This window comes from Episyrphus balteatus, chromosome 4 (assembly GCF_945859705.1).
Source record: "Episyrphus balteatus chromosome 4, idEpiBalt1.1, whole genome shotgun sequence".
In the NCBI taxonomy this organism is placed as follows: domain Eukaryota; kingdom Metazoa; phylum Arthropoda; class Insecta; order Diptera; family Syrphidae; genus Episyrphus; species Episyrphus balteatus.
In genome coordinates this window covers 73347222-73614087 of record NC_079137.1, presented here as the reverse complement: position 1 = coordinate 73614087, position 266866 = coordinate 73347222, and the positions used below count along the sequence as shown (strand labels likewise).

The following is a 266866-nucleotide window of genomic DNA, read 5'->3' as shown; positions in this document are numbered from 1 at the left end:
AAATCATTTTTGATGGTAGGTGTTTTAATAACTGTGCGAAAGGTATATAAATCCTAGTTGATGAATTGTAATTGCTTAAATGTTTTTCAAAATAGATAGCTCATTAGATCTTAGATTGGTTGATTGAGGTTACAAAATATCAAACTCCTACACAAAAACGATGTTAATGCCAAAAGGTATTTAAGATGAATAGGTAAGGGGCTTTATTTGAACCATAACTTTACCATGAAGTTTAAATTTTAATATTAGTTTTTACACTAGAATCCTATTTTCGAAAAAAAATGGGAAAATCTTTTAGTACAGGTAAAATAGTCATTTCAAAAAAAATTGTTACACTGATGAAACTTGGCAAAAAGTTTGCTTTAGGGATAAGAACCAAGAATCAAAAAAGTCTACAAAATTATCTTGAGTGAAAGGATGTTTTTTTTATTTTAGGAAATGATGAAATTCAGAACTAGTACCACAAAAATTGAGACAAAAATGGTACCCTAATAAAAATTGGTAGACACGTTCTATTTACCTATAACAGAAACCATGAATCGAAAACAGTCTATAAAAATAGTTTAGGTTAAAGGGTGTTTTTTTTTTTTGGGTAAGTAAGTAAAATCCGCAATAAGTCCAATAAAATCAGTTGTATAACAGGTACACTTGTGTTATTTATTAAAAATGTTGTCTTTGCCATGGAAATTACGAATAAAAAAAAATCCATTAATTTTTTGTCATGTGAAAGGGTGTTTTTTTTTATGTGTAGAGAAAATGTGGGTTTATTAGAACCTTATATAGAAATTCAGAAATTATGTTACTTTTGAGATTGGAAAGAAAAATCGGAAGCGTCTATAAAAATATCATGTTTATTTTTTTGAGTGAAGACAAAATTGATGGGCCCACCCTAATGTTAAATTTGGTTAAAACGTTTCATTTAGGAGGGAAAGCAAGATAAAGAGTTTTCATAAAAAAAATTTTAGAGAAAGGGTGTTTTTTCGAAGAGACAGTAAAATCTGTAATTGGTCCCAAAAAGCCAATGTTTTATTTTATTTTTGGTTTTGATGCCAAATTGAACGTTTATACTTAAGTTCTTAAGCGTTTTACGCGAATCCCTGTAGTTCGCGAAAAAACACCCTTCTTTTTGACGTGATAGCATCACCACAAAAAAGTGACGCCATTTTCCAACGTTACACTCTCGCACTTTTGCAGTGCGGTAAAAAATTTCAAATAAAAATTAAAAATAAACTATTAAAGATAAAAAAAATCTTCTAAAGCTTATTTGAAAGATAATATCCTAAAGCTTAATCCAAATGAAGGATTTTTAAAAATTCCGTCATTTAATAGGGTAAACAAGGGTAAAACGGAAAGATGAAATTTGGACTAAAATCTAAACGCGAAGTCGTAGAGAATTTATTTTTTTTTTCTATAGATAGATGAGATTAATTTATGAATAACTGCATTTAAGGAAAAATTCTAAAAAATTTTGAAACTAAGCTATAACGTTTTGTTTGAACGTTGTACACGTGTTGGGGCTATGACAAAATGATGATTTTGGGTAACGGAAATTTTTTTTGACAATTCTAAAGATGCCAGATGAAAGATGAGGGAAAAAAAGTAGGCGCCTTATACGGATTTTTTTCCAACACTCTGCGTTTCGAAATATGAATTTTTGAAAAAACACCTTGTTTTTAGGGGTATTTTTGGGTAATTTTTGATTTTTAGCTTTTTTTGGAGTGTTCAAGAAATTGGTCTTATGCATACATGTGCAAAAACTTGGAATCGTTTAGTGAGTTTAGACTGAATAACGAAAGAAACGAGTTTTTAAAAAACACGTTTTTTGACCGTTTTTAACCCATTTTCATCGTTTTTTATTTTTATCTTTTTTAATGATAGTAATGTAATGAGTAATGATAGACCATGACCACAACTAAATGTGTGCGAAGTTTCAATCATTTTCGTAAACACAGTTTTGAGATAACGGTAAAATAAAATTTAAAAATTCAACAGGTTATAACTTTTGACCAAGAGCAAATAGAAATTTTATTAAACTTTTATGAGCATCCTGATACAATTACCTTTCATTTGGTATATCACACATAACGGTAGACTTATTTAAAGCTACACAATGTTAAATCAAGAAACTTGCGAAAAACCTCAAAACACCAGTGGAGATCTGTTGCCCCCCGAACAGCCACCAGTGTGGTAAGTACCGTAATCTCAGTCTGGAAATTCGACCTGGTTGACTTTAAAAAATTCTAACTTCTCTTGTAGGTATCTTTGAAATGAGATTGATACTTCATATAAAAGGTGAAATAATAAGCTTTCACATGGTATATATTTTTTATAGGTTGTCAAACAAAAAAATTGATTCCATAGCCTGAGAACATACAAATAAATGTTTTTTTTTGCTGTTTTTAATGAAATTTGATCGAGTTCAAAAAATTCTAGCTCTTTTTATAGATGTCTCATAGACTTGATCTATATATATATTTTTAGCTAAGACAATAAGCTTTCACATGGTACAAAATTTTTTATAGGTTGTAAGAGAAAAAATGGAATTAATGAGGTGAGAAGATAAAAATTCATGTTTTTTTTTTGCTTTTTTTGATGAAAATGATTGTTTTCAATAAATTATTTTCATACTTTTTGCGCATTGTAAAAATTTAAAAATGGTTTTATTCTTAAGAAGAAATACTTGGCTTTTAAATTGCATAATTTTTTTTGTAAGCTTTTAAAATAAAAAAATTAATATAATTAGAAAATAAAAAAGGTGTTTTTTTTTAGCTTTTTCTTGTAAATTATTATTGTTTGAAAAAAGCAAACGATTCAATTGACTCATTTTAAACAAAAGCACACAACCTATTTTCTGACGACGTTATCACGTAAAATCATCGTCCGTAAACCGGCTTTACAGACAACCTCTTTTTTTTATAGACTTTTTTGATTCTTGCTTCTTATCCCAAGTTGTAGAAAAATTAAAAGATTATATCCTTTTTCATCAAAATTTACTCTTGGTGGTTAGCTTGTCTTATATTTTTCCAACAAATGAAATCTCGAAAATTTAAATGCAACCCAAAACCATGATACTGCCTGGGGTGAGAAAGACAAGAATTTTCAACCAACAATGAATTATTTTCAACTAACAGCAACAATCTAAGAGTGCAAATATTTTGCATAGGTTGCATCGTTTAAGCTGCCAAAAATTGTCCTGATTCCCGAAAGCATTTAGACACACCACAACGAAATAGCATTTTGTGGAGAGAAGAGAAAATATCCTGCGGATAAGGATTTGGAATGTCCTATTGCAAATATTTAACAAATTTAAATGAGAAATTCTGCAATACGATGTAAAATGGACTTTTTTTGAAGTAAAATTGTAGCTTTCTAAAGTTCTAGATAACAAACTATGATTTTGACATCAAATTTGTTTCAGCAAAATTACTCGCACACGAAAAACTAAAACCGTGCATTTTGGGTTTTTTTGTTTTGTTTGTCTGACACTGCCAAGTTAATGGAAAAATAATACTTAGCGCTACCAATTTTTACCGAAAAACGCAATAGAAAGTATATTTTGCATGCAAGACAGAGACACACCCTCAACGAGTATAAGGACGAACAACGAACGAACATACCACCGTTTATGACATCGTGTATAATAGTGGTAACGTTTTGTGTGGAACAAAAATCTTCTTCTCGAATTTCAAAACCATCTCCAAACACAACACAAACATATCTCTGATGATGGCCAGACAGCTCACGCAGAGAGATAAAATTAATATGCCATCATGCAATCGTTGGCAGCATAGCAAAAGCAAAAGACCAGTGAGGCTAATGGAACTCAAACTCACATTCGATACACAACACAACACAATATTGCTGGCATGAAACAAGATATCATCAGCAGCTGCACCCTGTTGGGAGAAATTATACTCATCATCATATAAAAGGAGTATTGATTTTGGTATGCAGTTTTTGGTGTATGTATATGTGCTGAAGTGCTTTTTGGTTATGCGGTTCATTTAAAGTTTTTGGACATCTCGAACAATTCTGTTTTGGAAAACTTATCTTGATTGCATACGTTTTAACTTCACATTATTTCCTTTTGTATTGGAAGAAAATTATTAGAGTTCAAGTTATATTATCAAAATTTTCGAATCAATTCAAACTACATAACATATTTATTTAACTGGGATGATATTGACTATAGTCATGGAAAGGTTTAATGATATAGGTCAGAACCAGTAGCCCTGAGGCAATTTTTGAATTTGAATGAAGAAATCGTTTATATTTCGTTATAGACTGAACCAATTTAATTCAAAATTTTAGGACAGATATTTCATATTATTTATAAGGATTAATTTTTGTAAATATTTATCCAAAAAATATCCGTGTTACAAACAATGACACATGTGAATTTTTGTTAGTTAAGAAAAGAAAAATGGTAGGTCGATCGAAAGGAAAGAAAAAACTCCTTTTCTTTTTTCGAAATTAATTTTTAACACATTCTTAACAGATGCAAAGCAATAAATTCTGTTTGCATGACCAATTGAAAGGATTCGAAAGATTAAAGAATGAGTAACTCGTTTGAACAATGTTAATGAGAATAAACAATAACTTCATTCAATTTAGATTTTTTCATTTAAAAAAAAAAAGTTACACATACGCCACAGTGACTCTTTAATTTATGTACAATATTATATAGAAAATTGTTGATGGCTCTTGTTGCTGTTGAGATTAAAGAAACAAAAACATAATAAAAAATAAACATAACACAAATCTGCAATAACAAAACCTACCATTGGGGAATAAAATTTTCTACCAATATCACCTGAAAATGAAAACAAATAAAAATAAAGAATAATTTCACCATTTTACTTGCAATATTGGTACTTCTATAGGGTAAGTTTAGGGCTCACAAAAAAAAAAAATAAAACTTGAAATAACAATCAGACATGACATTACGATGATTTTAATCCAAGAGAAAAATCTTTATAATCTTTTTGTAAACCAACAATCTTTTTCACTAGGTAAACTGTTATTTTTAATGGGGGCTATCATGAATAAAAATTTCCATCGAAATGTTTCCCATGTTTTAAATATGGGAGCGAAAATGATCATAAAAAGTTTCCCTCGGAATTTATTGGTATCGGCAATCAATTTTCCAGGGGAATTTAGACATCATTTCTTACAATTTTTTGCTCCCTGGAAATAAATTCCGAGGGAGATTCAGGATCGAACAAAAAATTCCGAGGGAAACAAAATCTCGAGATTCACGATAGGGCCCAATAAATACCTACATGAAGTATGTATATATGAAATTAACCTTAAATGAGTACAAACTATAAACTGATTTATGTTTTCATAACTATAAACGTTTTAAAGCCAAGATCTAAGAATTCTCCATCATAAAATGAGTTTGATAATTTTCACTTTAAGAATTTTTGCAAAAAGTACCCTGTGTAGTTATGCCTCTGATACTTTATACTATTTTCTAAAATGAACTCGAAATAATTTGTTTTATTCCCCCCTAGTCACGATGTGGTTGTTCATTTTCTTTCAAATTTTGTTTTTTTTTTTTTTATAAATCATGTTTTTTGAACTGAAATCATGTTTTTTTTAAATTTCGAAATGGCAGCATAGATTAGGAAGAGAATGTTCTGATTGTAGGTACCTCAACACGATAGGTTAAATCATGAATGCCTTAGTTATGGCATTCAAATGCAACTTAGCTTTTCTGGGACATCAGAAGAGAAATAAGGATTTGACACGTGATGCAATAATGTCAAATTTATGTAAATCTTCATCGTGGTATCAAAAATACTGCGCGGAAAAAGTCTAAACATTAAAACTGAATATAAAAAAGGTTTTCAGAACAATGGTCTAACTAGCACGATTTTTACTTGCGATATAGGTACTATAATATAACAAGTTATGCTATTTTAAAGTTCAGCTCCAAAGCGTTTCGCCCAGTCAGTCAGTCTTTATTTTCTTTTCCATAAACATAGAATAAATCCCTAATGAGGCATTCAATTTCTAGTGTGACTCCGAAGAAAGTTCCAAATTTCTGTGAATTGGATATGGCCAAATTTTATAAGTATTTTTCAGTCAGCTATGGGAAAATTATGAAACATATAAAATCGTTTGCCAATTTCACAAACCCTGTCGATGCGAGCAGTTATTTTTACTTATTAAGAGGAATAAGTCACCTTAAAAATCTAACCTAACTTACACCTTGGTCTTGTGAAAAAAATATTAGTAGAGAAGACATTTCAGGTATGAGGAAGAAAACATTAATGTAACCATTCTTTAAATCTTCTTTGTAAAAACTATATTTTGTTACTTTTTTTGTGGCCCATTAAAATTTACATCTCGTAGTTTTGGCCCCTAGTAACTATTGAGTTAGACATGTCTGGTCTTGGTAGTAGTAATATAAAAATGTCTGAAAATTTTCATACATTTTTGGATTTAAAAAACAAATTTCAATTTTTTTTTTTTTGTGAAAAAACAATTTTCGCAAACAAATGGATACATAATTTTAAAACTTTTTTATATGTGTTGAATGGCATACCAAATTTTTCGAGAATTCTTTGAAATTTAATAAACAAAAAAACTGTTTCTTCTAGAGATGCCGCGAACATTGATTTGGCCGAATACCGAATATTCGGCCACGCTCCTCGGCCGAATACCGAATATTCGGCCAAGGACACTCAGAAAAAAACGTTGGTAGTTTCAAAAATTTTATACTTTGATTCAAGAATAGATGTGGCTTAAAAAATTCCCAACAACATCGTATTGTAACGATGAATAACTGAACTACTTTTAAGATTAATGTCTGAACACACTACCTACTACTGCAAAGGTAAACATCTAAAATCGAATTATATACATATGAGGACTGTTCGCCAAGATCGAACGGCGGACCCATACAAGTGGTGGTTAACACAAACTACTAAATTTCATATTTTGACAACATTTGCTAAAGTCTATAAAAAGCATCTCAAGTTTCTTCAGTTTTCGAAAAAAAAAAAAAAAAAAAAAACATGTGTGCAATTCACACTTGGTAAAAGTGTAACCTTAAAAAATCATTTTTCTTGAAAAAAATTACAACATTAAAAAGCTTACAAATCTTCCAAGGAATAAAGCCATACTTAAATTTTTACAATGCGCAAAAAGTCTAAAAATACGAGTAATTTATTCAAGACAATCATTTTTAATGAAAAATGCAACCATTTAAATCCATTTTTTTATGAGAACTTATAATAAGTTTTACATCATCTGAAAGCTTATTATTTCACATTTTATATGACGCTTAAATCACATTTCTACGATGCCTACAAAAAAAGTAAGAATACTTTAAAGCCAACCATGTCGAAATTTCAAACTGAGATTACAGTACTTCCTACACTGGTGGCTGGTCATCGGCAATTATTGGTTATTTGTTATACATCAAATGAAAGGTTACAATATCAGCATGCGTATTAAAGTTAAATCAAATTTGTATGTGCACTAGATCAAAAGATATAACGTGTGTAGAAAAACAACATCTTTTTACCGTTATCTCAGAATTTAGAATATGAAATTAATTGAAATTTTGTACAATTATAATTTATCTACACTACAAATTTCATTCATCTATCTATTAAAACAAAAAAGTTATAACAAGTTGAATGTTCGTGTCGCGTTTTCGTTTCATCTTGTTTCAAATCACTACGATACTAAAGAAGTTTTCACTTCAAAAAAAAGCAAAAATTCTTTGTTCTACAAGAAACTAAATGGCATACTCAGTTTCAAGGTGAAAACAATTCAATAGGGTGTTTTCGTTGTTTTAAAAATAGTTTTAATCCTTTGTTACATTTCTTATGAAAAAAAAAATGTGGTTTTTTAATTGAGAAAATTGAGAAGTAAGTTAAAACTCTAGGTTACTTTTACCATAAGAGCAAGTACGTTTGACCCAGTCGCGTATTTTAGACCAAACATAGAGCAAAATTATATTTGTATTCAAAATCAACCTAATTTCAACATTTCATCTCAACTTTGCTGACGTCACAACTGTTATTCAGATTTTGCTTGGTTGAGTACTCTTCGAATTTCTAAAAATCGTATAAACTTTGTTTCACCTGCTATCATATTGATCAACTTTATTAAAAAGGACCTGATTTTGGTTCGTTTTGTTGTGTTTGAGTTGAATAAAGTTTTCACATATAGTTTTTCTTCTGTAAAAATTGAAAAAAATTACAATAAATTGCCAAAAAATTATTTGAAACTTATTCAATTAGACAACGGAAACCAATTAATCTTATTTAATCTAAAGAAATTCAATTAAGAAAATCCACCAAACTTAATTATTTAATTAATTTAAATTAAATAACAAATTTTCTTGAACACAAAATCACTTATCCCACGAAAAGTCTCTATTTTCTCTTCAACAAGCATTAAATTACAAAAATCTTTTCATTTTAAACACAAAGGACATTTTTCTTCAAGTACCTAACAAAAAGAGACACACACTTTAAACTATCCCAAAACAACCTTTTTAAAGCTATGCAATCGACTTTAATTGAATATTAAATTACCTTACAGCAGGGTTTTTCAATGTCAAAATGACAGGTATACGATTAGAATACCATTTCCTGTTTTCAACTTCTCATTCAAAAATAAAATCTCCTTCTCATCCTACTTAAATGTATAGCTTTTATCTTTATAATACCTTTGAGACACCCTCATCTACACCTGTTATACATCATGATGGCAATCAACGTTTTGTAAACAAACGAACAAAATGAGTAGGAACATCATTCTGTTGAACAGAAAACACCTACCATCACACTCAAAAGAACATAAGAATTCGAATAATACTATCGTCCCCCGTAAGTCCCTCGCAAAAACTCATACCAAAATGAGAGGATAGAAAGTCATATCCTTTTCGTCATGGATGGAAATGAATTCGTATAAAGTTTTCGTTTCCAAGGACATTATTTTGTTTATCAAAATCCCTTTCTTTTTTTTTCTACCACCTTTTTGTCTTTGAAATGATTTTGTTGTTTTTTCTTATGTTTTTATGGGGAATGAGAATCCCCCCTAAATTGAGGGTAAAATTGAAAGTGCGATTTGCCATTTCCTTTTTTTTTTTTACAAATATACGCAACTGGTTGTAGTTATGGTTATTATATTTATGAGTTCAGAAATTTCATTTGAATTGATTCTCTCTAGCTTATGTACCTACCAAGAAAATCCTTGTTCTGCATAAATGTAAGGATATATCCTTATGTGCGAGTGGGATTATCTCTAGTATACGGGTGTGCTTTTGTTTTGTTCGGTTCTGAGTTGTGAGCCTTTGAATACATAAATTTCTGTTTATTGGAGCTTGGGTTGTTTTTGTGTCCTCTCTCTGTTGTTTGTTTTCATGCAACAGTAAATAGATTGAACCTCCATTTCTCTGCAACATCAACATCATAGAAAATCATAACGAGTCCTTTTTTTTCTTATTTGTATTGGGTCCTTTTTCGTATGAAAAAAAACAGTCACGGGTAACCGAACAGAGTAAACGAATATTTTTGTTTTGCTTTTTTTCTGTTTTATGTATCCACAAAGCATAAAAAGGATCTTGTTTTTTTTCGAACAAAAAAGGACACTAAATATAGCATTTTTGCTGCGCAATGCTGTATTTAATATGATTGTCTATTATTTTGTAGAGTTTTGCAGTAAAAATATTGTTTATTTTGCATGGGTTTTTGAGGTTATGTTTGTTTTTTTGTATTTGTATTCAATATCCCAAATAAAATTTGATACTCCTTATGTGGATTCTGGGGGATTTTCAATGAAACCAAACAACGACGGGGCTTCCAATGGCAATTAACAGAAAAACAATTTCATGTATAGTAGCAGTAGCATGAACCTAAAAAACAGAAAAATATAAACATTTTGTTGGCATTTTGTTGGAAGGAAAATATAAAAAAAAAGCTCTTTCATTGTTTAGAAAATAAAATTGGGTCAGTGAATGTAGAGCTCATTTAAGTCAAAAGAATTATTGGATTTAAGTTGTGTGTACAACATAATGTGACATTAGGGATTTTGTATTTCCTTTTTTTTTGTTATTTTTCAATTTATTAGGTTTAATGGTGGTTTTTAGCAAATTGATAGCTTATAGCATATAAAATTGCATGGTTGTGACTTTTGAATTAAGTTCAAAATGCTTGTATTTTCTCATCGGTCTAATACCATTTAGGCTAAAAAAAACAAAAAGTAGTTGTTTGTAAAGACTGACTATAATTTTACGTGATAACGTCATAAAAAAACAGGTTGTGTGCTTTTGTTAAAAAAAAAAAATTATTTAAAAATTACTTTTTTGCCAACTTTCTTATTAAAAAAATTTATAAGATAAAATAAATGTTATAGAAAAACCAAATAACTTTTTGAATTAAATCATAATTTACAAGAAAAGTTTAAAAAATTACTTTTTTTTTCCTTTTCTCATTATATCAATTTTTTATTTGAAAAGCTTACAAAAAAATTATACCATTAAGCTTAGTATTTTTTAAAAAATAAATTCTTCCTGAAATACAATGCTCAAGAGGTAAAAAATATTTTAGGTAATAAAAACAATCATATTTTATGAAAAAAAGGGAAAAAATCTAACATTTTTTTCATCCATCACCAAAAACTCCATTTTTTTACATGAAAACGTATAAAAAATTTTACACCATCTGAAAGCTCATTGTTTCAGCTCAAAATATTGATATCAACCATGTCTGTACGATATTTCTAAAAACAGCTAGAATTATTTGAACCAAATTAATTTTCATCAAACAAAGCAAAAAAATTAAACTTTTTACCTTGAATCTATTAATAAATCGTTATTTCAAAATTGTGAATTGTGATTTAAATATTGTGAACATTTTTCTTAACTTCAAATCAACTAGTAACTTATCAAGCGTAGAATTTATATGGGACTGGAGTAGTGTTGCCCCTTAAATTAAATAAAAACCATGTCTCCTAAAATCGTTCCTACTTTAAGCAGTTATTATAACAAAGCCATTTTCCTAAGTAAGAACTGACAATTTACAATTTAGACGTTTGAAAACTTATATCCGCCATTTTGAATTTTCCACTTCCTTCTATTAAAACGAGAGCCACATACTTCAATTTTCAAACAAAATCACTATATCGTTGTAGTTCAAAGTTAACACAACCAAATATCGTTAATCAACCTCCGATAAGCTTTATGACTTTTAAATTAAAATCAAAAATCATTTTCGTGTTACTTGAACTTCTCATTCCTCAACATTGTTAAATGATTCTTTTCCTCCATCTGCTGCAAGGTTAAAGTAGGAAAAAAAAATAATAATAAAAGTCGTTAAATGTCTTCAACAGAGAAAGGGATCCTATTGTTCACTTACCATTACATTCATCCTCTTCCATATATCCTTGCAAACCCTGATGAAAAGATGAAAAAATATATAATCTCCATCACAAGTCCCTATATTTTCCTAATATGCGAATTTTCCAGGCTTCGCTTCGGTTAGGTATATACTCTAGGGCATCATACTTGGGGGGAATTGATTTTGATGCTGCTGATGATGGTCTAAGGCTAAGTGTGCGACGAGAAAGAATCATAACGATCCTAATAAAGTGCGTGCCAATATACATGGCTAAAGGTCATAGAAATCATTTTTTATATGTTAAGTATTTTTCGGGGGTGTTTTTTTTTTTTTTTTTTTTTTTGTGGGTGCGGGTTATGTATTCTTATGGGAAATATAATAGAGGTAAGGTTTCTCCTTTTTCTTGGGTTCTTATAGGGTTTTTGTTTCTAAGAGTGTAATGGAAAATAGGAAAAACGTACAAGAAGCATGCGGGTCGAAATCTCTTGAGAGGGTCTGCTGGGTATCTTAAGTTAAAGAAGAAATTACCGAAGGAAATCTGCCTTAATTTGTTTGTTTTGTGTTTTTGCGAAAAGGTATGCGGGGGTTTCTGTTTTTGTTGTTGTTGTTGTTGTTGTTGTTGTTGTTGTTGTTGTGATTATGTAATACAACACATTTTACCTACATGAAATTTAAATCTTGTTTGAAATATTTAATGGCAATTAGAGTACCTACATATATGGGAAAGTCACATGTATAAATGTAGGGGAAAGTGGCCTAAGGTGGCCCCCTTGCTAGAAATCGTAGAATCGAACATAATTAGAAAGTTTTATGAACGCGATTCTTTAGTTAATCTGGAAAAACCGACATAAACCTATAAAATTTAAGCAACATTACCTATGTTTCTAACCACCTCAAAAAGTACACTCGTTAAAATTTTGTGAATTTTGTTTGCAAAAAAAGAGTATAAAAAACATTGTATTTTGGAAAAAGAAGTTAATATATATGCCCATGATTATGAAAGTGGACTAAGTCACTTTTTGCATTGTTTGAAGAAAAACTTTCATAATAATTTATGATCCTGAATTTTGCAGACAATTTGTCTGCTGAGGTTTGGACAGCCACCAAAGTCGCAAAACTCGTCTGATTTTGAAAAATTAAACTGCATTCGCTTCGTTAAATAAAAATCTAGGGGCGATATTGGAATTTTCTTTTAACTCGCAAAGCAAAAAAATCTAGAGATGTCAGTGTGATTCTCCTTCCTCGGTATAATGACAATTTCTTCAAAAATTCCAATTGGTAGGGAAATAGCAGCAAGTTGTGATGTTGTTCAGGAATGATGCAACAACGTTTTTACCATCGCTTCTTCCATTGGCTGCTGTTAATGATGTTGTAACGAAGCGTTACATATTCTCTCCACAACCCCCACCCCCGGACTATACACACCAGTCAACCCTACCGCTCGGACTATAAACTCAGTCCACTACCATCACCTTCATTACCGAAATCGAATTCTGCAACTGTACGCCCCGACTATGAAATCCAAACAACCGTACCACCCGGACTATAAACGTACCAACCATCACCACACCATCAATAGCAACAACAACAACATCTTATATTTAAGAATTATTATAATGTGTAATTTTGTACTAGAATTAATGTTTAGTTTTTACAATTCACATTCAGTCTAAGTAAAAATATATGTAAGTAGAGGTGAAATTTCCGAAGAAGATCGAGAATCGTCAACCTTCGAACAATAAAGAAGTAGCTCTCCCGCCGCTACTAGAGTTGAATAGCAACTTGGTTATGGTGACCATGGTTCAATTTTAATTAATTGTTCCTATTTTCAATAAAAGTTTTTAGTTTTAATAAATAACTCTTTCACCCTCGTTAGGAGGCTGTGCTTTAGGGACTTAATTACTTCCCACTCATTTTGAGCCTGGGCTTTCGCCGAGAGTTATAGGTAGCGCTCTATTCACCCTCGTTAGGAGGTGTGCTTGGAATATTCCCTATCACCTTGGGCCTGGGCTAATTCCCACTCAAGGCAGGGCTTTTCTAATCAGAGCATGTTAGGATATATTATTATGTAATAAATGAAAAAAATATAATAAATAAAAAAAAGAATAAATAATTGTAAATAAGAAAGTAGTTAGTTGATTAAACGAATAAAGAACATTACTAATTGGAAAGAATTCGGTGTTTTCACTCTAACTGAGTTTTAAGATTGCTTTCCTCAGAACGAACCTTGGATTCCGGCGAGCTTACCTCAGCCTTTGAAAATTAAGCATCACAATGTTCTGAATTTCCTCAGAAGCAATAAATTTGTGTTATTAACAGGATAAATGTTTCAATTTTTTCGCTGAATTTACCATTCTCTCTAAATGGATAACCTACTTCCCCTATTAATCCTAGGAGGACTTTGTTGAAAATTGTTTTCAAAGAACTTCTCAAAAGCTTTGATTTTGTGAGTAATTGGGATGGTTGTTTGCACAGATAATGAGGAGCAACCTTCCACTTAATTGGCATTAGCGGTTTCAATCTCGGAGTTAAAAAGGTCACATTCGAAAGAATCCATTCTCATATCACTTCGGAATTTTTCCAAACCATTTCAAACCTATTCAAAATCACTCTCAAATTTCTTCTTAACCATATCCGAACCACTTTCTACCCAATTCTAATTTTCCTCCGAACTAATCCCAAACCACTTCCGGAACACATCTTTACTACTTCTAATTCACCATTCAATCAGAAGATCATTTCAAGCCATTCCCCATCCACTCCCAAAATAATTACAAAGTTTCTTGAAAACCTCTCATAAAAAAAAAAATCTTGAACCATTTCCAAACCACTCCCGAATAACTTAAAAACCACTTTCAAAATTCTTTAAAAAAAAATTTCAAAACTACTTCAAAACCTCTCCCAGACCACTCAAACTAGTAAAGCCCAGTCGGAATATACAAAAAATCAAAAATGACCGAGTTATTCACTAAAACTTGTTTTTCCTTAAATCAAAGATGGCGGCCTGAGCTCAAGCTCGATTTTTACGAATATTGGCTTTTAGCTTCCAGTGATCTTTTCTGCCGTTCTATGAAAAAAAATTCACAATTAAATTTTGTCCATTTGAAATGTTTATTCCAACTGGGCTATAAGTTTAAACGTCATTTGGGAGTGTTTCTGAAATGATTTGAAAGCGTTGTGGAAGGCGTTACGAATTCGGGAGTCAGTTTTTTGTTGTGATTTGAAGGTGGGTTGGTGTAGTTGATTGGTTTCTTTCTAAAATGATTTTGAAGTGGTTTAAGAGCGGTTTAAAAAGGTTTGGGAATTGGTATCGGATTTTTTCGAAAAGATTTCAGGAGTTTTTAGAAAAAGTTTGGGACAGTTCGCAAAGTGGTTTGGTAAGATTTATACGGGGAAATACCTGCATGCTTCCCTTCAAGCATTCATGGCAAAAGGTTGCTACAGTTTTCATAACTTACATAAAATCATTTTTGGGGTTGAATTCTTTAGATTAGATTTATATAAGTATTTTAAAATATTCATAACACAGCCACACAAAAAAATATAAAAGTTCTGACCTGGGGTTGCGACTAAGTTTTTCATATAGTTTTTGGGTCGCTAATACCGAATCCGAAGTCCGTTTTGCTCCATCACGTCACGTTTTCGAGATAACCTCAAAAAATGTCAGGAAAACAAAAAAATTTTTTCTCTGATCTGTATGTGCGAATATGATAATCATATAGTTTTTGGATCGCTGAATCCAGGTTCGAAGTCAATTTTGCCCTATCACGTCAGGTTTCTGAGATATCCTCAAAAAAATGTCAAAACCAAAAAAAAACAAAAGTTCTTATCTGGGGTTGCGACTAAGTTTCTCATATAGTTTTTGGGTCGCTAAAACCGAATCCAAAGTCTATTTTGGCGTATCACGTCAGGTTTTTGAGATATCCTCAAAAAATGTCAGATAAGAACTTTTTTTTTCGTGACATATTTTGAGGTTATCTCGAAAACCTGAAGGGGTAAAACGGACTTCGGATTCGGTTTCAGCGACCCAAAAACTATATGGAAAACTTAGTCGCAACCCCAGGTCAGAACTTTTTTTTTTTTGTGGCTGTGTAATCAGCATAACGGCTATTCTAGACTTATAAACAGACTTTAAAACTATTCCATTTAAATATGATTTTCAATTTTAATTTAAAATATTCTAATATTCATCCACTTTTTAATATCTAATAAATTGTCTGTTAAAATTTGTACTCAACAAGCGAATAATAAGCTTTATTTTGTATAGGTTTGAAACAATTGAAACATGAAAATTCACTCATTCACCACGAACACAACAGAGTTGTGGAGAAAAATTTTAACACATAAAACCACATGCGAGAAATTTAACAAAATCATTCAAACTTCTAACTGTGAAAACCATAGAACTGTGCGATGCGTGTTCTATGATAAATGTGTTATACGTCAACACAGTGGTTTTACTAATGCTTTAGTGAAATAGAATATCAAATCAAATAGGTACATGAAAGATATTTAAATTCCAGGATGGAACGTTGCCAAAAAAGTACATTTTACATTATTTTAAATTTGGAAAGTTTTTGTAGTTTTGCCTTGAGCCTCTAAAAGTTATTTAAAATCCTTTAAACTTTAAGAAAAAGTTGTTCCGAAGTAGTGCAAAATTGGTTTTGAAATGTTTTCTGAATGTTTTGAAAGGAATTTTAAAATGGAAGTATTTACACGACACAATTAAATACATATTTTATAGCTTTTAAAGAGTATTAATTTTAAAAATTGTTAAAAATTTGTATGATTTTTCTAGAGTTTAATCCAACCTTAACTTCCAGACTTTTATAGGATCTGTTCATCATACCAATTGAAAATTATAATATTCTCCGAAAATTGATATTGTTTTCACGCTACTTCATCCATCTCCTACACAACACAAATTACACATACTATAAAACGACAATAGGTACGAGGTAGGCATAGAGAGAAGCTTTTTCAATGTGTAATTGTTGTTAGGCATAGTAATTAAATTTCCTAACCAATAAAATGCAATAAATTTCAAATTAGATTATTTTCAACCACTAAGCTGTAAAAAATTAAATAATATTCATAGAACGAGATAATTTATGAAAAACAAAAATTTTGTGGTGCTATGTTACCAAATTTATCTTATTGAACTAAAAAACTTTATCAAAAAAAAAAAACTCTTCAAGGTCACATTTATAATCTATTTAAAGTAACTTTTGTGGAGAATTCAAAATACAATGGGGTTGTTCTTTTGGAAGTCGATTATCTATATCTCTTAAATGGATGATGAGAAAATCAATTTAATACAAAAAAAAAAAAAAAATTAAAAAGTTTAACTTTTAATGGGCCTACATAATTAGTTTGAGCTATAAAATTTGTTTGCTTTGAAGTTTTAAAAAATGCTTCAAGCAAGATAAAATTAATCTTTTACCAAAGATAATTGGAATGAGTGCCAGGAATTTGTTTTCTAACGACTTTGTAACTAATTGAACGGATAAAAGAGCCTTAAGAAATTTTTGGAAAATAGATAAATGTTTAGTTATTAATTTGAAAACTGTAATTGGGAATGGTGAGATTTTTTATTTTTTGTTTGTTAAGGAGAATTTTAGTATACTTAATGTAACTATTTTTAGATTACACCAAAAGAACCAATTTAGTTTAAGGATTTTCATTATTCAATATGTTTATAATGACGTGGGGCCATCATACTTTGATATATATAACTTTTGGTCTGCATAAACATCTTTTTGTTTTTTAAATCTTAAACTAAAACAAAATAAAATATATAGTTTAAAAAACTAAAAATACGCTTTTATGACGCACTAAAAACTATAAAATAATTTAATTGATTTATTGGAAATGGTTAGATCAAAAAGCGTCGAGCGCTTTGTTCAAACTTTATAAAAGTACACGTAACAAAAATGCGCTCTACGTTGTACTAGCCAGCAAAGTTGATCCTACATTATTTATTTCGGGTTTTTCGACCCCCAATACCCCTCCCCAGGGTCCGGACCACTAACATATTATGAAGTCATCCAAACAACATACGTGTACAAGGTTTCAGTTCGATATGATAATTGGAAGCTGGTCAAAATTTAGTTCCAAGATTTTACTACCATATTGTTAGTTAGTTAGTTCGTTACAAGTGAAGCAAATAAAAGTGTATTAAAAACAGTTATTGAGTATTTTTTTTTTTTCATACGTCATTTTGCTGCAAGTTAATTAACAGTTCCAAGTTTTATAAAAACTCAATTTCTTAATTTTATTTCAGAGCAAAATGCCGAATTATTTATTATTATTTTAAAAACATTTCCCGGTTTTGCTGTTTTTAGCCCAGTCATTTTAGTCATTTTTAAGCCCAATCTGCGGAAAAATTCCTACTGGGCTGAATTTTGGTATACAGCTTAATGACGGCTTTGTTATGAAGATGTGAAAAATCGACATTGATATCGTGTTCGCGTTAAGAGTTATAGGGGTCAAAAGGTCACAAAAACTATTTTTTCACGACTTTCAGCAAAACGGTAAGTCTTATCAAAAAATTTTCAATGCAAGAATTGTAGACCAGATTATTATATATAAAAAGTGTCATGACACTTTTTTTCCTAAGACCCACCGTTTCTTAGGTATAACGATTCAAAAAGTTGAAGTTTAGTTGTAATCGTCATAATCCTATTCCTGAAAAAAAACTCCTAACTGAAAAGTTCCTGAAATTTCATTATTTTTTTAGCTTTAATTTCGTTCCTCAACTGTTAAGAATATGGGGAAACCAAAAAAAAATGGAAATTTTCGCCATTTTTCCGATTGAGGCCCTTCTCCCGAAACCATTTCCCTGGGAATTTTTGATTAGAATATGTCTGAAAATATACAGGGTGTGCAATAGAGAATGGACAACCCTAAAACGGCTTATAGCTACACTTATGATTGTTCTAAAAACAAATAGAAAAAAGTTCTATCGCAACCAGTTCATAAAATATGGACTTTTTTTCGTTCAGTGTATTTTAAATTTTATCATCTTATGTTTTCGTTCACTACAACCACGAATGAATGAATTTTATTTATTTCTTTTTTTTATAATTTTCTACAATAATTGGATGAGTACATAAAAGCTTTAAAAATTTCATAGCTATTGCACATTTTCGTAAAAAAAATTTTGAAATCTGTTTTTTGATGCAAAATGTAAAAAAAGTATTTTATGAAAAATTTTAAACACCTGTGGTATAAAATAAATCTATAGAAACCTAGGTGGCCAACTTTCTTAAAAATATTCTGGTATAAGGAGAATATTTTTAAGAAAGATGGCCACCTAGGTTTCTATAGATTTATTTTATACCACAGGTGTTTAAAATTTTTCATAAAATACTTTTTTTACATTTTGCATCAAAAAACAGATTTCAAAATTTTTTTTACGAAAATGTGCAATAGCTATGAAATTTTTAAAGCTTTTATGTACTCATCCAATTATTGTAGAAAATTATAAAAAAAAGAAATAAATAAAATTCATTAATTCGTGGTTGTAGTGAACGAAAACATAAGATGATAAAATTTAAAATACACTGAACGAAAAAAAGTCCATATTTTATGAACTGGTTGCGATAGAACTTTTTTCTATCTGTTTTTAGAACAATCATAAGTGTAGCTATAAGCCGTTTTAGGGTTGTCCATTCTCTATTGCACACCCTGTATATTTTCAGACATATTCTAATCAAAAATTCCCAGGGAAATGGTTTCGGGAGAAGGGCCTCAATCGGAAAAATGGCGAAAATTTCCATTTTTTTTTGGTTTCCCCATATTCTTAACAGTTGAGGAACGAAATTCAAGCTAAAAAAATAATGAAATTTCAGGAACTTTTCAGTTAGGAGTTTTTTTTCAGGAATAGGATTATGACGATTACAACTAAACTTCAACTTTTTGAATCGTTATACCTAAGAAACGGTGGGTCTTAGGAAAAAAAGTATCATGACACTTTTTATATATAATAATCTGGTCTACAATTCTTGCATTGAAAATTTTTTGATAAGACTTATCGTTTTGCTGAAAATCGTGAAAAACCAGTTTTTGTGACCTTTTGACCCCTATAACTCTTAACGCGGACACGATATCAATGTCGATTTTTCACATCTTCATAACAAAGCCGTCATTAAGCTGTATACCAAAATTCAGCCCAGTAGGAATTTTTCCGCAGATAAAACCTAAAATTACTGGACTATTTAAAAAAATTATAAGTCTCCAAAATTGAACTTAGTTCCGAAAATATTACAATTTTAATTCAACAAAACACGGTTTTTTAGGGCAAAAAACAAACAACTTAAAAAGGTTACTCATACACCAGAGTGACCAAGAGAGTTTGATGTTTTAACATTTTAACCAAATATAATTGACAAATAAAATAATAATGAATAATAAGGAAATAAATTGATATGTATTTAGTCCAGTCATTTTTCGCATTTTTTACAAAAATTACGACCTCCAGCCGGCAGCAAAGTCGTTTAGTCCGTACCCACCGCACAGTGGGTCACCTCCCATACAAAGTGCGGTCAAAAATATAATGACCATTTTTTTTTTAATGAAACACCTGTATTGTCATTTTATATGATTTATTATTGCAAAAAAATGCATCAAGTCAGTTTTTTAAAATTTTGGTTATTTTCAAGAAAAATAAAACAAGGTAAAAAAAATTTTTTTTTCAAATATAAAAAAAAAATGGTTAATGCCGGAAATGGACCTGCCTGTCAGTCGAGCACTTTACCTTTACCCTCTAGTTCAGTGTTTTATAAAAATAATAGTGCCAAAAAGGAATTTTTTTAGTTTTACGTTGTAATTTTTTTTTCTCCGTGTATCGTCATTTAAACTCGTATTACTCGAAAAGGGGAAAAAAGGGGAAAAAACGGCGCTATTATTTCAAAAGGTAGGACGGTATTCTTCATTTGAGAACTTAAATTGTAGAGGGCACTCGAAGGCAAACCAACTAAATCTCTAATTTAATGAAAATTGAGCTAAATAAAAATGGTTAAAATTGCTTCGCTAACGAGCCCCATTACAATTAGCCTTAATGTTATTTAACAATATAATTTATGTTTTTAGAAAGTATTAACCTTCTCGTTTAATATCCATAACAATTTAATACTGTTCACAATTTTTAACACCCGCTATCACTATCGCAAGTTCACACCTTATAACTGCAGCGATTAAAAAACTGTACTTTTTTTATATACCAACTTTGAATGGCTATTAAGAAATGAAAAAAAGGGTAACCGTCAAATTTTTTTGGTTTTGGTTCGATGGGAGATTGTAGAACGTTGTTTAATCATTGGATTTTAAAAAATTGACATTTACTTTTTTATTTTTGACCTCTATGGCGGGACCCACTGTGCACCGCCAAGCAAGCCTCTCGTTCGGTTGTGAAAAAAAAAACAATCATTCATGTTTTTTTTAATGTCCAAAAAAAAATAAAAATACGAAATTGTAGGTCTGAACATTGTCTACAAATTTGATTTTAATATTTTTTTGGATATTCACCACCAAAAAATAGATAATGTCAAAAAACAAATCGCATATCGTGAATTTTTTTTTATCGATATCTCGAAAACAGTTCATGATACGCAAAAAATGTGTATGCATGAATTGTAGAACATGGTAAAAGCTACAAAAAAGCTCCTTGTAAAATTTTCGTATCTCGAAGGATAGCCGAGTTATTGTCAAAAAAGTTATTGTGGAAAAAGCTCATAGGAAATCTTGGTCGAAAACTTCAAGTTAAGCTTTTTTAAGCATCCCCTACAACATATCCAAAATTTAGCTTTCTCCGTCATTTTGCATTTCTAAGCCGTTTTTTCCGACATAATGACTGGCCTAATTGGCCATTGGCTTAAACAACGTACTTGCTTTTTTGGGATTTCAACATATTGGGAAGTAGGATTTTGCAACAAATACTGAAATGAGTATTTTTAAAATGTTCATTCAGAACAATTTTTTGTCAGCATTTAACACGAAAGGATATAATATCATAAAATTGTAGATACCTAGTGCGTCCTTTTGTTTTAAGAATGCTTTTGAAGAAAAATTATTGAAATTTTTAACTTCAAAGGACAAAAAATTGCAGCACAAAAATGTTTTTTTTTTTTGTCAATTTTCATGGATAGAATTGAATAATTCAAATTATTCTTTATAATCGTTGCCATCAATGTTAAATCTCTTGGAAAGGAATTGTGTTCACATTCAGCTATTCATTAAGAGCACGTATAAAATCTTGTTTCTAATTGGATTTCATAGAAATGAGACATCATTATAATGAAGTGTATGTTTACAGTAAAACACACATTTCATAAATAACTTTCAGAGCAAAAAACATTCTTTCTACAGAACAACTACTTACTCGTATATCTTCAAATTTCGAACTGGAACAACACAATCCTTGACAAACAAATACCTCAAATCTTGAAATTCATTAGAATTGACCCAATCCAACAATTCAATAATAACAAACTCTCTCGACTATAAGTGAATTGTATTTCATTTTCTTTGAAATTTTTAGTTAGTAGATACATTTGTATCTCTCTCTCGAACGAAGAGACTGACAAAGTTCTCGTGCTTGAAGTTAACCCTAATTGAATTTGAAAATATTTCACTGTACAAAACTAGAGAAAGAGAGAGAGTCTGAAATTTCCAAATCAAGTTGGAATACGAAATAATATAAATGGATAAAAGGTATAGCAGCAGTTGAGTAGTACAAATAGTGTAGTGTAGCAGAGGTTTTGCGCCGTAATTTGAAACTTTCACCTTTTGCAAAACTTTGTGTTGTATCTAAAGTGTATCTATGCAGGCAATGGTATAAATTAGTGTTAGAGTCTTGGTTTTATGGTATATTTGTGGCTGTGTGTGTGTGTATTACAGGATATAGAAGACCACCATTACTCTCAGACACTCTTATCTTATATGAAGATACATCTTATCCTTTTTCCAGAGAAAAGGATTCTTGTTTGTTTGTTTGTATATTTAATCCTTTAGTTTTGTTTAGTTAACGCGTACATCTTAGGGTAACAAATTATGGCATCCCAAGTGGATTGAGTCAGAACTTTACCTAGGAATGGACTCTCTGTTTTGTAGACGGAATGAAGGACACTTGCATCATCATTTATATTTAAAAAAAAAGCAACAACAACTAAAACAATACAAAGTTTTCTAAAAAGATCTGTTTTCAGGGAATGGAAGAACTTTCATTTACCTTTTTCCTGTTTTTTTTTTTTTTTTTTGTTTTTTATTCATTTGTAGGGTGAGCTTTTAATGAAAGACAAGTTTTTTTAAAAGTAATTTAGCTTTTAATGTAAAGATTGTGGTTTTACTCAGTTTGTCTTATGGGTTTTTGCATTTTGTATTCTTGTGGTAATTGGATGCAATTTAAATTAGGAATTTGTCTTTTAACTGACTTTTATATCACAAATGCAACTTTGTTGTTTAAAGCAAAAAGTTAGGTAAATGGAAAAATAATTAAAGTTTCTTGGACTCATTTTTGTTTGATGCTTTTATACTACTCACAGGTAGGAAATTTAAATTCTAAATACTTCTTATATAAAGTCAAAACTTGGCTTATCTGTTTCGGGTAGGTATGTAAAAAATCATTTTATTTTTTTAATGCATTTGTTTTAAATTTTAAATTTTTTTTAATTATTTGAGTATTGAAAATTTAAAAAAATTGCATTAAAAAAATATTATTGCAAATATAAAAACAATTTGCATTGAAAATAAAATTTTGATTGATTTGATGAAAATATTTTGCATTAAAAAAAGTTTTATTGTAATTAAAAAATTCAATGCAAAATTTGTGCATTAAACATTTTTTTTTTTTTAATACTTGACGAATTTCTTACAATTTTGAATATTGGACCATACAGTACATAGTTATTTCAACTATAATATTGAAGCAAATATAAGGTCATATAATCAAAATTGTAAGAAATTCGACGAGAATTAATAAAGAAATATTTAATGCACACATTTTGCATTAATTTTTTTTTTTCAACGCAGAAAATTTTTTATTTGCAATAAAAATTTTATATATAATGCAAAATATTATTAGTTGCAATAAATAACACTGGTCAACAAAATATACTTTTCTAGTAGTTTTTGGGGTGCTGAATCCGAATCTGAAGACAGAAAAGTTTGATTGGCCTTCGTTTTTGAAATATTACCGTTAGAAAATGTCAAAAAACGTAATTTTGGCTGTTTTCGATGTTATGTTTTTATGTGGAGTTATTCATTATGAATAAATTTGTAACGTTGCCTATAAGAGTTAGTTTTATTCTTACAAAAAATGTTTAAATCATTCCGATATCTCTTTTACTGCCCGAGATATTTAAAATTTAAGTAGCGGTCTTTGAATCAACCAAATTAAACTTTTTTTGCCACAAGAATCAAAATATACTTTTCTAAAGGTTTTTGGGTTGCTGAACTCAAATCCGCAATCAGAAAAATTCTATTAGCCTTCGTTCTTGAAATATTACCGTTATAAAATTCAAAAAAAGAGTTTTTTTGTTATATTTCAAGAACGGGGGCTAATAGAATTTTTCCGATTGCGGATTTGAGTTTAGCAACTCGAAAACCTTCAGAAAAGTATATTTTGGTTCTTGTGGCAAAAATTCTGTGGCCAGTGACTTATACTTTAGATTAAGTTTAGTTTCTCTTTGGCTTATTAAATGAAACTTAAGATATCTCGAGCAATAAAAGAGATATCGGGAAAATTTAAACAGTTTTTGAAAGAAGAATATATGTTGTTATAATAACCGTTTCAAATTTGTTTATAATGAATTACCCCACATAAAAACAGAATCTCGAAAACAGCCAAAATGACGTTTTTTTAGCATTTTATAACGGTAATATTTAAAAAACGGAGGCCAATCAAATTTTTCTGACTTCAGATTCGGATTAAGTACCCCAAAAACTACTAGAAAAGTATATTTTGGTTCTTGTGGCAAAAAAAAGTTAAATTTTGTTGACCAGTGTAATTTACTTGCTATATAGCTACGGTGACCATCCGTCCCGGTTTACCCGGGACTGTCCCGAATTTCTACAGCTTGTCCCGGGTTTTTATTTAAGAAACCCGGGACGTATAAGTGTCCCGTATTTTGTAATTTGTCCCATGATTGTCCCGTATTTGGACATTCTCTGATTTTTGTATTCAACATTTTAAATACTTTGCACGGAAAACAAGAAAACAGTGGCTGGAAATTAAAATTAAATACGCTGCTGACGCAAAACCAAAATTTTTCTAAGTCTCCAAAGTCAAAAAACTTTTGCTGCAAGAAAAATTGCCTGGACAAATAAATGGGAGTGACAAACGATTGAAAAATCTAAATATATTCCAGCACAGGTAAGAATTTCTTTACCTAAGCTGCGTATTGTGCAACGAAAAGCAACATTTTCGTTTGCGATTTCGTTGTGCTGGTTTTGTACGAAAATTTTCGTTTCACCTCTAGACTAGGCATTAGTTTTTTTTTTAAATGTTCGTCAATTATTTAGTTCCAACGTCTGTTTGTCAGGTTGCTACACCAGGTTAAATGTTTTCGAATAAAGAACAATATATGGAAGATTAAAGAACCCAGATTAGTTTAAAACTTTTAAGGAAATGTTAAAAGTTGTGTTAAAGATCATACAATTTCAAAATCATTTAAAATAAAATTAAATGTTAAAAAACAGCTCTCCCGATTTTGATAAAAAAAAAATATTTTCTTAGAAGTTATTAACAGACATTATTATAAAACCATTTTTTTGATTTCTGATTTCGACTTAAATGATTGCAACAAAAACGCTCCCATAAAATCGTTTAGGAAATCTTGATATCAAAATAATTAAAAAAATATGAAAACTCATTTAAAAAAATTAAATTTTTTATTGAAAAATCAATATTTTCAAAACGATCCAACGAATTTTTTATCTGTCCCGGGTTTCGCTTCCAGAAATATGGTCACGGTATATATAGGGCAAGTTTAGAACTGCCATAGAACCGTTTTTTTTTTTTTTTTTTGTTTCTAAATATATTGTATATGACTAACCTGATTCAACGAAAATATTGAAACATAAAGCGTTTAAGTAATAGTAATATTAAAATTTAAAAAAATCTAAAAAAATACTCTTTTCAAAAATATTTCAATTTTTTTTTTTTGAAAAATCAATGTTTTGAAAACGACTAAGGGCCAATTTTTCAATAGTCAGTTAAACAGTCAGTTAGCACTTATTCCTCAAATAGAGAAAAAATCAATTTTTCAACAGCCGGATATAGCTTATTCCTTTAATAAAACATTTATTAGGGGAATAAATCTATCTGCTTCTTTCAGAGACGAATAAAAATTATTCTAAGGAATAATCTCAACAAAAATAGTGTGTTTTTAGTTTTGTTTATTTGGCATACTAGAGCCATTTAAGTAAATTAATTATACAATATTTTACAATTTTAGTTTTTACATTATTCTTAATAAATAGATTATACAAGGATTTGTTAATTATACAAATGATAGAAATAAGAATTCGAATTACAAATTGAAATTAATATGTCAAAGTTATTTTGTTCAAATAATAACGTCTTTAGCATGAGTTGCAATCATTCTTTTAAATATGTTGATGTTGGTTGCATATTTTATATGTTGCGGAAGTTGGTTGAATGTTTGAAAGCCAGAATAAAATGTTGATTGCTGACCTCTTGTTGTTCTCATTCTTCGCACTACAATATCATCTCGGTTACGCAGGGGGTATATCACATTATTATTAGTTGGTGCACTTAAGTATTCAGGACACATGTTATTTTTAATTTTGTAAATGAACGTCATTGTCAAAATATAAAGTCTTTGGTTTATATTGAACCAGTTTAATGAATCGTGCATTTCTCTTATATGGGCATAGTTATCACGTTTTAGTATAATTCGCATTGCTTTATTTTGCAAAATCTGCATTCGACTTTTTTGGGACATATTAAAGTGTGTCAATTGTCAAAGCTGTTTTAAAGAAAATATTGATGAAATGGATATTTTTGAGATTATAAATTATTAAGATGCTTTTTTTCACAAATTTAAAGACCACTAAATTAAAGACCACGTTTAAAAAATATAAGGGAACACAAGAAAACAAAATTAATTATGAACAAAAATGACGTTTAATTTTGAATATTTTTGAATTTGACATTTTTTTTTGTTATTCTGTAGAATAGAGTTTTTTTAATTGAAAAATTCAATTTTGTTATCTGATTGTTTATGAGCCTAATAACTTTATTCGTCGAACAATTAACTGACTGTTTATTAGAAGATTGAAAAATCGGCTCTTAGTTAAATATTAAATATTTAAGTGATATTTGATTATTTCTTCAAAATGGCATACCAGTTTTTTTTAAATGTTAGAAAATTTGTATACCTACATACATATATAAAAAATTATTTTTTTTTAAAACGGCTCTAACGATTTTCAATTTTTTTTTTAATTTATTTGTATACAAGAAATCATGTGGCATACTTCGTTTTTTGATCAAAGTCATTTTAAACACAGTTTAATTAATAAATTATTAAAACATAATCAAAAATGTTTTGAAAAAATAAAATTATAGTTTTCCCTAATTTTTTTTTAAATAAAAAGCTGCTTTCAACATAAGAGCAAATATTTTTCAGTTTTTATTTTCAAATGCATTTTTTTTTTAATTAATATTTGTACAACTCTGGTTCGGACTCCTTAAAATTTATATTGGCAATTCATAAAAGTATAAATAAATTAAAGATATAAATTTAAATTAAAAAAATTAAATGAAAACAAACAAATAAATTTTCCATTCACGCACTTAAATAAATAAAATTTAACTTGAAAACAAATTTTATTCTTTGATGGATTTTATATAGCTTTTTATATAACAAATTTTTTGCTCTACTGATTTGGGAATTTGTAAATAGTATCCAGGGAATATAAATGAGAGTAATTTACCATATTGTATGCATCCATTCATTTTTACTCATTGCTTCCGGCATTTTTTGCAAACATGCCAACTGCAGTAAGGATATTTTTTCATTTTAATTTCATCATCACCTGAAGTGTAAATGAATTTTTCACAATAAATTGATGGTTTTAAATTACAAAATAAAATGTTCTTCGAATTAAAAAATATAAAATACGATCATAATTAATAGCACACTATACAACACGTCCAAGCTGTTTGTTTTTCATTTCCAATTTAATCTCAACTTTTTTTAATGGAATTTAAAAAAAAAAATTGACCACCAAGTATCCAATTTCAGTAGTTTCACAAAAAAAAAAAAAAAACAATAAATATTTAAAAAAAAATAACCTCTATTCCCCCGAGAGGTCCATTGCATTTGAAGAACTAACCAAACAAAAACTTTTTCCCAAATAATAATTTCGTATCCAAATATAAAATTGTGCAAAATCCAACTTCAATGTGCTTTTGCCTTGCCTTATTTTATTTTCCTCTATGATGCCTCCTCCTTTCCAATGCAAAATGAAATTGGAAAATTTTCGCAACTTCCTTCAAAATTCACACTCATACAAAACACATTCTGCATACAACCGCATCATCATCATCCTCTCAACTGAATGCTGCTTGAATTGTACAATTTGGCCAGGGCTATTCCCCCGGATGATGATGATGAAATGATATATACCAATTTATTTGGGAGTCTCGAATATTGCTCTATGCTTTTCTTTGCTCTGCATCTGCATGTCATCAAATTCAAACCAAACAATTGCACTTTGAGTGTCGATTTAAGAAGCGGAAATCCAATAAAAGTCAAACGAATTTTGGCATAGAGATGAAAAGAGACAGAAAATCAACCACATTCACACATCGTCGTAGTTTTCGTATAGTCGTCTTTGACAAAATGAGGTTATCCACATTGGATCGTGAAAAAAGAGGAAAATTCCCTCTGGGTAAAGAAAAGTATTATGGTGATTCGGAAATGAAGGATAATGTTATGTAAATTTTTGGTGGAATGACTGTTGAATTGAGTTAAAAATGAATTTCTCAAGTTTCAAGAATAATTAAAAGGATTTTTGAGTGCAAAGCTTGAATACGTGGTGGTTCTAGGAAGTGACGATAGATTTTTATTTGGTGAAAATTGACATAGTTTGTGACTAACAAAATGCACTTGCTTCCACATTACAAGAATCTGATTATCCTTAACGCTAAGAGATATTTTTTTTATGTTTGAATGAACAAAAAAGAAGAAAAATGTTGATGGGACCACTTTTGGTCATGTTCTTTCCAAACTTTGGTAATCGCTTCAAATTAAAATGTGGGGTCAATTTTGGGTTTTGTGGAAACATATTGTCATATTGTTCTACGACAAAACTAAACCGCACATCTTAAATTTTAATATTGAATCAAATGAATGCACCAAATTTTGTAAAAAAAAAAAAAAAAAAAAAAACCAATTAGGTAGTTTAATTTTGACGAAAATGTTAAAAAGGCATTTATTGAATGAGAATCATTATTAGAGCCAAATTAATTGAAAACATAGTTTTAACGTTTGACAGCATGGAAGAAAAATTGTCTTAAATATTTGCTCTCGTCTAAACCTGGAAAGAACAGTTCATTAACCCTCTGTCGGCACACGGGTGCGTATTTGGCAGGACAAAAATAAAAGGTGTTCACAAAAAAGTGTCTTTATATGGGTGAAAATACAATATTTGAATTCCTCGTACAATTCTACATCAATTTCATATATGATTCTCTGTAAAATAGTGAGACAGAAAAAAGTTCTAGCGACATGAAAAAGTATACACCAAATTCGCAAAAAAGAGGTGTGTCTACAGAGGGTTAATAAGAAACAAGCTATATTTTTAAGAAAAGTTGAAATCCAGGATTAGATTAACTATCTTATGAAAACTAGTAAAAATTGCCACTTAAGAATCAGCAGAAAAATCTGTTTAATAAGATTTGAAAACAATGGGTGAGAAGGTTTAAGGTTGAAATTGACAAATAAGTACTATTTTTTACAGAAAATTGAGAATAATTTCTCATTTCCCTTCACCCGTTCATACACACAATTTAACAAATGATACAAACCACCACTCAACAATTAATTTGTATTACCAACAAAATGATTTTCAAAGTCAAAAACCTATTTCAAAAAATTACTTTGTAAAATAATTTTTTAAAAATTAGAGTTTGTAAGCCTTTTTATAGTAAAACTATACACGTTTTTAGACTTTTCAAAGCAAAATTTTATTTTCAATAACAACTGTGTTAAAAAAGTAAACATTTATTTTAAACAAAAACATTACTGTTAATAAAAGAACGAAATTTTCCTATTTTGGAACTAAGCCTTGCACAAAAGCTCAGATATTAAAGTCCTAAGATTTGTTTTTAAATTTTATGTATTTACTTGGAAATTTTTCTTAAAATTACAATCAAAATTTAATCCATAAAATTTAAAAACAAATCTTAGAATTTGGTGTTTTTTTATATCTCACAGGGTTAAAAATTTTGGTGTAGATTCTACGAAAATTTGGGTTAAATTTGAGGTAAAACCAAAAAAATTTATAAAAAAAATTATTAAAAAACTGTGTAATAAAATCACAATATTAAAAACTAACAATTTTTGGTTTGAAAAAGGCCTGATTCCAAAAATTGTATTAAAAACTACGACACTAAAAATACACCCGAAAAATTACATAGTGTAGGCTGTTTATATGGTCGAATAATGCATAAAAATATTTTTTTTTTTTTTTGGAACCCTCCATTTTTTTTATTTACAAAAAACCATTTTTACAGACTTTGCGAGGTAATCTATGAATATCTCAGTCATTTTTTTAACAATTCTCAATATGTTATATGTTTTTGGAAAGAGTGTTCTCAACCCTTTTGAATGATGTATATAAGTCTAATGTTTAAACAAATACAGTGTAGTTTTTCATCCCATAAATCTTGAAAAAGTGTTTTTAAAATTTTATATTTTAAAATTTAAGCTTTTAAAATTGAATTTCTTCTTATATTTTTTATAATGCAATAAAGTGATACTTAGTACTTTGAACTGAAGATAGTTAGTCTTAAAAAATATTTTTAACGTCAATCCGGTCAGAATACAAAATTAACTATGCGCTCCCGTACCCCATGCAAACACAATACCGAAATTTATACACAATTTTGTATTATTTTTAATGATTTTATGTAAGTATCTACAATTTTATATCCAATTTAAAGTTTTTCGTTACGCAGCATCAAAAAAAAACTTTAACGAAGCAATTCCATTTAATACAGTTTTCCTTTTATTTCCTATTTTGTTATTTAAGAAGATTACATGCAATTCAAAACAACCAAATACTTTGACTATAAAGTACCCTGCAAATAGTTTCACGACACTTTATTTCTTAAAAAGAAATCCCCTCGACCATCAGCAGACAACTTCTTTGTTTGTTCATGCAAGATGCAAATCCTAGACTTTATTCTGTAAACAGTATTTTTTCTAGTCACTGGATTTCTTTTTGCATTTTTTCATTTGAAAAAAAGTTTGAAAGTTTTGGATTCGTAAATTAATTTTCTAAAAAATGATCCTTTTTAAAAGGAACTGGAAAAAATCCTTTTAACATTTCTCATAAAATTAATTCGTAACAATAGCTGCTAACGATTTTCAAAAATGTCATAACCCTATTAGCCCTTTGTTTGTTTTAATTTTTCTCTTATGAATAATTAAAGAAGTTTCCCAAAATTTTAGAGCCCCTAGATACCAATCATAAAGAGCAAGTATGTCCAACTCAGAAGTGCACTTTGTTTTTATTTCTTCAAAACACTTAACTATCGCCCACGACATTCTAAGTGGTCCTTTTGGCCTGGAAACCCCCTTCTCTTTTTTTTTCCTTGTGTAAAAGAACTTCTTTTTAATGTTGGGACAAGCTAAAACGATATCATGGTCATCTATCTTTTTTTTGTCTACTCTTTTTTTCTCATTTCGTTTCTATACATTTTGCTGTTTTTTGAAAGATAAAACTTTGTCTGTTTTTTAGTTTTACTCCTTTTTTTCTAGTACTTTTTTTTTTGGATTTGTTTTGCAATATTTTTTGCACAATAGAAAGAAACATTGTTAGGTTATTTCCTCCTTGGGTTTTTCAGTGGTATCTATAGTTGGTCGTTGTGCATCTGCCAGGACTCGGTGAGAGAACGTATAGTAACTATAGGTATGAATATATGGAATGCCAAAGGCGAATGACAGGAAATTGAAGAAGTTCATTCTAGTTTGACCACATACTAACCAAACCAACTTCCCTTATTTTGACTTAACAAAAACTGATTCACTTATTGCAACATGCAACAATAAAAACACAAAATACAATGAAAGTTGTTTGGAGAAAGTTTTTTTGTTCCGAGAAAAAGTGTATGCATTTCTACATTTTATTTTTATTAAATCTCTCTGAAATCTGTGCGAGTAACAAGTTTTTATTTTAAATTAACAAAACAATAAAATAGTTGGTGGTGAAGTTTTTGGCTAAATCAATTATTACGTTTCCCAGGAAATGTTATTAAGTTATTTTATTTCTTCGAAAATCAAACAATAACCGAATTGAAGTTTGTAGGAATGATTTTATATAGAAATCCTTTAATGAAAAATAATTTTTTCTGCCTTCTATCCTGAAGGAAAAATTACAGAAAATCAAGGAAGGTTGGATTATTGGTATTTTCATGAATACTAACCTTTAAAAAATAGAAAAACCTAAACCCTAAGATTCAACTTTGTAACCAATCGAAAACAAATAAGCTTTTTTTCAGAAAACAAAAAAAAAGAATGCAATCGTTAGAGCTGTTTTCGAAACGTTTTTATTAAAGGTTAAAATTTTACACAAGCAAATAAAAGCACTCATACGCCACAGTGGCCGACTCAATAAGAATGGAATTTACCTCATTTAAAATTAGCGCATTTGCAGTTAATTTTTAATAAAATTAATTTAAAATTAAACGAATAGAGATTTCAATAATTTAATTTTAATTTTTAAATAAATAACCAACTACTCGTTTTATTTGTTACCAAGGACAGTATAAAACATATTATAACACCCCAGATTTTCCCATAAAAGAAAACTAAAATCCCTATACATTCTTAAGGGACATCCATTTAATGTCAACTATTTAATAGAATTACTTAAGTATAAATTAAAATCATTTTGTTTAAGTATTTTTTTTTTAATTATTCATCTTTAAAGTCTTAAATAAATATTTAATTTAATCTTTAACTTTAAAAGTTGACATATTCAAACTTTTACAAAACACATTTACATTTTTGTTTCAAAGTTATCTAATAAAACACATTAAAGTACAAACACCTTTTCATTATATAAAACAAAAACAAAAAATTAAAATCCATCTCAGGATCTAAAAGAAGAACAACAACAACCAACTCTACATAAGTTATACCGAAGGCAAACAAAAATTAAAATAAAATATAAGTAAGTACTGTCATTATGCAAATGCCATTAAAAATGATGAAAACTTTGACGTTTTGAATAAATAAAACATCGTTTAAAAGTTTCTTACTTAAAATGATGGTTTTATTAAGAAATAAAATTTTTCATAATTTATTTTTTTTTTAATAATATAGAAATATGTATGTGGTTGAGATGCAACTTCAGGAATGAAGTTAAACCTGAATGTTGCTATTCACCCATGACTTTCATTTTTTTGTTGAATAATACTGTTTTAAAGAATTAAATATAAAACTACGCTAGGTTAATACAAAATTAGAGTTTTTAGGTGGTACATTCAAAAACAGAACAGCTTTGGTTCTTCCATGTTATGTATTTCAAAAAAATCATTATCAAAAATTATTATTATCTTGGCACAGGGAAATCAATAAGTTTATTATTCTATGAAACAAAAAATAGTTCATACAGGAAGTATTGTGCTCATTGTTCAGTACATTCATTCCTGATAAGTTAATGGAATTTATGCATTATAACTTCCTGTGATGATTTCCTTTCCGCTTTTATGTAATAAATCAGTATTAGTTTTTAAGGATTCAAGAAATCACATTATTTGACAAAGTTAATAAATCTCTGTAATCAGTACTTTGATCAATAAAATTTGTACTCATTACATATGTACAATTGTATAAAAACAATGTTCTGAGTACATTAATTATTTAACCTAGTTTATATTAAGTATCTACAAATCTTTACTATGTACATAAAAATATAATGCTTGTACAGTACAGTGTACCTAAAAGTTTGTACTCAATAAATTATACCTTAATGTGAGTATGAGTACATATCTATTGAAAACTGTGTTGTCATTAAATAAAATGTGTTGTTTATGTGTTAATTATGTGGAGTATTGAGTATATTATTTGGATATTCAAAACGATTTTCATAATTGCCATTTGTACTGTAAATTGTACTCAATGCAATCTATATGTAGAAGGTATGGTATTCCAAAATGTGATTTGTATGATTTTTTAATAGCTATATAACTGGATGGCTAAAAGGTCAAGCGGCGACCGTCGTGTTACTTAGCTCATTAGGTTAGAGGTTAAAATTGGTGTCAAATGAAAGATAAGTTGATACTGAAAATAAAAATAATGTCGGGTGCCTTCTCGCAAATGCAGGTGGTACCCGACATTTTGGGTTAAAACAAGTGATTTTAGTGTTTTTTAGCATTTGAGTAGGGTTGCTTGTCTGAATTTGCGAGGTAGCACTCGACATGTTTTAGATAGAAGAGAGTATTATCTAAAATACGGTGTATAGTTTAGCATTCTAGTGCATACAAAGTTATACTGTTTTGTTCTGTCAGTGTTGTTTTTTGTTTTCATTTAAATGGGGTTGCCACATTTGTAGGGTTACGTTCTTTATATTATTTTATTATTTTTTTTTAATATTTTGACTTTCGTTTGGCATTTCAAAAATTTTTTTATCTGACCAAAAAAACAAAGATATGAATGTATTAGTTATGTGACAATTTTTCCTTTAAAATAGGGTTGCCACATGGAAGTTCCCATTTTAGAAGTGGAAACCCTATTTTTTTTATTTTCAGTATCAACTTATCTTTCATTTTACACCATTTTTCACCTCTAACCTAATGAGCTAAGTAACACGACGGTCGCCGCTTGGATAATATTAAGTAGTGACTGAGGTGGCTTGGTCTTAAGGGGTTCATGGACATAAATTGTATCCAACTTACAGTCTAAAAAAAACTATTAAATATGAAAAAATAAGTACAAATAAATACAATTTTATTTTAAATTCAAATTTAATCCTCATAGACTTTAATAGTTCATCTCAAAAAAACATCATCCAGTGATGTTGTTAAACTTACGTATAACATCCTTTCGACTTTTATACAATTTCAAAAATGTCGTTTCCAAAGCTTTTTTCATTTCATAAAACTAAGGAGATGATGATAGTAGAAAGTACTTAGAAAAAAAATAGATATCACTTTGTGTAGTTATATACGAGTGGTACCTACTATAGTTTTAGTTACTCCTACATACTACTTTTACTGCTTAACTTAATCATTTGCGTTTCACTATATCGTTGTCGTCAGCGCATCGCTGTCGTTTATCATAAAACAACGCTTGCATATATTTTGTTGTTGTTTTTTTTTCATATTGCGTTAGCATAGTTTGTGCTTCATTAAACTTTTCTCATATATTTTCTTCTTTTTTTTTTCTTCTTTTCCTGTAATCCTTGAGTTTATTACATTAAAAATCTTTCTTTTCCAGACTTTTTCTCATTACTTATGAAATGTGTCGTCTGTCGTATACGAAGAACGAAAGAAAGGGTATTGTTTTTTTTTTCAATTTTTTCTTTAATGTGTTTGCCAGGTGAAGTAATGAAGAATGAGATGTAAAAAAAAAATTAGAAATGCAAAAGTTAAGGTGTGTGTCATCTAGAAATTAATTAAAAAACCGGAGATTTGAACGAAAATGTATTTTTTTGATTTCAATTTAAAAGTCAAATTATAACCTTTTGTTTTTTAAATGAGGGTCAAGTCTTTATGCCCTATCCTCAAGACTTAAGAGTCAACTACCAACAGCATTTTTGTTTAAAACAAGAGCTTTCTTTTAAAAAGTATTGTCTCTTAGAAAATTCTTAGAACTACTTTTAAGATTTTGATAAAACTTCTCGAGAAGGAATTTTCTAAAATTCAAACAAATTCTAAATGTCATTGGAATGTTTTTGTCTAAAAACTCTTATTTAGTTATTTCAAACTTTTCGTATTGCTTATTTAAGTATTTTTCTGTAATATTGTGTGTGTCAAATTTGTAATCATTTCCATTGTCCTTCAAAATACCAAAATCAGTCTTCACACAAATCAATAATGGAGATTTTTTGTTGAAAATTCTTTTCTTAACTTTTAACCATCTTTTCTTGTTCTTCTTTGAAACTTTGACTTCCTATTGCACTCCAGTCTTTGGCTCTGCTGATGCTACACTTATGTATATTCTTGAGGCCTTTCATTCAATTATGACATTTTTATTGAAAAAGTATTCTCCACAAGAACACCCCTTGGAGCAATATAAAAGCAACAGGAAGATACATCCTTTTGTGCGACGATGATGATGATGATGACGATGATGATGATTATGAGGGAAAAGCATAAGGATAGCCGCAAGCCATAAATTCATTATGGACGATTTGATTGATTTTGAGGTTGACAGACTTGTTGTTTTTGTGTGTGTTTTACTCTTGTCATGATGGTGGAATATTGCAGGACGAGAGAGAGGAATATATTAAACATCCAGAGAATCTCAAAATCATGTGAGTGTTTGGTTGATAAATAACACAACGATGTGTATTGATTTGTGAAAGATTTATGACGACTCATCGACAAGATTATAGAATGGAAGTGTTTCCATATTGGTTGCTTATTTATAAGGAACGTTGAAATTTAATAAAATGACAATGTATTTCGTAACATCAAAGTAATCGGAAGCATTGCTTTGATAGGGGTGGATATAAGATTGAGGTAATTAATGAGTTGGTGATGGACTTTGCATTTTTTTTTTTTTGTATTTAATGAAAAAATAACTATTTGAAGTAAAGTTGATGTAACCATTGTTTTTATTTGAACCATAAAAATAAGAAAGTAAAAATTTAACAAATATACCATAAAACCAATTTTAACTTCTTAAAAAATATAAATTTTTGGAAACGGGAATTTTATTTTTTTCTAAATTTTGTTGCTAAATGTTGATTAATAGATAATTTTTAAATTTAAAAATTTTTGTATAAAATTTTTTTTTTTTTGAAAATCAAATTTTTGGAAATGGGAATTGGATTTTTGTTTTGAAATTTTGTTGATTGATTAATATTTACAACAATTTATGACATGCTTTATTTATTTATTTAATATTTTCATTGGATTTTTTCTTAATTTTGTTGATATAATTTTTAAATTTAAAAATTTTTGGATTTAAAAAAACAAAAAAATTTTTTTCAGATCAAATTTTTGGAAATGGGAAATGGATTTTTTTTTTAAATTTTGTTGTTTAATGTTGATTAATATTTACAACAATATGCATACCTTATTTATTTATTTAATATTTTCAAAATTTTGATTTTTTTTTATAAAAATTCATCTTTTTTGGACCTCAAATTCATTTAAGATGTTGTTTTTTGTTTCTTTCAAGAACGAATTTAATTTTTAATTTTTTTTTCATTTAAATTTACCACATTTGTATATAAAATGTTTTCAGATTTAAGGAGCTTGAACACTCACTAAGAGTCCTACATTTTATATTTAGTAAAGAGTCATCAGAGTCATCACAAACATTTTTTTTTCTACTTTTGTAATGATTTCCTTTTCCCCTAAAACATTACTCAACAGCTGTTTGGAATTGATATTTGTTGATTTAAATGCGAAAGGCACTTTTTAAATGCTTCTTAAAAAAACTGTTTAAAGTAACAGCTCCCACCTAAAAATATTATTGTTTTTAAAAACGAAATTCCAAAAGATTAACATAATCAATCCATGACATTCTTAAATCTCACAAAAAAAAATAAATAAATACACAAAAAAAGAATAAATCTGTAATCCTTATTTGGAGACAAATTGTTTCTGGCAAGGATAATAATGTCGAGGATATAGAAAATGAAAATGGATGAAAATAACATCTGATTGAAATAAAAGGATAAGAAGTATTGGAAATGTCCTCTATTCTTTTTATCTGTGTTATATTTATTGTATGTAGGAGGTTTACTTATAATACATACATATGTATGATGTATATAAACTTGTAGATTATTGTTTTTTTTTTTTTGTTTTTATTTCTCATTCTGCTTTCAATGAGGAGAATCTCTGAGAAAAATTGTTATTTGAACAACTTGAATGGAAACAAAAAGAATTGAATGGTATTATTGATGACTTGAATGTAATTGATTGAGTTTCTTTTTGGATTTACCTAAGACTTGGAGTCCTTAAAGAGTAAGGTGATGATGTCCTTCTTTTTATCTCTGAAAGAGCAATTGATTTACTCAAGTGATGTGAATAATTGCATGGTTTCAATTATCAAATATAATAAAGTTGACTTTTTGATATATTTATGTCTTTTAAGATTTTGTGACCATCATTTTGGTATTTCTATGTACTTAAACTGACACATCAAAAAAAAAAAAAAGTAAAAATTATATGGCTTATGTAGACACAGAGCTTATTGGATTATTTAAGATTTAACTTTCAAACGAAAATTATTATATGTATAATGTATATGTATATTCTTATCTTTGTTTCAAAGTTTGATGTCACACCCGAAACTTTTATCTGTCGGATCCGCAATTGAGTTAAAAAGAATATTTGTGGTACTTTACTATGATTTTTTGTCCTATTGTAGAGTATTTGCCCAAGTATTTACTTAAAAATTTCCTCAGTTGGAATTCATTAGCTAAAGTAAAGACACCCCTGGGTTTTCTTAACATAATTAGTAGCTTAAGTGGACCAAACGCAAGACCAAATGTTCACTTGAGTAAAATTTTTACTTGAGTAACGACTCTGAATTCCGCTCTTAATGTCACGCTCTTAACGCAACAAAATTAAAAAATAATCATAACCGAAATTTTATTTTACCAATACATATTGAATATTTCAACAATTATGAACAATAGATCCACTCCCGAAACGATGAAGGCTTTTATACCTACAAAAGTCTAAATTAAAAAAATTATTCCCGCGAACAACTCAAATTCCTATGTCACACCCGATTTTTTTTTTGTCGCACCCTTAATTGAATTAAAAATAACATTTTGATAGTTTTCCATGGTTTTTTGGCTCATTTTGGAGTGTAAATATTCAGTTTCTTCTTATGTCACACCCGTAACGCAACAGAATAGGGTGTTGAAGCTTAACCAAGTATATCTTCAATATGTTAAACACGTTGATAAAAAGAACATCATTGAATTTTTCTAATAATGAATAGTAAATAATATAATGAGTAACAGTGTCACGCCCGAAACGATGGAAACACAAAAGTCTCAATTAACAAAAATAATTCCTGACTTTTATGAAATTTGAAATTTTACAAAAAGAATCAACACAATTGACGCCTTACTGTAAAGTTAGAAGGTATCTTAAAATTATATCAAGTCAGGAGCTTGTGAGCAGCAAAAATATTTGTAAAATTCCCTACATCTATTATATATGTAGTTTTAACAATACAAAATTAGGGTTTTAATACTAACATTTCATTAAGCAGCAAACTCTTTCCATACACCTGTGTATTTCTCTCACAAAAATGTATTTTCTAAAAACAAAAGCAAATAAAAAAACAAACATAAATTCAAAATATCGTTTCACAAAAATCACCTACCTTTGAGTAGGTTACCTATACAAAAAGCAAACATTACAATGTTCACCCCATTCCTCTCTCTCAAATAAAAACATTCACTTTATTAAAACAAAAATTACAAAAATCAATTATTCTAGATTGAAAACATTTTCCATTTACAAGTCCATTAAGAGGAAACTCTGTTTTTCGTTCGTTTCTGTTTTTGTTAGAAAGGCAGCGGCGAGTGTTGAAAATATTTAGCCAACAATCCTCTCAACTCCTGCTGTTGCATCAAATTTATTTCTATATTTTCTCTTTATCCTTATGTGTGTTTGTATGTATATTCCTGCTGCTTGCCAATGATTTGGGAATTGGAATTTTTTTTTTGTTAAGCGTTCAACATAAATATCCCCTGGAAAACAACAGTTGATACAAGTTAACAAAACAATCAAAACGTTTTCCAAAGTCCTTTATCGTTTGTCGGTTGAAGTGGAGCGCAAAAAACAGGCAAAAACAAAAAAACACAAAACAAAAAATAAACAGGATATTTTACAATATGTTCTAACTTATATAGACTCGTAGGCAGCAGCAGAAACATCATATAGACGTTGTCACGGGTGGGAATTGGACTAGAATCTACTATATGCAAACGCTATCTTCATCAACATCATCATCCTATAACTGTTAACATGGCTCGACAGGCAATTGGAGGCTTCAGAGCCTGGTGTATATGTACCTACTGTGTTTGTGGGTTGAGTTGAGTATTTATTTTTATAAGGACTTTATTTTTGCCCTTGTACTACTCAGTACAGAGTCGAAGCACATCATCGGCAGGAAATCAATTTTCCATTTCACACACAGTAAATGTGAATTGAAAATTGAAAAACTCCATTTGATTGAATTTGAAAATTGAAGAACACTTTTTCTTCTCTCGATGAATTATTCATCCTGCAACAGAGCATACCAACAACTATATACCTACACACATAGACGAAAGCGTATTATTATTTATTCTTCGTGTTAGTAACGCTCTTCTTGAGAATCATATAGAAGATGCAAATCTTTTTCAATATTTTCTAATAATTAAAATCAATACGGCTCAGCCACACACTTGCCGGATATCCTTTAGCTCAGAGAAAATGATGGTGTGTGTATATGAAAGAATAACAAATTTCCTCAAGGATCCTTTTTTTTCCCACCACCACCATCATCACCACAGAAACCACATGACAGTTAGAGAAATTTATTATGACTATGAAAATTCAATTTTATTACATTTCCTCCCCGCTTTGGCGAAAAATACCACAACCAAAATCTTAAAATTTCGATTAAGTGCAAAGTTAAACACCAAGTTTATTATTACACCTCTTTTTCTCTCTCTCAAATAGAGATTTAAAATATAGGGGGCATATTATGCAAATGAATATGTATGTAGGTGTTTTTTACTCCTGTCTCCTTGTTCCTTGTTTCGAGTTCGTTCGAAAGAGGTTCTGGAAGGTAATTAAATTTGTTTTCTTATAAAATTTAACAACGTGATAACTTGCAACGTAAAAGTTTATTTCGAATAACTCGTAATTTGGTTTTATTTATAGCTTTTGCCAGAGTTTATGTTTCTTTTGAATTATATATTTGTTAAATTTTATGTCTTTTTTTAGTAAAAAAAAAAGCAGACAGTGATCATAATGTTTTAATTTAATTCGAAGGATATATATGAATGAACTTGTTCATAAAATGGCAGGATAATAAATTAGGATTTAACTGGCAAAAGTATATATATATTTGTTTCTAAAATAATATGTTTTTATTTGTGAATAGAATTATGTGGTTTTTAATTTTACCTTTTTTTGTTAATAACTTCATAATATGAATATAAAAATAGAACAGTTGAAGAAAAAAATAAAAAAAAAAATTTGCACTGATACGTGTTAATATTTCATATTCAATAAACAAGTCAATAAGATAAAAATGTAATGGCTTTAGAAAAGCAAGGTTTTTTTTTTTTGTTTAAAATGTTTGTATTTTAGCAAAAAATTTTAATAGTACCTACAGTACTAAAAACAATTTTTAAAATAATTAAAACAAACTTTTAAATTAAGTTTAACAAATTATTTTTGGATTTTTTTATTTACATTTAAAAATATATTTTTTTGTATTTAAAAATTTTCAAAAACTTTTCAAAAAAATTGGTATGCCGCACAGTGTGTCGAGCCCATACAAAAGTTTATCATAAATACTTGCAGCTAAGTTTTTGGAGTTTTAATATCTTTTTTTTTGTGTTTTTAAGGCAGGAATAGAAAAAAAATTACAAATTAAGAAATTAAACAACCTATTACTTTTTTTTAGTATAATTTACGAAATTAACATTTATTGAAGAAGCCACTTGTGAGCAAAATTAATTTATATATATAATTAATATATAAACAAAAATATACTTTTCGTAAGGTTTTTGGTGTGCTGAACTCGAATCCGAAGTCAGAAAAATTCTATCATATCACGTTTTTGAAATATTCCCGTTAGAAAATCTTAAATGTCGTTTTTTAACAGTTTTTGAGGTTATGTTCTTGAACGTGGTGATTTATTTTAAATAAATTTGTGACAGTTTCTAAAAGAACTAAATGTATTCTTTTAAAGCCCGTTTAAATATTTTCAATATCTTTTTTCTACTTTGAGAAATCTTAAGTTGAAGTCAACTTGTTTTGTTTATCTTCTCTATACAAAAAAATCGTATGTTTATTTGCGTTTCATAGCAAATCTCGAATAGTTTTTTGTCAATCGCTTTCAAATTTTGAAATAACGTTTTATTTGCATTTTCGTAAATTCTTATATCGGCGAGTTTGGTAAATACGCTATAATACACAGTAGAGCCAGGGTTCCCAGGTTGAGGGGAAAATCACCATTTTTGCCGATTTTCTTAGACAAAAGGGATAAAATAGGGGACGGGGATAAAAAAGGGGAAAAAATATCAAAAAGGGGAAAAATTTAAACTTACAAAAACGTTAGACACAATCTTTGAACAATGGAATCAATTTAAATAAAACATAATTTCGAAATAAACTATCGTATTCCACGCTAAGTGGATTTTTTATTTTGACAGCTCTACTAAAAACTAGGGTGCTTCCATTTTCTAATTCACTCCTCAAAATATTTCATTAAAGGAATCTGTACTTTTTTGGGTATGTCAAACAAAATTTTCAGCCAGCAGCCGCGGAAGTAAAAAAAAAATAAAAGTAAAAAAAATACTTATACATTTTTAAGACATCGTTGTTTAAAAAGCTACTTAATCGGCATAAATACTTTATGATTTACAAAAATACACTAAATATAGGAAATAATATCCATTTTTATTAAATTAGCACTGATATTTTAGATTTACCCACAAAATAAAATTTATGAAGTAGTTGCATACTTCATAAATTTTATTTTGACTGTTTTTAGTTTGAAAATGAAATTATGTATTTTGAGCTTCATTTTTGTTAATTTTTTTTATTTACTTATGTCCATTATAAAGTTTTTATTTTTATGAATAAATTAAATACAAAATTAATATGTTTAAAAAAAGATTTAAATAAAAAAATTAAAAAAAAAAAAATACTTGCATTTTTTTCTGGAAAAAAGGGGATTTTTTTTACAAAAAAGGGGAAACATAAACGTTTTGGTGTTAAAAAAGAGGATTTTTTTTTTCAAAACCTGGGAACCCTGAGTAGAGCGTGGCCGGGCCAAGTAATTATATTAAAAATTTAGTATGCAGAAAAATATAATTTTTTTTCTTGTTGAAAACAATATTTAAAATATTTTTAATTACATAAACAGCTTTTTGTTAGTTGTGTATGGCTAATTATTAAAAACATCGATTTTTTCATTTTTGTGATCCCCTTGAAGATGTTTCTCAAAAAATGAATTATTTTGAGTACTTGACTCGTAGCACATAAATGTGAATATCTCTGGTAATCGCAAACAGAAGCAGACCAAACTTTGCCAATATTAAGTATAGGCCTAAGGCAAAATAATATACAAAAATTATCGATGTGATTTTATATATTTTTTTTTAAATTAAGTCAAAAAATATTTTTTTTTTGGCCATTTATCAAAGAAATTTTAATAACTCATATATAATTTTATAAATTTAATTTTTTTTGCTATACGTTTTACAACAACACTCAAATAAACAAAATAACACTAACAAAATTTTTCAAACAATTACCAAACGTAAAATATACACTCTCAAAGATTCCCATAAATTCCTCAAAATATTTTCGATTTCCGAGGTACTCATGTTTCGGAGCTTATTTTGAATACATAACCTGGGTTATTTTCTAAGATAAATATGTTTTCATATGAGTTGACACTTCTTAATTATATTTTAATAGCAAAAATATTAATTTTTAACAAAAAAAAAGTGATTAATCATAAGGGGACGACACACTGTGTGCCGTCCTGAAGAAAATTCAACAAAATTCATTGATCCATTTTGAAAAAAATGTTTTTTCTTAATTTTTATTAGGGTAACTAAATTGACTTCTTATAAAAATTTTAGGAATGTTTTTTCTTAATTTTTATTAGGGTAACTAAATTGACTTCTTATAAAAATTTTAGAAATGGATTTTTGGAATTAATTTCTTATGACCAAAAATAACGGTGCCTTCATGTCATATGTATAACAATTCTAGAAATTTCTAAAACAGGTGCAACGATTTTGTTTAAAAATTCAAGTGGTGGTTTCAACACAAGATCTTTTTTGATGAAAAAAAATTTTTTTCGAATATTAAGTCAGCAGCCAGTAGGTAGGGTATAAACGTTTTCTGCCATGGAAATGAAAATAGATTTACTATTTGTTTTAATGTTTAATAGTTTCTAAGTTTGAAAAAATATTTCTTGCATTAAGTGGTTTTATGGTTAAAATTAATGATAAAGAAGAAATTTTAAATAACAAATGCAAACAATAAAAACCACTGCCAAACACCATTTATATAAAAATGGTCAAATCTTTATAATTTATTTATACATTTTGAAGAAAATTATCATTTTATCTTTGCTTAAAAGGTGTTATACATGAAAAATTTAAAACTATGAGGATTCGAAAGATTTTGATTTTATCAGTAATAAAGTTTTTTTTTCAAAAAAATTTTTTTTGTAAACTAGTGTAGTGAGCAGCCAGTATGTAGGGAAAGTGGGGGCAAGACCGCCCCTTTAGTGTTTAACTGCCTTAAAAACCAATAAACACCATCATTTAATTAAAATAAAGTCTTTATTCATTAAGTTTAACGTTTTTTGCTGGAACTCCCATTATTATAATAAAAATATAAATACTGAACATAAGACAATACGTTTTGAAAAAACATCTAACAAAAAACAGTCTTGACCCACATGGGGGTCCGCTCTATCAAATTCTGTTGGTAGTAAAACCGTTTCTTTCTGTAAAAATGGAACTTTTTTTTTCAATAATAAGACACGTAAGATATATCTTCAGCGGTTAAACCTTTTACTATAAAAAAGAAAATTAACAAAAATTAATTGTAAGACTATTAATTATTCCACATTAAAAAGGAAAAATGACTTTTCACATAAACGTTAAGAAAACACAAAATTTACCGTAACTTTTTGTGGTTTCAACTACTGAACTTGCTCATACTTACAGACATGATCTATCTACTACTCTACTACTAGAAACCACTTATTTTATATTAGAAGTGTTGCCAATTTAAATTTTTTGCATACAAATAGTACAAAAACGGTATTGCCCCCACTTCCCCTATAAACGTCTTCTACCATGGAACCTTTTTTTAAACTCTAAATTTCTCTTGAAAAAAAAAACTTGAAAAATGTCAACGAAACTTTTTTACAAATAAGTATTTATATAGTTTTAATAGAATCCAAAAATAAAATTTTGAAGCAATAAAATTTTGAAAAAATTGGATTTATTTTTTTTTTTTTGAAAAATTATATGTAGGTATGTTCAAAATCGGGAGATTGAATTTTTTGAAATTCTGATTTAAGGTATTGAGTGAGAATTGATACAAAATGGCATATGTACCGTTTCTATTTATTTTTTTTTTTAATATTATTTAAAAAAAATTATTAAAAAAAAATTATTAAAAAAAATGAAGACCAATATATTTAATTTAAAGATTGAGAACAAAATATCCTTTGGAATTATAGCAAAAATTTAAACCTAATTTTTCTTCACACTTAAACCACTTTTCACCAGCGGCAAAAAAAAAACTGCTCAAGATAATTTGATAAATAATTCAAGTCACACAATGGCAAAAGCTCATATATTTCTCAAGCAATACCATATTACACTATACACGCCTTGTCTCATTCCTTATAATCTGTTATATGCGAAACTTCCGACATAAATACAAAAGTATCTTTTACCATCATCTCTCTCTTGTCTGTGTTATGGGGGCTTAATTCAAGTTTACCAAGCTTACACACACACACACACCTACGCACATTCATATATCTAAAATCTAAACCATAATGTCGTCGGAGCAATGCATTACCACTTGAAAATAATATCCTTAAGGTAAAACACAACCCCGAACATACATATATAAAAGAACCAATCACAACTATGTACAATAGAATATTATAGATTCTTATCACGTTTGGCTATAAGATGTCATTACAATGGCACGATTTATCAAAGAAGAAGAAGACACAAAAAAAAACAAAACAAAAAAAAAATAAAAATAAAAACATTTTACGAAGCCACTTAGACGCAGACAGAGTCAAGCAGGTATTTTTTTTTTTTTTTTTTTTTTTTTTGCTTTTTTTACACTACTCCTACGTATATTAGAACACAGCAACAGAAATAAAAGATAATGTCAGGTTGAATTTTTCGCCTTCGAAAGAGGCCAACAAGTGCTATGAATTTGTTTAATGTCACCAATTGTTAGAATGGTTTTTAGCTCAAAAAAAAAAAAAAAAACACAAGAAAATGTGCCTTTACCACGAACAAAAACAGACTTTAAGTGTCTTACAGTGACAGGTATTTATTTATTTATTCATTTGAAGGGAAAAGCAACATTTGAAATTATTCACTTGTTAACATGAAAACAGACAAATTGTGATATTTGAGAACATGAACTCTTCAAGGACATGTTGTTTAAGAATTTAGATACTTTTTACACGATATAGACCTTATACATAAAAGGTCACCTAGGTGATTGAAGAGAAAAGATCAAATGATACAAAACCCCAGAATGTTAAGATTAATAATTAAGTAGAAGTTTTAATTCTAAAATATAGTTTTTCAACCAATATACCAACTTGCCCTGGCAAATCAAAGAATACATCTTTTGTGCAGTTTAGTTGTTAGTTTGTTAGTTTGTTAGTTTGTTAGTTTGTTAGTTTGTTAGTTTGTTAATTTGTTAGTTTGTTAGTTTGTTAGTTTGTTAGTTTGTTAGTTTGTTAGTTTGTTAGTTTGTTCGTTTGTTAGTCTCTTAGGCCCATTTGCTCATACTAGTCATAAATTCTCATCTTAGCTAGGTCGAACATAACTCTTGTGTTTTACTTAGTTTATTCTAAGTTGCTAAAAAATATTTATGTTTAACCTAGCAATGATTTACTTTCATGATATAAATCGCTGAGAACTTCAAATTCAAAAGTCAAATCAATAGAAACGTCAAATAATTTAAATAGATTTTGAGCAATTTAGCAATTAATATACAACAATATCGTTAAATTTTCAAGTTTGTGTCTTTATCTTGCGGAATAAAAGTGTAAAAAAGTATATTTGAGCCAAAAATAAGTGTTAATTGGTTAAACAAAAATTATTCGTGTGTGTGTGTAAATGTGCTGGTGTGTCAAAATTAGTCAATGAAATATGACAGCAAAATAGTGCCTCATACAAAAAAATGTGGTGTAAATTGTACCATCTGTGGATGGTTTAAGTTAATGAATGTAAGTTTATTTTTATTAAATTGATAATAATTCATGTCCTTTGTACTACCGACATCAATTTTTGAGCGACATTCTTGCTTTTTTCATAAAATAAAAGCGCCTAGGTAGAACATAACAGCTTAAGTTTTACTATTTCTTCCCCCTAAGTTATGTTAAACTTAGAGGAATTTATGACACAGTTTGAAGTTCGTGCAAACCGTAATGTAGAACTTAAGGGTTTATGTTTCACATAAATATTTAAGACTCGTTTCAGCAAATGGACCTTAGTTTGTTAGTTTGTTAGTTTGTAAGTTTGTTAGTTTGTTAGTTTGTTAGATTGTTAGTTTGTTAGTTTTTTAGTTTGTTAGTTTGTTAGTTTGTTAGTTTGTTAGTTTGTTAGTCTGTTAGTTTGTTAGTTTATTAGTTTGTTAGTTTTTAGTTTGTAAGTTTTTTTAGTTTGTTAGTTTTTTAGTTTGTTAGTTTGTTAGTTTGTTAGTTTGTTAGTTTGTTAGTTTGTTAGTTTGTTAGTTTGTTAGTTTGTTAGTTTGTTAATTTGTTAGTTTGTTAGTTTGTTAGTTTGTTAGTTTGTTAGTTTGTTAGTTTGTTAGTTTGTTAGTTTGTTAGTTTGTTAGTTTGTTAGTTTGTTAGTTTATTAGTTTGTTAGTTTGTTAGTTTGTTAGTTTGTTAGTTTGTTAGTTTGTTAGTTTGTTAGTTTTTAGTTTTTTAGTTTTTTAGTTTGTTAGTTTGTTAGTTTGTTAGATTGTTAGTTTGTTAGTTTGTTAGTTTGTTAGTTTGTTAGTTTGTTAGTTTATTAGTTTGTTAGTTTGTTAGTTTGTTAGTTTGTTAGTTTGTTAGTTTGTTAGTTTGTTAGTTTTGTTAGTTTGGTAGTTTGTTAGTTTGTTAGTTTTTTAGTTTTTTAGTTTTTTAGTTTTTTAGTTTTTTAGTTTTTTAGTTTTTTAGTTTTTTAGTTTGTTAGTTTGTTAGTTTGTTAGTTTTTAGTTTTTTAGTTTTTTAGTTTGTTAGTTTGTTAGTTTGTTAGATTGTTAGTTTGTTAGTTTGTTAGTTTGTAAAATTATCTAAGGAAACTTTAAAAGTCTACACAGGATTTAACGCAGTATTCCCTACTAAATACTTCGGTTTTCTAACCTCTTTCCTCATTTAAGCCTACATTCATGGTCTCGTTATCACCTGTTAAATTAACACAACCCACATTCGTAGAAAAATAATTTTATCAACAATTTTCTTTTTATATTTTTCGCAGAAGAGATTCCATTTCAGTTATTCACTTATATAACAGTTTCAAATGAATATAAATTATTTTTAGAACACGGACAAAAAACCCGACCTTGTAATAATTTATTTCTAAATATAGTTTTTCACTTTTATTTAGAATTTTTTTCTATAAGTATTATGTACATAGGTGAGTTTCAAAAACAACTAGGTACTTACATGATTTTAACTTTTATAATGGATGTCATGTCTCTCTTTATTTCTCTGATGTGTCTCTGAAGCTTTATATCAGAAAGTTTGTTGACACCTCTCCAAGCTTCTAATTAAAATTACACACATGTAGGAGTTTTTTAAAAATTCACTTAAAAATTAACTTCATGAGTGGTTTCATATAGGTAAGTACTTTTTCATACTTTTTTCACAACCATAACACACATAATGTCCCATATACAAGTTCCGCACATTTTCCTATAAGGACAAAGTATCTTGTTTTTTTAATTTTATCATAAAACGTGTATAGAAAATTTATTTTCTATAGATATTAACTGCCATATAGTATCTATACGAAAGAAAAGAGGATCCTCAATCGCGAACTAGGTTATAAGTAAAACCGAATCATATAGAAGCACAGCTCCTCATATTTCTCATCTCCTCTCTCATCTAACCTGTCATACACAATATTGTTTGTTTGGAAAATATAAATTGAAATACTCTGCAACGAGAGGTTTAGTTTTAATAAATTTCACCGCTACGACGATGATAGTTATATCCTGTCGCATCAAAGAGCTTTTCTACTCTTTTTGCTCTATTGAATGTGAAAGGAAAAACAATGTCAAATAGGTAGATTCATAATATTTACCTTCATGCATGAAAAAGTGAAGTATTAACAGAGCTGTGTTTTAGAAATTGTTAATTTTTTCCTGACCTCTTTTGAGCACAATTTTTTCTGGAACTTAGGTTTTAGCAACATGAAGTGAAAAAGAGTGTAGTCGAAAAATGCTTTTTTATTTTTCTTTACCTAATTGTTTAAACTTTAACTAAAATTTTTCAATTCGAAAACCTTCTTCTCAACCTCTTAAAAAATCATAGTAAAAATGTAATCTTTTTTTTACAGCACTGTATGCGACGACACATTGAATTCAGGTATGCCTTTATGCTTCTCTATAAAAAAAATATTCTTCCCTTTTTTTTTGTGAAACTTAAAAGCGTGAACACAATTTTGCCGCATATACGTGCAGAACGATAAAAAAAAATACTAAAAGGCTTGCAATAACTTTATTAACCTGTTCTGTATTTTTTTTCTTAATTTTTTTTTAAATTGTGACAATAAATTATTAAAGTTCTTCTACGTACATGGAAGTGATTTCTGGACCTTGGGCGCTAATTACTTTTCTGAAAAAATTTAATTCACTGGATGTTGGGGAATTTTCGTGAGAGAGGAGAAAAAGATTTTTCAGGGCGAGCGGATTTATTGCGTCCTGTATCCTTAATGTGTCATTCTTTTTGATACTTATTAAAGTTCAAATCACTTAAAATAATATTTTGGATGAAAAAAATAGTTCACTATGGGGCAAACATAATTTATTGGAATTTAAAGAAAAAAAATAATATTTTTTGTTACGTATACGCCATAGTGAACAATTTTTAATTTGTTATATCAGACAGGCATCTTCCTGAGATTGGAATCTACAACTGGCTTCATAAGATCCTTTATCATAAAAACCAATTTAAATTCCACTTTTCATTTGTATGTATAAGTCGACGACGACGACGAGTGACACATCAACGACACTTAATTTCTTGTCACAGTAGAAATTTTTTCATTTTTCTTCTTTCAACATTTTTTTTTTTTATAATTTTTAATTTAATCTCCACCTTGGCAATAAAATCCCTAACAAAAACGCATTTTTTATCAAAACAAATTATTGTTTAATGTTTGTATAATGATAAAAACACGTGTGTGTAAGAGTGTTTGCTAAGGAAAAACAAATCCGTAAGTGTCAACAAAACGGAACGAGAGAAAAAAAAAAAAAAACAAAGAAATTCCCAAATGTGTGATATTCTTATGTCAAAATACCAGTCTGTAGGGTAATATGCTTATCTTCTGTTGTATACGTATCCTTAAGGCAGACGTAATAGGATCGTTAAATTACCTCAATTATTTGTTCATTATGATACTTACTATGCCTATACACATATTTGGTAGAGAGGGAAAATATGTTTTTAAATAATGTCTTTAAAATGATTCCTTTAAAATGTTTTGTTTTCTTTTAATTACTTACACATTATGCTCACATACAAAAAACATCACCCTTAAGATATTATGTCTGGAACTTTCAAATATGGTTTTCTTTGTTATATGATTTTATTTGCTTTAATAATCATTTCAGGTAAGAAAACTTTAGACGGTGATATGATAAGGCTTTTAAAAATGTTTTCTCTTTAAATAAAATAAATTATACCAACAAATTTTGCGATCGATTTTAATCTTCGGTCCCTTTACCTTTGCTATTATGTCTCTCCAAACCTGAAGAAATGCCTTATAGTACAGGTAAAATAGTACAAAATATAAGCAAATAAAAAAAAATTGTTACCCTCATGAAACTTGGCAAAAATTCTGCTTTTGGGATAAGAACCAAGGATCAAAAGAGTGTATACAAAACAAAAATGGGTGGAAGGGTGTTTTTTTGCGGAAGAGTCAAATGTCATATACACAAAAATTATTACAAAGTATGTTAATCCTGCCATAACTCTTGTTTTTTACTACAATCCTTGTTGGGATCCTTTTCTCCACATCTTACCTTCAGGGTTGAACTTTATTTTTGTTATTTATATTATTCCTAACCAGAAGCAACATTAGCTTATTAAGAGTTTGTTAAAACAAAATAAAATAAGCTACCTACTTAACTACCTATGAAGGTCTAAAATATAGTCTACTACCTAAATTATGCTGTTAAAGGAATACTGATACACGGTTAAAAATTCTGGAGTATTTTTTAATACTTTTTGGGTTACATATAGGTCTACACCAGAAATGTATTAAAATTTAATACAAGACAAATATTAAAATTTTTTAGTTAATAAAAAATGTATTAAAATTTAATATAGTTGTATTAAAAAATAATAGAGTTTATATTAGAATTTAATACCAAATGTATTAAATATCAATTATTGCATATTAAAATTTAATCTTTTCATATTAATTTCTAATAAGAATTATATTAAAAGATAACACAAAAATATTTCAATTCAATACCAAATGTATTTAAAGTTAATAATAGTATTCTTTTCCTAAATTCATTACTGAAAATAAATATTAATCATAAATAATATAATAATGGTGATATAATTGTCTCTATTTTATCTGTTTCGCAAACTGTGGCATGTAAAATCTTATTGCCGATCAAAATTTATCTGCAATGCATGTATTTTGCTTCGAAAAAACACAAAGCGCTTTCAAATTAGTACAAATTTACAAATATTAATTAAATTTTTTTTAGAAAATGCACCTCAAACAATGGATTTTTTTCATTTTTTTTTTCCAAACTGACATTGGTCGCCAAATTGTCAAAACATGACAATTTGGCGACCAATGTAAATCTTATTTCTTTTATTTACCGACAAAAAACACACAAAAACCAAAAAACCACGCACACCACTCATTTGTTAACAATTATTCACTATTTTCCGCGAAGAAACACAAGGAAATTTGTTATTTTTAAATTTTATAAATTAAAACAAAAACAAATTTCCTGTTTACTGCGATTGAAATATAAAAATTAAAGGCCGACCTGACAGATTGGTGCCCATTTTTGACAAAAAAATTTTGACAACTTTCGGAATATATTACCTTATTATGTGTTCTGTGGCTGCTGACGTTTGATTAAAATTTAATATTCTCGTATTAAAATTTAATACTTTTTATATTAGTTTTTAATAAATTTGTATTATATTTTAATACAATTATATTAAAATGTAATACAGCGATATTAAAATTCAATGCAAGATTAGAATTTAACCCACGGAGATTATTTTCCAATAATTTTTGTATTACAAGTAGTGAACTTAATACTTCAATATTGAAATTTAATACAAAAAAGATTAAAAATAATTTTAATATTTTGGAAGTATTAAAATGTAATATTTTGTGTATTGAAAATTGCTTTAATACAAGAGCTGTATTAAAAAATACTCCAGAATTTTTAACCGTGTACCTTCACAAATGTTCACTATTATTTTTGTTAATTAAATGAAATTTTATTATTAATTGTTTCATTGAAAAAGGAAAAAAAATTAACACAACTGCAAAAATGCAGATATATAAAATATAATAATAAAGTTCATTTGCATACACAGATAATATGTTTCAACAAAAAAATCCTCCACAAACAGAATATAAATTTTACTGCTTCGTTAAGCAAATAAATTTAAATAAAAATAAAATAATAAATTAAATAATTGAATACAAATGATCAACTCAACATGAATTTAAATTAAATTAAATAAAAAAACAAAGAAACATTAATTAATGAGTTGATTGCTTTCAATTGAGTGAATTCAGGTTGAATTTCAAGGATTCTTTCGCGAATATATTTATCTCTCTACGAAATGAAAGGACATTTTTTTTTGTTTTGTTTATTTTTGGATAAAAATATTTAAAAAAAAAATGTGTATTCTTTCCACGCTATGAAACAATTTAAAAGAAAATAAAACAAAAAGAAACACCAATAAGACTCGACTCGCAGTCATTTCAATCACAAATATGAAGGATATCCCATTGTGTTTGTGTGAGAGGAGGATATTATTATTTAAATTACTTTTTAAATAATGGTTTTTATTGCTTTAGTTATTTTTTTTTTTGCATGTGCTTACCTTTGCGGTTTTATTATAAGGTACACACAATAAAAGTCAAGGCCGTAGCTATATTAAAATATTCCTCAAGGGACTTAATTTATTTTTATTTATAACATCACCAAGGATAAGGGTTGGTCTGTCGTTTAGTATAATTAAAATTTGCTTTGGTGTTAGATCCTTGCAGACCATAAGCTTCCTAAGATATCAATATTTAAACTTTATTAAGATCGATTTTTCCGAAGATTTTGCCGTTTTGAAATATTTGGGGAGTTTTGAGGTCAGTTAACATTTATCACAGCAGCGGAAATCAGACCTCAAAAGTCATTATCCTTTTCATAGGATTTTCAAATCCTTCAATTCTTTTTTCATAAAATATAGCCTTATGAGACATCTTAAAGGGTTTTTATGATCCTTCTATTAAAATGGAAATAAAAAACCCAGGAACATGTTTTATTCTCATAAAAGTTGTCCCTCAAAGGACTTTAAATTTTTTTATAGGCATTTTGGTTTTCAACAACAACAAAAAAAAAAACTTGAACGGCCTAAAGTAAGCTGCTAAATGTACATATATTTGTTTAAAAAAAATACGTCTGAGCCGTATTTATAAAATGACATGTGATTTATGTGTGGGCGAATGCAACATTAAAAAGAAAACCATCTAAAAGCCTCATAACGTAGGTTTAATAGTGAAATAAAGAAGAAGAAAAAATAAAATAAAACCGTTTATGACGATAAAAGATGCAACCCGTCAGAATTTATACTATCCACGAAGAGAGTTTTCCTTCTACAAGTCTCGTCTATATAACGATTTTATATTGTCTACAATTTTGAGTGTAAAAAATGTGTTTGTCAAAATTACCATAAATTCAATTTATCCTTCTATCCGTTGTGGTGGCAATGGCTCGGCGGTGGCTGTTGTCTCATCCATATATTCGAATAAAGCCTGGATAAACACGACACCATCACAAACACACACACATAGATACCTTCATATATGTATTTATACATTTTCAGGACGACCATCAAATAAACGGTCGAGTTAGAAGAGAGATCCTAGATGATGGCGCTTCACAAAGAAGGCGGGGGATAAAAATGGATAACCATAATAATTAATGACATATCTTCCCGCAAGATGTGAAGCAAACTCACTTTTCGTGTCGACATTATAAGAGAGAAAAAATATAAAGATGAAATTCAATTTATTGCAGTCAAAGTCCTATCCCCTCTGTCCTTTCCTCTCATCTGCCATTTTGTCCTTGAATATGCGAAGGAAAAAATTACACAAAATATCATACAATGTTATAAATTTAAATTTATAACACAAAAAAAAGAGGGAACGTACCCACCATTATAGACAAGATGCATGCATATGGTCTCTCTCTCAGAATAATGAAAAAAATAGTCCAGAAGAAATGCTGATGGCATCTTTTAAATTGCTTGGATATTCGATGATGAAGATGAGAAGAAACTTATTCAATTTTGTTTTTTTTTTTTTTCTGAGCAAAGCAAGAAGAGAATATTGGATTGAAAGCTTCTTTGACTCAAAATGAGATGTAGAATATAAAAAAAAAAATTCCAAAAACGAGGAAACGCAGTAAAGTAGATAAATATATTATGCCATAAGTCATAGGAAATGGTTTGATATCGTCGTATACATCGTTTGAGTGTCTGTTTTATGTCAAAAATTGTTGCCAATATGTATGATTATTTTTTAGAGAATCCTATGAATTGACTGTAATAAGCTCTTATTTACATTAGATTTACGAGTTAAGAACATCGGATGTAAAAGTTTTTTTTTTTATTTTTCAGAACTCCAGGATAATTTTGTTTGGTTTTTGGTATAAGCTTTATGTTATAGAATTAAGGAAATCTATAAGGAGTTAAGTTCATTAAAATGTAGCAATAATTTTTTGCCAGTAATAAAATAATTTAGTCTAAGATTATGTGATTTAAAATTAAACATTTTTACTTGCTAATCAAAACCAACATTACGATGATGGAGAATTCCGAAAAAGTGGGTCTAATAATTCCGTTCGTGCGTCTGTGCGTCTGTACGTCCATCTGTACACATTTCCACAACCTAAGCTCGTGAACGGATTTTCTTCAAATTTGGTACAGATGATTTTTATAAAATTCTAAAAGTTGTTTTTTTTTTTTTGCTTTTTTTTATATCTCACTTAGAGAAAGTGTACCTCCCATACAAATTTTTCAAGTTATACCAAATAACTCGAAAACGACTCTAACAATTTTGATATAAAATTTTGTGTACAATTTTACAAACAAGACCCAACTTTTGATTTAAAAAATATTTTCAAAAAACACATTTTTGGATTTTTAATAAATATTTCAAACATTTTTTTTTTTTAAATAAATTTTTTGAAAACGGTTTTTTGAAATATGTCGAAATTTTAGAAAATTTGTATATATAAAAATATCAAAAAACAAAACTTCTTTCACAAAAAGTAACTTTATGATTCGGACAAAATCGGAAAAGATGCGGCTCTAACATGCATACAAAATCAACTAAGACCCATCAAATATTCATTTTAAATATTTAAATTACATAATTAAAAGAACAAAAATAAATGATTTATTTAGGAATAAAGCGAAAAAAAAAATACATTTTCAAGAAAAAATCCTTGGATCATGTTTTTCCAAATACCATAAAATGCATTAGTAAACTTTTAAATTAATTTTTTCTTCGTTTTTGTTTTCTTCATAAGAATCAATTATTAAAACACTACGTTTATCAAACATTTCTAGAAGAAAATTGGACTCAAAGTAATAAATTATCATATCTGAGCAGCAAAAAAGTTATAAAATTTTTTTTAATACAAAATTTAAGGAATATCATTTCTTTTAAAAATAAAGACCTTTTACCAAGTTTCTACTATTATTATTAACAGAGAAATTATTATTAATATGATTAAAGGTATATCCAAAAAATGGTATCAACTTTGCAGATAAAGCGATATTGTACACCAATTTTTTTTTCTTAAATATAATCAAGAATCACCCCTTAAATTTTCCGAGATACTTTGTATAATAAATTTGCAAGTGTCTCCCATATAGGTTACATAATGTTACGCATACACCACAGTGTCCAATTTTTACATACGAAGTTTAAGTTGAAAATATAATCTTCAATTCATAAAGGAGGTTAATTGTAATTTATGGAAAAATCATTGTAAAGAGGAGTGTGTAACTTTATTTAAAAGGTTTTAGAATTTAAACTTAATTTGAATTTAAAATTATCATTTTTAAGTATTTCGATTCTAATAGCAACAAAAATCAGCATCATCCTCCACAACTGTCATCTCCAATCCTATTATTTCTTTTTTTTAATCCACAATATAACTTAAAGAAAAAGAAGAAAAACAATATTGATCAAAGAATTTATTTGCACAATAAAATATCTATCTATTCCATCGCCATCATCTTATCATCTTCGTTCTGTTCTTGACAGACTTTTAAATTGCCTACTTAATAAAATTGAATTCAAGACTCTCTATATACACTATATAAACCACGTTTACCATAAATCAATATAAAAAAAAAAGTATTAAACCTTTTTTTTTTTCATTCTTTATATTTTTCATGAGTAAACAAATCTTGCAGAATAATGTGACCTAAGCACATCACCAATATTATCATTACAATTTTTTTTTTTTTCCTTTTTCTGCTAGACACTGAATCATCAATAAATAAAGGACAAACTGTCCCGGCAGCATCCCTTCGACATTCTTATTCTATACTCAACCAATAAACTTCGAATCAATTGACCTCAAAGATCCTTTCTTTTTTGTTCGTTGTCCTAACAAAAAAAATCATAAAGAAAAAAGAAAATTAAACACCCCCAATTTCCATAAAAACAAGAGAAAAAAAAAAACTTCTATCGTATCCAATCAAACTGACAGATTGATAAGTCATATATGAAAAATAAATGAAGTTTCTCTCTCATCAAATAAAAAAAAAACCTATAACATCCTTTGAGCCACACATATAAAATATTCTTCTAACAAAAGCCGACTTAGGGCCGGTTTGTTGACACTCGATTATCTTTTAATCAAGGATTTTTGTATGGAATAATCCATGATTAAAAGATAATCGATTGTGAACAAACCGGCACTTAAATACACAAAAATCTGAGAAAATCTCAAAACAAAAGCAAACGCACGACCTATTAGGGAGGATATTATTTGTTGCTTGTCCATGTCCACAATCTAGAAGAGAAAAACTCCTGCTGTGGGTTTTGGTTGAAAGACCACACTACATTATGTTATCACAGTAGTTATTATAGTCGGTCTTCAGGACACTCCGCTGTGATGACAGAAAAAGATATATGACAAAAGGAAATTTTAAAGGAAATGTCATCGCATATTAAGAACTCTACCATGAGTATGAGTACATATATCGCAAAATAATATGAAAAGTGTATCTGAATTCTAGAACAGCAAAAAAGGATACTTTACTTTATACACTCTGTGGGTGGTCCAAAGTGGGTTAGTGAATAAACATGTCACGTTGGAAATTACTTACTACATATATTTTATTTGATTGTGTGCGTTGTGTGGTGTACGAGCCTGTCTGTCTGTATTGTTGAACAGTAAACAATTCATTTTGGGATTGTTTGTTTTTCTTAATTTTGAAAAGGACATACTTTGGGCGTTAGTCATTATTTCTTTTTGTGAGATGTTCTGTTTTTTTTTTTTTTATTTAGAAAAAAGATTTAATTTTGTTTTAAAACAACTTTAAATTTTTACATTTTTACCGCCTCCAGTTGGTAGTAGTCTGTACTCAAAGGAAATTAAATAAAAAACAAAAACTTTTTTGTAGCCTGTTTTTTTATGAAGATAGTAAAAGGTTTAACGACAATTTACGATTGAATAAAATGACAAGCAGGGACTTAAGATACTTATCATAAAACTTTTTCCATCTGCTCCATCTTCTTTTTTCACCTGAACGTAAAATTTAGTTAAAAGCTTGGACTGGTGAAGTGTGACATACAAGATTTAATCAGAATCATTTAATATCATTCTTTCAAGGACCTCATCTTTCAACTAGGCGCATTCGGTTAAGGCAAAATGGATAAGAATTCAATAGAACAACTAGAACTGAAGTAAATTCATTCTCGTATCAAATCAAACAAATAATTTCTGTAACAATAGTTACACAAAACAATTATAATTTTGGTGTGAAATTCCGTTATTTATTCTTAATTTAGTATTAAATTGGTAACTTCTTTAATTAATCTTTATTTCTTCTTTATTACACGGAGAAATAAGACCACCTAAAATCAAGTGGATTCTGTTTAAAAAACATTATATATTATATTTTTCTATTAGTTTTTCAATGAATATATTCAAAATATATATAATTCAGTAGTCTTTATGATTATATATTAAGGACCAATATATTCACACTCCATTAAATTTAAAGTCGCCATTAAAAAAAGGGAAATTTTAAAATTTGTATGCGATTTGACAGTTTTATAATTTTTAATGGAGCCTTTAAATATAATGGAGAGTGAATAAATTGAGCCTAAGTGTGTAATCTAATTGATGAAATGAAATAAATAAATAAATTAAGCGAATTTCTGCATGGTTTTTTGCCAAGAAGACTTCCGTTTTGTTTTTATGTAAAAAAAAAACTGGCAGCCACTAGGGATCGATCCTCCAACTAGGCGAGTGCCTTGCCATCAGCCCATCTCACTGTTAATAAGTATGATAAAATGCAACTTAAGCTGAATCTGACGATAATTTTAAAATTTATTATTTTTTATTGGTCGATTTTTTTAAGATGAAAATTAATTTTATAATGAAATAGAGTTTAACTTACATTAAACAGAATTTAAACGGGTTGCACTTATTTTAAGCGGACATCAAATTATACTTAGTCTGCAAGGAAATCCTACTTTTAATAAAACTATACTAATCAGAAGTCAGAATTTTCCAAGCACGTCACGTTTTTTAAATATTCCCGTAAGAAAATCTCAAAAACCCATTTTTTTGCTGTTCTGGAAGCAATATTTAGGCATAAGGTAATCTTTTTCAACTAAATTTGTTACGGCCTATAAAAGAACTTTTTTTTCAAATTAAGTTTCAATCTTCTCAATATCTCTTTTCCTCTCCGAGATATCTAAATTCAAGTTTGTAAGTTTAGTAGGTTTGGCTTATCTTTATATAAAGAAACTGATCTTTAAAAATTAATTTTTCTTTCTCCCAAGAACAAAAATATATACTTTTCTAATGGATTCAAGTGTGCTGATTTTTAATCCGAATGTAAAAAATTTCGGTCAGCTCTCGTTTTTGAAATATAGGTAGGGGAGAAGGGGGTACAATTGACACTTAGTTTTTAAAGGTCTGTATTTTCGAAAACTGTTAATTTTTTCCAATGTTTTGTTTTGTATTTGATTTATTGACTATTCAAGATTATACTAACAGTACATTTTTTTGTTTTACCATATTACAACATTTAAAAAAATAATGTTTTCTAAAAAAAGTCATTTTGTCAAAAGTGCCCCGGGACCGGGCACATTTGACTTATAAAGGGGTACATTTGACAATGGTGGATTAAACCCCACATATCGTGTGCATTATGTTTTTAAAACCATCAGCGAATCTTGCTTTTCTATTGTTTAATCAGAAAAAAAATAAATTTTTGGTTTTAAACAATCTACTAAACAGTATAACGAAAAAAAAATCAAAAAATTTATTTTCTAAAAAGAAGAAGAAAAAACAAAAAACCATAAAATATTTCAAAAAATCTCTCCATTTAAATCTTAATCAAAATTAATCGATTTCGATTTATTTTTAAATAATTTATTTAATATATATAATTCCCCAAAATCAACGTAAAACTGTGCCCACATTGCAAAAGTCAAAGGTGTCCCGAAGAAGCCACAGAACTGTTTTTTTTTTTTTATCAATAACTAATGCTTTTTTTTACAAAGCTGGTTTTAATTTACTTAATTTTAAGCTTAGTGCTATCAAAATATTGATTCACCATTAAAAAAAACTGTTTTATTAGGTTCAGAAATCGCTTACATACCGGTGGTCAAAAATTAGATCAGAAATACAGAAAACACGAAAACACGTGGTACTTCGCGAAAAGTTAATGAAAGACTGCGAAATTTCGCAAAATTTCTTTAAATCAAACTAAGCTTTTTTCTTCATCCAAACTATTGTTAATTAAGGGCACGATCATACCGAAATGTGCCCCCGCTTACCCTAGTGGTTTTTTGAGATTTTCTAAAAAAAAATTGATTTTATGATTCTGGCGTATATCCCAAAATCCTGACGTGGTAGATTTTGTTGACTTCGGATTCGAACCCAGTACAGCAAAAACCATAAAAAAAGCATATTTTTATACCTTGAAAAAACAAATCTGAAGCTTTACAAGGCAATTTATCGAATGGTTTATCACAATTAAGATATTTCTATGTAAATAGAAAAATAGTACATAAATAAGTATAAATTTGTTTTGATGCATTTTATTATAGTTTTTTTTTTTTACATATTTGACTTTTTAAATATAACGATTATAGTGTTTTTTTCATGTGGGATTTAATAAAAACTGCAGGATTTCAATATTTTTGCTGTTTTTGTAAATTAGTGTCTTAAAATATGTGAAAACTTTAATTATTAACAAATAAAAAATTTCAAGAAAAAACATCAGAAAATAAGTTTTAAAGCAAAAACAAAACAAATTTAATTTCGTTCAAGATTTCGCTAACGAGATTTTGTATTTAAAATTTCGTTTCGCATTAGCTGGCGTACTAGGCTTAAAGCCCTAGACTAGCTAATGAAGTTATTGAAAAGTGTATCCTTTTTCCATTTTTTTATTTGCTTGGTATGTATCATCTCCTACTTTACTTTACACTTTTAAGCAAGAAAAGAACTTAGACGGTTTAATACTCCTTGGAGGACGAACCTATAAATATGTTGCTTTTTTCAAGAAGGTAATTCCATTACATGTAGCTTTAAAATAAAATCTGACCTATTTATCTTTTTATTTATTCAACAAAAGTGTAAAACAAAACCAAAAAGAAAAAAATAACAAAGTTTAACTTCTGAGTTTTGTATGACTGTCTGTTTTGATAATTTTTCTTTTGTTTTCAATTCCCTGTAGTCTATTAAGCTGTTGTTAAACTCTTTTCCTTCACTTTAACCATAAGTATACTTGTAAACATTCAAACATGTGTGTTTCACACGTTGTGTTTTGTTGTGTTGCGTGTTTGTATTTGTATTTGTGTTGAGAAGCCATAGTTTACCTTTAAGTGTGCTATGTTGTTATCCTTGTTATTGCTTCTACTTAGCACTCCATAGAGACCTTGATAAACAGTTAAGTTTCATGCTTTTGCATTATATATGTATGGAATAGGTAAACACACAACACATCACAAACACTATACTATGGTTGTTATCTCTGGACTGGAATAGTATAGTCACATCAAAGTTTTAGTAATTTTTCAAGGATTAAAATGTATGTATATTCTAACCTATCTACCAACCTTGAATGTGCTTAAGCTGTGTTTTTGTTTGAATATGTTAAGAGTTAAGTGTTTTGGAGGATTAGTGTCAAGTTTGTTTGAAGAAGGAAATTAATTTCCTTAATATTGATACAGTGTTTTGATAATAACACCAAATTTCAAGATGGTTTAATCAATTATTCAAGAGCTTTATGATTGAAAATGAAGATTAGTTTTATTTATTTTTTAATTTTTCGTCTACACTCACTTTTTAACTTATTTTTTTAACTCAACGTTAATAATCCCTCTTCTTACCATCTAAATCTCTTAATGCCTAGCCATTTCTTCATGTTTGGCAATTGCAAAAGCAAAGGGTGAAGGGACAAATCCCGTGGCGTAATGTTTTGTACGATGGACTACCACGCCAAAGGTCTGGGTTCAAATCCAACCTCCACCACCAAAAAATTTTTTTTTTTCTCGTTCTCAATCTTGAACTTACACTTCTAAAAACAGTTTTAAGCAAAAAATGAAAGGCAATTCATTGATGTAAAGTGTTACTTTAAACACTTTCAAACCCCTTAAACATTAAAAAAAAAAGCTTAAAATTTGAAAACCTTACACAATTTTGTAAAAAAAAAAATACTCAAATTATTTCAAGCTGCTGTCATCATTTATCATGGTTTAACAGCTATTTTTTTTTTTCCAAAATGCCAAAAAAATATTCAATTTATTATGCCTAAGCTAGCGTTTAATTGCGTTCATTGTGTCAGCGTTATGCCCATAGAAAAGTGTACACCTCCGTTACAGTAACGTACATTTATAGCACAACATCCTTTTTTTAAATGAAAATCAAGATGAAATACTCAAACCATTATTCACAACCACCCTCAACCCCCAACAAAGTATCAATGTGCTGCTGCTCTGTTGCTTTTGTCTGCTATCAGCAGCAGCGAGAAGGCTGAGAACCTTTAATAGAACTTTTCAGCTTAAACCCATCTCGACAACAAACCTGAGCAATTATGGTTATCTCTCATTTTTAAAAGCCCCCCAACTGAGCGCAGAACGAAAAGAGAGTATACACAGGATAATAATAAAAAAGGAAAAAAATGATGAAACCCATCAACTGCCTGTTGCACAAAGATAACGTAAAAATTAGTTACTCATGGTCAGTTCATAGATAGGAAATAATACATTTCCGGGATTGATTGCCTTAGGCCCGCTCGCACATCACTTGGATGTTAACCTTCGTTTTATTTGGATTATTACTTTTTTTGCTGTGGGGTGGATGTTGCCTCTACTCTTCCTTTGGATCAAGTGGATTTGAAAAGGATAGGCTTTTTGGTTTCAGAGCGATTCCCGGGAAAGCAAAATGTGGAAAAATCAGGATTGTCTTGTCTAACCGCATCAACAAACAAACAAAAATGTTAGGTATGTGATGGATGCGGAGAGAGAAAAAATACATAAAAAACAAACATTTGAAATGAGCTTTTTTTCTTGAGAAATCAAAAAGCTCTTTTGCAGGAGCTGAATGTGGAGAAAAATTCTCATTCAAGAATCATTGAACTTTATATCTATGAAAATGGTTATAGTGTGAGCTGATGGGATTCGGGATTTGATTGTGAGAAGAAACTAATTAAGATTCCGATGAAGATATAAACGACGACGTTCCTTTCACTGGCACTTATTTTATGCGTTCACATTGAATTTTTTCTCAGGATTTTTTTTTTAGAGGAAAGAACGAGATTATTAAGCAAAAAAAAGTAACGTCAATTTTGTATTATGATTTTCAATTGATTCTCGATTTTTTAAGGGAAGTTTGCCAAACGTACATTATAATAATAATATACAATTATGTAGGTTAAATTGTGAACATTTTTTTCAAATTAATATAGGATCAATTTTTGTAGCTGTGGAATACTAAAGTATTAATTCTATTTTAAACCAATTCCTTTAACTATTTAACTTTTAGGGTCACTGTGGTGTATGTGTAACTTTTTTTTTGAAAAATTTCATAACGCCAAAAAAGTCTTTAACATTATGTTGTTACAAAATTTGTGCTGATTTTGGGCAATTTGACATTAATTTTGGGCATTTTAACATTAATGAAAATCGTTAGAGCCGTTTTCAAGCAACGCAATACCTGAAAATGTTATGTGGGATCCATCCGTTCTATATGCAAAATATTAAAACAAAAAATAAAAAAAAAATCTATTTTTAGAAATTTATAGAAATCATCTGTACCAAATTTGTAAAAAAATCGCAACTGCAATTTGAAGGTTGCGATTAATTTAAATAATTTTAAGTTTTTTTTTTATAGGATAAGTCTTATAAATAAGTTGACTAGGCCGATAACTTGAACTTGAAACCCACAAGCCACAAGAACCTTACAAGTCATAAATCAAAAGAAAGACTTTACTACATACAAAATTGTCATAATTGGATAAAATATAGGTATTGGAATTCAGAGAGGAACAACTTTCAGCTCAAAAAAATATGAATTAGGTAGGTACTTACATATGTAAAAACTAATAATTTGGTTCAAAATTAGATTGAACCTACTGTCAACATCATCCTATTAGTAACAAAAGTTTTCTCATAATCACAGATTTTGGAAAATAGGTTACAGGCATAGAAAAATCATTACCCCGTCATTTTATCCATTCTAAATTTCGAAATGCTGCTGTTTTCAAAGTGTGATGAATGATGGCTATTGAGTAAACTTTAAATTTTGAACATAGTTGTTAGCTCCGCCTTCATTTGTTACACCAATTTTGTAACCAATCTTTATTCGTCGACAGAAACACTGCCATAATCTTAATCCATATTGAACATCAATAATTCACAAAGATCTGGATAGATGATGCCTATAACCTGTAGCTTTTTAAAATAATCGGTCTACATAAGTGACATACCTACGGGAAATTTGAAATTGTCAAGGTTAATTTACTAACGTTTCTTAAACTTTTTTTAGTGTGTTTTAATTGATTATGTATATTAACAAAGCCTAAATCAAAAACATTAGGTACACTTCTTTCCGAGAAAGAGATATATTATAAAATAAGGCATTGCAGTGTTAGGATTTTTCTAAAATTACTCCTCTTGTCTTTAACCCTCTGTCGGCACACGGGTGCGAATTTGGCAGGACAAAAATTAAAAGTGGTCACAAAAAAGTGTCTTTATAAGGGTGAAAATACATTTTTTTGAATTGTGAATACAATATTTGAATTCCTCGGAATATTCTACATCAATTTCATATATGATTCTCTATAAAATTGTGAGACCGAAAAAAGTTCTAGCGACATGAAAAAGTATAAACCAAATTCGCAAAAAAGAGGTGTGCCTACAGAGGGTTAAATACAAAAATGGAATTAATAGGCTATTGATTATTTCATTTAGAAAGGAACTAAGACGTTCACGGGTTTTTATTGCAGGAATCGTTCAATGGGTTATAAAAGAACATAAAACCGCGAAGTGCTATTAAATGAGAGGGTGGAAACTGAAGATAGGGGTGTAAAAGCCCCCTTTTTGGTTTTTTCAATATATCTCGTAAACCGAGCAAAATTTTAGTATATTGCTCTCAAAACTTTTTGTAGAGAATTGAATTTCCTATTAGAATAATTTTTTTTAAAAATTGAAAAAAAAAAATTCCATACCAAAATAGTCGAAACAATCATAAAAAAATATCAAAAAAATCGATTTTTTGAGTTTTTTTGCTTTTTAAGTTGTACATTTTTTTTTGGTTGAGATAGACATAAACATTGCTCCAAAGAAAAAAAGAAGATTAAATTTCCTTCAAAACCCTGTACTCACTAAATTTTTTCATTGAAAATTTACCGAAGTATGGCCATTTTAATCTATCTTTTTTTCGCATTTTTAGTTTTACTCAAGTAAAACAGAAACATTTGAGGGGAAAGTACGATAACTTAAGCACCAAGAACTGATAATGAGATTTTGTAGAGGGGTTAAATACAATCATTGTTTACTATGGGAGGGGGGATCTATGTCCCCCCGTTTTGGCGGGAGGGGCAATTTTCTAAAAAAAAATACTTAAAATAAAAAAAAAATTATTAAAAAACAAAGGCAACACTCACAGTTTTGATTGATACTTTTTTCAAAAGCTAGAATTATAAACTTAATATTAATCTTAAAATGAAGTTATTTTAATCAATTGTTTTTGAAATACCCGATTTCAAAGTCAAAACTTGTGAAAAAAAAGTTTAAAAAGCACATTGAGTACAATTTTCACAAAGACTGTGGACTTCAATACGAAATTGATCGACAAAGTAAACTTCCTTAATTGATTTCTTATCAAATCATGAAAATCATAATGTTCCTATGCCTTCTACTTTTTGAGAAAATTGAAAAATAGACAAAATACTTTCATTATTGGAATCACTCGTTTATTTCAAAAACATTTAATTAAAATAACTTCGTTTTAAAATTAATATTTAGTTTATAATTCTAGCTTTTGAAAAAAGTATCAATCAAAACTGTGAGTGTTGCCGTTGTTTTTTAATAATTTTTTATTTTAAGTATTTTTTTTTAGAAAATTGCCCCTCCCGCCAAAACGGGGGGACATAGATCCCCCCTCCCATAGTAAACAATGATTGTATTTAACCCCTCTACAAAATCTCATTATCAGTTCTTGGTGCTTAAGTTATCGTACTTTCCCCTCAAATGTTTCTGTTTTACTTGAGTAAAACTAAAAATGCGAAAAAAAGATAGATTAAAATGGCCATACTTCGGTTAATTTTCAATGAAAAAATTTAGTGAGTACAGGGTTTTGAAGGAAATTTAATCTTCTTTTTTTCTTTGGAGCAATGTTTATGTCTATTTCAACCCAAAAAAAATGTACAACTAAAAAAGCAAAAAAAACTCAAAAAATCGATTTTTTTGATATTTTTTTTATGATTGTTTCGACTATTTTGGTATGGAAATTTTTTTTTTCAATTTTTAAAAAACATTATTCTAATAGGAAATTCAATTCTCTACAAAAAGTTTTGAGAGCAATATACTAAAATTTTGCTCGGTTTACGAGATATATTGAAAAAACCAAAAAGGGGGCTTTTACACCCCTATCTTCAGTTTCCACCCTCTCATTTAATAGCACTTCGCGGTTTTATGTTCTTTTATAACCCATTGAACGATTCCTGCAATAAAAACGGATGAACGTCTTAGTTCCTTATTGCCCTGTTTTTTTCGACATAATCAATAGCCTATAAGGGTATTTCCGACAAACAGATACATAAGAAAAGTGAAAATGGCAGTGGGTGGCTTCTTAAAAATATAACTTAAGACTTTCACTCGCTTATATTTCATCACAATTGATTGATGTATTCGAAATGTAAGTGAGGCAGTGGATGAATTTTAAATTTTTTTTTTTCACAAGAGATCATCCTGAACTTACTCAAAAAAAAAAACACAAATATCGCCCCAGCCATTCTCAAGTTTATCGAATTTATACAAAAGAGAAGAGTTTTTCCGTCTTCTCTCTGTTTGAAGCAATGCTAATGTGGAAGTGTGTTTAGTGTTATTCTGTTGAAGCTCGAATCCTTCGCCAGTCAATTTTATTCCAGACATCAAAGCCTTTTCCTCAAATACCATCTTATCCTAGTTCATTCTTCCAATAATCCATACAAATCTCCCACTCCACTTCCCCAGACCATTACCAAACCGCCTCCTTGGTTGACGATCTAGGCCCACATCAGCACTTCGATGAACGAAAACTCTCGGTTTTGTGCCAAATGTCTCGAACTACCTACTAAGCTTCATAAGACTCTGTTAAAGACTTTTTACTTCCAGTCTAAAGCCTTTCAAGCCCACTGTTCATATATGAAATGCTAGAGAAAAAAATAAGCAAACGAAAAATCTGAATTTGTTTATTAATGATTTCTATGGTGACGACTCCAAAATAATTCAAAATTAAAAATAAGATATTTACTGCCCAATTATACAAATGAAAAGATGTGAATAGAATTTTAAGTTATGAATTGCTATCATATAAACTGGACATTTCTGGTCCATCTTCACCTAGTCCTATAACAATATTTTCGGGAAAGTTATCCCAACTGCCTTCAAATGATAAATTATTAAATAATTTTATGTTTTTTTGTATTGTCCACGGATATGGAGTGATGCAAGTCTGGGAGACTTGCCTCCGCTTTCTGAGGCTAATCCAGTGAATCTCACAGACGGATGAATTAATTAAAATAGGGATAACAAGAACTGTTCTTCATTATTTTATGGTAATTTTAGAAAAAGTTCAGCTGCCTCATAAATGCTTCCTTCCATTAAGCGAATGAGTTTTTTTTATTTTTGCTCAATTTTCCATGGGACTTTTGATTTAAAACGACAAGAATTAAAGCATCTTTCTTTTCCCAAACCAAATTCAAACGTGATCCTTTTTTGAAATATTTCAGCAATCAATACTCTCAAGCTACGAGAAGCTATACGACAAATACGTAAAACGTTTGGTTTATGAACTAAAAGCGTCAAGTCCTCCAAAAATCTATCCCAAAATAAAAGAATTCAAATTTTACAAAAAAATAAGTTTATTTTAATTAAAATCTATTTTTATTTAAATGACAAAATACAGTTTCTTTATTAAAGTTTGTCTTCTCTAACAAACCAACCGATAAGAAATATAACGTCCAGCTGTCTCCGAAGACCGAATAATCTTCACGACTTGTCCTCGTTTCAGCCCAAAATACCTTGCCACCGGATCACCCGCCTGAATTCTCATCAACATGTTCTCCTTCAATTTGTAACGTTGCAACAATTCTTGCTTCTCTTCCGGCGTCATTACAACATGTTCCGGCACCAATTCGTGTTCGGTAATATTAATCAACAATTCCGATTCTAGAAATTGTTCCAAAATATATTTCGGTGCCATGTCAACCAACGATTGTTTGGCCGACGGAGTCATTCCTCCCTGAACAACAACAACAGCACGATGAATGTTTTCCTCCTGCATTCGAGTGCAGTAAGTTTTGATGGTTTTGATGCCGATTTTGGGTTCTTCGGGGAAGAAGACAAACATTTGGTCGGTGGGATCGTCATTGTGGGCAACTAGAACAACCAAGTCACCACGAGCTGGACGTTTTTCACTCGGTTTGTCGCCAAAGATTTCTTTAAATTGTTCCAGCGTTTGATCGAGTTCATCTTGTGTGACTAAATAGCCACGGTCGTGGCTAAGTTGCATTATTGTTTTGCGAATACGCCATAGTTTATATGTTTCAGCTTCATCATCCATTGTTTAGGTATTTATTTATTGTAAATTGTTGAGATTAATTTAAATAATTTCACGAATTTTTGTAAAGAAATGTGAATTATTTTGCAGGAGCTTCTAGAAATGTGACTTTTTCTTTTGTCAAACAAATGGCGAACTGTCACTGTCAAATGATTTTTTTAACTTTCTGCCATGCGCCGATTTGAACTGTATTATCGACATTCAACAGGGTGACTCTATTTTTTTTTTCTGTTTAATTTTTATTTCAATAATTTTTATAGAGCTTGGGATTAGAAATATTTTTGTTTGGTTTTTTCATACTCCAACACCAAACAAACATTTTGCGATCATTTTTATAAGTTTTTTACCTATCTCAATTTTCATTTGGCACGTAGACACTGGGTTGGTTCTCTTTAGTTCCCAGTATTAAATAAATTCATTTTACTATCCATTTTGGCTAAATACTAAAATAACTGACAAAAGTTATTTTAGTATTTTTCTTTTTTACTTCAGAAACAAGAGCCTGAACTGTCAAAAAATTGTGTTCCTTTTTTATCTCATTGTTCAAGAGTGATGAAATTTATAACTATTTTTCGTGTGCTCAAATAAAATAGCTGAGCAGACCGAGTTGAATGCTGAACTTAAGCATAACCTAATATAAATAATTACACAAATAATCTCATTTCAAATGTAAAATTGCATAAAAAAAATTTAATTTGAACTGACCTAATTTACGAATTTTTGTCTCATTTGGGCTGTAGTTGAAGAAGGAGATTACTTGAATGCTTTTGAGCTGGATCCTGGATGTCAAATTCTAACTCGAAAACGTAAATCAACAGCTTGATAACAACAATGCGCAATTGTTTTTGTTTTTTCTTGTAGCCAAGACAAAAGACAAGGACAAAATGCCTAGAAGTTCAATTACATGGTATAAAAAGAGAAGGTATGATCATTAGAAAAAACTCAGTATCGAGAACTGTCAAAACTTATGGCTACTTAAGGTTTTGACAGCCCAGCCCATTGAAATTGTTGTTGTAAACAAACGTTATTTTAGTATTTTTCTTTTTTTACTTCAAAAACAAGAGCCTGAACTGTCAAAAAAAACAAATTTGTCTGGGAAATTGTTGTTGCTTTTGACTTTGCCAAATGCCAAACGTCAAAACCTTATTACCCCATTTTGTAAGATGGCGGCTCTAATGATCATACCTTGTCTTTTTATACCATGGTTCAATTAGAGAATAGAATACACATCTGCCATTTCAAATGGAACACGGCAGGGCTATTTTTTGATATCAACTAGTTCACAGGGTGTCTCGTAGTTTTTCTAGTCTTTAAAAAAATAAATACAAAATTTCTAAATGAACATTTTGTTATGCTTTTATTTTTAACTCTGTGCTAGAATATTTTGACAAATTTAAATCATTTGTCACTTCCATTTAACTGGCCAGTGCCCATGTTTTGTAACTTTTATCACTGGCGATAAAATATTTGAATGACTAATCCATTTAATTCTCATCAAAATAAAATAAATTGTTCCAGATCATAATTTATTAATTCATAAATTCTGGTTTATGGATTTTAGAGACATTGAAAAACGTTTATCGCCAGTGATAAAGTTACAAAACAGGGGTCCATGTCATTTTTATTGCTCCAACACAGGGTTTTAAAAAATCATGTTATTCCTTATGCATTTGCTCTCCATTAGAAATTAAAAGAAAATATTTATTGCAAGTAGAAAAAAAAAATGCATTACAAAAAAATATTTAGGTACCTATTGCAACTGAAAAATATTTGCATTAAAAAAAATATGTTATTGCAAATGAAAAAAATTTGCATTGAAAATAAAATTTTTATTGCAAAGAAAAATATTTTGCATTAAAAAAATTTTATTGCAAATAAAAAATTTTGTGCATTTAAAAAAAATCCTGTGCAAAATGTGTGCATTAAATTTTTTTTTATTACTCGTCTTTTTCAACTATAATAATGAAGATAATATAAGATCAAAATGTCAAAGGAGAATGGGCATTTTGGACTTTGAGCGGCCATTAATAAAATTTGTATCAAATGAAAGAACTATAACTCAGGAAAAATTTTAACTATAGACGTTTTGCTGTATTGCGTTAAGAATGCAAGATATTGCAATATTAGTATGATTAATGCACTGTTCAATGTATGAAAGACAAATTAAATAATATTTTTATTTGGACCATGGACCAACCAAAATAGGTTGAAATTGTTGTTTTAAAATGCTTATGGTTTGGGTTCTAGAGGTTGGATAGTCGAAATAAAGGTCTTCAGACTCAGTGAAAATGACAGAGTATCATATTTTGCACTTAAAATACACATTAAAGTTATAACATAGAGACAATCTGTAAAAAGTGTTAAATGCAAAAATGCATTTTATCCGTTTTTGAAGAACGTTACAAGGATAAAACTTCTGCACAATATATTTAAGACTTATTTAAATCAAAAAATAACAAATTCATTCCTAGCCGCGTAACGTTACTTTTTTGAATTTGGAGACCTAGAAAATTTTTCGTTTCGCTTCAAAATCCTACTATAGGATTAAAAAAAAAAGCAAATAAATTAAAGTTGGGTAAAATAAAATATATTTTATATTTATTTGATTGTGTAAGGATTAAGGTACATTTTTAATTAATTGATAAAAACCAAGAACGACAAAATTCAATTTATAACATTCTCAAATAATAACATCGCCCAAAAACTGTGGCATACTTCCCTCACTGCTGCTATTAGTCACTCCTTGCCGAGTATATTCAGTCGATCTGGATAAAACACATGCCGATTGAGGCCCATTATTCGGTGTAATCGGAGTTGCCGGAGTCAACGGGGCCGACCGTGAACCCAAAGCAAAAGGAATCGGAGGCGGTGGTCTCGATGGCAATATCCTCACCGATCCAGGCAATATTCTCACATTATCGCAACATTCGCATTTATTTAGCAGCGGATGATTCTGGAATGTACACATACTGCATTGCCATGGTTGTTCTCCACCACAATTTGGATCACAAACATCGTCGATGGTTTTTGGAGACGGTGCTGGAGAAGCGAGGTCTTGCGAACTTGGCGAAGTTGGAAGTTGTTCGGAATTAGAGGAAGAACTTGTATCAGGACTTCGTGGTGATAATGGCGACGAAGCCGACGACTGTCTTGGAAACAGTGTCTGTGGCCTCATTCGAGGTGGAGGATACGGAGGAGGTGGCGGAGCTGGCCGAACCGGCTGCCGTTCGAACAACGGCTCCTGAGACCGTTTCAAATGTTCGATTTCATTCAACATGACTTGACAAACTCTCCGCAGTTTGTCAATTTCATCGTCAAGTCGTTCGCATTCGTCCAAATAGTCTGTATTCAGAGGTTGCGTTAGGAAATGGTATTCCTGTTGGACAGCATTGAGTTTCGATTTATTTTTGGAGAGTTCTTTGGAGAGATCGTCACGCCGATTGCGTTGACGTAAAACGACCTCGGATATGTCATTTTGTGGCAAATACATTGACACTGACAGGAACCAGTCTGTGGAATGGTGAAGGTCGATGGAAACAGTAAATTGCCGTTGTGACGACAGAGTGGAGACTTTTATATAAAACTCCGAGTGAAAAAAAAATGAATCAACTTTTTCTGGGGAATGTTTTTTGTTGTGGGCGAGTTGAATTTCAAGAAATTTGTATTTTCATGAAATTCTCTGAAATAAACAGAATCATCAAATCATTGTGTCTTTAAAAGGAAACGTTGTCGAATGTGTTTTACCTTATTTTGGAAGTTTTTTCGTCATTGTTTTCATTTAAAAAGGGTTTTCGATGAATTTTTGGTACATTTTTTTGCAAATTGAAATTGTGTGATGCGCAAATATTATCACATCGAGAGAATCTCTTTTCTTTTTGGGGGACAAATTGTGATAAAAAATTACGTGACAATTTTTATTTGTTCTTGTTATGAATGAAAGTTGTAAGTTTTTTTTATGTTTTTATTTAAATTTCACATTAAACGATGACAAGGGAATGATTTAATTGTTGATTATTGGCGGTAGATTGTTGTAGATTATTTTTAGAGTAATTTTATGATTTCTTTATCTGGAATTATGGTGATTTTTTATCTTTTCTTTTGATCCGTTTAACAAATTGGGATGTTTTTTTCGTGTATTTTTCTTTTTTTTTTCGTAGTTGAGAAATTTGAGAGTGACAGTGACATGTGGAATGACGTTTTGTGTGAGGATGTCAAATTTTTAGGGGTGCGTTCGGAAATGTATGAATGAAGTGTGTTCAGTGAGGGATATAAATGACTACGGATCTAGGTAATTGTTGAATGTGCTTATTTTATAAGCTTTCTGTGAAATTGTGAAAAACAAAATTTAAACGTTCTGCAAATGTAATTGACCATTTTCACTAAATGCAAAATGAAATAAATTCCCAAATTAGGTTCAAATTAATTTTTTTTTCTATATGATTTGACAATCGAAATGAGATAATTTGAGAAATTAGCCCCGTTCCATTGGAGGTGGTAGTTTACTCCTGAGTAGATCTAGTACTAAAATTAACACATGATCTTCTACTGGAGGAGATAGAAATGTGTAGTTGTTGTACTAGATTTGTACTCACGAGTAAACTACCACGTCCAATGGAAAAGGGCTATTATCTCATTTGAGCTCTAGTGATGAAAACAGTCTATAAAGCCTAGTAAGAAGATCGCACTAAAAATTTATCTTCCATACATATTTCATTTAAAAATAAATTTAAGCGAGGATTTTTTTCGTTTAGCTTCGGCAGCGTTCAATAGGCTTAAACAGCATTGGGATTGGACACGTTTTGTATAAGAAAATAATTTTACAAAGTTAAATTGAAAATTATTTTCTGACAAAAAAAAGTTGAGGATAACCACACCGGCCACTTTTTGCAAAAAGTCAAAAAGTGTCATGTCCCATGCGCCCCATGTGGGTCATGCCCCATGTGATTCATGCCCCATGTGGGTCATGCCCCATGTGGGTCATGCCCCATGTGATTCATGCCCCATGTGGGTCATGCCCCATGTGGGTCATGCCCCATGTGGGTCATGCCCCACGAGGGTAATGCCCCATGTGGGTCATGCCCCACGAGGGTCATGCCCCATGTGGGTAATGCCCCACTTGGGTGATGCCCCATGTGGGTCATGCCCCACGTGGGTCATGCCCCATGTGGGTCATGCCCCACGTGGGTCATGCCCCATGTGGGTCATGCCCCATGTGGGTCATGCCCCACGTGGGTCATGCCCAGAGATGGCAAAAATTGGATTTTTTTTGATTTCCTACATTTGTTACGTCTACTACATAAATGAGGTAGTTAACGTAGTTTAATGTAGTTAACGTAATTAAATGTAGCAGACGTAGCGCTAGACGTCAAAATGTAGTTTGAAATGCCAATTTTACCACCAAATTGTCAAAGTCTTATTCAAATCGAAATACATAGCTGTGATAGTGTAAATTTGAATAGAATATTTGAAACCAGATGGACTTGGGGTGGTTTCTTTGAAAAGGTTTTACTTTACGAAACCAAATTCTCACGAAAACACAGCTATTTATTTTTTAATATTTTTGAAATATAACGTTTTTTATGTAGTTATTGCACGTAGCAAATGTAGGTAGTACATGAAACAAATCAAGCGAGTAGTTTATTCGATTAACTACGCGTAGTTAACCGAGTAGATTACCTGACGTAATCTACTCTGCCATCTCTGGTCATGCCCCACGTGGGTCATGCCCCACGTGGGTCATGCCCCATGTGGGCCATGCCCCATGTGGGTCATGTCCCATGTGGGTCATGCCCCATGTGGGTCATGCCCCATGTGGGTCATGCCCCATGTGGGTCATGCCCCACGAGGGTAATGCCCCATGTGGGTCATGCCCCACGAGGGTCATGCCCCATGTGGGTAATGCCCCACTTGGGTGATGCCCCATGTGGGTCATGCCCCACGTGGGTCATGCCCCATCCCAACTAACATTTCAGCTTCGGTTAATTTTGTACAAAAGCTACATTTCATCTTCTTTTAAACTTTAGTAAGGTTGTTGGGCATGGAAAAAGGAGAACGTTATACAAGTTTGACCCTCTATAAGAAGTTTAAACGAAGATTTACCGAAGCTCTACCGAAGCTTTGAGATTTGACAGATAGCTTCGGAGGAGCTTGTATACCTCTTTAATACATGTCTTATCGAAATTAAAAAAATAACTACAAAAACAAAAAAAAATTCTTTTTTAACTGGTTTTTATTTTATTTTAAATCATGAATTTTATCTTTTGACCTGAAATTATATATATTATTCCATTAGTTGTTAATATATCTATTGATAATAATTTTAAAAGTATATAATTTTTTTTACCACACCCAGGAATCGAACTTCGTACCTACTTGGTGGCAGTCCGCCACTCAACCCACTCGGCCATCCTAGTATATTCATTAATGAAATCAAAAACTTAATCAGTTCAAATAGCAGAAATGTCAAAAAAAATGTCTGAGCTAAATTATTCAATGTCAAAACCAAAATGTGTCCGAGCTAGATTATTCAATATCAAAACCAAAAATCAAATACTAAACTTGGTAATTTCTGTAAAGATCCTATAAACTCACTAAGCAGGCTTTTCCGAAAACAAACTTTTTTCGTTTAAGTTTCTTTAACAGTATTTAAACAACTTATTAGAAGTTGTTAAACAAGTTTGAACTTCTATAAGCAATTAAATTCTGAAGCAAGCTCAATACAAGCTGTATAAAAAGTAGTACCTGTGAGATCTCAATTTATAGAAGCTGTTGTGCTAGTTGGGATGTGGGTCATGCCCCATGTGGGTCATGCCCCACGTGGGTCAAGCCCCATGTGGGTCATGCCCCACGAGGGTCATGCCCCATGTGGGTCATGCCCCATGTGGGTCATGCCCCATGTGGGTCATGCCCCATGTGGGTCATGCCCCATGTGGGTCATGCCCCATGTGGGTCATGCCCCATGTGGGTCATTCCCCATGTGGGTCATGTCCCATGTGGGTCATGTCCCATGTGGGTCATGCCCCATGTGGGTCATGCCCCATGTGGGTCATGCCCCATGTGGGTCATGCCCCATGTGGGTCATGCCCCATGAGGGTCATGCCCCATGTGGGTCATGTCCCATGTGGGTCATGCCTCATGTGGGTCATGCCCCATGTGGGTCATGTCCCATATTGGTCATGCCCCATGTGGGTCATGCCAAACGAGGGTCATGCCCCATGTGGGTCATGCCCCACGTGGGGCATGCCCCATGTGTGGGTCATGCCCCATGTGGGTCATGCCCCATGTGGGTCATGCCCCATGTGGGTCATGCCCCATGTGGGTCATGACCCATGTGGGTCATGTCCCATGTGGGTCATGCCCCATGTGGGTCATGCGCCATGTGGGTCATGCCCCATGTGGGTCATGCCCCATGTGGGTCATGCCCCACGCGGGTCATGCCCCACGTGGGGCATGCCCCATGTCTGGGTCATGCCCCATGTGGGTCATGCCCCATGTGGGTCATGTCCCATGTGGGTCATGCCCCATGTGGGTCATGCCCCATGTGGGTCATGTCCCATGTGGGTCATGCCCCACGTGGGTCATGTCCCATGTGGGTCATGCCCCACGTGGGTCATGCCCCATGTGGGTCATGTCACATGTGGGTCAAGCCCCATGTGGGTCATGCCCCATGTGGGTCATGTTCCATGTGGGTCATGCCCCACGTGGGTCATGCCCCATGTGGGTCATGTCAAATGTGGGTCATGCCCCACGTGGGTCATGTCCCATGTGGGTCATGCCCCATGAGGGTCATGCCCCATGTGGGTCATGCCCCATGTGGGTCATGCCCCATGTGGGTCATGTCCCATGTGGGTCATGCCCCATGTGGGTCATGTCTCATGTGGGTCATGCCCCACGTGGGTCATGTCCCATGTGGGTCATGCCCCATGTGGTTCATGCCCTATGTGGGTCATGCCCTATATGGGTCATGTCCCATATGGGTCATGCCCCATGTGGGTCATGTCCCATGTGGGTCATGCCCCATGTGGGTCATGCCCCATGTGGGTCATGCCCCATGTGGGTCATGCCCCATGTGGGTCATGCCCCATGTGGGTCATGCCCCATGTGGGTCATGCCCCATGTGGGTCATGCCCCATGTGGGTCATGTCCCATGTGGGTCATGCCCCACGCGGGTCATGCCCCATGTGGGTCATGCCCCACGTGGGTCATGTCCCATGTGGGTCATGCCCCATGTGGGTCATGTCCCATGTGGGTCATGCCCCATGTGGGTCATGCCCCATGTGGGTCATGCCCCATGTGGGTCATGTCCCATGTGGGTCATGAGCCACGTGGGTCATGCCCCATGTGGGTCATGCACCATGTGGGTCATGCCCCATGTGGGTCATGCCCCATGTGGGTCATGCCCCATGTGGGTCATGCCCCATGTGGGTCATGTCTCATGTGGGTCAAGCCCCATGTGGGTCATGCCCCATGTGGGTCATGTCCCATGTGGGTCATGCCCCATGTGGGTCATGTCCCATGTGGGTCATGCCCCATGAGGGTCATGCCCCATGTGGGTCATGCCCCATGTGGGTCATGCCCCATGTGGGTCATGCCCCATGTGGGTCATGTCACATGTGGGTCATGCCCCACGTGGGTCATGTCCCATGTGGGTCATGTCTCATGTGGGTCATGCCCCACGTGGGTCATGCCCCATGTGGGTCATGTCACATGTGGGTCATGCCCCACGTGGGTCATGCCCCACGTTTGTCATGTCCCATGTGGGTCATGTCTCATGTGGGTCATGCCCCACGTGGGTCATGCCCCATGTGGGTCATGTCACATGTGGGTCAAGCCCCATGTGGGTCATGCCCCATGTGGGTCATGTCACATGTGGGTCATGTCCCATGTGGGTCATGCCCCATGTGGGTCATGTCCCATGTGGGTCATGTCCCATGTGGGTCATGCCCCATGTGGGTCATGCCCCATGTGGGTCATGTCCCATGTGGGTCATGCCTTATGTGGGTCATGTCTCATGTGGGTCATGCCCCACGTGGGTCATGTCCCATGTGGGTCATGCCCCATGTGGTTCATGCCCCATGTGGGTCATGCCCTATGTGGGTCATGTCCCATGTGGGTCATGCCTCAAGTGGGTCATGTCCCATGTGGGTCCTGCCCCATGTGGGTCATGCCCCATGTGGGTCATGTCCCATGTGGGTCATGCCCCACGTGGGTCATGCCCCATGTGGGTCATGTCCCATGTGGGTCATGCCCCATGTGGTTCATGCCCATGTGGGTCATGCCCTATGTGGGTCATGTCCCATGTGGGTCCTGCCCCATGTGGGTCATGCCCCATGTGGGTCATGTCCCATGTGGGTCATGCCCCACGTGGGTCATGCCCCATGTGGGTCATGTCCCATGTGGGTCATGCCCCAAGTGGGTCATGCCCCATGTGGGTCATGCCCCATGTGCCCCATGTGCCAAACTTGGGTCATGCCCCACTTGGGTCAACATTTTATTTAAAAAAAAACTGTCAGTCCTTGGGGATCGATCCTACAACTGTTGGGTCACTAGCAAGAGGTTTATTATCAGGCTATCTTATTATTACAAATAAGTATGATTAACTTCAACGTAAGCTAAATCAGCCTGACGATTAAAGCTCATATTAAAATGAAATTAAGTTCACCTTAAATTTACCATAATTTTAGTGGATTCCACTTGTTTTAAGAGTCGCGAATACGATACGAATAATGACATAAGTCGCGTGAGGCAGATTCTTTTATTAGTAAATCCACGAAAAGGATCAATTTTACAACTCATCTGGAATCTGGCAGATTTTGAATCATTGCGGTTTCTGTAGAACTCTCGAAAGTAAAATATTTTTTTCCATAGAACTTCAATTAAAAATATCATTTTCACCAGAAGTTAAGACAACCAGACGTCTGTTTTCATTAAAAAACATTCGTTAAATTTTTTGGTAAAATAATAATACCAGAACTTTTTGTAACAAATAGTAATATCCCATAACAACAGTTGAAATCCTATTAAGGCATATACAAATAAAAAGGATTATAAATGTATATAAAAGGATCACCACATTTGTTTAATTTATATACATATACTTTTTTATATATAAAGTTATTACTTCACCCAATATGTCAATAGGAAGGGTATATTGATGAATGTATGGAAACTTTCACAAAAAAAAGGTACAAAATTCAATTAACTGAACTTTATTGACATTTGTTTCCAGATGCGATTATGGATACATTTTTGTTTATTATTTGAATTCAATCAATTTTCACTCTTTTTATATTTTTTTGATGATTGATTTCCAGCCCACAGGTTTTTTTTGTTTGTGTTACTTTAATTTGAATTGTAACCAAATGAAGTTGGACAATAAAAACAAAAAAAAAAAACTACTGGTTTAATGTTAAAGCCCAAGAATAAAATTTAATGAATAGATAAAATGGCGCCCAACGCTTACTATTCTAAAATACCAAAGAAAGTTTTTTACTTTTCTTGTTGTATAAAGGAAATGGTGTTTCTTTCGCGGAAGTTATTTTGTATCTTTCTTTTTATTTTTTAAAAATCTCTTTATCGTCAGGCAATTTCCGCCGCTATCCATATAGTCTTTTGTTCTGGTCTGATCGCTTTATATTGTTGTTGTTAAAATATGCTACCCCTCGAAGCGTACATGTTAATTGAAATTATTTCAATTGCACAACTCTTGGTGTCCTCGTTTGGATTTATTATATAACATACAATCACGATTTGTCTAGGTATTTTATTTTTTACCAGAGTTCGCACTTTATAGTGCCTGGGCTCGGTGGAATGAGAAAGTGCTGCTGACAGCATCAATTAATTAAAAAATATGCTTACAGCAAGGACATCATTCGTGTTGCTTCCGATGGAAGTTATTTCAGATGCAGATGTATACCAAAGCTATCTGCGTGAGCGGAAAATAAGTGGGTATTGTACGATGATGTGGCAGTGCGGGCGGCAGAACAAAAATTTGTTCACAACCTACGCACTTTTAAAAGAGACTTGTAAAATTTGCTTGATGTTATTGTGAATAAACTTTACTACACGATGCGATAACTACAAACGGAATAACGGGATGTTACTCTTGTGTATATGTGATGATATTATTGTCCTCACTTGCATCTGAATTGTGGTAATGTGCAATGCATTTATAGATGGTTTCAACTCGCCTACGCCTCGTCGTCGATTGTTGCCGAGAGAATACAAAACTATTTAAGTCCTTTGCTCGTCCTGTTGTATATGGAGCTTGAGTGAGAGAAGATATTTATCGTCTGTGCTCAACGGAAACAATCCCAATTCTGTGAGGAATTTTCTGAGTTTTGAACAATTTTGTGTTGCTGTGATTGCCTTTAGATAATAAACACCCAGGGATATGAGAGGAAAACATAAAATTGTACCATCGTCAGAGGAAACAAGAGTAGGTATGATGGCTCTTGGTTTTCAACATCGGACTTATAGAAAAGTAATGACAAAAGACATTTTCATTGAGGACTTTATGGTTTCAGAGTGGCAATGTGTATTGAATGAGGACAGAGGAAACCACACAACAAGAATTTAAGTATATTTTGGTTTTGGAAATGGGACTTTCTAGTTTTATTACTCTTGTTAATAGATCTATTTTGTCTATCACAGAGGAAATTATAAGGAAGGAAGGTATGTTGACTTTTTTTTTACATATTGTTTTAAAACAGAACGTTTGACATTTAAAAAAAAATATACATAAACGAAAAAAATCTGGTACTTTTGCTATTTCAAAAGTAAAAAGAGAATAGGTTATAGCTCAAACTTTGCGTTTCTGTTCATGAGTAGAATACCACTTTGAAAGGGAAGCAAATATTTAAATTAATACAAATGAAAATTGTACTAGATTCCATCTTCTAGATTCCAAGTAGGTACTTTGTCTATTCTAAATGAATACGACTCATGTATCATAAAGTGATAAGTGAATGAAAACTTCTGCAAATAATCTAGTAAAATAATCAATTTTGCTCTTCAAACTGCACATAGTTAAGCGAAAATCATAACGAAATTTAAGTTGACAACGCAGAACGCAATGCTTAAAAATCTCAATAAAATAAGTATTGATTGATCAACAATTTTGAAAAATTTAAATAAATGAAAATGAATACAATTCATAATGAACAATAAAATAGGAAAAAATATTATTCAAAAATCGAAGAAAAAGTAAAATGAAAACAACAAACAAAGTATTTACCCAAAAATAATCTTTGGATAGTAAGCCCCAACGTGAAAATTTGTGTAATAATAACCCCGTTCCATTGGAGGTTGTAGTTTACTCAATGTTAGATCTAGTACTACAATTAACACATGATCTTTTAATCGAGGAGATAGGAATGTTTAGTTGTTGTAGTAGATTGATTTCTACTCACGAGTTAACAACCACCTTCAATGGAACATGGCTAATATCCCCGTTTTATTGGAGGTCTACTCATGAGAAGATGATCTAGTACATTTACGAGTAGATGGAAATTGCATTGATTTCGTTGAAAGTGCGTTCCATTGAAAATCGCTAAAAAGCTTCTAGTAGTACTTTGGCTGATTTATCCAAATAATCTAGTACTTACTTATTTGGCTTTTAATCTGCATACTGTGTATTGAATTTAAAACAGTACACTTGCTAGTGCAAACGTTCTTAAACAAAGTAATTAATCAGGATGAATGCATTCAGTACTTTTTTCAGTACAATGAGTTCTGCATCAATAACTTAAATACTTCCACGATAGAATTAAAGAAGTCGAACCAGACGAACTTTCCATTAGATATTGCACATTCATTTTGTTCTCAAATTCATGACAAAACTTCAATTTCTTATCTATTTTCCTACAAAAAACAAAAAAAGAAAATGAACCTCAATTAATTTTAAATTACTTTCCTCAGGGTGGACTCTTTTTTCTCAATAAAGAGTATATTGGGTGTATTCATCTTTCATTTGTTTTGCATCAGTAGCCTTTCAAACAAAGTTTTTGTTCTTTGATCTTATTTCTTTCCAAGTACTTACCTACACCTTTATCTTTTTACCTTTTGACAAAAAGTCATTTCTATTATAACAAAGATTTTTCATCTATCTCTCTGAGTTTTGACAATTCAACCTAATACACCTGTATTTTATTTCAACCTTGTTTCTCTAGTGACAAATGGACACACAGATAAGAAAAACAAAAACTCTTCAAAAAAGAGTTAAAATTATAAACAGTGCTGGATTTAGGATGGAAAAAATACTTAATAAATACATTAGTTCTTTCAAAAAATGGAAATAGTGCTGCCAAATAAAATTTTAGTTAAAATGAATAAAACGTCAAACTGACGTTTATTTGAATTTCGATGCCGCTTGCAAATACAAGGTCTTCTTTCTTCTAAGACACAAGTTAGAATGCTATTAAGTTATGCCATAAAGAAACAATTTTGGAATGGAAGTGACATTTAAGTTTTCAATATCGAACAGTAAACCGCTTTAAAATACTTTGCTTCTATAAAGCTTTACAGATGCTACTTATTTTTTCAATTATAATGAACTTAATGGCATCACTTTTATTAATTTTATAGCCCTCCTTTGAAACATTTCTAAATCCTATCATGACTTTGGTGTCACCTGTACAGATCCACTTTTCTATGAAGAGTAAAAAGGAAATGTCAAAGACAAAAGGGTACCAACCGTTTCATGAATAATCCAGAAACAGAATGTGTTTTATCCTCGGATGTCTGCTTTGTTTGAATAATTGCATTGTATCTTATCACAAGGAGTTCCAGAGGAGTGTGAAAAAGGATGCCAGATAAAATTTCTTTTTATTTAAAGATTTTCCAAGCTGATAAAGTATGATGATTAAACTTTAACATCTGTTGGAACATTCAAACAAGAAAAATTTAAGGAAAAAAAGAAAACAAAAATTAATATACCAAAGATTTAGTATTAAGTCATTAAATGAGTCCTTAATTTTTAAAAATATTCAGCCATTTACAACTCTATGGTACGATAGTGCAGATTTTTACATGTGAATTGCAAAGAAATTCCTTCCTAACAAAAACTTTTGCTTCTGTAAAGCTTTACAGGTGCTTTTTCTGCTTCTGTAAAGCTTTATAGGAGCAATTTTTTTTTTTTGGGTTGACACTTGAGATTTTAATATCGGACACTTAAATTGCAATTTACTCCACCACTAAATTGACCCTTAACATTTTTAAGGTACATAAACCGTTTTATTCTTGGTCTTAGGGACATAATCTACTTTTCAAATTATCATTTCCATCTTTTAAATGTCAAAGCCAGTTTATATTAATCTGTCTTAAGTGGTTTTAAATTGTTTATCCTATTTTTGAAGTTTCAATTCAAATCACTTCTGAATCTAAAAAAAAATTCATGCTAACAATAATAACTTTAGCTTTGTTAATGACAGAGACCACTTCAGATCAAATAAATAAGAAGATTTTCTAGAAAAAATCACCATAAAATCATTGAAAATCCCACCAAATACAAATCTCTTCCTTATCCCGAATTATCCTTGATATGAAAATTATTGATTCAAATAAACATTTACTCCCATCTCGTCGAACAATAACAACAACAAAACACAAAAAAAAAAGTAAAACGATTTCGTTTTGGGACTCATTTCTCATTCTATATCCAAAAAAAAAAAGAAAAAAAAATAGATATAAACTCAACAAAAGCAAAAGGAAATGAACGTTTTTCGGAGAATATACTTGAAATTAGGATTATATTTGCTTCTACTTCTTTATTATATTGATCGATATCTACCGTAGCCCGGGCGCCACTTAGTATACACCAATGTTGTATAGTAAAACATCATTTTTTCTCATTTCTTCTTTTTTTTTCTATATCCTGGATCTGGGTAAGGGTATCCTGGTGATGACGTTGGTCTTCCAAATTTCTCTGTTGAATGGGAAAAAAAGGAAACAAATCGTCTCCCTTTTTTTTGTTTGGAAACACACTTTCAATGCGGATTTGAACGTTTTCCAATTTCTTCAAATTTTAAATTGTATCCATAGACACTGTGCATGTATAGAATGATAGAAAGAGAAAATAAGACACGATGACAGGATACAAATCGAATTTCCTCAACTGTCGATGTTTTTGTCATTATTGTTTGGGATACATAGTATAGAAGAGGTATACTTGGGACTAGGTTAACAAAAGGCAGGGAAAATTACCTATGATTTATGGTTTTTGTGTTCGTGTTGATATGTATTTATCAAAACGAACCTACATACATATAGTTTAGAAAACTTTTAAAAGAGTTAAGAAAATTATTGTAAATAAACTTTTCATCCACCTAGAATAGGCAGCAGCGTTGTATAAAAGCCTATTTCAGCAATTTTGTAATGCCGGACCAAAGTTACTTTAGTTTTACTCCGCAAGAATCAAGAAGGTCCTAATTCTTCAACAAAACAATCATTATAAGGTCTATACTGAATTTTTCCATAAAGCTGCTAGGAATCTATTAAAGACCTCTTTCCGTATTATTTGTCTTTTTTATCTTACTTCTATAAGATCACTTACTGAAGTATTATCGAAGTTCATTAAAACTACTTGTTGAATCACATCAATGCAACTTTAAAAAACCTGTTAATGAAGTTAAGGAAAAGTTATGGAAGTTTTGTATAAATAAACTATAACATTAAAATTTTGTATGTATGAAATTAAATCTAAAAAAACCTTTTTTTGGATCAATTGGTTTAAAAGACTATTTACACCATAATTTGATTCGTGGGCGGAAAGCCAAAACCACGAATCTGCAAAATTGTAGTTTTGAGGAAAATGGCTTCAAAGTTTTGGAATCTCATAAAATCTTATGGAAACTCGTGCAACGATAAATGATAGTTTGGGGTTCTTGGCAACAGATGGAGGATTGAGATTGACAGATAGAGGGACCGATAACAAGTTAAATGACACGTTCAAGTGAAAATGTCCAAAAATGCAGATTCGCGGTTTTGGCGTTGTGCCCACGAAATTTGTTTGAATTTGTCCAAATTTATTAAAAGACTGGGGTCGAACTACGGCATACGTACGTTAACGTATTTACACTTTATGTATCTATCATTTTCTTCTGATTAAATAAAGAGAGAAATAGTCAAAACGTTAACGAACGTATGCCGTAGTTCGACCCCTGTTTTTATTACACCAATATCGAAATGAAAACAGATCACTTTGAAGATCTAAACACTCGTTTGTTGATGTTATTTTTTTTTTTAATTTTTAACAATAAAACTATGGATGAGTTTTTTTTTAAATTAAGGGCAAGTCTAGAATATACGGCCCTATTCTGCTTTTCGATGAACGTGAAAGTCTAAAATAAAAAGCTTTTAAATAGGGGTTAAAATTAAATTTAAGATAATTTTTTTTTTCTTAGAATTTCTAAGATAGCTGGACACAGCTGGACAAGCCTGTTTGACGTGATTAAGGAATGAAATCTTTCGATTCACGTGAATCGAATAGCAGAATAGGGCTGATAAATATTGATAGACCAAGGTGGCTGCTTTGGGGAACACCAGAATTAATAAATGATCAGATAGTTTATTTCTGAAATTTACGCTATAACTTCTATTTCCTAAATCAGACGAAATCCTTAGTAAAAAAGTTTCTTTAAAACCAAGGGCTCTTAGTTTAACTATAAGTATTTTGTGACACAGCTTATCAAAAACTTTGCTAAAATCGATGAACACACAATCAACTTATTTACGAATTATGATCCTCAAAGGAATCGATGCAAAAACTGGTAAAGTAGAAAAAAATTAGTTACAGTTGACTTATTTTGAATGAATCCGTGCTGATTTTGTAAACGGTAATGGATCTACAGTTAAAAGACAAGACTTCACATATAATAGGACGATAAAATTGGTAATTTCATTTTTAGATCCTTTTTTGTGAACTGTGGTTATAAAAACACTATTCCACAATAAAGGAAATTTTGATAACTTAAAAGAGACATTGAAAAGTACACAAAGTGGATAGGATAATTTAGACACACACTTTTTTCAAACACAAGATGGAACACATCAGGGCCCGGACTGAACTAAGATGTGAAAAACTTAAGTTTGGAAAAAAATTAATAGTATGTTAGGGTTTTTGAAAAAATTAGCAAACTCACAAAACACCAAAAGTGTTTGGGGTACTATTTTAACTCATTTTGAATTTAAGATATATAATTTGTAAACGATTCCTTTGAATAGTCAGTAAACATACATAGTTTTTAGTTCAGAATACACCAAAAAAATTACCATAAGCTCTGGATGCACTAAATTTACTACCTATATTGAATTTTTTTTTCAGTATTAAACCGTGGTGCATTTTTAGTATAGTAAATGATCATAGAAAATGGGCAGATTCAAAAAGGCTAGGGACTAAAGAGTTATTTAAGGTTACGGGCCTCTGATTGTATAGCTGTCAAGAAAAATATTTCCAAATTAGGCATTTTTATTGGATGGTTGACTATGTAAATTTAGTGAATAAAAACTCCAATTTCCGAAAATTTAAGAAAATGACGTTGACTAAAAATGTAGTCCCTACATTTGGGCAGTTATTAAGACGCTTTGAATAAAAAGACATTAATATATCAGTTTTCAGCTTCATTTATTTTATGGAGATTTCTCAGACAAATCAATGGCCACGTTTGGAGATAATTGGGACTTAATATTTAGTAAATATCATTTTCTGAACGAAACAAAGCAAAAAAATAATAAAAATTATTTTTATTATCAGTCAAATTTCCAATAAAATTACCTAATTTGGAAATATTTTGAAATGTTAAACAATCAGAGACCCAAAATTTTTAAGTTATACTCTTGTGTCCCTAGTACTTCTGGTTCTGCCCAATGTATAGATTCTTTTTCGGTGAGATTATTTAAAGGTCGGACAGTTTTGACAAAAACAAGTTCATTCGACACCAACACACACATTTAATTTTTTTCCTATTCTGTTTCCTTAAAACCTTAAACAAAATAATGCAAATCATGACTTTTACTTTTGTATAGTGTTGATTTTGAGGTAGATCTGATGTCTTTCCTGTTTGAATAAGCGAATCGTGATTTGGGTTTATTCGATTACACCTATGTATCTATATATGCTACGTGTTTGTATAGAATAGAACCATCTTTAAGGTTTATGTACCTACATAATTTTAAAAGATAATACAACGCAATCATTGGGTATATTTGCATATTGTATACTTACTCGAACATCAAATTCAATTGTCAATAGAATGTGTATCAAGGATTTTGATTGAGGTTTGATTTTACCATTTTTGAAAGAAACAAAAAAAAAAAAAAAAAAAAATACAGCAAAATTTGATTTCATAATCCAATTTAGTCATTCTTGTACTCACCTACCACCTACTTAAGTTTGAATTTTAATTTATCACAAAAAAAGGAACAAAGTTCATAATAAAATTGAAGTTTTTAATTATACAACATAAATAATAACTTTTCTTTTAATTAGAAGTAGATAGGATATTATATCCTTGTTCTGACATCTTATCAGTGTTTTAATTAAGAGACAGTAATTTTTACCCCAGAAATAATTGACAAACGAGAGTAGGTATGACAAAAAAAAAAAAAACAACAACATTCCCTCGAAAAGGTCACTTTAATAATACCAAAACCAATTGTTACATTCTTTGAATCCCTTTTTAATTACTCATTCCTCAATGAACTTCTTAAGTGAAAAGACAAATTTTTATTTTATTTTTTCTTTATTTTATTCTTAAGGTTGGTGTTTCTGTTCCTCATTCTCTGTCTTGTTTTTTGTTAATTTTAATTAAAGTCCTCCAGGGATTAATCAGAAGTTAAGGATGTTTGCATTTTTTTTTATAAGAGGAAAATTGATTTATACTTTCCTACTATGGTTTTTTTGGTTGGGTAATAAATTTTAAACCGTGACGCGACGAACATAAATCAATTTCTTTAGAAATCGACACAGAGGGTATGCTCTGATGATATTACCTAATTCAGGAAGTCAAAAAGTAATTTATCCTTCTCTAAGAGGAAATCAGTAGAAAGTGCAATTTGTTGGAAGAGTCATTAAATTAGAATAAATGTGAAATAAAATTATGTTGGTATAGGTACACTTGACATTCTTCTTTACTTTTTTTTTATGGGAAATTAATTTATTTTTATTGAAAAAGGATTCATTTTTTTATACTTTTGAAAACAATTAATTTTTGAAATGTTTTCAGACAAAGTTTTACTATGCGTAGGTTTTTGTAGAAAAAAATTAAAATGTTCAATTTCTTTTGCATTAACGTTTTTTTTTGTACAAATGTGCATACATTTATACATGTGTATGAACATATGAAAAATAGAAATTCAATTTAAACAAGAATACCTACATAGTTTGTTAAAAAGTTTTGTTATTTGCCTGTTTAATTAGAAATTATCTAGCTTGTGCTTTAATAATAAAAGAGCTGCATTTATATTAAACACAGACTTTATATTGACGTTTTTATGAAATATTTCATTCAAAATTAGTAGTTCAAAATTACATTCATATAATTTGATTTTTTTTTAATGAAGGAGTACAAATTTAGAGGTACAAGAAATCCTTTTTTGATAGGAGGCAGTGTTTGACCTTGCAAGGTATAATATGTATATATGCGGTATTGTTATCAATTCTGAGCTAAAATTCAGTTTATCAGAAGGGCTAGAACAACGTCTGCTGGATCAGCTAGTACCTACAAAATGAAGATAAAATACTTAAAACATTAATTAAAAACTTCTAATGGGCTAGAAAGACCACTTAATTTGTTTAATTGGACAGCTATTTTACATTTTTATCAATCATTAGTTTTGCATTATAACAAAAAGTTACTCATACACCACAGTGACCAAAAAATATTTTATTTTTCTCTATTTTTCTAAATTCTAACTTGATTAAGAAAAATAGTCTTCTTCTTCTTCCTTTTCTTGTCTTTGTGCCTTCTATCATAACTTCTAAACTAAGTATTGTAATTTGACAAATAAGGTATCGCTGTAATCGTCTTGCTTATTTGCTGGTTACTGGCTTCATTACGTCTCATTAAAACAAATATGGTATCTTTAAAACATGAAATGTAGCTCTGTAAACACTACTCTTAAATCATGCTTTGAAAAGAATGGAACAAAACAATACAATCTGACATTAATGTATGACTTAAAATAAATTACTTAACAGAAGTTTTCCATCCAACACGTGTTGACATAAAATAATTATGTATATGAATTTTTTATGTAATTAATATTAATTTCTCTACGTCACGTCTGGCGTTGAAATGCTGTAATTAATTCACAAAATGATACACATTTGAATGACATTTTGTTTGAACACTTTATCATTTCTACAAGTATGTCTTATAGTAATAAATGGTTAAATTTCTCATAAATAACAATAACTAGTTGTAATTTATGTGTTGATTTGATTTTGAACAGTTATTAAAACTTGTTTGTAATAAGATTAACTCAATAGGTATTATTAAATATAATTCATATAGTGATTTAATTTTATTTTTTTTATCACGCAAAGACTTCAAACAGGTAGTTAGTTACCTATGTATTATGATGATAATTCAACTTTTCCTGAGACATCGTGTAATTGAAAACAAGACTATTATACGATGACTCAAAAATCATGATTCTTATCGAAATTCAAATGCATATGAAGCAAAAGAATTATGATTTTCTCGTTCCCATTGATTTATTTTGGAAAAGAGTCATGACAATTTAGGTGTATCTTTTTTTTAGGATAGATGGGTATTTATTCCGAGTAAAAATAGAAATTGAATTTTTAAAGAAAAAAATAAAAAAATCTTGACCGCCGCACCACAGCTGCACCACCGCACCGTTTGGCGGAAAATTTCTGCACACCACCACCACGACTGCACCACGTCCGCACCATTTCATTTTGTATAAAAAATTCGCTGCACCATGATACATAATTTTGGATTATTAAAAAATAAAAAAAAAAAACTACCGATGAGAAGGAGATTTGAACCCGAGTATCCAGAGCACTTTCAATTAGAAGTTCAACGCCACTTGACCACCAAGTCACGTTTGTACGAACTGGCAATAATTTGTTGCTAAGTCAAAATAACTTTGAAGACGACTTAAACATTTTTATAAGTACGAGAATAGAATTTTTGATCATGGTGCAGACGTGCTGCGACGGTGGTGCACCGAATTTTTCATTCAAAATGAAATAGTGCCGACGTGGTGCAGCGGTGGTGCGGGGGAATTCCAGTTTTACTCAGGATGTTTCTGAAAATAGGAGGTTTTGAACGTACCCTAATTATACAAATGCTGCCACTTTACTTAATTGAGAATTTGTTTTGTATCCTATTTATTACAAACTTGTAAAATACAAACCTTGTGATTGGCAGTGTTGCCTCTAATTCACGTCTTTAACCAAAAATAATCCTTAATACGACAGAAAACATGAACTGAAATTATAGTTATAAAGCAACAAGTTCATTGAATGATTGCTACCTTTCTATTAACCCATTCAGCATAAGACCAATTCACCGTCAGGTGAAAGTATTTTGATAGAAAATTTACACGTTCTGGGATTAAGTCTCTCTCATCTGTCTTTCTATGAATGTGGATTTACTCATGTATGAAGCATTGCGAAGATTCAATTTAACAACCCCTACCTCAATGTACTCAGTTATACATTTACAGTATTTTACCTCCACCTGGTGTCACCATCGAAACCCAATCAAAACAGGTGAATTGGATAAAATCGTTTTATCGCACTTCAGGGAACACGAACCAAGTTATTTCTATATAATGATTCCCAGGGTGTCGATACATTAAAAAACAACAAAAAAAAAGACACAAATACATGATTGCTATAAAAACTTATATTTTTGGTCCTTTAATCATAAAATATTTTATATTCATATTTGATTTTGATTTTTAGCAGACAAAAAAAAGTAATTTCTAAACTTTCATAAACTTCCAAAGAGGATATCCCGTCGATACATCCCCAAATAACATTTTGTGGTTAGAAAGCGGAAAATAAACCGGATATTTACTCTGGTTATTTAACGGATAAGTTACTAAACTCGTTAAATAAACGTATTTAAGACGTTCCAGAAACGTCTCCACAACCGAAAATGGTCAGTTATTTTTTAACTTCGTCTAAATCGGGTTTTTAAAAAACCCACTTTTTTCTACAAATACTGGGTTTTTAAAAACCTAATTTTCACGGTTATTAAATAACTGTTTATTTTTAGTCAAAGAAAAACTTGAAATAAACCATTTACGGCTATTTTATAACCGTTTACAAACCGTTATTATACAGTTTAAAAAAAACCTGTACTGAGTTGTTTGACGGTTTTTTTTATAACCGTTTTACTACGGTTATTATAAAACCTGTAATTAACGTTATTACAGGTTTTTTTGAAACCTGTAATATAACAAGTTCTTTTAAAACCTGTATTAAACGTTAATTTACGGTTTTTTTTATAACCTCTTACCTATAGGTTTTTATAAAACCTCTAATAAACGTTATTTGACGGTTTTTTTATAACCGTTTTCTTCCCGTTTTTTTTAAAACCTGTAATAAACGTTGTACAGGTTTTTATAAAACCTATAACAAACGTTATTTGACGGTTTTTTTTATAACCGCTTACCTATAGGTTTCTATAAAACCTGTAATAAACGTTATTTAACGGTTTTTTTTATAACCGTTTTCTTCCAGTTTTTTTAAAACCTGTAATAAACGTTGTACAGGTTTTTATAAAACCTATAACAAACGTTATTTGACGGTTTTTTTTATAACCGCTTACCTATAGGTTTCTATAAAACCTGTAAATAACTTCGTACAGGTTCTTATAAAACCTGTAATAAACGTTACTTCACAGCTTTTTTATAACCGGTTATTTACAGATTTTAAAAAACCTATAAAATGTTTGCTTACCAACATGCTGCAAACCATAAGATTCTTCCCAGCTGAAAATTTAATATTTGAAATAAGAACGCTGAAATTTAAGTTTAGTGAAACATTATTTAATGAAGTAAAACTAAAACTAAAACTTAAAGTAAAAGTAAAACTAAAACTAAAAATAAAAAATAGCTTAACTTAATTATGTTGTGGATTGCCCGTCAGAGGCAGAGGAGCTGGTGTTGGAACTGGTATTTCTGTAATGAGAAAAATGTTAACTTAAATGTTGATTATAATTTTATTTTTTAACTTACGTGGACGGTTTTCCCATTCGAAATGGGGCTTGCTTCAAAAAGCCTTTAAAAAATGAAGCACCCTCAGCTTCACTATAAGTGGGGTACCTTGATCGGACCGCTTCCAATATAGTTTTATACAGGAATTTGTATTGGCTGAAACTTTTTTTGGCATTAGTCCCCAGCCAAGAATGTTCTGCCAGTAGTGGATCCGTAAAAATGCACTTGCAAATAGTGCGGATCGTTTTCATTCCGTTGGCCCCCCCATAGGAGCTCAACTTACGGACCTGAAAGAAAACAAAAATATGTTTTAAGATGTCGTTTTTTAAACTTTTTCGTAATATAAAATGCATTTATTTTCAAATATTTTTGGCCGCATTTATTATGATTTGAAATTATAAAAGAAAATGTCAATATGTATTACGGTTTATGAAAAAAATTAAAAAGAATTTCATTTTCGAAGAACTTTTTTTAATAAAAGTTTTGAAAAAAAATGTATCTTATTTTTTTTCAAAGTTCAACATCTAAACATAAAATTATTTTTTATTTATTTAATAACCCTTACTGTTGAAAGTTAAATAGCAAAAATTTAAAGTTCTTATTTACCAAAGTCTTTTAGAAAATTAATTATTTGGATGCAAAAATTCAGTTTTTATCAAAAAAAAAAACCAATTGAAATTGAAGTTATTTTTAATTGTTTTTTCAAAAGTGTGATATATATTACCTTTTCTGCTTCGGAATTCAACTGATAATATTTATTAGAAAAAGTTTGGAAAAAAGTCATTTTTAATTTTTTTAATAAATTTTTTTTTTAATTCTGAGTTTGAGGACCATTTTTTCAAAAACTCTTAATTAAATTTAGTGAATTTAAATTTAAGATAAGCTTCTGGCTTTGTAAAAATGTATTTTAAAATATTGTAGGTGTTGCCGTTGTTTTATAAATATTTTTTTTGTGTTTGAAGTCGGATTGTGAGAAAATTGCATATTTCGTATATTTTGGTACTTACCAATTTTTTTTTGAATGCTGCATTTTGATGGAGTTTTTCCTCGATTTCCTCAATTTGTTGGACAGAGGTAAGTGGGAAAATTTCATCCAGTTGCAGTTCCTCATCCACTTCCTCTGCATTCTCTTTTGCAATTTTGGACGCCAACAAATTGACCGAAACTTCGGACTTCGCCATGAATGCCTCCAGCATTCCTTGCATGGCCTGCACCTTCACCTCAGTGGAACGCTGTCTTTCCAAAATTTCGTCTATTTTGGACGACAGTTCCTTGAATTGGGTACTGGTGCTGGGGCCTATAAACAATTAAAAATAAGAGTTATAGTAATATACAAAAAAAAGTAATACGGTTAGTGAAAGAACTAATATGCTATCTCAGCTGTTACTAAGAGGGACTGGGGTTTATCCTATTCAAATAACATTGGATAAACCCCAGTCTAAGATAAGCTGGAGTTTAAAAACGACTTTGAAAATTGTACTAGTGCTAAAATACATTTTTTACCTTCAAACGTGTATAAGTCGGAAATGACATTAGTGATGGTAACATCTTCATTTGGGGGGGTGAACGAGGAAACGTCTTGAAAATGAGAAGTAAGTATGACAAAATTAGTAACTTTGTTCCCATGTTTATACATTTTAAACTTACCAGAATTAGGAATCAAAGTTGACATCAATTTGTTCATATCTGTCATGTATTCCGAAGAATTGGTGTCGATGGTCACTTCTTCCGTATTTTCTTCAGAAGAAGACAAATACTCGGCATCCTTTTCCTTCTGAACTGCTTCCTCCCAGGAACCTTAAAAGGAAATACATGTTTTGTCGTAAATATAAGTGGCATGAAAGGGATACAAGAAAATATTTGTTCAAAAGGTGAAGCGGCTTAAGACCGGCCGAACAGCTCAGATTTTGACGATTTTTTTTCAAACGTAGGCAATTAAAAATGCTTTAAAGTCTATAGATTAAAAATTGCCGATGTTACCGTATTGTTTTTTAAAATTACAATTAAATTTTTTTTGAACACAACCATTTTTTTTCTTAAATTTCATAAAACAAATGATAGCAAAAGATTCTCTAGGTTATTTAAGGAAAAAAAATATAAGGGAGTAAGGGACAATCTTCCATCGTTTAAGAGATAAATGCAATTTTCTCATAATCTGACTTTAAACACAAAAAAAATATTTTGAAAACAACGGCAACACCTACAATATTTTAAAATACATTTTTAAAAAGCCAGAAGCTCATTCTTATCTCCTAAATTTAAATCCACTAAATTTAATCAAGAGTTTTTGAAAAAAATTTCAATTTCAATGGGTTTTTTTTATAAAAACTGAATTTTTGCTTTGAAATAATTAATTTTCTCAAAGACTTTGGTAAATAAGAACTTTAAATTTTTGCTATTTAACTTTCAACAATAAGGGCTATTGACTGAAGAAAAAATGACTTTATATTTAGATGTTGAACTTTAAAAAACAAATAAGTAAAATTTTTTTTCAAAACTTCTATTAAAAAAAGTTCTTCGAAAATGAAATACTTTTTAATTTTTTTCATAAACCGTAATACATATTGACATTTTCTTTTATAATTTCAAATCGTAATAAATGTGGTCAGAAAAATTTGAAAATAAATGCATTTTATATTACGAAAAAGTTTAAAAAACGACATCTTAAAATTTCTTCAATAATTTTTTTTTTTCAAAAATCTGAGTTCAGATACCATTCTTTCAAAAGCTCTTAATTCAATTAACTTAATTTTAATTTTACAAATATGACTAAGTTTCTAGCTTTTTAAAAATGTATATTTAAATGTTGTAGGTGGCGCCTTTTCGTTCACGCGCGCTGTCGTGAACGAAGAGAAAAAGGGTTGCTGTGAGTTTTGCTATTGCACCCGCTCGCAAAAACACCTGCTAGTCGTGTTTTAAGGCGCCATTGTTCTTCGCGAAATTTGCGATATTGTTTTGCAAATTGGCTGATGCTGAATTGCACTCGATGACAATGTAATGTGTTTATATAAGAAAGACCGGTCTAAAAAACTTTAATTTCTGTAATAAATCTCATTGTGTAGAATATTATGAAGCGTTATTCAAATATAAAAATATTGAAAGGCCATAACCGCGATTACTTTAAGTATATGAAAGGGGACCTAAAGTGTATCAAAATTAACGTAACTAAGCTGTCAAAAATAGGCCCCCAGGATAAACTGCTTTAAGTTTAGATACGAATAAAATTTTACTTGGAGAAAAGTGGTCTAAGTGAACTTAATAAAAATAAAATAAAAAAGATGTAGTTAAACTTGTATCTTACCGATGTCATCAAATATTAATTTGCATGCTATGCTTTGCCAATCATCCGATGCTGTGATGCAATTTTTCCGACCGCAAATGGAATCTTTCTTGGACTTTGGCCATAATAGCTTCGTTCCATCGATGACCCAATTTTTGGGAACTGCCGTCACGAACTTCCCTTCATCTTCGAGCGTCTCCACAACACAATACATTTTGATTAACAATGTACTAATGGAAAAAAAACAGATTCAGTGTTTGGTAAAGTTATTTTGAAAAATTTAGAGGAAATATTTTCTATGTTATAAAAATTAGGCAAATTTTCTTCTTCATTTGATTTATAAACGCTTAAAAATTTAGAATAGAACGGTTTTTCGTAAAAATTTTGTTTTTGTTTTAAGCTTGAACCATAGATAACTGGGATGCCATGTCGATATGTTGCAAACTCCATTCTAACAATTTCTTCTGAGTTTGTTAAGAAGTAACTATCTGCAAGTGACGACTTCAAAACAAAATGTTGAAGCTGAATTGCTCTATAGATTCCAACACAGTGTTTAATTTTGCATATTTTATTCCTATCTTTCATATAAAGCATAGGAGTTTTGTTTTCATCTACATCAATTAGATCTACATTCTCAAAATCTTCGATAATCCTATTTGCAATTTGTTCCAGGGGTCTGTTTCCAGATCTTATTCGACGTTTTAAATATTGTAAACGATTTTCATATTTGAAAGCACTTATATTATCTAAAGGTCCATGGTATTTAACATCATCTACGACATGATATAAATTGTGAACGTTATAACTTATGTTTTCAGCTCCATAGATACTAGAAAAGTTATATATGAATGATTTGAACAGACTCTGTGCGACATCAACAAAAACTTGTTTATTTTTACTCAAACATATTGAAACAGCACAGTGTAGTTCCATAAAATTGGCATATACTTCTTCATGAGTTTCATTTTGCAAAACAACCGGACCTAAGTACAACAAAAACATACGAAATTCAGTGGCCTTCCAAAAGCTTATCACATCAAGTCCACGAGGTGTTCTATTGAAGTCGCATGGAACATATTTTCGTAGTGATACTAAGGTCTTAGAGATTCTCTCAATGTTTTTTGCCGAGAATTTTGTTTTAAGGGTTCTATTCTTAATCCATGTAACCAACAATTTTTTCATGACACCTAAGCACAACAAGTGCATGTAATCTAGAGGAAAATTCATAATAATATCTATTGGAAGTTTTTCTAATGGAGATGGTTGCGTATGATGATCTTCGTGTATCCCAGCCCGGAAAGAATCATTCGTGCGAAGTGATTTTGATAGGTTTGGAAAACACATTTGGTGAGATTTGTAATTATAATCCCCTTCTACATTACATCTTTCACAAGCAAAATAACCATTATGCCCTTTGATTCCTTTTAAATAAGAACGAGCGGGGGCGTCACAGATGAAATTCCTGATTTTAAAACTTATTTTTTTGGAACCAATGTTCAAATCATCAATGTTAACAGCCTCCTCAAGAAATAATCGCAGAAATTCATTAACACTTGAAGGTTTTGCCATTCCGTAGTAAACACCTATTACTAGCGGCGGCACACGAAAACCATCTGGTGAACACAAAATAGGCCAAAATTGGCCCTTTGAACTTTTGCTAACAGGAATCCCATCAATATTAAAGTCCAAGAATATTACTGTTTGACATGTCTGAACACTTTCAAAAACCTTAGTAAGAGCGCGAACCAAACCGAAATGCCAGTATCTACCAGGTGGAACTTCGATAAAAATTTTCTCAAGGGAAACGCGAGTTTGTAATAATGTTCGAGGGTCTAATGGCAAATAAGGATGAGAATTATGCAAAATGTTAAGCAAATCACGCAAGCAAATATTCGATATGTTATGCTGAATAGCCCATAATACTAAGTTTTTTTTTAAATTTTCTGGAATAGCTTCAAAATTAGTTGAGACAGCGACACAATTGTTTCCAGAATTTTCACTGTCACTTTCATGTTCAGAAATAATATTCGATAGGTGTTGCAACTCTTCAAATTTCGTGTTAGAAAAACCTTGTTCACAATTAGCACTTATTTCATTTTCCGAAAGGTGTTGCTGCACTTCAAATAACCTCTTGCTAAGAAAAACTTGTTCAAGATTTTTAATTCTTTCTTTTTCACGCATTTCTAATATTATTTTTTTAACTTTTCTTTTAAAAGTAGTTCTACTACAAATTTTATTTTTAATGATAGAATACATTTTTATTATAGTGATTTTATCAACAGTCAAGCTTGGAATAATAACGCGGAATGAGAAAGACAAATGAAAAGACGCGCTAAGTTATCTGTATGCCTACTCTCAAGTTATTTTTCAAACTCAGAAGTTATTTTCCAAACTCAGAAGATATTTTTCAAACTCAGAAGTTATTTTCTAAACTCAGAAGATATTTTTCAAACTCAGAAGTTATTTTCTAAACTCAGAAGATATTTTTCAAACTCAGAAGTTATTTTCTAAACTCAGAAGATATTTTTCAAACTCAGAAGTTATTTTCCAAACTCAAAAGATATTTTTCAAACTCAGAAGTTATTTTCCAAACTCAGAAGATATTTTTCAAACTCAGAAGTTATTTTTTATACTCTGAAGTTATTTATTAAACAATATTTAATATTTAACCCTTCGCTCCCGGAAAAAAATACAAATATCTTGAAAAAAAGTTTTGATATTTTCTAACAACACACTAAAATGAAAAAAATAATGATTGTACTAGTAATAACATTGTATAAGGAATGTTTTGAGCTGAGAGTACAAAAGGAAAAGTCCATTTTGTAGTAAAAAAAACTAACAAAGTAATTAATAGGTGGTATCATGCTGAAACCACTAGGAAGCAAAGGGTTAAAATAAATTATAAACAAATAACAATATTTAAAATAAATTATAAACAAATAACTTACCTCTTAATAATTTTTCACAGACAGATATTTTTTTTTATTTAATTTATATTTTTTCACAAAAACTTTCTCGCACAATAACTTGCTACCACCAGCCACAAAAGAATACTGAGAGATCTGAGAAAAATGAGAGACAAAAATATGATGGGCGACGCGCGACGCTCGAGTATGGTGAATGTGTATGTGTGGAGAGTTGTTGGTTAGTTGAAATTGGGTTGGAACTTAGTTGAAAAATTGCCAGGGTTGTTAAAAGGTAAATAACGAGTTGATTAAAAACTTATACGTACTTATAGTAGTTATTTAAAATCTTACTTTAAGCTTAGGATTTATAATGGATTAATTTTAAACCAATAAACAACTTTCATTGTAAAAAGTCAGTAATTTAAAATCTCGTTTCAAACTTAAGGTCAAATTTGGTTAATTTCTAGTCTATAAATAGCTTTTTGCGTAAAAAAGGAGTTATTTAAATACTTACTTGAAACTTGTAATGAAAATTTGGTTATTTTTTAGCCCATAAAAGACAAAAATAAAGAAGTTAATTAGAAACTCACCTTGAACTTAAGATTTATAATGGGTTAATTTTAAACCAATAAACAACTTTAATGGTAAAAAGTCAGTAATTTAAAATCTCGTTTCAAACTTAAGGTCAAATTTGGTTAATTTCTAGTCTATAAATAGCTTTTTGTGTAAAAAAGGAGTTATTTAAATACTTACTTGAAACTTGTAATGAAAATTTGGTTATTTTTTAGCCCATAAAAGACAAAAATAAAGAAGTTAATTAGAAACTCACCTTAAACTTAGGTTCTATAATGGGTTAATTTTAAACCAATAAACAACTTCCATCTTAAAGTGAGTAATTTAAAAACTCGTTTCAAACTATAGATAAAATTTGGTTAATTTATAACCTATAAATAACTTTTTGGGTAAAAAAAGAGTTATTAAAATACTTACTTAAAACTTTGGGATCAGATTTGGTTAAATTCTAACTTAAAAAAAAACTTTTTGTGCGAAAAAAAAAGTTATTAAAATACTTACTTCAAACTTGGAGCCAAAATTTGGTTATTTTTTAACCCTTAAAACACAAAACTAGAAGTTATTTAAAAACTTATTTATGACTTTGTGTCAAAAACGAGTTATTTAAATACTTTTCCGAAACTTTTGAAGAAATTTGGTTATTTTAAAACCAACTTCAAACTGAGGTTATAATTTAACCAAAAAAATTGGGTTGAAAAAATAACAAGAATGTAACCTGGGTTTAATAAAAGTAAATAAATAGCCAAAATATTTCCTTAGTTTAAAAATGGAATTTTTTAAACTAATTTATGACTAAAAAGTTTATTTTACGTATAATTTTAACCCAAAACAAACCTTCGAAAATACTGGGTTTTTTTTCTAACCTAAAATTAACCACAGACTTTTAACAACCCGTTTATAGCCGCTTTTTGACCGCGGTTATTTGCAGTTATTTTATAACTTTGGTTATTTTGTAACCGAGGTTTGAAATTGTTACTTGGGTCTGATTGACTTCTAATAAAATAAAGTAGATATGTCAAAAGGTCCTTTTTTTTTGCATAATTTTACAATTCAAAGTAAAATTTTGTATATTCCCGATTGAATTGATAAATATTTTTTAACAAGATAAATCACAAGTGATTTTGAACACATGTTCTTCTGACAATTCAAAAAAATAAAAATAGAAACGAAAAAGACAGAAGCAAACTTAAAAAAAAAAACTGAAGTTGATAAATATTCCCTCCTCCCCAAACACACATTCACTTTTTCCAAGTCATTTACGATTCCCAAATGGCGTTTGTCCTTGCCATAACAAAAATATGGGGACGAGAGATTTAACGGCAAAAAACCTGAGGACACTTTAGTCGTTTTGAACATTTGTATAACTGGATGATCTCCAAAAAGAGAGAGTAACAACACAAAACACACAGCAAAAAAAAAAAGGACAACAATGTCTGTCAGGCAGTTTGAACCCATAAAACCAATTTAACCAAAAAATAGAGCAAAATAGGGACATACACATTGATTGAAGTGTAAGAGTTACTGTGTGTGTATGTATACAATGGGACTGTTGATGTCATTAGCCTGCCAGTGCCAGTTGCCAAGATATGTCCTTTTTTTTCTGTTGATAGAAAGTTGTGGGGATATGAGGGGAAGTACGTTCATGTTCATTGTTTGTGCGGTTGAAGTGATGGATGGTATGTGGTCCAAAAGGTTGTTTTGGGTTTGCAATAAAATACAAAAAAAAAAAATCACACAGGATTTGGGTGATTGAAAAATGTATTTAAGGATGATGGAGTTTTGCTTTTCCGAATCTGACATTTTTTAGATGTCATATTGGGGGGTATGGTTAGTTAAGCTAAAAAGAATGTTGGATTTCGTTTTTATTTTCTGTACTTAATTGGGCCTTTATGTGTTTGATTTAATTCTGTAATTAATTGGCTTTCTCAATTAACACAACCAAAAAAGGATTAATTAACCTTTTTAAATAATTAATGTGTGTGTCTCATTAAATTTAAGCATCTAATTAATTCTGTTTTTATTTCTAATAAATCTTTATTGTTTTGTGTTTGAAAATTTAACCCAAATGCACACCTTCTTGTTTTGATGAATTTGTGACTTTATTTATAAATGACCTTTTTCGAGTTAATTTTATCTTTCAAAACTATGCTATCAAAAATTGAATTTCGGTCGTAAAAAACTAAATCAGAGTAAATTATGTAGTCATTTTTAAAGCAATTGAATTAGCAATAAATGTTTCAGTATTTGGACTGTATTAGAAAAAGTGGTCACTGTGGTGTATACGTAACCTTTTTTTAATGAAGCACTTTAAAGTTTGATAAAAAATGGTTGTAATCGCAGTAACGCTGGGAGAATTTAATTTTTATTCCACTGATCAAAAATTTGATCACTGGAGAAGATTTTGGAGATGAGAAACGTAAGCCACCTAGTCTAGACCCGTTGTCTCACCCTTTTTTTCAGAACTCAGAGGCTCCTTCATTTGAAACAATCTATTTTCCTTGAAATTTTTACAGCTACATTTATTTCTTCAATTATGATGTCAGATAATTCCTCGAAATAAGGTTTGGCTGTTACAAAGTAAATATACCTAACGACTCAAAAATCCCTCAATGTAGCATATTTCTTAGAGTTTTGGAAAGTTCAATAAAACAAAGACATACAAAAAATTTAAAGACAATTTTCTGACTTTAAAAAGAAATTTAACATTTTTTCAAGTAAATTTTCAGTTTTTTTTTTCTATGTTGGAACTTTAAAGGATGAACAAATTTAATTGTGTTGTTGTATATTTTTTTTTTTACAGAAATTTGTGCTGTTTTTATGTTTATCATTTCTTTTTTTCCTTACTTTTCTTTTTATTGAACATTCCAGGAACACCAAAGCCACCAATTTATTTCAAATGAACACTGGACAGGGTAATATTTTTCTCATGAATGTACAAGATAGGAGCAGGATTTAAAATCCAAGCCACAAAAGCATTTATTTGTGGTGGTGGCCGCTAAAAAAAGTGGCCCTGATCAGTTTATTTGTGTGTATTTGTTTATTCTTTTCCAACCAAGGACAACACTATTTTAGCTTGTCTGAACAAACTCCCTGTATAATTTTTTTTATCTAATTGGTGCAGAACACATGGTCTGAAAAAAATCTAATTCTTTTGTGGAAAAATTTATGAGAAAAAAAAATGCAAAATCTATGCAGTTCTTTATGATAAAATTGGACTGAAATTTATGGAAATAAGGATTTAAAGGATTAAAGAAAACTAAATTGCTCTAAGGAAAGGACATAGCAATTCCAGAAATTCTATAGAATAATTAGGAGCTGGAAAATAAACTGAATCAACAGCAAAACGTTTACCCAATTTTTCCAGCTCAAAGGACCAAAATGTAAATTTCTTTATTCAAGCTTTCTAAAATAGCCAAATCTTATTCCTTCCAAAGTTTTATACAAAAAATAATTAAAATAAAATCAGATAAATACACCGACCTCTTTTTTCTCATGAATTAACTTTAAATGATGTTACAAATGAGGCCATCATCAGTTAAAGTTTAGAAACATTCTATAGAACTTCCCATTAAAACTATACAAGTACTCACCATTAAATTGGTGCCTTTTATAAACTAAGTAGCCCAATGACACGCAGATCACGTACTAGTAGTTTTATAAAGTACAACACCTTCACAAGACTTTTTTATTTAATCCTTGTGTGTTGTATGTGCTAGTTTGTAGATAGAATGTCAGACATTAGCGCTAACACAATGCTTTATGCATTATTTGTTGTTGTTCTTTGTAAATTGTCCATGTCCATGGAAGCGCTTTTCACTGCAATAAGAAGAAGAAAGGATACCTAGTCACGTACCACACAAGCAGACTATATAATCTACAACTCATTGGGGCAGAAAAACAAAATAAACCTTTAAAGGCAAAGCTTTAAAAATAAAACACAAATTAAAAGTGCAAATGGATTTATTTTTGCTGGGAACAAAAAAAAAATTTAAAAGAGAGACTTTTGTTTTAAAAGAATTGCAGCAGGTGTATTTTTTCGTTTGGAAGAACAAAAAAGGATTTTTTTTTTCAACGAGAAATAAAAGAAGACAAAGTTTATCCAATTACTTATGCATATAAATGTGCGAGAGAGAAGTTAAGTTAAATGTTTCATGTAGCGTTTTATTTCTTTGTGCGTTTTAATGGATTTTTTTTTCTTCGAAGGAAATTAACAAACATTTTTAAACGAATGGAACTACAATGAAATTTGAAAAAATAATATTTTCTTTCTTCCGCAGACACGGTTTTTTTCAGTTGCCTTGACGGAAATATAAATTAGATCTAGGAGTTTTTTTTTTAATTCAGAAGCATTTTTTTTATAGTTAAAAGCTCCTTTCCAAATGTTCTGAATAAAATATTTTGATTTTAAACGAATCCATAGTTGAGTTCCATTTATTTTAGCAGTTTCGGCTGCGATTTACCAGCTTTGACTACGATTTTTGTCAGTTTCGGTAGCGATTTATCAATTTCGGTTGCAATTTAAAAGTTTTGGCTGTGAATTACAAATTTCGGATACAAATTAACAGTTTTGGCAGCGATTTTTCAACTTTAAACCATTTTCATCAGTTTCAGCAGCGATTATTAAGCTTTCACTGCAATTTTTATCAGTTTCGGCAGCGTTTTTCCAGTTTTGATTGCGATTTTTGTTAAATTGGGAAACGATTAATCAATTTCGCTTGCAATTTAAAAGTTTTGGCTATGATTTACCAGTTTCGGTTACAACAAAACAGTTTCGGAGCGATTTACAATTTTGACTGAAATTTTTACTAATTTCAGTAACGATTTACCAGTTTTGACTGCGATTTTTGTCAGTTTCGGCAGCGATTTATCAATTTCGTTTTTTTTAGCTGTGATCTACCAGTTTTTTTTACAACTAAACAATTTCGACAGCTATTTTCTAGCTTTGATTACAATTTTTATCAGTTTTGGCAGCGATTTATAAGTTTTGATTGCGATTTTTGTCAGTTTTGGAAGCGATTTATCAATTTCGTTTGCAATTTAAAAGTTTTGGCTGTGATTTACCAGTTTTGATTAAAACTTAACAATTTCCGCAGCGATTTTTCAGCTTTCAATGCAATTTGTATCTGTTTCGGCAGCGATTTAACAGTTTTGACTGCGATTTTGATCAGTATCGGTAGCGATTTATTAATTTCGGTTGCAATTTAAAATTTTTGGTTGTAATTTACCAGTTTCGGTCACAAATTAACGATTTCAGAAGTGATTTACCTGCTTTCACTGCAATTTTTATCAGTTTCGGAAGCGTTTTATCAGTGTAGCCAGCGAGAGTGACTTATAAATTTCGGTTGAAATTTAAAAGTTTTTGCTGAAACTCATCAGTTTCGGCTCCGAACTACCAGTTTTGTTTACAATCTATCAATTTTCGAGGGGATTTATCAGTTTCGTGTCAAATTTTGCACTTTTGTTTGGAATATACCAATTTCAACAGCAATTAAACAAATGCAGTTGCTTGCTTTGTTAATTTAATTTTAATGTTAATTTTTTAAAAACATTTTTTATATTTTAATTTCAATTGAGTTTCACAGCTTACTCAAGCTTAACTACTAGACATTTACCCATGTAAATATTTCTTAGACTTAAAAAAAGGTACTCTGTCTCCCATACTTATAATAGTCTTTAATTTTTTGTCTTAAAACAGGTAATGGTTTGTATAGAAACGAAAAAAAAAACTTTTCCATAAGAAACTCCATCTCAAAATTTTAAAAGCACTTTTTTGTTTAATTAAATAGAAGAGAGGGAGTATCGTTAATCAAGCGATAAATTTGGTAAAAATTCGATGAAGTGGAAAAATTGAAAAACGAATTTCATTATTAAATTATTCCCAATTTCTCCCCACGGTAAAATTTTGTTCCACATTTTGTTGATAGGCGGACTTTATTCAAATTTTTAGTCATTATCTTGGCTCACAAAAAAAGAACAAGATGAAATCAAAAATATTGGTATCTACCACCTACCACAAAAGCATATTTACACATTTTAACGTTAAGTGATAAAAATCAAATAGCACTCTGCGCCGCCTACCACACGTTATTTTTCATCCTCCCAGATGCCCTTAGGGAGGTAATAAAAAAAAATTACCTACAAATTTTCTATATTCATTGTCCTTGCCAATGGGGGAACTGTGATGAATAATAACAGATATTCTAGGCTATATTATACATAACTTAACAAGCTCAGATAATATATAAATCAAAATTGAAGTAGGACCCCCAAGAGTAGAATGGTTTTTTTTTAATTTTTTTTTTGTATGCAAATGAATATTCTATACCAAAGTCAAGTTGGTAAAGAAAATGCAAAAAAGAAGAAAGAATATAAATCATTTTTGTAAGATATTCGTTTTGCATAAGTTTCTAAGTGCCTGTTTTGTGTAAGTATTTTAAGATTATAAGATAGAATTGTTTTAAGAAGGATATTAAGCAAATTTTTAGACGAATTATGTAAATGAAAGGCAAGATAGAATAATATTATCTAAATACCTGGTAGAGAAATCAAAATGAAAATTATTAAACCTTGAAGAAAAATGATTTGTTAAATTGTAAATGAGCTTGATGATACAGACGAATAAAAAAATATTTATTGTTTTTGTATGATGAGTGAAAGAAAGCCTATGAAAATGTTTAATGGCTTTTAAATTAATGTTTTTTTTTTCCAGCAATTTAGAAGCATCAGCGAATTATTTGAGAGCAAATTTCTAGAGTTGGAGTCAGTTTTTTTAGCTTATTAAAATTTTTCGAAAAACTGACGGGTTTCGTTTTTTAAAGCTAAATGAAATAATTTTTGAAAACTCTTCCTAAATTTTGAAAATTATTTTTTTCCTCAAAAATTAAAAAAAATTACATTATCTATTTACGTTTTCAAAAATTTAGAGATAGTAGGCGTTTTTAATTTTTGAAAATTTGTACTTGTCTTCTTTTTTACTTACTGTATACGGAAAGTATTGGTTTCGTATCGAAAAAAAATTGAGGTTTTTATCAAAACCAACATTACGCTGTTGGAGCAGTCCCATAGTGTGGATTTCGCAATTCCTTCCGTGCGTCTGTGCTTTCAAAATTTACAAGTAAACTAACATAAAAGTGCTTTGAACAGCAAGAGCAAGTACGTGCTACCCAGTCGTGCATTTTATTTGTACAATTATTTCAGAGAGCGAAGCAATTTGAAAATGAATGTTCAGCAGTATTGTGAATTTTGGGTGGTTAGTTAGCAATACATGGCCAAAAGTCCATAGAATTTCTGTTCGAACCATAACACTGTGTTACAAAATAAAAATCATGTCAATTACTTTGGAAATGGCCTAGCAGAGATTGTTGGTATTACTGAGTACATCATATTTCAGCACTTGAAATTTTTCGTAGACCCTCAAAATTTCAAGTTATCGTCAAAAAACCGTTTTTCAATGTTTTCAGATTTCCACGATTTTTTACTCAGTCATTTTTCGGTCAATTTCAGATGTTTTTTACTGTTATAAACAGAGGAGTACTTGTTTTTTTTGAAAATATTTTTTTATTATGCTCAAACACCAAATTGGGTGTAGATTTTATGGGCCGAATCTCAAAGTACAACATTTTTTCACAGTTTTTTAAAGTTCGGAGACCGTTTTAAGCTTCATTTTGTGTTTTGAAAAATTTTTTTAAAAACAGTTTTAAAAAAAAGTTTGAATTCATCAAAATTAGTTTGATTTTTCATGAGTTTTTCAGTTTTCGCCGGTTGAGCCCGTCTGATTAAATCAAACTCTGTAGAGAACAAAACTGCATAGGTACTTACTTTGAAAATGGGAAAAGTGAATTTATCCTCTTTTGAAAAGTCACTGCTCAAGAATTAAGGATATTGATATATGGACTTATTTCCCACACAAGTGAATATCTAGTCTATCAGAAATTTTGGGAATATTAAAAAAGTAGGTACCTACCTTTAAATGAACCAAAACATGTGTTCAAAATACACTATTTTAACCTTTCGAAAGACATGTCTAAAAAATACGTTAAAACTTGTAACACATAAAAATTCGCCAAATTGAGCCTAGTAAAGGTAAAACACACCTAAAAAGGGTTTAAGCTCGTGTTTAGATATGCATATAGAAAGGCCCTTAAGAACGTAGATAAACACCCGCTCTTAAAAACCCCCTTCATGGGAGTAAGCCTTTATTTGGCAGAAGGTTTACGTTGACTACTACTATGAAGCTTATAGCTAAGCGATCGCGAAACTTATTTTCGCGGAAGGGCGTTCCATGGAATAGGATGTTGCTACTAGCGTTTTGTTCCGAAGTTTCCTTTCAACATTTTTTTTTTTTCAATGTACATTGTACATACTATTGCCCTTATTGATATTCTTGGATATTGTTTTGTTCTTTTGTTCATGGATGCTGGCTGAAATTATTCATCATGATGTGTATCCATATTGAACGATTTATTTTGCCAAATACCAGAATTTGATTTTTAATAGGTATATTGTTTGTTATAGGAATAGGGATTAACTATTCCTACCTTCTGGTAATACCATTTCACATTATTCTTTCGCAAACCTTTCAAATCCCAAATTTCAAAACTTCAAATCGCGTTTTTTGAAAGCTAAATCCAGTTAGCAACTATAAAAGTTTGAATTTCATTCATGCGAAAAATACCAACAAAAAAAAAACCTTGAGCTTTCTTTGGAAAAAAATCCTTACCCAATTCATTTGCATTGCCCAATCCCAAGCGAATTTCATATTTCACCTTCTCCGCATCCATTTTAACTCTTTTTTTCTATTTCGTTCCAATTCCATTTAAAGTGATAAAGCTAGAAGCATACAGTTACCATACATCGAATGGATAGAATTTTTGAATAATTCATCAAAAATTAAAATCATATTCAATTTTCGCAACTCCAATCAAATGGAATTTCCACTCTGTGTCAACAAAAATTGATTCCATATGGAATGCGATTAGGTTCTTGCTATTTCTTCCCTCGAGGGATGTGTAGAATGATTAAAATGAAGATGACACAACAGAGCCACACACAACACACGAACCGAACAACCAACGCCAACGATTGGAATGTCCTTCTTTTGTAAAGATACCCGATAACCTACGTTAACTTATGTGTCTCGACTAAAAAAACCACAAGGACGCGCAGCAGAGTATAAACATCATGTGACACAGCAAAAAAAAAAAAGAAAACAAAACCCATACGTATCTGCACTTTTTGGAACTCCTGTCGGCGATGTTAACAATCGTCCTTGATGATGATGATGATGAAAATGATGATGATTGGCCCACGTTAACGTGTTTGCTTGGCTGGCTGTTTTATTTGATGCGGCATCCTCGAAACAATTTTAAAAAAAATAAAAAAAAAAACAAATATTTTCATGATTCACTTTTTTTGTTGTGTCTGGAAAGATTTGTTTGAAAACCTCTGGTTACAAAAGGAATTAAGTACTTTTTTGGCTGAGATTTGCATAAGAATGAACTTAAAATGTTTTGTTAGTGGGGATCCTCATTCATAAAAAGCCAGACAAGTTGGTGCTTAACAAGTTTACCAAGTATAATTAACGTTTCCAACTATAGGATGTCATTCGAAATGTTCCTAAAGTCAATATTTTTGAGATCACTGAAACTCCTAAAAGAAGACGGGAGGTAAGACCTGGCAAAACTGAAATTGCGTTTTTGATAAAATGTAAGCTTAGGAGATGATTCACCTTTCTTCAATAGCTACAATTCACCAAAATGCATATTACCCAGCTACAATATTGCCAGATTATGTGTCTCTTGTTGCCTAGTAACATGTTGCATAATTTCATATCAACTTAATTTTATATTTCTTAATAACATGTTGCCATTTAAAATGCTGTATTGGTAGAGCAACATGTTCCTTGAGACCTTCGACCTGGATACATGTTGCCAATACAAAAAAAATTATCTTATCACAAATATTTAGATACGCGTATCATGTATTTACATGCTGATTAGCCTCATGTTGCTTAATTATAAGTTGCCTAATTTAATGTTAGTCTCCTTCACAGCAACATGTTGCCTTTCTAAATATTGTCTAGGTGGAGGTTCACTTGAAACCTTTCAACTTCCTGAATTTCTAGAAATATGTCACCATGCTTTCTGGTCCGTAGCTACATACATATCACTACATGTTACTTAATTTTAGATACATGTAAAATAGCTGCATTTTATCTAGCAACATGTTGCTCATTTCTTTTTTTCTTAACAAAACACGGCCATACTTCATGTCACTTAAATTTTAATTACCTACATGTCTTAGCTAAATACCTCTTAGCAACATAATCACCTGGCTACATGTTACTATCTACATGTTTAACTGCATGTTGGTAAGCTGCATAAGTCTTTGAGTGACAAATTTTATACCAGATAAAAATGACAAGTCACTAAAACTATAATTGTTTTGCAAGTGACATGTTTCCTAGCAACATGCTGCTGATATTTATATACCTTATCTTAAGTACATTACCAGATAAGATTAACTTAGAAGATTAGCTTACTGCAGAAAAAAATACAACATAGCTTTAGAATGTACATATATATTTGTAATTTGTATTTACATATTTCAAGAAATTAACTGACACAAATCAATCAACATTTGCTGGACAATCAACATTTTCTTTTAAGTCACATTTTTTTTTCCGATCATCGAACCACTGACCTACAGGACAACTGAATCTAACCTTTTGTCTATTGCGGCACTGCCAGTATTCTCTGCAGTGGGAGATACTTTGCCAGAGCTTTCCAAGTTTTTCATTACGACAATCCATTTTACTAGGATCAAAAGGTGCTGGAGTCGGTTGAGTCGGTGTTGTACTCGGAGTTTCTGGCGTTGTTGTAGGAGCTGGTGATGGTGCTGGACAATCGGTGTTACATTTCTTACAAGGTGGACATTTACCAACAACACACATTCTTGTATCTTCATCAAATTTTTCAAAATGTTCACAAAAACTCTGAAATGCTCTATCTTCAAGGCAAACATAAAAACCATGACAATCTAGTGGATCCTCATATTTCCATCCGTTCGGTCTGCCCACACAACTGCTATCATCATCAGCTTCTGCATTGGTATTGTTGAATTGTGGTATAACAAGTGCCAATAATAAAAAAATTGCAATAGGATTTTTTTGTGATATTTTACTAAATTCACAAGTTTTTTTCAACATATTTTCGATGTTTCAAAAATAGTAGCAATAATATCTCAATAATTCAGCCTTATAAACACGTCTTTAAGCACTGTATTTCTATAATTAATATGTTACTTTGTGTTTATTACTGGACTCTCTTTGCAAATAAACTCAGTATGAAGACTGAGTATGAGTTGTTAAGTTTTTTTATTCAATTTTTCCCACTAGGCTCTTTTGATAAGATTAGATTTTTCGTTTAATTTTTAGAATAGATTAGATTTATCTCAAACTGTTTAGGTAAACCTTTTTTAGATTAGATTTTAGATTAGCTATTGGTTTTTATTTTTTTAGCATTGATGAAAGGAGAATGGGCAGTTTTGTATGGAACTTGGACGTTCCACACTGGGGAAATTTGTATGGGAGTGCGGAAAAAATTAAATAAAAACTGAACCACTGAATAGATTTGGATGAAATTTTCAGGGATGACAGTTTTCGTCGTAAGAAATTATTATTATTCATTTCCGCCCACTGCCACGCCCTTTAAAAAAAAAAAAACACTTTTTTCATTTTTTATACAAATTTTTCAAAAGTTTATTCTTTTAAGAAAGCCATTTTTTCCTCAATTAAATGACTCTGATTCTTCTTAATAAACGAAGGGATCAGATGATCTGTATTTTTCAATAATAATTTCGATTTAAATCTTGAGACATTCCATTAGATTTTTGCTTAGATCTTCGCATGAAATGCTTAAAATTCCCATTATTAATAAAATGTATAATAAGAAGACGCATAATCCCTTCTCATTCGTTTTTAATTTGAATAGTTTTCAATATATTATGTACATACATTTCAGTTACATATAACGAAAATTAATTTTTCTGAGCCAAGTTCAAAAAATCAAATGTAATTTTATTGTAGTAGATTTGTAAAAAAATGTGTTACGAATTAATTTTATTTTCTCTATTTGTCTTTTCGGATAAGAATTTCAAGCTTGCAGCCAAAAAAACAAGATTTTTTACTTTGCAATTTTCTCGAAAACTAGAAGGCATAGAAACATATGAATTTCAGTGTTTGGCAAGGAATTAATTAAAGCAGTGTTCTTCATCATTCAAATTGAATTCAAATCCCCAGCCTTGTCAAAAATAGTATTGGAATTTTTTTTTTTCAAAATTTTGACTTTGAAATCGATTATTTCAAAAACAATTCACTTAGGCCCAATTTATTCACTCTCCATTATTTTTAAAGGCTCCATTAAAAATTATAAAACTGTCAAATCGCATACAAATTTTAAAATTTCCCTTTTTTAATGGCGACTTTAAATTTAATGGAGTGTGAATAAATTGGACCTTAAAGAACTTAAAGAATTTAAAAGCTCAAATTAAGCCTAATATTTTGGCTTTTAAAAAAAGTATCATTTATAGTGTTACACCATTGATTTTTAATATTTTTTTGTTATTTTAAGTAATTTTTAAGAAAATGATTTTTGCGACCAAATGAATTTTTCAATTGCCAATAAAAAACGCAGTGGCACCTGGTGGCACCCAAATTTGGCCTTCATCGAAAGGCAATTTCATAAGGAAAAAGTTTTTAATAGTCTCTAACTGTAGGCAAGTGTAGCTAAAATAATATATACAAAAATATGAAAAAATCAAGCCATTTTTTTCTCTTTTCTCTAAATAATTATATAAAATAATTAACATCTTTAAAATTAATAATTTCTTCGATTTACAATAGACAAACGATGGCTTCTTTACGGAAAAATAAAAGTGTATGAGTCGGCTCAAGCTAAAAAAAATTACACAGCTTTAATTTGAGGTAATTTTTACTTCGTTTTTTATACTTTCAACAACTTGTCCCTTTACAAAGCTCTAAAAAGTAAACTACAAGTCCGATTTTAGTGATTCTTTCTGATTTTGATTCAGATTTTATTCTAGAATTTACAAATACTATTGAAATATTCTCCGAGGAACTTTAAATTTTTGACTTTTTTCCGCAAAATCCCCAGTGTGCGTTCCGCGGGCAAGAATGATTTTGTTATTTTTCGATGTAGATATGTAGATATACCTAGATAAATTCTTTGTTCTATTAAATCTTGTTTCACAATATTTCTTTTCTTAAGAATAATGACATGGCTATTCTTCCGTCTGCCTGATATGACATTTCGTTTAGTGTTAAAAATAATATAAACTAGCTGACCCAGCCTTCGAAATTCGAGTGCCAATTTCTTTATTTTTTTTTATTTACAACAATTTTGAACAAAATTAGAAAATTAGGAAACTACATTGAACGTCATATCGAAAAAAATCTACACCATTTTCAGGGTTGCACTCCAAGTGGTAGATGGCGTGAAAAGCAATTTCCCAGGTTCCAATCCCTCTAGTTCGAAATTCGAAAATGTCTTCGTAGGTTCTCGTCTAAGCTTCTAGAAGTTTCCATTTTTTGTATTCAGTTTTCCAGGTAAATTTTAATGAATGCGTTCAGATATTTATTAAAAATAGGTTCACATTTATTAAAGGTATGTTCAGATGTTGATCTTCACAGAAGTAGGTAGTGTATCCAGACATTACGTCACGTGGCCCAGTCTCATGTCACCTGAGGTGGAGTACAAAACTGCAGAAAAAAAAGCAACATAACCTTACAATATGTTTGTATATTGTATTTATTTCAAGAATTTAACTGACATAAATCAATCTTTATTTGCTGGACATTTAACTTTTGCTTTTAATTCACACCTATCAACTCGATCATCGAACCACTGACCTTCAGGACAATTGAATTTAACGCGTTGTCTATTGCGGCACTGGTAGTATACTCTGCAGTTGTTGAGACTACGGTAGAGCGGTCCAAGTTTTTCATCACGACAATCCATTCTACTAGGATCAAAAGGTGCTGGAGTCGGTTGAGTCGGTGGTGTTGTACTCGGAGTTTGTGGCGTTGTAGGAGCTGGACAATCGGTGTTACATTTCTTACAAGGTGGACACTTTCCAACAACACACATTCTTGTATCTTCATCAAATTTTTCAAAATGTTCACAAGAAGTCTGAAATGCTCGACCTTCAAGGCAAGCATAAAAACCATGACAATCTAGTGGATCTTCATATTTCCATCCGTTCGGTTTGCCCACACAACTACTATCATCATCATCCTCTGCTGCATTGGTATTGTTGAATTGTGATATAACAAGTGCCAATAATAAAATAATTGCAATAGAATTTTTTTGTGTTATTTTACTAATATCACAAGTTTTTTTCAACATAATTTCGATGTTTAAAAAAATAGTAGCACTATAATATCTCAATAATTCAACTTTATAAGCACGTCTTTATGCCAAATTTCTTAGTGTAAAATATTTGAGGTTAAGAGTTTTAAAAGTGCACTGGATTTTTATAATTAATATGTTATTTTTTAAGTACTTTCTGTTTATTTCTGGACTCTCTTTTGCAAATAAAGTCAGTATGAAGACTGAGTATGATAGTTGTTAAGGTTTTTATTCAATTTGTCCCACTAGGCTCTTTTGTTAAGATTAGATTGTACCTTTTATTTTTAGAATAGATTAGATTTACGAGTACCTCAAAATGTTTAAACCTTTTTTAGATTAAATTTTAGTTTAGCTTAGTTTTTATTTTTTTTAGCATTGATTAAATTTATTTACAATCTTTACAAAAAGAGGTTGTCTGTAAAGCCGGTTTACGGACGATGATTTTACGTGATAACGTCGTAAGAAAACAGGTTGTGTGCTTTGGTTTAAAATGAATCAATTGACGCGTTCAATTATTTCAAGCAATCATAATTTACAAGAAAAAGCTAAACAAAATTACCTTTTTTCTTTTCTCATTTATATTAATTTTTGTATTTTAAAGCTAACAAAAAAAAATTATACCATTAAAAAGCCAAAAATTTTGTCTAAAGAATAAAACCATTTTTAAATTTTTACAATGTGAAAAAGGTATTAAAATAAATTTATTAAAAACAATCATTTTTTATGAAAAATGTGGAAAAATCACTTTCATCGCCAAAAAATTCATTTTTTTGATATAACAACCTATAATAAATTTTATACCACCTGAAAGTTTATTGCATCTACAAAAAGAGCTAGAATTTTTTGAACTCGACCAATTTTCATCAAAAAAAGCAAAAAAATACATATAATTTTATCTTCTCTCGCCATTGAATCAATTTTTTTCAATGACAACCTATAAAAAAATTTATATCATGTGAAAGCTAATTATTTCACCTTTCATATGACGTTTCAATCTTATTTCTGCGATGCCTGGAAAAAAAGTTAGAACTTTTTAAAGCCAACCATGTCGAAATTCCAAACTGAGATTACGGTACTTCCCACACTGGTGGCTGGTCAGGTCATGGTCATGGGCAACAGATCTCCACAGGTGTTTTGAGGTATTTCGCAAATTTTTTAATTTAAAATTGTGTAGCTTGTAGTGAATGTACAGTTATGTGTGATATTTCAAATGAAAGGTAATATTATCAGGATACTCAATAAAGTTAAATCAAGTTTGCATTTGCTCTAGATCAAAACAACAAAATTGATTGAATTTTTGCACAGATATAGTCCTATCTAGTATCTATTTTTAATATAAATTTCATTCATTTATTTATCTGTTGAAGAAAAAAAACTGTCAAAAAACTTGGAACAAAAAAACTTGTTTTTCACGTTATTCGGTCAAAAATCATTTAAAAATACCAATTTTTTCCACATATATGCGCACAATCATATACTATATGTTCTATAAGCTTGAGATTTTAAGAACTCTACGAAAAATTAAAAAAAAAATAAAACATAACCCAAAAATACCCCAAAATAATTAGGTGTTTTTCAAAAATTCATATTTCGAAACGCAGTGTTTAAAAAAAATCCGTATTATATCCAGCCCTAACTTTTTTTTGTATTATCTTTCGAATGACGTTTTTCAAATTGTCAAAAAAAATTTCCCCTATCTATAATCACTACTTCGTCAAAGGTCTACCTCATGTTTTAGTTTTAGAAAACCATTTATTACCTACTTGGTTTTGAAATTTTCTAGATTTTTTTTCAAATCCATTGTCAGTCTTGTAATAAATTTATCTATCGATAAAAAAAAAATTCAACTCTATACACGTCGCGTTTAGAAAATATAAAATTTTTTGCAATTTTGTTTTACCCCTATTTACCCTATTAAAAGATGGAATTTTTTAAAATCCTTCAAATGTATTTAACTTTCGGTTATTATCTTTCAAATAAGCTATAGCAGATTTTTGTATCTCTAATAGTTTATTTTTAATTTTTAATTGAAATTTTTGCCGCACTGTTAAAAATTAAAAGTGGAACGGGAGAAAATGGCGTCACTTTTGCGTGGTGGTTGCCAAGGTTCATCGATTTATAAGACGTTATCACGTCAAAAAACAAAAATGCATGGCTTTACTGACGTCTGCCTAAAAAACTTTGGTGGAAATCATAAAGTCTGTGAAAATTCGAGCTAATGATTATTATTTTCATATTAACGTCTAAAATTGTATCAGAATAACATTTCTTGTTTTAATTATAAGTCATCGACTTCAATAACATCTGTGTTTTACATATGTAATTGCAAACATTATAAATAAAACCAATAACAAAATAATTGTAAAATCATTTAGTTTTCGATCACTATAATTTGAATAGGTACATGTCAATTAACAAAAACAAGATATTAGATAAGTATCTTATATATTATTAGAACTGTTTGATTTTAATTGAATCTAGTATTAAGTACTTGATCAAGAATTATGTAACCCATTTTATTATTATTACAGTAATTCATTTATAGAATGATCTGAATTTTTTTTTTCTGCTGTGTGAGGTTACAATAAAGAAGTTTGAAATCTATAAACATTTAATTAAAACAACTACACAAACTATGAAGAAATGTTCAGTATTGTTTTTGCTTTAAATATATAAGACAGATGTAAATCTTCTCATTAGTTATTCATACTTTCTTTCGTGCTGAACCTTCAGTTCAATGTTTTTTTTATAACCGGGGTTTATTTTGTATTACAAAATGACGTTCAATTTTTTAACTTTTTCGCTTATAATCTGTTTGTTGCAGTTTTCCCAATCAAAGGATATCCGTGGGTTCAACTTCTAATAAACATCAACAAAATGAGGATTCATGGAATAAAAATATTTTTTTAGCCCAAGACTTGCTTAGATGTCGCCCTACTGATGATGATTGTTTGGTCAAAACGGCAAATGATATTTTACGCAGCCACCCTAACGGATATCCTGAATTAAATCTTGACAATCTCGAGCCTTTTTCTATGGGTGTCATTAGAATTAAAGGTGATTCTTCAAAACCAATTAATTTTGATTTGGAAATGACAAATTTGACAATCAGTGGATATTCGAAAATGACTTTTACTAAATTCAGGTACACTTCCATTTTTACAAAACACTAATAAACTTGTCAAATTTTTAGTGGTTTCAAAGATGAACCAAAAGATTTAGTTATTGATACAGAATCTTTTGTCGATGAAATTGAAATTAAAGGAAAATATAAAGTTTCCGGAAAGATGTTACTCTTTCCTATAACTGGAGATGGTGATTTAAGTGTCAAAATATATGGCCTTCAAGTTAAATTTCGTGCAAAACCAAAAGTTGAAGTTAGAAACGGAAAAGAATATCTCAGATCGGATTACTATAAAATAAAAGCTAAAGCTGATAAGTAAGTTGTAGATCATAGATTATTATATTTTTGTGGTGAATATGTTGTTTTTTTTTCAGAATGACAGTGAAATGTTCAAATTTATTCAATGGTGATAAAGTTCTAAGTGAAAGTATGCACAAAATTTTAAATGAGAACTGGCAAGTTTTGTTTGAAGAAATGCATGAAGATTTTGCTAATCATCTAGCTAAAGTCAATGGAGATACTTTAGATAAAACTATGAAGGATTTTGCCTACAATGAAATCTTTTTAATTGATTAATAGCAAGAATTAAAAACAATTTATGTGTGATTTTCATTATAAACTTGTTTTTTTTTTTTTTTTTTTTTTTTTTTACAAAATTACCATTATTCGATCTGGGGCCTATTTCAGAGCTTACTACATTGTTTACATCAGCCACATCAATGACTTTAAACATTAATTGCGGAAGCCTGTTGGACTTACTGAAGCATTTTTTTTTTGAACATTTGCACTATTTAAACATAACAAATATTTCCCGAATTTCAATCGGACTCAACTATTGGCTTTTAAGGTTGCTGATGTAGTAAATGTAGCTCTGAAACAGGGCCCTGATGAGAATAACCTGAAACGGTTAAATATAAAAGAGGCAAGTAAACGGTCATTTATTAAGTTTTGTTATGTATTATGTCAGTCATATTGGTGCTATTTTTGTATTAGCAGTAAAAATTTCTGAGTGGAAAAGGTATTTTGACAAACGTTCTTTTTTCAATTTTAGTATAAGTTAAATTTGTTTAGGCTCCAATGCGTTTAAAAGTGCGCAAAGTGACAGAACTAAACACTGAAATCTTAAGTTGCAACATATAATTTTAGTGTGCCTGGTTAAACAAAACTGAATTGAATGTGCCAAACTATTAATTATATCAAATAAGAAAACAAAAAAATGCACTAAAAGAAAACAGTAACATTTTGTGGATTTTACTAAAAACTCCAGACTGACTTATAAAAGCCTGGAGTTGGAAATAACGATTGAATAATCAAGGCTTAAACTTGAAAAAAAAAAAACTATTAAATAACTATTTTTTCATTTTTTTGTCCTTCTATATGAGACTAATAGTCACAAATAACTTTTTCTAACTATTAAAATAGTTATCCCGATTTTAACTATGGAAAATATATAAAATATGATTATTTTTTCCTCTTGAGTGTATCACATATTTATACGTAATATATAATCCAAATTGCTTAGGACTAGGTTTAGGTAGACTGAGATAGCAGACTTCACTATAAACCAGAGATGCCCAGAAACTAGATGGAAAACTTCTGACGTCATACTAGTTTGCCTACAAGCTCGGATTGATACATTTGGCTAAGTATGCGTGAAAAGATTGAGGCTTTTGGCTAAGTATGCGTGAAAAGTGCATATGTATGCCTGAAAACACTGTGGTAACAATATAGGTGTATTTCACATTTATTCACTGATACAAAAGAAATTGCAACAACAAGAAATAAAATAAAATGCACGACTGGGTCGCACGAACTTGCTCTTAGAGTTAAAGTTGCCTAAATTTTTAAGACTTTTTATAGAGAAATTTGGAAAATGTAGGTACCTATATATGTAGGTACAAAAAAAAAAAAATTTAAATTAAATTCGTTTTTTTTTTTTAAATAAAATAAAATCTGAAATCAAATTGCCCTCCAAAACAAGTATGCAGTTTTAATTGATATATTAAGATGCATTTTTTATAATTAATTTTGTGGAAAAAAAGTTTTAAAATAAAATTGGTATGCCATTTTGTAGAAATCACTAATCAACATCTAAAAACAAAATTTCAAAAAAAAAAATGTCCCGTTTTCGAAAACTTGATTTTTCAAAAAAAAAAAAAATTTCAAAATTTTTTTAAAAATCCAAAAATTATTTTTTTTTCACATTTTATTTTTGGCTTATATTAAAATTATATAAATGCTTCTTCACAAAAAGTTTGTTTGAAGTCGAATAAGCAGTTTCGGAGATAATCGGATTTGAAAAAAAACGGTTCTATGGCAGGTGCCGTTATAATAATGATTTTCAAAAAAAAAAAATTTTATTAGAAGTTAGACCTTGTCTTTAAACTTACATTTGAATTTTTTAAACAAAATCGTTAGAGCCGTTTTTGAGCAATTTCAATTTTACTAAAATCGGAATATGACAAGTAACGTTATTTTTGGTCCAACAAAATTAATTCCAAAAATCCCTCTGGAGAGTCGCCAAATAATGCTACATACCAAGTTTGACATCAATCGGTCCATCCGTTTAGGCTGTAGCTTCGTTTACAGACAGACAGACTGACAGACGGAAAGACAGACGGACTTCCGGGACCCACTTTTTTGGCATTCTCTACCATCGCAATGTCATGGAAAAATGCTATCTCAACTTTTTTTTTTGTACGAATGCATAACTTGATATAAAGTACCTATATCGCAAGTAAAAATGGGTTTTGGGGGTAAAACGTGCGAAAGTTTCCGATCTCCTTCTGGGTATCTCTGGATCTGGTATTCTGCCTTCACTGTTTGGATTTTTTGTCCTTTTAAAATACTCCAGTCAAAGCGTCATTTGATCTTGCGCACAGATTCACTGTATTTTATGGATCGATAGGGGTATATTTAAAAGGCTTAAACCCAATTTCTCACCACCTGATCATTCTTTTTAGCAGAGTTATTCACAAAAATGCATTTTTTGGGATATTTTACTTCTAAGCTAATATCTTAGCTCCAGTTTGTAGTAGACCAAAAAATAAACATACATTCTCCTCCTTATAATATTTTCTATCGTATATTCCTGAAAGAATTAGGTTTGGATTATAAGACAAAGAAATAATCCGGCACAAGGTTTCATTTTAATTTGTGTTTGTCTTTTGTTGTTTGCTGTGGAGAGTGTTTATCTGTTTATAAAATTCCTCAAGGTTAACATTTTTGCTATGTGGGGTAACTTATATGTTGTATGGTTTCTATACAATAGTACCTAAAAATGATTCTTACAAACCCTCACTAACATCTACTCTACATCCATCGGTACGGTAAAATTTTGAATTTCTAATGCTACCTACATGCATTCATATTTCCTGATTTAAATGCATATGGAAAATTTTCTTGTCTACATTTCTACATCAGTAGAACAACATTTATTGTTTTCATTTTACATATGTCATCGAACTTAAATGAATAGGTAAGAAAAAAAAAAATGATAAATAATTTATTTGATCACTATAATTGACTCCTAACAGTAATTAGGAAAACTAAGATATTTACAGAAGATGTATCTATGTATTAAAAACTGTTTCATTTTAAATGCACTTAATTAAGTAAACAAGAATTAAACAGCTTTTTTGTTATTACAGCAATTCACTCATAGAACGATTCTCTGTGAACTATTTGATTTACTGTATCAATAAAAAAGTTTGAATTCCATTAGCATTTAATTAAAAACAACAACTGCATTGTAACTTTGTAACATCCACACAAACGATGAAAAAATCTTTAGATATTTTTTTGCTTTAAGTATATAAGACTTGAGGTAAAACCTATCATTAGTTCGAGATACCTTTGGTTCGCTTAACCTTTATTTATAATCGGGCTTCAGAATTTAAAAATGTCGTTTAAATTTCTACTAATCTCGGTATTAATCTGTTTGGTGCGGTTTTCACAATCAAAGGATCTCCGTAGGTCCAACTTCTTATAAACATCAAAATAAGGATTCATAGGAATTATATATTTTAGCCAAGGACTTGATTCGATGTCGACCTACTGATGATGAATGCTTGGTCAAAGTAGCAAACGATATTCTTCACAGCCACCCTAATGGATATCCTGAATTGAATATTGACAATCTTGAGCCCTCTCCTATAGGTGCCATAAAAATAAAGGGTGATTCTTCAAAGCCAGTTAATTTTGATTTGGAAATGACAAATTTGACATTCAGTGGATATTCGAAAATGACTTTTACCAAATTCAGGTATACCCCTAGCTTTTTTTTTTAAACAACAGAAAACACTAAAAAATTGTTGAATTTTTTTAGTGGTTTCAAAAATGAACCAAAAGATTTAGTTATTGACACTGAATCTTTGTGTGATGAAGCTGAAATCAAAGGAAAATATAAAGTTTCTGGAAAGATGTTACTTTTTCCCATAACTGGAGATGGTGATATTAGTATCAAAATTAATGGTCTTCATATAAAATCTCGTTCAAAGCCCAAAACTGAATTGAGAGATGGAAAAGAATATCTAAAAACGGATTATTATAAAATAAAAGCTAAAGCTGATCAGTAAGTCGAACGAGTATATATATATATATATTAGCTGCGTTCCTTTGGGAATATTTTTAACTACTGCTTAGTAGGTACTTAAAGCTGCTTTGAATTTTTAATAGTAGCAAAAGTAGTTCAAAGAAGTTTTAAGTACTAATTAATGCAGCTATTTGGTTTGTGTTGACCAGTTTTGATATTGTTTTTTTTTTCAGTATGACAGTGAAATGCTCAAATTTATTCAACGGTGACAAGGTTTTAAGTGAAAGTATGCACAAAATTTTAAATGAAAACTGGCAAGTTCTATGGGAAGAAATGGAAGCTAGTTTTGATGAACAACTGTCAAAAGTCAATGGAGAAACTTTAGATAAAGTTATGAATGATTTTCCGTACAAGGAATTATTTTTAATTGATTAATGAAGCAAAAAAATTAAGAACTCGTTATTTTAAACATATTTGGCTCTTATTAAAAAACTTGTTTTTCTTTGTAATGTATTAACGTGAATGAAATTTCTTTACTGTGGTGTTGTTGTTGTTGTTGTCTCTAATAATTTTAATATTAGTTACATTTTGCTACTTTCTGATGCTTTTTATTTTTCATTTTCAATTTCATTTATGAAACACTTTCAAAACTAAACAAAAATTTAATATTTTCTCTGAGAGTTTTATGAATATTTAATTTCCATTGCGAATGCACTTTTTTATTTAATAGAATTGAAAAAGCATAACGGGTTTAGCATCTGTATAGAATATTAAGCAAGCATCCTTGTGAACTAAATTGAAACTTTCAAACAAAGTATTCTTCTCGGGGTGAAAATATTATATAAATATTCAGCATGCATGCACTTTGACAACAAGAAAAACTCTATTGATGTTCGATATGTGTTCTTTTTGGAATGTAATTCTTGGTCTTTAAGTTTTATTTAATGCACATTAAAACAGGTAATGTGAACTGAATCAACTATAACTTATTGATCATATGAACAAATCTTTAAAAAGACGATTTTTTGAAATTTTTAAACATAACGTTTTCAGCTATTACATCTTTTGTCCTTTACCAAAAATTCCATTCAATTACATTTTCCAAATATTTATCTAGATACAAGACAAAAAATATTTTGGTTTCACTTTACTTTGGTTTAAAATAACTATCATCCAACAAGCATAAAAATGCTTAAAATAAAAAAAAAAAAAAATAAAAAATTCCAACAAAATAGAAGACGAAATTCTTTTGGTTCTATGATTCTCAACAATTCAATAAAAAACATTCTTCAAAAAGTTCCTCGCTCTGACATAAAACAAACCAGAAATGCTTCAGGGGTTTTGTCATTGATTTGTGTGTTTTTATTTTAAGATATTTTTTTTTTCACTTACTTCTTCGCAAAAAAGACTGAATGATGGATAAAAAAGGAATTTCTTCTAACGTCGTCGTCGTCGCCATATCCTTTGACAGGTGAAAAATGTCTCCATCTTTGAACTTTGGCACTTGCACTTTTTATCTTGTAAGGAGGTGAAACAAAAAATAAAAAAAAAATAACACCAATAAGATAAATAAACTTTTTCCATCATTATAACACCTCACACTATTCAAAAGAAGAAAAAACAACAAAAAACGTTACAGTCTGTTTGCTTCAACAATCCTGAAAAAAAATCTATGGAATAGATTCAACTTGTCAATGTTGGGAGGTGAAAATGGCATTTTAGAATGGATTCAAGTTGAAATGTACAAAAAATAATCAAGCCATTTGCCCAGAAGTTATTTTTCAATGAATTAGGAGCCAGTTTAACTTTGATATTTTGATTTTTTTTTTAAGAAAATCACAAATTGATTCGCTGTGGGACTTTTTTTTTGTAATCCTAACTGACATAATACCTAAATGTCATGACATATTGTTAAATCATAATGAAATCAACGTTTCAGCTATCTCAAACCATAAATTTCTTAGGGATTATTTGTTGCGCTTTAAATTGATTTAGGTACCTTCCTTTTTTTTTTCTTCCCAAATAAAAGGTCTTTTTGAAAATATTGGTTTATTTTTCCGATCAATCTTATTGGTTGATAAATGAATTGAGATATTTTGTTACTGAATTGGTTGGCAATTCAACAGGATATAAAAAAATATTGGCTGCTTTTCACAAATTCATGAGGAAGATACAAATTATTTTTTAAAAGGTTAAATGCAAAGATTGTGGGTGTAGAAAAAATGGAAAAATGGTCTTCTGTTAGAAATCCTTGTAACCTAAGAAGAACGCAAAATATTGATTTTGTGTAAAATTTTAGGAAACATTCTTTTGGAACCTTAAGGCATTTAGATAATTCTGTAAAAATACAAAGATATTATACAAATAACTTAGCGTAATAGCTTTGAAAGCTCTCGCTGCCCACAAAAAAATTTAATTTCCTGACTTCGAAAATAAGAATTTAAACTATGTATGTGACATTTAACAGTTGCTTCTAGGCTTTTAAAGTTCGGTATTACTATAATTTCTTCAGGATAAGTGTTTCCTATCACCTTTACATACAAATATTGATTATTTAGATCGCCATCAGCACTATGTGATTTCAACTTTAATTTTCTTCCTCATGAAATTTTGTAATTTGATTCACCAAATTTAATTGCCTCCAATGATCTAAAAATTTGTATTTCATCATTTTACATTACTTACAACTTACATGTGTGTAGGTACGTATAAATTTCATTTGCCAATACAAAGTGTTAAAACACTTAATCCTCAGGCTATTGGTTTCTTAACCTCAAAAATCGATCAAACATTCTATAATAAACTTAAGTCTTGGTTGAATTGTTTAATAAAAACACACTCAACACATAAAAAAAAAGAAAATGTACAATAATATTTTCTTTACACAGCAGATTGAAGAATTTAACGATGTTATCGTAATTCAATTAAAAAATAACCACACATAGGGATAATAAGGAAGAAAAATGTGTTACAGGAACACACACAGACATACATAGTAAACGCAAAAGAAAACAGTTTGGTTTGAACCACACTACACAAGTAACATGTATTTCAAAATTAATTAGATTTAAGGTTACATTATTATGTACACTTATATCTACAGTATAAGGTTTACGCCCCGATGGTTTTGTATAGAGTTAGAGTGTTATATTTGCTTGTGCATTACAGGGTGATAGGTGCAAAAAATTGTGTACCTATAGGTACTAATTTTTAAGTCAGAAGTTATTCTTCCATATCGTTTAACTTTAACCGTTTAGTATTTACCTCTTACAAATTACAATTTGCCATTTATAATATACCACTTGCCAATTTATGTTTTCCGCTAAATCATCACTTATTTATGTCACCACTAATACTTATCAGTTATCACTTATCAGTTCTACTCACTGATTTATGATAGTACTACAGCGTGTCAAGACAATATTCAATATCCTCTTTCACCAAGGTGTTTCTGATTTTGCACCTCGAGTTTTTTAAGATCACCTTCAATCTAGTTGATCCATCGGATCCCAAGTAAATAAATTCCTTGAATACTTATCAAATAACTTATCTGTTTTATTTATCTCTCATTCCCATTCGCCACTTGCCACTTTCAACATGCTTTTTACTTGACGCTACTCTATTTAAATTATTTTTTTAGTTAAATTATTTTTTTATAAACTGTTATAACATTTTAATGGTTATGTATGTATAAGAAGAATTAATGTAAAATATGACTGAAAAAAAAACTAATGAAATCCATGCATTTTTGAAAAAAACTTAAGATAATATAGTAAAATTAATTTCTTAAATTAATAGGCTTTTTTGCGTTTTGTTACCAACAACTTCCTAATTCCTCTAGATAGGACAAAAACTTTTACCATTTAAAAAAGTTGGCCACCTACGTTCCTATAGATTTTTTATGCCACAGGTGTTTAAATTTGTTCCTAAAATATTTTTTGTTACATTTTGCATCGAAAAACGAATTTCAAATTTTTTTTTTAAAGTAAAGGTGCAACAGTTAAGAAATTTACTTAGTGAGTCAATTTTTGTAGAAAATTATAAAAAAAAAATTATAAAATTCATTGTGGTAAACGAAAACGTAAGATGATGAAATTTAAAATAGGTACCTATACACTAAAGGAAAAAAAGCTAGGTAATATTTTCTGTTTGCGATTGAGATTTTTTCTATTCGGTTTAAGGACAGTTTTAAGTCTAGGTATCAGCCATTTCAGGCTTATCCATTTTTACCGAACACCCTGTAGGTATATACAAATTGTTATTGTACCTTGTATATCGCCAGTAAAAATCCAATAAAATTTCAAAAACTATATAATTTTTTTTGAGAGCACCCTGTGTATTATTGCAAAATATTTGAGAGTACGTATAGAAAGCAATATTGTGTGTACAAAGCAGCGTTTCAAACAACGAAGAAGCGACAAATAACTGAAATTGAAATTTTACAATAGATAAGTAGACTAATTTTACTAAAAAATTAAAAAAATGTTAACGAAACGAATCAAGGACACACAGGTGTATCCTTTTTGAGTAATTGATATATTTTGGCCTTGTTTCAAATTAATTTCCACCGAGGTTTTTATACAGAATTAATAAAATCCAACATTGGATCACACGTCGTTGATTTTTGGTTCAGTAAGCATCAAGGAGCATGGTAGTGTCTAACCAAGGTATAAAGCAACCTTATTTTAAAGAATAATATCCGAAAACTCATTATCAGCAAACTTTGAACAAAAATTAGAAAAAAATTAGTTATAAGTTGGCATCATTTTTTGGTCAGAAAAATGGTAGTTAGACAATAAATTTAAACAAAAATGTTGCGCATACACCACAGTGACCAATGAAATTTAAATTCTAAAATTGATGAAAAATTTAATAACCATGAATTAATATTTGTTAACAATTCCGACTCAATTAATTTTAAATTTATTAAATTTATAGTCCGGCGTTTGAAATAGAGCGAAAGCGTTTTTAGATCACGGAATCAACAAAGTATATCTTGCAAAGCATTTAATTTTTTTAAGGTTATTTTTTTAAAGCTCTTAACACTATTCCAGTCTTTCAAAGTACAGCATCTACAAAACCATAGAGATAAAAACGATAAACTATTAAGATGCCTGCAATAAGCAATACTGATACAAAAATTCAAAGTATTTTTCTCCATAAAACGATTTAAAATATGTATAATTTTTTTCTACATTTTGTATGTGACTTATTTGAAATCCGATTACGAGAAACTATTTATTCTTCACAGTTTTGTCGTCTTATTCCAAGAAATTTCTTTCGCACTCAAAAATCAAAGTCTTTGTTGTCAATCCGAAACCAAAAAAATTCATATTCAACCAAACTAAAAGAAGAAAAAAAGAAACTAACCCCAACACTATACCACTACACATTGCCAATTTCTCTCAAATTGAATTACAAATAAAAGAATTAAATTCCATTCACTTAGGTATCCACTATTGCATTTTATATCGTTTTTTTTTTTTATCAGAAAACGAACAAAAAAGTTAAAAAAAATATTTCATCGCACAGTTCCACCAGTGTGCAACGTGCTTCTATTTACAGCTAATAGAGATCCGATTCCCCAGAAGTCTCATCATGCAGAAATACTTCAATTCAACGTGCTTCAATGAAACTCTATCGTTCCATGGAATGTACCATAGAAAAAAAGCAATAAATAGTTAAAAAAAAAAATCAAAATGTAAATAAACATTCCATTCCCAAGGATAAAAGATCTTTCTCTGATGATTATTTCAATCATCATTCGAAATAAGAAAAAAAAAAGCTTTGAAAAAAAAGAAGGTTGATGAAAGCAAACGCAATAGGTACCACCAACAAAAACAATAGGAGTACTATGGGATTGTCATCTTCAATGATTTATTGTTTTGTGGAAAAGATAGTCTCTCTCTTGGGTCATTGCCTGGCCTGGTCCTAGCTTTATACTCTGGTTGATTGTATACAGAGGTTGGTACTTGACAGTTATTTTTTATCTTTTATTTTTTTTTACGGCAGCAAATCAAGGATTTCGAGCCAAGAGACTTATTAATTTTAAGGATTTAAAAAAAGCGGTTCCTTGGGGCAGTAAATTTATCTTTTGTTTTAAAAATGATCTATTTAGATTTTATTTTTTGCATTACCCAGGAGATTTCAGATTTTATTGGTTCTAAGGCTATTATAAGACTGCTCAATTCAAAACCCTAAAAATAGCTCTTTAACTTTAACTCCTAAAAAAATTTCGTTCAGAATTGAGAATTTGAAATCTCCAAAATGCAAATGAATTGACTGTGACTTTTGACAGATGAACCTTTACAATACAAAAAAAAAAAACTACCCACTAAAGTTCAAACAAAAATCCCCACATCATTGTATTCCCATTGACACAATGAACAAGCAAAAATCATCAGGACACATCGCTGTCGTCGTCGTTTGTCCAACAAAACTTCACTGCCATTGTGCTTTTCATCAAAATCTGAATTGTTGTGGAGGAGCCTTTTCTCTGTTGTTGTTGTCATACATAATATCCATTTTAAGGACAATCACCGTATGTTCATATTTTATATATATACATCCATTTTCCTTTAACCACCCGTGACTAGATCCCCCATAGCATCAATTGTATTTCGTTTGTATAGAACACAATACTGCTTAAGGACACTTTTGTACAAAACTGGCAAAATGTAACGTGTCCTTACCAAATATGTTGCAACAGGCTAACTGGAAGAGTTTAATTTTGGTGTTGGAAGATTGGGAGAAATTTCCCAAATTTTTAGGGAAAACGATTCTATTAATAAAAAGTTTAAGTGAAATTTTATACCAATGATACCAAAATTTTTTGAATTTTTGAAATTTTTTCAGTGTTGAAATTAACCTAATACATTTTTTTTTAACACGTCAAGAATTTACGTAATTCCACTTCGACTTTAAAACTATACTCCTCTTGGAAAAAGAAGTGGTTTTAAAAAGGCATTATTGTCGAAAATACGTAAACATTGCTCCTTCGATGTCAATCGTCAGAAAATGAGCAGCTAAATTTAAATGGGGTCGGAAGTCAGTGGAAAATGACGAATGACAAGGCGATTAAAAACAGCACCCACAGCAAAAAAAGACGTATGAAGGTTAGTGAAAAAGCTGAGGCTTTGAGAATATCCGAAGAAAGGTTTCGAATTCGAAATATCTTGCATATCAGCCATAAAATAGCTATGTGCTCTTTAAAAACAAACACGACAAAAAATTTCAGAGGAATGTTTGTACAGTTTAAAGAAGGATCCCATTGATTTTGTGCGCCGATTTTTAACGACTATAATCCGATTTCAGCCACTATACGCAAAAAAAAAAAACATTCGAAGCAGTATACGTAAGCCTGGTGGTAAATAAAAAAAAAAGTCGATTGGTCTGCGGGAGAGGTTATGTCCAGAGATTTTCGGGATTCGAAAGCGATTTAAATTGATCGAAAGACCTGAAATGGGCAGAACAATTACAGAATTGTATTACTACAACCTACTTGATCCAAGCCAAAATTCATAAGTAGACGCAGGGTTTCAAGAAAAAAAAAATCGAACAGTTCACAAAAGTTCTTTGCCTATGGGAAAATTTTTAGATTTGGGGTATTACATTAGATATCGCTTATCCTATTTATTCTACTGATTTGGCACCATTAGTGTTTCATCTGTTTCTGAATATAAAAATATTGTATCTCGGAAGAGATTCGGGTCCAATGAAAAATTCCGACTCCAAACTCTCAATTCCGGGAAAAAATTCTAAAGTAGGTTGAAAGCTGGACCTTCTCAACACAAAGCTAATTTAAATCGGCTCAGTAATTTGCTTATAATAGCCGTGTTTTATTGGTAACATAGTACTTAGCTCAGTAAAATTTTGCACGGGAAACAACAACAAATGATTGCTAAGGATAAACAAAAGTTTCTTATTGTTGGTTTACAGAGAAAATTTTTGTCTAAACTTATACATTTTTGACTTTTAAACAATAAGGATATTAATAAATAAATAAAAGTAATCAATTGTTGTTGTTTACAGCATAAAATGTTTACTCAGTAAAATGCTGAGTACCAATAAAACACGGCTAATTATAAAATTTTAAGAATCGTACTCTACTACTACTCACTATGGAAAATTAAAATGCTACGAAAAAAACAAGCTTCATCCAATTAAAAAAGATCAAAATGCAAAAAGGGATAAAGAAAAATCTAAGTTTTTGCTGATACCTAACCATGAAATGTAAGCAATGAATTTAAGAAAGGCTAAAGTAAGAAAAGCTCCAAGATCCGAATTTATTCCTTCCAGAAATTTATTAAGGAACATATTTCGTACCAAGGAAAAGTCACAGAAGTTACGCTTTCACTTCTTCCTGTAATATTGAAGGTGTTTGAATATTTCCAAAAATAGAAAAAAATCGTCTTATACCTTAAAACTAGTTCTCAAATTAGAATTAAGACACTTTCTGCCTGAAGGACTCTCTTTTATTCTAAAATAATATATAGAAAACATAATTTTTCGCGTTAGGCACGGAAATGATTAAGAATTCAAACTTTAGGGAAGGGAAATAGTGGCTGGGGTAGCAAAAGGTAGTGTTCTAGGACCTATTGTGTACTTTTGCTTACCTTAAACAGAAAACACCATTGTAGCTGTTTTTGCTGACGATACCGCAATATTTGCAGTTGGCCAAACTATTAGCGAATGAAATAGTAAGCTGTAAAATGGTCTTAATAATTTCAATAAATTTACAACAACATGACAAATAGTGTTAAAGTGGAAAAAAGATTTTAATGCCAACCAGTGTTGAGAGGGCCGGCTATTTATCGCCAAACAGACTCTTTAAACATCTCACTCGTTCCTTAAAATTTTGATATCCGATTTATTGGAATTTTGCTGTTTTAATTTTGAACTTGGCGATTTAAGTCTCCTTTAAAATTCAAGCATTTTACAACAAAAGTCCACCAAATATGTGAACAGAGACAACCAATTTGCATACATTTTTTATTTTTATGTATTGCAAATATAATTTCTCCTCCGTTAATGAGCATGAAAACCAGAATATTTCGACAAAATGAAATACACATAAAATTATACTTGAAGTCTCCTTAGCTAAAGTTATCTGAAAATAAAAAAAAAAATCGTTTTTTGGACCATTTTTGAGAGCGGCTATTTTTGGCTCTAAGATTTTTCAAAATCGGCTCCTTCCCTACAAAATATTCTGGCAACACTGATGCCAACAATTAAATAGGAAATTATGTCTGGACTTTTGGTATATAATTTCCGGTCTTCATTTTTTTTTAACACCTATCTAAGAAAGAATAATCTGAAATTGTAAAGTGATGTTCACAAAGCTTATAACCAGCTTGCAAGTTAGAGGTTTCCAAAAATACATCATTTTTCAAATTATGACAAGTAATTAAGAAGTTATGATGGAAAATATGAACAAACAGACATACGTACCTACCAGTCAAAAAATTCATTACCCTTCTTTTGGCCTTCCCATTATGGGGTAAAAACAAATGCTTCTATCAAAAATTAAAGCATCGATTGATATAGATATTAACAAATTTATCAATCTTAAGTCAAAATTATATTCAAAATCGAAGCAAAAAAAACTTTGGCCATGTTTCTCAAGGATATTTTCCAAAACAATTCCCTCCAGCACTGGTGGTAACTTTATTTTATATTGATGGCATTGAAACTTTTGTGTTTTGTGACTAAAATTCCTTTTTTTTAAATCCCTTTGGGTTACACACACGTTCCATATGAAGAATAAGCACCGTAGCGCACACATTGTCGTCGTGCTACGGGCAGTGCACTCTCAAAAATTTCTCCAATTCAGTTGAACTGCTGTGCAGCATTTTGTCATACGTGTGTTAGGATTTTATGTGTACGACGAAAATTCGCAAAAAAGCAATTCGTGTGTGTTGTAAGTTTTACTTGGAAAAGAAAAATTGAAGCATCCACTCTCTAAACACATCTCAAGGGTATTTTTCTTCTCTATATAAATTTTAAGTGATGTTCCTTTTTACGCTAGTTTGTAGCACTTTACTTGTGTGTGAACGTTTAATTTTACAAATCTTTCTTTGCCAGTGTGGTTTTTTTCTGAGAAAAAATTAAGAACGTTAAAAGGAAAGATATTTTATTTTTTTTTGTTTTTAGTTTTCTAGGGCAAGCTTTTTAAAAGTAAATACTTTGTTAAATAAACGGTAATAAAATCAAACCAGTGGAAAGTAAATACTCGCACGTGACAACTTTTTTTAAATTAAATTTCTTCTAACTTTTTCAGAAATGAAATGTTGTCTTCTTGTTCTTGTATGTAGGTAAGGTGAATGTGACAGGAGAACATTTTACTGACATACAAATTTATTTATGAATTTATTCTTGTTCATAGAACCGTTTGTGAAATGTTCTTGATTCATATAATACAAAATAAGCATATTTTAAAATTATTACAGAAATTCAAATTACAGCTATTAACCCTTCAAATCCCTTAGTTAAAAAGCCAATTAACTATCCTGTCAATTTTTCTATAGATCGCCGGATGATATGCTCGATTTGACCAGTTTTCCCAGTTTGCATTATGGTGTTCCCGCAATTTTCGAGCTAGTTTGCCAGGTTGATTTCAGAGAATTGCCTGTATATTTGCACGAATCCATCTGTCAAATCGCCTTTGATTTGCCAGTTAATTTGTTAGTTTCTTGCAAGGATTTTATAGTTTTGTCTTGTTGTTTTGCCGGATTTGAGTTTAAGCATTTTAATGAAAACCGAGAACCACCACAAAGCCAAACCACCTTAAAAACAGAACTTAAATTCTGAAAACAACGATAACAAATACATAAAAAAAACTTTCAGTAGAGTGGTATTGTCAATACCTAAATGGGTCTAAAAATCTTCTATAATTACATAGAAAAAAAAAAAACTACACATCATTAAATGTTCATCAATACTAAAATTTATTTTTAGATTTATTTACATAATTTAATAAAATCAATGTAAAACTGCAATATTTTACAGGATTTTATTTTCAAAAAGATTATTGTTATTTTCTTTTTACTTTTTTGAACATGCCTCCGGGGTACACTTTTCAAGTTTAGGATCAAAACAAATGTCTATGTCACAGTCATTAAAATCTAAAACTCCACTAGCACAAATATAGTAGCGTTCACGATTGAATGGATCGATAAATTTTTTCTTTGGGTTCACTCCGTCTGCACATTCCTCTGTGATCCTTTCCAAAATCTCTTCTTTGGTTTCTTCTTTTGGAATTCCCGTAATTGAACATCCTTGGACTTGCGGTTTACACACTTGACTCTCAGGATCATAACCAAGGCCAACGGGACAGTCCTTCTTAACTAAAACCCTCCTCACACAACGAATGTAACTTTGACAATTGAATGGATCGATAAATCTTTTCTGTCCGTTCATAAAATCTTCACATTCCTCTGTGATCCTTTCCATATACTCTTCATTGGTTTCTTCTTTTGGAATTCCCGTAATTGAACATCCTTGGACTTGCGGTTTACACACTTGACTCTCAGGATCATAACCAAGGCCAACGGGACAGTCCTTCTTAACTAAAACCCTACTCACATCACAACGATAGTAACTTTGACAATTGAATGGATCGATAAATCTTTGCTTTGCGTTCGCTCCGTCTGCACATTCCTCTGTGAACCTTTCCAAAATCTCTTCATTGGTTTCTTCTTTTGGAATTCCCGTTATTGTACATCCTTGGACTTGCGGTTTACACACTTGACTCTTACGATCATAACCAAGGCCAACGGGACAGTCCTTTTTAACCAAAACACCCATCAAACAACGATTGTAACTTTGACAATTGAATGGATCGATATATCTTCCAAAAAAGCTATCATCACAATCTTTTGTGATCCTTTCATAAATCTCTTCATTTGTTTCTGTTGCTAAAACAAATATAATTTTTGAATTTATGTTGATTTACAGATTTTCTTTAATCTTACCTTTAAGAACAGCACAATTGACAGAGGCAAAGCACAATAAAATAATTCCAATCAAGACTTTCATTGTAATATGCCAATAATATAAATTTGCAACGTAAATTTATAAAAAGTTAGATTAGACAAACAAACTAAATGATTCGTTCACTCAAAGTTAACTTCACAAATTGATACAAAATGTATTAATTTTTTGGTTTATATAGGGTAACTTTTTGTTTTTTATCGCGGCAACCTTTTTTTGTTTATATGAAAACACGTAGGTAATATTATAAAATTATGGGCGGGGAGTATGTTAAAAGATATGAATCTAATCTCTCTCTACTACACTTTTAACCCGTTTCCGGGGGCTACCAGTTACTGATGACTAAGAAACTTGGAATTTTATACACTATCTGTTTTTGGTATAATTAGAGGTAATCTGAAAAAAAAAAAATTTGTAAAAGCTTTTGGTTTTCCAGGAAATTCACGTTGCGTTTTCGAAACTCAAGCCCAAAGGGGAAACAAAATTTTAAAAATAATTTTTTTTTTACATGGAGTATGAATCGATTTTATTCGAGTATTTTTATGAATAAGAAATGAACCAAAGAAAGATACACTTGGTAATGAGAAGCTGTTGAGAATAAAAATTAAAAAAATTGTAATAAATTATACATTATATTTTGATATTTTATGCTTTATAAGAATGGTTTTTTGTGTGGTACCCATCAAATATTTTGGACATGAATCCGGAAATTATATTTCTTGCAGGAAAAAATGGTTTGGGTGGAACTCTTGCGATTTCGTTTTGATGACAAAATGTTTGATGTCATCAAAAAAAAAAAAATGATGAAAGTGACTAGTTCATTTATTACTTATGGTATAGTGCAAGTACCCAGTAAAAACTTCTCTGAGTTGATTGCTTTCAAAAATCGATAAACCAAGTCAGCCCCCAGTAACAATCGACAATTTTTCCAAGTCTCACCGCAACTAAAATATTGTCTTTCGAACAGGTTATTTGATTTATTCTCAATGCATAGCGAAAAAACCAACTCTTCTTGTATTTACATTCATTGTTCGTGAAAATAGAACTGGTAAATCAGAGCTGACCGAAAAAAAGTCGTGGTTTCATTGATTTTACCATTCGATATAACGAAAATAAAATTGCATCTGTTCGCTGGAACAACAATTGTAACAGTCCTATCAAATCAGTTGATGCGGATGCACCAATCAATCCGGCAAAGGGGTTTGATCGAATAAAGCGGGAAAACTTGTCTTGTATGGAAAACAGATTGCATTTTGGTTAGGAAACACCATAATGTCAAAATTAGAATTAAGAGCGATTGTTGTAGATTCCCTGTGGAGGGAGATCAGAAATAAAGAATGAACCAGAGATTTAAAACAAAGAAATCCCAATGAAGTGCTCCGTTTCGACGTTGCAAGTGTTTTAGCCAGACCGCTTTTCTTCCAAGAAATGTTATATCCCCCGATTCATCCAAAATACTTGGATGAATCAATACCGCGCAAAAAATCCCATTCTTTGTAAAATAAAATTACAAAATCTTATTTATAACTTATTACAAATTTTGTTATTTTATTTTCAACAATCTTTCACTACCCAGTGTATCTTTATTTAGTTGATTTCTTCAAAATAATACCTACTCAAATAAAATTAATTCATACTCTATGTAAAATAAAATTTATTTTAAAAATTTTGATACCCCTTTCGGAGAGTATCCTGACAAGTAAGCAAATCAAATAAATTACGTCAGCACTATTTTAGAATATAATTTGAGCCCTTATTTACCTGTAGTTTGACAATATTTAGAAAAATTATAATTTTTACTATATTTTTCAAAAGTTCAAAAATTTTACCTAAAAATTTACAAAAACCCAAATTTTGATAGTCCCTAAAAATCACGAAAAATTTTTTTTTTTTTTTTTTTTTACAAAAAAATACAAAAACAGGTCATTTAGATAAGTTAACTATCTTTCGAAATAATTTTTTTAGTTTAATTAAATTTATAATCAGTTATGTTCCAGAAGTCTTCAAAAATAAGATCGGTCCCAGAATAGAGCCTTGTAGAACTTCAACCCTCAAATTTCTAAATCCCAGAAATAAACTGACCAACCTTGACTCTCTGGGACCTATTGGACACATAATCCCTTATAAGATAGACAGCTCTATCCCCATCCATGGGGGTAAGCCTTGTCGTGGCGGATGGGCTTACGGTGACTACTACTATGAAGCTAAGAGCTATGCGATCGCGAAACTTGTTTTCGCAGAAGGGCCTCCCATGGTCGACAGGTCGAAGCGTAGTAGGCTGTTGCTACTAATTACCCCCCCAACGAAGGAGTGTTCCCACCAAGGCACTCCCAACAATTGACGGTAGCGGAAGAATTCATTTATAGAATCAACGGTAGCGTCACCAGTTCCAGTTAGGCCGAACTACTTGGTGAACCCCTTATACGAGCTACTCCGACATATTCAGAACACAGGTCTATAAGGAGCAAATCACATCTAGGCAAAATAACATCAAGGTGAGCCTAGCGACACACACCAACATCTAAGAGCTTTCCATTAAGCGTGCATGCAATTCCTTGGGTTAGGCGACTGGAGATCACCGGCGTAGTAAAAGACGATCACATTACAAAATCAGGAGCATGCCAGTGTCGACAATTTGCGAAAAACGTTTCGCGAAATTTTCCGAAAAATTTCGAGCATGATGGAAGTACTTGCTAACACGAACAGCACTACCCCGCCAGGCAGTACCGCTGCTACACACGGTACTGATCCTGGACCGATTAGAAATAATCGGGTCAGAGCTATACGGATTCCGGGGGCTAGCAAAGTAATGCACGAGGTTAGAAGAAAATTGAGAGTCGCGAGTTGGAACGTGGGTAGCATGAACGGCCGAAGCTGTGAATTAGAAGAGATGATGAAGAGGAGGCGAGTGGACATCTTGTGCGTCCAAGAAACCAAGTGGCGAAACACTGGAAACAGAGCCCGTTTCTTAGACGTCAAGACAAAACAATACAAGATGTTCTACTACGGAACAGAGCAAGGTAGAAACGGAATCGGTGTCATCCTTGCGGAAAAGCTTCTTGGAAGCGTTTTGGCCATTTCGAAGTCCAGCGACCGATTGATGTCTCTTAAACTGGTGATGGAAGGAAAAGTGTGGAATATAGTCAGTGCATATGCTCCCCAAATTGGATGTGAGCAGGTGGAAAAAGATGCATTCTGGCTAGACTTCCACAACCTCATTAAAGACATCCCAAAGGAAGAGCTTTTGTTTGTGGGTGGAGATTTAAATGGACATGTGGGGAACGGCAACGAAGACTATGAGGACTGCCATGGTGGCCTTGGATTCGGAACTAGAAACCCTCCTGGTGAAGAAATTCTAAGCATGTGCAGGTCACATGGTCTTATAGTGTTGAATACCATGTTCATTAAACAAAGCCGACACCTTATCACTTATAGCAGCGGTGGAAATGAAACACAGATCGACTACCATCTGGTATCTAGTTTCATGAAGCCGCTAGTGAAAGACTGCAAAGTGATATTAGGAGAAGCGATCGCCCAGCAACACCGTCTCCTACTGACAGAATTTTTTATGGAGACGAAGGCAGCAAACATACAAAGAGAGGCTACCGGAGGAATCAAGTGGTACAACCTGGACAAAGGAAAAGGCAATGCATTCATCTCTGTTATGAGAAATTATCTGTGCGGAACCATCAGCAGACTACAAAACAAAGAGTGCAGAGTACAAAATATGTGGGACTCTCTGCAGCGAACTTGCTTGTCGAAGGCGAGGTCACTGCTAGGAACATCAAAAGGAAACTACCAACGGGAAAAAGAAACATGGTGGTGGAGCGATGAAGTCAAAGCATTGATATCAAGGAAAAAGACCGCTTGGTCCAAATGCCCCTCTCATAATAGAGATGAAAAAGCACGACTCGAAGTGGACTACAAGCGCTTCAAGAAGGAAGCCAAGAAGAAATGCGCCCAGCATAAAGCAGAGAGTACGGAAAGCATGTATCGCGAGCTAGGGGAAATATCTGATCCAGCTGCTGATGCAAACCAGGCTCTCCAGGAACTGCGACATGCCAAGATGAACAAGGGTGCAGCCATCTTCAAAATTGCCGCTCAAAGGAGAAGGAATGCTCAGGAAATACGTTCACCAAAGTTCATTAACGATGCTCAAGGCCTACTACTTGTGAATGACGACAAAATTCTCCACAGGTGGCGACAGTATTGTGATGAACTCCTAAATGAGCAATTTCCCAGGATATACTTTCCAACAGCCGAACCTAATTTAGACGAAGTACCCGACCTTACAGTCGAAGAAGTTAGCGTGGCGCACAGTGGTGCCATTCTTCGTTTTTGGCGACAAAATTCATTTGCACGGCCATTTCTGGACGAAAAGTCATGAAATTTGGTACACTGCATGATTATAGTATGGAGAATACGAAAAGGCTGCCAACTTTTTTTTATTCAAAATGGTGGCTCCAAAATGGCGGAAAGAATGAGCGTTAAAATAGAATTTTCATTTTCAAAACAGTATATAAGCTAGAAATTGGGCTAAATTCATGGCAAAAAGGTGTTAGATTTAAGATTTAGGACTCATGGATTAATATTCATTACAAAAAAATCAAAAAATTTGAAAACAAAGTCCAAAAAATGCCAATTTAGTAAAACACACTTTAACACCTCTAATTACGCTATTTCATGCATTTCTTTTTTAATTTATTACGATTTTGAGATCTCTTCTATTTATGTTTCATAAGAAAATTGAAAATATTGGGGTTATATGGTTGCCAACTATGTTTTTAAGTAAATATAAGAAAACATGATATAATGAAAAGTTTCAATGTTCAATAAAACTGAGAATTTATTTTTTCCGTAAACCAAAATATACTTTTCTAATAGATTTTAGCGTTTTAAACTCAAATCCGGAGTAAAAAAAAATCTATGACGTCACGTTTCAAAGATATAAATTGATTTTGATCTGCCTATATCTCAAAAACGTGAAGTCATAGATTTTTTTTGACTCTGGATTTGAATTTAAAACGCTAAAATCTATTAGAAAAGTATATTTTGGTTTACGGAAAAAATAAATTCTTAGTTTTATTGAACATTGAAACTTTTCATTATATCATGTTTTCTTATATTTACTTAAAAACATAGTTGGCAACCATATAACCTCAATATTTTCAATTTTCTTATGAAACATAAATAGAAGAGATCTCAAAATCGTAATAAATTTAAAAAAAATGCATGAAATAGCGTAATTAGAGGTGTTAAAGTGTGTTTTACTAAATTGGCATTTTTTGGACTTTGTTTTCAAATTTTTTGATTTTTTTGTAATGAATATTAATCCATGAGTCCTAAATCTTAAATTTAACACCTTTTTGACATGAATTTAGCCCAATTTCTAGCTTATATACTGTTTTGAAAATGAAAATTCTATTTTAACGCTCATTCTTTCCGCCATTTTGGAGCCACCATTTTGAATAAAAAAAAGTTGGCAGCCTTTTCGTATTCTCCATACTATAATCATTCAGTGTACCAAATTTCATGACTTTTCGTCCAGAAATGGCCGTGCAAATGAATTTTGTCGGCAAAAACGAAGAATGGCACCACTGTGTGGCGGTGAAAAACTCCAAGAAAGGAAAGGCGATTGGTCCAGACGAAATACCCTCTGAGTTCTGGAAGAAGATGGGAGACATTGGGTGTAAATGGCTCACGATTCTCATCTCCAAACTCATTAGCGGTGACCAAATGCCAAATCAGTGGAGAGAAAGTTTCCTTCTCCCAATCTACAAAGGAAAGGGGGACACACGAAACTGTGATAACTACCGATCGATTAAGCTGATGTCACACACCATGAAGATCGCTGAGCGGATTTTGGACGGCCGACTGCGAAAAATAATACGGCTGTCTGATGACCAGTGCGGGTTTGTCTCGGGTAAATCAACCACAGATGCCATACAGAGTTTAAGAATCCGAATGGAAAAACACCGTGATTCCTCAAGGGATTTGCATATTGTGCTGGTTGATTTGGAAAAGGCATTCGATAGACAACCACGAGATCTGTTATGGGTGTCCCTGAGACAGCGAGGGGTTCCGGAAGTCTACGTGCGGATGATCAAGGACATGTACGAGGAAGTAAAAACGAAGGTAAAATGCCCCGCAGGAGTCACCGAAGAGTTCCCAATCAAAGTCGGTGTGCACCAGGGAAGCGTCCTGAGTCCTTTGCTCTTTATTACAGTCCTTGACTTCCTGCTTGAAGGAAAAGTGACGGATCCGAAAGTGAATCAGTTATTCTTTGCTGATGATGGAGCCATCATAAGTGAAGATCCAACATCCTTGCAACGAGCACTTGATGTGTGGGTGGATGTTCTGGAAGGAAGTGGGTACCGGATAAGCGCGAAAAAGACAGAATATCTCTGCTGTCCATTTTCTGACCCAGACGGCCCTATTCCGGACATTTACCTGAATGGAACAACACTTCCCAAGTGCGAAAAGTTCAAATATCTTGGATCTATGATCAACAACCAAGCTTCTTGTGATGACGACATCAATCACCGAATAAGTGTAGGGTGGATGAAGTGGCGCGAAAACTCTGCCATCTTCTGTGACCGAAAAATGCCCCCTAAACTGAAAGGAAAGCTCTATACTGCAGTTGTTCGCCCAGCACTTACATACGGTTCACAATGTTGGACAATGTACAGAACGTATGAGAGTAAACTGACAGCAGCTGAGATGAAGATGCTTCGTATGACAGCAGGAGTAACAAAGCTTGATCGAATCAGAAGCAAGAAAATCCGAGGAAGCCTTCACGTCAAAAACACCATCTTGGATAAAATACAGCATGACCGTTTAAGCTGGTACTGTCATGTACAAAGACGAAACCCTGAGAACCCAGTTCAAAAGGCGATCGCTTACGACGTTCCAACGCAAACGCGAAGAAGAGGCAGGCCTAAGAACTCATGGAGAAGACAAATGCAACGACAACTGCATTCAGTTGGCCTTAGACATGGAACAATTCAAAATCGAGAAGCCTGCCGACGTTTCCTGAGGTCAACCCGGCGAACCCCACATGCGGAGCCGTAGTGTGAAGCAGCAGAGTGGGAGAGTTGTGACCCCATCCGAGATCATGACTATCGTCGATAATGGAGAAGAAGAAGATAGACAGCTCTATCATGGAAACCAAAGTATCGCTTCAGTTTCATGCAAAGTAATCCATGATTCACACCGTCAAACGCCTTTGAAAAATCGAGCAAACATATAGAACTGTCACATTGTCTAAATCGTATTGAATCCGTATACCGTCAAGTACTTTGATCATTGCAGTTTGACAACTATGATGAGCACGAACCAGATTGCAGTGGACAGAGCAAATTAAAACTATCAAGGTGACTAGAAATTTGAATTGCAAGGATTTTTTACAAAAACCTTTGACACGCAGGGCAGAATATTTATCGGTCGAAAATCAGAACAAGTAGTTGTGTTAGTTTTTTTTTTATCCACAGGGATAATCTTGGCTAACTTCCAGCAATCGGGAAATGATGAGGATGTTATACAACACGGTGTTACAAAAATGAGGTTTTAAAATATACGCGGGCGGAGATCTATCACGTTTTGTAGAGCTAGTCGCATTGATTACGAAACGGTATTTAAAAAGTCTCTTACACCCCCAAAATCCGGAGTTAGGGGCAAAAAACGGTTTTTTGACCTTCACCCATTGAAAAAAATCTAGCTTCGTTAAATTTGTACCCATTTTTTTTACAGTTTCTGATAGGAGATAAATATACCTTTTCAACAATGTATAAAACATGTAACTCGGTTAAACCACCTAGAATTTATAAGCTGTCAAAGCTAAAAAATTCCATTTTTTTCGTCATTTACCCACCTTCGACATCAAATTAAAGTATATACTTTCACAACAACATGCTGTTTTAAAAATATATTCTAAAATAATATTTATTTCCAAATCAAACGAGGTATTTTTTATGAAAATCAGTTTGGCTTAGAAAAAAAAAATTTACAATTTCAACCCAGATACAGAAATTCGAACTTTTAGATATAGAACAAAAATGTTGTTTTGGCACGTAGTAGGATAACTTTGACGCCAGGATTTGGTAACGGGTTTTTGAGGAGCTCAATACAAACATTTTTTTCTTTGGGAGGGGTGTCTATCTCTCCCCGTTTAGGTGGGAGGGGCATTTTTCTAAAAAAAAATTATCAAAATAAAAAAAAATTATTAAAAAACAACGGCAACACTTACAGTAATAAATGATACCATTTCCGAAGGAAAAATTGTACATTTGATTCTAATTTTTAAATCAATATAATATAACCAATAGTTTTTGAAATAATCGATTTCAAAGTTAAAAATAGGCGAAAAAAAATTTTTTAAAACTCATTTTATACTATTTTTGTCCAGACTGTGAATGTTAATTAAAAAAATTATTCACAAAAAACTGACTCAATCGATTCCTTATCGATGGGTGAAAACTATTATGTTTCTATATGTCTTCTAGTTTTTGAGAAAATTGAAAAATAAAAACTAATAAAAACAAAAAAACATTTTAAAAAAAGAAAAATCTGGTAAAATAATTTTTCAATTTTCTCAAAAACTAGAAAATGTAGAAACATATAGTTTTTTGGATCTTCGAGTCAAAAAACGCACTGTTACAGTTTTCATAGGAGTATGTTTTTCGTATAACTCAAGAACAAGAGATTGAAATTAGTTTATTTTCTCGTTGGCTGTGGAAAAAACATGATATTGATTCAAGGGGTAGTTGGTTGATGGCATCGTTTTGAAGTTCAAAATCATTTACAGATTTAATGTCTCTAAATTGAAAAGTTGATGGTTTAGGTTCATGAACAAAAATGAGATGTTGTAAGTACAAAACAACAAGTCGTGGTCAGTTATCCCATCTAAGGACAATTGGTCTTGGAGAAGAACAGATGATATATCCGAGACAATCATCAGGTCCAAAAGACTATGATTAGCATTGGAAGCAAAACGGGTGGCTATTCTTAGTGCAGCTGTTGCGATCTAATCTTTTAGTTGCGGTTAGCTCGGGAATCGCAGATAGCAGAAGATCAGCATTAAAATCACCGCTCATAAGAAAAAGAATATTCTTGTAGAGCTGCAAACAGTGGTGCAGGAATCGTTCCAATAAATCTTTTTATTCACATTTATTTTTATCTAACAAAGTTATTTTATACTTTATTTTTTAAGACTTAAGAATTTCAGATGTAATGAGCAAAGAGCAAGCTAAGATTCTAAATATTCATTCCGATACAGGGTTAAATAAGATAAGAGCATCAATATTTCAATACTTGTTTGTCATCAACAAAAACAAGAATTTTCAAATACAGTATTTCGATGCGTATGTTGTTGTGAATAATTAAAATAGAAGCGGTCCAATATGATTTCCTTAAGGAACTCCAGATAAAACGTTGATATAACTGTAGAAACACAATTCTTGATTTCGATTTTCTAAATACGATTTGATTCAAGAAAGTATCCATTTCATTTTTATTTTTTTTTTCAATTTTTCGTAGCGTTCAAAAAATCTCATACTTATAGAGCATGTAGTCTATGAACGTGTGCATACAGGTGCAAGAAATTGGTATTTGAAAATGATTTTTGACCGAATAAGGGGAAAAACAATTTTTGCTGTCCCAAGTTTTTTGATCGTTTTTAACCGCTTTTTATTTTTTATCTGTTTTTCTTCATTCAGATAAATGAATGAAATTTATATTGAAGATAGATAATAATAGACTATATCAGTGCAAAATTTCATTCAGTTCTGTAATGACAATTTTGAGATAACGGTAAAATAATGTTCTATTTTTCAACAGGTTATATCTTTTGATCTAGAGCAGATACAAATTTGATTTAACTTTATTTTTTTTTTTTTTTTTTTTTTTTTTTTTTTTTTTTGTCCGTGGGTAGGTGTTGAAATCTTCAAAAGATTCTATGAGGACCGGAAAACGCGTGCTCATAGATATGTGGGACTCTTAACCACTAAAACCACCTCCTCCTCCCGACTGCAACTAAGTTCAGATGGAACTTATCTAGCAATTTATCTTTCTCGAAGTTAAGTTACGTGTTGTAGGTAACTTTCCGATGAAAGTTCCTACTGATGATATTTAAAAATAAATAAATAACATTTGTTTTAAATTAAATCATTTAAGTAATGGTTTAAATGTTGGTATCAAAAAAACATTTTATAGGAAGTTAAACAAATAAAATCTTTAAAACATTTAAATATATATTAATCAATGCCGATATTTTGAGATAAAGGAATTAAATTAAAAAATTTCACTGTACCAAATCGGAAGGTTTAGTCCTTCGCAAACGTCGTACTAAGTTTGTCTCGTCGAGAATTTCTAGTATTGTTCTATTAGTATTTTCGACTAACCGTTTTCGATGTTTTTGGGCAAACGTTTTTATTTCTTCGCGAACCGTGGGGATTCCAAGATCCCTGTGAAGATCTTCGTTTCTTATATACCACGGCGCATTTACAAATGATCTTAATAATTTATTCTCAAAAGTTTGTAATCTATTTAAATTTGTATCGCGGGTACAACCCCAGAGTTGAATACCATATGTCCAGACAGGCTTAAGTACCTGCTTGTAAACTAATAATTTGTTTTCGATACTAAGTCTAGAATGTTGTCCTAGCAACCAGTACATTTCTCTCAATTTCATATTTAATTGAACACATTTATTTTTAACATGCGGTTTCCATTTTAATTTCGCGTCGAGAGTCATCCCGAGATATTTTGCCTCATTTGCAGATGGGACTTGAGTAGTATTAATAAAAACAGGTAGTCTATTTATTTTCTTATATGTAAAGTCCACGTGGACTGACTTAAATTCGTTAAGCGCTATTCGCCACGTTTTTGTCCATTCATTGACATTATTAAGGGCATTTTGCAATTTACTTGTCGACACGTTGATTGTTTTGCCTACTGCAAGTATTGCGGTATCATCAGCAAAAGTAGCCACAATTGTGTTTTCTGTTTGAGGTATATCGCGTGTGAATAGTAGGTACAAAATGGGACCTAAAACACTACCTTGCGGTACCCCAGCCACTATTTCCCTAAAGTCTGAGTAATCATTTCCGTGTCTAACGCGGAAAATTCTGTTCTCTAGATATTCTCTAAGAATGGTAAAGAGCCCTTCAGGTAGGACTTGTCTTAACTTGAATTTGAGGCCCTCGTGCCATACCTTGTCAAAAGCTTGAGACACATCTAAAAAGACCGCTGAACAAATTTTCTTTTCTTCGAGAGCTCTCTCAATGACATCGGTGATTCTATGCACTTGATCTATCGTCGAGTGCCCGTTTCTAAAACCGAACTGGTGTTCAGGTATAAGCCTTTTTTCTTCTATTATTGGCTGAAGTCGCTGCAAAAATATTCTCTCAAAAACCTTCGATACTACAGGAAGCAGTGAAATGGGTCGGTATGATTTCTTTTCGTGTGATGGTTTGCCAGGTTTCAAGACCATTATTACTTCTGCGACTTTCCATTGATTTGGAATATATTCTAACCTTAAAGTGGCATTCATTATATAGAGGAGGTTTATTAAACCTTTCCGTGGGAGCATTTTAAGAATTTCCGCAGTAATTAAGTCGTATCCGGGTGCTTTTTTTTAATTTAGCTTCTTGATTTCTCTGTTTAATTCGGCGAGTGTAACATTTCTTGTGATTAAGCTTTCACTTGACGTTAAATTCATATTTATACGATCATTCAATGCTTGCCCATTGAATGGTTTGAATGTGTCCTCTAGGTAATCAGCGAAAACGTTTGCTTTCTCTTTGTCGCTTCTTGCCCATTCATTTTGGTCTTTCATAATCGGAGGTGCTGGAATCTTAGGTTTCTTCGTGGCTTTTATAGCTTTCCATAGAGAGTAGTTAGATTCTTTACCTGCCGTCAAATTTTCAAGGTAATTTTTAGCTTCGCGGTTCTTGAAATCTGATATCATCTTTTTAAGTAAAGATGATAATAAGTGATTTAAATTAGATTTGTGTTGAGGAGCACGAGTTTGTTGCCATTTTTTGCGCGCTTTTCGCTTTTCTTTAAGAACGTCTTTTATCTCTTGGGGATATTTAGCATCTTTGTACCCTGAAATTTCTCTTTGGCAAGGGGTATTGTTCCATGCGGCTTTTTGGATAATATTCACAAAATTATCTACCGCTGCTTCAAGCTCAAGAAGTGTTTGTAGTGATACCCTTAATTCAACATTATCCTCAATATCTTTCTTAAAGCCTTCCCAGTTAGTTTTACCGTTTGTTAGCCTAGGTGGTATTTCAACTTTAACAAGACTTTCGCTCATAGTGAGAATAACGGGAGAGTGGTCGGAGAAAAGATCAAAGCATTCCGTTATTTTGATTCGATTTGACGGTATTCCCCTCACTATAAAGAAATCAATCAGGTCAGGTATTTTCGAGGTATCTGCCGGCCAACAAGTTGGTTTTCCAGTAGAATGGAAGTCCAGTAGAATGGAAGATTTAACTTTATTGACCATCCTAATAATATTACCTTTCATTTGAAATATCACACATAACTGAACATTCATTACAAGCTACACAATGTTAAATTTAAAAAACTTTAGAAATACCTCAAAACACCTGTGGAGATCTGTTGCCCATGACCCTGGTGGCTGGTCATGGGCAACAGATCTCCACAGATACAGAAAGTACCGTTATCTTACTTTTTTTCTTGGCATCGCAGAAATAAGATTGAAACGTCATATGAAAGGTAAAATAATGAGCTTTCACATGATATGTATATAAAATAACTTGTATAGGTTTTCATTGAAAAAAATGTATTCGATAGCGTGAGAACATAAAATTATATGTATTTTTGCTTTTTTTGATAAAAATTGATCGAGTTGAAAAAATTCTAGCTCTGTTTTTAGATGTCTAATAGACATGATCGATATACATATATGAGCTGAAGCAATAAGCTTTCAGGTGGTATAAAGTTTATAATAGGTTGTTATATCAAAAAAATGGATTTTTGGGTGATGGAAGTGATTTTATCAATTTTTTTTTATAAGAAATGATTGTTTTTAATAAATTATTTTAATACTTTTTGCGCGTTGTAAAAATTATAAAATGGTTTTATTCTTTAGAAGAAATACTTGGCTTTTTAATGGTATAATTTTAATAAAAAAAATTAATATAATAAGAAAAAAAAAACAGGTAATTTTTTTTAGTTTTTTCTTGTAAATTATGACTTATCTTCTATTTCCTATAAATTGAAAACTATCAAAAATAATCTTAATTTTATTTTGGAAATAAGTTAACTGAGAGGGGGGCCCCCACTTTTTTGTCGCCCCCACAACTTTAAAACCGGCCCTGTGACTGCGCTCTTCGGCATAATAAAGTTAAATACAATTAGTTTTTATCTCTAACTCCTCCCCGGAAACCAAATAAAATTCATTAAAAGACTCAATGTCTGGCAAAATTTTATCTATAAGCTAACCAATAGTACATTTTGATTTGGTTTAGTGGCCCGAGTCACCTATTTGATTGGTCAATTTATAAAAATAAAATTTAACAAATCAAATATTAGGTGAATTTTTCAAATCATTTCAATCAATTCCATTGAAAAAGATTAAACCTATTATCAATTTAATTTGTTTCAATATTATTTTATAATCTCTCTAAAAAAAAAAAACAATAAATAAATTTGTCATAAAATATTTGTTTAAAGAAATGAATAATTTCCGATAGTCAAATAAAAAACAACTAATAATGAATTTTGATATCTGGAAATGTCATCTTCAACAATCTAATCTTTTTATAAACAAACAAAATTATAATGATGGGAATTGTGATTAATTGTTTACTTTTACCAAGAAAATAGATATCACGAACGATGATTCAATTAATTTAATTGATTTTTAATCTTTGGTTTTTAAAGATAATGTTAGATTTTAGCCTAGTTTCAAGGAAGTAAATTTTTGAAATATACTGATGACGAAGAATGCTATCAAAATTTCTTCAAAGTTTAATAGATTGTCCACCTGGGCCAGATGGTATCATACCCGCCGAACTACAACACGTCTCAGATATCATATTGCGGAAGTTGGAAATTATAATGATGAGCTCCAAAGGCCTGAAGAGAAGCTTAGGTGGTTTTTATACCAAAGGCGGGTAAATGGTCTCATGTCACTCCAAAAGATTTAAGACCTATTAGTCTATTAACTTTTCTGCTTAAAACTCTAAAAAGAATGATAGATATCCATCTAAGACAAGAAATAGAATCATGTCTGATCTCTAAGGCACAACATGCCTACACTAAGGGGAAATCGGTGGAAACTGCTCTTCATTCTCTATTTAGCACCATTGAATATTCCCTACACTACAAAGAGTACACTCTTGTCGATTTTTCAGACATAGAGGGTATGTACGTTTAATAGAAACTCAGAAACTCAGTAATCATAAATGCAGAAATTCTGGCGATTAAGGAGGTTCTCTCTTGGCTCAGAGAAAACGTAATATCCAATACGGATATTCAGATCTTCTCGGACAGCCAAGCAGCTATTAAATCTCTTGCCTCTGTCACTACAAATTCAATCACGTTCCTCGATTGTCAAACATCTCTAAAGGAGATGTCTGAACAGTTTAACATTCCCCTCGTATCGGGTGGCGGGACATAGAGACATTCCAGGCAATTGTAGGGCAGACGAACTCGCCAAACAAGGAACAATCACTCCTCTACAACCAGAAAGGAACAATATAGGAATGCAAAACTTCGTCTGTTCGATTTTCGGAATTTTCCCATTGATATTTCAGTTAACCCCGCATTGATTATGTTGGATTCATCTGTCAATTTGTCTATAGATCGCCGGATGATATGGTGTTCCCAATTTTCGAGCTAGTTTGCCAGGTTGATTTCAGAGAATTGCCTGTATATTTGCACGAATCTATCTGTCGAATCGCCTTTGATTTGCCAATTAATTTGTTAGTTTTGTCGCAAGGATTTTATAGTTTTGTCTTGTTGTTTTGCCGGATTTGAGTTTAAGCATTTAAATGAAAGCCAAACCAGCTTAAAAACAGAACTTAAAATCTGAAAACAACGATAACAAATACAAAAAATACAATACAATACAAAAAAAAAACTTCAGTAGAGTGTCAATACCTAAATGGGTCTAAAAATCTTCTATACCTACATTTATATAGAAAAACAAAAAAAAAACGACACATCATTTTAAATGTTCATCAATACTAAAATTTATTTTTAGATTTATTTACATAATTTAATAAAAATCAATGTAAAACGGCAATATTTTACAGGATTTTATTTTCAAAAAGATTATTATTATTTTGTTTTTACTTTTTTGAACATGCCTCCGGGGTACACTTTTCAAGTTTAGGATCAAAACCAAGGCCTACGTCACAGGCATTCAAAACTAAAACTCTATTACAACGATAGTAGCAATCACAACAAAATGGATTCATATATCTTTTATTTAGGTCCACTAAATCTGCACATTCCTCTGTGATCCTTTCCATATACTCTTCAATGGTTTCTTCTTTTGGAATTCCCGTAATTGTACATCCTTGGACTTGCGGTTTACACACTTGACTAATAGGATCATAACCAAGGCCAACGGGACAGTCTTTCTTAACCAAAACACTCAACACACAACGATTGTAGCTTCGACAATTGAATGGATCAATATATCTTCCATTCCAACTATCATCACATTCTTTTGTGATCCTTGCATAAATCTCTTCATTTGTTTCCGTTGCTAAAACAAATATAATTCTTGAATTTATGTTGATTTACCAATTTTATTTTTAATCTTACCTTTAACAACAGCACAATTGACAGAGGCAAAGCACAATAAAATAATTCCAATCAAGACTTTCATTGTAATAGCTATGCCAATAATTTAAATTTGCAACGTAAATTTATAAAAAGTTAGACAAACAAGCTAAATGATTTGTTCACTTACAGTTAACTTCCCTAATTGATACAAAATGTATTAATTTTTTGGTTTATATAGGGTAGTAACTTTTTGTTTTTATCGTGGCAACATTTTTGGGGGGGGGGGGATATGTCCAAAAATATGACTCTAATCTCTCTCTATCACTTTTAACCCATTTCCGGCGGCTACTTGAGTATGGTAATCTAAATTAAGTCGTTCCAAGAAATCTTTTTATTCACATTTATTTTTATCTAACAAAGTTGTTTTTTCTTTAAAAACTTTATTTTTTAAGGCTTTAGAATTTCAGATGGAGCGAGCAAAGAGCAAGCTAAGATTTTAAATATTCGTTCCGATACAGGGTAAATCAATATTTCAATAAATTGTTTGTCATCAACAAATAAAACAAGGATTTTCAAATACAGTATTTCGATGCGTACGATAATACTGAAAAAACAAAAACATTTTTGAATATCGATTTTCATATAGCTTAAAAATCTATCTTCATTCATAAGAAGCTCCGAGTGGTTCGGCTAGTGAGTTCGAACTTGCTAGTCTTTTTTGGTATCACAATGGATCCATAAGGGTGTAAGTGCGTCGGGTAACTTGCCTGACAACTACTGCTACCTAACCTAACCTAAGGAATAGGTTTTTTTTTTATTTTTAAACTTAATACGTATAAAAGTTCAATTTGAGAAAAAAAAATAATTATTTCAATTATTAAAACTCGATTACTCAACCTTTTTTATGTGGTTAATGTCCCTTTCAGTATATGAATAGATTTTTTTTTCCATTTTCAATTTATTGTTGAGCAAAGCTCTTTAAAAATAATATTAAAAAAATACAATTTATATGTATATATGCGATTAGACTTTTTAACAACGCAGAAAAAAAAAACCTTATTACCAAAAGGCGTTGAATGTTGTTGTGTGTTTACTTCTTTTTCTTTCCTTCATTCTTGGGAGCTGCGAATGACCCTTTTCTTGTTCTTGAGCTTTTTTGTTAACTTAAGGAACAGATCCTTATCCATCATATACGTAGTTTTTGATGATGTTTTTGCAGACAAAAAAAAAAAAAACATACATACTTACAACTTATATTTGACCCTTTTAACCCTTAAACGAAAATAACACAATATCTGCCAATCACGTTTCGTTCTTCTTTTTTTTTGCCTTGAAAATGATGCTAAAAGCAGTCGTGTTTCCTTTTTTTCTTCCTATCATCATTTTGTGCATAAATCATTGTGTTGTATGAAAGGCACATTAAGTGACCTCTTTAAGACTTACTACCCTTATCCTTTTTACTTGCGATATAGGTACTATATATCAAGTTATGCATTCGTACAAAAAAAAAAAGTTGAGATAACATTTTTCCATGACATTACGATGGTAGACAATGCCAAAAAAGTGGGTCCCGGAAGTCCGTCTGTCTGTCTGTCTGTCTGTCTGTCAGTCTGTCAGTCTGTCTGTCTGTCTGTCTGTATAAGGAGCTACAGCCTAAACGGATGGACCGATTAATGTCAAACTTGGTATGTAGCGTTATTTGGCGACTCTCCAGAGGGGTTTTTGGAATTAATTTTTTTGGACCAAAAATAACGGTACTTGTCATATACCGATTTTAGTAAAATTAAAATAGCTCGAAAACGGCTCCAACGATTTTGTTTAAAAAATTCAAATGTTAGTTTTACGCTAAGGTCTATATTTCAATGAAAAATTTTTTATTTGAAAATCATTATTAACGGTACCTGCCATAGAACCGTTTTTTTAAAATTCGAATATCTCCGAAACTTCTTATTGGATTTCAACGAAACTTTTTGTGAAGAAGCATTTATATAATTTAAATATAAACCAAAAATAAAATTTCCAAAAAAATAATTTTTGGATTTTTAAAAAAATTTTGAAAATTTTTTTTTGAAAAATGAAATTTTCGAAAACGGGACATTGAATTTTTTTGAAATTTTGTTTTTAGATGTTGATTAGTGATTTCTACAAAATGGCATTACAATTTTATTTTTAAACTTTTTTTCCAAAAAATTATTTATAAAAAATTGTTTTTTTAAAAAACGGCTCTAACGATTTTGAAAATTTTTTTTCTAAAAATGCACGTTAATATATCAATCAAAACTGCATACTTGTTTTGGAGGGCAATTTAATTTCAGATTTTATTTTATTTTTTTTTTTAAACGAATTTTATTTTTTTTTCCAAATTTCTACATAAAAAGTCTTAAAAATTTAAGCAACTTTAACTCCAAGAGCAAGTTCGTGCGACCCAGTCGTGCATTTTATTTTTCTTGTTTTCAAGACATTATTATATAGTTCGTTGGGTTTTTGGTATACCTACGAAATTTAGTTCTCGTTTTCACCTACTTCTTTTGGGTGTGTTTTTTTCCCCAATTAGAGTTTCTTTAACAAATTTTAAATATCCTTATTTTGACTGTTTCCTCTAGATTTGCGGTTCGCTAAGATGCGGAAAAAAAGATATTATTTCCGTTAAGTTTAAAAAACAAATCTTTAATAATAAAACATTTTGTTTCCTTTGGGCATTAATCAATTTTAATCACAAATACCTCATATATCCATATTCACATAGATATAATTCTTTAGTGCTCTTTTTGCACTGTAACATGTGTTACATATTGAAAACAAAAGTTGTACAAGCGAATAAATATAAATTCCTATATTCATTCAATCTCATTCTTTTTTGATAGGTTTAATGATTGATTATAACTCGATTTATCATTCGAGACAAGAATCATAATTTTATTTCATTAATAAATGTCTCATTTGTACATAATTATAGTTTTGAATTTCAATAGACAACCGCACATTAAGCCATAATTGGTGCACCTGTTAACTCGTAATTTCACATCACACACATGTTGAAAATCATCGTCAATCATCAGATGGTTTTTATTGAACAAACATATTGGTACATTTTTAATTGCACTGGAAAAAAATTAAAGTTTTAATTGAAAACTATTAGAGCAATGTTCACAAAAACCTAAAACCAGTAGAAAAGGAAGAAATCATCTTACAAACAATAAATTATTTTCCAACCTATCATCTCAAAAAAATGCATCAACAACATGGAAAGCACAGAAATGAAAAATTTAAAGAATCATTCCTCATTTTTTAGCACTAATTAATATAATTTTTTCTTATCTTTCTTTCAGGAACTTTTTTGTGAAAGTGGACTTGGCCAAGGATCAACCTGCTCTACGCCGACGCGACGATTGAAATAGATTTTCAGCTAAAATCAATGCCAAGTATACAGGAATCAACTTTACCGAACTTCTGAGATTCAACAATCTCGTTTAGAGAGTAATAAATTATAATAATTTGTTGCAATGTTACCAAAAATTAAATTTTTTCTATAAGTCAATAATGAATAAGTTCACTTCTTTTATTTGGGAAATAAAATTACAAGAAAGTGATTCCAAAATTAAAGCAAAACAGTTAACATCGGTAGTAATTTCTTTATTAAAATGAATTAATAATAACAAAAAAAAAAATCATGTGTGCAATTCACACGTGGTTGAAGTGAAACCTTAAAAATCATTTTTCTTGCAATAAAAAAATCGAAAAAATATAACTTTTTTTTTATTCCATGACCGTTTTTATATGACAACCTACAATAAATTTTATACCATCTGAAAGCTTATTGTTTCAGCTCAAAATATTTATATCGACCATGTCTATACAACATCTACAAAAAGAGCTAGAATTTTTTTAACCCAATTAGTTTTCATAAAAAAAGCAAAACAATCTCTTTTCTCTTCTAACGCTATTAAATCCATTTTTTAAATGAGAACCTATAATAAATTTTATATCATTATTATTTCACCTTTTATATGACGCTTCAATCACATTTCTACAATGCCTACAAAAAAAGTAAGATTTTTTTAAATCCAACCATGTCGATATTTCCAACTGAGACAACGGTACTTCCTACACTGGTGGCTGGTCATTGGCAACAGATCTCCACAGGTGTTTTGAGGTATTTTTCAATTTTTTCAATTTAAGATTGTGTAACTTGTGGAGCATGTACCGTTATGTGTGATATATCAAATAAAAGGTTATGTTATCAGCATGCGTACCAAATTTGTATGTGTACTAGATCAAAAGATACCTATAACGTGTATAGAAAAAAAACATCTTTTTGAAATATATGAATATGAAATTAATTGAAATTATAGTTAATTGCCTATCTACACTACAAATTTTATTCATCTTTCTATTAAAACAAAAAAGTTATAACAAGTTGAATGTTCGTGTCACGTTTTCGTTTCATCTTGTTTCAAATCAATACGATACTAAAGATGTTTTCACTTAAAAAAAAAAACTCTTTTACGACAATCTAAAAAATTCTACTAGGGTTGGAATAGTAGATATATTTTTTGTAAGTATGTCTAATTTAAGTTTATTTTGTCCAGATTTCTTTTATCTTATTTTTTGTTTTAAAATAATTCTTATATTATATCATAGACTTTCGTGTTAAAAAAAGAGAAATAGCAATTAACTCTTTTTTCGTATATCAAGTTTTAGCATCAACTCTTTTGTTTTTGTTTTGAGAGTGAGTTTTGATGAATTTGCAGTCATACGTGATGGGAGGAATGTACAAATCTCCAGGATATACAAATTAAATATTATTCCTACACTCAGAGAAAAACTTTGGTAGTTTCAACAGTTTTATACCTTGTATCAAGAACATATGTGGGTTAAAAAATTCCCAACAACATATTCTTAATTTAAGAATGCAAATTGTTAAAAGAAAATATTTACATTCTCATAAAACGTTGAACCAACAACTTATTTCTTTTAATACCAAATTTATCAACAGTAAAATTGTTGTAGGTAGTAACAAAATATTTTGAAGCAAGAATTGAAGTCTTAACTTTATTTATGAATGTGTTCTTGAGCAAAGAATAATTTTTTTTTTCTCTGAGTGTTCGAAAAAACACCCCGAGTGATAATCTAATTTTTAACTAAAATGTTAAAATTGAAACTTATAGAAATCAAGGTGAAACTATTCTATTGACCGACATTGTACAATAATTGACAAACGATCAAATTGTGCAAATATGCCTTAATTTAACTATTCAAAAACCACACACAAGCCAAAGCACTTTAAATAATTCTAAGTTGCAAAAAATATTCCATTAGGTATGGAATTATTCTATAAAAAATTCATTTAAATGTCATTGAGATTGTTAAGCAATAATCTCACTATTCATTTCGATTTATTCCCCATGAAAAAACAAAACAAAATGTTAAATTCCATTGTGAAAAGAAAAAACGTTTATACCCTGTTAAGTAAGTGGAATTCGAAATATTTTATTTAAAAAATGCTCTTTCTCACCTGAAAAAGCACGTGTAGGTGGTTATTCTGGGCTATAACATTTAGTCCTAAAAGTTAATTTTGTGGAAAACTTTTGTTTCCTTTGTAAAAACACCCACATACCCGATTAATACCTTCCTCTTTTTGCTATGGACAACATAAAATTTGAACGATTTTGGCAAAAAGCCTTGTCTGGAGTTAAGTATCCCTTTAAAACAAAAACCGAAAACAACAAAAAACATAGAAATGCTTTTTAGAATTAAGTCCGAACCAGTTCCACGCAAATAAGATAAACAACAAAAAAAAAAAATAATAATAATACTCCACTTGGATACCCATAGGCAAAGGAACCTTATACCAAAGCTATGTTTAACCATCAAGGTGTATATTTATATGTGTGGTGATTTCTGATTTGGAATGGAAATATCCCTTAAAGGATAATCATAACTAAATGTCAGCTTATGCCCGGGAAATCGACTCAATTTTGTAAATCGAATTCAATGTTTCGCCCACCATGTTGTGATTTATTCATATTTATCTACCGTAAACAACATGAAATTTGGCGGTAGGCATTTTGTATTGAAATATATTTTATTATAAATATCGGGAGGAAGTAGGAGAAAAAAGATTTTAATCAGATAAAGAGTGAGAAGGAAAGAGTGAGGAAGGTTAAAAAGATAACGAGGTATAATGCGAGGTATTTGATTTCAACAGGTGAATGTACGTTTTATCTTTTATGTAAATTGTTCACTGAAGCATTCCCTTTGAAATTGGATCTCTATTTTCATATTGAATTAAAACAATTACACTTGAAAGCATTTAGTGGTTTTATTTTTGCAATGGGATAAATTACATGAAATAAAATTAGATTGAAAATTATGAATTTTCTAAAAGTAGAATGAATGGATGAGTAGGGGTTTCATCTGATTTTAAAGCACAAAAAGCGTATTATTTTGTTTCATAATTTTGAATTGATGAGATACTTAAATATTTTTTTCCAATGTTAATTTACTGCAGAAAAAAACTGGAACCTTGGTTACGATGAAAACGATTTTCAATCGCTCTAGTAAACAAAAAGAGCGCCTGAAAGCGATTTAAATTTGACTGATTTGAATTAACTGTCATCAAAAAAACATTTTTTTAATAATTCGCACTCGTTTGTCCAACATACTCGTCGAATTCATCGTCCCACTCTCACAACTCAAATCAAATATTCGCAATTAACTTATTTTATTATAAAATTAGTGCAACTTTTAATTGTTCAATAATAAAAACAAACGCTCGCAATGACACTTGCGTTTTAATGTCAACTGACTGAAAAAAAACTTAAGCGTTTCCTCAAGTAAAAAAGCCTCCTCAGACATTCACTTGACGAAAATTTCGACTCAAGTGTTGACTATGAATAAGGATTCGCTTGAGCGAATGCTTAAGATATTTCTCAACTTGAGTGACGACTATGAATTCCGCCCTAAAAGTCAAACTCGTCGCGCGACAAAGTTGAAAAAAGTTCAACTTTTGAATGAATCGCTGAGCGACGTGCTACTGCATTTTGTTGCTGACGAAGGACTTCCACATAATTTTTTTCATTTTGACATCTTTCATTTAATTGTAGGCATTCTGGTTAGCTCTTTAGTCGCGCGAAAAAGCAAAAGAAAAAGTTCAACTTTTGAATGAATCACTGAGCAACGTGCTACTGCATTTTGTTGCTGACAAGGGACTTCAATATATTTTTTTTCATTTTTGACATCTTTCATTTTATTGTAGTATTTTGTTCAGCTCTTTAATCGCGCGAAAAAGCATTTACAAAGTTGTATGATAACTAACCACGAACCACGATCGTTTCACTTTATACAGGGTGTCATGCCGAAATTTTTTTTTACAAAAGTTTTAATAGTAGTGGAAATGTGATATCGTCGTCGGTCTCATGAGAAAACCTCGTAACTCCCAAAATCAAAATTTTACAGGAGAGACGAAAGAGTAAACAAACAAAAGAGTAGTTGGGAAGAAACGAGCTGTGCAAAATTTGAATTTAAGTCTATTTAGAGTTTTCGGAATGACCCCAAATTTTCTGGGGTGCTCCGCTGACATATTTTTTAAAGAATGTCATTCAAAAGTCATTTTTGAAAAAAGTGGAGTTACGAGGTTTTCTTATGAGACCGACGATATGTGAATTTATTTTTGAATCATTTTTTTTTGTCAAATGTTGTTTTAAAATCTATGCGAATAATAATATTTCAATGGCGAAAGGATAGAAATTTTCAGATGCTTTTTACTCGTTATTTAAAACTTTAAGAAAATTTGTCTTTGATTCCTTCAGCAATCGGTTATTTATCAGCGGTTAAAAAAGTCCAAATCAAACACATTCAGTTATATTTTAGATGTTCTTAAATTTGTTCTCAAAGATTGTTTAGTTACAAATCTTGCTTAAATATTTATTTTGCCTTGAGACAAGGTTGCCTTAATTCTTAACTATAATAAAAATAATTGCTAGTTGTTTCGAAAAAATGTAAGAGATTTAGGTCCATTTTCTTCACTCGGAGTTGAACAAAACTTGAGAATTTTTATATTAAAAATTCTCAAGTTATGTTCAACTCCGAGTGAAGAAAATGGACCTTAGATAATCTGATACAGAGTTGGTACTATTATATACATATTTTAAGCAAACAAAATTCACCAATATGATCGGACTAACGTATTGAACAGAAACATTGCAAGAACCTAACAAATTTAAGGAATGAGATTCTTTTTAAAAAATTTGTAGAGTTTATTTTTAATGACGCCAAATCCCTCACAAAACATCAACAAAATTGACCCAGTCACCCAGTACGTTCACAGATTTATCAACAAAATGTACCACACAGAAAGCTTATTTATTATTTTATTCACTCTAAAGAATATAGGCCCATATATGCATAACAAATAGTAAATAATTGTACAAAAGAATTAATAAGTATACACTAGTTTTAATATGCACGAAATGTGTATAGAAAAAGTTCATAATTCATAAAATTTTTCACCCATAATCCTAACTGTTCATGCTCTAATCTAGGTTGTTCTTAATTAAAAGTTCCTTTTTGGGAAAAATAAGCATCTTCACTCCAAAAAACATTCATAAAAAGTATACAATTTATTACAATTTGAATTCAACAAAACAGGGTTTTCCTGAGCAAAAACACAAACGAAAATTGAGGCTTTTGTTCAAAGAGAAATAAACAAACAAAAGTTCGGCAAATAATTTTTGTTTGTTTTTGCTCTAAAAAACCCTGTTTTGTTGAATTTAAATTGTATTATCTTTCGATCTTCGATTACTAAGGGTAAAAAAAAAGTATTCATTTGTTGTATGGTAAAATGTTTTTACCCAAAAAATTATGTTTTCTTTACTAAACTCGTGACTTTTCAGACAATGAAATCAAAATTTACCGCATGCCTTTTTGACTGGTTTCAGTCTTTGAATCCTGTGAAATTGTACTAGTAAGTCAATTAATTGTTTAACTTTCATTTCGTTTATTCTATTTTAAGTCTTTTTGACTAAATACTTTAGAATATTATATAGGTAATCAAAAAAAAAAAAAATGATTTGTCTTCAATTAATTAAATTTTACAACAGACATTCATATTTCACATAATTTGAACCAACCGAAGCAACTATAAACCCTAAATCATATTCAATCACAAACAGCATAAATATAATAAATCCAATTTCAAGGTCGTTACCAAGTTTGGTAAGTCTTGTATTTCATTTTAAAGTTGTATATCCATAAACCCAAGATTTGTCATACTCAAAATGTAACAAGTTTCATGTGACAAGAAGTGACAGCAAAGGATTATAATTATATTCAATTCAACCCAACACCAAAATAATAACCACTGAAAACCCCCAATTATTTTTAATATACACAACACATACATAAACCGAAAACCCTTGAGCTGATTTTTTGCAAGTCCAGACATTTGATGTAAGATTTTAAAATGAAATACTGTTGGCTTACGACTTATACACACCACATCTATAGGGAAATCTGTTGAGCTCAAATTTCAACCCACTTGTTGTTCATATTTTTCAATAAAATATATAGATACATATAATCTTTTTCTGTCTGTGAGTGAAAATGTAAAATAAACCCATCAAAAAATTGTCCTTGACATTTTGATGAGCTCCATAATAGGTCGTTTTTAAGTAACACAAAGATCGTCTATTTAAGACCGTTCTTAAATTTAATTAAACTTTGCATCCCTCGCCTAAAGTAGCCTCGAAGCTTAAAAGATATAAAATCTTTCTCTGAAAACATCCCACAAATATTAAACGTTAATTTCAAGTAGGCAATCGACACTCTTCTTAAAATGCAAAAGAGCAAAAATAAATGAAAAATCACTATGAACTGGAGCTCACCCACCTGTAAGCTGTAAGCCTGTAAAAGACATTCCTTCCTTAAATACTCTTTATATCATATTATTATCCTAAATCTTTCTCGCCTACTATACTAAGTTCAGTTGGGGATTGTCGTTGATTGCAATATAGCAGCAAAAGGAGCACAACCATAGTCAGAGTCCATTTATACCGCAGGCTGTTTTGATGAAGTCCGCATCAAGCGAAAATGAAATTACATGCTCATCAGTTCCCTTAGGCCTAAGTCCCGGTAATCCATTTTAAAACCTTTTTACACAACATTACAGGACATGAAAGTGTGTATAAAGGTCAAAAAGTAGATATTCCACAAACCGAATAGAATAAAAAAAGGCTAAAAATTTATCCCAAGGATTCTGCAAAAGGAACGAGTAGCATTAGTTATGGCGGGAGTCTTTTATACACAAGCAAACGCAGTTTGGCTTGGGCAGTAAATCATCTCGTCATTCAAAAAAGTATCGTATCCTTTGGTAAGCTTTTTTCTCCCAAAGCTTTATTGGAGAAAATTCCCCTCTTATTGTCCTGGGAGGGGAATAGAGTGAATTCGCCGTAATTCAGCAAAAGCTTCAAAAGAAGATTGAATTACGTATTCTCTCCCCATTATTATAGTTTTAAAGTTTTTACAATGTATTTTTTCAAAGGAATTAACGGCTAAATTCACAACACGAACTTTTTTGGGGGGATTAGACTAGTTCAAAAAGTTCAAATTAGCACAAAACGGCTGGAACTAATGGAGATCTTTATCTTACTTAAAAAAGAGAAAGCAATTTTTAGAGAATTTTAAATGGTTTTTCTAAAAGTTTTTGCTTCAAGTTTTTTTTTAACAGACAATGGCAAGTTCTTTAAAGAAACTTTAACTATCATGATTGTTTTTTTTTTTTTTTCAGTCAAAAGAAGTAATGATGTTGTTTGTTGAAAAGAAATAAAAAACCGTTGAAGCTCATTAAGTTCTATCATTTCACAAATATATATACCCAAACTCTGTCTCTCAATTTAAACATAGATGATTAAACACAGAAAGTCTAATGACATATTTTGTTTGGAAATGCCATGATGGGGAGGACAATTTAGGCTGGCTACCAAATTAACGTTAAGGCATCGAAATGATACTAACCATTTGGTGAAAAGAAAACAGATGAACTTTTTTAAAGTTAAGTGATTCTTCTATTCTTCAAAATTTAAAGAGGAGAGGAGATAATTTAAAAAAAAATTATGGATTTGTAAAATTTGGAAAAACCGAATTTTGGACTTACAAAATTTTAAGATGCAGAAATTTTGCTTTAAAGAATTAAAAATAAAATGCACGACAGGGTTGCACGAACTTGCTCTTAGAGTTAAAGTTGCTTAAATTTTTAAGACTTTTTATATAGAAAATTTAGGTACCTACTATAAAAAAAATAAAAAATAAAATAAAATTCGTTTTTTAAAAAAATAAAATGAAATCTGAAATCAAATTGCCCTCCAAAACAAGTATGCAGTTTTGATTGATATATTAAGATGCATTTTTAGAAAAAAAAATTTTCAAAATCGTTAGAGCCGTTTTTTAAAAAACTAATTTTGTATAAATAATTTTTTGGAAAAAAAGTTTTAAAATAAAATTGGTATGCCATTCTGTAGAAATCACTAATCAACATCTAAAAACAAAGTTTCAAAAAACTTCAATGTCCCGTTTTCGAAAATTTGATTTTTCAAAAAACTTCAAATTTTTTTTTAAATCCAAAAATTATTATTTTGGAAATTTTACTTTTGGTTTATATTTAAATTATATAAATGCTTCTTCACAAAAAGTTTAGTTGAAATCGAATAAGCAGTTTCGGAGATAATCGGATTTGAAAAAAAAAACGGTTCTATGGCAGGTACCGTTAATACTGACTTTCAAAAAAAAAATTTCATTTCAGAAGATAGACCTTAGCTTAAAACTAACATTTGAATTTTTTAAACAAAATCGTTGGAGCCGTTTTCGAGATATTTCAATTTTACTAAAATCTGTATATGACAAGTACCGTTATTTTTTGTCCAAAAAAATTAATTCCAAAAAACTCCTTTGGAGAGTTGCCAAATAAAGCTACATACCAAGTTTGACATTAATCGGTCCATCCGTTTAGGCTGTATCTCCTTATACAGACAGACAGACAGACGTACTTCCGGGACCCACTTTTTTGGCATTCTCTAGCATCGTAATGTCATGGAAAAATGTTATCTCAACTTTTTTTTTTGTACGAATGTATAACTTGATATTAGAACCTATATTGCAAGTAAAAAAAATAAGTTCATATTTATGTGTTAAAAGATTTTAAAAAGAGAATTCTGAACTTAAAGATTTGTAACCCAAACCTTATTTTTTAAATAAACTGATTACAAATTTTGATTCAAATTGGTTAAGCGCGTTAAGTCAACACGAGTCAATTTTTCTCATGTGCAAAAAACAAAAAAGGCAAAAAAAGTTACCTACATAAATGATATGTCTTACTCTATTTAAAGAAAATTTCCTTCACGTTTTTGGGATTGGGGCTCTTGACAAAGTAAACAAAATGGATACATGCATGTATCCGGAAATGTCTATGTTTTTTATAGTCCAGTAAAATTAAAGTCCAACTTATGTAAAAGTGGAAAGATTTGTAGTTGCTAAAAGCTATATTTATGTGTTTCCGAGGTTGTGAACATGAATCTGAAGTATTTCAACAGAATTTTTCACCGCAATAAAGAATAATATAAAAAAAATCCGATAAAAATGTTTTTTTTTTGTTATTGCCATAATGTAGGACTTAAAACTTCATATTTTTTTTCAAATTAACGGCTAATGTAGAATATGAATAAAAATCTGTGCTGATATAGGTATGTCTTTTTTAGGGCAAAAATAGGAAATACATTAAATGTTGGTAATTTTTTCTTCTTTCATCCTTAAAAAAACTTTTATTGAGAAAATAAAAATTAGTGTTGACTGGTTCAACAATGACCATTTGCATTATGAGGTGATTTGTCGAAATTATGCATTTGTATTATGTGCTTGTTCGTATAGTCGTTTCAGTGTTAGGGCGCCATATGTCGTTAGTATTATATTAGGTTTTATGGTATGAAAAACACTTTGAAGCTGTTAAAAAAGTGGAAGTTTACTATATGTTCTATTTTTAGAGTAAAAAATCGTAGCTGAAGAATTAATACTTACTTTAGCTTTATATACAGATTTATTTGATAGCTTTCTTATATCTATGTCGATGCAGTCATCAATTGTGCATACTCTTCCAATAAATCAGCTTATAAAAGATCTTTGTTCTAGTTGAACCTAGCTATGAACTAATTACTTTGCCTGTCACAAAAGTTAAGCCCATAATAAAAATACTCTTCCATACCTCTGGTTAGTTTTTAATAAAAAATACAATAATTTTTAAAATACACGTCTTTAATGGTCGTCTTAAGGTACATCAGGTATACACAAAAAATAAAAAAAAATAAAGTAAAAACAAAAAACTCTTTACACTTTTCCCTTAAATTTATGATATTTTTTATGATCCTTAACCAGAACTTCGTAAACTTGTCTTGCTGCTTCATTCGAACATCTCAAAATGAATCTTCCAACACGATGATCACAAACAGCTACCAAATCATAGCAAATATTTTCAATGTGTGTTTTAATCTGAAACAAACAAAAAACTAAGTTAAAGAAAAAACCCCAAAAATTATTTTCTAAAAACAAACCTTAGGATAAAGTGTTGTTGGTCTCTTATTGGAAACCATAAGATTGATGGTGAATGTTAGAACATACGGAGCAACTCGTTTAACTTCCAAACTATGTGTGGCAATTAAATGCATAAGACTTTCCATTTTCAAAGCCAACTCAGCCAAACCATCTACTTCTTCAGTAGCCAAAGCTGTATCCTTTTGACGATCACTTTTATACCAACAAATTGCTTGAAGGAGATCTTTGAAAATATGCACAAATTGAGGAACTCTATCCATCAATATCAAATGTCGATGTTTGATGAGAATTGTACACAATTCAGTCATTGCCTGATGGACAGAGTTAAAAAGTTTAACATTGGTATCGCCTACAGGGAATTTTTTCACATTGATATCCATCATAAAAGCTAAGATATCATCGAGAGTGTCATAGGATAGTGGGATCTGTAAAAGATTATACAAAAATTAAAAATAATTTGAAAAGATAATTTTTTTCATTTAACCTGGGAGTTTTCAGCAAAAGCTTTTTGGCACTCTAACATGCTTAGAACTGTTTCGTAGTCAACAATTTGGCATTGATCATCTTTTTCTAACCGAAGAACCATGTTGAAGGTGATCAATTTAAAATGTTCATTAAAAATCTGAAAAATAAAAGAACTCATTAGTACCTTCGTTTTATGGACATAATAATAGTAATAACTTACCGCTCCTTTAATTGTACTAAATGGACACTTAGCAATTAGTCCTAAAAGTCTACAAATATAACCAAAGTCTTCTTTTGGAATATTTTTTCCAATTTTCTTCAACATAAAGAGAAGATCTTCATTCGTCTTGTTACTGATAACAATTTTGATCACCGATTCGGCAGTTTTCTCATCCAACTTGGATGCCTTCAAATCTTCATTCAATTGTTTCCAGTAGCTATTCAAGACAAATTCGATTTCATCTTGATCAAAGTGCAGAATGGCATGATTTGTTAGGGCTACCATAATAAGTTTGATAGCGTGGGGATTGTGACAGTCCATCTAAGCAGAAAGAAAAAAAAAAACATTTAATTAGAAGAATTTTTAACTCAATTCTCTAGATCGGTACATTGCATAACGAACAAGAAAAAAAAAAAATTAGCCGCTATTTAGTTGTGGATTTTAGATAAAAGGTATTTTTTAAGTAAAAATGAATCCAAGAGTTCATATTTGAAAAGCATACATGCTTCCACACTGAAGAAGAACATCCAGAATCATCATCATTTAACATAAAGAATATCAGACATAATATTTTTTTTTATTCCTGAACTGACCAATACAAACCCTAAACGGTCGGAAAAAGTGCCAGCTTCAACAGCGCTAAACGAACGATTATGTTTAGATCAGATTCCGGGGAGCTTCTCACATACTTTACAATATTACCACGAATAGAAAGATCCACAAAAATGAAATGAGAACAGAGTATTAAAGACCAGAGGAAAAATACAGTCTTCTGACTAAGCAAAAGACAAAGCTTTCAAATTTAATGGGTCTCAGCCTCCAAACAAGTGCAAACTAGAAGGTAAGAAAAAGGGTAAAAACGGAGTAAGCACAAAGTGTTAGAAATGAAATGACGAGATGATCAGTTTTTGCAAGGTAATCAGTTGAGTTTTCTAGCTCGTGTATTCCAGCAATGAAATCAAAGACGGAAGCTATTCATTGCAGAGAGAATATAGGTTTTTATTTTGGCATTAATCCAGTGGGAGAACTAGAAATTATCTAAAGGGAAAGCGTGACTACATTCGTTGGAGGTCTGTCTTTAAAGCAGAGGAACCACAAAAAACGATTTCTTTTTTGTTTTATTTTTTGTTTAAGGTTCAGCGCGATAGTTTTGGGGTTTTCGGTTTAAGATTGAATATTTTAAGATAAGGATTACAGTAATATAAAGAGGGAAAATAACAGTGATACTCGTATTAAGGTTATCGGAATGTCTAAAGAGAAGACAGACCCTAATTAAGCAGTGAAGCTTTTCTGCATAGTTTCCAGAATATTAGGGTTAATTGAAAATATGCCGTTGCAATGAATCTTTTAGTAAAATCAAAGTTGCATGATATGATAACTCAATGAAAATTTGACCATAATTTGATGATAGAAGGTGTATTTGTTTGATGAATGCCTTGATAGCAACCGCAATTTTTTTTAAAACGAAAATCGACATAATCGCTTGACCGTTATCTAGAAAAACGCTCTTGAGGAGGCTGAATACGATGTAAAAATTCAATGTTTTTAGCGGACGGTTTTTTAAACTCAACTTTTTCGGACCGATTTGATTTTGGAGCAGTTCATAATACGATGAATACAGTGACACGGGCGTTTCATGGTAGGTAGGTAGGTAGAGATGGCGGTCAAAGCAAACCGTGCTTGATGACCCAATTAGCGCCGTTTTGATACCAAAACTTATGAAACCTGTGAGTGATAATTGGATTTATTTGAAATAAATTTTAAATTGGTTTAAAAAAAAAAGGGAAAATCAAGTGTTAGGCAGTCCTAAATCCACTTTGTTGCATTTAGGAACGAGATCAAGTCTTTGATCTTTGATTCTGAGATGTTATCTATGACATTAAAGAATTCACTCCCCAGAGAGAGTGCTCTATTCCTAGCAAGGGCGAGACATTGGCACAGAAAATGGAAGACCGTTTCTTGTCCTTGTTGGTCCAAGCAGCTGCGACAGTAATTATTGTGCGATATACCCAACTTTGAGCTTGACCAGCTAGTCAAGTTGTGCCACCTATTGTTAGCTTTTGTTAGATATTTTAAGAAGATATCGCTTTTCATGACTCCTATGGGAATGTTAACTATTGCTGTTAGTGACTCATGAAGGGCCGATCCTTGCCTGGCCAGTTCATCCGCCTTTTCATTGCCCTCAAAACCACTGTGACCTGGGATCCAGATGAGAGTGATTGTGAGACTACCACTCAGCAATGAAAGTTCCTCTCTGCACTGCTGAACCAATTTGGAGGATGTCGTGACCGAAGCAATTGCTTTTATAGCTGCCTGACTATCTGTTAGTATAGCTATATTTTGGTTTTGATTTGGATATAGCCTAAGTAATTTGCAAGCTTCTTTAATTGCCATTAGTTCCGCTTGGAATACACTGGCGAAGTTTGGTAGTCGAAAGGATTTTGAGATATTGAGGGATTCATAGAAGACACCCGCACCGACCCCACAATCCATTTTTGAGCCATCAGTGAAAATGCAGGTGTCGAAGTCTCTCGCCACAATGCTCTCTTCCCAGTCTGATCTCGACGGGAAGCTGACCTTGCAATTCATTACAGTATTCAAAATAGGAGTGCAGTAGTCCGTGGGTGTCAGAAGCATACCCGATAGTATTAAATTTGCTGTGTCACTGTGACCAAAAGGTTTTGCCCTCCAACAGCCTGTTTCTTTTAGCCTTAAAACGCTACAAGAGACCTGGTATTTTATATGAAGGTCTATGGGTAAAAGGTGCAAGAGAACGCTTAGAGCCTCAGTGGGGCACGACCGGAGGGCTCCAGTCGTTCCTACGCTTGCTGTTCTCTGGATTTTCTTAAGTTTGTTGATGTTATATGCTTTACTAAGTGCAGGCCACCAAACAATGGCACCGTAAGTAAGAATGGGTCGTACAACGGCTGTGTAAGTCCATAGAATGGGCGTTTCATAGATGATCAGAAAAATTCGGCTAAAATGTTCAACAACAATCGCTCTACTGAGAAACTTTTTGCTGTATTTTAAGAAACCGCAGATGCCATCAAACGTCTACTTGCGAGGTCGCGAAACTTTTTTAGAAAGAAGGTGGTGGAATGAACGGAATGCAAAGTAGAAAAAAGCTCCAAGATTTGTTCTAAGCAGTATTTTTGCAGGGAAATGCCCTTAATTAAATTTTTCAATTTTGTTCAGTGAACAAACCCCTTTTACTTTGTTCTGGAAAAAAAGGTGGTTTAAATCGGAATGCAAACAAAATACATAAATCGCTATTTAAAGCAGCAATTTCGAGGAAGCAAAATGGCTGACCTATTTCGGAGTATCAACTTTATGTTACAATTTTTTAGCGAAATCTTATGTGAAATATCAGGGCACGAAAAAGCTTTTCTGTCAAAGGGGTAATAGTTTAGTACAAAAAATGGGCTTGATATTCCTATCTAGGGAAACTGAGTGCTTTTCCTGAATTCCCCTGGTCGGAAGCATGTGTTTGATGATATAAACACTTTCCAAACAAAAAATCGAATTTATTAAAATGTTGGTTCTTGTCCGAAAATGTTAAACACTTAGATTAGATTTGTCACATGGTCAAAAACGCTTTAGTCAGTTCTTCAAATTTAAGCCTTTAGATTTGAGGCGGAAAAAAGACAAAATATATAATTAGGGAAATTCTGCACAAATTAAACTAACAAGCTTAGATTTGTGAACTATGTTTGTGTCTGAGAGCCTAATAACGAAAAGAGTAATTGAGTTTACTCTACAAAAGCTATTTATGTCGTTATGTTACTCAAGAAATGATGTATTTTATAGTTCAATAAATTTCTTACCGAATATCCAATATAAATCTTGCAAACTCTCCTAAAATTCTCATCCATCTCTTCATCAACTTTCGTCTTTGCCAATATCGACTTGGCATAAACAACAAATCCAGACAATGTCTTCTCCACAAATTTCTTATCTTTCTTAGCTTTCCTTTCTGTTTCTTCTTTAAAATATTCCATCACATGTGATGCATAAATTCCCAATATTCCATCTAAAAATTTCTTTAACTTTTTATGGGTATTTTTTTGTGTAAGAGTTTCAATTGACATCAATAAAAGCTTTATATGATCATCGGTTAGCTCCGATTGATTATATTCCAAAATTTGATGAATAGCTTTAAAAAATTCCTCAGCAAGATCTACATCAAATCTTAGAGTTGAGAAAATATACTCATAAAACTCAATAGCTTGAGATGGTGGTTGAATGAGAGCTAATCGATCAACTGGGAAGTATTTGAATATTTGAATTTGATCACCAAAATGCAAAAGATCTGAAAAGAAGATTGATTAATAAGTTGTTCTTTATTTTTGTGGGAACACAAAGTTACCTGTAAGACTCTCAAAAGCCATCTTAGCCAATTCATCTTCCTCAGATGCTTTCAAATCTCGAAAAACAGCCAATTGCAGGACAAAAAATAACTCCTTCTTTGCCTTTCTACAACAGCCAATTGGAAGTTTCCCAATAATATCAAGAACGTCCCTCAAACTATCAACTTCCACCTTCTTCACCGAATAGTCTTCCTTCTTCTCCACAACAGTCTTCGCAATCACCTCGACATCTCCATCAAAATCAATTTTACTTAAAATTGCCTTCTTACTTTCTTGAAACAATGTTCCAACCTTTCGATACAATTCAAGTAAAATCATCTCCAAAGCTTCAATATCTTCAGTAAAACATTCAATCATCTCCAAATCAAGTTCTTGAACTAAAAGTTCACAAATTTCATGTTTCTCCTTCGAATTCATATTCGACAACAACCAAGAGCTGTCATTTACTCCGGAGAAGGCTAACTTAGTCTGTTCAAAATCCGATGACGCTGGTGCCAACATCGTCTTCTGCAAATGTACCGACTTCTTCTTCTGGAACAATATTCTTCCCTTCAACTGCTGAAGGAGTAAACGATTCGCATTGAATTTACACTCAATTCGTCCAAAATTAATAATCCTTTGCTTAATCAACATCCATTCATCATCCGAAAGATATCCATGAAGAGTTTTCGATGATTCAGAGAAATTTTCATCATTGGTCATAAAATCCGGTCGATAATACCACAAAAGAAGATCAAACAACCCAGCGTGGTAACTGCATTCTAAAAATGCATTCATTGTTCGATTATTATGCTCCTGGGCCAACAAAAAATGACCAAATTCTTTAAGAGTTCCTCGAGTAAGTTGTCGATTGGATTCGATTTCAGCCCAAAATTTGTCCGACTGCTCTGGAAGCTTACAACCAGAGAAATACTGACAAAGGAGAGACGAATAAAAGTCAAATAGGAACAAAGTATTATCATCGAGGGTAGTTGTGTTGGATATGAGCTCTTTAAGAGCATAAATCAATGTCTTCCAAATGACCAATGATGGTTTAGACATTAGACCAATGATCAGTTTGGAGAATCCAAGACCAACTGAACTTGTTGGCCATGCATAGTCTATATAAGGAAAACTGGAGACTTTTTCAGTTTTACTCTTCGATTCTGGATGTTGATGGAAATCATTAAATAAGATTTCAAGATAGAAATTAGTCTCCTCATTCAAAGTGGAGACTTTCATTTCTCCATTTTCAAGTTTGATCTTTTTGCTGGAGACTTCTTCTCCAGATTCTGTAATAGTTCTACGTTTCTTTGCTTTCTTTGGAACTTGATGAGTAGCCAATAGTTCCCTCACAGATTTTTGGAGACTTCCCACAAATTTTTCAGCTCTACTTAGCTTTCGGAACATGTCCATCAACAGAATTAAGTACTCCTCGAATACTTTCTGTTCCTGATCATTTTTCTTAGCCACCATCATTCTGGCTGTAATTTCGAATACACTCTTTTCGAGAATCAATGGATTAAGGCGGAGAGTTGCACAAAGAAGATTAAGAACTTCTAGCAGATGCTCCTCTTGACACTCAATAGTCAAAGATTGAATTTCTTTCAATAGCAACTGAATGGCAGTTGTTTGGGGACTAACTTCGAAATTCAAAGATATATCATGTTTTCGAAACATTTCCAAAGTGTAGGCTATAATTGTTAGAATTAAACCTTGATTTTTGGACATGTCTTCAGAGTGAACTTTAAGAAAGATGGCTTTGATTAGTTCTGAATAGAATTTGATATCGCCACGATAATTAACAATGGCACATTCAAAAGCCAGTAAATTGACATGAGTGGAAAGTTTGGAGACTTTATCAATAAATTTACTCTTAACATAATCATGAAAGAGTGTCTTTTGTAGATCTAAGAGATCATCAAAGAATTTGATTCCTTTGTCTTGAAAGACAATAATCAACTCAATTAAAGGTTGAAAAGCAAATTCAGTGAATTTCTCTTCGAATTCTTTCAAATTGCCAGTTTTTGTGGCACGTGATTTGACAGTTTCTATGATTTTATTAAATAATTCAGATTCTCTTCCAACAAGAAGAGTATCAAATTCTCTTAAATAATTTTCATACATTTTAAAAATTTTGCCCAAAACTCGGGCATAAATTTCGTATTCAGTTCGAAATAAATCTTGCATCATTTCGAGTTCAGTAATTTGAAATAAAATTTCAATTGGTTTACGGTTATTGTGACTTTTCCAATTATTTGTCCATTTAAGGATTTTTTCAATGAAATTTCTTTTTATTGTCAAATCGATTGATCCCAAAGGACATTTAAGTGATAAGAATTCATTGAAAAGATTTTCATTAAAATCTTCTGTAGTTTTGCCAAGTAATTTTGTTTTACTTGAAAACCATTCAAGTATTTTTTCATATTTACTTGATAATGGAAATTCTGAAGATTTCCATGATTTGATGGCAAAGTGGAAATTTTCTTCAAAGGTTTTTTCAGAGCGGTTTAGCCAGCGGTGGAATTCTATGAATGAAATTGAATATAATTTTGATGGCATTTTGGGAATTTGATTACTTACCTTCCTCGGAAGACATTTTTTGGGTTGATTTTTATTTGATTTTTTGTAGAATTTTTATAAAAAAAATGAAAAACCGAAAAAAAAATTGATAGGGAAATCGTAAACAAACACAACACGTGTGGAGAAATGTCAATTTGGTTTGTGGATGCTGGGATGACAGATGTTTCATTTTCATAGTGTTCTATGAAAAGTGGAATGTTTTTTCTGTTTATTGGATCGAAAAGAGGTTTGTGTCCTGGATGAAAATGTGGAATGTAAATTAATGTATGAGAGAAGAAAAGATTGTGACTACTAAAGAATATTTTTAAAATAAAATAATCTCGCTTTGTTATTGTAATGGGGACTTTTCACGAGTCGATTTTTGCAGTGCGGCGAAGCTTTTCGACTCGTGTGAACGTAAGTCATAGGCGACTAAAGTGACATCCCCCATAGAAAAATCCCAGTAGACCGACATAGTCAGCTATTACATGAAGCCTCAAGAGGCTTGACTCTTTTTTCGAATTTTCTTTTGATAATCATTTTGTGAGGCGCGTACTATTACACGATGCCTCTTGAGTCAAAGACTCAAATTTGACATTTCTCTTTTGATTTAAGAATTGTTGTTGTTGTATTCCACCAAGAAGCAAAAAGAAATGAAAGGGAATGCTGAAAAAAGAAAGAGTGGGAAAAGAAACGTCAAAAAAGAGTCTCAGAATTTGGCCCACGACTCTCCGGTCGGATAATTTTTTGTTTTATCTTGTTTCTCTTTTGCACTCATTAGTTTTGAAAAAAAGCGCGCCTCTTGAGGCTTCATGTAATAGCTGACATATCGTGCGGCTAAAATCGACTCGTGAAAAGTGGGCATAAGGCTGGATCAACACCAGGCCCAACTAACATATCAGCTTCGGTTAAGGTATAACAAAAGCTACATTTCAGCTTCTTTTAAACTTTAGTAACGTTGTTGGGCATGGAAAAACAAGTTTGACCCTCTATAGATAAGGATCTTAAACGAAGCTTTACCGAAGCTCTACCGAAGCTTTTAGATTTGACAGATAGCTTTGGAAAAGCTTATATAGCTCTTTAATACATGTCTTATCGAAATTTAAAAAAACTAAAAAAACAAAAAAGAATTCTTTTTTAACCGGTTTTAAATCATGAATTTTATCTTTTGAACTGATATTTATATAACATTCCATTAGTTTTTAGTATATCTTTTAATAATAATTTTAAAAGTATATAATTTCTTTACCACACCCAGGAATCGAACTTCGTATCTGCTTCTTGGTAGTCCACCACTTTACCAACTCGGCCATCCTAGTGTATGCATAGCAAAAAAAAATGTCCGAGCTAAATTATTCAATGTCAAAACCAAAAAGTGTCGAGATAGATTATTTAATATCAAAACAAAAAATCGAATAAAAAACTCGGTAGTTTCTGTAAAGCTTCTATAAATTCATTAAACAGGCTTATAAGAACAACAAGCTTTCTTCGTTTAAGTTTCTTTAATAGTATTTAAACAACTTATTAGAAGTTGTTTAACAAGTCCGAACTTCTATAAGCACTTAAATTCTGAAGCAAGCTCAATACAAGCTGTATAAAAAGTAGAACCTGCGAGATTTCAATTTACAGAAGCTGTTGTGCTAGTCGGGGGTTGATCAACACGTTCAACATGCGTTCCAAATCAACATACTGAACAGAGGTAAACATTTCCAAATTATTCTAACTGATGCATATAATGCATATATCTGAGCCCACACACCAACTGAACCAGTTATTTGGAAGTGTTTTACTCCCTAATAACAATTTTGCTTCTATAATGCTTTACAGAAGCAACAATTGCATCTGTAAAGCTTTATAGAACCAAAATTGTTTGTCGGGAAGGCTTGGCCACACCGAAAAGGGTACATGCGGTAGCGGTACGGGTAATTGTATGAAAAATATTCCACACCTAAACGTTGTTGTTCCAGTTTGGAATTTTTTTCATACAATTACCCGTACCGCTACCGCATGTACCCTTTTCAGTGTGGCCAAAGCCTTCCCGACAAACAATTTTGGTTCTATAAAGCTTTACAGATGCAATTGTTGCTTTTGTAAAGCATTATAGAAGCAAAATTGTTAGTAGGGTTAAGCCTAGTACAGTACATACTTGTGAGGCAAGTCGTGAATCCATACAAATTTGTATTTTGTGTTCATTCCCGTGAACGTTTCTGTGATCCCTGGTGGAGAAGAAAGTGGAGAGTTTTGCTTCACGAGCGATGAAGTAGTTCACGTGCTAAATGCATGAGAATCTCTTTCACGCAGATGAAGTAATTAAAATTTTGAATTTTAGCATGAGTTTCTATGCCCCCTTTATATTTTTTCAAACAAATGAATTTGAAAATTGAAGAAAAAAAAGAAGAATGTATGTATTTTATTGATTGTGTGCGTATTCATGATATCACATCCATCGATTACCTGATTGCAGGCTCGAAATTTCATTGTTAGAAAGTTGATACCGCCGCCGCCGTTAAAGGCTTGGCCACACCGGAGGGTATGCGGTAGCGGTACGGGTAGAGATAACGGTACTTGTATGAAAAAAATTCCAAACTGACATATCAACGTTCAGATGTGGAATTTTTTTCATACAAATATCGTTACCGCTACCTGTACCTCTACCGCATACCCTCCGGTGTGGCCAAGCCTTTACTCTTCTTGCTGTATTAAAAATTTAGTTTCCTCCTTTTTCCAACGTTTTTTCCTATAAAGGCTTGGCCACACCGGAGGGTACGCGGTAGAGGTACAGGTAACGGTACGGGTATTTGTATGGAAAAAATTCCAAACTGACACATCAACGTTCGGGTGTGGAATTTTTTTAATACAAATATCGTTGCCGCTACCCGTACCGCTACCGCGTACCCTCCGGTGTGGCCAAGCCTTAAAATGAAATTATTTATTGAATACAAACAATAGCGGTATTCATGAAACCGTGTAGGCCTCACATGAAAGCACCTAATAAAAAGTCTATCACTGACACAATGTATAGAAGAAAATGTCTCAGAACTTTAGGTACTTTGTCAAATATTGAATTGACCCCATTTTGATTATTTTTGTAAGAAAACACTTTTATAGACATTTGATAAAGTAAAAACGTATTGCATTGACCTATTTCTACCTAGTTTTTGTAAACGTAATAATCAATTTAAACTTAATGAGCGCAGAGGAACAAAATTTTTTTAACGGGACATAAAATCAAAGACTGATTATGCAATCTGCATGCAACCATCTCATATACTTTATATGCATATAAAATCTTTGTAGTAAAATCATCACATCTCTATAGCATCTTCATTGGCACGTTTCAAACGATCAACGACCGCAATCATCGGTGCTAATTATATCGATCTTCAATCTAAATGGAGCACTCCTACACAAACAAATCAAACACACAGCTAACACAAAAAGTAAGGGTTTTTCTATCTATCCAAAATGTTTTTCCAACTATAAATTACTTGAGAAAACTGCTCATCATGTCAAGATTTTGTTCTGTTAGATTGCATCTTGATGATGGGATGCGCTTGATGAGAATACACAAAAAAACGTGGGTTTCGTTAAATAAAAACAAAATCAAAAAAATCAAAAGATGATTAAAATAGAACTACTCAATGTTCTGTTCCAGATTGGATTTTTTGTTTAAAACTTATTTCCCTTTCCATAAATACATGTGCCAAACAATTTAAATTTTAAAAAGATTTTATTCTTTGATATTGTTTGGACAGGTTTTGTCGGATGATAAAATCAACCAAGAGTTTACTTATAAACGAATAATGTACAAGATACGAACAATTTTTCTGATCAAAAAAGAATGATTTATAAAGGCTTTCTTCGCTAAATAAAAAAAAAGTAAATGATGAAAATTAAATTATGTTTTAGTACATTGAATGATTTAATGAAATGTGTTCGTTAATTGTACTTATTATTCGCAAAAATATTTTTTAATGTTATTACTTCAAAACAGGGGTCGAACGTCGAACTACGGCAAACGTACGTATTAATCTGTAAGCTGTAACGCTCAGAAAAGTAAAATCTAATCTTCAATAGAGCTTAAATATATTGATTTGACTAAGTGCCAAATCATTTTTATTTTTGTTACAACGGTACCAAATTTGGTATCAATATTCAAACTTCAAACATTAACGGTCTCTGGGGTGTATGTGTAATATTTTTTTTTATCCCCTCATTGCACTGAGTTGCAGATCTGCAACATACTATATTTCACTGTATAATAAATGTATGTATCGTTTTTTTTACAATGGAGCAATGTTGCTGATCCGCAACATCCCTCTCCTAAACATGACCTTTGTTCGAACCCGCTACATGAATTGTCAAAATTTCTTATCAGCCAAAGTTTGTGTTTTATCTGATTACGTTGATTGTTGAAAATTATCAAACAAAATTGTTTTACACAAATTTTATGTGAAAAGTGTGCAGTAGGCCTATGCTATAACAAAACAAATAATTGTTTTAAAGATTTCAATAGGAAGTAATTTGTTAAAAATCTCACAGAAAGCGAAATGTTGAAAATCTGCAACATTTAAATTTTCTCAATAAAAATAAAAAAATTAAAGTTTAATTTTTTTAATTATTATTTTTCCTTGTAGATATTACATGTAACTGTTTTTTACGTCTTTTTTGAAAATTTTACCAAAAACTGAGTCATTGCGCTACATTAACATGAATTTGTACACTTCAAAAAAATACACCTCACAAGTATCAGATCAGTTTGTCAGTAATATTGAGTCAAATTAAGCTTTCCAATGCAGCAAAACAACAAGATAGAAAATAGTAAAAATCGTTTAGTAAAAAAAATAATTTTGGTAAACTTATGATTACACTTAGTTTAGTACTAAATCTGAACAAAAAGAAATGCCGTTTTACTTTTCTTATAGAAGTACCAGATGTACTAGAATAGTTTTTTTGGGATACATACTTCAGAAGTTTAAGTCCAATGAATCAAAATAGTTTTTAAAAAATCGTAAATCTTTGACAAAAAAATCTATAAATCAAAGAAGAATTCAAAATATTTCGAATCTTCCAAGTATTAAATTTAAATTTTTAATCTATGGATAAGTTATAAAGACTCATTTTATTATTTTTCGAGCTTTGTTTAAAACTTGAAAAAACAAGCCGAACATGACATTTTTAACAAAGAAACTTTTTGTCGAAAATTTAATTTTCGATCGATATGGTTCTTTCTTAAAATTAAAAAAATAAAATAGTGTTCAAAAGTTAAGAGAAATAACAAAAGAGAAAAATCGACTTTTAATGTGATGGTCAAGAAAATTGAATGCGGCAAAAATTTGATTAAATATGGACTTTCAAAGTCTACTGGTTTTTGGTCTTTATGAACAATTTTTCTTTGGCCCTTTCACCCCTGAATGGCGTTATTACCCTAACACCAAATCTATATTGATATTCCGATCAAATAACTTACTTTAAGTATAAATGTATTCACCAAAAGAGTTTCGATTGGACTGGGTGTGATGGAACATAAGCATCCCTTTTAGTATCTTGAGCAGATTTTTCTCAAGATAGTCAATATGGCTGCCGTGATACTTTTCAAAGAAGTGCATAAAAAGATCGTAAAACTTAGGAGAGCTATCAAAGCTTGATTATAGTTAATTCCGAAGAACAGCATCCAAAGAAATTATAAGACAAATAAACAGTTTTTGACAACATAGTAGTAACATCATCATAGCACGAGTACTTCTATGATTGTATCCTTACCTTAACATGAAGGAGTCACTTTTAAAATTTCCATTTTTGTGCATTTTCAGAAAATTTATATCATCTTTGGGGCCTTTTTAGTTAGTAATTTCATTGTTATTTTTATCATTGCAAAGGCATTTTTTGAACGATTTTGTAAAGGATCACCTGAAAATCCTTGATTTCGCATTCAATTAATTCTATACCAATCCATTATCGTAATGAACGATGTTTTAAACATGACGCTTTAACACTTTTATTATTGTATACTTCCTAGCCAAAGCTGCATATCATTTTATCAATTAAGGTATGTAAACGATGAGGTTGCATTTAAATATAATATGAAAATAGAAGAAATTATTACACTATGCAACTCATATAAATCCGATATTAACAAAAAAGCAATACCTAAAACATCACAAAAAACGAAGGTCACAATAAAAACCTATTCTTTATTAATGGAATTCTCTGTACCTAGTTGGCCTTAATTCAAATGACCATAACCCAAGAATTTATAACGACAATTATCCATTAAAAAACGACAATAAAAAAGAGATTCTATTCCCAGACCACCTCGTATGCAACATCCAATATCAACACAATAGTGTGTTAATTATGTTCTACCATTCTATCTATACCTGTCTACACCATCAATCGATAAATACAACACACAAAATTTTTCGCTTTTTTTGCTGCGCACATATAACAATTTCCTTATACAAAAAAATATATCTACATAAAAACTCATCTTTTAATACAAAAACAAAAAAAAGAAAACGCAAAAATTGAACTCATATTATTATGCGACAACATATTTACAGCAACAAAACAACAACAAAAAAAAAAAACGAAAACGATTAAGGTGTTGCAGGCCTTATTCAAATTACACGCCGCTTCACTATATAGATTATCGTAATCACATACAAAAAAAAACCCAACAAAAAGTCAATGAAAATCTATTGAAATTCAGCGCTGCTGCGAGTTCTCTCGCTATCTTTCATCCCACCTTCAATCAGAGATACGTGATATCTCGGCGTAATCAACAATTCGCAAAAAAGCCGGTAAAAGCCGACAACAAAAACAACAGCAACATTAACCACGATGTTTATCAACCCGGCCTGGTCCCCTATATTTTTCTCCCCCCCCCCCCCCCCCCCAAACTCTAACAAATATGAAAACAGTCTAAAAAAGAACGGAAAAAATATAATCAAAACAAAATACGCGAGGGTATACCCACAAAAAAGATATAAACACAAATGTATCTTGAAACTTTATTAGCAACATGTTGCTAAGCTTTGGGGATTAATAAGAAAATAATAATGCAACAAGTGAAATGCGAAGCAAACAATCTCATCGTATCCACATCTGAAATTCAGTTTCATTCGAAACGTCGCGCAGTGCAGATACAAAGCTATCTCTTTATAGCTTCGTGGAAACACAGAATCTTTATTTTTTGAACTTTTTGGATAATTTTATCTCAACATAAAAAATATACTTTTTGTATCTTTGTTTGTTTCTCGAGGAATGAATGCGTAGGACTTTTTTTCAAGTGCGGGGTTATTTAATACAAAAAAAAAAATTTTTTTAGATACTTTTTTTGGAATATAAAAAGAAGATCTCCAAAACCGGAAAGTCGTTGATGTTGCAAAACGGTTACAGTTTATTTTTTTGTTCATAGTGTCTCCTCCTGGTGGTGGAGTTGTAAAATAAAAAAAAAAAATATTAAATTTGAAAACAAATTCAATACCTCTCCTGTGGTGTGTGGATACGTGAGAAAAGTATCTTAAATTCAATTTCCACAAGCTTAATAGGAATATTGGATAAAAATCTTTGCAACGAAATTGAGTGTGTTTTTTTTTTTGTATATTGTTTGGGATATTGCGTGGAAGTAATTTTTATTTCTTTTGCCAAAAAAAAGTTGATTTATTTGTCAAGAGAGCAACAAAAAAAATATACCTTTTTTTTGTGCCCCTGGACGACGACAAAAAATTTTGAATCAAAGAAAAAAAGGTAGGTTTATATATTTTTTGTATGATGACTTTGTCCTGTAAATTAGGTTAAGTGGGTTGAGGAAAGATACTCCTCGCTTTTTTGAAGTCGTAAAAGATAATGAAGCGGGAAACGAAATTTGTATCTGTTATTTCTTGTTCTAATTATAATTTCTTCTCCTTTTTTTTTTGCAAAGAAAGTTATAAAGCTACAAGAAGAAAATAATAAAACAGAAGAGGAACTTTTTGTTCATTGAGTTTTCTTGGTTCTTGATGGTGAATAATGTAGCCTATCTTAACTTTGAGCCTCTATAATTAAGATACTTTCAAAGATATTGCGACTTTATTATCTTAGAATTTGTTTAATAGAGGGTTGTTGGTGCGCTATCTTTAATGATGATGGTGGAACCTTGAGAAGAATTTTATGGGTCTTTTTTTGTTATTTTATCTTTTATTAATGACATGTTTGTTGGCTGCTTTTTCTGTCACACTACTTTTTTTTGTTTGTTTTAAAAAAACAATCGATTTAGTTTTTCTTGACCTTGATAAATTGTTATTGAGGGTGGTAAAGTATAGTGGTAGATGACCTAATAGCTTCGCGTGCCGGTTTTTTTTTAATAGGCGGCTAGTTTGTTATTTTTATTGCTATTAAGATAAAACATTTATATCAAACTTTTTAGTTTATTTGATATTGCGTGTTGATTATTATAAATTGGGTATGAATTTTTTTGCTTGCCTTTTCATGTGGAAAAATACAGTACGGTATAAAAAAAATTCCATGATTGAGAGGGGCTAATCTTATTTTTGAGTTTTTTTTTATGGAGTTTTGTTTCATATTTTTTTTAATTTTAATAAAAATTCCAGACATTTCAAGTCAATTGAGAAAATTGTGAAAATTTACCAAAGAATTGGGTAAAACACGCAGATTATAATACAGGTGTTATTAAGAAGAGTGCGTGTTTGCATGATTTGTGAATTTTAATTTATTGAATAAATTTTAGGTCAGTGACTTTAATTTTATGTATTCCGATGTTAAACTGAATGAAATTGATTTTACTTGTAGGTGGGTTTCTTTAAATGAAAAATAATTGAAGTACCTACGCTGATAATAATATTTATTATTTTAATAGCTCATTTCCTTTGCGATAATTTCTATAAAAAAAAAAACAATAACATTGCAATCTTTTGTTTTTATCTTAAGAATGTGTTGCTTTATTTTATTCTAATCCAATTTGTATTGGACTCATTCAAAACTTAAGTCATATGATTTGACATTTATCTTTCGTTTATAAAGATTTCAATAGCCAAAAAAAAAAAAACAATAATAAGTTGGTAAATTCTGAAAGCCGTTTGGGGTACAAAATCCTTGTACTTTGCACTGTCAGCTTATTTTTTAATATTTTTAAATAATGACAGATTACATTTGAGAAAATGTTTTTAATTTTCCATCTTAATATAAATATAGAGGTGTTTATATTGATTATTTAAATACAAACGGCCATATTATTCACTTGTTTAAAAAATACATCTGGATGTAAAGAAATTGAAATGTCAAAAATAAATTCAAATCCATGATATTCACTATCACACAGAGAAAAAAATAGTCATTTTTAACTATTTTTTAACTATTTTCATAGTTAAAATCGAAATAACTGATTTGGATTTGGATTTATTTTTGACATTTGACAATTTTACATCCAGATGTATTTTGTAAACTAGTGAATAATATGGCAGTAAGTTAAATCTTGGAACACTTAAACTTTTTGAAAATAGTGTGTGTGTAGGTACTAGGGTGGGTCAAAAAAATCAAAATTCTTTTTTTTTTTGATTTTATACTCCACAAAATCGATCGACCTTTCGAACTTAACCCGCTTCACAATTCTTCATTTTTACTAAAAAATCTCAGGGGGGTCATTCCGTAATTTTGAAAACGATAATCGAATCGATGATAATCGTTTTACAGTTTGAGAATCTTTAAAGCTATTTTAAGTCAATTCTGATCTAATATTTCCTAAATAGTTTATATAAATAAAAGTTTTCGTATCCTTAGAAGTCGTATTAGTCTAGGTGATTTAGTAGTTGCCTCTTACTCGGGTGACCGAGGTTCGATTCCCGAAATTGAAATTGTTTTTTTTTTTTTTTTTATTTTCTCAATAATCGTCAATAAATAAACGATAGCTAAATAGGTCTCGTTTTTGGAGAATTTATTCGTTTTTGGATGCAATATTTGATTTTTTAAAAGTGTTTGTTAATTTATTCCAATCACCGATTAATTTGTAAACTCCACAAACAAAAAAAATATAAATGATTAATTTCTACAAATAACCATAATGTTAGAGTAAATTATTTTAATATGTGTATCGAAAAACTATTCGTTTTTTAATACAAGATATAGCCGGAATGTATGTTGAACGGCGGCCGTTGTTTAAATTAATAGTTTCTAATACTAAAACGAACGCTTCTTTGGATAGCCGAAAGTTTTGAAAAAATCTGTGAGAATTATTATCAAAATGGTCATGTACACTTACATATGCGTTGGAAGAGACAAAGGATTTGATTTGTCTCTAAGTTGCCTTCCGTATCGTACCTACATATGTATATAATTTTTGAAAATTTTTATTTTCCAAAATGAATGCGTTTAAACGTCGAAAAAATTTGGATCAATATGAATTTTTTAATGACCCAAAAGTCAAAACTTACATTCATTGAATATAATTTTGGAAAATGCATAAAGTGTTTTGTTACACATATTAAAATAATTTACTCTAACACTATGGTTATTCGTAGAAATTAATCATTAATATTTTTTTTGGTTAGTGGAGTTTGCAAATTAATCGATGATTGGAAAAAATTAATAAACACTTTAAAAAAATCGAATATTGCATCCAAAAACGAATAAATTCTCCAAAAACGAGACCTATTTAGCTATCGTTTATTTATTGACGATTATTGAGGAAATAAATAAAAAAACAATTTCAATTTCGGAAATCGAACCTCGGACACCCGAGTAAGAGGCAACTACTAAATCACCTAGACTAATACGACGTCTAAGGATACGAAAACTTTTATTTATATAAACTATTTAGGAAATATTGAATCAGAATTGACTTAAAATAGCTTTAAAGATTCTCAAACTGTAAAACGATTATCATCGATTCGATTATCGTTTTCAAAATTACGGAATGACCCCCCTGGTTTTTTTTTAAATCGACTTTTTAGCAAATTTTTTCACACATTCTTGTAGGAAATTGAACGCTCTACAAAAAAGGCTTTGTACACTTTTTTCGTTTATCTAACCCTTTAAAATAGGTTTGAGGTCCAAAAATTGAGAAAATCTTTAAAAATTCGTTTTTTTTTCTTATTTTTGTAACTAATTGAAAAATTATAATAATCAAACGGGCAAGACATAGGAAACAGATTGTTCCACAAAAAAGGTCTTATAAATTTTTTTAATTAATCTAACCATTTGAAAGATATTCGAGGTCAAAGTTAAAAAAAAATATAAAATCAGTTTTTTAGTTTTTAAAATTTTAATGTTCAATGAAAAGTGTCATTTTTATCAAATGTATTTTTGTAGGGGCTTAAACGTTCTACAAAAAAGTCCTTAACATCAAATTGACGGTTTAGAAGATATTCGTATCCACACACTGGGTGATATGCATAAAAAATAGTAAATGCTTTTACTTGAAAAATTGTAAAGTATGAACTTTTTCATACACATTTTGTACATATGAAACCTAGTTTATACTTATTAATTTTCTTTTGTTAGTATTTACTATTTTTTCAATGCACTATTGGGCAAAAATTCCAAAGAATTTTTATTCGCACTTTTTCTTTTAAATTCCACATTTAGATTCCGTTGAAGTAACTTGTTTGCTAGCAATATTTAGGTAAATATTTGACTCTAAAATGATCTGTCTAAAGGGAATGTGACTTATTTCTACGGATAAAAATAAAATTAAGATATTAAATCAAATCAACTTAAAATATTAAACCAACAGCGGTTTCCTAGTCAAAAAAAAAAAACATAAAAATTCAAATTTGTTTATATAAAGATATTCAAATATTTAATTAGTTTTCAAATAAATAAATAAAAAATATATAAAACATTCATGTTAATGATTTTGTAAACAACATTCTTGTCTCATGCGTTTTATTTTTAAACACTAAATTATTTTATTTTCATATAATTTTGCAAAATGACGAAGGATTAATTTATTATTTATATTTCTGTCTTAAGGAATTCAACATTTGCTTCGAAACAATTTATGACAAGAATATGATAAATATGGGAAATAATGATATTTTCATCTAAAAATAAATTATAATCTAATTTTATAATTTTTGTTTATTATTGTTGCTAAGCAAAAAAAAAAAGCAATTATCACATTCTACAGAATAATTAATAATTAATTTGATTACATTTTTCAAAATATTTATAACTAGTTGGTGTAAAGAACTATGATATAATTTTAAAAATATTTAATCCAACTAAATTGATCTAAACAAGAGTATTCGTTTCATTTTTGATTATTTCCTTGGACAAATATTTGATTTATTTTCTTCAATTATTCCATTTTTTTTTTTTTTTTTTTACTTTTTAGCTCTTTTAACACTGCTTTACAATCCAGTATAGACATTTATCTATATACATAATAATTATGTATATAATAGTATATGCAAACTATAAATATAACCTCCTAAAGTCCCTAAAGGCTTACAAAATATCAATAAAATCCAAGCAAACACTATTAGGGTATCTTGTGCTTCTCATCGCAGATTATACCAAACTCATTATGCGTCTGGCAGTTTATTTACCCATTTCAATTGCTCAAAATATTTAAAGCCATACCTTAAGCAAGTCAACCAAGATTAATGAACCTTATCTCTCGTTCCATAGAAGTTGATTTATTTGCAATAAAATAAAACAAAACAAAAAAATCTATTCCCTTTTTTGACCAACAAAAAACAAACCGACAAAGTTAATTAACTTTTTTGGCAACGCAAAAACAAAATACTTTTGTTTTAAAAATGTAATCAGGGTCATATTAAATATTCGGTAATAAGCTCGGAAACAATCGTTAATACCGAAAAAAAAAAAACAAAATTAGAAATGCAGCTACTTTCTTATTTCGAATACAGATTGTGAAGAATTAAGTGCCATACTGTGTTGCATGTTTTTGATACAGACTTTTAAGCTAAGAAATTCCAAAAAATTTTATAAGTTAATAATTTTGGATACACTTTACAGTAACAGTATTGAAACATACTTGGTCTTATGATACACGATTTTGAGGTGTTTTTTACTCCCCGATCTAATAAATGAAAAATCAAAACGATTCGACCATAATGTAAAAGGTTATTGGCCTTTTCATGAAAAGACTATTTTTTCCGAACAAATCTACAAATATGTCAAGTTGAAGATAAATCATCACTCATCAGGATATAAATGTATACTTATAGACACAGACCAAGACACAAGAAAATCCTTGAAAGTTTAAAAGAATTCAAAGGTTTTATAAGTCTAAGGGCGATTTTGTTCACTATTGTTCAATTTGAAGCAAACTCTCAAGTTAACAAACTTGAGAGTTGACTCAAACTCGACAGTTAAAACAAAAGTTGAGAATCTATTTTGTTCACTATTTTTTTCTTAACTCTTGAGTTTAAAAAACAAAAGTTGGCTAACTTTTAGTTTTTAAAATATCCCTGGGATATTTGTGACAACAAACAAAAATATTGACAGTTTATAATCATATTTTGAATGTTTTACGTCATCGGTTAGAATTTTATTAAAGTTTGTGTATTATTTTGCATTGCTAGTGTTCAAAATGACGAATTTTTCAAAAGTCTAAAATCCAAATCAAATTAATTTCAGCATTCGAATTCATGGTTAATTAAAAAAAAAAAAAATATAAAATGCGTAATAACTGAACTGAAGTAAATGTAATTGGATGGAAGTGAAAACATTTTAGCGTCCGCCTCGTCGACAGTAATCTTAAACAGAAATTTTTATCAAAAAATCATTAAAGAAAACCTGAAAAATTCCTTATTGCATCGATCGATACCACCAGAAAATATTGTATATTTGTATATTTTCGTGAATAGAATGTTTTTATTTAAAGTTTTTTTTATTGAAATACATAAGAAAATATATAATGCAATTCTCTCAATTTTTTAAAAATTGTTTTGGTTTTTGTTTTGTTTAAAAAAGAATGTTTATGAATTTGCTCTTAAAATTAGCGGCGCAACATTTGTATCGATTTCTCTTAAAAGAATAGGCCTATTTTTCGAAACTTTGTTACTTTGGAACATTAACTTTGCTTTCACAATAACAGCAGAATTAAATTATGACAGGAAAATTAAAAAAAAAAAAATAATTTTGAAGCAAAATCTCAAGTTTGGTTGGCAAACTTCTACTTTTTCCGGAAGTTGAGAAAACCGAAAGTTTATCAACTCTCGAGTTTGAAATCGAAAGTTAAAAACGTCAACTTTGCGTGAACAAAACAAAATTCAGAAGTTGAAGATAAAAATCCCCAAGTTATGTTCAACTTCTAGTGAACAAAATCACCCTAAGTTGTCTGGAAAAATGAAGAAATTTTATGTTTATTAAACTTTTTAGCAGACTTAAAAAGACTTTGAAAATATTTTTCACCTGACCACAAAGACAAATATTTTTTAACAAGAATTTTTAAACTACAAACCATGGAACCACAATACCAACCCTGTAAAGAAAATTTTACTGGACATAAAAGCGGTTAAGCAACCATAAGTAATATACAAAGGACAATAAGTTTTCTCATGGGTTAACCCGAAAGGAAAGGAAACAAATAATCATTCTGACCAAAGTTCAAACATTACCCATCAACTCTGGCATAATAAATAAATATTTATTTAGCTTGCTAAAGGATTAATGTTATTCTATCTACCTAAAGAGAATTCCATCCATTTATCTGACTTTTTGACATACATATAACACATAGGCAAAAAGTTATATTGTTCTCCTAAGCTCATCAATATTTTAACTTTTTTTTTTCTGTCAGCATCTGCGACATTGATAAAGGCGCACACACTCATTTTCCGGAACAATGTGTGTTTGTAAAGAATTTTAGAAATTTATACAAGTATATGTTCGTGTAACAGGAGTTAGATATATATGATGTCTGTACCCTAGAGGAGGATTGCAAAAGTTCATAACATCATTAGTCAACCTTTTAAGAAAACTCATGCGTATGTATACCTTCTGGAAAATTGTGTGCAAAGAAAGAAGGTTATCTACAATAAAAAAGAAAAATGCCAGTATGGGACAGGTGTAGGTACATCTACAATGTCTGTGATGCGTAAACGAACTTAATTAAGACAGATATGGACTTTTTTTTTCATATATTCTTTTGAACTTTCCAAAGGACCATCATGGTTTTGTCTTATACTCTCGTACAATGACATCAATAATGTGTCACTTCTATGAAAGTGCATAACGAAGAGACCACAACCACATCATGAACCTCTTTTGTTCTAATCGAATAATAATTTGAGCATCATTAATGTATTTATGTGCTCACATCTGAGTTGATACTTTTCCTCTTTATTAATTTAATATATGTATACAAAATAATTGCTAATTTATAAGCTGCCTTAATGACTATGGGCAGCAAAATTATTTTGCGTATTAAAATTTTCATAAATTTTCATTAAATGTGGATTTATTCTGAGTAATTATGATCCTATGTTGTATGTGTGTGTGGAGAGATAATGTATTCATATTGGTCAAAATGTATAAAATAGAGCTAAATTGTAAACGAACAAAAAATTGTTCACTGTGGTGTATACGTAATTTTTTTTTTGTATTGATTATATTTGAAATAAAAAGCAAATCATGAGGTGGATCATGTTTAAGTGGCTAAGTGGTTGGCATAATTGAGGATTAATTGTGTGTTTTTTTTTTTTAATTGTTCATTAAAGGTTCCTGGTTTTTTTGTATGATTTTTTCACAAAAGTTTAAAAGTAATTGCTTTAGTTGAGTATATTTTTTTTATGAAATTGCTAATAACGAGACCTTTGATATGTGCTATTAAATTACTGCGGTTTAAGCCAATCATTAATTCCATTGAAAAAATCTAAAAATAAATTTAAGAAATGTGTTTTTTTTTTAGCTTTGGGACTTCATTTATATTGGATTTCTTCTTAAATAGGTCTTCTTTGTAACATAGCCCCAATTCTAATATGATAAAAACATTTTATCTTTAGGTACTCTATGTCAATTTTAATTATTCACATGTAACACTATCTATTTACCCTATGGCCTTTTTGAAGAATTCATTTTAACTAACATGATTTAACATAGAATCCAATTCATGTATTTCAATTCTTGGTCATTGTTTTGCACCAAATAAATACCCAATAAACTCTAGATAAGTTTCAAATGAAGAACATATAACACAAAAAAAAATATAGAAAAAACGTACCATACCACCGGAGGTTATAATGTCGATTTTGTGTGTGTTTACTTCTAGAATTGGATTAAGTCAACACAATCATCCATTGACCTTTCAATAAACTTTATACCATAGATTCCTTACAACTGAAATTTACCTTCTTGTTGTAATGGTTTTGTATATCTTTTTTTATATCAATTGGACGGAAACAAACTCAAACAAAACAGCAAAAGGAATGCAATTCCAATATCGATTTTTTTTTTCTTGAGAATAAAAAAACTTGTTTGTTGAAGTTTGTTGAATTTAAAAAAAAATTTTTAAAGCTAATAAATTGCCAGGAACAAAATTTACCTCATGTATTATAAATACTTAAATATTTAAAAAAATTTATTGTCTACATTTAAATTCTTATAGAATAAAATAAAAATTGGACATACCAAAAACATATTCAGATTCTAAGGCTTACAACCGTCCCAAAAAAACGGCTAAAAAATAAACTCTTCGATTTTTTTTCTAGTTATATGTATTTAAATACCCATTGTAAATCAAAATCAATCAAAATCTTGAAAAAATAATCAAGAAAGCATAAAATCTTACAAAAAATATCTCTGAACAACAAAAACTGCTAGTGAAAAAATTCAAAGGCTTAGTAATTCTTGGGGAAATGGTTAATTAATTTACAATTCCAAATCGTTGGTTGGATGCTATATCTTGTTCTACAGGCCATTTTTTGCAAAATTGAGTTAGGAATGCAGTCTTCATAAATTTGGAATGCTCTTTAGTTTGGAGAAAACCATATCATTCTATCTCTTTTAGTTTTCAAGTTGAAGAGAAATCTTTTGTTCAAAAGGACGCTTTAAGAACGGTTTATAATGTAATTTTTGTTCAATAAATTCTTGAACAATGGGAATTATATTTCATAATTTCTATCTTGTCCAATTTCCTCAATCCAAAACGACTTCCCTTTTGATTTTAATTTATAACTTAATCAAAATAAAAGAAACAAAAGTTCTGTTTCATGTTTTAAAAAACAAAATTATCAAAACGAAAATTTTCAATCTGAACTTTAAAAATCGATTCCCCAACATTTTGAAAAAAAAAAAATGAACATTGAACAAGATTGAACGAAGAAATAACAAACTTTCAAGATGGAGTACAACTCTTTAATTAAATCAGGCAAATTATCGAGTGCAAAAATTAAAATATAGGTATCATGAAAAAAAATCAAATGCGAATAAAACTAAAATTCACAGCCAAAATTTTTAAAACTTTAAATGAGTTTCTCCACTGTCTTAATTTTGATTTTTAATAAAACCTCGAAGGTTTTTTTGACTCGAAACAAATTCTTGTGCTTGAGCAATTACAAAAATAGAAAATTTTGGTTACTTCGCGATTTTTAAGCAATTTTATTTTTCTTAAAACAAAATGAAGCCATAAGTCAAGTTTTATCTGTTTTCAATTTAAGTTTCAGTTTGAACATATCAACCGGGGAGACTTGTTAGAAGCTTAAAAGCATATTTAAATTTATCTTAATTGTTTAAAAGGTAGTTTACTGCCTTATATCAATTTTCTTAAACATTAAACGTAGCGTAATTATGAACGTACGACACAGCATTTCAGTTTATTTTTTTTTTTAGTTTTCGAAAGAGTATTTTAAAGCATTAAACAAATTATGTGGATCAGCTTTGTAATGACCTTAATTTTAATTAATTAACAGTCAGTAATAAAGAGGTGACTAAACGATATCTTAATGACCTCGTTTCCTTATTTCTTAATTGTTTCCCATTAATTTACATAAATACCACCTAATTTTGTTTCCTTTTTTTCAATTCCAATTATATAAGACTTTTTTTTATTTTATTGTCTTTCCTGATGATTTCATGAATAAAAAACTGTACATCTTCTCGAACTATCAGACTTTAATTTTAAAAATAGAATTCCAAAAATAAGCCTATTTTTTTTTTGTTCGAAATTGCACGTTCATAAAAAGTGCTTTTAATGACCACTTTTTCGACATTAATTGCTTTAATAGGAGCTCGCACACATTTCCATCATTATTCAAGCAAATAAAAATTGCAACATCCTAAGACATAATAATAAGACTTTGCCTATTTATGTGTACTTGTTTAGCTACAAACTAAGAATACATTTAGTTCGGAAATTAATTCTAAAAATAAAAAAAAACATTTAATTTTGGTCTTTGTGTCAAGTTCAGACGTCATCGGAGAGAGAAGCCTCAACAAAAAAAATCATTCAATCGCTAAATAAATTGAAAATGAAAATGAATAAAAAACAATTTTTATATGTCATCTTAAGAAAAAGAAATTATTTTCTTTTTCAAAAATCCTCATAAAAATAAACACACGTTTTTCTATTTCCTTGGTTTATTGTGTATGTCTCTCGTTAATCATATCGGTCAGCAACAATACAAAAGTGTTTGCAAAACAATATCTACAGAAATTCTAAGTAGAAGAAATCTATCAAAAGTAAAGCTCTCTATTTACAATACTGCACACATGCACTTTTGCTTGGTATACATGTCATATGTCACAACACATAACATATCATACATCAAATTATACAAACAATTGTGTGATAAAAAAATATATCCTGTCCAATTTAATGTTCAAGTTGTATGACATGAAAAGGGATTTTATTTTCCCCTGAGTGATTTGTTTATTGTGAAATAATAATACTTGTTAGAAATAAGGTGCTCTATCTCATGAGCATATACACGAGGAGGCCACGAGCTATAATAATGTATGTTGTTTGCATATATGTATACAAAACAGATTTAAAAACGTTCATTTTTACCTCAACACAATTTGAAATGAAAAATAAAGTGTTATCAGGATTGAGAGATTATTGTGCATAGGTATAATGGGCTAAAGTATGCTGTGCAAGAAAATTACCTACATACATATATTTTTTTATAATATTTTAATTGGTCACTTCGCATATTTTTCGAAAATATCATTGTGTGACAAAAATCTACTTTAAAAAATAATTTATTCTCTCTAGACCAAGTAGGACTTGTTGAATTTAGTAGGTAAAAGACATATTTTGATTTTTCAATAAGACCCTAAAATCTGGATAATGAGGCAAAAAATGCAAAAAAGTCTTTATTAAAATTGAGCACTCTCAAATTTCGGCAATATATTGAAGAAATATGCCATTTTATTATGTTCAACTCGGTATAAAGCGTAGGCACGAAGGAAATATTTTTTAAAATAGTTTTTCTTTTTATTACACAGATGTGTAATAAAAAGTAAAAAAATAAAAGCTAAAGATAAAGATAATAAAAGCTAAGATAAAGTAAGCTCTGAACCAGAAGCTTATTTTAATCGGTTTTATTTGATTAAGGGGGAATGTACATATTAGCTTATCTGGTGTAAACTGATATGACGATGATTTGTTTTATTTTTTTTTTTGATTCTACAAGTGCATTTTAGTGAGGCAGGTATACATTGGGGTTTGAGAAGTAAAATTGTTTTTCAGTCCCACTATTATAAGTCTCTCTCTTATCTTGTTTTTTGCCATTTGATGGAGGAACACAATTTCATGAAAGAGCAACCATATTTCTATTATCCTATTTAAGCTGTTTAGAGTCCACTGAATTCTTCTTTATCTGCGCCCCATCAAATCTTAAAAAGTATTGGTAATAGAAGGCAGCCTTCCGTGACCACATTGGACTTTCAGCTCATGTGGCAACTTTCCTCTATGTGACGTTTGAATTGAACTATAGATAATGGCGAAAGTCTTTTCGAAAAATTCGTAATGGCAGGATCCAGTATTATTTCGTTTGTTAAAAATCACTGGTTTGTACATATATACATCTTGCTTCATCCTTGTACACAACTGATTGTTCTGTAAGAACCAGAATAATTTTTTACAGCATTCTTATATTCTTTGAGAAAAAAGTCTGTTAATCAATGCCACCTGAAGCAATTTGAATCAAGCTAAGCCCATGATTTTCAAAGGCTTCTCTCCTAAGGGAATATATATATGAGTTTGTAAACGCATCATTTGAGCCATAAGTCCTGTAAAATTTGGAGACTCAAATTTAGTAGTATTTACATGACTGATTTAAACGCCTTGGCTAATTATTTAGTCCTATGAACTTTCAAGTCAGTGGCATGCTTTAGGGAATACTACTTTGATTTATGTGACTTTAAGATTAGAAACCATCAAAAATTAACATTTTTTCAACGTTGATTTTAAAATGTTCATCTTCAACGCAAAATCATTCCGAATAATAGTTAAATCAATGTGGTTTTCATTGATTTCACGTTGTTTTATGGTGGCTTTTCCCTCAGTGTATCTGATTTTTCGAAGAATTGTTAGTGAAAAGTTTTTGTCTTAACTTTTATAAGAACTTGTAAAACGCAAAGTTGGAGACATCATTATAAACAAAGTTTTAAACCTAATGGTTTAAATTTGTCTGTCTGCCATCACTTTTTCAAGAACAGGTTAAAACATAGTTATACAAATTAAAACAAAAGCAATCTTATATCTGGATGTGAAAAGTAGCTTTAAATTCACTGGTATAAACTGGTTTAAATAAATACGGTTACAATTTGTGAAAACTTGTTAAAGAAATTGCTTAAACGAAATAAATGCTAAAGGCTCCTTGAAAAGACAGTGTTAGATAATGGTCGAATTTGATTGGTATAATTGGATCTAAGGTTACATAGTACAAATTTTTAGCAATTTCAAGTAAGAAAAGAATAAGTGGTTTGGTAAAACTTGCAAGAAATATGAGAAATAGAAATCATGTATAAACAAAGATTTTACCATAATTCTTACTTGATTAGAATAAACTCTATCAAACAAGTTTATTCCAATCAAACATTTATTATAAACTTGTAAAATGTAAGTTTATTAGAACAAAACAAGAGACAAGTGTTTGATTCTTGTTGCCAATACTGTTTCATATTTATAATGATGGTTTCAAATGTCAATTTCATGTTGAATATCCATAATGTCTATCTACGAGTTGAGTGGTGCATATTGTTCAACGTTTTTTTTCTTTCTGTCCGTGTTATTGGCTCCCTATGTATATCCTATCATAAATTACCACCCTCGTTTTCAATCTATTATACAGGTTACTAGTGCAAGGTTAAAAATGCAAGCTAAACAACACGAAGGAGTGCTGCAATTATTGTGAAAAAAAAAGAAAGCAAGAAAACAAAAATTCTATTTTACGTGACATCTATGAGTAAATTGAAAAATTAATAGAGAGAAAAAAAAACAATATTCTATTTTACCCCTCCACCATCGATAAGCCTATATTTAGAATTTTCAATTAATATCTCATAATGGTTATATTTTTTTTTCTACTTCTTCATCATTTTCTCTGTTTTTTTGTTGTAATTGTAGATCCTTCCGGTAAAAAACTGCTGAACTACTATACCAATCATGTCAACAACAACCTGTTCCCGTTTGCGTCCAATGATGTCCTCAACTACCAGTACAAGTAATAGTAGCAAATCCAATAACAAAGATACATCACTAACTACACTCACCGTTAGTTCGTTACGCAATGGCGGCGGTGTGGGTGGCGGTGGTGGTGGCGGTAGTAGCATAGGATCCAGTGAATCCTCAGATCCTCTCGAATCCGATTACAGCGAAGAAGATGCTGAAGTCGAAGAGGAAGATGCCGAAAATGAAGATGAAGAACAAACTGAAGATGAAGTTGATGATGATGATGATGATGTTAATGATGATGATGATGAGGAAGAGGATGTCGATGATGGCAATGAGACAGACGAAGACAGTAGTGAGAGTAATACAGAAAGTAGCAGTGTGGAGACAGCTAAGGGCGTTCGACAGTATCATTTGGATGATTTTCAAATAATCAAAACAGTTGGTAAGTTTGAAAATATAGTCGGAAGATTTATTTATGTGAATAGTGTGTATGGAAGACACACAAGAAGGGGAGAAAAATTTTGTAGGCTGGTGATGAAATGTATACAAAAATAATTGTTTTTGTTTATTGTACGTGTGTATATGATTTTCTGGGGGAGCGTGTTTTTGTGATTTCCATGACCCAATTGAATGACGAGTTTATAAATAGAATTTCGAATTTAGATGGAAAAATTTTGGAGGCAGCAACACACACAGATTTATTTATTTTTGTGTGTGTTTTTCTTTTGGGTAGAAAATACACAACAGGTGGGTTTGGAAAATAATAATAATAATAATTATTGGTTCAATTTGTAAAACGTAAATGGTGGTTTTCCAAAGTGGCTTTCCATTTGAAATGTACGCGTTTTTGAATAAATGAATACTGAATGAATCCAAAAAGAAAATTATGATGATGTAATTGAGTCTATCATTTTCAAAAATGTACTCATGGGTAACTTTTGTTAAGGGTCATGTTTTTGACAGTATTGTGTTCCAATTAAACTTCAAATGATTTGGTACTTTGTGTTATAAAATACTTAGACTTTTTGAACAATCTTTTAGAATATTCAATTCATTTATCAATATTTTTTGTCAACTTCAAAGAAAACATTTTTTTTTTTTTTGAGTTGTTGAAACATTTTGGGATTTAAGATGGTGTCTTCAGCGTCGTACATGAGTTCAGTTTAGTAGTTTCATATCATAAAAAAAGTCCTACTTAAAGTAAAATATTTTTAAACTTTTTTTTATGTTACACAAGTAATTGATAGGTCATCAAAGTTTTTATTGCTGAGCGAGATATTATTTTGAAAAATAGACTTTTGAAATACATACAAAATTTTAAAACCTAATTTTTGGCACTTATTAAATTATGGCCCGAACCTACTAAACCGTGCCTATTTATTTTTTTTTTCTTCCTTTTAAGATAAAAATTTCAAAAACATTTTATGATTTTTGATGCATTTATTCTTCAAACCTAGAATTTTACATTTAAAGATCCATATTTCGAGATGTCGACTTTTGTAAAAAATCTATAGGTATCTATCAATCTTGAATCTATCAGTTTTTCGTTAAGCTAATAACTTTCACGATCTGAAGGTCCATTAGAGCCGATTTTTCAATCTCTTATAAACTCTAAATCTCTCTATCTGGGGAATAAGTACTAACTGACTATTTAACTGACTATTGAAAAACTGGCCCTAAGACAAAATTTGTAAATTAAAATTTTTTTTGACTTAGGGCCAATTTTTCAATAGTCAGTTAAACCGTCAGTTGGTACTTATTCCTTAGGTAGCAAAAAAAAAAATCAATTTTTCAACAGTCAAATTAAGCTTATTCCTAGGAACAAGACTATTTGTTTCTTTCAGGGCCATTTGCTGAATCGAAACTCAAATAACACTGGTCAACAAAATTTGACTTTTTTTTGCCACAAGAAACAAAATATACTTTTCTAGTAGTTTTTGGGGTGCTGAATCCGAATCTGAAGTCAGAAAAATTTGATTGGCCTCCGTTTTTGAAATATTACCGTTATTAAATGCTAAAAAAAGGTCATTTTTGCTGTTTTCGAGGTTCTGTTTTTATGTGGGGTAATTCATTAAAAACAAATTTGTAACGGTGATTATAAGAACAGATATTCAAAAACTGTTTAAATTTTCCCGATATCTCTTTTATTGCTCGAGATATCTTAAGTTTCAGTTAATAAGCCAAAGAGAATCTAAACTTAATCTAAAGATTAGGTCACTGGTCATAGCATTTTTGCCGCACAAGAACCAAAATATACTTTTCTAAAGTTTTTTTGGGTAACTGAACTCGAATCCGCAATCAGAAAAATTCGATTAGCCTCCGTTCTTGAAATATAACCGTTATAAAAAAAAACCTTTTTTCGCATTTCATAACGGTAATATTTCAAGAACAAAGGCTAATAATGCCTGATTGCGGATTCGAGCTCAGCAACTCAAAAACCTTCAGAAAAATATATTTTGGTTCATGTGGCAAAAAAAGTTTAATTTGGTTGGCCAGTGTGTTGTTTCTGATTCAAAGACCGCTGCTTAAATTTTAAATATCTCGGGCAGTAAAAGAGATATCGGAAAGATTTAAACATTTTTTGGAAGAATAAAACCAGTTCTTATAGCTACCGTTACAAATTTATTCATAATGAATTACCCCACATAAAACATTTTTTGACTTCAGATTCGAGTTAAGCACATCAAAAACTACTAGAAAAGTATATTTTGGTTGATGTCGCAAAAACCTTGTTGACCAGTGTAATTTATGTTGACCATAAACTCTTATTCCCTACTTTTTCCTCAGCGTAAACTGTCACATAAGGATTTATGTAGACCTTAAATGCTTAAGTTTCGATTCAGCAAACAAGTCTCAGAGACGAATAAAAATTATTCTAAGGAATAATCTCAACAAAAATAATGTGTTAATTGTCAAAGCTGTTTTGTACCGCAGTCGTGGGTTTAACCTGGAATACTTTTAATTCCAAGCACAGTTGGCAGAATGAGAGTGATTATTTAAATTTTGAATATATTCTCAATTTTTGTTGCAACCGTAAAAGGAATGCTTTTCATTTCAAAAGGAAAATCTTTTTCTTTTAAATCTAAATACCATTTTATTTGTGGAATCAAAAGTAAATCATTTTGTTTTTACACTGTCCAAATAAAAAATAAGTATGATTTGAAAACGAAATGATTTTAAAGCGAAATAAAAAAAAATTATAAAAGACTGAAAACACATTGTTAAAAAAAAAATTCTCCCTCTTGATTTAACATTGTTTTTTTCTCAACTAGTAGATATCAAAAAACGCACAACAACTTTCAAAAGCCCATCAAAATCTGGGGTCGAATCGACTAGGGTGATATTTGATAGTTGACAGTCATTTTTCACAATTTGGCAAAAAAGTGCAATTTAACTGTCAGCTATCAGATTGAACCAATTCAGCCCCTAGTCATTGATACCCGTTTAAGTATTTCAACGAAAAATGTTACACATACTCCCAAGTGACCCTAAACTGTATAGTTTGTTTAAATGGCTGAATTTCGGAATTTTAATATTTCCGTGATACATATCACGTTTTCACAATAAACACTTTAAATAAAAAAAACGTGTAACCCAATTGTGTATTTATTTTTACTAGATAAGTATCATTTAACTTTTGACATGTTATTAAAAATCAAACTATGACTATTAACCACTTATATTTGATATTTATAAACTATTTATTTTTAAAACTAGTACAAAATGGTAAAGAACCTTATAACTTGTTTCTATGAGACAAAACAAGCACTCTCATTGATCTCTTAGATGACATTAGAAACAATAATAATAAAATTATTACAATCAATCGATTAAGATAACATATCTTACGTCAAAAGTGCTTCTTAAGACTTGAATGAGTCATCATAATCAGAAAAGTATTTAATGAATTATTATTAAATGCCAGATAATAACACTTGTTCTCGCAACAATAAACTATATCATTAAAAATAATTATAAAAACCACATTTCGCGGTAGGTATTAAATACCAATTATAATGTTTTTTTTTTTCTCTTTGGGTGTTGTTGACTCGTAAAAATTGAATGAATTAACCTATAACTACGCAAATTTTATACACTTCACAATTTGAGGTTAAAAAAAAGCAAAACAATAACAGAGAAACAAAACGTCATAAGTAGATTTAGTAGAACAAAGAGATTCCAAACGTAACCAAGTCAAAGTCACTCAAAATGTCAACACCATCATCGCACTCCACCTCAAATCAACTTGAATACAAATTACATTTCCCAGGCTTTTGACGTTACTCCGGTGGTCATTTGATTAATGACTGACGGTTGTAGAGTATTAAGTTCATCCCCACGGTGAACCCCAATATGATGATGATGATATTACTTAAAGCTTCCATTGCTATGCAAATTACATTACGCATATTGTGAATTGGCGAATTCACCATTGTAACACACTGCGAATGGTGATGGTATTAGCTACAGAGTTGTTGTCATTAATCATAAGTGGTCCGTCACTTTTAAGTGATGGCGGGAAAATATCAAAAAGCCAAACAAAGTTCGCCAATTTAAACAGTCAGAAGGCAATCAACATCAAACAGCGAGAGAGCAGCCAGAGAGTACGAGTATAAGCTAACACAATAATCACATTAGAAATGAATGAATGAATTCATTGGTAATTATAATACAACTCCGCCGTTTCGGCTGATGATAATGATGATGATGATGATAATTCTACCATGTAATTGCATTTTGGGGAAAACAAATCAATTAAATTTCATGTGATTGATTTCAATTATATTTAATAACCAAAATACACACAGAACGAGTTTGTTGAATGTTGACAGCAGTCGTGTAATGGCACAGTGGTGGGAAAATATTTTGATTAAATTTTGAATTGATTGAAATCAATGGAATAATTGATTGATTGATACATAAACATTGGGGAGGAATTATTATTGTCGACGGAAATATCTTTAATCAAAAAAAAAAGAATTTTAAGTGAATATGCAAACAAATGTTGTATTTCTTAGGAAATCTTAAAATAGATTTGTTTTTGAAATAAAATTACTAATTTTAGCTTGTTTATAATTTTTGTGGTGTCAGTTTGACTATATTTAAGCCAAACTGGCAATAGAAAAATTATAAACAGGCTAAAATTAGCCATTTTTGGTTCTCGAAAATAATGAAACGAAAAATTGGTGCACTACCAAGATGTAGATGCATGGCTATTAATTTAGAAGTTATGGGAGAACAAATGAACACAAGTGCAGAATACATACCTGTCATCATTCCACCGTCTTGCTACTTCGTAGTTGGGCAACATAGATCGAAAGTAAGCAATTAATACCCTCTGCTAAACCAAAACTGTTGCTTAATGCCACCTGTTACAGAAAAAAAAAACGCCCAAATCACAAAAACACAAACTATGAAAAAGTCAATTTTTTTTGCAACTTTAACTGATCAAACAATGGATCGTATATGAATCAAATAAACTTGTTAAACTGTTGTTTTCAATGGAACTTTTGTAAGAATTTTTAGACAAAATCTTGTCCGATCAATCAGTACAATTTTATTATAATTAATGAATAGATAAATATTAAAACACGCCAAATTACCTCAAAATATGTTTAAGAGCCATGGACTTTCAATCTGCCTGACGCTAGGGAAAAATTGATTTTTTTTTCACTTTAAATTAACGGTTCTTGTCATATTACCAAATTAGAATTTTTTTGTAGAAAACGGCTCTAATGATTTTGTGGCAAATAAAATCTTACTTTAGAACTTTTACTTTTGAGTTGTTATTAACGCGTACCTACCAAAGAATCGGTTTTTGATTTTTGAGTTTCTAGTAAGCTAACAATTTTTAATTCAAAATTTGGATTTTATTTTATTTTCTTTGACTTATTTTCGTCTGTACCAAATAGGTTTTTATTTATATTTCAATTTTATAATTCACTTGTTGTGTCTTTTTTCTTTCGTTTATATCAAGAAACAAGCTTAAAAGATATAGTTTATTACATATAAACTAATATAAAATTGGGTCAGTGGGGTGTATACGTAACTTTTTTTTAATTTTAATAAAAGTGAGAATTTATATGTTTTGTATGAATTATATCATATTTAAATGATATATATTGTAAAGTCCCAAAAAACACAAGAACTATTTGTTTTGGATCCTATTGCTCAAGTAGCACACTGGTGTATAAATTGGTGTAAATTCATTAATTTTGGTGTGAAATTGAGAAATTTGAATAAAATGGTGTATTTATCAAAAAAGATGGTATAAAAATCATCATTTCTGTGCAAAATTTCAACATTTCTTTTAATATACCGAAACCGTATATTTTGTACACTCTCTTTGGTGTAGGAAGTACACCCTGTGGACATAAAATTCACCAGACTGCATAAGTGGGAGACGTCATATTTTTCCATGGCCGCCATTTAAATAATGAAGACAACGATTAATTATTTTATTATAATAGTACTATATCGGACTAATTATCCCGCATTCTTACTTTTTTTCGATTCGTTTATATTATAATAAGAGAACGCTTCTAAAAAAATGTAAAAACAACAAAAAAATTATTGTTTTTGAAAAACTGATTTTTAAAATCGAAAAATCATTAATTCATTGAAATTTTTGGGGCGCTCGATTTTTAGACGGGGTAGTATCTAAAATCAGTAGATGGAATTTGTTTCGTTCTTAAATTAGGCACTCAAATTCATATTTAATCATTAGTTAATTGTATTGTGATAGAGAATAATTTATTTTCATTTATTTCATAAGAAATAGTGTACATTTCAATTCATCAAACTATTTAAGGTTAAAAAATAAACTTTGGTTCAAATTCTTCTTCTTCCTTTTTCTCGGCGCTTTTATGATCTCGATGTCGACGGGATCATAACTATCCCACGTTACTGCTTCACACTAGTGATCCGCTTGTGGGGTTCGCCGGGTTGACCTCAGAAATCGGCGGCAAGCCTCCCGGTTTTGTATTGTTCCATTTCTAAGGCCAACTGAATGCTGGTGTTTTTGCATTTGCTTGTACCAGGAGTTTTTAGGCCTACCTTTCTTATTATTTCTTACTTTGGCTCAAATTATAAATCAGAATAATAAAATAATGGTGTATTTCATCCATAGATTTATTGTGTACTTTTCAATTTCAAAGGAATCATTTTTCACCAAAAACCAGTTCATTTTTTATTTTAAACCAGCGGAGTTTATTATATACGAGAAAATGGTATATTTTTTATATTCAAAATGCATATCACGAAAGTTCAAAAAATACTCCAAATATTTTGGTGTATTTTAGACTTTTGTGCTACTTGAGTGGAATGATTAGAGGTGCGTCTTTTTGAGCAATAAAGACAGTGATCTTTTAATTCATCTCAGAATTTTGATCTTTATAATACCTACGGCACACTGCTGGATGGAAACTAGACGTTTTAGAAAACTTTCTTTAAAAACCTCAAACTTTTTAATCTTGTAGAAAACCTTTTGAATAAAAGTTTTACATTTAATACAGTCAAATAAGTTGAAAAAAGGGGGAAACCTAGGAATGAATGCTGATAGACGTCAGATTGCCTTGATTTTAGATTTTTTGGAATCGGCATTAAAAAACATCTTGAAATCATGTATCATATGTGTATATAATACCATCGTCTATTTTTGCTAATTTTTTGAAAATCTCCATTTCGCGCTTTGACCTTGAAAATCGCTACTTGCGGACATGAGATTTTTCCAGACTTTTAATTTATTTTAAAGAATACCAAAACGAAGGTATTGAGCTAAAAAAAATTTCTGTTAGGATTTATTCCGAGGTTGAACCCTTATTTGACTGGATTAACTGAAAGAATTTTGAAATGAAATTTCATGTTTAAGCCTTAAGCGGAAATCCTATTATTTTTAAAGTGCATCTCCAATTAGACTTGGCGGTAAATTATAAGTTCCCTCCATTCATTCAAGTTAATTAAACGCACTCAAGAATGTAGGAGAGTTGTTAGAATGGAATAATAGCATAGTTATAAAACAAACAAAAAACATAGTTCTGAAGATCAACTAAAAGAATATCTCAGTGTTAAAATTTTTCAACTTAAAAGAACTACATATTTAACACTGTGCAACTCTATTTTATTTCCCAATAACAATTGTTATTATTATTGCATTTTCTAGTTTGGCATAAATATTTTGATTGTATATGTCTCTGGACAATAACCAAAATTCAAGAATTTCTAAAATCAATATAAAAAAAAAACTAAAGAAAAATTAGTCTGGAATTTTGCACTTGTCGAAAATAACCAAAACAATAATAAAAATTCACTAAAGTTTGTTGACTTTTTCGGTCCAAAATAAACATTTTCCAGATTTTCATTTGTTTTTCCATATAGCAAGTACAAATTTGTTTAACTCTCACCAGGCTCCAACGGGTCATTCTACAGAATTTTAATCTCAATTGACTTGAACGAAACGAAAAAAAAAAAAAAAAAAAACAAAACAAACTATATGGCTAATACTGGCTATAACTCGGTTTCAAGCAGCAACAATGTTTACATAATTGCATTCTATTGGGTGCAGTCTTGCCGGGATCTGGTTTATTAGTCACATCACCGACCGGCAGTGACTATACATCAAGGCCACCAACTTTACTATACACTTTCCGTTTCCCCCTTTTTTAGTAAACAGGTAGCTCTGATGGAGTGTGCTGCTTATAGGTACTCGTCCGTACGAGTAAAGTACTATATTGCAAAAGCACTTTACGAGTTCAGAAAATGTAATTTGAATATTTGACGCCACAACCACGACAACGAACCGAACAAATTTAGTTTTAAAGGAATTAAATTTTGGACCTGCTGTTGCTGCAGCTCTATGGTCACGATTTACATGTTAGGTTTTTGGATTTTGTTATGTTGAAAAAGGTTCATTGGCTCTGGAAGTGCGAGTAGGTGCAGGAGATTTTGTAAAAGCTTAACATTGTGGACGTAGTGATGTAGAGATATATGATTTTGAATGGACGACCTTGTGGAATGTAGATTACAAGAGTATTTTAGATTGTTTGACGACGACACGATACGAGACGTCGTTGTTGGACAGCAATTGGATTAGATTTTATTATTATTATCGTTCAAACGCGTGGCAGAATAGATAATTGGATGGAATGTTGAACCTGCAAGTGAACTTTTATAGGATTGAGAAAGTTGTTACTTTTAACTACGTTATTTGTATTGTTATTAAATCAGGTACTTGCAATTGTTTTCCTTATTTGGACAGAATGACATTCCAATGCAATAAGGTTTTATATTTTTTCACATTTTTTGTAGATCGTGAGAATCTTTTAGGAACCTGACGATAGATGTAGCTTTGGAATGTTTCTTATAGGAATGTTCGATAAGAAACAAGGATCTTAGTGTATAACATATTTGATCTAAAGGCTAAAAGCTGTTCACTCTATGAATGACATATTTTTTCAAATTAGATTTAGAGCCGTTTGCTGAAACGAGACTTAAGGATTTAAGTTCTACATAAAATCTTATGTGACAGTTTACGCAGAGGAAAAAGCAGAGAAAAAGAGTTTATGTTTTACTTAAATATTTAAGTTTCGTTTCGGCAAATGGCCCTAAATTGTTAATGTTAATTAAAAGTTAAGTCATACAATACTCCGATGGTTTTTGCATTGAAGTTCTTATTAGTGTTCATTTATTCCACTATGACTTCTAAACTACTTACTGCAATTTGACAAATAGTGTATTGTTGTAATCGTCTTGCTTGCCCGTTGGTCATTAATTAATTGAAGTTCGAATAACTAAATATTCTCGAGTGAATAGTCATATTTGTTAATCCAGTAAATACTTTAGCAATAAATATAATCTTTAATGTTATATATAATAAAATAAGTTCAAAAACTAAAACCCAACAACTGAACCGTGAATTTGTGAGGTACCTTTGGTCCAAGGCTATCTTTTTGTTTCTACCTGTATCCCTGAATCGGAAAACCTGTGAAAAAACCACAAAGTTCTCGTTGCTAAAATCAACGTAGTCGCCTCGGTTAAGTTTAATTGTTTAAATTACCATTTAACCGATCAACTTGTTTATATTGATCAAGAAACTAGCCTAAAATTTGAAATATTAGTAAAATTTAACCGAGAAAGTGGGTAAGATTAAAAATTTTTGAATAACCGAGTCGACCCTGGTAGTTTTAACGGGGTTAGTTTTTGGTGCTATATTAACAATCTCCCTCTTTCAATTTTACACTAGTTTCATGTTATTTTTAACCGATAATTTTTCTGCGTGTAGACTAATTCTTGTCCATTATTTACTTAAATACCTTTGTGTATCAACTGGCTATGAGTTGAATGAACACAAAATGTAATTTTCTTACTATTAACTTAACTGATATGGTAAGAGATGAAACTGGTGTCAAATAAAACATAAGGTGATTCTGAAAAAAAAACAGGGTTGCCACATTTAAAATGAAAGCTTCAATTTTCAACCCTATTTTAAAGGAAATAAAATGCACGACTGGGTTCGCACGTACTTGCTCTTGCAGTTCAAAGCACTTTTATGTTAGTATACTTGTAGATTTTAAAAGCTGGATCTAAATTTTAAAAAAATTGATATTGGGGAAGAACCGCAAGTTTTATTGCCACTGCTTTAAATATAACGTATACAAAGTTTTGTCAAAATCGTTAGAGCCGTTTTCGAGAAATTCGTAATATCGTATTTTTTGTATGGGAGGTATACTTTCTAAACGAGATATAAAAAAACAAAAAAAACCAACTTTCAGAATTACATAAAAATCATCTGTACCAAATTTGAAGAAAATCCATCCACCCGTTTAGGCTGTGGAAATGTGTACAGATGGACGCACAGACGCACAGATGCACAGACGCACGGACGGAATTGCGGCACCCACTTTTTCGGAATTCTCAATCATCGTAATGTTGGTTTTGATTAAAACCTCAATTTTTTTTTCGACACGAAACCAATACTTGCCCTATAGAGCAAGTAAAAATGTCACATAGCTAATTTTGTCAAGAATTTTTGTAGTTCAATGAAATGAGAAAACTTTTAAAACGTCAAAGAAGACAATAGTGAAATAGTTAAAAAAAAAATAATGAAAGGAAGTTAGACCTTTTTTGAACAAAAAGAGTAAAGTTTTTATACACTAGAATGCTAAATTATACCCAAAAATCTTAGCTGACAGTCTGTTCTATCTGAAAAATGTCAGAAGCCATCTCTTATATACAAATAAGTAGGTACTCGGCAACTCTACTCAAAAACCCTTATTTTTAGGCCAAAATGTAACATATTTGATAAAGTTAAAGTTTAAAACAAACATCAGGCTTAAGGTGAGACCTTCTTTTATCTAAAAAATTTCATCATTAAGTAGCGATGTCGAGTACTTGGTCGAATTTTAGAGATGGCTCCCAAAATGTTTAAGATAGAATAGGGTCTCACCCAAAACTGAAATAGAGTATCTAATAGACAAAGGCTTCGTGTGTGATCAAATTATTTCAGCAGATCTTTCATGGATGAAGAACAGGAAGATAATTTTAAATAAAATGCACGACTGGGTCGCACGAACTTGCTCTTAGAGTTAAAGTTGCTTAAATTTTTAAGACTTTTTATATAGAAATTTGGAAAATGGTACAGGTAACTACTACTTAGGTACAAAACAAAAAAAAATAAAAAAAAAAAATAAAATTCGTTTTTTAATAAAATAAAATAAAATCTGAAATCAAATTGCCCTCCAAAACAAGTATGCAGTTTTGATTGATATATTAAGATGCATTTTTAGAAAAAAAATTTCAAAAAAACTATTTTTTTATAAATAATTTTTTGGAAAAAATTTTTAAAATAAAATCGGTATGCCATTTTTTAGACATCACTAATCAACATCTAAAATCAAAATTTCAAAATTATTTTTTTTTGAAATTTTATTTGGCTTATATTGAAATAATATAAATGTTTCTTCACAAAAAGTTTCGTTGAAATCGAATAAGCAGTTTCAGAGATAACCGGATTAAAAAAAAAAAAAAAACGGTTCTATGGCAGGTACCGTTAATAATGTTTTTCAAAAAAAATTTTTTCATTAAAAGATAGACCTTGTTTTAAAACTTACATTTGAATTTTTTAAACAAAATCGTTGGAGCCGTTTTTGAGCCACTATTTACATTGTTATGAAAAAAAAAAATTCAATGACAAAAAAGACAATTTGGTTCATATTCATCTTAATTGCATTTTAATAATCATTCGTTTTGGAAGGAAAGTCCTCTTTTATTCTTATGATTACCGAATTTTATCTTAAGCACTTCAGCAGGATTCATCTAATTGATTTATTTTCGTATATATTAAATCTTTTTTGGTAAACATCATTAATTTATATCAACAAAAATCTGCATTAAATATTATATTTATTTTCAAATAAAAAAGACTCTCTTAAGAAATATATCTCTTTCTTTGACCGCATTTTTAGGGTTCTTCACTTTTAAAGTGCTCCGATTCATCTTATTGGACATTTTAAAAAACAAACAATATCTTTAAGTAGTTCCATTAAAAAAAGTATTACGCGTCTTGAAAAATTTCAAAAGAAAAATTGATTTCGTTAAAAAAGAAAAAAAAAAGAAACTCAATTAAAAAAAGACTAAGTACGAATATGTAGTAGATAAATTTGCCTTCCAAGAAAAAACTCATACGCATGTTTCTTTTGCAACATCACAACCAACTTCCAGATGTTGTTGTGTGGAAAGCATCATTTTATTCAATTACACAAGATTCAATTAAAAATAAACAAAACAACAAAAAATCTATCTGATGCAACATACATGCATTCTCAATTTTCAACTGACGTCATTGTGAGTGTGTTGTTTTTACAAAATTGGCATTTTGAAATTTTAAAAATAAAACAAAAAAATAAAAGAAAGCACGACGCACAAACAACACCCACTCTTTATATTTTTGTGTGTGATCATCCTCCATCATATTGTTTGAATATCGAAGCATATACTCCTCCTCACAAAAACTCACTAGTGTTCACTCCTGCCACGAATGGTTTTGATGAATTATATCATTTTGCACTCAATAAAAATATTTTTTATAAGAAAAAAAAAATATATTAAAATAAAATATAATTTATGGATTTTTTCTTCTATTCGAGCACATGCAAACAAAAAAAACTGTGGCAGACATAGCGACGTTAGTATAAGATTGTCATTTTTATTTTGTTTTGTTTTTAACAAGAAAAGAAAAAGTATCTTTGAGATTCAAAATTATTATTGGGGACAAGGAAACAAAAGATAAATGAAGAGGAGGTGGATGGAGGTGACATCGATTGTTACTTTGACTCTGAATATGAACGAGGACGAGTTTGCTTCAAAAATATCTTTCAGATTCAAATAACCTAGTTTGTGTGACATCGAAAAAACGATGCAAAAATAATATCTATATATTTTCTGTCAAGGGAGTAATCAGGTGAAAGGAACTAACTAACTTTCATCATCAAAACACGTTAAATATCGGTGATGCTGGTGGAAGACAAAAAAGAACTTGATTTTTTTTTTGTTCATAATTTTATTTTAAATAAACATCATCATCATCATTATAATGGTGAATGGGATGCATAAAGTGGGTTCACAAATGAGTTTGTGGAGGTGGATTTTATTTTTAAAAGAATCATTTTTTTTTTTTTTTGTTGCAAAGAGAAAATATGAATTATTGCCAAATGGAACGAATATTGATGACATTGAATTAGTATGCAGCTAAAGAATATAAGCTTGAAGTTGAAGGAGAGAAAAAGTTTTAATGAAGTCAGAAAATGTTGTTTGTTACATAACTTCTTGTGTTTTAGTAGGATGGAAATATGGTTTTGTAGACGGGATGGGTTTTGCTGGAAGTATGGTTGCAATGATATAATTGTAAATCTTGACTTTTCTAAATATGTATTTCAAGACTAATTTATAAATATGTTTCTATTTAATTTTTTTTTTATTTAATATTCGCACAATACATATAAAGCTTTGTGGTGTTCCCAAAAACGTAGGGCTTACCTTAGTACCAACTCCGGTAGCGGGTCGCAGGTGTTCTAACGATCAAACTCTTGAGCAAAACCAAATAGCATCCTATTGTTTATTTTTAGAACTTGGAATAGATACATATCCTTCAAATTTGAGATAAATAAAAAAAAAAGCAAATTATTAAACAAAAAATAATATAAATAAGAACCTAGTAAGAATAGACGAAAAACAGTAAAATAAAATAAAATTAAATGCACGACTGCTCTTATGGTAAAACTTTATTTTTAATTTAATAAGAAATGTAAAAAAGTATTAAAAAATGATTTTTTTTTTGAAAATAAATTGGAAATGATTTTTTTTAATATGTAATTGCTTATAGTACCTATACATTAAGGAATTTTCATATTTTTACTTGCGATATATGTAGGTACTATATTTTAAAAAAAGTATTAACTGGCAAACAAAAAATTTTGATTTAAAAAAAAATTGATTTTTTTTTAAATGAGTTTTCTTAATTCTTCCTAATTTGTATAGCAAGATAAACGTTTATCTGGGTAACATTTTTGTTGAAATCATTTAAGTCGTTTACAAGAAAGTCAGAAATAAAAAAAAACGGTTCTGCTGTCAGAAAAAAAATATTATATTTTAATTTTCTGATGTAGCTTTTCAGCCTTCAAAAATAAGCTGAAACTGGGTAATTAGCGAACAATTTTCAAAACTATTGCTTTTATCTGAAAAACCACTGTTTTCTTGTTTTCCATACAAACTTTTTAAATTTTCAAATACAAAAATCAGAGAATGTGCAGATACGGGACAAATACGGGGACTTATACGTCCCGGGTTTCTTAAATAAAAACCTGGGACAAGCTATAGAAATACGGGACAGTCCCGGGAAAACCGGGACGGATGGTCACTGTAAGGGCATGTTTAGGACATAACGATGTTAGAAAATCGAGAAAAGTGGGTCTCGCAAATCTGTCTGTCTGTCTGCCTGTCTCTATCTTGAGCTGCAGCCTAAACCACTGAAAGGATTTACTTAAAAACTCGTAGTTAAGCTTGTTTGGTGATTCCCTAGATTCGAGGAGAAATTCAAATTTTTTTTGAAACAAATTTACGATCTTCTTCTTCTTCCTTTTTTCTCGGCGCTGTTATGATCTCGATGTCGAGGGGATCATAACTATCCCACGTTACTGCTTCACACTAGTGATCCGCTTGTGGGGTTCGCCGGGTTGCCCTCAGAAATCGGCGGCAAGCCTCCCGGTTTTGTATTGTTCCATTTCTAAGGCCAACTGAATGCTGGTGTTTTTGCATTTGCTTGTACCAGGAGTTTTTAGGCCTACCTTTCTTATTATTTCGTTATGTATAAAAAATTTACGATATGTATAAAAAAAAAACTATGTAAAAAACGGCTCTTACGATTTTCAAACAAATTTTTTCTAAAAATTCTCTGTTCATCAAGAAATTAAATAGCATTCTTCGTTTAGAGGTCAAAACCAACTAAGGAGATGTTTTTGTAACTTTAAACTAAATTTTGTATTATTTTTTAAGTTTTTATAATTTTAAATATCTTTAAAAAAAGTCATTTATGAATTTTTTAAAAGCTTTAATATTCCAGGTGAGATAGTAAATTATCTCACAAAATTGTTTACTCACTATAAATTTGACTGCTTGCTTTGCAACATCAATTAATTTAAAGTTTGTATAAAAAAAATTATGTAGTCAAAAAGTAATTGGAAAATGTCGTTGAATTTGTTAACATTTTGACAAATTTAAAGGTGAAGATGTTTTTTGATCAATACTGATCTGACATGAATTTCAAAAGTCATTCGTCTTGCAATCACTTATTAATTTTGCCAATCCACTAATACTTGAATAAAGGTTGATCAAAAAAGGGCCTAAATTTGAACTTATATCAATTTTGACTAATACTTAATTTCTGGCCTTTGCATTTAATTATCTCAACTTTACCAAACATTATCGCGTTAACAATTTTCCATAACCTCAACATTTTGCATATTCACACGTGGTAGGCATAGTAGCATCAAGAAGCGTTCTCAATTAATGTCAAAATTTTCTTCATTAATGATTAAAAAAATTCTTTCAATCAAAGTAAGATGCGTCCACTATCAAAATATACATTTTTTTCTTTCAAATTATTTTGCAAACGTCATAATGTATGTACATATACCAACAAACTTGCATACGTAAATCATGAGGTATTTCTAAAGCTAACAAAACTTTTAATAAAGAGGCAAACTCTTAAAAGAAAAAAAAATAACCAAACCATTTCTTCCTTCCATGTGAAAGTAATTAGCATATTCAAATAGCTAGGTATATTTTAAAATTGCACAAAATTAGAAACAGCAACTAGCAATTTTTTCGCTCTTAGAAAATTGCATGTGTGCAGACGTCATAAGTACGTAATTTTATCGCTGATGGATTAATTGAGGCGGATAACGATCTCTGATAGTCATCGAGATTGTGTGGTTGGTTATACGTACGTATATATTCAATGGAAATGCACCTCTGTTCATTGATTGAATTTGCCGACTGCAGACAGGCCTCCAGCTAGTACATGATTTTATATTCAACAACAGGGCTGTCGTTTCTGTTTTAAGTGGTAAAAGGTTGCATTCAAAAGTAGAACAAGTATAAAACTTAAAATTAATACATTAAAACTTTTAAAAAAGACCAAGGTTTTCAAAGTAGTCACTTTTCAATTATTTTCTTCCAAAACCTGCCAAGTCATTAGCACCTTTTTAAAATATTTTGTTGAATGCACTATTTTGCTTCTATTAAACTTTAAAGAAGCAACAGAACCATCTTTAAAAAAGAAAAAATATTAGTCGATTTGTGGATCGTTTAAAAAAATTACAAATTTTATTTTAACCACTTCTAGAATAGTACTACGACAGCACTGTAATCATACTGGACTATATGCTTTTACTTGTTCGTCCAGCAATTTTAATATGACCCAGTAGCCAGTAAAGCGAGGAACCGATGCATGCATCATGAACACCCAACGAGTGTTCATCAGAACGCAGACTTTTTTTTTAATGGAATGGAAATGCTGATACTTAAAAATTTTCCAATTAACATTATTTTGCATTAATTCTATCGACGCACGAAAACGGGAACAATTGAAATTAATTTTTTGCCTTCTTTTTTTTTTACTTTCTTCTTGAGAAAATGCTTTCTGGCATATTTATAAGTAAAAACGGAAAATGTTTTAAGTAAATGGATACATTTGGCTAACGATCATGTTGCTTTAGCACTTAAACATTGGAGGAAGCAATTATGAACAAAATGATAATGATAGAGGTCCTTTTATTATCCTTCAATTAATTCTTTTTTTTGTCTACTCATATATTTTTCTATATCTTGTTCACTGTTGTTAAATGCGAATTTCTTCAACTAAATTTAGAATTAAGGTGGTTCTCTTGTCCTTGGTTGCTTGGGTGGTTGGTTAGACTACTTTATGATGAGAAAAACTAACAAATGTCACGAAGTTCATTATTTGGAACATGGTCGAGAGGGTTTGTTTCTTTTCGTTACACCTTCTACCCACATTCAAACAGTAGGTACTGTAGAAGGAGATACGTGTATGAATTGTTTTTGTTTGAAGTAGATGTATGTCGTGTCTATAGAATGTGATGGCATAATATATATTTTTTTTTTATCCATATCCTTCTTCATTCTATAATGGCCTCATTCTGTGGTCAAAAATAACAACTATAGATTCATAAAGTAGAAATGGGTCTCATATGGAGTATCTGTTGCGTTGAAGTGTATTTCATGACAAAACGTATGAGTATCTTTATACAATATATGTTAACAAGTGATGTGTACTAGAAAAAATGTTTTGTTATTGAATGAGGACAAAAGTGTTGAAGGGTCAGTTACTATTTGAAATAGAAATTCATAGAAATAAGGGTATGTCTTATATTTGTTTTGTTGTATAAAAATGTATTCATAATAATTGGAACACATTTTTATGCTATTTTTAATGAACAAGAAAAATATTTAGGTCTCTAAAAAATGACAAGTCTGAAGCATGTAAGCAATTGAAATTCTATTTTGCTCTATAAAAGTTATGAAAACTGTTAATAATATTGTCTAGTCTAGACCATTAAAAACTGTAGGAATTTTATATCTATACCAGGAACTTTCCAGTAAAGTGTTTTATTTAACGTAATTATCAAATTGCAATAAAAAATATCAATTTAGAGAAATAACCTTTTGGTATTTTTTTTAACAGCAGCTTCTTGCTAATCAGCAACAAACATTCAATTGAGTTACCTATATATGAATAATGAAAAAGTTTATTGCAAAGAACAAAATGATTGATTGGATCGAATTTTTGACAAAAACTAAGCAATAACAGAAAATTGAATGATAACACCGGGCAACTGGGTTTTTGTTTTACTAAGGCCCAATTTATTCACTCTCCATTATTTTTAAAGGCTCCATTAAAAATTATAAAACTGTCAAATCGCATACAAATTTTAAAATTTCCCTTTTTTAATGGCGACTTTAAATTTAATGGAGTGTGAATAAATTGGACCTAAGTGTGATAAAATTTTCCGAAGGTTTTTGGAGTTGTTGAACTCAAATCTGAAGTCAAAAATTTTGTATCCGCTCGCGTTTTCGAAATTATCCCTTTAAAAAATCTCAATAATCGATTTTTTGTTACATTTTAAGAATTTCCCTAAATTTTAGTGGTTGTAATTCAGAAAAAAAAAAACAATACTTTACTAAAGGTTTCGGGTGTCGTGAATATGAATCCATCAGAATTTTTGCGATATTGCTGTTATAAAATATCAATAATCGATTTTTTATTACATTTAAGCATTTCCCTATTACCTGTTTCACCAAAACTAGAGCTGCTAAAAAAGAGCTGAAAGCTTATTTAAAATTAGCGATGCCAAATTACTAAAACACAGTTAAGAAAATTCTTAAAACATAAAAGATGCAATTTTGTTACCAGTGTAATCAATTTTTCTGTATTATTTCTCAACTAACGTTAAATAAGCTTAAAATCAGAAAAAATTTTTTAAATCTCGGAGCCCAATTTGTATGAAACAGGGTACGACAATACTCAGTCAATTTTACTTTATTTGAAAATATTGGTATATACAAAATATTTTTGTAATGTCATGTCTGATTTATATGTAAAACTCGATTTTTTGAAAAATCAAATTTTCGAAGTTGATCTTTGCATTTTTTTTTAAATGTTCGGTTTGAGGTATTAATCTATATTAACTACCAAGCTGGTACTGGTTTGCCATAAAGGAGATGACCCATTTTTCTATGGAGCCTGGGCCCAGGGCGTACACCGACGAGACTAGTATCAAATGAAAGCTTATAGTGAGCCAAATATTTTCAAAAATGCTTTTGGGGATTTCGAGATATTTGAGTCTGAAGTTGGGGACGAAAAAATCAGAAAAATCGGATTTTTTCGAAACAAATCTTCATAGCATCCGAAGTATAGAACCTAGAAAAACAATTGTGGTACCAAATGAAAGGTTAGAGTCATACCTTTCGACTGATACTAATATCTTTTTCCTAAAATCAGTATTTTTTTTATATATGGCTCTTAGACTTTTTTTGAAAAAAAATTCCGTAACACTGATTTCAACGACTGATATCTCGAAAAAATAAGTAATGACATACACTTTTTTTCACACCAATGCAATCTTCAGTTTATAACCTTTTATTTCATATACATAAAAGTAACATTACTTTAAAAAAAAAACATATTATAAACAAAAAAAACTTACAAAAAAAATTAATTTAAAAAAAATTAATATCATTTTTTTCTATTTTATTCAAACCTTAATTATAATTGATAATAAAGAATTATTACATTTAACATTAAGAGACTCGGGTGATATGGCACCACGGGTGATATGGCACCCTTTCAATATCTCCCACTTAATGACTTCTTTTCAAAGCAAAAAGAGCAAAATAGAATACAGTCTGACGTAAGCTTTCAGTGGATGCATTCGGATCCGCAGTAGCCATTGCCACTTAAATTTAAAAAATGGACAAACAAAAAAGTGAGTTCAATTTGAGCGAAAAGTTTTTTTGTGTAAAATTGTTGTACGTGTGGTTTCAAAAGTATTTGACGTCGAGGGTTCATTTTAACACAAAAAGAACGATATCGGTTGTATTTGTGTGATTGCTCATTGCAATAACCAAACAAACGTGATTATTCGTGTCAATTAAAGAAAACAGAATTGTAGTCAAATGGGGGATATGGCACCCAAAAACCTCGGGATATATGGCACCGGTGCCATTTCCCCCGCATCTACTTTTGAACCTATTTATTTTTTAACTGACAATTGCATTTACAAAAAATTTCAGCAAACCAGGTAAAGTGGACTCAAACCCAGATCACAGCAGCCGTTGGAGCTGCTGAATGTCAAAAAAAGCAGTGACTAAGCATTTTGCGATTCCCTTCACACTTCACTAAATTAAGAAGGCTTCTTAAATGACCAGAACCTAAAAGTTTGCCCAATAGCTTTCAGATTGGCGGAAAAGTGCGGAATAAGGCAGTAATCCTAATGTCACTTTTGGTCTCATGATTCGTGTACGTCTTTCAACAACACATGCAACAAGTGTAACAAAAAAATATCAAGAAAAAATAGGGTGCCATATCACCCTGCATTAGGTGCCATATCACCCTCCATTTTTTCAATCATGATTTTTTAAATGTTTTTTATTTTTGCAAAAAATAACGAGAAATTATCTTTGAATTACACTAATGTACCTATTTTGTATTTAAGAAATAGTTTTAAAATAAATCTGCTTTTGTTTAAAATAGATATCTTCTTTATTTCTCAAGTAATGACGAAAAACGAAAATGGGTGCCATATCCCCCGACTTTACCCTAATGTTAAATGTAATAATTCTTTATAATCCAGTCAAATAAGGGTTTAACCTCGGAATGAATGTTAGTAGACATTTTTTTGCTCAATATATTCCTTTTGCCATTCTATAACATATCTCAAAAGTCTAGAAAAATCTTATGTCCGCTTGTCGCGATTTCAAGGTCAAATCCCCCTTTTTTTCTCCTTATTTGACTTTATTAATCCAGTCAAATAAGGGTTTAACCTTAACTTAATCAAAAAAATTCAAATATCATCCTTTTTTTGGAGCTCAAATTCATTTAAGATACCTATTGTTTTTATTCTTAAACGTATAATTAACAAAATTGTGACGAAAATACTTTAAAAATGTAAGCAACTTAGCTTTGAGATTAATTTCATGTGACGCAATCGTGCATTTCCTTTTTTGATAAGGTAATATATTGCTTTTTTTTCAAAAACGTTTATACAATTTTTTGTAAACACGTCAAAGATTTTTGTATACTTGTTCATCCTTACGCTAAAAATGACAAATTTTTAATTTATTTTCAATGATGTTTTAATGGAGTTAAAATTCTATACACTTCGCGTCACTTGAATAGAAACAACAATTTTTCTTTAGAAAATACCGATTGGCGCTTCGGTGAGGTAACTTAGTAGATTTTTGGTTTTGCATTTTCAAAGAGGAATTTTTAATTAACAATGTTGTAAAAACAAAAAACCCAAAACAGAAACCGTATGGCTACTAGTTGCGTTTTTTCGCATTGCTTCACAAAAAACAGTGTTTTTTTTTGCGTCACTTGAATAGAAACAAGCTCTTAAATTAGATAAAAATGATGAAAAATCATGGACAACACTAATTTTAGTAAAGCAGTCTTAAACTTTGACATTATTTGCACATTATAACCAATTATGGGCTACGAGCTACCATTAGGCATCACAGAAAATGCATAAATAGCAGCTAACATTGGAAATGCACTTGCACTATGCAAAATCGCGAAAGATATTGGAAAATTTGCCAAATTTGTATGAGAATATTTTTGAAATATCGTAAACTAGTGATTGAATAAAAAAATAAGACAGGTGAGACCCAAATCAAGAGCAGAGAAAAAAATAATTTAAAAACTAGCAGCAATTTCCTTCACTTTGCCGCTAAAATCGGTAAAAAACGTGGTGTTAGTGCGATGGTAATGTGTTGGTTTGTACCATCATGGAAGTTATAAAAGGTGCACAACATTTAAAAGCCTCAAAATGCAAAATAAAAACATTTTAAGTTCTACTAAGATTACAAAAAAGTTAACTATTTTATAGTTGCATTTGAACTGAAAAGAAGTGAGGTAAAGAGTGGTTTTTTAAAGGAAAACATACCAACTCAGATGGACCACGTTAATATTAGTCCTATTTCATTGGTTTATGAAAGAATAACTTTTATCGCATCGCCAATAAGGGGCAATAAAATGTGTTATAATAATACGCTTTGTTTTTATGATGTGCAATAGGAAAATTGAAGCTTCACGCTTCGAAAAAAGATGCAAACTTTTACAAAGAAATAATGGAAGAAGCTCTTGGGAAGTTTAGGAACGTGGAAAAACAACCCTCTTAGAGATTGCACAAGGAGAGTTCCAGAAAAAAACAACGCAATAGAAACAAAACAGATGCATTCCGGATGAAAACGAAAGTTTATTTCACTTATTCAAACCTTAAATTGTAGAAAATGCCATTTTCTTAATTTGTAAGAAGTTACCAAACACTATAGTCACTTTCTCCAATTAGGTCCACATTTGTGCACAGTACAAGTGCATTTTCAATGTTTAATTCTATTTATGCATTTTCTGTGATGCCTAATGGTAGCTCGTAGCCCATAACTGGTTATAATGTGCAAATAATGTCAAAGTTTAAGACTGCTTTACAAAAATTAGTGTTGTCCATGATTTTTCATCATTTTTATCTAATTTAAGAGCTTGTTTCTATTCAAGTGACGCAAAAAAACACTGTTTTTTGTGAAGCAATGCGAAAAAACGCAACTAGTAGCAATACGGTTTCTGTTTTGGGTTTTTTGTTTTTACAACATTGTTTGTTAAAAGTTCCTCTTTGAAAATGCAAAACCAAAATCCTACTAAGTTACCTCACCAAAGCGCCAATCGGTATTTTCTAAAGAAAAATTGTTGTTTCTATTCAAGTGACGCGAAGTGTATTTTTGAAATAAATCCAAATTCCAATTTGTTCTTTTTTTATATATTTTATTTTTCTGTTCTTAATTTGTCAAAAACTAAGCTTCCTGGTACAAAGTCGTAAAGAAAAATACTCAGGTCTATAAAATTTTAATAGTTGTTATTTACTATAAATCATTCAGCAAATTATGATTTTAATTAAATAAAATGTTTTGTTTCGCAGAGATATTTTTTTATATATATAAAAATACATAAATACATATTGTTACAAAAACTGTCTACCTTCTCATTAAGACTTGATGGTACCTCGAAACCAAATCTTTCGCATTCAAATGTTTCCTTTAATTTTTATTTCATATATTTTTTTTTTTCTAATCTAAATACACCCAAATTAATGTTATTTTCCCATAAAGTGTGGTCAGACAGTACGCACGTCTGAGAAGAATTAAATTATTTTTGTATTTTTTTCTGGGGGCGTTGTGTTGTCAGTTTTTTTTTTTAAATAAAATTAAAATAAGAAATATTTTAATTTTTTTGCTTCCGAAACATGTTTATCCAAATTATCATTAAAATTAATTTAAAATTTGAAATGCGTACAAAGGAAGTGATTTTATTTTATTATTTTAGCAAGAAAAAAAAGAAGAACAAAAAAAGTGAAACCAATAAAGCGTCCAAATGTCCAAGGTCAAGACCAACAAAAAGTTGTTGTTATCTGATATTTATAAAGTTCATTGATTCATACGAAATCCAAAAAAAAGAACAACATTTATTTATTTTCGTGTGATTTATGTATTATAATCAACAATTCCAAATAAATGCCAAAATTATAAAAACAATACAACCCAAATTGTGCAAGGATATACAAACATACGTTCGGTTTTTATTAAAGCACCTTTACGTGGATTGCATCGTTTGGTTAACAATTTTATAACCTCTCTTTGCAAAAATATATTTTTGCTGACAAACATGTGCGTTGTTTTTATGTTTTTATTTACACGTCCAAAATTTATTGATGTAATCAATATTTTGTGAAATTGCAACCAAAAAAAATTAAAACTCTCTCGCCGGGTTTTCCCTTGAACTCATAGCGCACTTGCTCGTTTATTGTTGTAATTATATTTTATATACGAGAACCAATATTAAATGTTTAATTTTTGTTTTCTTTGTAAATAAACTTATTCAGAATTTATTGTGTGCTGCGTGATAGTTTAGCATAATAAATTTATAATATTTTCACTTTCACGATGCTGATGTTTCTGTTGGTATAGGACTTTGTGCGCAATTTTTCAACAAAAACCACAGAGAGTTAAACAAGGAAAAAGAAAAACAAACAAACCACATTTTTATAATTGTTTCTGACACTTACGTGAGTTAAATACGTAAATGCGTTGAAACAAAAAAAAAAACAAAACACTAGATGCGATGCAATGTTTACTAAATACTTAATTGGTTTTTTTTACTTGCAATAAAATATTACTCTATACAATAGCTAACGGGCAAGTTGAGGATTTGTTAAAAATGACAAAGTGTTTTAAGGCTAACGTTTACGTTTCCAAGTGCTAATGTAATTGAAATATTTTTTCTTTTTACTATAAATGATTACAAGGATTTAGAAAATAGAGAAGACAATCTATTGTTTGTGCTGTGCAAAGACAGTACTTTCATATGGTTAAGCGATTAGTGCTAATGACTTTAAGACACTCTGACCTATTGAAGAAATCTACACTTAAAGTTCGCAAAAAATCCGTTTAAGTTGTAGGTTAAAGGTGATTAATTATATTTAAAAAAATTATTTTATTAATATAGTTTTTTGAAAATTTTATGAAGAATTTTTTTGAAAACTGACAAGAACTTCTTTTTTAAGACCTCACGAAATAGTTCTCGAGCAAGTTTTTTAGATAATTACTTTATTATTTTTTCTACAATGAAACGTGTCAAATCTAAAAATATTCTATATTAAACTTCCAAAAACTCAAATTTCGATTTATCAAAACTACTTTTGAAAGTAACTTACATTACAAAATTGGTTATTGTAATATTCATTAAAGAATCGAAAATTAACCCGAATTTTATGTTTGTCTACATTGTTTTGTATTTGGGGAGAGAGGCAGTGAAGCAATAAAAAATATGAGAGTTCAATAGAATTGTGAATTTTGGCCATAAGTTAACAGTCGATTGGACAAAATCTACAAAAGTTTTGTGTGAACTTTTGACTTATTTTGGTTGATTGTTAGTCTATAATTGATTTGTGGACTTATAACCTTCCCAAGTCTATCAATATTCCAATTTGGACTTTTGGACTGTAGAATTTTGACCCAGCACCGCGATTGATTGAAATCTATGAATTTTCGTGTCCTGTTTTTTTTTTTTATTAAAAAAGCTTCACTTCCTTAAAAGGTCAAATAATAATCAAGACAAAGAAAGAGGGCCTTAAAAACCGATGTTTCCAACAAGAGTTTTTCCTGGAGGAGCAAAAATGTGTGAGTCTATTATTTTTCAAGCATTCTATAAATTTAAATACCAAAATCTCTTAAAATGAATAAATTTCTCTACCTAGATCTTTAAGTTTTTTTTTCATCAAAATACTTATTTTCTCAACATTTTTGCCAGCAGTTTATACCGATAATAAGATTTTCCATTTTATAAGAAAGCAGCATTTTAAGCATTTCAAAAGATTCAAAAAGTCTAAAAACAACAAAGCCGATGATTTACGTAATGGGTTGTACTCAAATCAGATCAACTTATCTCGGGATTAGTCAACTCTGCCAACTTGACACTTCTCAACTACGAATATAGTTCAAATCAAGACACTCTTTCATTCCTATGGAATAATTCTAGTAGTCAATTTATCCGGTTTGAAATCTTTAAGTTAAGTCAGTTAAATTGAATGAGATGAGTTGTCTTGAGATGAGTTGTCTTAGGATGAGTTGTCCTGAGTTGACTTGAGCTAATTGAGCGAGTACTGGCTGAACGACTGGCCTTGTCAATAAGTCAAATATTGATAAAATTGGACAGAAATATATCCAATATACTGTCTCTGTCCAGCAATAAAGGAAGACTGTTTTAATTACCAACTTTTTAAAAATAATTACAAAATTATAAAAACAACCAGTATAACAGGCCCATTTGTACATTTCCTTGTTCAGAGGTTTTTACACAATTTTTAGCCAAACAAAAAAAAAATAATTTTTTTTCAAATAAACGTCTCAAAAATGCTAATTTAAGAAGTAAGTACAACCAACTCAATCTTCCACTTAATATTTAATTCAAGGATATTCCACTAAAGGTGCAATGACGCAAGACGAAAACAAAAAAAAATTAAATACAAAGAAAATAAGTATTCACGCAAAATAATTACATTGACGTTACTTAGATTTACGTAATTGCAATCAAATTGTACATCCAGACGAGTACTTTTTTTTGAATCTTTGCTCTCAATAATAATGAGATTGTTTTCATAATAATTTAATTTAAAATTGACTTCAGGGTAAAATCAACACATTTACGAAGAAAATTATTGTGAATTATTGTAAATTGTGTTGCAATTGTGTAATATTTTTTTGTTTTTGTATATTGATTAATTTATAAATAATGATGTTTTGGAGTGAAGTTTATAATTAATGAGAAAAAATTCAGAAATCTGTTTTAAAACAACCAGGGTTGATGATTAAAAATAATAATATTTGCAATAAATTTTCAATAATGAAACCTTTACCGCACCTAGGCCACACATTTTTAATCAATTTAACCCGAAACATTTTAAACAAACTGACATTTGAACACATTCAATATTAACAAGTGTTGTATATAAATATAATCCCCATACTTTGGAACCAATAAATTTATATTTCAGGAAAGAATTCCCATTTATCCTCCTTCACCCCCCCCCCCTCCATTATTATTTGATTAATAATTCAAAATGAACAAATGTTTAAATGCCAATTGGCCTTTTTGACTGCAAAAACGATCCCAATCCAGAACGTCAAAGAGGAGAAAAAAAAAAAACTATACTAAAGAATCTTAAATTGGAAACATAAATTCTGAGCAGATGGATAGCATCTGGAAGAATGAACATTACTAATGGCTTTGGCCGGGTGAACTACTTAAAGTGTGTGTTTATTGTGAATTGATTTTAAAAATGTTTATCTAGACCGTGAACAAAACTCATTTGTGGTATAAAAGCACAAAAAGAAAAAAAGAAAAAAGTTGATATAATTATTCATTATGTTTTGCTTCTTTTAATGTTTTTTTTTTTTTATGCCTTCTTCAAAAAAGCTAAACAAGACTGATAGATGTTTAATAAGTTGACCATTCTCCAACATGAATCATACAACTACAGTCGATCTTGATATGTTGTTTATACTCATAATTGAATTGGCACACATGCTCTTGATTTTTTTTTTTTTCCAAAAATATTCTAATGGATTTTTCTTTTTATATAGAATCAGAGAGATCTCTTTGAATATTGAGGTCTTTAACACTTTAAAAATTTTTGTTTACTCCAAAAAGTCACGTCTTTTTTTTTTTTTTTTTGCACATGAAAATTAATTTTCAATAATTTATATTTTTGAAAAAATAAGCCAAAATTTTAAGACTGTTTTTTTTTTTTTGATTTTGAAAAGATCCACACTTTTGAGAGACGTTTTTGTAATTAGTGTTTATGGAAAACGTTTTTGCTATTAACCCAGATATATTGAGGTACTTGGCCGGGTTATAATCGTACTTAATCGCTTTATGAATAGAAATAGACTGGAAGACTGCAAAAAAATAATTTTTAAACAGATTTTTGTCAAAGAAAAGTTAACATAATAATAAACAAAAACATGAGCGAGTTATTTTTGTTAACTGTTTCAAGGGGTTATAATCCACTTGTAGGTCCCAAAAAAGTGTTTTTTTGCGAAGAGGCTATTTATTAAATAAATACATAGAATAAATGTACATAAATCGAATTAAATATATTTTAAGAATTCGCGATGTATTTAAAAAAACATTGTAGTAGATCTCCTAGAGAATATGCACAAAAAGGTATCTGGCAGTGAGGAAGATATAGCTGATCCAAATTATCTGAAATACAAAAAAAAAACAAAGGATTCATTTTTAATATAGATGAATACAGTAGTCATGATCTATGGAATCTTCCCGAAGCTTCCCGAAGAAAAAAAATTGTTTTTTTTTCAAGAAAAATTACTTTCAAAAACCTTATTCCTTCGATTATAACCTGACAAAATTATCTAAAAAGATTTCGTGAAAATTTCAAGTCTGTCCAGGAGTTTTGGAGAAATAAGTTTAAACACGCGTTTTAGGTTTTGTGCACAATTTACCTGAGCTAAGTTAAGACGTCTTAAGTAAAAGTAAAAATGAAAACTAGTCCAGTTGCTAACTTTTCCAAGAGGCTTACCAGTGGTTTCGGGAGACATAAGGAATTCCATTATGATCCGAAAGACTTTGGCCAAAGATTCTTCAAAACAGTTCCAACCAGATTTCTCTCTAGATCTTTTTATTTAGCAAAAAACTGAATAACCTATTAAGATTGAAAGAACTAACTGTTTTTTTTTTCTTGGAGATCATAGAAAAAAAGCTTCAAAATTTTGCAACTATCTCCTTATTGTTGGGAACTAACTAGGTTACAAATATTGAGATTGGTTTTGTTGTCAAAATTGTAACCAAATATGGAAATTATTCATTTCCACAGAAAAGATCCTTAATATTATTTAAAAGTGTACCTATATTTGCTTGTTTAAGTCTTTTTGTTAAAGAATATAAAAATAAGACAAAAATTTGCCACAATCAATTTTCAAAGCATCAGTTGGTTAATAAGCAATTAATCTTTTATCAATCTTCGTCTTCCTTTGGAATTTTTTTTCGCATTTTATTGAACTTGAAAATGTATTTGATTTTTGCGTAATTAAGTGGGAAATTCATTTTTAATTTCAAAGTAAACAAAATTCTTAACCAATTTCATGTCTATCAAAATGTGTTTCCATATGTTTTTTCCCTCAACAACAACAAAAAACTTATTCAACTAATTAAAAATCAAAAATATTGCATTCTTTTTCCATTTCTCATAAAATCATTTTCCATTAAGATTTTCTTTCATTATTTCTTGGAAATAAAAAAAAAAAAGTAGGTATGATATTCAACTTTTACTTTGTTCCAATTTATTTCTACATCAATTTTCCTCTTCTTTTTCTTTATACTTGGACAGACATGAATCACTTTTAAATGATTCTGATAAATCCCATTCACTAACATTTCAGTCGTCACTCTTTTATATTAATTTGATTTGATTTCTCCATTAATGAACAAGTTTTATTTTTTTGTCACTCAACAATAATAGAAACAACAACTTAACTGATCTTAGCACATTTTTGCACTGTATCAATTTTGAGATGAAATTAGTGCAATTAACTTTCCATAAATGCAATGTAAAGATCACATTTGGATTTCAAGGCATAAATAAGCAGTCAGCATGATTGTCTTACTGACATGAACAACGAACACATTTGTAGCACTCTTGGAGTAGTGGAAATTTTAAATTTACTTTTATGGAAACTTCAAATATTTTAAAATTACATTTTAAAAAAAATTTCAATTTTTGATTTTTTGAAATAGCAACTTTAGAGCTCTATTACCATGTTAATAATAAAAACATTTAACCCATTCGACCACTCATTCAATTGGTGGCAAGAAACCTCATCTAATGGGCCCATTCAAAGCCATTAAACTAAACAAATTATACCAAAACCATCTATATTCCATCAACCACAATTAATTTCAAAAATCATTTACACTACCTTCTCTTAGCTCTTTTTCTGAGGAATGAATGATCAATAGAGAGTTAACCACTTATGATTAAAATTAGCCACCTCTTAACTGTTACCACTACTTAACCCAAAAGCCAACAAGCAAAGCATTTATCCATTTTTAATTGGCAATTATATATCTCACTTCTCACATCCAAGGCTAATCATTTTCAAATTTTGTAATCAACAACTATTCCGTTTCCTTGATCCTGTTTTTGATATTACCTATCTACAAATAGATTTTTTCCACATCAAAGAAAGTGTAAAGTTCACACTAATAAGCTTATTTTAAATTTCATATAATTCATACTCTAGGTCTGCCTTCTGCCACTCTTATGGTTAAACGAAGCAATCAATAAACCGTCCATCGGGTTATACCTTTCTATTTACAAGCAAAACACTTGAGATTTAATGTACACATAGAGTTAGGTACGCAATAGCAAAAAAAATGAAGAAGCCAAAAGAAATATTAATAATTCTTTAAACAGGTTCAATGGGAATGACAGTGAGAAATCAGTGATGCCACACTGTGTGAATTTGCTATAAGTCTAAGTAAAGAAAAAAACACCTTGGGGTTAAAAACACGAAATTTATTTTGACCTACAACTTAACCTATAGCGTAGTTTCATAAAATCGAAACAAAAAATCTTATTATTAAAAAACAGGGTTACCATTTTAGTAAAATATTTTTACTTCTTAAAACAATTATGATCTATAGGTTTTCGAGATATGATTTTTCAAAGTTTTTTGTCTTTGTATTCGGGCTATATCTGGAGTAATAAACGATCAATCTGAATATAAAGCTGAATAAATAAGCAACAAACACCTGGAATCACATTCTTGGGTCACTCAAGATGTTTGAGTGCAATGTAGCGAAGCATTTTAAAAAAATCGATTTTTTAAAGAAAATTTTTGCAATAAAAACTTTATTACTGAAATAAAAAATCTAAATCTTTCGAATCCTCATTGTTTTATATATTTTATGTATAGTGCACTTTCTGGAAAAAATAACAAGATAACTTTTTTTCAAAATGTATGGATAAGTTAAAAAGATTTGATAATTTTTGCAATGATCAAAATTTTCAACTCTTTTTGTTACTTTTTGTGTTTTTCTCTATAACTTGAAAAGGAAGCCGAATTCCAAAATTTTTATTAAGAAATTTTCTGTATATAATTCAATTTTTTATTGATACCTAACCTTTTAAAAAATTTTTAAATTAAAATATTGTTAAAAACTCAAGAAAAACTATTAAAAAAAGACAACAAAATGACATTTTGTATGTTTTTACTAAATAGTCTATTTTTATCCTTTAAGTATTTATAAATATTGAACTTGTAATGGAGAAAAGAAAATACTTTATTTTTCAACATAATGGTCACAAAAATTGAATACGGCTAAAATTGGATAAGATATGGACTTTCAAAATATACTGCTTTTGGTCTTTTTGAGCCAATTTTTCGAGTTTACTGGGCTTTAATCTCTATGAAAAGTATAACGACACTTGGTGTCCAAAAATGTTTTATTATTTTGTAAACTAATGTAATTTATTACCCTATGATTTTTTCTGAAAAAAAAAATCTCTCAACATTTACGCTTTAAAGTTCTAATGAAAATAACAAAAAATTGACAACACTGATCCAAAACTGCATCAACTACATTTATGATGACAAAAAAGTGAAAACTGAAAAAATAAAGAGATAATTGAAATTGCACACACACACTAAACACAAAAAATAAAAAAAAAACTAAGTAAGCAACCATTGATTTTTTTGCTTTTACATAACTTTCGCGCAAATAAGCCATAACATGAGTGACGGGGTCTGCGATCGAAAAAACTGTCTGGACTTTTGAACAGATTGATGAAACTCTTTAACAAACAACAGCGAGGTCCATTGCAATGGTGCAAAAGAAGAAAGTTGATTTTCAAGACATTCGAATGCGTATATCTTCCAAACAACAAAACATATCACAATCACTTTATAGTAGCAGGAGAATCTTTCAACAGAAGGGATAATAAAAAATCAAACATTTCATTTCCACGAATAAATTTAATTATAAATGTTATAAAGAAGTTCCAATTTTGTCTGAACGTCAATTCTTTTCAGGAGTCATTCCTCCCGTTAGGGATTTTAATTAGATTTGGATAAATATAAATCTTGTTGTTTTTTTCTGTTTCTTTGTAATAAAAATTATTTAAGCTAATTTTGTGAATCATCCAAAGATTAAATCTATATTTAAGCACCTTTGTGTGAAAAAAAAAACAGCGTGGGATAAAAGATTTATATTTTTGTAGTCGGATAACTTAAGTAAGAATGGGTGTTAAATAACTTATCTAATTGAGATAATGGTTTCTTATGTTGTAAATTCATTAAGTTGGAAGTCGCAATTTTATTTGAGAAAAGAAACTATAGAAAGTATCGGAGTGTTATATGAACGTCCTCGAGGAGTACCTACCTATAATTATTCTTTTGAATAGAAAAACGTAATTTCTCTTGCTACTGATATCTAAAAATAAGTTTAATAAAGTAGATAATAATGGAGAAGGATGTGTTTCCATGGCACAAGTTGGAAAAGAAGGTTCATTCGTATTGAGATATAACTACTTTGGTTCTTATTTCTAATGCAGATGCTATAAAATTGTAAATTATTCACTCACTAAGATTGTAATAAATTATAATAGTCAAATCAAAGCACAATTTTTATTTAAATTATATTGAAACTAACGTGATAAAATATTTTTATAGTCTCTGTACATTTATAACAAATTTTACAAAATTTAAAAAAAAAGTTCACGAATTTTGCCCCTAGAAAGTGTAATACTCAATTTAATGCAATATAACCAGTAATTAGACAAGACGCTTCCAACGGTAATTCATTTATTAAGTTTCAATAATAAGTTCAGAAGCTATGATGCCACAGATGAACATTGATACATAAAAATAAACTAATAACACTGGTCAACAAAATTTGACTTTTTTTTGCCACAAGAACCAAAATATACTTTTCTAGTATATTTTGGGGTGCTGATTCTGAATCTGAAGTCAGAAAAATTTGATTGGCCTCCGTTTTTGAAATATTACCGTTATAAAATGCTAAAAAACGTCATTTTGGCTGTTTTCGAGGTTCTGTTTTTATGTGGGGTAATTCATTATAAACAAATTTGTAACGGTTATAATAAGAACTGATATTCTACTTTCAAAAACTGTTTTCCGATTTTCCCGATATCTCCTTTATTGCTCGAGATATCTTAAGTTTCAGTTAATAAGCCAAAGAGAAACTAAACTAAATTAAAAGATTAAGTCACTGGTCACAGAATTTTTGCCACAAGAACCAAAATATACTTTTCTGAAGGTTTTTGGGTTGTTGAGCTCGAATCCGCAATCAGAAAAATTCTATTAGCCTCCGTTCTTGAAATATAACCGTTATAAAAAAAACCTTTATTTTGCAATTTATAACGGTAATATTTCAAGAACTATGGCTAATAAAATTTTTCTGATTGCGGATTCGAGCTCAACAACCCAAAAACCTTCAGAAAAGTATATTTTGGTTCTTGTGGCAAAAAAAGTTTAATTTGGTTGGCCAGTGTTGTTTCTGATTCAAAGACCGCTATTTAAGTTTTAAATATCTCGGGCAGTAAAAGAGATATCGGAAAGATTTAAACATTTTTTGAAAGAATAAAATCAGTTCTTATAGCCACCATTACCAATTAATTCATAATGTATTACCCCACATAAAAACATAACCTCGAAAGCAGCCAAAATGACTTTTTTGACATTTTCTAACGGTAATATTTAAAAAACGGAGGCCAATAACAATTTTATGACTTCAGATTCGAGTTCAGCACATCAAAAACTACTAGAAAAGTATATTTTGGTTGTTGTGGCAAAAACCTTGTTGACCAGTGTAATTCTCCTTTTGGCTTTGCAGTCTTAAGGTAAAAACTGCTGACTGTTTTAAAAATTAAAGTAATTTAACTTCCGTTCAAAATTAAGTTAATTGTAACTTACTTTAAAGAACACAATAAACCATAAATTATTAGGGTGTGTCAAAGTGCTAAAGTATGGAATTTTCAAATTCCACGAACTAGTTTTGAACAAATTAACTTTCAAACTTAAAATTAAAAAAAAAAAAGAAAACAAAATTCAAACCAATTTTTTTCGAAATTTAATTTAACGTTCTTAAGAACTATATTTTTAAATTTTCTGTAATCAATTTAAAATCAAAAACTGAAAACCAGATGATTTTAGAACAGAAAAATACAGTTAGTAAGACACCAACCCTTTACTACAATTATGTTTTTTTTTTTTTTTTTTTGTATCAGTAACTTTCTAAAGTCTAAAACATTTCAAAACCAAGTTTTGAAATGTTTTTTAAAACAAATAAAAAAGACCTTCAACAACGTAGTATTAGGAGTAAGGGTCATTTTTTCGATAACACGGCTTATATTAATGATAAGTTAATAAAAAAAATATTACGTATCTTATACGCTGGATTTCGAAATATATTTTTGAAGTTATACTTCTTATGGGAGGGTGGGTATGAAAATTTACTTTTTGACAAGAATGTCAAAGGGATTATGACGCGATCACCCTGGGTAGCAGGGCTGTCGTTTCACCTTTAGAGTAGGCAGTACTTTAGTATTTAAAAATGCAGTACGCCGCAGTACGGCAAACATAAAACACACAACACTTTGCAAGTTACATGTTTCATGTGGCAAGTTGCATGTGGCAAGTCGTATGTGGCAAGTTGCATGTGGCAAGTTGTATGTGGCAAGTTGCGTGTGGCAAGTTGCATGTGGCAAGTTGCGTGTGGCAAGTTGCATGTGGTAATTTCCATGTGGCAAGTTGCCAGGGTTGCAAAAAGCTCACATTTCAGCTCAGCTCACAGCTCAGCTCAAATTTGAGCTAGGTACCATAGCATAGCTCATTTGAGCTGAGCTGAAAGTGAGCTGAGCTGAAAGTGAGCGCCCCAACTTCCAACGCCTATATCTCGGAATTTTGAAAAAAAATGAAAAAAAATTTTTTGATGCCAAAAGGTAGCGAGGACTCTAACCTACATTTGGGTACAACTCCCATCCCTGTAGGTGCACGCGTTCTCAAACTGGGTGAACTTAAAGGTAAAAAAAAAGTTAAGCCCGATTCTGAAAAAATAGGTATGATGTGGCGGTTTAACATGGAAGATGATTTTTTAAAAATCTGAGAATGTGCAAAGCGTAGGCCCATGACACAAGCTATCATTGGGTATCACTCCCAAAAATTGCTCTCAAGCGGTTTAGCTTCCAGGAGCATTCAAAGATTCGGGGATTTTTCGAAAAAAAATTTTACCCCAACTTTCAAACGCGATTTTCTCGGAATTTTGAAAAAAATCGAAAAACCGGATTATACCACTATCGGCTAGCTGAGAATATAAGCTTTCATATGGCACCACTCCCCTGTCTCTAGATCAAAGCGTTCCAATGCCTTTATCGCGGAATTTTGAAGAAAATGAAAATAAAATTTTTGATGCCAAAAGATAGCGGGGACTCTAACCTACATTTGGGTACAACTCCCATTCCTGTAGGTCCACGCGTTCTCAAACCGGGAGAACTTAAAAGTAAAAAAAAATAGGCGCGATTCTGAAAAAAAAGGCATGATGTGGTGGTTTAACATGGAAGGCGATTTTTTAAAAATCTGATAATGTGCAAAGCGTAGGCCCATGACACAAGCTATCATTTGGCATCACTCCCAAAAATTGCTCTAAAGTGGTTTAGCTTCCAGGAGCGTTTAAAGATTCGGGGATTTTTCGAAAAAAAAATTTACCCCAACTTTCAAACGCGATTTTCTCGGAATTTTGAAAAAAGTCGAAAAACCGGATTGTACCGGAATTTTTTTTTTATGATAAAAAAAGAAATATTTTACTAAAAAAAATAGAAATATATTTACTATCAAAAACACCAAGAGAAAAGATCACGAAAAATTATCTGTCTTATTTATAAAAATATCTATGTGTTAAAATAATTCCATTAATAACTAGAACCAAACATCTTAAGCTATGGTGTTATATAAAAGTTTAAAATATCTTCATATTTCATTATACTTTCCAAATAAAAATCAATGTATCCTCTCACCCATCACAGCTCAGCTCAGCTCACTTTACCTTAGCTCACCCAACAGCTCAGCTCAACCATCAGCTCAGCTCACTTTCAGCTCAGCTCAAATGAGCTGAGCTATGGTACATATCTCAAAAGTGAGCTAGCTCAAAATTTGAGCTGAGCTGCGAGCTGAGCTCAGCTCACTTTTGAGCTTTGTAGCAACCCTGCAAGTTCCATATTGCTACTACTAGTGCTGAAGCACACACAATTCTCATAAAATTACCATATCGCACATTTTATGCGCAATCATTTACTTTCGTTAACCATATATAGTACGTTCTGAACCGCACAACATGAGTAAAGTTCACAGATTAAATTGAAAACTACATGGACGCAAGGAGGATGAAAGAATTAATTTATTGTTCACTTGATAAAAATGTAAAAAACGAAGTGTGGATTAATTAATTTAATAATAGAAATTAAAAAAATCAAATGAAATTCATTTATATATGTATACTGAATGAGAAGTATAACTTCAGTCGAGTTTACATGTGTACACACACTCTTTTTTTTTTTTTTCAAAAAGACCTATTTTTTAGTGTTTTTCCTTTTTTTTTTTTATTTTTAAGAATTTTTCAAAGTATTCAAAAAATCTCAAACTTACAGTTTACAGATTTAGATTTAGAAATTATATCTGTGCGAAAAACGGGAAAAAGAATTTTTGTGCCCAAAATTTTAATTTGATATAAAGTAAAATTAAATTTATACAGTAAATAGATAAAAGGCAGGACTATAAAATTAATAATTTTCACATTAAAAATTCGGAGATATCGGTAAAAAAATATCATTTTTTCAGAATATGTACTAAGTTTTTTTTTTCAACTTTAACCGATTTTAGCGAGCCAAAGACGAACGATGTTATACATTTTTTTTTTAATTAATTCTTAAACCACAGACCCTAACACAACTTCTGACAACTACTACATTTAAAAATTACAGTACTTTTTTCGGCCATACAAAAATGACACACCCTAAAAATTATGGAGCATAAAACATTTTATATTGTCCGCAAAAATAAAATAAACTAAGTTGCCACTTAAGCGGTCAGTGCTCCCGGACCTCATTTAAAACCCCTTCTTGGAAACCATCTGGATCCCTGACAAAAACAAAATTAATTACATTTTTCAACCATAAAATCCCTTTATCCTTAAATATGGTCAACTCAGTAATGTCTCATCTGGCAAACTGGCAATATTGGAAAATTCCTTAATTTTGGGTTCAATTTCACACACGCACTTGTCTCGAATTCTTGGGTGATATATGTCAATTATTGTGATGTAGGTGCTTTTTGGTCGAGTCTATAAATTCAATTTATAATCGTCCTTTGGAGTTATATTCAAGATTCAACAATTGAATCTATATAGATATGGTTATAAATCTTATTTTATTTTTTCCTTATCGAAATGTGTGTTTTGAAGGAAATTTTATTTTCCAATCTACGCAATCCACTTTACCCAACCAAACCATAGACGTCTACATCATTCTCCAATCGTCTATAAAAACCCACGCGCCATCATTTTTGTCTCAAAACAAACAAATACACATAGGACTAGCCTAGGCATCAAAACACATACAAATATAGGAAATTATTATGACTACAATCATCTATAACCGTATGGAAAATTAGATACAAAATTTTTATTTTTCTTATTATTTTGTATTTTATTCTTGGAAAAAGAAAAATTAAAATTAATTAAAAAAAAAAAAAATATGAAAACACCACCATTTCACCGCCTCATCCCCACAAACCCCTTCTTGCTTGTTTAATATTTTGTCAGCGTAAAATTCACTCTCAATAAAATTGTATGTTTAGAAAATTCATATAAGCTTTCTGTACAAATTGATGGTTTTTGAATTTTATTTTGTATTTTTAATGATATTTTTTCTGTGCCAAAGTAATTAACTTATGCATACGTACGTATACGTAATTGTGTTGTATTTTTTCATATTTTCATTTGATTTCATTGACTTCACATTCGAAACAAATTGAAAATCACTTGAGATTAAGGAAACCCCTGCCATGTCTGGTTTTAAGAGGGTTACAAAAGAGCATTTTTCAATTAACTTCAACGTGTTTCAAGATATTTTTCTTATATTTTTATTTTTGCTGTTTGGAAATGAAAAAAAAAAGAAAGATGAATCTTATATTTCCGGTAAGTTACTTACGTAGTAGGAATAAAGTTAATGAGGAAATTTTTCGCAACTTATGCATGTTTATTAAAATTGAATTAAAGCAAAATTAAATTAATTGAAAGGAAATGGTATTGCATCTTGAATACAGTCAATAATTTTGCAATATTTAGGTAGTTTCGTTTTCTGTATAAAGTGCATACTAAAATTCAGTCAATTAAGGGCTAAATTTTGAAATTATAGTTCCGATTTAAATAATTCTAAAGTACTTTTGGTGATACAAAAATATGTAAAAATTCACGCGATTTTAATATTTCTTTTGTTTGAAAATGTATATTAAAGTTTTATACTATTAAAGCTTCAAAAGTCTGTATTTCGCGTTGGTGCAATTTCTTTGTTTTTAAGCACTCAAACTGTTCTTTATTGGACGTTTTGGGTTTTTAACATATTTTTGAAGATTGTTGATTTTGTTTTCAAATGAATAAAAAAAATTTTCAGCCAGTTCTTCATCAATAAAAAAAAATCCTGTGCCATATAACAAAAAAATCCCATTTTGTATCTGCGTTGATGGGATATTTTTATTTTACAATTATAAAATCAAACTAAGGGTGTGTGTCAATTAGGCTGAAAAAACCGATCAGAAGCATAGTGAAAAATATACCAAAAGTAAAACTAAGTTCGCTTCTACACGAAGACGCAAAGCGCGAGACGCATATAAGAGCAAGGGAGAAAGAAAATTCAAAAAAAAAAGGAAGCAAGAATTTCTATCGTGAGTCTCCGGTAAAAAATTTTGTGACTCTTTTTGACGTTTCTCTTTGATCTTGTTCTTTTTTTTTTTTTTTTTTTGCTTTATTTGATTTCGTCGGTCGCAGAGTCTGCTTTTGTTGTGTATTATTTGCGTGTATAGTAACTTTTTTAATTTATTCAAATGTTTTCGTTGCGCATATACCCCAATGGAGTTGTTTCTTTGTATATTTTGGTGCTTTTTTTTAATAAAAATGCATACGAAAACAAGAACAAAATAAAACTAAAGAAAATAGCTGTCAAATTGGCTTCTTCTAAAAAATACTTTACTTTTCAGATAGTTTTGTATGGGCGAGTATGGGAGGAGTTTCATGAAAAAACCCTAATATTCGAAATCAAAATATACCATGAAGCATTTGCATGAAGTAATAGCCCCCTTGGAAGTAGACAAAATATTAACTACTGCGAATTTTTTTTTAGTTTTTACAAATTTTTCCCTAGGCTGGTTATCACTATTTTTTTCAAGGAAATTATCCATTTTTGCCTTGTCACACACACAATTACAGAAAAAAAAAATACTCTCATAAGGTTCTATCACTCCAGAAAAAGGAGTAAACATTTTGAGTACTCCTTAATAGAGTGAAAGAAAACGAGATAATACATTTTTTAGATCATGATTTTCTGTTTAGTTTTAAATTCTACAAAATTTAGTAATCTTGTAGATTGTCGATCTTGATTCATGCTGCCATTTGGGCGAATTACGAGCTTATAGGCCAAAATCATGGAGATAGGAGATTTCAAGATGTGAAGTATAAAAAAAAACTTAATTTGTTTCACGATACAAATTTCATGCTTGGTTAGCCATTTATCGATTCAAAAACGGGCAAAAAGTGTAATCTACAATCTACTGCCCAACATTAAAAGTAGTACTAGACGAAAGTTCCCCAAAATGATGATGATATCCTCAAAAGTAGTAGGGGTCTAGAAATAGTATCAATTTGAATGATGCATTGAGTTTTGTGCTAAGGGAGTAGGGCTTAAATAATTCATTAAATCAAATATAATCTTATTTCTTTGTTCAAGGACATTTCAATTAAAAGAAGTTTTTTTTATGCATGTCAGAAATACCTAAGCCAAAAGTGATTTTTTTTAGTTTTTTTTTTTGTTGTTATTTTTTAAAAAGAATCTACATATATTCTGGCCATATACTTGGATAGAATTCCAATTAAATATTTATATCAAAAACTATGTCTGTAAACTACATTATTTGTTCAGAGTCCTTAAGCGTTCCTGGAAATACCGTTTAGTACATGATTGTTGTAATTTTTTTTATCTTACAATTAATACGAAATACTTTGAGTTTAGTTGCTTAATATCATAATATGTATCATAAAAAATTTTAATAAATAAATATATCCCAAAAATGAATATATCAATGATGAATCTACAGGGTGTCCCAAAAGTAATGGATCAAACGAAATATGCTGATAGGCCAACCTTAGGGCTCTCAGAATTTGGTAACTTGTTCATCACAAATCCTTACGGTTTTCGATTTAATGCAGTTTTTGTGAAATTTCGAAGAATCCCGACTTTGCAACAGTATTTTGCTTCCTCCGCTCATAATTGATTTTTGTTTTTTACAATTTTTTCACTAAAGCATTGCCAAATAATAAGAAATAATTATTTAATCAAAATATTTTTTATTTCATATTGCATTTTGCTGCAAATTATGTAACAGTTCCATGTTTTATAAAAACTCAATTTCTTACTTTTATTTGAGAGGAACATCCCGAAAAAAAATTGTATGGTGTGATACTGGTTTATTATTTTAAAAACTTTCCGTGTTATTGCAGTTTTCAAAAATGTATACAAATTTCCAAAGTTAAAATTAGAACAAAAGATATTACAATTTTAATGCAAAAAAACAGATGTTTTCAGAGCAAAATAACAAACAAAAATCAAGACTTTTATTCAAAAAGAAATAAACAAACAACAGTCTAGTAAATGTTTTTATTTTTCTTTGTTATTTTTCTCTGAAAAGGCCTGTTTTGTTGCATTTAAATTGTAATATCTTTCGTTCTAACTTCAAGTTTTTAAACTTTTATACATTTTTAAAAAGTGCAATAACACGGCAAGTTTTTAAAATAATTAACCTGTGTCACACCATACAAATTTTTTTCAGGGTATTACTCTGAAAAAAAATCAAGAAATTGAGTTTTTATAAAACATGGAACTGTTAATTAATTTGCAGCAAAATGGTGTATGAAATAAAAAATATTTTGATTAAAAAATTATTTCTTATTATTTGGCAATGTTTAAGTGAAAAAATTGTAAAAAACAAAAATCAATTATGAGCGGAGGAAGCAAAATACTGTTGCAAAGTCGGGATTCTTCGAAATTTCACAAAAACTGCATTAAATCGAAAACCGTAAGGATTTGGGATTAACAAGTTACCAAATTCTGAGAGCCCTAAGGTTGGCCTATCAGCATATTTCGTTTGATCCATTACTTTTGGGACACCCTGTATATAATGTAAACTTAAAAAACTTCCTTCAGCGTCATTTTTACGTTTGCGTTACGTAAGATTAAGATTTCTTAGGACAACTTTTATAAAAATATAAATTATAATTTTACTTATTTTTTTGATATTTTTTTGATATTTAATATTCATACTCTTTCCTTTCATTTCATTAAAAAACATGAAATAAACATTTTTTTAAAACAAAAAGAAAACATTTTTTAAGTACTCTCTGGAAAAACACTTGTTTAAAACTGTAAGTTTGAGTCCCAAAAAAATTGTACTCAGTTCAATCCAATCTTTGAACGACTTTTCTCATAAACTTTTATCAATGAAAACTATTTCCTCCTATCTCATAGATGAGAAAATAAAGAGATAAATTGTTGAATTTCATATACAGGGTGTCCCAAAAGTAATGGATCAAACGAAATATGCTTATAGGCCAACTTAAGGGCTCTCAGAATTTGGTAACTTGTTCATCCCAAATCCTAACCTTTTTCAATTTAATGCAATTTTTGTGAAATTTCGAAAAATCCCGACTTTGCAACAGTATTTTGCTTCCTCCGCTCATAATTGGTTTTTGTTTTTTACAACTCTTTCACTAAAACATTGCCTAATAATAAGAATTAATTAATTAATCAAAATATTTTTTATTTCATACGCCATTTCGCTGCAAATTAATTAACAGTTCCATGTTTTATAAAAACTCAATTTCTTACTTTTATTTCAGAGCAACATCCCGAAAAAAAATTGTAAGGTGTGTCACTGGTTTATTATTTTAAAAACTTGCCCTGTTATTGCAGTTTTCAAAAATGTATAAAAGTTTCCAAAATTTAAATTAGAACGAAAGATATTACAATTTGAGTGCTAAAAAACAGGGGTTTTCAGAGCAAAAAACAAACAAAAATCGAGGCTTTTATTCAAAAAGAAATAAACAAACAACAGTCGACAAAATTTGTTTATTTTTCTTTGTTATTTTTCTCTGAAAAGCCCTGTTTTGTTGCATTTAAATTGTAATATCTTTCGTTCTAATTTCAACTTTGGAAACTTTTATACATTTTTGAAAACTGCAATAACACGGGAAGTTTTTAAAATAATAAACCCGTGTCACACCATACAATTTTTTTTCGGGATGTTGCTCTGAAATAAAAGTAAGAAATTGAGTTTTTATGGGGTATGAAATAAAAAATATTTTGATTAATTAATTATTTCTTATTATTAGGCAATGTTTTAGTGAAAGAATTGTAAAAAACAAAAACCAATTATGAGCGGAGGAAGCAAAATACTGTTGCAAAATCGGGATTTTTCAGAATTTCTTAAAAACTGCATTAAACCGAAAACCCTAAGGATTTGGGATGAACAAGTTACCAAATTCTGAGAGCCCTTAAATTGGCCTATCAGCATATTTCGTTTGATCCATTACTTTTGGGACACCCTGTATATTCTGGCCATATACTTGGATCGAATTCCAATTAATATTTATATCAAAATTATTTGTTCAGAGTCCTTAAGCGTTCCTGGAAATGCCGTTCAGACCATGATTGTTGTAATTTTTTTTAATCTTACAATTATCATAATATCATAAAAAATTTTAATAAATGAATATATCCCAAAAATTAATTCAATAATGAATCTATATAATGTAAACTTAAAAAAAACTGCCTTCAGCGTCATTTTTGAGTTTACGTTACGTAAGATTAAGATTTCTTAGGACAACTTTTATATAAATATAAATTATAACTTTATACTTATATTTTTGATATTTTTTTGATATTTAATTTTCATACTCTTTCCTTTCATTTCATTAAAAAACATGAAATAAACATTTTTTTTAAAACAAAAAGAAAACATTTTTTAAGAACTCTCTGGAAAAAAACACTTGTTTATAACAGTCAGTAATTAAACTGTAAGTTTGAGTCGCAAAAAAATTGTGCTCAGTTCAATCCAATCTTTGAACGACTTTTCTCATAAACTTTTATCAATGAAAACTGTTTCCTCCTATCTCATGTCATAAATGAGAAAATAAGGAGATAAATTGTTGAATTTCATATATTTACTGTACCAGACAGATAAATTCACTTTAAAAGCGAATTGACACTCCTTAATTAAAAAATAAAAACTCTCACGTTTAGTGATAAACTTTATTTTTGTCTTAACCACAAGTATTTAAGAAATAATTTAGGGGCTTGGCCATAGCACGGTGAACAATATTCTTACCACTTAAATCTCAATTAATGCTTCCACCTAGTCTGGTAGTGTGAAATAAAAATGTAAAAATACCTGAATCATATATAGTCTATTGAATAGACCCTTTTGGATGGAACAAATTCGTTCAAGAGTTTTTATTGGCGATTATGATTCCTTGGCATACAAGAATACTCCAGCCAAAAGTGCTACTAAATCCATTGGTGCATTTCTGAGAAAACGGCAACACTGGTCACTTTTCAGTTTTTTTGATTTAACTCGAAAACCAAGCCTGACTTTGAAATGGTTCAAAGACACTTTTCATAGCAAATTAAATTTTCTGTCAAGTTAAGATGGTTAAAAAATTTTAAAAATTATTTTTGACTAAAATTCTAACCTAAAATCAAAGAAAAAAAAGTTAAAAAATTGACAATTTTATTTTTTTTTACTAAATCAAGGGGCATTTTGTGTATGTAGCCGGGACGTCCAAACTTTGTACTAATGAAATGAAGTAGAGGTAAAATCCTTTGATAATATGCAATTTTTAATTTTTTTTGTCAAGAAACAACTTAAATGTACCTATTCAAAAATTAGCACTTTTTCTAAATTTTTGACTTTTTTAGTTAAAAGCAAGTTTTTAAAACTCGATAAAATCGTATTAATTGGTAACTTTTAGACTTTTAAAGTAAACATACTTCGAGGGATTGATTTAATATAAACTAAATATGACAAACAAAAAAATTTATTTGCATCCTTATGGCCTTTTGTGCAATTTTGTGTATGTGCATTTTTATAAATTCGGGTCAAATGGATGGACAGAGAGCCATTAGCTTTGGTCTATTGCATAGAAGAACATTTAATACCAACTCTTTTACTGTTTTCAATGGCCTGAAAAACAATTCTTGTAAAATCCGCGATCAACGAAAAGTTTCTCTTGAAAAACGAAAAAAATACTCTAATGAGTTTGAAACAAAATAGCTCAGGCAAATTAGTAAATCAAATTGCACTTTTCGCGGGACAAATTTTTTTCATGGAACGTGTTTAGGTGAATGTCCTTATCGTAAAAATGAATTTTTTGGGATGATAAGATATTGGGAACAGCCGCCATCTTGGAAAAGAGGTCGGTGCCGTTTTTATTTTATAACTCCATTTTTACTCATTTAAACCAAAAATGTCCGAGGATAAACTTATTATCAATTAAATTATCTAAAAAATTATATACAAATGAATTCCGTGAGTTAGTTAAATTCAATTTTATAGTCGGTCAAAGTCCGGGTTCTTCTCGCAAGGTTAAGACAATATGACATTTTTTTCAAATATCTGAAGAACTTTTTATTTGTTTGGGATTTTCTTAAAGAATGAATTATAGCACTTTTAATTATCTATAAAATGAGCCCTTTATCATAACTGTAGCCATCACATTGTAGAAGCAACCAAACGTCGAAGTCATGATATACGATTTTTTAACTGAACATACACTGCCGCTCATCTGAATAGGTTCACATTTTAGTTCATTTTACATTTGGCCTGTCTTGGTATTTAATGCAATGGCACATCTTTTTTATGTATGTAACGAGAGAACATCTTTATGCGCTTAGTTTAGGAGAAAAAAAATGGTCTTGGGGCCTACCGTTCTTCTCACACGGTAGCTAGACCAAATCTAGTCAAAAAATCAAGCATATTTTTTGGCTCATCTGAATAGGTTCTAAAGCAAAAATGTTAATAAATGATGAGTTGCATGGGTCTGTTGGACTCAAAATTGTGTCTGTCGATAAATCTGATTGTGTATAACCTGTAAGGATGAAAACGGGTCGTGAAAAATCTTTAGGCGCGGAAAAAATGTGGAAAATAAAAGAAGCCTTTGAATTAGACTGAAATCAACGATGCATTGGGACAAAAATTAACACAAGTTAAAATTTAGTATGCAGTTATTTGCGCAATATCCAAGGGTATAGAAACAACATTTACAATCGAAGTTGCTTAGCCACAACATTGGCCGATAGATGTGAAATGATCTGAACAGCATGACTTCGCGCTAAAAATTAAGCTGAAAACCGGTATGAAATGCAGTTTAACGACGGCAAAACGGGTTGTCAGAAGTGGTAAACATTTGAGGAGAACAAAACCTCGCAAAAATTATCACTTTACAAACCACGAACAGAAACTCACCTCCAATAAAAAAAAAAAATTATCGTGAAAGTCGAATTTGCTATTTCCTCATACAAAACTTTTTATCTGCAATATCAAACAGAGTTTTTTTTACTATTGGAGGTGAGTTTCTGTTCGTGGTTTGTAAAGTGGTAATTTTTGCGAAGTTTTGTTCTCCTCAAATCTTTACCACTTCTGACAACCCGTTTTGCCGTCGTTTAACTGCATTTTATACCGGTTTTCAGCTTAATTTTTAGCTCGAAGTCATGCTATTCTGATCATTGCACATCTATCGGCCCATGTTGTGACTGAGTTACATCGACTTTTATTGTTGTTTCTATACCCTTGGATATTGCGCAAATAACTGCTTACTAAATTTTAACTTGTGTTTGTTTTTGTCGCAATGCATCGTTGGTTTCAGTCTAATTCAAAGGATTCTTTTATTTTCCACATTTTTTCCGCGCCTAAAGATTTTTCACGACCCGTTTTCATCTTTACAGGTTATACACAATCAGATTTATTGACAGACACAATTTTGAGTCCAACAGACCCATGCATCTCATCATTTATTAACATTTTTGCTTTTGAACCTATTCAGATGAGCCAAAAAATATGCTTGATTTTTTGACTAGATTTGGTCTAGCTACCGTGTGAGAAGAACGGTAGGCCCCAAGACAATTTTTTTTCTCCTAAACTAAGCGCATAAAGATGTTCTCTCGTTACATACATAAAAAAGATGTGCCATTGCATTAAATACCAAGACAGGCCAAATGTAAAATGAACTAAAATGTGAACCTATTCAGATGAGCGGCAGTGTATTTGGGATTTCAATAGTTCAAATAAACAATCAAAAATTAAACACAATAGTCTCGAAAACATAACGGCTTACACACCTCATATCTTGAGTTATACTTATCGTAATGCTGAGATTAAGGTGTTCATGTTTAGGAAAAATGACAGGGCATCAGTTCTTATATTTAGAATTTTAAATAGTGTCACTTTAGCTTATTCACATTAATTGGAAAATTCACTTCATTTAAAACCTCGAAAACCATAAAAGGTTAACATTAAAGATTTCAAACTTTTAATTCAATATTTAGACGAATATAGTTAAAAAACTGTTTACTTATATTTTGGTTGTACCTCAACTTCAAAAATTTGCTCGGTCCAATAGAAGAAAACTTGTTATTTTCTCACTTTTGACTAGTAGAATGTGAACTTCGACGTTAGATGGCTTATACATTATGTTGGTTACAGTTACGATAAAGGGCTCATTTTATAGATAATTAAAAGTGCTATAATTCATTCTTTAAGAAAATCCCAAACAAATAAAAAGTTCTTCAGATATTTGAAAAAATGTCATATTGTCTTAACTTTGCGAGAAGAACCCGGACTTTGACCGACTATAAAATTGAATTTAACTAACTCACGGAATTCATTTGTATATAATTTTTTAGATAATTTAATTGATAATAAGTTTATCCTCGGACATTTTTGGTTTAAATGAGTTAAAATGGAGTTATAAAATAAAAACGGCACCGACCTCTTTTCCAAGATGGCGGCTGTTCCCGATATCTTATCATCCCAAAAAATTCACTTTTACGATAAGGACATTCACCTAAACACGTTCCATGAAAAAAATTTGTCCCGCGAAAAGTGCAATTTGATTTACTAATTTGCCTGAGCTATTTTGTTTCAAACTCATTAGAGTATTTTTTTCGTTTTTCAAGAGAAACTTTTCTTTGGTCGCGGATTTTACAAGAATTGTTTTTCAGGCCATTGAAAACAGTAAAAGAGTTGGTATTAAATGTTCTTCTATGCAACAGACCAAAGCTAATGGCTCTCTGTCCATCCATTCGACCCGAATTTATAAAAATGCACATACACAAAATTGCACAAAAGGCCATAAGGATGCAAATAAATTTTTTTGTTTGTCATATTTAGTTTATATTAAATCAATCCCTCGAAGTATGTTTACTTTAAAAGTCTAAAAGTTACCAATTAATACGATTTTATCGAGTTTTAAAAACTTGCTTTTAACTAAAAAAGTCAAAAATTTAGAAAAAGTGCTAATTTTTGAATAGGTACATTTAAGTTGTTTCTTGACAAAAAAAATTAAAAATTGCATATTATCAAAGGATTTTACCTCTACTTCATTTCATTAGTACAAAGTTTGGACGTCCCGGCTACATACACAAAATGCCCCTTGATTTAGTAAAAAAAAATAAAATTGTCAATTTTTTAACTTTTTTTTCTTTGATTTTAGGTTAGAATTTTAGTCAAAAATAATTTTTAAAATTTTTTAACCATCTTAACTTGACAGAAAATTTAATTTGCTATGAAAAGTGTCTTTGAACCATTTCAAAGTCAGGCTTGGTTTTCGAGTTAAATCAAAAAAACTGAAAAGTGACCAGTGTTGCCGTTTTCTCAGAAATGCACCAATGGATTTAGTAGCACTTTTGGCTGGAGTATTCTTGTATGTCAAGGAATCATATTCGCCAATAAAAACTCTTGAACGAATTTGTTCTATTTTTGCTCTGGAGCTCGGGTCTATTAAATAGACTAATAGATAAATAAATCTTTTTACTGGTTTCATTCTTAGAAATTTGCATTTTTATAACTTAAATAAAAAAACAATTTCAAAAAAAAAATTCTTGGAATGAAAAAAACATCAAAACAAACACAATTTTGTTTTTTTTTTGATGTTATATATTTTGAAAACATTTGGTTAACTGCAAGACGACATTTTAACTCAAAAAAAAAAATAACAAAATAATAAATTTATATCGGGGAAACCCATCATTTTGAATTAAAACAAACAACATTTTGTTTATACAAGATAGCAAATAGTCAAAACATCAACGAAAAACCCCGATGAACTATTTCACTTTTTTCAGGAAACTCAATAAAAAACAATTAAAATTCCTATAAAAACTATGTTGGTTTAATAGCAAAAAAAAATTGATAAAATGAAAAACTAAATATTCTAACAAAACAAAAAAAAGGTAGAACAAAAATGATGTTTAAAAATATGTATAGAAGAAATTAAAAGATGTTTTTCTTCTTAAAAGCGAAAAAAAAACTACAATTAAGTTATTACTTTGTTGTTATCCATAAATACTAAATGATGGATAACAAAACTTGTCTGTCTATACAAAAATAAAATACCTAAAATTCTTAAAAATTCAAAATTCATAAACATTTTTGTAAAAATACGCGTGTGCATACATATTTAAAAATAGTATTTACGAGCCAAAAATTAAACATAAAACAAAATTTTGATCATGAAAAATTGCATTCCACTTGGAAAAGATACAAATTGTATTTTCTATATTTTTTTTTTCTCTTCAAGTGTCTGGTGCTTAAAAGTTATAAATTTTGAAACAAATGTACATATTTGCCATTAAAAATACAAAATTTATATCATTTTTTGAATAGAAAATTTTAGATAATTTTGAGTCATGATGATGTTAATTGAAGACACTAATTGTATTTGGATTTCTTCTTAAACATTTGTGGGTGGTATGATGGTTTTTGATTTTTATTTTTAGAAAGGAGTACCATATTTCGGTTGAAGAACTTATAATTTTTCGATTAAATCTTTACACGTTTATACAATTTTGATAAATAAAAGTTGAATTATTTAATTCATTTTTGGATAAATTTCCTGGCAACCTGGCAACAATAGTTTTTTATTAGTTTTTGTATCAGAAGTGGGATATAAATAAATTCCTTAATCTATTTTGGGTTTCAATGTGGAACATGTTTTGAATATTTTAACCCCAATTAGAAAATTAGAGTTTATTTGATTTATTCAATCAAAATGAAAACTATTTAAATCCTTAATGAGATTTTGTAAAGACCCTTCGAAAACAGGAATTCATTAAAAAGTCAAATAGCCCTTTATATTTAATTATTCCAATTTACCCACCCACAATCTACTATAGAACAAGGTCCATCTGGACACATAAATAAATTTTGTATTTCCTTTCTTAATATCAAAATGTCAATTCACTTATGCGAATAGTTTATTTAGGAATTACTCCTTACGGAATGAATCTTTGAACCATTTTTTTATTGTATTTTTACTCATTTAGACAAAATAAGATTGAAAATTACTTTAAAAAAACATGTTAATCTTTTTTGCTCGCAGCACGTCAGAGTGCCATTTCAGTTATGAACAACTGACGTGAGCAGGAATAAATTTTAAATTGTAATTTGTCTTCATCTTAAAACAGTATTATTTTTTTATTTTTTTTTTATTTTGTCTGTTTTATGTATTTAAGTATTTTGCACTCAACATGTTTAAGCTGTTCATCCATCATTTTATATTAAAGCTGTTGTTTATTTTTGTTATTATTTTTTTTTTTTTTCAGGAACTGGCACATTCGGAAGAGTATGTCTATGCAAGGACAAACAAACAGAAACATATTGTGCGATGAAGGTCCTGGCAATGGCTGATGTGATACGTCTTAAACAAATCGATCATGTTAAGAATGAAAAGAATATTCTATCAGAGATTAACCATCCATTTGTTATAAGTTTGTAAGTATAAAAGCATTTTATTTTTGATGTGTGGAAATATTTAAAAAAAAAAAATTATAAAAATTTAGCGTAGTTTTCTATTTTTGAATAACAAAAAATCGTTAGAATTAAATTGAATTTCAACCAAAAAATAAATGTCAAATGCTCTGTAGTTAAAACTGCTTATGATAAGTTTTCTAATCTATTAGTTTTCAAAGATTTTAAAAGTAACTTTTAAGAAATCTAAAATCTTCTTAATACAAGTCCAGTAGAATTCTTTTCACAAAAGTTTTTTTTTTTTTGAACGAATCAACTCCTGTAAAATTGAAACAAGAAAAAATGAAACCTTAAAATTGCGTAATCTGTTTGAATGAAAAACTAAATTATGATTTTGATTTTAATTTTGCTAGCAGAGACAGCTGAAATTTCTTGGGAGTCTAATCTTCTCTCACAATCATACTTCATTCAACCATAATTAATGGTCTGATGATAATTGAAAATAAAAATTAAATTAGCGTTGAAAATTTTAATTGGCATGCAATTTATTATATGCATTTTACAAAGTATTTCATTTTATTTTTAAATTATAATATTTATTTGTGTGTGTTTATTATTGACAAATGCCAAGTGTTTTCATATTTTATCAGTTTTGTTTTTGCGAATCACAGCTGTGCACGTGCTTCCAAATAATTAATAGGTGTGAAAACAAAATTAACTTGAGATAACAATTCGACTTGACGTACGAAAAAGGGGGTCCCAAAATTCGGTCTATATTATACATATAAATTTATGTATTTTTATGTCCTTTGAGCTTCAACCTAAGTCACTTAAGTGACTTCTTTCAAGCCAGCGGGTGATTGTTGGAATAATTTTCTTATCCAAAATCTATTTTGTATTTTTGGAAAATTAAATATTTTTTTCGGAACAGTTAATAACAATAGGTGTGTTTTTTTGTTTATCTATATAGATTTTGTGCAAAAAAACGACATCGGGATTTTTGAAATCCATGCAAACATTTGGCACCACTGTACATATACTTTGGCAGCTGTCTGTCAAAAATGTTGCTTTTGTTTTTTTTTTTATTTTAACTCCGAAGTGGGAAGGCCATTACATCCATGTTGGATGCAAACAAAAATTTTCATATGGCCATGACATCCATGTTGGATTCAAAAAATTGATTTTTCACAAAAAACCAAAAATTATCTCTATATTCTTAGCTACATTTTAAGACCATGACCATTAACATTAGTTGCGTCGTTCTTGTGTTATAAGCGTTTGAAGGTAGCCATATTGAATTTTTTTTCGATTTTTTAAAAATCAAATGTGAAAACTTTTTTATTTTTATTTCTAATTTTTCGAAAAAACTTTGGTAATTTTGTATACATATCTGTTCAACAATCTTATAAGGATCCATTTAAGACTTTTATCTGAAAAGTGCATTGCGTATATCTCGAGATATTAACATTTCAATGCAACCATGTCAAACAAATTTTTAATTATTTTTTTCTATGAGAGTTTTTTTCAAACCTCTTTTTCTCCGCTTTTTTTTTTGTTAATATTTTCAGATATTTTTGTATGAACACAACAAATAAAGTACCTTGGCACTACTGTTTTTATCGAGAGAAAGTAAAATCTGGATAATTATCTGGATTTTTCAAAAATCTATACAGATAAAGTTTTTGTTGTTTTTAACACGTAAATTGTTTTGATTTCAAAAATCTCGATGTCGTTTTTTTGCACAAAATCTATATAGATAAACAAAAAAACACACCTAATATCTCCCATAGATTAATTCTTTACTTTTTGAATATCTTAAGTTCAACATGTAAATGGTTTGGGACTGTACAAAGTACTTATACAGTAGATGACGGATATAAGAAAGTCTCATATAAGAAAAACACGCATATAAGACAGACATTTTAAAACACCATGCACATTCTCATAAAATTGTGTGTTAAATTTACCCCATATAAGAAAAACACTGATATAAGAAACCTATTCTGATATAAAATCTCATTCACTACATAGAAATTTAAACGTCTATAAGAAAGTCTCCAGTATATAAACATGCAAATGATGCAAAGTGTAACTTCCACAAAATTTCTAAATCCAGCTTCATTGAGCTGCCAAAAAATTGACAAACTGAGAATGAGCAAGAAAGAAAAAAACGCCCACACATTGTTTGTGTTCGTTTGTTGTGGTTCAAAAATAAATATGCTATGACTTATAATAGAAATTTTATTTCTTATATGCAATTTGTATTTACATAAGAAAATTTCTTTCTTATATATATTTTATTTATTTAAGAAATTTTCTTTCTTATATACACTTTTTTTCTATAAGAAAACACGGATATAAGAAAGGAATTCTCTGGTTTTTTGGACTTTCTTATATCCGTCATCTACTGTAGTCCCCTTAACCTCGTGACGTTACTACACTTTCTCAAAATAGAGAGCTAGGAGCAGATTTCTTGCGTGAGAGGTAACCGATTCATATGAATGTCAGAGGTAGCGTGGGTCATGGTGATGACCAGGGATAGGATGTTGTGGAATTTGCCTTTTTTTCTTGCTCAATCGTACGACATTATAGATTAAAAACAAACACGTTTCACGTCCCCCTCGTGCCAAATATATGTATTTTATTTTGCCTTTTTTTGCCTTTTCTTTCGTTATTGCCTTTTTTGCCTTTTCTCTTGTTATTGCCTTTTTTGCCTTTTTTTTTATATTTTTAGCGTCTTAAAGTAATGCCTACACACAAAACACTCAAATACAAACAAAAAGAAGTTGTTGAGAAGTACAAATCAGTTTTTTTTTTTTGGGAAATAAGGAACTTGAGAGAGTTGAACAAGTAAATTGAGTAATAAATGGGGGCACAAATCAAGAGCTCCCGGCAAATGTTGAAGTGGGTGATGTCGAGTGCTTTAATTAATTAATTAAATCTTTAAAGCACTTTTATGCCGACTTTTCACGATTCGATTTTAGCCGCGCGATATATCGCACGACTTGCAGCTTGCGTTCACACGAGTTGAAAAGCTTCGCTGCACGCCAAAAATCGACTCGTGAAAAGTCCCCATTCAAGGACAATCGCAGGCGCTTGTGACCTGAAAATTAAAAAAAAACTCATGATTGTTCAAAATTACTACTACTACAAGGCAATAAATGCCTTTTTATGCCTTTTTGGGAGTTTTATTTTGCCTTTTTTTAAGTTTTTAGGTCCACAAGATCCTATCCCTGGTGATGACGAATACCTTAGTCTGCCTGCATTTATTTGGGGCGTTGTCGAGAAAAAGCGCATCAAAAGTACCATTTTTCTGAAAATCTATTTAGTGAGGGTAACCACTTAAAATTTATATATAACCAACGCCACATACTCACTGATAACAAATATACCAATGGCAGACATTTTGAGTGGGGCCAAACCCTCGGCAGACGGTTTTGTAAATGCAGTTTTTCTGAAAATTGATTCATTTTTGGTAACCACTTAAAATTAGTCGCATCCTGTAGCGGTGCACTCCCTGATGACAAAAATACCCATGGCAGACATTTTGAGTGGGGCCAAACCCCCGGCAGACGCTCCCGAAAATGCAGTTTTTCTGAAAATTTATTTATTTTACTTTTTCACATAACTCGCGTATTATTGGACCTAGCAGAAAAAATTGTAAGGCAATCTTGAAGATAATTTAATTTCCTACAGAATATGTTAAATAAGTTTTTTCGATTAAACCTTCGGTTTAAGAGTTAGGGTGATTTTTTTTAAGCAAGTCAAAGGGTGATTTTCTTATTTTCGTCATATCTCTTTTATTTGAGCTTTTTTAAAAATTAATTTGAAGTAAAAGTTGTAGATCTTTTTATAACCTTCATTTATTACATTAAAGGTTTTTCGATTTGACAGACCGTTTTCGATCTGTAGGAAAAAAACTTCAAAAAGATTGCAATTTTTTATATAGCTTTTTCCTATATACAAAATTGCAATCTCTTTGTCCATCCCCACCTAAAACTTTACGATTTTTTTCTTGCCTGAGTGCAACCTACACGCCTAGGTTTTTTGTTACATCAATTGCAAATTACCCTGTACTATGTTAAACCTTTTTCCTATATACAAAAATTGCAATCTTTTTGAAGTTTTTTTCCTACAGATTTAGAATATTCATAAATGTTAAGGACTAAACCTGTGGTCTAACTTTAAACACAAGAAATGCTGTGTTTTAGCAGTTACTAATGGGAGCAAACGTAAAATCAAGTTTTTTTTCTGTAATGAAAAGTCAACAAATATTATTATTTTAAATCAATTTAATTTTAAGATTTGAATATAAGATTTTTATATAACAGAGGATTTTCGAAACATTAATTAAAATTAATTGGCACAATCACAACACCAGTGTTCACCACCTGAAGATATTAACCTAATAAATGTTCTACCAGAGTGACATAGTTTAGTTATACTTTTTTTTCAATGATTTAAGTGCAGCAGATATATTAATGGAGGTTTCGTTTGATAAAAATTCAATTTATTTTTTGAGATTTGTTTAACAAAAACCCCATACAACAATCCTGACATTTATTATGTCAAATGTCTTTATTTGAAGCATAATTGTAATAGATTTTTTCAATAAACCGAGTTTAGTAAAACATTGCAAAGAAAACGTCTATGAATAGCAGCCGAGTTTATTTAACTTATTTAGCTTAAACTGTGGACTATTGAAGTTTTAACTTTTGTAAATCTTTATGAATATGGCACAAATGTGTTTTGACTCTTTACTGTTCACTCGAAACTTTGGTTTATACTAAAACTTAAATATCTTTTTTGGACTGAAATTAATTGCTTTTCAAAAACTTGGTTAATCACAGAGAAAAATATGACCCGCTAAAAACTAACAGATTGCCATATTGTTTTACCGTCCATACATTTCATAAGGAAATCTTATTAAAATCAACGATTAATAAGGTTTTTTTAAGGAGATTTCTTATTATTTTTATAGAGAAAATCTTATTAAAATTTGACTGAAAAGTTGATTTTTTTTGCAACTTAGCACTAGAACAAAAATCGCGATCAATATTTTCATGGCAGGTTGGTTCAGGTGGTAAGGTGGGCGACTAATGATTTGAAGTCTCCAGTTCGATTCCCAGCCTGGTTATCGTTTTTTTTATTTTTTTTGCAGATTTTAAAACAATAAGGAAAACCCGATTGTTTTAATAAGGTTTCCTTCTTGGATGAAAACCATAGAGAAATCTTATTGTTTTTGTTTTATTTTATGTGGTCTATTTTTCTCTGTGATGCAATAAGGAGTCGGTGAACAAAAATTGCGATTTCTTTCTTTTTTTTTTCCTTATCGCACAGCACTATAATAATCTTAAGGGAATCATTACTCTACATCTAGAGACATTGCAATTTTTTTTTTTAATTTCATTGCAAAAAAAAACAAATTAGAAATAATATTTTTAAATATTTTTGTATTAAAAAAAATTCAATGCAGACTAAACATTTTTGCATTAAAAAATATTATTGCAAATTAAAATATTTTTCCATTAGAAAGAAAATTCAATTATTTTTAAGCTCAGATGCCAAGAATGGAATATATAATGCATATATGGTAAATTATTTTTATGAATTCTTAGTTAATACCTCTAAAAATGTCTCTTTACGAAACTTAATTATTTGTAACGATTACAATTTAAATAAAGTTAAATTAATTTTATTTTTCAAATTTTCCAGACAGTGGTCAACAAAGGACGATTGCTGTTTGTATATGTTATTTGAGTATGTGTGTGGAGGAGAGTTGTTTTCATATTTAAGAAATGCTGGACGTTTTAGTAGTCAATCGGGTATGTAATTAAATTAAAAACACTTTTTTCAATAGAATTTAAAAAAAAATTACGTATACACCATAGTGACTTGTTTCTGTTTAAAGTTGTAAATCACTTTTTGAGTTCAAAGTTAATGAGTTTTTTTTTTTTGTCAAATAAAATAAATAAAAAAAATCACTGACACAAAAAATTAATTTCTTTCTTTATGACGGCTGAAGTTGAAAGAAAATCACTCCCATCTTTCCATCCATATTCTTTAAATGTGTCATTTCTCACATTTCTCATTTTCTCACTATTTTTTCTGCAAAATGATTTCAATCTATTTTAACCATTGCGTCAATGACCTAAGTTTTGCACAAAAATATACTACTTTCATCATTGCCAAAAAATAAAAAAATTTCTCACCTAATAGTTTCATATTGCAATAAATCACAAACTTTATAGCCAAAAATTTATTCTAACACATCAAATCAATTCAAGCCAAGAATATTAATAAATAATCTTGTTTAAATATTTTTTTTATACTTTTTTCTTATGAAAAAAAAAAATATATAAAATATTAAAACTTATGAGTATATAAATTTTAAAATTACTCTCTTCAAAGATTTATAATAATCATAAAGTATTTTTTGGTTCATGTTGTGTATCAATATACGCAAAAAACAAAATAAATTACTTTCAATATAAATGAAGCCAATCGGTATCCAATTAATTTTCAAGTGTAAAAATAAAATTTAAATAATTTCGATTATAGCCATGGTAATTATTTTCCCCCGATTTTGGTCTGCCTTCTTTTTTTTGGGGAAGGGAACTGGTTGAAAAGGATAAGGGAAAAAACTCTTATTTTTGTTAAGTCACTATGGCGTATACGTAACCTTTTTTTTTAATTAAAATGACGATTTCTGTTATAATATTTTTTTTTTTTTCAATTCCTTAGCGAATTTTTATGCCGCCGAAATAATTTTAGCCTTAGAGTATTTACATTCACTGCAAATCGTATATCGTGACCTGAAACCTGAAAATTTACTTATCAATCGTGATGGCCATTTGAAAATCACCGATTTTGGATTCGCTAAGAAACTTCGCGATCGCACATGGACCCTGTGCGGCACCCCTGAGTATTTGGCTCCAGAGATCATTCAATCAAAAGGACACAATCGAGCCGTAGACTGGTGGGCACTAGGTGAGTCAAAATTTAAATTTTCTCAAAAAATAAACATCATACACATCATTCGTATACATACATAAAAACTTCAAAATGGATTTCTTGGAATCATTATTTTATTTTTCAACACAAAATCATCTTTGTTGAGATGTTTATTTCGAATGTGTCCGGCCAGTCTGGTGGCTATCTTGTAAGAAGAGAGGGTGACTGTAAGTGTATTTTCCAATGAGATGGTGAATCTTCTTCATAATTTGAATTTATTACAGCGCGTAGGAAAAATGTATTTTCACAAAATTAGTCATTTAGACAAAAAATTAATTTTGTATCTTAAAAGTAGACTTTGTGGAGCATTACAAAGAAGCAAAAAAAAAGATATATCAAAGAAAAAATTTATTTTTATAGTTCTTAAGAAGTTTTCTTTTTGGTTCAAAAGAGTTTTAGACTTTTTGATGATTTATTTGGAATTGACTTGACATGTAGAGGGCTTGGCATCATCCAGCCATTCGGCGGCATTTTTTTTTTTTTAATTAGTCTATGGTGTTAAAAATGGGTCGATGATCTAATAAGTAATTTTTTCTTCCTAAAAGTCACACTTTTTGTCTATATGACTATTTTTTTTTTTTGTTTTTTTCAAATTAATTTGTGTCTGTTTGATCTTAAGTTTTTGTAATAATTTTTTTTTTTTTAATAAAAATTGATTTATTTTTCATATTTGCGTATGTAAACATTCATACCAGACACATTTATTTAATTTATTTGCTTTGAAGAATAAAATCAGTTTGGACTTATGGTTGATTATTTGTTGGATTTTTTCCAAAAAAAAAACTTTTTTTGTGAAAATATAAATTCATGTTTGTTTTGGATATTAATATTGAGAGAAATTTATTTTATGCATAAAAATATTTTAGAAAAAATAAAAGTCTGGGAGAAAATGGAAACAATTGTTTTTTTTTTTTTTGTAAATAATACCAGAAAATTGACCTTGACTTTTGGTTACGAATACGCCAATTTAAACATAACTACCCTAAAATTTGTTGTTATCAATGATTTTTGTTAATTTACTCATGACTATATTTAAAAAATTCTCAAACAAGACCTTTAATTCCAGTAGTAGGAGATAAGTCAATGTATCACAAGTTGTCAAGAGATGTATTGATAAGTATCACGGTTTAGAGTATCACGAATCGCAATAATAAGTATCACAATTTATCCTGGAAAATATCACTGGTTACAAGAGAGGCTATATTATATATCACTGATTGAGAAATATCACAAGTTCGCAGAGGAACCTGTGATACTCATTGGACTGATTAGAGACATGCACTTAAAGGAGCATTCCGTGATACTTACCGGTGTAACCAGTGATACTAACTTAAACAACTTGTGGTCTTAGCGTTATGATCAGTGATACCTAACTTGATACTTATTGAAGCAACCCATCATACTTAAAAATTCAATCCGTGATGCATATGATATATAATAGCTCAAGTTGGGATATGCAACCATTAATTATTCGAAGGCAGCCTGTGATATTTACTATGGCAGATAGTAAAACTCTTCAAGGCAAAAATATAAGCTGGGGCATCTCGTGATACAACACTGTGAAACCCGTGATATTTAATATATGATACTTATCACCGGGTTTTTCCATATTTCAGATTGCCCCAAGTGTGATATTGTCTATTAACGAGCAATCCGTGATACATAATTACCAGGAAACCTATAGTAATTATACCAAGGCAATCCGGAATACTTACTGTGGCAACCATTAAAACTCTTCAATCGTGATACTTACTGGGAAAACTCGTGATAATTGAAAATTATGGTGAAAACCGTTTTGCTTACCATCGTGTGTACATTTCAGATTGCACTATGTATGATATTGTCAATTAAAGTGAAATATGTGATACCTATATAACGTGACAATGCATGATACAAAACGAGCTAACATGTGATAACTATCACATAACCCTTAATAAATACTAAGGCAACCTGTGATACTTACTCTGAAAATCATTAAAACTCCTCAGGGCAACCTGTGATACATACTAGGGCATCTCGTGATACTTAACAGGCCCTGTGGCCAATTCTGTGAAACCTATAATACTTATGTAATGGTGAAAACCGTTCTCTAACATGTTTTTCTACATTTTATATTGCAATATGTAGGCTATTGATTATGTCGAAAAAAAAAACAGGGTAATAAGAAACTAAGGAATCGTTCAATGGGTCATAAAAGAACATAAAACCGCAGAGTGCTATTCAATGAGAGGGTGGAAACTGAAGATAGGGGTGCAAAAGCCCCCTTTTTGGTTTATTCAATATATCTCGTAAACGAAGCAAACTTTTAAGATATTTCCCTCGACACTTTTTGTAGAGAATTAAATTTCCTATACAAATAATGTTTTTTAAAAATTGATAAAAAAAATTTCCTTACCAAAACAGTCAAAACAATCATAAAAAATATATCAAAAAATTCAATTTTTTTAAGTTTTTTACATTTTTGGCTGTGACATCAAGTTTTAAGGACAATAAGTTTATACAAATCTAGTTCACTATAAGCACCAGAACGTCCTTGAAGTTCAAATCTAATGTATTTAATTATTCTTTTTTTTTTCAGTCGTAGGTGATCTAAAGCTTAGCACCATATTTCACAGATTTTAATATAGTGGATAAAAAAAAATTAAGTTGAGTGTTATTTTTCTTGTATCGTTTTTGTTTTTCCATTTCCTTCCATTTTCAGTCCAATTTCGATAAATTATTTCCTTTTCCTTTTTATTTTCGATATCATAACCTTCAATTGACCTTAAATCGAATTCGTATTTCTGGCTAATAACATTTGTCTTCCTTTTTGACGTCATTGACATAATCCCCCGAAAAAAAAAATATAACAAATTGCATAATCTCTTACAAATCGACCAACACCAAACCACTATGGTGACAAAAGAAAATACATTTCGCCATTATTTTGGATTATTTTGTTTGAGCTCTCGTGTCTCTTCAAATAATCTGTCATGTATTTTTTTTTTGTTCTTTCTTTTTTGGTTTTTATTTATTTGTCTAATAAACAGAAAACAGAAAAGTCTTTTAAATAATGTTTCTCGATGATGGTGATAAATTGTGACAGTTAATCAGTGGACAAGATTTAGGTTCATTATCCAGAAAGAGAAAATGATACATATTTTTTTTTCTGTTCTTTTTTTTACTGAATATAATGAAAAAAAGGACTCCATCTTTTGTTTTTTATGAATAATGATCTAAGAAACTAAGAAAAGTATCTTATATACTAAGATAAAGAAGTAATTAGATACTTTTTTTCAGTACTTAAACACTTTATGGATCATGTACTTGATTAAACGAAAATAAAATTTAATTCAAGTTGGAAACATTTAATTTTAAATAGTCTTGAGAAAAGTTAAATCTTCTACTGTAAAAGTGCTAAAACTTAAACAAATTTGTGGTTTATATTTATTGTTATGTCCCACAACAACAAGCCTTTTATACTCCTTTTGTTCTTTATTTTTTTCTAAGTTTTCAACAAACTCATGATGATAATTTAACGAGGAAGAAAATAAAAAAAAAAAATAAAAGAAATAAACGATAATACAATCGAACTTATTCTTAATGGCCTGTGGAATTATTTAATAGATGCTATTGAATCTTTTAGTGGTATATAAACAAAACCACATACATACTCTCAAGTGAGTCATCTGCATTGGAACCTAAATGGTTGCAAATAAAGCTGATGTAGTTGTGTTAAAAAAAAGCTATAGGTACCTACTTAGTTATGGTCTGAGATGATATGTTTAAATCCAACCAGGATTAGATTCATACCCCACTGAAGATTGAGCCTAAATTTATACAGCCATTGTATTTTTTATTCCAAGAAACTGCAAATTTTTTGGAATCGAAGTACATATATCATGATTTTGAGAAACCAGATTTGTTGGTTTTATGGCTTGAATGAATGAATGATAAAATATACGAGCTATCCAACTACTTTTAAATGGTCAAAAAGCTAGTTTTAACAAATTTAAAATGACTGAATTGGATTCGCATCGATGTAAAGCGTAAAATTTCTACACCAAGTCAGAGTTTTCACCAAAAAGATGGATATCTTATGAATATTTGTCTATTTGGGTCGATCAACCGACAGACACAGTACATATCATCATAGGACAACTCATCATGGTGCAGCCCATCATGATAAAATTCATCACAAGGTCAAAGTAAATAGCTCCTCAAGTTGTATTCTTTAATACGAGGAAATGAAATCGATGTAAGGTGTTGGTTTTCGGTTGGAAATATTTTGATCTTTTCTTTTTAAAGTTATTTCAAAAATTGCCAAGTAAACAATCAAAATTTTATTGATACGAATTTGTACCCAAACTTTAGAACTTGGTACACTTTTATATCTCAATACTTTTTGTGCCAGCATAATTTCAACATAGGAGAACTTGGCTCTTTTTTAACAGTAATGTTTTTGTTGTGATTTCACTACTTTTTGCAAGGTATGGCTGTAGAATTGAAAATCTCTATATTTGATGAAAATTCAGTGAAAATGGGCGGTTGCCACGCCCCCTGGCTGAAATTCTCAAAATTTAATATTTTTCCTATGTATAAACTACCATCTCTACCATTCTACCAAATTTAAAGATTCTACGATAATCAGAAGTGCTCTATAATATTTTATGAAAATTCAGCGGAAATGGGCGGATGCTACGCCCCCTGATTTAAAAATCTCAAAATTTTCGATTTTTTCCTTTGTATACACCACAAGTCCTATCACCATGTATTCAAGTTTCTACGATATATGGAAGTTCTTAATAATTTTGATGATCTGTCAGTGAGTCAGTGAATCAGTGAGTCAGTGAGCGAGTCAGTTACGGTTTTCGCGATTTTTGAAGCCCTATATCTCAGAAACTACTCATAGTAGGAGGGTGAAATTTTGTGAGGTGTTTGGTTTTGACCAGCTCAATAAATGTAGCGAGTTTGAAAATTCTAGCATCTTTGGTGTGGAAGTTAGAGGGGGGTCGAAAATGGCCTGAGTTGTTTCCTGTAAATAAGGGTGTAGTGCCAAAAGTTGCTAGAGAACTTGGCTGGGAACTACCGTGCCCCTTGATATCCCTGACGAATTCAATTCCAAAATTTTCTTTGAGCAGAAATATGACTTCTGTCAATTGAAAAGTTGACATATATCAGATAAAAAAATAAAAGAAAAAACAAATCTGACTTTCCTTTTTGGTAAATTGAACTGGTGTTTTGCATAAAAAAAAAAAAAACAAAAAATAAAAAAAAAAGTTTAGTTTCATCGACTTATAGCTAAAGTATGAAATTGTAACTGAAGCCTTGATATAAAGAAGGGGTTAAGTGACAAATTTCTAGTTTTGAGTTATCGTCGTTTAAAGTTTTTTTGGATTATAACTTTTTGTATGGAAATAAGAGAGTTTTGGAAAAAAGATCTAAAGCTAACTTCTAAACAATACTAATGACATTAGATGACTTTTTTGCAGTCATTTGTGTTGTTTTTTTGTATTCCTTTTGAAAGAGTTCTCTGTTGCTACTCTCAGACTAATTTAGTGCACAAAAAGTGCCAAAATCTGCGCAAGGTTTAACTTTATTATAGCCTTTTTTCACTTAATCCCAAATGAGATTGTTCAATTATCTTTAGATAATTTGGAAGAACAAATAAATAGCGACGCTAGGTCACTTTGATCCCTTGCAAACATAACCGTAATTACTCAGAGATTGTGTTTTATGACACACATCTGTGAGCAATATGGCTAAAATAAAGGGATGTATCGTATCTTGCGTCGTTATCTATTTGTACACTTATTTTTAGTTTAGAATCCTAAGAAAACTAGTGATAAGATAATTTAAGTAGATGTAAATGTATTTGTAAAATAGAGATAAGATATAGTTATAGAGTAGAGTAGATTTATTTTGAATAAAGGAGAATACTTTTAACTACCAAGCTGTCCGGTTGTTTTTGCGATTAGATAGATTTGAGATAATTCAAATCGTACAGAAAAAAAATTTTAATTTGAAATTTGAACTGGCCTAATTTGCCAAATTATCTTATTTGGGCTGTAGTGAAAACAAGCTTTAAAGGTCTGCAATTAGTTTCGTCAAAAAGTGTTTCGTTTCAAATTGACATTTTTGTTGGAAGAAAACATTCACCATTAGATTTACTTGTAGCGTATTTACTTTAAATCGTTATATCTCTGAATTCACTTTTTGTCACTTGGTTCATTTCAACACTAAGCCCTCCATATAAGCCATTTCTTTTGTGCTTAAAACTTTACAGATACACTTTCGCAATCAGCGATTTTGTTTTTCGTAAGTTTTCTGGAAACCTTTAGTTTTATAGACGAAAAATTGTTAGTCAGGTTAAAAACCTACCCTGAACTGTGAATGTATTGACTGGAGGTGAGTTGTCTTCTAGCGTTCCCTGTTTTACAATATTATTTCCATTTAGCAGCTTATGGAAATAGTGCTTCAAGTCCATTGACGCTACTTCTTATTCAATTTTCGAAAAGTTGACGTTTCAGTTTAAGAACCCCGTGATAAATTGTTTCAAAGGTGGGGAAATAGAACTTGAAAATTGAACCTAGTTCGCCAAATTGCCATGATAACTCCGGTGTCAAAATTGACTGAAAAACATATCGATGGAACTTCTTAAGAACTGATCCTGAATTCAGGCAGATTTCCAATTGATAAAATTGGCCTAAGGACAAGAAATTAAAACACAACAGTACCTTCTGAACTATTATTAAGTAAGTTACAACGCTTCCGCCACTAGCTAGAAGAAAAAAAAAAAACCGTTGAATGAGAAATTCTAAGAGAATGAATTTTCCAGTAGATGACGATGACGTTTATAATCAAACGATAGGTCAATAAAATATAGTATAATAGCGATTGGATAAATTTTCTAATGAAAAGATTGGGATATCAAGTTCTTCTTGTCGACACAAAGTTAGAGAGTGAGAAAAAAAGAGAAAGAATTCAAATAGAACACAAAAAGTATCTACAAGTATATCTCTACCTTATCTACAAGTTGTATGGCATCGGAAATTGCTTATTTTCTATTAGATGGAGCATGAAAAAACCACAAACACTCTTTAGGTTTTTTTTTTGTACCTTTTGTGTTGTCTGCTAAAAGTGGTGCCTTTGGTATAAGTATATCTTATGTCGCAGCTATTGATTTTTTGTTTTTTTTTTATTCACTAATGGATAAGAAGGAAGTAGCTTGCTCTTCTGAATCAATATGGGAATTGGGTCAACACCGGAAAAGGACAAAGAAGTTAAGTGCAAATGTAAAATATATGTGGAAAGAGAAGGTTATATACTTTGTCTTGGAAAATATATATAGAACTGTATTGTCTTTTCTAAATGCATCAATGTCAACATTTATAGCATTTAACAAACTAGCAGTGATAAAAGTACATTTTTATAGAAAGAAAATACATTTATTGCTCTATTATGTCACTTTATAATAGAGTTACAAACTGTTTAATAAGATTTTTTCAGGGTTATTTTGTTACTTTGATCTGTTTGATAATACTTTTCTGTAAAATAGGTTTAATTTTAAAAATTTTGTGGCAAATAGAACATCTTACAAGCTCCAACTAACGATTTTGCTTCTATTAGGCTTTATAGAAGCTATAAAAGCACCTATAAGGTTTTATACAAGCAAAATTGTTCGCCTCTCATTAAACTGTTAAAAATTTTATAGAAAAATACTTAAATATTATTTTTTTTTTTTTTTAATTTCTTTAAGGTGTCCTCATCTACGAAATGTTGGTTGGCTATCCTCCCTTCTATGATGATAATCCATTTGGTATTTATGAAAAGATTCTTGGTGGTAAAATCGAATGGCCCCGCCACATGGATCCAATTGCGAAAGACTTGGTAAAAAAATTACTTATCCAGGATAGAACCAAACGACTGGGTAATATGAAGGTAAGTCAAATAAATATATTTTATTATAACTCATCCATCCAGAATATTTAATTTATATCCAAACATAATTCACAAAAAAATATCTTATTAATCGAATTTTTCATTTTTTTAAGATGAAAAAAAAAAAACCCATCGTCATGATTTTGATGGAAAATTTTTGTTTGATAATTTTTGTGTTTGAAATTTTATTTTTAATTTCACGAGACATTAAATTTTTTCAATGTATAAATATTTTGATTCGAGACACTTTCATGCTCATGCTTCTTAATCGTGACAACAAAAAAAAAAAATAATAATAATAAAACAACGTACAAAAAAAATTCGTCAAAATGATGTTGTTGATAGAAAACTTAAAACAGAATAAAAACATGTGCCGAAGATTAACAATTTAAATTTATCTTTGAACTAAAAAACCATCAAAACTCATGATAATGATGAAGATGATGATGATCATGATGATAAGGCTATTTATTAAATTGATTAATAAAAATATTATGTTTTTTTTTTTTCTTCAACTTTTTGCATTCATTCATCCATGAAGGATTTTTTGTATTCGTCGTTAATTAATTATAATTTTTTTCGGTATCTTTTTTTTGTGTTTAGAATGGTGCGGAGGATGTAAAACGACATCGATGGTTTAAGAATATTATTTGGAATGACGTCTTGAATAAAAAATTAACGGTGAGTTTATTATATCATTCTAATTGTTTTTAAGAAAATTGTTATTTGGTGATATCTTAAACAAAATGATAATTAATGTGGTTATTTTATGTTATTCAGAACCTTTTACGTTTGAAAATGTCTTAAATTTTTTTTTTCAATTTTTTTAAACAAACTATATGTTCAATGTTTTCACACAAACGAAAGTAACGTTTTCTTACGTTATTCTGTATAATTTTTTTTTTGAAAATGTTAGTTATTGTATTTGCTTCCAGTTGATACTAAAAGCTTAAAGATCGAAGGAAAATCTTGTATTTTAGTGTATTTTGTAAAAATGAGAATCACTGTGGCGTATACGTAACATTTTTTTGTATGAAAAAAAATTTTACTAATACATTTTTTTTGACTAGGTATTTGAGAAAGTTTTTCGTTATGTTTTACTACTAAAGCAAAGAAAAGCCAAAAATATGAAGGTATTAACTGATTTTTTTCAGATTCTTAAAATTATATTTAGAGATTGCGGTGATCGATTTTATGCAAAAAAAAAAGGTTCATTTTTGAGTTTTTAATTGCTGAATAATAAATGTTTTCAAAAAATTTGGTTTTATATTCTATAGAAAACTCTATACAAAATGCCATTTTGCGTTTCTTTATAAAAATTAAATTTGATATATATTTAAATTTTTATAAGTTGACTTTTTTGTTACATTCTTCAAAAATACCGTTAAATATTTATCAAATTTACGAAACAATCAATCAACATTCAAACCTTCAAATAATTGTCAGTTTCTTTTTACTGATAGAGAAACGAAAAATGATATTTAATAACGGGTTTTCTATAGAATATTTTCATGTAAGCCTAATTTTTGAAAAATCATTATTTTTAATTTGTATATACAAATAAAAACTCAAAAGTTAACCTTTTTGCAAAAAATCCATTCGTGTCCTCAAATTCCATACAAATTTTAAAAGTTGAAAAAATCTGGTAATGTTTTTTAGCTTATACCAGCTTAATTGCAACACGGAAAAAAATATGGCACTTTAAAATAAGATGATGCCATTCCCTTAAATATAATAACAGGGGTACCTAATAGTTTTTAAGCCAATTGTTATTGATAAAAAAGTTAGAAAAAAACAAAATGTGCATTTATTCTAAATTTGAACTAATTTCTTACTTGACAAAAACATATTGGAACAAGAGTCTAACATTCATTTAAATGTTGTGAGATGGATTTACAGACCGATAAAATAGAAATAATTTAGGTGCTCAATTTTGTTCCCAACCCAATTAATTCACATACGCATATATTCGTTTAAAAATTCTGAAAAATAGTTTTGGGGGGTTTCTTTCCGGTTCTCCAAAAACAATATCTGTGAATATTCTGAGTAAGGCAATATTCATTGTGGAAAATCCAATGAGAACATCATCGAATGAATATCATAAATAAAGCAATAAAAACTGTTAACTGTTTTGTACCACTTTGATGGTTTTATCTGAACCTTTATTGAGCATTGTCGTAAATAATAAGTCAATTAAAACTTATATAACCGCACGTTACCACATCATAATTAGCAATTCGATTCTGTGACGGCTTAAAGCATACAGTATTTTCTTTAAATTATTGTTTATGACTTACGTACGAATATCCACACAAATAAGCCCTCATTAATTATTGCCTTGAAACAATATTCCACCCAATTTTACGTACATAATTTGGGGTAGGGTAGATATAACCACCTAGCAGGCGGTCCATAGTATAAATGCCTTGAAATTGGCACCTTAGCCATTTAATGCCCAACAGGTGGTCAATTGCCACACTCCTACACATATTCATGCAGACAATATTCACTCATACAAAAACAAAAAAATATCAATATTCGTTTATTTTGTTTGTTGGTCTTTTAAAATTAATATGTTTGTGGTTCGGAGCCAATCTACAGAGTTCCTCCCTCCCCCCTTCGGCCAGCCCAGTCAGCCAACCAGCCTCCTGATGCCAACCTGAGTTCACGGTATAAATTTAGAACGATTATGCGATGATCATTTTTATTACCTACAACGTGTTAGCCCCTTTCCTCCACTTTTCCTATCCACCCTAAAAGCTCTACAAACTACGTAATCAACTCGTAGATAGATTTTTGCAGGTTTTTCCTTTGCAAATAAATATTTCTTTCATTTTCATTAAAACTGTTTATAATATAAAATAAATTCAATGGACAGCCAAAATCAGCAACAACCAAACGAAATATAAAATAAAAAAAAAAAAAATATTAAGAAAAAATCTAATAAAATAAAAAGAAAATTTATTATAATCTTCCAACTTGGCTATTATTCAATCAATTTTTGAGCGTTCACCACCGCAAAAAAATAAAAAATAAAGAGAAAACGGTTCGAAAGTTCGTTTTCAAATGTTAACCTTGAAGTTTTGTATGTTTTTCAAAAAAAATGCTAACGGACATATAAACAGACAGACTGCGAGACTGACTATTGTTTTGAAAAACGGGAAACAAAAATGGCGTAGGTTGTGGAAGAATCAGTTAATGTTAACGAATGATGGCCGACAGGTGCCGCCTTGTTCTACTACGTTAGCAAAAAACTGCACGTTTTTGATTTTGTTTTTACGTGATTTAGAAACTGTTTTTAAAATATTTGTATGATTTTTTTAAGTTATGGAAATACCAATATTTTATATTTTTTGTGGTGATTTTTTGAAAAATGTATTGAGTTTTTCTATTGTTTAGACCATTTTGATGGTTTTTAAAAAATAATTGACGGCAGAGGTGATTTAAAATTATAGCTTATTTGCTGGGAAAATTTATTTACTCACTGACAGCGGATATATACATTTTATTTAAAAAAATTAAAAATTTTTTAAATGTTGTGTTCATGTTAATTTTAAATGTTGTAGATGTCCAATTTCGATAAATACACAAATCATTATATTCTCTCAATGTGATATAATAGTATTGCAGAAAAGCCATATAGCATTCTGGGTAAAAGGCAAAAAAAAGCAGATCTCATACTCTGTAAATGATTTAAACTGACAGGAAATGACAGCCAACAACTGTTTTATAAAAATAAAATGAAAATTAAATTTGAATATGATTTAAGATTTTTTTTTTGGTTGAGATCAGCGTCATACTTGATTCATTTTGACTTTTATATCGTAACAATTGAAAAGAATATCAATGTTACCAATCTTCTAAATTGCTGTAGGTTTATTTGTAAAAAGCCAGTGCCGGTTTAAGCACTACCGGCGCCCCTGGGCAAGATTGCAAGTGGCGCCTCTAAAAAAAAATTCATCTAAAAACAATTTTTTAAAATCACGAAAAAAAGCAATAGCAGATTATGTCTTACCTCTCATATACTTGTTAATGCATTTATTAAAAATGTGCAGTGTATTAACTTAAAAAGGTTAACTTAAAAAAAAAAATTAATTATTCATGTCATTTAGGCTCAATTGACAAGACTACCTTTATCTCTGACTTTTTTGTTTAAACACATTTAAAGATTAGGTACAGTTGGTCTTATTTGAACAATATTTTTTCAAAAACTTTTTCAACTAGGTACATTAATGTCGTTTTCGATTGGAATCACTCAATGATTCACTCATTCTGAAATCCAATAAAAAACTTTGAATCGCTTCCACCCAATTCTAAAATTTAATATCTGTATTGGTGAAAAATCAAATATTGTGTTTTGTTTTTTTCACTAGGAGAATAAAAAACTTGCAGCACGCTTCTTAATGATTCCAGGCGCTTCCGGACGGCCAATCGAAAACAACATACCTTTATAAGTATAAGGTTTGTTCGTTGTGAGCTCTAGGGCACTCTGGGTCGCTCCGAATTCGTTGTCAAGCGTTTTTTGTAGCTCCTTTTTCAACCAAAGTTATTTCCTCTGTGTTCGATGTTCGCTGATGAAACTAAAGCTCTGAGGTGGTCGATGTAAAATGAAAACCCGAGAAACTCTGATTTTTTCACAGTTAATTGAAATGACTTAGAGTGCCCTGGAGGGGGGAACAACAAACAGACCTATTTTTTTATTCTCACACACAAACGTAGTTTTTATGAGAAATGGAGAAGCTGTGAATTTTGGCATTTCTGGATTTTGGGTTTTCGGGATTTCGGGATTTTGGGATTGTGGGTTTTCGGGATTTTGTGTTTTTGGGTTTTCGGAATTTAGGGTTTTCTGGATTTTGGGCTTTCTGGATTTTTAATTTCGGGATTCTGTCCGTCTCCCTTCTCTTTCCTTATTCATTACTATAGGGGCACCTTTGTAAAAATTAAATTGGTTGGAGGAATATTAGGATTGCTTTAGTCTTTCAAAAGAAATTGGGGCGCCTTGTTCTTCAAAGATGAACGAAGATTTTGGACACCATTGTCCTTCCGGAAGCCAAACAAATTAACTCAAAACTGGGGGGGCGCCTTCATTCTTCAAAAAGTTTAGGACAAACAATACGAGCGCCGTTGAAAATGTAAAATAGAAACAAATTGGGGCGCCTTTGTGAATGTAAAAAAAAATAAAACATCGATTGGAAAGACTTCGTTATTTATATAACTTTTGTAAAAGTTCGGGGCACCTGCGGCGCCCCTCAATTCTTGCGCCCCTGGGCGATGGCCCAGGCTGCCCCCCCCCTAAAACCGGCTCTGTAAAAAGCCCAAATAAAATGGCGTTGTTAAGTCAAAATACAAATTTGGTTGTATTGTATGTAAAGCAGGGTTGAAAAAAATCATTTTTTTTAAAGCATTTGTTTTCCATTACAATTTAAAAACAAAAATTATTCGTTGCAAACAAAAAATGTTTGCATTAAAAAAATAAATTGCACGACTGGGGTCGCACGTACTTGCTCTTATGCTTAAAGTAACAATAATGTTAAAGCTTTTTATTCAAGAAATTTAAAATTTCATAAGTAGTATAAAAAAATTAAATCTGTTTTTATAATTAATTAAACTCCGTTTTAAATTATCTTAAAAAAAAAAAAAATATGCCATTTTATTTCTTGTATAAAAAGGTATTTTTAGAAAAAAAAATTCGAAAATTGTAGGAGCCGTTTTTTAAAAAAATAATTTTTTATATATAAAAATTTTTTAACATTTAAAAAAAAAAAAGTTGGTATGCCATTGTGAAGAAATAATTAATTTACACATAAAAACTAAATTTCAAAATTTTTCATTGATCCGTTTTCAAAAAATTGATTTTTCAAAAAAAAAAATTTGAAATATTTTTTAAAAAACCAAAAATGCGTTTTTTGAAAATTTTCTAAAATTTTAATATTATCTTTACTTACACACGTTTGTATAAAAATTTTCATTTAAATCGGGTTAATGTTGTACGAGATATTCAGAAACGAAAAAAACCGTTCTGACAGGTACCGTTAATAACGGTACAAAAAATATTTTTTTGTTTGAAAAGTTGGCCCTTATGTGTAGTACTACACACAAAAATTTTAATCAAAATCGTTAGAGCCGTTTTTGAAAAAAATTAACTTTTCTATTTCCGTTATATGGCAGGTACCGTTAGTTTTGGTCATAAAAAAAAAATTTCAATTTCCCCTCTAGGGAATCACCAAAAACTGCTAACTACCAAGTTTGAAGAAAATCCCTTCACTCGTTTAGGCTGCAGCTCCAGATAGAGACAGACACACAGACAGACAGACAGACCAGACAGACAGACAGACAGAATTGCCGGACCCACTTTTTTGGCATTCTCCATCATCGTAATGTCATGTAAAATTGTTATCTCGAGTTCTATTTTTTTACGAATCCTAAACTTGCCCTATAGTACCTATATCGCAAGTAAAAATTAGGTACTGGAACTGAAAAATATTTGCATTAAAAAAATATGTTTATTGCAAATGAAAAAAAAATGCATTAAAAAAATGTTATTGCAACTGAAAAATATTTGCATTGAAAATAAAATTTTTATTGCAAAAAAAAAAGGAATGTTTTGCATCAAAAAATTTTATTGCAAATAAAAAGTTTTCCGCATTGAAAAAAAAAATTCAATGCAATTTGTGTGCATTAAATATTTTTTTTAAATTCGTCGAATTTCTTACAATTTTGACTATTTGGCCTTAAGGTTCAATATTATTAGCTAATATAATATATATAAATAATAGTCGAAATTATAAGAAATTCGACGAATATTTAAAAAAAAATATGTAATGCACAGAAATTGCATTGATTTTTTTTTTCAATGCAGGAAATTTTTTATTTGCAATAAAATTTTTTAATGCAAAACATTTTTTTGCAATAAAAATTTTATTTTCAATGCAAATATTTTTCAGTAGTAATAACATTTTTTTGTAAATGAGTTTTTTTTTTATTTGCAATACACTTTTTTTTTGATGCTATGTTTTTCAGTTGCAATAAATATTTTTTTTTAATGCAAATTTTTTTCACTTCTTTTTTTAAGTTGCAATAGATAATTTTTTTAAATTTAAATGCATTTTTTTTTCAAACGTGCAAGTGTTAAGGTAGATGTCGCAATAAAAATTTCTTTACTTTCAGTTATGTTAAATTTTCTTACAAAATATAAAAAAAATAGTTATGGCGCCGAAAATGGCGCCCAACAAAATGTTCTTCAAAATGTATTTTGAAAATAAATAAAACTCTCACCTATACAAACATATTTGTTTCTCTGGTTAAATCTTTCAATGTGAATATTTTGACAGTATAATGAAATGCATTTTACCACTTTGAAATTTTCTTGGCAATTAAAAATCAAAAAATACGTCATGCTCAGTGTATTGAACAAAGGAATGAAAAAAAAACTTTACTGCCTGCCATTTTCTATCGTCAAAATGACGTACACACATTTAAATAAACGCCATCATGCCATGCCAAAAGTCAGAACGCTGTCAATCTTCACTCTAGTTTAAAGAGAATCGCAACCCTAAAATTTCGCACACACTACATGTCAATTTTAAAATTAACGAAAATAATTTTGTTTGACGTATGTATTTATTGAGGCATAATATATTTTTAAAATACATAAGAAACTGCTTCTTTTTAGTTTTTCTACATCTTTAAGCCATTCAGCTGTCAATTTCGTTTTTGGTCAATGCTAAACGCACCATTTCCCAATTGTAGACATAACAAAAAAGTGACATTTTCACCCCTAACTGTCACTTTGATGGCATCACACCTAACATTTGTCTCCTTTTCTTCACACCTTTCACAAAAATGAAATTATCATGATGAAATTAATTAATTTTCAAAAAAAAAAAAATTCCTGCATCTGCAACTTAAAATAGAACCAAAAATAAATATTTATTGTTGGTAACGAAAAACAATTAATTGCTAATTAAATGACAGACATTTTGTCTGCCAACAAAATTGAAAAACATACTGAAAACAAACAATTAATCAATGTTCGCGCCCTAGGAAGAGAGTAGCTTTTAATTTATCACCCTTTATTTTGTTTTTGTTTTAGGTTGTCTTTCACAACAATTTCAATTAAAAATAACAACAAAAATTATAATACAAAAAAAGTAACCAAATTAATTAGTTTTTCAAAAAAACCAAAAATACATATATACAAAAATAATTTCCTTATATAAATATTTATATTAAATTTATTTTTAATATTTTTTTTTTTTTATTTTTTTAATTGCAGCCACCAATAATGCCCGAAGTCACATTCGACGGTGACACAAGTAATTTTGATGAATACCCCGAAACGGATTGGAAACCAGCCAGGGCTTTAGACCAAAGCGACATGCAGCTGTTTAATGACTTTTAAAAATATATATTCACATAAAAACAAAACAAAAAAAATACTTTGAATATATAAAAAAAAAAAAAATTGAACCAAAAATATTAAAATTTAAAAAAATTTGTGATCGATCGCACCTGAGGTAGTTTTTTTGGGGAAAGGGGGGAGGACCTACGTTTATAATGTATGTTTTTTGGGTTTAATGGACGAGTAGATAGCATGCCGCAGGATCTCGCCATTTTAGCCATTCAGCATCTTTCTATCCTTTTGTGAATAAATTATTATTATTTTATTTTAATTTTAAGAAGAATTTTAATATTTACATTTATATATTAAAATATTTTTGAATATAAGTTGTTTTTAAGTTTTATTTATTTAATAATTTTAAATAAAAACAAAAATAAAAAAAAAATGTCCATGCACGATTTAATTAAATTTATTTAGATGTTTTTAATATTTTGTATTAATATTTTCTGGTTTGTTTTTATTTTTTCTTTAAGTGATAAATTTTTAAAATTATAAAAACAAAATTCAATATTTATTTATATACATTGTGTATACAAAAAAAAATTATAATACATTTTTTAGTGATTTAAGTCCTGTGTAGTCAATGGATGGAATAAATTAATTATATTAGTTTTGTTTAAAAAAAAATTGGCAAAATCTATGAATGTATAGAAAATCATATAAAATGTGTACTTATTATAAAAAGAAAAATCATTGAAAGATCATAAAATTTTAATTGAAAATTATAGGTAATGTGTATTGAGTAGCATATTATATTGCATTTTTTGTTATTCATATATACATTTTATTGGATAAAAATACACGATATTAGTAATTTTAAGATGAAAATAAAAATTATAATAAAGATTAAGCTATAAATTTATGTTGATGATTTGTAGATATTGAAACTATAACGGTATTTGTTTTATTTAAAAAAATCTTCTTGTATACATATTTCTGTCGTACATTAAGATATTGGAACCCAGATATCTTCGAATGTTATAAATCGATAATTTTAAAATTTTCGAAAAAAAATACAAAACTTTTTTTCTTACCTTTGGATTTTGGAAGAAGAAATATCTTTGGTCCAGGGTCTTGAAGCATGACCAAATTTAAAGGCATAATTTCACAGTGAACAGGGTTATGTATTTTGGTACAAATATTATAAACCTATATTTCAAGTTTTTCGAAAGTTTCACACAGTAGAATACAGTCAAATTTTAATAAGACTCATATGAAATTGTAATTATTTTGAATGGCTTAAGTTGCTTGACTACATATAATTAAAGGTTACGAGATTTTTAAACGCAATGTCTAAATTTTTGTCTCAACAACTTCCTATATCATTTTGAAAGTCAATAAATGGTCAACAAAAATCAGCCATCAGTTACACTTTTTTATCACTCATTAAGTTAGATTGAACTTATAAGGTCACTGTGGCGTATGTGGAACTTTATTGCATCTCCAAATTTTAATTCAAGTTGTTTTATTTTTGAATAATAAATCAGGCGTTCCTTTTTATAAAAGCTTTTACGAAAAAAATAGCCTAGTGACCTTGTCGATACCGTAGAGAAAGAAAGTCAGCCAAAATCGATTACTGAGTTTTGGGAGGATATTGTTAAACATTTTTGTAAGCCGAATGGTTTCCATAACATGGCTTTTTAAATGAGGAGTGATTTCTCAACATCAAAATGAAAACGATGAAAATGAAAACTGAAAATCGTATGAAAAATCAAAATTTTGCATCATGTTTTTTTTTCGACTTCTGAGAAATGACAAAAAATGTTTTTAATAAAGATTTAAATATTTTTTTGAGCAAAAATGATCTAAATCTCATTCATATGGAGCATTAAAAATTGCAAAACAAAAATACTGAAATAAATGCAAGTAATGATCGCAGAAAGGCTTGTAATGCCAATAATGAAAAACAAAAACCTACAAAAAAAAAGCAAAGATGGATTTTTTCGTCGAAAACGTT

The 266866-nt window shown here is 30.3% G+C and overlaps 10 protein-coding genes across 12 annotated transcripts; 2 read left to right on the top strand and 8 right to left on the bottom strand.

Annotated features, from left to right (window-relative positions):
- Window positions 1-68148: 68148 nt before the first annotated feature.
- On the bottom strand, window positions 68149-68900 carry LOC129918510 (DNA-directed RNA polymerases I, II, and III subunit RPABC1). Its single transcript, XM_055999102.1, has one exon. It carries the CDS (start codon window positions 68788-68790, stop codon window positions 68158-68160), a length of 633 nt encoding a protein of 210 aa, XP_055855077.1. The 5' UTR covers window positions 68791-68900; the 3' UTR covers window positions 68149-68157.
- A 2452-nt stretch (window positions 68901-71352) lies between these two features.
- LOC129919488 (uncharacterized) lies at window positions 71353-72980 on the bottom strand. Its single transcript, XM_056000375.1, has 2 exons — window positions 72532-72980; window positions 71353-72466 (listed from the first exon to the last, which is right to left on the bottom strand). The coding sequence occupies exon 2, from the start codon at window positions 72275-72277 to the stop codon at window positions 71468-71470; it is 810 nt and encodes a 269-aa protein (XP_055856350.1). The 5' UTR covers window positions 72278-72466; window positions 72532-72980; the 3' UTR covers window positions 71353-71467.
- A 17812-nt stretch (window positions 72981-90792) lies between these two features.
- On the bottom strand, window positions 90793-95474 carry LOC129918628 (uncharacterized). 2 transcript variants are annotated; one of them, XM_055999252.1, is made up of 6 exons: window positions 95282-95474; window positions 93628-93777; window positions 93484-93558; window positions 92988-93277; window positions 92002-92267; window positions 90793-91944 (listed from the first exon to the last, which is right to left on the bottom strand). In XM_055999252.1, exons 1-6 carry the CDS (start codon window positions 95472-95474, stop codon window positions 91890-91892), a joined length of 1029 nt encoding a protein of 342 aa, XP_055855227.1. In that variant the 3' UTR covers window positions 90793-91889. The 2 variants fall into 2 exon arrangements, with proteins under 2 accessions (XP_055855227.1, XP_055855226.1); XM_055999251.1 differs by having other exon boundaries at window positions 93484-93777.
- Window positions 95475-109358: 13884 nt separating this feature from the next.
- LOC129919352 (uncharacterized) lies at window positions 109359-109945 on the bottom strand. The gene has a single exon (XM_056000209.1). It carries the CDS (start codon window positions 109943-109945, stop codon window positions 109367-109369), a length of 579 nt encoding a protein of 192 aa, XP_055856184.1. The 3' UTR covers window positions 109359-109366.
- Window positions 109946-112592: 2647 nt separating this feature from the next.
- Window positions 112593-113162, bottom strand: LOC129919351 (uncharacterized). The gene has a single exon (XM_056000208.1). It carries the CDS (start codon window positions 113160-113162, stop codon window positions 112593-112595), a length of 570 nt encoding a protein of 189 aa, XP_055856183.1.
- A 2707-nt stretch (window positions 113163-115869) lies between these two features.
- Window positions 115870-121368, top strand: LOC129919349 (protein takeout-like). Its single transcript, XM_056000207.1, has 7 exons — window positions 115870-116011; window positions 116076-116310; window positions 116359-116604; window positions 116664-116854; window positions 120319-120553; window positions 120617-120862; window positions 121057-121368. Exons 1-7 carry the CDS (start codon window positions 115942-115944, stop codon window positions 121256-121258), a joined length of 1425 nt encoding a protein of 474 aa, XP_055856182.1. The 5' UTR covers window positions 115870-115941; the 3' UTR covers window positions 121259-121368.
- Window positions 121369-131800: 10432 nt separating this feature from the next.
- Window positions 131801-132945, bottom strand: LOC129918022 (probable chitinase 10). Of its 2 annotated transcripts, none has more exons than XM_055998316.1 (2): window positions 132796-132945; window positions 131801-132732 (listed from the first exon to the last, which is right to left on the bottom strand). In XM_055998316.1, exons 1-2 carry the CDS (start codon window positions 132857-132859, stop codon window positions 131867-131869), a joined length of 930 nt encoding a protein of 309 aa, XP_055854291.1. In that variant the 5' UTR covers window positions 132860-132945; the 3' UTR covers window positions 131801-131866. The 2 variants fall into 2 exon arrangements, with proteins under 2 accessions (XP_055854291.1, XP_055854290.1); XM_055998315.1 differs by having other exon boundaries at window positions 131802-132738.
- Window positions 132946-148137: 15192 nt separating this feature from the next.
- On the bottom strand, window positions 148138-148757 carry LOC129919348 (uncharacterized). Its single transcript, XM_056000206.1, has 2 exons — window positions 148619-148757; window positions 148138-148559 (listed from the first exon to the last, which is right to left on the bottom strand). The coding sequence occupies exons 1-2, from the start codon at window positions 148680-148682 to the stop codon at window positions 148138-148140; spliced, it is 486 nt and encodes a 161-aa protein (XP_055856181.1). The 5' UTR covers window positions 148683-148757.
- Window positions 148758-161910: 13153 nt separating this feature from the next.
- LOC129918012 (uncharacterized) lies at window positions 161911-169941 on the bottom strand. The gene is made up of 7 exons (XM_055998302.1): window positions 169790-169941; window positions 167227-169734; window positions 166685-167169; window positions 162861-163181; window positions 162660-162797; window positions 162175-162600; window positions 161911-162112 (listed from the first exon to the last, which is right to left on the bottom strand). The coding sequence occupies exons 1-7, from the start codon at window positions 169803-169805 to the stop codon at window positions 161951-161953; spliced, it is 4056 nt and encodes a 1351-aa protein (XP_055854277.1). The 5' UTR covers window positions 169806-169941; the 3' UTR covers window positions 161911-161950.
- Window positions 169942-176897: 6956 nt separating this feature from the next.
- On the top strand, window positions 176898-265347 carry LOC129918020 (cAMP-dependent protein kinase catalytic subunit 3). Its single transcript, XM_055998311.1, has 8 exons — window positions 176898-177520; window positions 191310-191799; window positions 241430-241598; window positions 247290-247399; window positions 248319-248564; window positions 256327-256508; window positions 257112-257189; window positions 264784-265347. Exons 2-8 carry the CDS (start codon window positions 191349-191351, stop codon window positions 264907-264909), a joined length of 1362 nt encoding a protein of 453 aa, XP_055854286.1. The 5' UTR covers window positions 176898-177520; window positions 191310-191348; the 3' UTR covers window positions 264910-265347.
- The last annotated feature ends 1519 nt before the right edge of the window (window positions 265348-266866 follow it).

Excerpts from the sequence above, each read along its gene's own strand:
- LOC129918510 (XM_055999102.1), bottom strand. The coding sequence starts at position 68,790 with ATGGATGATGAAGCTGAAACATATAAACTATGGCGTATTCGCAAAACA.
- LOC129919488 (XM_056000375.1), bottom strand. The coding sequence starts at position 72,277 with ATGTATTTGCCACAAAATGACATATCCGAGGTCGTTTTACGTCAACGC.
- LOC129918628 (XM_055999251.1), bottom strand. The coding sequence starts at position 95,474 with ATGTATTGTGTTGTGGAGACGCTCGAAGATGAAGGGAAGTTCGTGACG. Across the intron at positions 92,268-92,987 it reads CAGCATTCAAAAAAAAATTG|GTCCGTAAGTTGAGCTCCTA; the intron begins GTAAGTACCAAA and ends GTTTTCTTTCAG. Across the intron at positions 91,945-92,001 it reads CGAATGGGAAAACCGTCCAC|AAATACCAGTTCCAACACCA; the intron begins GTAAGTTAAAAA and ends TTCTCATTACAG.
- LOC129919352 (XM_056000209.1), bottom strand. The coding sequence starts at position 109,945 with ATGTTGAAAAAAACTTGTGAATTTAGTAAAATATCACAAAAAAATCCT.
- LOC129919351 (XM_056000208.1), bottom strand. The coding sequence starts at position 113,162 with ATGTTGAAAAAAACTTGTGATATTAGTAAAATAACACAAAAAAATTCT.
- LOC129919349 (XM_056000207.1), top strand. The coding sequence starts at position 115,942 with ATGACGTTCAATTTTTTAACTTTTTCGCTTATAATCTGTTTGTTGCAG. Across the intron at positions 116,311-116,358 it reads ATGACTTTTACTAAATTCAG|TGGTTTCAAAGATGAACCAA; the intron begins GTACACTTCCAT and ends TCAAATTTTTAG. Across the intron at positions 120,554-120,616 it reads ATGACTTTTACCAAATTCAG|TGGTTTCAAAAATGAACCAA; the intron begins GTATACCCCTAG and ends GAATTTTTTTAG.
- LOC129918022 (XM_055998315.1), bottom strand. The coding sequence starts at position 132,859 with ATGAAAGTCTTGATTGGAATTATTTTATTGTGCTTTGCCTCTGTCAAT. Across the intron at positions 132,739-132,795 it reads CAATTGTGCTGTTCTTAAAG|CAACAGAAACAAATGAAGAG; the intron begins GTAAGATTAAAG and ends TATTTGTTTTAG.
- LOC129919348 (XM_056000206.1), bottom strand. The coding sequence starts at position 148,682 with ATGAAAGTCTTGATTGGAATTATTTTATTGTGCTTTGCCTCTGTCAAT. Across the intron at positions 148,560-148,618 it reads CAATTGTGCTGTTGTTAAAG|CAACGGAAACAAATGAAGAG; the intron begins GTAAGATTAAAA and ends TATTTGTTTTAG.
- LOC129918012 (XM_055998302.1), bottom strand. Across the intron at positions 163,182-166,684 it reads AGATTTATATTGGATATTCG|ATGGACTGTCACAATCCCCA; the intron begins GTAAGAAATTTA and ends CTTTCTGCTTAG. Across the intron at positions 162,113-162,174 it reads CAACAACACTTTATCCTAAG|ATTAAAACACACATTGAAAA; the intron begins GTTTGTTTTTAG and ends TGTTTGTTTCAG.
- LOC129918020 (XM_055998311.1), top strand. The coding sequence starts at position 191,349 with ATGTCAACAACAACCTGTTCCCGTTTGCGTCCAATGATGTCCTCAACT. Across the intron at positions 191,800-241,429 it reads TCAAATAATCAAAACAGTTG|GAACTGGCACATTCGGAAGA; the intron begins GTAAGTTTGAAA and ends TTTTTTTTTCAG. Across the intron at positions 257,190-264,783 it reads TCTTGAATAAAAAATTAACG|CCACCAATAATGCCCGAAGT; the intron begins GTGAGTTTATTA and ends TTTTAATTGCAG.